Source organism: Mustela nivalis, assembly GCF_964662115.1.
Source record: "Mustela nivalis genome assembly, chromosome: 12".
NCBI classification, from domain to species: domain Eukaryota; kingdom Metazoa; phylum Chordata; class Mammalia; order Carnivora; family Mustelidae; genus Mustela; species Mustela nivalis.
Window position 1 is genome coordinate 54,553,799 of NC_139031.1, and position 288,358 is coordinate 54,842,156.

At 37.3% G+C, this 288,358-nt stretch overlaps 1 protein-coding gene and 1 long non-coding RNA gene across 3 annotated transcripts; both read left to right on the forward strand.

Annotated features, from left to right (window-relative positions):
* The first annotated feature begins 19,662 nt into the window (after nt 1–19,662).
* SNX13 (sorting nexin 13) lies at nt 19,663–151,295 on the forward strand. Of its 2 annotated transcripts, none has more exons than XM_082693002.1 (26): nt 19,663–22,776; nt 65,903–66,015; nt 69,954–70,056; nt 71,402–71,491; nt 72,331–72,452; nt 85,412–85,533; nt 85,621–85,722; nt 86,957–87,045; nt 92,411–92,494; nt 96,023–96,161; nt 96,539–96,627; nt 101,645–101,744; nt 102,928–103,121; nt 112,902–113,006; nt 113,651–113,783; nt 118,755–118,792; nt 123,085–123,154; nt 127,962–128,134; nt 133,003–133,110; nt 134,873–134,983; nt 138,731–138,892; nt 140,407–140,478; nt 142,903–143,048; nt 143,292–143,360; nt 145,030–145,142; nt 147,760–151,295. In XM_082693002.1, exons 1-26 carry the CDS (start codon nt 22,177–22,179, stop codon nt 148,005–148,007), a joined length of 3,495 nt encoding a protein of 1,164 aa, XP_082549128.1. In that variant the 5' UTR covers nt 19,663–22,176; the 3' UTR covers nt 148,008–151,295. The 2 variants fall into 2 exon arrangements, with proteins under 2 accessions (XP_082549128.1, XP_082549129.1); XM_082693003.1 differs by having other exon boundaries at nt 127,995–128,134.
* A 3,820-nt stretch (nt 151,296–155,115) lies between these two features.
* LOC309845258 lies at nt 155,116–156,796 on the forward strand. Its single transcript, XR_014301171.1, has 2 exons — nt 155,116–155,232; nt 155,735–156,796. It is a non-coding gene; the product is annotated as an uncharacterized lncRNA (long non-coding RNA).
* The last annotated feature ends 131,562 nt before the right edge of the window (nt 156,797–288,358 follow it).

The window sequence follows — 288,358 nt, forward strand, 5'->3', positions numbered from 1 at the left end:
ACAGTTGTTCTTGAGAAAAAAATCAGAAATCCCCCATAAAAGTGATAGATGCTGAATTGGGAAAGAGATGGGGCAACTAAGTACCATCAACAAAAGAGATCAGGAAAAAGGCAAATTCAGATTAATTTTTCCATAGAGTTTGCCTTCTAAAATAACCATTTTTTTTTATTAATCCAGCCATACATATAAAATTTTTGACCCAAGTAGGATGATACCTTAAAGATGTTGCAGTACCCATGAGACTTACCGGGAAACTGTGGCCATCATAAGATATATAGAAACAGAATTGGGAGGCACGTTAGTGCTCAAGAATACTGCTAGACCCATAAGCCACCAAAGTTACTGAGTGGCCCTGGCCACATTAGTAAACTCTGTGCCTACATCTTCTTATCTGCAAGATAGGGTAGTAATAAACCTATGGGATAGGGTTGTCTAGGGAATTTTAAAATGTAATACGTGGAAAAGTACTTTGAAGGGTTCCAGATCATAGCATTTGTATATTAGATGTTAGCTATCATCACCGTCACTGTTTGCATATACATTTAAAAATGGGTTATCTGAGTGCTTATTCCCCAGAAGCCCCTTCCAGTAATGGTCACTTCGAAAAATTTCTCATCTGCTAGGAATTGTTTCAGCTTTGTCATGGAATGATCATACGTCTACTGCTTTCTTTAGCCTGAGATCATTAAAGACACAGCAGTAGAAAGTCCTTTGGTACTAGTGAAAGGGAACCAACGGTTACTTTCTTCACATGTATTCTAGTCTGAAGATTGAAAAACATGTTGTCGGGGCCCCTAGTTGCATGGTTGGTTGAGCTTCCAGCTCTTGGTTTGGCTCAGGTCATGATCTCAGGGTCCACATCTCAGGGTCTGCATGTTCCACACTCAAAGCAGAGTCTGCTTAAGATTCCCTCTCCTTCCCTTTCTGCCCCTCCTCCCCCTCAAGTAAATAAATTAATCTTTTTTAAAAAAAAGTCATAGGAGTGTCTGGGTGGTCAGTTTAAGTGTCTGTCTTGGGCTGGTATCAAGCTCTGTGTCTGTCTCCCTGCTCAGTGGGGAGTCTGCTTCTCCCTCTTTTCCTTCCCCTGCTCATGGGCTCTTTTGCCCTCTCTCTCTCTCTTTCTAAACAAACAAACAAACAAACAAACAAACAAAACATGTTGCCTTTCATTAACACAGATCTCAAGAAAGTTGTACTAGTTCTTCAAGTTTGAGAAGGACTTGATATTTTCAAAGAAACTTCAAATATTAATTAAACAACATCCGCATGAAGCAAGTCAGTAATTTCACCTTTCATGGTAGCTAAACAAAACACAGTGAGGTAGAATAAAAATTTGCCTTGGGTTATAAACTAGCTCATCATTTGAATTGACTTCCTCTCAAATAACTAGTTTGTGCTTCAATCCAATAGGCGCAGCTACAACAAACAGATTATCAAAATACTAATTTGTATATTGTTATATTTAGTGAGTCATTGCTATATCCTGTTCCTCATGAATCTGAGCTTTGCATCTCGTGTTTCACTGCATGAGATGACCTCTCTTCCCTAGCCCATTTATTTTCTAGTTATTTTATTTTCATTGTTGTAACTTATATGTAACCTCCTCTAAGAAGCCTTCCCTGACTTGCTGTATGGAAGTTTCCTATTCATTGCTAATAAAACACTTTGGATCCCACAGCCTCTCTATTACGGCATAAACTATATTTTATATAGTTTATAAAACTATATTTTATCGGAAAATAGGCCCTCTGGGGGGAAAAATTCCTCTTTGTCTTTATACTCTCTGGAACATGCCTAGCACATAGTATTTGCTCAACAAATAATTTCAAAGAAACAATGATAACACACATAAATGATATGTGTGTTGGTCAGGACAGGAGAGGATCTACCATAATAACATATGCAGGCTAAGTTCATTTCTTATGTTAATAGAAATGTCCAACCCAGGTCTGAAGGAGGTTTGGCACTGATCATTGAAGAATACAGTGTGACAAGGCTTTTTACGTTCCTGGGGTGCTAGATTTTCTGAAGCAGTTTGCCAAGGTTTCCAAGCAGGTTTCAGGTCGACAAGATAGGAGAAGAAAATGCTGATGGATCACACACTGAAAATTAAATTCACCTGTGATAGTAATTTCCTTCCAAAAACCACTGGTCAGAACTGCTCAGCACCTAAAGGAGACAATGCCTATCCCTGGCTCAGCTCCTTAAATCTCCAGGCTGCAGCCATTCAATGGCCGGCACCTATGGCTCCTCTTCAGTCGCCTGCCTTTGAGCTCCTGAAACTCCTTCACACAGTCAGAAGTGCTCAGTATTCACACGGATGAAGTCTGGAGTGGCCATTGATTAATGACTGTCCTGTGCAAGAATATTAGCTCAGTCCCCTTTCCTCAGCTTAGGACAACCCAGAAGCATCTCCTATCGTCCAGACTTCTGCTGCGGGGTCATGCTCAAGCCTACCTTTTGAGAGACTTTGGCCTCAACTTAACACTCTTACTTGGCTTGATTCCATTCCTTCTTTCACTTCCTTTGTTTCTTTACCAGTGTCCCTGGAGAATATTTCCTTACTACATCACTTGCATATGTGTTTTTGTCTTAGAGAATGCGTTCTAGGAAATGACCTAAAATAGTACCACCTAATGAATAGGTAGGCAAAGAAGTATAATGCATGCCATTTCCAGAAAGAGGAGAGCCGATAGAGGTAAGCACTGTTATTTCTACCACAGCACAGTGAAAAGCGATTTGGTAATTAAGGGCTACGTGACATGGGTTTAGCTATCTCAGTATCAACAAGGACTAAGAAGATGGAAGACAGGATTGCACCAGAATGTGTTCACTAAAAAGGGTGACCTCTTTGCCAGGTAAGAAGCTGAAGAAGCCAGGCTAGTAGTCCAAAATACAAAGTTGAAAGAAGCACTGGGCTTGGCTCTAACTGGAGTCATTATTTGAGGAGAGTCAATTGTGCAGTAATAATAAAGATGGCAGGCAACACAAGAGTCCACGTGACATCACAGTATAAACAGTATATACAGGAAAGTGCAAGACCTCACTCATTACATTTTCTTTATTTAGAGTTTTCCTAGCTATTCTTGAATGTTTATCTTTCCATATGAACTTTAAAGTCAACCTATTTTCATCAAAACAAAACCAGAAACAAAAAAAAATAACTTCAGAGTATTTTTATTAATAATATTAATAGGGATCACATTAAATTTGTATATTAACTTGTAGAGAATTCACATCTTCACGATATTGAGTTGTTTTATCAAAAAATAAGGGATATCTTTCCCTTTCTTCAGGTCTACTTTTTGAATTTAAGAGTATTTTAAGGTTTTCCTTACATAAGCCTAGCATATTTTCTGTTATGATTATTCTTAAGCATTTATCTTTTTGTTGTTATTATAAATATTTTTCATCAAGTATAGATTTTTTAAAATGTTTTATTTATTTATTTTTTTAGAGAGAGAGAGAAAGAGAGAGCACAGAGAGGGATGGAGGAAAGGGAGAGAACCTCAAGGCAACTCCTCACTGAAGGTGAAGAGCAACACGGGACATGATCCCATGTTCCTGAGCTCATGACCTGAGCTGAAACAAAGAGTCAACTGCTCAACTGACTGAGCTACCCAGGCACCCCCAATTATTGATTTTAAGTGGTTATGTTTCTATCTGTGAAAGCTATTGGTTTTTATATGTTAATGTAATTTAATATCTGCTACCTTATTAGATGGTTTTTCTTATTTGTGTTAGAACTGATTCTCTTCTATGTTAGAAGGTATACATACTATATGTTATTGGATATAGTTTCACTCTTTTTCAATTCTTATACTTCTGCTTATTCTCTCTTATATAATTGAATTCATTAATACCTCTACTCCAAGATTAACACTAGTGGAGCTCATAGATATCCTTGCCTTATTCCTGACTTTGGTGGCTCTCTATATTCTCTACATATTACAGAAAGGTGTATCAATTTGCAGAGCTTTTTATTTTTTTTTTAATTTTTTAAAAAATGTTTTATTTATTTATTTGACAGAGAGAAAGAGAGAGATTACAAGTAAGCAGAGGGGGGTGGGGGAAGCAGGCTCCCTGCTGAACACAGAGCCTGAATAGGGCTCAGTCCCAGAACCCTGAGATCATGACCTGAGCCAAAGGCAGAGGCTTAAACCACTGAGCCACTCAGGTGCTCCTATTTTTATTTTTTTGTAAAGATTTTTATTTATTTATTTATTTATTTTTGAATTTGTTTATGTATTTATTTATTTATTATATTTATTTATTTGACAGAGGGCACAAAGTGGCGCGGGGGGAGCAACAGGCAGAGGGAGAAGGAGAAGGAGAAGCAGGCTCCCTGTTGAGCAGAGAGCCCAATGCAGGGCTCCATCCCAGGACGCTGGGATCATGACCTGAGTCAAAGCCAGATGCTTAACTGACTGAGCCACCCAGGCACCCCTTACAGAGCTTTTTTTTTTTTTTAATGTTTTAATTCTTTAAATTAACATATAATGTATTATTAGCTCCAGGGGTACAGGTCTGTGAATCGCCAGGTTTACACACTTCACAGCACTCACCATAGCACATACTTTCCCCAATTCAATGTCTATAACCCCACTTCCCTCTCCCTAAACCCCTCCCCCAGCAACCTTCAGTTTGTTTTGTGAGATTAGGAGTCTCTTATGGTTTGTCTCCCTCCTGATCCCATCTTTTTTCATTTATTCTTTTCCTACCCTCAAATCCCCCATGTTGCCTCTCAACTTCCTCAAATCAGGGAGATCATATAATAATTGTCTTTCTCTGATTGACTTATTTTGCTAAGCATAATACCCTCTAGTTTCATCCACGTCATTGCAAATGGCAAGATTTCATTTCTTTTGATGGCTGCATAGTATTCCATTGTGTATATATACCACATCTTCTCTATCCATTCATCTGTTGATGAACATCTAGGTTCTTTCCATAGTTTGGCTTTGGTGGACATTGCTGCTATAAATATTCGGGTGCATGTGCCCCTTCGGATCACTACAGTTGTATCTTTAGGGTAAATACCCAGTAGTGTGATTGCATCACTGGTATCTTTCCTGACAGTCACCTTTATCTAGAGAGTTAATAAAATATTTACTGTTAAGTTGTATAAAATTACATCCTATAGCACTATCTATTAATCTTTCCTTTTTAAAGTAACTCAAAATTGACTTTTATTGATAGTGACTGATTGGAAAAACCATGATGACCTACAGAAATTGTAAATTTCCCACCCTTTCTCTTTGTCACCCCATGTCCTATTTTCAACCATAGCCATATTGACTATGGCAAGCAATCTAATTCACTTGTCAATTCCTTGTGTTTTCATAATTATTTTATCATCAGAGACCAATCAGCTGTCTAATAGACAAAATTATGCAAAATAAATATTTTTAAGAACGAAAAAATACTCTTTTGCTAAGGGGTTTACACTAAGGTTTTAAATATTCTATACCTACCTCAAACCGACTCTGAGACCCATATTTTTCCTCTCAGCACCTATTGGCTTTATTCTTTTTAATCTCTTAGCTACTTTCAAATTTGGAGGGAGGTATAAAAGATGGTACTAATGTCTGGGGTGAAGGATAGAAGTGAAACTTTTGGAAAAAGAAGGGATGGAATTTTAAACCTGAAACGGCCTGTGGAATAGACATAATGGGTTAAATCTTTGTCATCTTACATCCTTCAGCTTGAACAGGGGCAACGTTTAGATGACTTTATCCCCACTTGCAGGCTCTCAGTCCATCTCGTTGGTCGGAGGGACAGTCACTTTGGGAATTGCTCATGATTATTGTTTAGTTTGGGATAAGTTACTACTTTCAATGTCAGTTTAAGTCATCTTATGGAAGAAATAATATTAATAAGTTGATGATAAAGAATAATGAGTCACGTATTTCCTGTCCTCCAAACGATTGTTTTATGTCTAACTTTGTATTCTTGGAGTTCAACACCTACAGCCATGTGAATTTGCACTTCTCCTATAGTGAGTTGTGATGAAAATCTGAGTTCCGTGGTCAGGAACACCCTGGGGCCAATCTCTTACTCTTATTGTGCCCAAACCTTTCTTTTAGCTATATATAATAGAGTGACAAAATATTGTTTCTCTTTGGTGATCAGAGCCTTCAAAACTTTCCACATCATGTTTATTTATCAATCTATTTGTACACATATTTGGGCTAATATTAGAGTCAATAGCATAAGAAATATTTGTGAAGCTAATTCTAGACTCCAAGAACATGAGGTAGCCTTAAAGATCAGACTAGCTCAACTACCCAGTAAATAGATATAACATACTCTAGCCTTGGAACCGAGGATAGAATTTATTTCTGTACATCGATTAACCATTCTCAACGGGTAACTTAACCCTTAAGTTACTTAACGGTTAATATGATTTAAAGAAGCAACCTTAAATTTCATCTGAAAGTAAAGTTTAAATGTAGTAAGGTTGTTTCTGGAAGTGGGCCAGTTAATTTGATAGTTTTAACTCCTGAGCTCTCATTAATAGACTTACCAATTAAACCTGATATCTTGGTCTAGTTGTTTTCAATATAAGCCTTAAACATGATTCACTTCAGCCTTGACAGGATATTTATATTGTTGTCTACTGACTCTGATGATAAAACGTTTTCAGTTTTTAGAAGCTTCAGTGTACCACATTTTAATTTTCAAACCAAATTTATTTTCAAAGAAATCTTGACTATATTACTTTATTGCATCCACTATATTTTAAATGAGATTTAAATAATTTCTTTGAGTGCAAAAGGTACAATCAACCAAAACTCTTACAAAGGCTGACAGAATATTGCTTCAGTTAGGTGAGTGGGGCCTGCACAGCCTTCTGTGTCATGCTTATCCAAGCAATAAATTACTTTTTTAGACAAAAATCATCCTATGAAATTGCTTTAGCTTTTTCTGAAGAAAAGGTATTGAATGTATAGTATTGGAAACACTTTATTTTGCATTTTATCAAACACAATTATTTTCCACTTGATAGCTAGCATCACAAGAGAACAAGATGGATTTCTTATATTTTCCTATTTTCTAATTTATACTGAGTCCAGTTTTAATTTGTCCCATGAAAGATTCTTTCTGCCCTGTAGCTTAATTTCACTGGCTTCTTAACCCAGAATTCTTTTGAAAGTAACCTTAAAACATCTGAGATACATTTATCAAATTTGAATTTCATGCACAATATTACTTCCTAGAAAGTTATTTCTAAAAGTAGATAAAAGTCATGTTTAAAGGTTTGTATAGAACATAGATACTGGCTTCTTATTAGATGTTCATCTTCCTTGATGTTTCACACATCAAATGAATAACAAGTGTCTTGCATTTTACTCCCTGGAGAAGTATGCTAACGGTATCACACATATACAAATAGGCTGGTATGTGAAGAAAGTAACAAGGGAGGAATTAAATGAAAAATAAGTGTCTTTGGTTAAAGCTCTTAGAAAGCCTTAAAATCTAGGTTAAAAACATCAGGCAAAGACAGATTCTATTCCATACTCAGGCGAATGTAGCCACCTTGGTATGATATATTCTGAGCAAATCCTGACAAGTGAGCTATGTGCTCACTTTATTTTGATTCACATTAACTTAAGTCAGCTTTTGTGGGCTTACAGGTCTTTTTTTGATACTGAGACAAGCTATAAACCCTCTTTGGGGTGGGAAGGCGAGGTGGCAAAATGCAAAAGGCACTTAAACACAAACATGATATCTTGCATACAATTTCAGGCAGTTTGCAGCCTGCCCATTTACTGCACAGGGATTTGTATTCATCAGGGCTCTAATATTACAAATGAAGAGAAAACCAGTTTATATTAAAGGAAAGATAAATGTATTGGTTCATGTATCTAGGAAGATACTGAATAATTCACAGAAATGAAGAAATGGCAATAGGAAGTAATGTATCTAGGAAGAACAGGATCTGGAAACTCAGCATCACGAGAATATATTCTGTCTGCTGCTCGTTTCTGCTTGTCTCTACTTCTCCTGACATATTAATGTCATTTTCTTTCTTTCTTTTTTTAAGATTTTATTTATTTCTTTGACACAGAGAGAGAGCACAAGCAGGGGGAGCAGCAGGCAGAAGGAGAGGGAGAAGGTGACCTCTCGTTGAGCAGGGAGCCCGATGCAGGGGTCGATCGCGACCTTAGCTGAAAGCAGATACATAACCGACTGAGCCCCCAGGCACCTCTTAATGTCATTTTCTCCTGCTCTGCAGAGATGCTTTATTATGTGGTAGAGAACATACCTGCCAGCAGATCCTGCTTAGCAACCCCAGGAAAAACACCAATCATGGGCATTCACAGTATCAAAGTCAGAAAGGGACCCTATACCTGATTATATCACTTGTCAATTCCAAATCACCATTGCTCAAATTAATCAAGAGCAAGTTCCATGTCTACCTCTGTGGCAAGGGAGGCAGAGTCTGTAAGTAAAAGAGGATGGATCACCTTAAACACTATAACCAACATCCCTGGGTCCCAGCATCAAGAATCTGGAGGAGAAGGGGAATAAGCTGACAACCAGTGGGAAAACTGAGACTGTGTGAAGGGGGTCAGAGAGCGTCACTGCGGGACAGTGGCAAGCTGGTAAACTGGTTCTTGGGGGGAAAACGTATGCATATATTTATAGATGCATATAAATTTATCATGTACTTTACTGATACAAAAATGAGTGGCACACAATTTACTAAAAATGATGCAAAGTTTAATATTGTTATTACTTGCATCTAGCCAATTAATTCTCTTCTAAATTTTTTGTTGTTGTTGTTGAATTCTTATATCCTCACTAAACTGTGATTGCAATTGACAGACAAGTGTTTGGTGAATGAACACTGGTTGATATTTTCTTTTTCTTTAACAAGTAAGATGCCAGAATTTCATTCATTTGTCAATAGTGTGAGCAACTTCTTTACTGAATTGGATATAGTTTTGGAATGACAGAAGAGTAGTTTCTCAATTTTGTGGTGTGTGTGTGTGTGTGTGTGTGTGTGTGTGTGAGAGAGAGAGAGAGAGAGAGAGAGATTGATTCACAATGTAACAGTTGGATGGGGCCCCTGGATGGCTCAGTGGGATATGCCTCTACCTTCAGCTTAGGTCATGATCTCAGGATCCTGGGATTGAGCCCTGCATTGGGCTCTCTGCTCAGCAGGAAACCTGTTTCCCCCTTTCTCTCTACCTGCCTCTCTGACTACTTGTGTTCTCTCTCTCTTGGTCAAATAAATAAATAAAATCTTTAAAAAAAATTTTTAAAAAGTAACTACAATGTAACAGTTGGTCATCACACCTTTTAAGTTTAATATGAATTATTAACATGTTTTTGATTGCTTCCTTAACTCTAGAAAATGAGCAAAACAGTAACCCAGGTCTTGATTTTGTAGTATTTTTCAATTTCCTTGGTATAAATATTCCCTCCACAGCTGGTTTTAAGCTATCCTTGGGATGTCAATGAACAAAGAGTTGAGAGATGTGAAGTGGCACACTATTCCATAATAGTTTTGCCACAAAATAAACATAAATGACTTTGAAAACATAGATAATAGTAAGGAGTAGTAAAATAATTAGGAAGTAGAGATTTTTGAGTATTTATGAGCTTTGTATTATACATAATTTATCCAATTATAAGTTTACGCACTTGAATTTTAAAAAATGATTCTATCTAAAAATTGGCTAGTAAAATTCCAAGAATTTTAACCACTGTCGCTCATGCATGATTCCATTTGAATTAGCTCCAGCATACCATTACTGATGGTTTGCAAGACTTTCATGAAGAAAAGGATAGGTAAGAAATACTAACTTGAAGTTACTGTAAAATAGAAAGCTAATGTGTGAAATTAAGGTCTGCTTTGGCATCACTATGATTTCTCTAAAACAATATACTCAATAAATAGAGCAGGGTGAATATTCTATATTAGACAATCTCAAATTTGAATGGCTTTCCTTTATAGTTTGACAAGTTTTAGATTATTCACCACTTCCGACTTTTAAATTCATTTTCTCTTTTATTAGGGTCATTGATTGAGTGCTTATTTTATCACACTTTAAAAAAGTGTGATTTCTATAAGCTTTAGATTTTAGTTAGAAAAGGAAGCCAAAGCGATCTCCACAAGGCTTTTCTGTTCCTTCATTGATGTGTGTGATTAAAATCTCACTTCCATTTATTTCATCATATTATAAACTCGATCAGAATCTTTTATAATCTAATCATCAGCTAAAAAACTATAGTTGACCAAGTGGAACAATGAACACTAGGAATACACTGTTTATCTCAGATCTACTGCTATCTTTCAGAGAATGTAATTTGGCCAAAATGTAGGAATGAAGGAAAATAACAGTGAGAAACACTTTTGATATTTTATTTATACATATTTAGCTTTGGATGGAAAAGCATTTGCTTAGCAGCTCTCTGGCAACTCAAAGCTCTCATGTGCTTTAAATCAATAAATGAAATGGATAAATGAGAGCAATTGCTGAATAAGTTATATTGAAAACTAGATAGTAATTGTGTCATTTAGTAATTATTTTGTCTTTGATGTTGAGTAAAACGTGTTGCTGTTAAACCTTGTGTTATTGTAAAAACCTACTAGTTTCAGTTAGCAAACATTGTAGTGTCATTCTTAAAATAAGCAAAGCAAAGCATATGATTAGATGAGATGCAGTGTTCCAATCATATTTCCAAGGAATTGGTTCAAAAGAAAAGTAATTTTCCCTAATAAATAAGGGAAAGATAATCTGGAGCTTAGCAGAAATATCAGAAATGACTGAAAATGAACTTTTGATGCTCCTGGGTGGCTCCATGGGTTAAAGCCTCTGCCTTCGGCTAAGGTCATGATCCCTGGGTCCTGGGATGGAGTTCCGCATTGGGCTCTCTGCTAAGTAGGGAGCCTGCTTCTCAATCTCTCTCTGCCTGCTTCTTTGCCTACTTATGATCTCTGTCAGTCAAATAAATAAATAAAATCTTTAAAAAAAAAAAAAGAAAAGAAAGAAAAGAAAAATGAACTTATGTTTGGCATCTGCACCGTCAAAAATGGGACCTGGCAAATCAACTCTGGACATACGTTCTCGTAAATGCCCACATGCTGCAGCAAAGGTGGCCTGCTCCTGAAGGTAATGCACGGTTTATCCCTTGTGTTTGGTTCTTACTGGGACTTACCTGTTACCAATCACAGGTCTTCCCTTTCAGTTGGAGTAAGGCTCAGAGGAAGCCTGCGACCGTGGACACAGGGCTACTTTAGGGACTAGGGATCAGCCTGAGGAGAGAGAAGAGTTGTTGATTAATGGTAGACTTACCAATGTCAGATACATTGGGGATACAACTGGTCTAGGAGAACAGAAAAGCACAGGTCTCTGACGGTGAGTTATGAAGGAGAACAGAACGGACACAGCTTAAGTCTGGCACTGCACTTGGAAAGGGAGGCAGAGTGAAAGAAATGGACTGGATACTCTCAGGTTACAGCATAAGCATGGTGGGAGTCAGAGGCCAATAGGTATGAGACAGACATAACAATCATAAGTTGTCAATGATAAAGAGGCCTCAAGTGGGCTTGGAGAGATTAGCTGAATGTATAATGCATGTCAATCAATGAGAAAAATTCAATAAAAATGTGAAACTCACTTTTACTATCAGGAGAGGTAAAGTGTGTTTACATTAGACTAGAACTATGGTTAGATTTTGCAAGTTAACAGAAGAAATTGGATAAAACTTTATAGGGTTCATACCCTTATCTCTTCTTATATGAGCGGGGGGGGAGTATGCAAACTGGAAAAACAAGTTATTGTTATATTAATTCCAGTTTATTTCAAGAGATTCTCATGAAATCTAGACTACAAACAAACAAACAAACAAAGCCAGATAACAAGGGTGCCTGGGTGGCTCAGGCGGTTAAGTGTCTGCCTTCGGCTCAGGTCATGAACCCAGGGTCCTGGGGTCAAGTCAAGCATCATGATCCTTACTCAATGGGGAGCCTGCTTCTCCCTCTCCCTCTGCCTGCTGTTCTGCCTACTTGTGCTCTCTATCTCTCTGTCAGAAAAATAAATAAAATCTTATATAAAAAAACTGAGATGCCCAAATTACAACCATAACCGCTATTTCTGCTTCTGTACCTTCACTTGCTAACCCAGGAGGAGATGGAAAATTACCAGGAAACTTTCTGGAGGCCCTCTGTAACCACACAACCCCAGCCCAGAATCAAACCTAGCAGGGTGGCCACTCCCAGACCCCCACCCGGCTCTGGGCCAAAAGATAACAGCCATCTGGTGCCAGAGAAACCCCCACCCAGAATTGGACGTGACAAACTGACTGCCCCCAGACCCCCTAACCAACTTTGGGTATGGGAGATAATAACCATCTGGCTCCCCGCGTCTTGACAGGGAGACCCCGGCCAATCCTGAGGGGGCACGTACCCTAGCAGGGCCAACTAAGCAGTTTAAAGAATGACAGCCTTTTGATCTAACCAATAACCTATTCTCAGCTTTTTCCCGCTCTGTAGCGCAACAGTCATATTATAGAGTTGTTTGATTTTCCCGCGGTATGTAGTAATTTGTTACGAGATACTATGATGTATGCTAAGTCCCTGCCTCCCCAGAATAGAGTATAAAAAGTGCTGTGATCCTGAGCTCAGGACCTCTTAGTGTCACCAGCAACGAGTGCGCGGAGGTCCCGGTTCGAACTCATAATAAACGACCCTTGCTGTTTGGCTTTGACTCTGGACTCTGGTGGTCGTCTTTGGGGGGTCTCGGAATCTGGGCACAACAAAACAAAAAACAAAAAACAAATTAGAAGTTGCTTGAGAAAAACAGGCAGGTTTTTTTTGTTTTGTTTTGTTTCGTTTTCTTTTTGACATTCAAAGCATATATTAACTCCTAGATCTACAGCTGAGTTTGTGGGTGGTATAGTAGAAAAAAGAATAAATTTCAAATTAGAAAAGTCTAGATTCAAATTGATATGCTATGTATTAACAGAGAACTCTGAGGCAAATTCAATCAACTTTTGAGCCTCAATTTCCTCATTTTAAATATGGGGCTAACAATACTTACCATGAAGTTCGAAGGTTACAAGGTACATAAGGCACCTGGCACAGAGGAGGTGTGTAGTAATATTCGTTTCTCTGTTTCTCAGTGAACTTTCAGTGTGGGAGACTCCTGTCAGGGTAAGGAGTGCCTAAAGAGATCCTCAGGCAAAACTTGCCCCATAGTCCAATTCACCAAAGTCATTCTTTGACGCAATGCCTGAGCCAAACAGCTGACTGTACCACCTCTTTAGTTCCCAATTTTCCTCATCCTTGGATAATGGCTACCAGAACTCTCTGCGAAGGCTCTCAGTATTTTAGGAGCAACCTGTCCTTCATTCTAACTCATGTTTGTCTCTTATTCACTCTTTCATTAACTTCCCTGGTTTGTTTTCTAAGTAGACCAGATGGACCAGCATTTTCGGTCTTCAGCCTGTCCACCTCTCCCAGAGATCTGTGTGTGTGTGTGTTTGTGTGTGTGTGTGTGTGAGAGAGAGAGAGAGAGAGATGCAGCTGTTTAATTATAATACCCAGGTCATGATTTGATGAAGCAGTTCTCCTTAAAGCCCAGTGTAACTGTTGAGGATCAACTTAAGCCCTATCCCTTAAAATAGTCCCTTGGTCCTGGAAGCTGGGGGGCAGAAGAGAAGGTGAGGATTTCTCAGGTTAGACAATTTCTACTCTCAGTAAGTAGAGTTAAAAAGTGTTTTATTTGGGACATATATTCCCAGGTGTGGTAACAATAACCCACAATAAAAGAACTTGTCACTCATGAAAGTCCTAAGGTTTTTCTTTTTGAATCTAGTAGATGGGTTGTCCTGTATGGTTCTTTCCATCTCAAGAGTCTGTTATCTCCACCAGTAGCATCCAAAGTTCACCTTGGAGAGTAGAGAGAGAACAGGATTGCTACATTCCATTGACCTGAGCTAGTTACATGACCCCACCTAGATAGGCAGGATTTGTAATCTTTCCTAATGCCCAGAGGAAAATGAAATGATTAGGTCAACACATCATCATCTGCCATAGAAGATTTAGAGAGATGTTATGAAATATTCCCTTCTTCCCAAAAGCTGATGGTTCATAGATTAACAACTTGCTTCTAAAGACAAAAATAAAAGTTGGAAGAAAGAAACTCAATTATATTTTCACATCATAGAGTTTCAGTGTAACCAAAAATTCTGGCAGAACCATGAAGAACACATTTGATGAATTAATCAGACCAGCTTGAAACAAAGTAAAAACTCTTGCTTAGGGAATCAACAGTCTTTCACTGAGTAGTACAACACAATTAAGATAGTGATAGTATAGAATTTAATTTTGGGGTAACAAAATTACATTAAAAATGATGCTGTAATTCTTATGCTGAGGACAGCAGAATGGTCAATTTTTTTTCATGCAGTTTTTTAAAAAATATATTTTATTTATTTATTTGACACAGAGAGAGAGAGAGATCACAAGTAGGCAGAGGTAGGCAGAGAGAGAGGTGGAAGCAGGCTCCCTGCCAAACAGAGAGTCTGATGTTGGGCTCAATCCCAGGACTCTGGGATCATGACCTGAGCCGAAGGCAGAGGCTTTAACCCACTGAGCCACCCAGGCGCCCCTTTTCATGCAGTTTTAAGCACAGTATATCTCTATCTCTCTATTACTAAAGTAACTAAATGTTACTAAAGTAACATTTTGTACGTATTCGCTTGCCTGTGGTATCTCCTCCACCGTACAAACAATAATATATAGAACTGAAGAGCAAGATGGCTTGTATTTTAATTATGTGACCCTAAGACTTGACAGGAAAACCCCATCTTAGTTATTTCTTCCCTTACCTTACCTCTTTTTCTGAAGCTAAATTACACTAGGCAAAAAAATGTGAAAATGATAAATGTCTTCTTTGTACCTTCCAACCACTGAAAGTTCAGTGGTAATAAATGTCTCGATACAAATTCTATAACCCTGGAACCGTTGATATTTTAATAGACCATTTAAGCTTTAGTGAATAAAATAATGGGTAAACAAACAGACAAATTTCATGATTCTATTAAAGGATTCTCTGGTAAATAACCAATCATATGCCTTTACCCAGAAGGCAGATATTTCACTTAGAGAAACACAGTTAACCAAAAAAAAAAAAAAAAAAAAAAAAGAAAAGAAAAAGGGATTCCTTCATTCATCCTTCTGCTACTCCTCCCAATAAAAACAAACATTTCCCATTCAAAGCAGAACATTTAGCTCTGTTAGCAACAGAAAGAACACTTCCCCAGCAACAGGAAAACCCCAAAAGGACATCTATTTTTAAAAATCAAATGTGAAGCCCTCTGCATTTTGCTGATTTAGTGAACAGGATAAATCTTATCCAACCAAATTAGGTGAATATCCTACAGATTTCAAGAATAAATAGCCTGATTTCACATTTCTTTTATTTGTCTACTCACTTTGTTTTTTATAGAGCAGAACTTTTCTTGACATGTTTGCTGATCTCTCTGTTTGTGGATATTTACACGCATGGCTGTTATAAGGTAAGAGGTCTCTCATTTTAAGCAGAAAGGTGGTAATTCAAGATCATTACCATTCACATAACAGCTCACAGCAGAGTATGCCTCTGCTCTGAAGCAAGGTTTTTGGAAAAGATGATGATGAATAAGTTTGTTGAAGGAAAGTGATAGGAAAATAAACTGCACCTTATTTGGTATCATAAGTTTTAACTTTGAAAAAACCCTAAAAAGTGGGGTGCCTGGGTGGCTCAGTGGGTTGAGCCGCTGCCTTCAGCTCAGGTCATGATCTCAGGGTCCTGGGATCGAGTCCCGCATCGGGCTCTCTGCTCAGCAGGGAGCCTGTTTCCTCCTCTCTCTCTGCCTGCCTCTCTGCCTACTTGTGATCTCTCCCTGTCAAATAAATAAATAAATAAAATCTTTAAAAAAAAAAACCCTAAAAAGCATTTGATCTTGAACCACAAGACATTGCCCAACATTTCAAATAACACTGTGTACACAGTACACTGTGTACACAGGGTACATACTAGATTAGTATTAATCTAGTTATATGTTTAACCTAAGTTTACAGAAGAAGACACTAAACTTGACAAATGATAGATTTTCATTTCCAAAGTTTAATCCTATTTTATAGGAAAGACAGGACCATAGTGTAAATATTCTCAGGCTGTTAATCATTTTCTTCCACAGCCAATATGAAGGGGTATATGTCTAATATCTTTTCAACTTAATTGTGTGCATATTTACTAACAGCCTTAAATTTGAAAATTTAAAAAAATTTTTAAAAAATTTTATTATTTATTTGAAAGAGAGAGAGCATGAGTGAGGTGAGGGGCAGAGAGAGAAACAGACTCCCTCCCAAGCAGTGAGCCTGATGTGAGTCTGATACCAGGAGTCTGGGATCATGACCTGAGCCGAAGGCAGATGCTTAACTGACTGAGCCACCCAGGTGCCCTGAAACTTTTTAAAAAGATTTTATTTGAGAGAGAGAGCACAAGCAGGGGGAAGGGTAGAGAGATGGGAGAATCAGATTCCCCTGAGCTGAGCTCAATCCCAGGGATCATGACCTGAGCTAAAAGCAGACATTTAACCAACCAAGCCACCCAGGTGCCCCATGAATTTGAAATCTTCATTTAAAGCAGAAAGATCACCATATATGCAAGAGTGAAGGCAGGTCAAATTAACTTTGTGCCCATAAACACAATATACTGCCATTTTAAAACAATAATAATTTTTAGGATAATCTATTTTTTTCACCTTACTTGTTAGGTCAGTAAAGTAGAGCACAACATAATAGCAGTCTCTGATTTCACCCTTACTTGTAAAAATGGAACTAGCTGAGGTAAGCCTTAAATATGGGGACATATTAGGTTCTGTCCATGAGCACTGATTCCTTTTCTCATTTCCTCCTTTGGCTGATGGCAAAAACAGGAGGTCAAGGCTAATTACAGTTCTTATGATTCACATAAGAAACTGGGGACATGATTATTTAAAATGTTTAATTTTTAAAAGTTAACTAATTTTAATATACTTGAAGATACAGTTTATGCACACATAGAATTCTAAATTACATAACTATATAGGGTATACATATATATACACATACATACATATGTGTATGTATTTAATTTTTTCATTAAATATCAACTTTACTACTAGTTGTATAAACTTGAGCTAAAAAAATGTAATTCTCTGGGCCTCAGTTCCATCATATATAAAATGTGAATAATAACATTTTGTTATTTAACTTTATACCATTGTTGTGAAGCACTTAGAATAGAGGCTGGCATATGGCAGAAACTTAATATTAGGTATTACAGAGAATTATATATTTAGTATATGAAATATATATGTGTGTATCTTTTTTGGTATCTCTATATCCAAGTGAAGTTTCTTCTGTAAAATCATCAGTTGTTTGGGTCTATAGATAAGAATGTAAAAGAAATTTCATCATGTATTTTTCTTTTATGTTTTAGGCCTGTGAAGCTATTCTATATGATATGATGTTAAGTAGTTGACAAAAAGCACAAAGAGTGAAACTTATTATATCCAAATGAGAAAAAAATCAAATCATTTGGGAGGTTGGGGGAATTTCAAAAAGAGAGTAGTGAGCTACAAGAGAATCTAAAGGTATTACAAATGTGTGAAACTACATCACTGAAGGCAATAGGGGGAAAGGTAGCTGAACTAAGCAACTTTGGAAATAACTGAAATTAGTAAGATTAAAGGCGAGAGGAATTGTGTCTAGACACTGTATTCTAGTTGATCAGGTTGTTGCCCAAGGGTTAACAATTCTGATAATGCTATGCATGTATACTGAGATTAAATCATTAAATAAATGGCTGGCAAGCGTAGGAACTAGGTTTCCCACTGTTGGAGTGGGAATTTACAGATAAGCAAAGGGACGCGGCTAGAATGATTCACTGTTAATGGGTTAGAGTCAGGCGACATCAGTATGAACTTGTGTTTAGCTTAAATACAGACGGTTACATACAGAAATATGTATAGATGGGTGTATATATGGATTAATGTACACACACATATTTCCTTGCTTTATCAGTTGCAAGGGATGAAAAGAAAGGACACCCTAAGTAGCAAAGAACACACCTGGTGCCTAGATCTTATTTTCTAATCTTCAATAAAGAAATGGAAATTCCTTAGAGAAATGGCTGATTCTAGAACTGGGGTATAATGACCCTGGAGCATTTTATAGTATCTTGAGTATCATGTAGAAAGGAAGTCCTCAAAAAACAAAAAACTATCCCACATTGATATGAGTATATTAAGAGGACATAGGGCAACTAAGAATTCCCAAAGCTGAGACAATTTCCACAAAATACAAAAGTGTTGGATTTAACCTGGAGGACAAAATAAATATCTATGAGTCCAAACTCATATAAATAAATGATTGAATTGATAAAAAATGGAGAAGAGACACATTTCCCATGTAAAATAATTCCAAATAATTTAAGTAGATATTCCCCCCCTCAACGAGAAGGAGCTTAATTCTGGGCTCCTTCTGTGTGGGCTGCTAACAGTGACTTCCTTCCAAGGAGTGTAGTAGTATGAAAAGGGGAAAAATAGTAACTTTGTAGCAGAGAAATCTGAGAGAAACAGTCTCAGCCAGGTTGACTGAAGTCAACATCAACAGTGATAAATGATGTTGACAGATATACCTTTTACTGGTGACTTGGGGCCACTCATTAAGTTTGTCATGGCCTCAAAAGGTAATAGGATCTACTATGATAGCCTTCTTCAATTGTTAAGCATAGTATCTGCAAAATAACCTCCCATAGCACCTGGCCTGTATTCATAACTGAGAATTAAGTGTTTGAAAAGTGCCGTAGGTTTAATTTTTGTGATGAAAAAAATATGTTTCAATAAATATTGACTGAGGTTGCCAGTGATCTCCTCATACTTCTGAAATGTGAACATTATTATTCTGCTATGGCTGCATCTATTGTTAGCAAATTTTCATGTTATCTCTGTTTCAGTTTTTTAGGCTTGAGTTGCCTAAGTATTTTCTCAAAAAATACTATGCAAGAGAAAAAAGCACAAGCTGGGCTATCTGAAGCTAGACTTCAGATCACTCTTAAATGCCCTGCGATTTCTGCTTACTGTGACCCTACCAAAGCTGCAATGAAGAATCAGGATATCCTGCTGTTGTCTGTTCTTAAAATGTGTCTCCTCTGTTAGCAATGCATTACTTCAATACTGATTCGCTGGCTTTGAGATTGGGCGTTGTTAATGAATGCATAGTACTCTTTAATGTTCAGTAGCAGTGGTAGTTGACATTGATAATAATGGTATTATGAAGAAACTGGAGTTAATGAAATGGCTTAAAAAACCAAGTTTAAAATATAACAACTGTGTGATAGATGTGCTTGCTTGGAAGGTTGATGCTGTATGTTCCCAGTTTCTCAAAAGGAATTGTAGCTAATTTGTAACAATCTGAATATGTAGGAGAGTTTTTTTTTAATCTGTTTTTAAAACGAAAAAGTAGGCAAACTAGGTATTCTAAATTGCTGCTTGGGGGTTGAGAGGTCATTGGCATTGGCCTATTTAAAAGGGCCATACACTTGATTTTTGCCTCTGACCTCTTTTCGTCATCCCTTCCTGTGTTAATTGGACAGATTGGACACTGCTGTTGGGGAATCAGACCTTTTGCAAGAACAGCCACGTAAATATCCTTATCATGTGTTTCTTAAGACGGATTGTTTTGTTTTGAATTTCTGATTGATAGCCAAAGCAGCCGGCATTTCAGATCAGCTGGTTCCAGGTTTCCTTTGTAACAACTGATAGGGTATTTTCAAGACCACATGGAATGCAACTGTAATCTGTACCAAATTAGGTGCTTATTTTTAACATTGTTTCTCAGCTATATAATTCCTCAATTTCCATAACTCACTGAAATGGCATACCATATTCAGTTTGTTGCTTCTCTTGCCAGCATGTTAATTTTAACTCATGCCCAAGATAAATGTAACATTTGTTTTTAACAGTTTTTATCCTTATCCCTCACCCCATTAAAAATAAAGGTGTAGCTCATATTTTTGTCATAAACTTTTCTCTAGCAGTCTAGTGACAATAAAAGTAATTCTCCCCATAACTGCAAGGTAAGAACATGCAATGGCTGATTTTTTAAAAATTAACCTTCTAACACCAAAGATTTTGTTTTAAATTAATTTTAATTAAGGTTTTTCCTTTTGAGGTCTTTCAGAAAACGATTTACCCATTCACTTAAGAAATACTTATTGAGTGTCTACTATGTTCCATGCAATATTCTTAGTATTCTTGGTGCTGAGGAAACATCACAACAGAACAAAAAAACAGAACAAAAAAAAATCCCTGACCGTGTGGAGCTTATGTTCTAATGGAGAGAAGACAGACAGTAAGAAAGAAAACAGTAATTACGTTAGAAGGCTTAAGAGTTATTAAGAAAACTGAAGCAAGGGAGGGGGGATGGGGATAGGCAACATTTTAAATGGGACGGTCATAGTAGGTTTCTTTAAAAAAGGTGACATTTGAGCAAAAACGGGACAGTGGTGAGGGATCTAACCATGTAAGTATTTGGTGGAAAGATCTTTCTAGATGGAGTACGGTCAGTGCAAAGACCCCAAGACAAGAACATGCCTTGCTGTTATAGGAGCAGGAAAGCTGGAACAAAGTGCTTAGTAGAAATGAGGTCAGAGAGGTGGATGTGAGGAGGGACTTGAGATGCTAGCTAGCATAAGGTTTTTAGGTCACAGAAAGGAATCTGGCTAAGAAAACTAGGAGCTAATGATTTTGGCTTGCTCCTAGGTCTACAGATAAAACTCTTAAATGTTAAAAGCACGTTCAGGTCACATTACAGGTTTGTTGTACCAACAAATCTCACATTATATCTACACTTATTTTACCACCTTTAGAACAGGTGAAAACAGGTGAAAATGTATAGCTCCTGGAATGGGAAAATATGTGCAAAAAGTTAAATACCCAAGGCTAAATGCCTAAATTACAATTTTAATTCAGCTGGTATCTTAAATATTAATAAGTCTCCTCTGTTTTCTTACTTACAGGTTGGATCAGTATCTTTTTCCAGCTTCCTTGTCTCTAGTATCTTAGTTTCCCTTAACATCTTAGTCCAGATAATATTTTCCAATAGTATTTCCTATTCATGGCTTAATCTGTCAATACCAGTAACACATTTTATTGTGTTGCAGAGGTCAGAATTCTGCCCAGCCAATAATATGGAAATTATGTATCAGATGGAGATCAAAACAACAAAACTGCTTTGCCTCCATTAGCTGAATTCAGTAAAATGAGTGTTTTTCTATCTAAATGAACAACTTTGTTTTCTTGGTGAGGACACAACAGAATAGCAGTAACACAAGTCTGTAATGCCTTCACTTAATATTTCGAGAATATGACAGGAATGTGTTAAGTAAATTTCATTTTATAAAATAGTAACATTGTTAAGGAAAGGAGTAGAGGTGTGGGGAACGAGATTCTGGCAAGGGGAATGAACCATTGGCGTTAGTTTCCCCAAATTGTACCCCCGTAAAAAAAGAGATGGAAGGGTTCTGCATTTCAGATCTGAAAATCTTCAAATTTTCTTGTAAACTAGTTTCTAATACACAACAGAATAACACACTTTGACAGCAGGTTCAGGTAAACTACTTTCACTCAAATTCAGGTGGAAGTGGCTGCCTCCAATTCCACACGTTGCAACCCATCTACTGGTAGATTCAGAATGGGGTCAGTCTCAGGGGCTCCTATGCACCGAGCGCCAGAGTGCACACCCTGATACAGACCCATAATATATCAAGAAGCCAGGAGAGCTGTAGAGATGGCAGTTAAAAAGCAAAAGCGCCCCCCCCCCCGTTTTTTCCAGGTCTCTTAGAAGCAGCGAAACTAAGCCCTCATTGTCATGCAGGTGGTGGCCAATCACCTAATCTGCGACAGTCCGCACGGCTAGGATCGTGGGTAAAGCTGATATGCCTGTATCAATTCTACAACCTGCCGCGCACCCCAGAAGAGGGTTCGCTGACGACGGGTCAGGACAAAGGAAAGTTTCTGTCAAAGTTCCGGAAGACAGGGGCTGCGTGGGGAGCAGTTTCAGATCATATTTAACCCCATTCGCGGAGGGGGCCGACTCTGCTCTTCGGTCGCCGGTGGGCAAAGGAAATGCGAGAGGGAAGTTTTTCCACAGGACATCGGCCGCCTTGTCCCCGAGAGGCGCGAGGTGCGCAGCGCCATCAGTCGAAGGCTCGGTCTCTGCCGGTCTCGCTCCACCCCAGAGGCGGCCTACCCCGGCGTGCGGTGGAGGACGAGCGAGCTCCGCTGGCGCGCGCGCCGCCTCCCATACTGGCCCTGCGCTGGGGCCGCTCTCCACTCGCGGCAGTCCCAGGTGGGTTTGGGAACCCAGCTTCGGAGGCCTCACCGCCGTGTCGGAGTGGACCCCGCGGCTTCCGCCTTCACTTCCCCACGCGCCGGCGCCATGGAGACGGTCACGAGTGGCCGGCGGCTCCTGCGCCCACCAATGGGAGCGCACGTCGCAGAGAGACGCGGACGTCGCTCTTCCAAGATGGCGGCGCGTCCGTCGCGAGCAGCCGGGCCGGGGGGAAGCCAGCGAAGCCGAGTAAAGCCGCCGCCCGGGAGAAGACTGAAGGAGCTGTTCCGGCCGTTGGCGGCGGCTCGGGCAGTTTTCGTTGCTGCTACGGCTGTTGCCATGCGGCGAGGCTAGGGAGGAGCTCGCTTCCCCGGGGTGTAATAATGTTAACAGAGGTAAGCGGCGACGGCGGCCAGTGTTTACCTGTGAAATGGGGAAGGGGCCGGCGCCAGCTCTTCCGAGAACATCATTTCTCCCGCCCGCGGGCTTGACCCTCTGTAGAAGGCCCCTGGGCCGGAGGAGGAGCGGGGATTCTACAAGTGCCCCCTGAATAGGAGCTGTGCTGACTCAACAGAGTCCCACCACCTCCAGCTGCTGTGCCTCCTCTTTCGCAGTTGCCACTTGCCTGTCGCCCGTGGCACTGGTCACCCTCCTGCTGTCGCTACCTAACTCATCGCTTCCTTCGTGGTGTCCCCTTACACGCTGCTCTGTGGCAGCGTTGGTCTCTGCGTTGCTGCTAGTTCCAGTTCCCCTACGGTTTGCCCGAGAGCTCCCTTCTCCGGTCCCTGGCCTCCAGGGCCCTCCACTTCCAAGCTCGGTCAGCATCCTGGGTTTGTCACTTGGCCAGACCGGTTTTTACCCACCCCCTACTTTGCCTGCTTAGTGAAGTGGACCTTCTTTCTCAAGCGACACTTGAATAGCCCAGTTATATCACCGTCCTCCCTCCCCCCTCACACCCTGTCACCTTTTTAAGTCGTAGGAATCGGGAAGTTCAGTTTAGCACCTACATACACTCTTGATTTGCGTAAGGCTCCCTTGGTACCCTTTGTGGGACAGTTTTGTTTTGTTTTGTTTTAAACTTGGACCTGAAATGGAAGTAGGGCAGCTATGACTAGCCAATCAGTTTCCCTTTTCTAGTGCTTCATGTCCATTGCAAAAAAAAAAAAAAAAAAAAAAAAGCAGACTTTTTGAAGAAGTAGAGTTTGCCTTTACTAGCAGTACTTTAAGGGGAAGAACTAAATTGGTCTCATTAGATACTTGACCCAAGTTAACACAGTTATGGGTACTGATATATGCTCGTGTAGGCGTCACTGAAGAGAAATTCTGCAGCTTGTGGATTTGAGGAAATATCTTAGAAGCTACTCGCTTGAAGTCCTTTGAAGGTTCAGATATCAGCTGTCAGGGACTAGTTTGGGTTATCTTTGTGGGCTGAGTTAAGGATAGGAAACAGTTTTAATGGGCAACAGGGAGTATTCCTACCTGCGTCAAAAGAAAATAAAAACGTTTGTAGATGAGTGGCTTTTGTTGTGTTAAAAAGTGATAAAAAAGATTTACTTGCCTTTCCAATTTGTTGAACCTCTGAGGAAGTTCACATTTTGGTATTTGCTCTTGATCTGCACACAGAGCTTTGGAATATGATTTATCTGGTAAATACTGGTTGGTATTAATTCATGAAATCCTGATTTCTTGTAGTTTGTAGTTCACTTAATATTTCTAAATCCCACATATTTTTCATTCCTGGAGTTTATTTAATTTTTGGAAATTATGATGTGTCTCAAGTTTCTGTTGTCATTAGCAGTATTTGGTTAAAAAAGAAGTCCTAAGTAGCAGAAGTTCTATTTTTACCTTCAGTGTGATATTTTGGTGAGAATAATTAGCCTTACAATAAGTTTCAGTGGAGTCTTTAATGTCTGATATTTTATGACATGATCTTCTGATGAAACTTGGCTTAGGTTAGCATGGTTTAAAGGGTTCTAATGTTATCACATGAGCTCAGTGTCTGCTACTAAAATGCTAGTGTCTTGATTTGGCAGGACTGTACCTTTTAAGCCTCTGTATTGTAAAGTGGTTTTGTGTTTCAGTGAAATATTTTAAACAGTACGTCATTGATGGTAGTAAGATGTACTTTAGTGCTTTGTGTGTGTTGATTGGTGCACAGCTTGTAGTGGCTGAGCCAGGTTTCCCACCTTGGCAGTCAGTCCTTGCCGAGTCCATTCTGTAAACTACTACAGTGGATTGCCTTCCCGAAGGAAGGCCCAGATTAAATGGGACTTGGATTTTATCTTTGGTTTTTAGTAGTTATTTTATAGATGAGAAAACTGAAGCCCAGAGACTTCAAGGGTCTCTGTCCAAATGTCCAAGGCCAGCATTTATTAGTGGCAAATGTGAAACTTGAATCCCATCTCCTGACCTAGTATTTCTGACTGTATAGCTTTCAGTGAGTAATATTCACCTCTCTTAATAGATTTTATAATACACTACTTTTGCCCAAATACTGTCAGTAGATAAACAGAAATATTACGTGAGAAAGACTTTTTGTTTTACCTTTAGCCTTTAGTTTTTAAGACTCAGAAATAGTCTGTTTGGAAATACATTAGATATAAAATTTTACTCAGTATTGGTTACTAAAAAATTAGTAGTGTGGGACTCCGTTTGACTGCTTCTCTTTGTTCCAACATAGATCAGGAGATATTAGGGGAAGTGATTTAATTCATGTTAAACTTTAAAATACATAATGATGAACTATGTGCAGAAGAATCTATTGTTCAATGAGCAGACTTTATGCTCCAGAAAGTGGTGAGTGGTACTGTCTGCTTGGTTCTTTGATATCTCAGAATTGAGATGGGAGATACGGTCTTCAATAGCCAGATGAGAAGACTGAGAGTTAAAGTAGTTGGCTTAAAATTATGTAACAGGTGGTGGAACCAAGAGTCACACCTATGTCCTTTTATTCCAGATTGTGTACTGTTTTTGTGACTCAGTATGGAATGAATGCATCATTAATTTTCTTTTGTAGCTGATAATCAGTAAAGTATTTTGAGGTTTACTTTTTTTTTTTTTTAACCAGGATGAGGATGCCAGGTATATAGATACATAATAGTAACAGTAGTGATAAATATTCATATGAAACTTCAGTTTTGCATTTTGTTAAAATAGATTTTTGAAACCTTTCAGAACCTATGCCAGTGGCCAATTAAGGGCCATCTCAAGTTAATGGAAAAGATTACCTAGTTGAGCAAATTGATATGTATGTTGAACTTTGAAACCTGTGATGGTAGATTAGCGTGAATTGAAAGTACAGTATGTATTCTTGCATTTTTTTTTTTTTAAGATTTTATTTAGTTATTTGACCAGTTATTTTGATCACAAGTCGGCAGAGAGGCAGGCAGAGAGACAGGGGGAAGCAGGTTCCCCACTGAGCAGAGAGCCTGATGCAGGGCTAGATCCCAGGACCCTGAGATCATGACCTGAGCCAAAGGCAGAGCCACTCAGGTGCCCCTTGCCTTTTTTTTTTTTTTTTTTTTTGGTTTGTTTCCCTAAAGGGAGGTTAACATAGTTTTCGATTTAAACTTTTTGGCTTCAATTTGTATTATATTCATTATCAGTACAAATGACATATTTAGAAGACTTGCTAGCGATATTTGTGTGTCTTTTGCATTTTCCAAATAAGTATGACTGGTTTGTCTGTTTTAAATGTCTAGTTAATCTTTTTCCCCTTCTACTGTCTTTGCCCCTGTTAGGACTTCTGCTTTTTTTTTTTTTTTTTTTAAAGATTTAATTTATTTATTTGACAGAGATCACAAGTAGGCAGAGAGGCAGGTGGGATGGTTGTGGGGGAGAGCAGGCTCCCTGCAGAGCAGAGAGCCCAATGCGGGGCTCGATGCGGTGCTCGATGCAGGGCTAGATCCCAGGACCCTGAGATCATGACCTGAGTGGAAGGCAGAGGCTTAACCCACTGAACCACCCAGGCGCCCCAGGACTTTTTACTCTTAATGTTACTCCTATTTGTCATAGTGTACTTGAAAATTATTTGTTTAATACCTATTTGCCCTCTACTCCTCTCTTTTAAAAAAGAAGCATAAATTTACATATATCAGAATTAGGGTATGGGATGTTTCCTTGAGGATTTGTTTCAGTTAATCTGAATTTTCATAGGATTAGAATGTAATGAAATACATTAGGATATAAAGAGGTATTTAACAAAGAATTGTCATTAACTACATTTTTAAACTTTTTTTAAAAGCTTTTAGGGTTATGGGTCTGAGCATTTATTATTACAGAATACTAAAGGTATAGAAGATACAGGATAATATGTTGAATTTAAACCTAAGCTGTGGTATACTCTGGAGGTTGTTTTTTGCTAACAACCAGTTACTAGCCTGTTGACATTGGTCTTCTGCTTTTAAAAATACGGAGTAAAACATTGTAGCTGTTTAAGCTTAGTAGTTTGGGTTGTGAGCAGATGTGAGGTGTTAGATAAAAATGGTTTATATGTGTATTCAGTCACTGCCACCCAGATTTATTGGTTTTTATATACTAACGCTAATTGTAGCTTTTGTGATTAACAAATAAGATATAGGTGGAAAAAGTTAAACTCTGTAGCGCTTTTAGAAGTCCCAGATTAATAGTTGTTGAAGGAATAAAATTTTGTGTTTCAAATACTTTCTGAAGATATTTGCACAAAGGAAGTCAGTAGGTTTTTTCTTTCCGGATTTTATAGTTTTTGATAGGTGATTTGCTCTTAAAGGTGATTGAGTTTGCATTATAGTACAGAGTTGTTTAATCATGTGATGATAATTTTATTTGTCAGCGTAACTGGTCATGGGGTGCCCAGATTAAACAGTTACTTCTAGGTGTGTCTGTTAGAGTGTCTCTGGATCAGGCTGAGATTAACATTTGAATCAGTGCACTCTCTAAAGTAGATTGCTCTTCCTGTTATGGGTAGGCACTCTCTAATCCCTTGAGGGCCCAGAATAGAACTATAGGTGGAGGAAGGAGGAATTCGCCCTCCCTTCCCCTGCTAGAGCTGGAACGTCCCATCTCATTTCCTTGAATTGGGATTTAAATCTTTGGTTCCTGGTTCTTAGGCCTTTGGACTGAATTACCACTAATTTTACTGGGTCTCCAGCTTTTGGATGGCAGATGTGGGACTTCTCAGCCCCCATAATCGTGTGAACCAGTACTTCATAATAAATCTTAAAAAAATCCTTACTTCTTATTGGTTCTATTTCTCTCCGAGAACTCTAATATAGAGACTCTGGTGTTTGGATGGGTTGTTTCAAAGTTTGTTGACCACTTTTCCATAGACATTGATAAAAAATTGTTTTCTTAACTAGTCTACTGTATGTTTATAATTAAAAGTGCTATACTGGGCGCCTGAGTGGCTCAGTTGGGTTAGCGGCTGCCTTCGGCTCAGCTCAGGATCCCAGGGTCCTCGATGGAGTTCCACCTTGGGCTCCTTGCTCAGTGGGGAGCCTGCTTACTTCTGCTCTCCCCCTGCTTGTGTGTGTGCTCACTTGCGCTCTCTCTCTCTATGACAAATAACTAAAATCTTGAAAAAAAAAAAAAGATTAAAGGAATTGGTTGTATGTCATAAGGCCACTGGAAAATGTATTTGCTTTTGATCTTTTCATGTGGTAATTGCCAACATATATATAGCTTTTCGCAGATGACATGGGATGTTTTATGTATTAATCTAGTCTTGTTAGATGTGCTCATGCTTACCTACATTTAGTCTCATTTCTAGTGTTACTGTGGAAATCTCCTAAAGGGAAAAGAAAAAGGGTATGAGAGGATGTTTGCTTCAGGTGGAATCAACCAGGCTGTGTTAGCTGAGTAATAATGGAAAGAGGGAACATGAGCTTTTGGAAGAGGAAGAAAATAGGTTCTATCATGGGGAAGTTTTCAGCGCTGGTCACTAAGTAGCTAGCCATTTGGTGGTGAAGCTAAGTGACTTTATGGCATTCCTGAGAGAGGTTCTTAGGGTATGGCTTTTTAAACGTGTTTTGAAATTTTGTGGTTTTACAGACCATTAAGTGTCCTCTCTATCGATGGTAATCTAAAATTGACTTTCTGTTTCTTAGGTTTAATTTTGATACTACAGCCCTTTAAATATTTGGAAGGAGAGAGAGAAATTTGAATTAAAGCAAGTGGACAGCTTTAAAATAGTAAACTATTTGACCATTAAAAAGGTTTAAGATTGAGTGAATAAACAGGCTGGACTCATGGTGGTAATGCATGCTCATGTCTGTCAACAAATTACATGTACCACAGTAGTGTGGCAACAGACAATAACCTGTTGTTAAGTGGTATGAGGATGAGTTCCAACTTCACTTATTTATGATGTGACATCAGGGGAGTTGTTTGAAATTTTTGAGTTTTAGTTCCCTTCTTTGTAAAATTGGATAGTTGTAGCACTTCCTAGCTGCTCTCATATTGTGAAGATCAGATAAAATGATAGAGAGTACAACTCTGTAAATTTTCAATCATTATACAAATATTTGTGGTTAATACATCAGGTTGTCCTCCCCCCTCCCCCCCGTCCCGTATGCCTTGCTTTGATAGGAATCCAAGTCCTAGGCTCCATCTAGCTTTATGGCTCATTTGCTTCTTAGTGGATGGATGGATGGATGGATTCCCAGAGAAAGAGGATGCCCCCTGGCTACTGGTGTAGATATAGGGGAGGCCAAGAATAGGTTAAAAGACGTGAAAAGAAGAAAAAAAAAGTTGACCGAGAGCATGTCTTGCAAACTAGTCATGAGATTAGTTTCCTATGTAGTTGGTAAACTGATTCCAAAGAATTTTTGAAAGAAAAAATATTTTGAAAAAGTTCACTTATTTGAGGGTTAGCAGTTATTTCTACATGTCCTTAAATATTTATGGGAAAGTAAATCTTTTAATCAACCCTGATAAATTCTTGAAAGGAAAAGGTGTTGTTTAGGATAATTTTTATAAAGCTTTGGTTGTAACTTGTATCAGAGGTTAATTTTTGCAGTTTAATTTGTTCACTAAACATAAATACATCTACTATGTAGTAGGCACCTGAGAAGTTCTGGTGCTCAAGGGGTGAGTCAGATCTGAAACCTGCCCTCTAAAAATTCACTATCATAGCTACCTTGTGCCAGTTTGGCATTCATTCACCTGAAGCCTTGAGGTCTTTTGTCAAAATAAAACAGATAACATAATTAAAGGATGAAAAATTAAGCGGAAGAAAAGGTTGGAGTATGTAATTAAAAGGTAATTACTTTCATTAGCTTTATAACTCCAGGTTAAAACTACCAGTTTGGATGAGATGGTAGCTGTTAAAATGAGTTTCTCTTTGTTATTGAAGAGTCAGCCCATCCTTCTGTCTGTATCTGTGCCAAGCTAATTCATAATAAATTTTTTAAAAAATGAGAAAAGAGAGGTAAAAGAAATTTGTGAATTTGTCATGTTCTTTGTTTTTTTATTTTTTGTTTTTGTTTTTTTTTGGAAAAGACTTTAAATCTCCTTAAGGGGTCTACCATAGTCTACTGAAGGATCTAGCTGAATTCCATTACCCCATAAAAGTAATGCTTAGCTCCACCCTCCTCTATTATATATTCATTTATATGCTTATTTTGTGTTTCTTCCCAGCCGAATGTGAACTCCTGAAGATGGGGCTCACAGTTGTGTTCCCAGTACTTGGAATAGAGCTTAACATCTAATGTCCTCACTAAAATCTGTTGAGGGGATGAATGTTAAATATTCTTTGCAGTAAGATTAACATACAAGTGAAAAATCATTAAGACAAAAATTGTCTACCATAAATTTATGCCAGCACATTAATTACCTTTCAAAGATTGGTTATTATCAGTGTCCATTAGATATTTTTTAATAGGACACCATGGTTGAATATTGTGTTTGGGATCACAAAACCAAAAAAAGTTGAACACCAGTCTTTTTGTTAGAATGTATTTTGTCTTAATTTTTCTTACAGGTAAAAATTTGGTTAGATTGATATCATTTTCATATGACCAATTACAAATGCAAGAACAACTTAGATTTTATCTTGTATCTCTTAATACTTGGTTTTTATTATGATTTTATTTGTACTACTTAAAATTTGTATTCCTGTACTAGGTAAAGCTTTGTTTCTAGCAGTACAATAATGCTGATTTTTGTGGTGTTTTGTTTAGTGTTTCGCAGTTTGTATAACCTTTAATGCTACCTTTTTTTTTTTTTTTAAAAGATTTTATTTATTTATTTGACAGAGATTAAAAGTAGGCAGAGAGGCAGGCAGAGAGAGCGGGGGAGCAGGCTCCCCGCCCAGCAGAGAGCCTGATGTGAGCTTGATCCCAGGACCCTGAGATCATGACCCAAGCTGAAGGCAGAGGCTCAACCCACTGTGCCCTCCAGGTGCCCCCCTTTAATGCTGTCTTGAAACTTTGCGAGTATGACTAAGAATTTGGTTATGGATTTCAGAAAGTTGGAAATTTGGGATACATTTTCAAGTAGGGCAGCTGCTACCTTACTCTCTTGACTAAAAGCCTCTTGGTGTCATTGTTAGAGACAGAACATTGTTAGATCATTTCAGCCATCTACAATTCCATTATAAATTCAGAAATGATACGTACCACAAAGTTCAATGAAACAATTCTATGTTCTGCTGTGAAAATTAAACTGGCTTATGATCTTTAAGTTAGTACCAGGCACTTCATGTACATTAACTGGAATAATTTACTGTTCTTGGTTTATTGCGTTGTTTTTTCCCAATTTCCCGAGGAATCTTTTTATTCTTATGCATGTGTGAAACCCACAGGGTGTATCTTGGTTTTTTCACCATAGATCTGCATGATTGGAGAGTCCTTGGATGTTACTGTGTTTAAACCTGAATTGGTTTTGCTCCTGGAACCCTGGAGCTATTTTTATTTTTAGCCTGGCTATGGTTTGGCACTGTAGAGAGAGTGTGATTCTTTGCATTATGACTTTTAAGGCTAGAGCTGTGTGACAGCATAGATGTGTGGAGAAAGGCTTTGGATGCACCATCATTTGAAGCTTGGAAATTATAAAACTGATTGAAGTTGTGCAGTGTTAATAGAAGAATTAAACATCTTATTTTAGTTACTACATAAATTTTGGGAAGTAACTGGTCTGATTTTAAGATATGTGTTATCCAGTGTTTAAGTCATAATATTGTACTTTGCATTTGTTCTTGTTGTCTCTTCTCGAGTTTATTTGAGATGGCATATTTTTCTCAGGGTACTTAATCAGACTGCAGTTATTAATATAATCAGCTATTTTTATACCTGATGTTAATCACTAGTATCTGACACATTTTCTTAAGTAGCACCTAAATGCTCAACACCTAACCCTGTGGACTAGTCTAATCCTGATAAAGTTTGGCAGAGTAAGAGAAAATGGGGTAGGGGGAGGTTGGAGGCAGCTTGAAGGGTTTAACAACAAAGAGAAAAAACATCTGAAATAACCTATTTTAAAAGAGTGGGTGTATTGATTACATAAAAATTTTAGAAAAATCATTTAGGCTTGAGAGTATTTTATAATTTATTAAAATTGTGTTTTATGAACTAAAGTTCAGCAAATTAATGTCTGATAACTCAGAATAGTGAGTCAAGTAAAGGCACTAATGCAAAATTTAGTGATTGTCTTTGTTCTGGGGCGCAAAGTGCTAATTATCTCTCTTTTCTACCTATGCATAAATCTTTGTATACACGCATATTCGTATTTTCTAATCACAATTGAACATTTCCAATTTCTGAGGAATGTATGCTGATGATTAAGAGCAGTGGGTGGTGTCAGATTATTTGGATTTGAATCAAAGTTTTGTCACTTCAGAGCATTTTGATTTTGGAAAGTTATTAACCTTTTTGAACCTTAGTTTTCTCATCTGCGTGACTGTAAATTAATGGTATTTACGCCATAGTGTTGTTATAAGTATTAAGTGAAACAACACATTAAATCCTGTGAATAATGTTTCCCACAGTAATACTCAGTAAATACTAGGTTTTATTCTTATTTTTTCAGATGTAAATAGCAAGTAGTTTATTTTCATAGCTTAGAATTTAGTGTTTGAAGTTGTTTTCTGTGTTCTTTGTTTCATGGTAGAGATTTTAAAATGTCAAACTGGGGACGCCTGGGTGGCTCAGTCTGTTAAGCGTTTGCTTTTAGCCCAGGTCATGATCCCAGGGTTCTGGGATTGAATCCCCATCTTGGGCTTTTGGGAGTCTGCTTCTCCCTCTGCCAGCTCTGCCTGCTTCTCCCTCCTTCGCTTGTGCTCCCTCTCTCTCTGATAGGTAAATAAATAAAATCTTTTAAAAAAAAAAAAAAAGCAAAGAAATTCTCTTTGACCCAGATGACCAGATTTTTCCCTTTCTCAGTTTTTACTAACTCTGTAATTTATGTATTACATTGAGAGCTAGATTTAGAAAATTTCAGGAGGAAATTGAGAGGTGATACCTGTGTGATAGAATTGGTCATAACTAGAACTTTTGACTAATTTATCTATTCTATATTAAAGCTTTTACTGTAGGTGAGTGAAATGAAAAAGTTGTAGTACAGTTTCATATTGTGCTTTAAAAATGCCAGTGTTAACGTAGTTTTCTGTTATGGGAAGTATTATGATTCTTGTCAGTTTGATAGTTTTATGTAAAGTAGCTTTGAATTTATAGAAGTTCTTCTGTTAGTTTGTTCCTTTAATAGGGAATAGGCAAGGGATGTAAAAATCCTTTGTTTAAAAAATAGACACAGTGGCATGATTAGTAGTAGTAGTATCGTGCAGTGAGTTAAGAAAAGGACTGAGGGCTGTGTTACTACAAATAAAATTTGTACTTATAAGTTTAAATGTGGATATTAAGCATATAAATTACTTCAGTCCCTCCACACGACAGCTGCCTTTCTGTGTTCATGCAATAATAAAACAGTTATACACAAGGAGGGGGTGTTCCTATTATAAAAACATTTTACTTAGCTGGAGATTATGCCATCAAAGTCCTTTGTGGGTGAATCTGTATCTGTCTTTATTTTCCTTTCTATACTTAATTTTTCTTTTGTTGGTGAGGCTTTGTAGATGTGTTGATTATTTTCCCTTACCTCTTTTATTATTCTCCTCTCTCTAAGCTTGCAGCTTGCTCTCTCAGGGCTTTTCCCCCAACCTTACCCTTTCCTCCTTCTTGCAAAGAAATTAAATAGGCGATGATAGAGTATTTAACTTTCATTTTTACACACCACGAACAGGTATAAAAATATTTTTCTGTTGTTAATTTAAGAGGTGAACAAATAAAACAGCATGTATACATTTAAAGCGATACAGTGCAGTATAATTTTTTTTATGTTGGTATGCCTCTCGTCTGAATTTATCTTATTAAAGACTCATGATCTCTGAGTTAGTGAACACCGTTGGGCTTTTTTTTTTTTTTATTGTGAGTTAAAAGGATCTTGTAGTACTTTCAGGGTCATTGTTTTGATAATGAGTTGTTACTGTACAGCCGTCAGGACTGTGAAGGAAATTTATGTGTATCTGTGCCAACTCTAGAACATACCCTAAAAGTTACCTGAATACTATTACTTAAAAAATCTACATCAGAGTTTTAGAGTACCATGAGATTTAAGATGTTAGTGTCAGTTTAGTTACTTCAGGTTTTTCTGACAAATTGAATTTTTGAATCTCAGTAAATCACTTTCATTTGATTTTTCAGATATTGTGTGTATAATCTTGCCCATCTCCTCCTGACTTTCCTTTTTAAAAAGTCTGTTTGAGAGTCAGTGTAAAATAATGGTTCAAAACATGCTTGAATTTTAAATAAACCAGGCTCAGTTCATGGCCCAGTTCTATGATTTAGCTATTTCCTTATCTGTAGAATAGCATTAGTAATATAACATGTCAGAGTTGTTGTGAGAATTAAATATATATAAAGTGGTTAGCAAAGGTCCTAGCCAATACTAAGCACTTAGTAAATGGTGGCTTCTACTATGGTTTTAGAGGATGCTCCTTTTTATAAGGAAAAAAAAAAAAAAAAGATAGAAGGTTGGTGATAATTCATTGCTAGGCTTTGCATTGAAGATCTAGGTCTTTCTACTGTAATAGGCTTGTGTTGTTTTGATTTACCCTTGGATGATGTATGATGGGGAAAAGCAAAAGTTGAGTTTGAATATTGAAACTTTTTTCTTGTTTTAGTCATGTATGAATGAGGGAGAAGAGGAGCCATTTATGAATATGGCCTGTTTTGTCTTGCTGTTGCACCTGTGAACTGCTGTGGTAAAAGTTTTGTGAACTTTAGTAGAGGAACACTTTTGTAAATGGAATTCTTCAGGCATATTAAGTAAATTCATTCTTTATAAATCACTTTTGTTAAGGGCACTTAATATGCCTTTATATTGCCATGTAACTAAGCTTATTTTTTCAGAATGAGGTAATGATAGAGAATGGTCTTGAATTTTTTTAAAAAACTATTTTATTTATTTATTTATTTATTTATTTAGGGAGCATGCATGTCCTCACGCCCGAGCCAGGGCAGGGGCAGAGGGAGAGAGAGTATCTCCTGTAAGATCCAGGCTGAGCAGGCTAGGGCTCGATCTCAAGACCCTGAGATCATGACCTGAGCCAAAATCAAGAGTTCTATGCTCCACCCATTGAGCCACCCAGGTGCCCCAGGGAATGGGCTTGATGTTTGAGGATCTTTATGTAGTATAATGTGGCCCAAAAAGAGTAGGTGAACAGTGCCTAATTGTTGGGTTAGAAGTGCCAAGTGCAGGGGTGCCTGGGTGGCTCAGCGGTTTAAAGCCTCTGCCTTCGGCTGGGGTCATGATCCCAGAGTCCTGGGATCTTGGAACGAACCCTGTGTGGGGCTCTCTATTCTCTGCCTGCCTCTCTGCCTACTTGTGATCTCTGTCAAACAAATAAATAAAATCTTAAAAAAAAGGTGGGGGGCGCCTGGGTGGCTCAGTGGGTTAAGCCTCTGCCTTTGGCTCAGGTCATGATCCCAGGGGCCTTGGGATCAAGTCTCAAATCGGGCTCTCTGCTCAGCAGGGAGCCTGCTTCTCCTCATCTCTCTCTCTGTCTGTCTCTCTGCTTACTTGTGATCTTTTTCTCTGTCAAATAAATAAATAAAATCTTAAAAAAAAAAAGAAATGGCAAGTGCAGTACTAATATTAGAATAATACCTTTTATTTTAGTGTTAAAGTTACAGGATCTAAAGAGAACAAGGTATTTATGGAATAGGAAGAAAATTACTGAGAAACCTGGACATTCAAGATCTTAATTTTTTTTTTTTTTTTTGATGTTTTCTTTCTGGTCTTGAAGAATATAGTGGAATAGTGCCCTCTTTCCCATTAAAACATTTTCATTGTTGTTGCAAGAAATGTCATGAATAAAAAACACTCTCCATTATTCAGAAAGAACCTTTTTAAAATAAACTATTTTCAGAAATATATAAACTATATAATTTTAATCAGTTTTTTAAAGTGTAATTTTTCAAACATACTGGAACTTTGAAAAATATTGCCTTTAACACCAATATACCAAGTACTTATATTAACATTTTGTCATATTTCTTCATTTCTGATTCTGTGTTATTTTTGTTGCATTGTAGCTGAATCATTTTAAAGTAAACTGCAGATATTAGGTCATTTCTCAGAATACTCTCACAATCTCCCAAGAGTATGGATTTTTTTTTAGCTTTCAAGTTTTATTTTAATTCCAATATAGTTAGCACACAGTGTTATATCAATTTCAGATGTACAATATGGTGATTCAACAGTTCCATACATTACTTGATACTCATCACTATAAGTGTACTCCTTAAGCCCTATCATGTATTTAACCCATCTCCCTACCCACCTCCCCTTTGTAACAGTTCTGTATAATTGAGAGTCTCTGTTTCTTGATGTCAACCCGTTTCCCCTTTGTTTTTCTTAAATAACACATATGAGTGAAATCATACAGTATTTGTCTTTCTCAGACTTACTTCGCTTAGCATAATACTCTCTAGTGCCATCCATGTCATTGCAAATGGCAAGATTTCATGTCTGGATAATATTCCATATATTATATATGCACACACACCACATCTTTATCCATTAATCAGTCAGTGGACACTTGGGGTGCTTTCATATTGTGGCTATTATAAATAATGCTATTGTAAATATTGTAAATAATGTGAATAAATGTAGGGATGCATGTATCCCTTTAAATTACTGCTCTTGTATTCTTTGGGTAAATACCCAAGTAGTGTGATTGCTGGGCTATAGGGTAGTTCTGTTTTTAACTTTTTGAGGAACCTCCATACTGTTTTTCAGAGTGGCTATACCACTTTGCATTCCCACCTGCAGTGTACAAAGGATTCCTTTTTCTACACATCCTCTCCAACACATGTTTCTTATGTTGTTGATTTTAGCTATTCTGACAGGTGTGAGGTGATGGCTCATTGTAGTTTTGATTTCCATTTCCCTGATGGTAAGTGATGATGAACATCCTTTCCTGTGTCTGTTGGCTCTCTGGATGTCTTCTTTTGGTGAAATATCTGTACATGTTTTCTGTCCACTTTTAGATTTGATTTTTTGTTTTTTGGGTGTTGAGTTCTGTAAATCTTATTTTTTTTTTTTAAGATTTTATTTATTTATTTGAGAGAGTGAGTGAAAGAAAGCATGAGTGGGACGAGAAGCAGAGGGAGAGGGACAAGCAGACTCCCCACGAGCTGGGAGCCTGTCTCGGCTCCATGGAGGAACTCCTGGATCATGACCTGAGCAGAATCTATCAATCAACTAAGCCACCCAGGCTCCAAGCACCAAGTTGTGTAAATTCTTTGTATATTTTGCGTACTAACCTTTTATCAGCAATGTCATTTGCGGATATCTTCTCCCATCCCATAGGTTGCATTTTAATTTTGTGGATTGTTTCCTTCTCTGTGCTGAAGCTCTTTATTTCGATGTAGTCCCAGTAGTTTATTTTTGCTTTTGTTTCCCATGCCTCTGGAGACATAATTAGAAAAAAATTGCCATGACCAATGTCAAATATACTACTTTTTTTCTCTTATAGGATTTTGACGGTTTCCTGTCTCACATTTAGGTCTTTCATCCATTTTGAATTTTTTTTTTTGTGCATGATGTAAGAGTGGTCCAGTTTCTTTCTTTTACCTGTTACTTTGCAGTTTTCCCAGCACAGTTTGTTGAAGAGACCATCTTTTTCCCATTGGATATTCTTTGTTGCTTTGTTGAAGATTAATTGACCCTATAGTTGTGGGCTTATATCTGGGTTTTCTGTTCGGTTCTGTTGATCTATATGTCTGTTTCTGTTTTGATTTCTTCAGCTTTGTAATATAACTTGCAGTCCAGAATTGTGATGTCTGCAGCTTTGCTTTTGTTTTTGAAGATTGCTTTGGCTATTTAGGGTCTTTTGTGGTTCCATACAAATTTTAGAATTGTTTATTCTAGTTCTTTTAAAAATGTTGTATTTTGATAAGCATTTCATTAAATGAGAATTTAAAAAAGTATAACCGCAGCATTATTGTCACACCTAATAAAATTACAAGTAATTTCTTATTACCATTGAATATTCATTATATTAAAATTTCCCCAGTTTGAACCAGAATCTGTTCCACCAGTATCATTGTTAATATCTTTAATCCAGAATAGGTAATCTCTTCATCTTCTTTTCCTTCTCCTCTTTTTCCTGTTTCTCATCCTTTTTTCCCTCATTGTTGTACGGGTTGTTGTCTTGTGCATTAGGATGCTGTGTAGGGTACACACAACATCCTTGGCCTCTGTGATAGTAGTACCTGCTCCTCTTACCCGCCCTCCCCCAACACACCTTTTGATAACCAAAAATGGCTCCATATGTTGTTAAAGTTTTCCTGGGGAGCAGAGTTGTCCCTGGCTGAGAGCCACTGCATTAAAGGTAGTACCCTTTCTTCACAGTAATTTTTTAGATACTTGTTCCTTAGAATTTTTTTTTTTTGTTCTGAATTGATTATGTTCCATTTTTCTGTGTGTCTAGCCTGCTTTGCTTATTTATTTCCTCTTTTTTGTTGTTTAGCTAGCAAGTGGTAGTTTTAAAAATAGTTTTACTGAGATATTATTATTCACATACTACACAGTTCACCCAAAGGGTCTAATTCAGTGACTTCTAATACAGAGAATTATGCCTGCATTGCTGCAATAAGTTGTAGAACTCATTACTCCCAAATAGAAAAACCCTCACCCTTTGGCCATCATTCTCAAATCTTCTCTCCTTTTATCACAAATACCTTGCTATAGATTTGCCTATTCTGGACATTTTATATGAATGAAATCAGAATATGTAGCCTTTGTGACTGGCTTCTTTCATTTAGCATGTTTTCATGTTCGTACATGTCGTAGCATATATCAGTACTTCAAATTTTTGTATTGCCTAATATTGTATAGGTACACCACATTTTATGTATCCGTTTGTTTATTGGTAGACATGGAGTTATTTCCATTTTTGTACTATTCTGAATACTGCTGGTATGAACACTTGTGCACAAGTTTTTGTGTAGACATAATATTTAATTTCTCTTGGGATGTATAGTAGGAGTGGAATTGCTGGATCATATGGTAACTGTGTTTAACCTTTTGAGAAACTGTGGACTGTTTTCTAAAGCACCTACACCATTTGACATTCTCATCAGTAGTACAGAAGTTTCTAGTTTCCACATCCTTGATATTGTTATATCTCTTTTTGATTATAGCTGTCTGGTGGGTGAGAAGTGTTATCTCATAGTGGTTTTGATTTGTATTTCCCTTATGCTTAATGATATTGAACATCTTTTCATGTGCTTTTCATGACCATTTATCTGCATTGGAGAAAATGTGTATTTGAATCTCATGCTCATTTAAAAATTGGGTTGTCTACTTCTTACTCAGTTCTAATGGTTCTTTGTGTATTATATGTAGAGGTTCGTTGTCACATATTTTAATTTACAAATATTTTCTCCCGTTCTGTGCTTTGGCTTTTTTCATTTTCTTGAAGGTATCATTTGAGTGCAAAGTTTTCTGATTTTGATGTAGGCCAGTTTATCTACTTTTCTTTGGTTGATTGTGCTTTTGGTGTCACAAAGTATTTAAATTTTGCTGTGCATTTTGTTGTTGTTATCTTTAGGAGATAGTATTACTCATATTGCATAAGTAAGACCAAATAGATAATAGAGCTGATAATAGAACTTTTTATTACTCTTGAGGATCATCTTTGTTAAAGGTCCTGCTGCCTCTTTACAGTTACTTGCAGCAATGTCTGTCTTCATCACCTCTGCCTTCCTAATGTCATACTTCCTACTAAGTGTTTTAAAATTCTTAATAAATACTTAATTAGGCCTTGGCAATATACCAGTACTATTTTTTCTAAAGATTTTCGACATCAAATCTGTTTTAAAGGGCATGTGTGTGTTAAGCTAGGTCCTCATTATTACCATAATTTGACCAACTATTATGCTTTGCATCTTAAGGATGTTTCGTATTTTTTGCTTAGAGGAGTACAAATGTTATGACAGCCTTTATGATCATAGCTTGCTAGAAATAAATGTTAGTAATAGTGTATTTTAATATTTTTAGTGAATTGTTAATTGAATGCTAATAAAATCAATTAAGAATATGGTGTATATTTTGTAGGAAAAGTGGTAAGTGCAATCTAAGAATATTGAAGTATTATTTGTACTATAACATGATTTTTGAAAAGCAAACCAGTGCAGAAGCATGTTTAGTAGGTGAAAGTCTTGTTTGCCTTTTCTATTAAAAAAAAAAAGTATTTACTTCTATACCTTTCTCTGTATTTAAACACATGAGAGAATTTTCAATACATTTGTAAAAACAAGTGTCAGGGTAGTGATGTGAATTACCTTTTCCTGCTTTGGTAAGTTTCTAAATTGTTTATCTAATTTTTTCAGTGATTTTTCTTTATTAGTGTACTTTATACTGTTTTCTTTTCTCTACCCTATAGTTAGCAGTTGGTTAGTGAATTGATTTGACACAGAAACCAAGGATAAGTGGAACCTAAGTATTAAGATACCAGTTGATGATCAGAAAGGAAGATAAACTGTTGAAGATTATTGCTGAATATAAAATCTTGTATAAACTACAAATCTTGATTTATGTAACACTGATTTGATGATTGATCAGGGTACTATTTTCAATATACACTCTTGAGAGCGTACTGCATGTGCCAAATGTTACATTTGGCACCAAGAATATATCAGTGAACACAACATACACAGTTTATGTCCTCATGAGACTTATAGCATATGTTATATATCAGAAAATAAACAAGTAATTTCATTATAATGTGATAAATGAGGATATTGGCAAGAGAGTAGTTGAGATGGTGAGCTGTGGAGTCCAATCTAGATAGGGAAGTGGATACAGAAGTGGGCTAAATAAGGAGAAAATAGAAGAATCAAGTGTCTGGAACTCTGAATGACAAAAATAGATAAGTTGGTATAACTAATTTAGAGCTGGAAGATTGTAGTAAGAGAATAAGACAATTAATTTTCACATTTGCCATTCAGAGAAGACAAGATGATGATGAAGTCTGGAGTGTGGTCTCCCAGTGGCTAAAGTGGAGTTGCACTAAAAGTTGGCAAAGGTGAAATATTAATGATGTTAAAAGTAGACTGATGGATGGATTATCCATATGTATGTTAAATGATTCAAGGTTATGTAGTACTTGGGATAGAGAAGAATGTTATATACCATGTATGAGGAATTTTGAATGAACAGTTAAGGGTGCCATGGAGATTAGTCGTCCCTACCTGTGACCATGTTGAAATCACTTGGGGAACTTAACAAACTGCTAATGCTCTTCCTTAATTTGCTACACCTCGGAAATCCAAATAGCTAGCTCTCATCCCCAGCTGTTCTGATTTAATTCATATGTAGTGTAACCTGGGCAGTGGGCCTTTAAACCCCCCCCCCCCCCCCCGCCGCCGCCCCAGGTAGTTCCAAGGGGCAGGAACTGTACAGGGACAGAAGTTCTTACAGGAAACTGACTGGGAGTTATGATTGGGACCATGATCCTGCATCAAAAAGTTGGAGTAAGTAAGTGATAAATGAAAAAATAGGCAGCCTTTGAGAGGGTCACTGGAGAAGCAGCTTTTACTTAAAGCAAACAGTGAAGTTTTTGAGGATGTAGGTGTGTTTGTTTGTTTGTTTGTTTGTTTGTTTTACCATGGAACACAGTAAACCTAGAGGAAACATAGGAAACACTAGCTTTGGGTAGGAGGGAAGCAATGGGAAGTTGGATAATGGAGGAAAAAGCAAGAACAATATAGTGGTTAATAGTATACAGGAGAGTACTGATAACTGAATACGTTTATCTTGGTAGTGACCAAAAACAACAGGGCATTGTGGGTTCAGACTTGATGTGGAAAATACATTCATCAGTTCCGCAGTGGGTGACAGTTGGTAATAAGGTAAATGGTTCTTAGGTGTCCGTTTTGACCTTGATGGGTTGATAGTGTTTCATAGGAAACACTAGCTTTGTACCCTTCTGTTTGTTACAGGGTTTGGATTAATTGAACACGATCCATGGAGGGACCCAGAGTACTGGGCTGTTGTTCCACAGGTTCCCTGGGTAGTCATTACTCGCCTGGTCTGTTTGTTCTGACACTGGCTGGTGGCAGCTTTGGAGTGTCGAGGCTAGGTCCTTTCTGCATAGCATAGTTCTGTGCACTCACTCTGCTGCTCATGTGCATTTGGCACTCTGCTGTACCTGATACACTTTCTTTAACTCTTGATGCTTTTTAGGAACAGTTGTAATTGTCTAGTTTCAGATTTGTGAGCAGCTCTTGGTGGGTTTTATTTTTTCTCCACTGTATAAGAATTGGAGTAGATTTAGAAGTACTGAAAAAGAACTTTATATATTACATTGACAAACTTCCCTTATTTATACATTAGAATTTTAAGTACAGAGAGTCAAGGTCGAAGTGAGCTTCACGAAGAAACCTTACTCAGTTTAGCTTAAGGTATAATGGACCTAGAAATTTATAGTAGTTAAACTGATTCAAATTTGTTACAAGAATAAATGGGTTAATTGCAGCTCATTTTATTAATTTGACATGTATCTTGATTTTCTTGAATGGTTAAACTTGGAAAATGTGATCATCAGACCTCCCTGTCAACAGAGTGCAGCAAATTTATTCTTCTTTTAAAATTAAAAGCTTGTCAAAGTATAATACTTGCAGTATGAAAGAGCCACCCTAGTTATGCATATGTACTATGAAATTAGTTTTGAATGAAAAGTTCATTCAAAACATTCTAAAAATTTTCAGCATATTTTTGGTCAAAATAAGATAAGTAGTTATGTAGTAAATTTAATAACAGCTTGATGTAGAGATAAGAAAATTGTATGCTAAGTGGAAAACAAGACTTTTTGCGTAATTATAGTGTATCATGTTAACTAGTGATTAAAACCCATGCGCTTTTACTAAGTGAAATATATGTCATGATTAAAGCTTTTATGCTTTGTTTAATTAGATGATTTTGCATACAGTGACCTTATTTTGTATGTGTTTAAATTAGGGAGCTAAAAGTAATTTTTTGAGGCTATGACATGAAGTAGATGAAGCCTGTGATAGGTCATGGGGCTTAGGGTACATCAAAAGGGTGCTTGTAACAGCTGAGTTATGACATGCATTTTTATTTCTTTTGTATTCATAGTTTTCAGACGTACTTAGCAAGGTGAAAATTAAGGCACAATTATGCTAAAGAGTGCTCCTTTTCCTTTCTCTTTTTGGATTTCATTCTTTGCCTTTCCTGATGTTAAGGTGGGTATGAATGGTACCCATTTTCCTAAAAGTCCGTTGATATTTATTTAAAAACTACACAAGTCACTTGTCTCAGTCATCTGTGGTTATATCTCACAGTTTAGTTTTAACAAGAGATTCAGATGATCCATAGGAATGTTAAGATTTTTCTTTGGCTATGACAGCTGACATCTTTTGGCTTAAAATTTTCTAAGCCAAAATTATTTCTACTTTACTGTATGGTGGGAACTGATGGTAACTCAGGTCAACATTTGTTATGTTGGAATGTATCCAAAGTTGCTTCCTTTTTTTTTTTTTTTAAGATTTTTATTTATTTATTTCCCTGAGAGAGAGAGAATACAGAGCCTGATGTGGGGCTCCATCCCAGGACCCTGGGACCATGACCTGAGCCAAAGGCAGATGCTTAACGATTGAGCCACTCAGGTGTCCTCCAGAGCTGCTTCCTGAGGAAACCTTTGGCTTTGCTTTTTTGTGCCACCTTATAAAAGCAAGGTTAAGAACACTAGTCTCTTTAATTTTTATGGCTTATTTGATTTATTGTGTATGTGGATTAAGTCTAAATCAGAAATAGAGAAAACCAACCCAAAATGATCTCAGGCTTTATGGTACTCAGTACCTCCTTTGCAAAGCCCAAAAGAATTGATACTCTTTGATTTAGAGTTAAATTTGGAGTTAATTTAATCCAACCTGTCTTCTAGATGATCTTTCACTTGTTTTTTATTTGTTTATAATTGTGGTTAGATTCTCTAGTTTCTGCCCTTGGATAAAGTTTTACTGCTAGAAAACTAATCTTAGAACACATTAGTTTTACTCTTTGCGGAATTGCCTTCATTGAATTGACTTTTAATGTTTATGTCCACTTCCATTTAAAGTCATTATGAGAAGCAGTTTTGTTAAACTAATGACTTTGTAACATTAACCAGTACTTCATGCTTTGTTTTTCAGGTAAATTCCTATATGATACAATTCTTTAAAAATTCAGAGCTGCAGATATAGAGCCTGAGTTAAATGAGAGGAACCTTGGATATCATCTGTTTCCAGCCTGTTTACAGATGAAGAAATTGAGGCTCAGAGAGGTCAGCTATAAGTAGCTGGTCTAGAACCCGGGTCTAGAAATTGTATCTTCTAACAACTGACCCAGGTTTTTTTTTAAGTTTTAAAAAAATTGAGGTGAAATTGAAATTGACATAACAGGTTAACCATTTTTAAAGTGAACAGTCCATTGGCATTTAGTACAATCACAATCTTGTGCAACCACCACCTCTGTCTAGTTCCAAAACATTTTCATCACCTCAAAAAGAAGACTGTATTCATTATAGTTGCTCCCCATTTTCTTCCTGTTCCCTCACTTCCCAGAGGTTGGCATCTGTCATTCTATATTCTGTCTCTATGGATTTCTCTATTTTGGATATTTCATATAAATGGAATCATACAATATTTGACCTTGTATGTCTGGCTTCTTTCATTTAGCACAGTGTACCCATGTTGTAGCATGTAGCAGTACCTCATTCCTTTCTTAAGGCAGAATACTATTGTATTGCATGTGGATACCATAATTTGTTTATCCTTTCATTTGTTGATGGATATTTGGGCCACTTCCATCTTTTGGCTTTTATGAATAATGGCACTATGAAAATGTATGTGCATGTATTTGAGTTTTCAGTCCTTTGGGGGGTATATATCTAGAAGTGAAATTCCTGATCATATGGTAACTGTTTCATGTCAGGCCTTACCATTTTACCTATCCCCTAGTTCTGTTTATTTGTTCTTTGCTTCCCCTCTACCCCACTATGGTGGATCATGGTGGCTTGAAAAAGAAAATGAGCCAAAGATGAGTTTTTTTTTTTGTTGTTGTTGTTTTTAAAGGCATGAGCTCTCACTTGATATGTCTTATGCAATAGATTTTAAACCAAGTTTATCTGTCTTTTTTTCCCCAGTGGTTTATTGAATTTGATTTTGGTTTGTTCTTTTCATTCAAGCTGAGTTGAAATTGTACTTCTTCATTTTTTTCCCCTTATAATATTTATGTTCTTAGAACCTATGAGAATGATTTTAGAAGTCTAAAGTAAATGTCAATTTATTTATTATCATTTATTTATCAGAACGACATGAAAATAATAAAACAGAAGACATAACAACACAAATAGTCTTGAGTACTTGTTATTTTTAGGTTTTAATGGACTGAAATGCAGGTCAAATATCTGTGTATTCCACTTGTGTTTTGGGGATCAATTGGCAGGACTTGGCAGTTTGTTTTTTCTTTTATCTCAGAAATTTGGGACCATCCCATCACTTTGTCATTATTAAAACAGAGCCATGTATTACTTGGCAGATGGATTTTTTAGTAAATTTTAAGTAAATGCTTAAAAGAGGTTAAATAGTCATCAAATCTAAGTTTTTGAGGTAAGACTGATTTTGATTTAGCTGGACTTCTGTTTATTGAAGTCTGTCAGTTTTTCCACTATTTCATTTTTTATTTGGTTTTAATCATCATAAAATGGTCCTCAGTAAATTTTCTCTTTTTCAAGAAAAAAAAAAGTTAAGCTAATGTCAACTCTGGAAGAAGACTTAACTGAGTATTCCTGTTAACAGAGAAAACTTCTTACCCCAAATAAGAGTATAAGCCTATATTTATAGTCCTTGAGGAAAGAATCTGAAGGTAGTGGTGGTGGTTGTTATTAGTACTACTATTATTGCTTTAGTTTTAGAAGCTAGAGATCTACTAAGAGGTACACAGAATGCACTTATTGAGCTTTATGAAAAGTATTAGATATGTTAGGCTTTTATTTATTTTATTTTATTTTTTTGTTAACATGCAAAGCACAGAGGGATTCTGGAATTACCTTAGGTGACAAGAATTGAATTGAATTACAAAGATACATGATGAAATCAATAAAATAAGAGCTTTATTAGCTATCCATGCTTCACAATAGAACAGACATGGCTGCCCTGGCTGGTTAGCTTCCTGGTTATCTTGTGACCATCACTAGCATTAGACTCCTATTTTGTTAATCCCTGTGCTAGTGCTTTGCTATGACAGTTGACTTTGTTACTGTTTTACTACTGCTTTTATCCCTCTTAGCACCAACTGACAGTCTCAAGAGAAGATCTTATTTGTCAGATGAGAGTTATCATTTTCTCTAACTTATCTGTGTTGCCATGCTAAGTTACCTGCCAGGCCATGTCACAGAACATTAAACCAGCTGTAGAAATCCACCCAGCTGTGGATTTCTAATCTGTCTAGCTGTCTGTGGTCTGACATGGTAGGGGTCATTTATTTGAATTAGAGCATGGTACTCTTTTCTTAAGGAATCCCGCAGAAGACCATTTAAGGTATGGTAGGCAGGCATTTGTGAGCAAAGTCCAGGAAGGAAAGCAGTGTATCAGGTGAGTACCTTGCTTGTCTTGAAAGGAAGTTTCATAATTAGACATAGTTACTACGTTTGTGCTAGGTGCTGCTTTATGGATTTCTGGGATCTTAGGAGAAGGCCATTTTATACTCCCAAGTTTAGATCTTTCATAGTTAGAAAAATTCACCAGAGACTTTCAAAGGGGTGCTCTAAGTGTATATATCTTTGAATTTGTGGTATGTGTCCACATGAACACACCCCTCACAAAGTCATTGTAAGTTAATTTTTAAGCCATTTTTGTATCGGAGGTCTGTAATACAGTTCTGTTTTTGAAGTGAGTAAACAAAAGTTGAGAGACATTTTGATTGCCCAGATTTGCATGATGTCTTAGAGCAGAGCTATGAAGAGAAGCCAGAATTCCTAACTACTTCTGTGTTAAAGTGTGTAGTACCTATTTAGTGACTTAGAAAAACAAAAAGGGCTTCTTGTGTTCCTGGCATTTTTGTAATCTTATTTGGGACTTTCCAGTTGGGAATCTTGATTGTAAGGAACAGAAGTATACCTCCATTACCTCAAAAAGGAGAATTTAGGGAAGTAAAATGGAACGCCACTGGTCCTATGGGAAGGAAAAAGCTGATTAAGGTCTCAACTCTTTTCTGTTTCTCTTCCTCTCTTCCTTCCCTCCCTCCCTCTCTCCAGCCCTCTTTCTCCCTCCCTCCCACTTTCTCTCTTACAGGTAAATACAAAGTCTCTCATCTCAGCTTTTCAAAATGTATTTGTGTCATTTTGAGTTTTTCTCTCAGTTGGCTTCCATGCATGCTTACTGACTTCTTATCCCTTAAAATGGCCATCCCAGCCCCAGAATGTACGTGTTCTTTTTCAGGTTCATTGCCCACCTTTGGTTGGCTACAGTTTGTACCTTTTCAAGTTACTGAGAGAGATCCTAGCTCAGATCATTGATGGAGTCAGGTCTCACAAGGTATACATTGTCTGTTAAAGTTAGTTGGCTTCCTTTGTGTTAGGTGTACACATGCCTGTCTAGACCAGGGTGAGTTTGGGGGAGGGAGAAGTAGATAGGATAGTTTGATTCTTGGGGGTGTGGATGGACAGGATAAGCAGATGACACCTGCCTTTTACAGATGTAACAATGACTGGTTTTATATTTCAAAGAAAAACTAGTTTTATAAACTCCTAAATAGGTCTTATATTTGGATGACAAAGACTGAACAGATCTTAGCATGGGACATCATACCCTATACATATGTGCATTGCAAAGTTCATTAATTGTAAATAATCTTTGAAGTCATAACTCTTCTTAAGTTTTCACTTCTAGATACATACTTTTAGGGGATATTTCTTTTTACCCCCCCAACCCTTTATTTTTCAGATTGTTTATTATATTACAAAAGGGATCTCCTCCTGAATTCATTCATGTAGTTATGCATATCACAGACTCTTTCAGTTGTATTACATTCCAGGCATTTTGCTAGTTGTGGGGAGATGACATTGAACATGGTACATTCCCTGCCCTAAGAGAAACTTTAAATTTTGGAAACAGCTGTCCCTCTTGCAATTAAATAGAGGTTCGGCTCTCTTTGTACCTTTGATCCTGTCGTCTGCTGCTCATTGAGTCACATTTATCTCACCTGAACTCTTTTTACTGTATCTTTCCCTAGAGTCTGAAATACCTACAAATCTCTTCCCATTCATTGCTAAACCTACTGCAGTAGGGTTCTGTGCTACTACTTTATTGATTTATTCTCAGTAAAATCATTAGTTACCTTCTAGTTGTCACGTCCCCTGGACGTTTACTAGTTTTTATGGTACTGAACTATTCTCTAGCTTTTGGATACTGATGATTCCATCTTTATTAGGGAGATACTGTTCTTACAGCTTTTGGGACTCCACCTATTCCTGATTCTTTCTGTACCTTTCTAAGCACGCCTTCTCATTTGTCTTCCTGGACTTTGTTTTTCTTTTTCTGCCCCTTAAAATATTTCAGTATGTCATTCTTGACTTGCTGACTTTTCTTGATCTGATTTATTCCATTTTGTAAGATGACTGTAACTGCAAATTCTGTATCTCTAGCCAGAGTAATCCCTTGAAAATAACTGTATTACTATATCCAGTTGCTTGCTGGCTACCTTCACTGGATGGATATCTTGTATATTACCCTTAACATGCCCCTTAGTGAATTTGACTGCTTCTTCCACAAAACAAAACAATAAACACACTGTCTTCCACCCTTGTTCTCCCATGTGTTGTTTGGGATGATGAGCTTGTTCAGTCACTTATTACTCAAGCTTAAAAAGCTATGATGATGGCTTTTTCTCATGCTCCATGCATTAATTATAATATCTATCGGTTGAGTCATCTAGATACTTCTCCAGTTTATAGACTTTGTCCATGCCTACTACCTTTGCCCTAGTTCTGGCTTTTAGATAATATGACATAATTGCCCTTCTTAGGTTTTTCTGCCTCCAGGTTTGCCTGTTACAACTTGTATAGGTGGTTGATAGGATAGTTTAAACTTGTATATCCCATATGCTTCTCACAATCTGCTTTTTAAAAACGACCTTCACTGACTTTCCCATGGAAGTAGTTTTCTTTCCTCAGTGTCTATTCCTGTTTTCTTCTCTTTATCGGTTTCTCTGTTCTTCATCTGGCTATGTCCTGTTACTCCCTGAGACTGGTCTTAGGTATCACTTTTCTGGGATACTTCTCTAATTTGCTGTCTTTTCTCCCCTTCTTGGTGGGTCAGATTACATGTTCCTTCTTAATGCCTTGTAATAACTGATGGATGCCTATCATTTTATTTATTGTTGTATATTTATATATATATGTGATTCTCTTCCACAAGACAGTGAGCTTCTTGAAGCCCTGAACCATGCTTATCTTTTAAGCATGGTGGGCATATGATAGACCTCAGCAAAATTTCTTTTAAAGATTTTATGTATTTATCTGAGAGAGCGTGAGCAAGAGAGAGGGAGAGAGCACAAGTTGAGGGGGGGTGGATAAAGTGCAGAGTGAAGGAGAGAAGCAGACTCTTCCACTGATCAGGGAGCCTGACACAGGGCTTGATCTCAGGACCCTGGGATCATGACCTGAGCCCAAGGCAGATGCATAACCACCTGAGCTACCTAAGCGTCCCTTCAGTAAATGTTTGATCAATTAATGAAGGAAGCTTCCAGTCTAGAAAAGGCAGATAGACATAAATAACTCTGTAGAATTTTAAATAGTGCTGTGGAGACAGAGAATGCAAGGATTGACCTTTCTTTTCTTTCTTTCTTTTTTTTTTTTTTTAAGATTTTATTTATTTATTTGACAGACACAGCGAGAGAGGGAACCCAAGCAGGGGAAACAGGAGAGGGAGAAGCAGGCTTCCCGCTGAGCAGGGAGCTGGATGCAGGGTGTGATCCCAGGTCACTGGAATCATGACCTGAGCCGAAGGCAGCTGCTTAAGGACTGAGCAACCCAGGCACCCCCAAGGACTGAACTTTCTATCTGCTGAGAGGACTTACTTGATGGAATATATAAGTTTGAGCTGGTTCTTGAAGGAAACTTGATAGAGATTCTTGCTGAAGAGGAAAGGTAGCCATACTAGAGGATAGACACAAGAGAACAAGTTATAACTCGGGGTAACTAGGTATTTCAGAATCTTTTCAAAGATCATTTTGGCAGTAAGATGGATAGAATAGAGGGGAGGCAGGAATTGTAGTTTTGTAGGCTATAATAAAGGTTTTGTCTAAGACTTTAGTGGTGAAGAGGGGAAGGCCTCAAGAGATATTTAGGATATAAAACATAATTAGTTGGATGTGATCGTTCCAAGAGGGGACAGTTCAAGATAACTTTGAGATTTATCTTTTCAGTTAGTGGATAGACACTGATGTTCTTTTTAAGTAGGGGAATATAGGAGATACTTAGGGTATGTAATGAGTTTATTTTTGGACATGATTAATTTGAGTTACCCATGAGAAATTTCGACAGAAGTGTTAAGTATGCATTTCAGTGTAAGTTTTAGAAACTCAAGACCCCCCCCCCCCCGACCAAAGATAATCAAGGGTATACTTGCAAAGCGGTATTAATTTTCCTTGACCTCTTATTTATTTATTTATTAAAGATTTTATTTATTTGTCAGAGAGAGAGAGAGTGAGCATAGGCAGACAGAGTGGCAGGCAGAGATAGAGAGAAGCAGGCTCCCTGCCAAGCAAGGAGCCCCAGGTGGGACTCGATCCTAGGACACTGGGATCATGACCTGAGCCACCCAGGCATCCCTTCCTTAATCTCTTTTATTTCCTTTTATTATTAACCACTTTAACAGCTTTCAGAGATTTGGGTGCCTGCGTAGCTAGTCGTTAAGCGTCTGCCTTCAGCTCCGATCATGATTCCAGGGTCCTGAAATGGAGCCCTGCATCAGGCTCTCCGCTTAGCGGGAAGCCTGCTTCTCCCTCACCCACTGTCCCTGCTTCTGTTCCCTCTCTCGCTCACTCTCTCTCTCTCTCTCTGTCAAATAAATAAATAAATAAATAAATAAAATCTTTAAAAAAAAACCCACAAAAACAGATTTCAGAGATTCCTCATTGCAGTCCCTATTTGTGCTTTCTTAATTTTCTTCCTTCCCTTTTTCATCCATTGGATTCTTCCTGAGGCTGTTAGTTTATTCTTTTTTAAAGTGTTTGTTGTCAGACTAAACTAGGGATAAAAGAAAGGCCTAACTCATGTGTGTGAATTTAGATCCCTTCATGAAGTAAGCATCATATATATATATATGTCTTTATGCCTTTGCTTCAAGTAAGTAATAGGCTATCTGCTATTTTTAAAACACATTACTCTTGGTTTATCTTTTTTTTTCCCACTTTTGATAGTGACATAGTTGTAGACTAGTATTTTGCATCTTTAAAACAGCTGTGAAGTTATGATGATGAATTATATCTTCGACTTAGAATCAAATAAATCTTTTAGCAACTGTAGGTACTGTAGCAGTACTGAACTCCTGTTTCTGGCTGATTTTCACGGTGGTTGTTGCCATTCACTTTTATCTCATTGTTGCCTTGCAGGACTGATTCCACTGATTCCAGATTTTTCATATTTTAAAAAAGATTTTATTTATTTATTGGGCAGAGAGAGAGTGCCAGAGAATACAAGCAGGAGGAGCAGCAGAGGGAGGAGAAAAGCAGGCTCCCCACTGAGCAGAGAGCCTGCTGCTGGGCGGATCCCAGGACCCCAGGATCTTGACCAGAGCTGGAGGCAGATATCTAATCAATTGAGCCACCCAGGCACCCCCAAATTTTTCTTTAAAAAAAAAAAATAATAATGTAAAAAAATTATTTATTTATTTATTTATTTGACAGAGGAATCACAAGTAGGCAGAGAGGCAGGCAGAGAGAGACAGGGAAGCAGGCTCCCTGCTGAGCAGAGAGCCCAATGCCAGCCTCCATCATAGGACCCTGAGACCATGACCTGAGCCAAAGGCAGAGACTTAACCCACTGAGCCACTCAGGCACCCAAAGTTTTCATTTTTTAAGAAAAGCCAGAAACTGTGATATGTATGTGATGTTTTAAATATTTACTCAGAATTAAAAAAAAATACTATGTTGGCCAAATAAAACACACCAGTTTTTTATCCCTTTCTCATAAATTCTTTCTGGAGAAGATCAACCAGCATCACCTACTGAGATATTTGAGATGTGTTTAGTTCTATTGCATATGAGGGTGAGAAAGGAAACTTGAGTGGAAGTCACAGAAGACAGTAGTGGCAAAAGAGACAGGCTCAATCCCTTGGTTTGGAAGATTGAGTAATAATTGGGTCGTGAAGTCAAATGGGCTGAGATTTACACAATCTGCCGTAAGTATCCTGACAGTGAATTCTTTTTTTTTTTTTTTTTTCTAAGATTTTATTTCTTTGACAGACAGAGAGATGGTGAGAGACGCACTACAATAGGGGGAAAGGGGAGAAGGAGAAGCAGGCTTCCCATGAGCAGGGAGCCTGATGTGGGGCTCCTTCCCAGAACGCTGGGTCGTCACCTGAGCTGAAGGCAGACGCTTAACGACTGAGCCACCCAGGCGCCCCTGACAGTGAATTCTTGTACCTTCAGTTCCTTATTTGCTGAGATCTTGATTCTGAGCACCATGTTCAGTTAGGGAGCATATTTTTCTTATTATTTTATCCTGCATATTTAAGTACTGAATTAAAAAACACCCTCACTCTCCTCTCTCACTGTCTCTTTCTTTCTCTTTCTTTCTCACCCTCCCTACCCCTCCCCTACTCTGCTTTGTTGTTTTGTCCCAAGAACGCAACCCACATAAATAATGTTTCTGTCAGTTTCAAGTTCAGAACACCTGATTTACTAAATTAACTGAGTGTAATTTGTTAGGTCTTACTGTATAATCTTGATTTATTTATTTTTATTGAGTCAAAGTAAAGAATTTTTATAGGAAGTCTACTAATTCCATGAGAAAATTGGAGATTTATTGGAACTGGCCTTTGGCTTTTCTGTTTGTTCTTTGTGGGAGGGAGGCCTAAGGATTCTTTTTTTTTTTTTTAAAGATTTTATTTATTTATTTGACAGAGAGAGAGATCACAAATAGGCAGAGAGAAGCAGAGAGAGGAAGGGAAGCAGGCTCCCTGCCTAGCAGAGGGCCTGATGCGGAGCTCGATCCCAGGTCCCTGGGATCATGACCTGAGCTGAAGGCAGAGGCTTTAACCCACTGAGCCACCCAGGTGCCCAGGCCTAAGGATTCTTAAAAGTAGAAGTTGGGAGTTTTGACTATGCATGTTTTAGCAACAGCTTTTACTTGTAAATAAAGTACACTTGCATAAAAATTAGACTTTACAATTAAAATTATATTTAAAAAATTATGAAATTCATGAAATGATTCTAAACAGTTAATTTTAATACCATATAAAATAATTTTATGGTTTTTTTTTTTTTTACATTTTATTAAAAGGTAAATGAATTTTGAGCTGCTTGACATTTAGCATTCTTTTGGGCATTGGTAAGGTTGACTGTCAGTTTATTATAGTTCATGACTGGTGCCAACTTGTTATTATTTTCTCCCTTTGTAAAGTCTTTTTGTACTTGAGATTATTTGTATGTGGTTTAAAAAAAAAATGTTTTATTTATTTATTTGACAGAGGTCACAAGTAGGCAGAGAGGCAGGCGGAGAGGGAGGAAGAAGCAGGCTCCCTGCTGAGCAGAGAGCCCGATGCGGGGCTCGATCCCAGGACCCCGGGATCATGACCTGAGCTGAAAGCAGAGGCAGAGAGGCAGGCGGAGAGGGAGGAAGAAGCAGGCTCCCTGCTGAGCAGAGAGCCCGATGCGGGGCTCGATCCCAGGACCCCAGGATCATGACCTGAGCTGAAAGCAGAGGCTTTAACCCACTGAGCCACCCAGGCGCCCCTGTATGTGGTTTTTAAAAGACTTTAGGGATCAGTTTTCAATTACCACAAAATTTAGAGGAATATACGGAGATTTTCTGTTTATCCTCTTCTCCCAAATATGCAGTCTCCCTTCTGTATCACCTACAGAAATGGTAGATTTTTTTTGTCGAGGCTGAACTTATATTGACACATGATGGGTTCTCCATGTCTTTTCATGGCTAGATAGCTCATTTCTTTTTAGTGCTGAATAATAATCCATTGTCTGGATGTACCATAGTTTATTTATACACTCATCTACTTTAGGCCATCTTAGTTGCCTCTAAGTTTAGGCAGTTTTGAATAAAGTCCTATAAACATTTATGTGCTGGTTTTTGTGTGGAGATGTTTTCAGTCCCTTTGGGTAAATGTTAGAGTGATTGCTGGATCATATGGTAAGAGTATATTTAGTTTTAAAAGAAATTACAGAATTGTCTTCCAGAATGCCATTTTACTTATTTACACCAGCATTGTAAGAGAATTCCTGTTGTTCCACATCCTTGTCAGTATTCTGGGTATTGGCCATTCTAATAGGTGTGTAGTGGTATCTCACTATGAATTTTTTTTTTTTAAGATTTTCTTTATTTATTTGAGAGAGAGAGAGAGAGAGCATGAGAGGGGAGAAGATCAGAGGGAGAACCAGACTCTCCATGGAGCTGGGAGCCCAACGTAGGACTCGATCCCAAGACACTGGGATCATGACCTGAGCCAAAGGCAGTTGCCTTTTTTTTTTTTTAAGATTTAATTAATTTATTTGACAAACAGAGATCACAAGTAGGCAGAGAGGCAGGCAGAGAGATGGGGAAGCAGGCTTCCTGCTGAGCAGAGAGCCCGATATGGGGCTCGATCCCAGGACCCTGGGATCATGACCTGAACTGAAGGCAGAGACTTGAACCCACTGAGCTACCCAGGTGCCCCTGAAGGCAGTTGCTTAACCAACTGAGCCACCTAGGCACCTTCATTGTGGTTTTCATTTACATCTCCCTAATGACATATGTGGAATATCTTCTATGATTATTTGCTCTCAGTATATCTTCTTCGGTGAGGTGTCTGTTAAAATCTTTAAATTACGATTGTTTGTTTTCTTACCTTTGAGTTTCAAGAGTTCTTTGAATATTTTGAATAACTCCTTTATCAGATGTGTCTTGTGCAAATATTTTCTCCTAGTCTGTGGCTGATCTATTACTTATTGTGATAATGCCTTTCTTTGAGTAGGAGTTTTTAATTTTAATGAAGTGCAACTTATCAGTTATTTATTTAATGGATGGCCCAATGCAGGGTTCCATCTCACAACCCTGAGATCATGACCTGAGCCAAAATCAAGAGTTGGATGCTTAACCAGTTAAGCCACCCAGGCACCCCAGTAGCTTTTTTTTTTTTTTTTTTTTTTTTAATAAATTAGAAGAGCTTTCCCAGGACCCTTCTCCCTTCCTCACTCACCCTCTCTTGCTCTGTAGCGGTATTGTACCTAAAAAGGCATCACTCTACTCAAGGTCTTATAGTTTGTCTTCGGTGGGTTATCTTTATGGAGTATTAAAGTTTTGTCTTTTATTTTCGTCTGTAATCTATTTTGATTTAATTCTTATGACAGTTGAAGATCTGTTGTCTTAGATTCACTTTTTTTGCATGTGGATGGTTTTTTTTTTTTTTTCCCCAGTACCATTTGTTGAAAAGAATGTCTTCGATTACATGTAGATTTTTTGGAAATTCTGTTTATTTTATTTTTTAAATCTTTTTTTTAAAAGATTTTATTTATTTATTTGAGAGAAAGAGAGAGCATAAGAGGAGAGAGGTCAGTGGGAGAAGCAGACTCCCCGCCGAGCAGGCAACCCGATGTGGGACTCCATCCCAGGACTCCAGGACCATAACCTGAGCTGAAGGCAGTCACTCAACTAACTGAGCCACCCAGGTGCCCTGGAAATTCTTAAATAATGCATTTATCCCTCACAGCTTACTTTGTTGCCATTTATAAGTGGAATCTTTAAATATATTCAGATGTAAAAATATAAATAGCCTTGAGCATTGGGCTAAGTTCAGTAAACAAATGATATTCTCTGTCCTACTTTTAAATCAAACAGTACTTTCTCTGTGACACACTCTTGAATAGTCTTAGCATTTGTGAATCTTTGTTCACTTGGAGTTTTTATTATTGGAAATTACCAGGACTTTAGTACATAAAGTTTATAATCAGTTTTGGAGAGTACCATTTTGATGGAAAAAAGTGAGTAACTGTAAAGAAAAGAGATTGATTTCCTTAAGTGCACAATTGGTTATGGAAGACACTTTCAAAGGAGTTTGAATATGTTTATAAGCTCTGGAGGCTTTATCTTTTCTGCATTCCTAAACATTTTGTAAATCTTTTAAATCTTTTTATTGTGACATTTATGACATTTTTATGTATCCTTACATGTAATTTTACTTATTTAGTTTGTGAGCATGTTGAGGGCAGAAACTGACTCATTTTTGTGTGATTAAGACCTAATACATAGCTTTTTAATAGTTATAGAATCATATGAAACCCCCCAAAATAATTCTGAAGAACAGTAGTTCTTACATAAAATGTGCACATAACCACACACAAAGGAAGATATTAGAACTCATTAACTTTATTTAACCTGTCTCTTGGTTGCTTTTTTTTTTTTGAGATTTTATTTGTTTATTTGTCAGAGAGAGTGAGAGTGTGTGAGCACCAATGGGGAGTGGCAGGCAGAGGGAGAAGCAGACTCTGCTGAGCAGGGAGCCTGATGAGGTTCCCCATCCCAGGACCCTGGGATTTTGACCCAAGCCTAAGGCAGACGCTTAACCAACCAAGCCACCCAGGTGTCCCGATTATTGTATATATTTAAACAGGTTTTTTTTTTTTAAGCATTTCAAACATTAAAAGTAGAAAGATTAATATAATGAATTTCCTCTCCTCATGCACAGCTTAGACATTTATCAGCTCATGGCCACTTGTATTTCATCTACATCCTTTTTTACTTTTCCCCACTCTCTACTTGCAGAATTATTTTTGACGTATATTCTAGATACATGATTTAATCTGTAAATAATTCATTATGTGTCTGTAAAACATAAAGATTCTCTTTGTTAAAACATAATCATAATATTATTTTACCGCAAAAAAATAAGCAATGACTTAATGTCATTAAGTATCCAGAAAATATTAAGAACTACCAATTTGGGGCACCTGCATAGCTCAGTTGTAGCTCAGTCAGTTAAGCTTCTGTCTTAGGCTTGGATCATGATACCAGGGTCCTGGGATGGAGCCCCGCATCGGGTTCCTTGCTTAGTGGGGAGTGCCTTCTGCCCCTCCTCCCCCTCTCCCTCGGTCCCTCCTCCCACTTGTGCCTGCTCTTTCTCTCAGATAAATAAATAAGTAAGTAAATAAATAAATATTTTTTTAAAACTATAAATTTGTCCCCTTTTCCTCCTTTCTCTTTTCATCCCTCTTTCTCCTTTCCTACTGTATTTCTGTGAAAATTAAGTAGGATAAGCTCTACATACTGTAGTTGTAACCTGTAGTTTTCCCCAAACTCTCCTTCTCCCTCCCTTGTCCCGCTTTTCTTACTCTGTTTTTCCCTGGCCTTGCATTTGTTGAAGGAACTGGGTATTTTTTGCCCTTTAGTGTTTCTCACATTCTCTCTCTCTCTCTCTCTCTATATATATATATACATATATATATATATTTTTTTTTTTTACGTTCATCTCCCTAGTATATTGTAACAATTCATCTTCCTGGTATATTGTAACCATTTCCCAGTCTTCTGCATTTCTTAAAATCAGATTCAGGTTTGATTACTTCCCTTCCCTCCCCTCCCCTCCGCACATCACCCCCCTCCCACCCAAGACTCTTTCATAGATGTTAGTGTATATTTTTGTTTGAAGAGGTGTATAATGTCTGATTTGTTCTTCCTTCCTTCCTCCTTCCCTCCTCTGCTAGATCTCTGACATATTAAGGATTGCAATATGGTACTGTTCTAGTTGTATCATTTCTTCTTTATTATATGGAATATTTCCATAAAGAGAGACTTAATTTTCATAAACTTTCCAATTAACCTGATAAATGCTTAATTCTCTACCACTCTTCAAACACAGTTGCACCCTTTAAAGGGTTAAAAAAGATAAAAAATCTTCATGATTTCATGAATTCAAGTATTTGAAATGCTCCAGTCCACTGTAGTTATTATTTTTAGTGATTCCATCTTTAGACAGTTGCAGCCTTTTCAGGTTGTTTGCTGAGTCCTTTTGACTTATCTTCAGTAGCCTTCAGTAGCTTTCTGGTATGTCAAGTTGCTGCAGGCCCATTTTTAAACTCATTTCCTTGAAATCAGCCATTGCTCCAGTAGCCCTGGTTCACTTCAGTGGAACTGTCAACATTATTTTTTACAGAAGTAATATTATTTTTTTTGTGATTGTTTTTATACCACTAATGAGCCACAGTTAAATTACTATATTTTAAAATGACTTAAAATAGTTTCTTTGTGTGGTTATTCCGCATTCTTAGTAGTTAGATTTGTTTTACTTTGCTTTTCATTTTTAGAGAATGTTTTTTAAATTCTTTTTTTTTTTTTTTTGAAGATTTTATGTATTTATTTCAGAGAGAGCATGAGAGGGGAGAAGGTCAGAGGGAGAAGCAGACTCCCTGCAGAGTTAGGTAGGAGCCTGATGTGGGACTCATTCCGGGGACTCCAGGATCAAGACCTGAGCGGAAGGCAGTGGCCCAACCAACTGAGCCACCCAGGCGCCCCTTAAATTCTTTTAATATGTAAAATATTTATAGTGTCACAAAAATCAGATCTACACAGCAAGGTGTTTTCAGATGTCTAATTCTTATCCCTGTCTCCTCTACCCCCATTTTCTTCATTCCTCATTGATCAGTTTAAAAAGTTTCCCTAGGGGCACCTGGATGGCTCAGGGGTTGGGCATCTGCCTTCGTATTAGGTGGTGATCCCAGAGTCCTGGGATCCAGCCCTGCACTGGGCTCCCTGCTCAGCGGGAAGCCTGCTTCTCTCTCTCCTATGCCCCCTGCTTGTGTTCCCTCTCTTGCTGTCTCTCTCTGTCTAATAAATAAATAAAATATTTTTTAAAAACTTTCCTGTATCCTTACAGTAAAAAAAATAAGCAAATGTGTGCATATTTATAATTCTGTCCCTTTCTTAGCTGAATGATAGCTATACATACTTTTACTAGTATGTAATTAAATTTTAAAAATAATTATGGGTAAATATGTTGATACAAAAAAATGCAATTTTTAAAATATGCAAGATTTCTGTTCTGATATCTTGATGGATTCTGATAGCATGTAATTAGAAATTTAAGTGTCTTACTCTTTGGTAGCTTTAAAATTTTTGCTTTAATCAGTTATTTTTAAGGGAATATTTTTCCTTTTTGTGTGTCATATATTTATATATATATATATATACACAAAACATTTATATATGTGTCATATGTATATGTATATACACACATATATATCAGTTTCATTCATAAACAAAGATATACACATATATCAGTATCATTCATAAGCAAAGATAGACTTTCATTTCATATATATCAGTCTCATTCATAAACCAAAATGGACTTTCCCATTTCAAATGGGAACATTAGGAAAAGAATCTATTTTCTTTCTTTTTGATGGAGAGTAGAGGCTTATTTATTATTTAAAAGACATCTTTAATTTATTGAGTTATTTATTATATATGTAGACTCCAAAACAATTTGTATAGCTAGAAATATGTTGTCTCTGAAAAGCTCTTTTGGTTAATTTAATTCAGCCTTGTGTATCTACTAGACCTTTTATTAGAAATTCAGGAAACCTTGATAAAGCAGTTTTTCAATTTGAGGCTTTGCGTATTTATTGGAAGCCTGTCAGGACTGTTCTTTGCAATACTGTCCTATCCACATTTTAGATACTTTTATGATTTTTCCTGTATAAGAGAAAATGTTGAATAAATACCATCTTCCTCCCCCCCGCCCCCCAATACAGTAGTAGTTCCTTCAAGCCCCAATTCAATGATTCCCAGTGTATGGGCTGTGGGAATAAGAAGGAGGTTGGCAGCCTAGCTTAGTTTGTATCCTGAATAAATAAATACAAATTCTGAATGTTCCTGCTATTGTTTTCAAACTGGGTATAGGTATTTTGCAACTGATAGAATCTAGTTTGAAAAACACTAATTTATTGTAGCTTATATTTGTCATTAGATGCTAAGAGTCCTAATTGTGTGTACTTCAATAGTAGTCTGTGACCTTTTTTTTTTTAAAGATTTTTTTAACGCAGACGCCCCAGTCTGTGACCTTTTATAACTACTGCTCTAATAAAAAGGGAAGGGTTTTTGTACAGGTGGTCATCTCTATATGTGTACATAATTCATTCTTCAGAATATATGACAGTTGAACAATAACAATACTTCTTTTGGTAAGGGAGAAGAGTTTATTATCAAAGAACTAACAATATACACCCCCAGTTGGGAGAGGTAGGAGAGACTCTTTAGGTATCTAGTGGCTGTTATTTTTGCCAGCTGGGCGGTTAGCCATCTTGGAAACCAGGGTCATTGACTGTGGTATCTACCCTTTCCACAGGCTCTCTTATCTTTCCTGGCTCAATAACTGAATTGAAAACTCCCTATCACACTAGTCTTTAATCATCCTCCCAAGAACATGCTAGGTATCTTAAATAGAAGTGAGTAGAAGAGGATATTTATTCCCTTGTCCTTAGAGTATGTAAAGAGGGATTTGGGACAAGTTGCCCCAGCAAATGTACTGATGATCCCTGTGTGGCTGCCGTTCTGTGGCTTCCTCCCCATCCATTAAGGAAGTAATGGATGTGGGTTGCTGTTGGCATATGTTGAGACAGCCAAAAGAACGTTTTTTTTGGTCCATCAGTCTCATGGAAGAACAAGGTCCAGTTTTTGGGTTTTTGTTGTTGTTGTTGTTGTTTTTGGGTGGGAATTTGGTGTCAGTTGTACTGGAAGGAAGGTATAACTCTGCCTAAAGCCATAAGGTGTGGGGTAGAGGAACACTTCAAATTAGGGTCCTTTCCTTTTTCACTTTTCTAGACCTTTTCCTTGTCTTGCAATATCCCCTTTCCCTGTCCTCTCCTTTTCTCCCCTCCCTTGTCTTTCCATTCCCTCCATTTCATTTCTCTGGTTAATATATTAAATATTTCCATTTTTAGTGAGCAGCTTCTTTGTACCAGGCTTTGGTTAAATTATATAATGTTGAATGAGAGGTTCCATGTCAGGAGTACATGCCATTGAAATTACGTGGGGCAGAACTTCCAACATATTTTAAGTGGAATAAAGTGGGAAGAAAACAATTTATAGTTGTAGTAGGCCACTCTTCTTTTGAGTGCTTATTTTTGTTCTTTAACTTATATGATTTCTGTGACCCAAGTTGGCACTGAAGTAATAATGGTTTGAAGATTCTTAGCCCTATCTGTCTGGCTGCCTTATGCCACATAATGTTTTCACATACACCAGGTCATTATAACTCTTGAGTATGGTTGACCCATTCTGTTGAGACATCAGAGTCCAATGTTCATTTCGTGGGAGCTCTGACAATGTGTTTTTATGACATCTAAAATACCTGTTTCCGCTTAGCTCCATTCTCCCCCTGCAGCCAGGAGACTCTCAGTCTGGCTTTGCATCAAAATAGCTGTGTCAAAAAAAAAAAAAAAATAGTTGTGTCATTATGAGGACAGTTACTTAACCAATCTGCTACAGCTAGACCTGACTTGAGAGCCTACTCAATGGGAATTCTGGATCAATGAGTGATATTGCAGAAGTTACACAATGTTAGTGGCAAACTGGAACCTATACTTTCTAACTTTTTATTTTTAGTACCGTATTATGCTACCTTCCCTATCATAAAAATAGGTGATGAGAGTCAAGTAAGATAAATGTCAGTAGGACTTGATAGGCATAAAATATTACAAGGTAAATTATTTCAGCTTGGTTTCTTTTGTCAGAAGGTATATATGATCCTTTATATTATCCTTTTTTGGTTCTTAAGCATGTTGGCAGCAGGGATCATTTTTTATTTCTCTGTGTCCCTATGCTCAAGGCCAAACTGATACATGTAGGTGTCAGGACATCCTAATAAATTGATACCCTTTGAAAGTGAAATTCTTTCCATTGTTTATGTAGGGTATATGATGGTTAAAATGATTGTCTAATAATAAAAATTACATACTTCATATTCATGCCAGGGATTTATTACATTCATTACAAGTCATTTTCTGACTGATTTCTTGGGAAGCATATTAAAAAACTGAAAAGTATTTGATTTTAAAATGATTTCAGCTTTTTTTTTTCCTTAATGTTGTTGTCAGTGACAAATTTTAAGGTTTAATAAGGAGTTGGGATTTGCCTAGGATCAAATCCCACTCTTTTTTTTTTTTAAGATTTTATTTATTTATTTGACAGAGAGATCACAAGTAGGCAGAGAGGCAGGCAGAGAGGGTGGGGGAGGCAGGCTCCCTGCTGAGCAGTGAGCCCGATTCGGGGCTCGATTCCAGGACCCTGGGATCAGGACCTGAGCAGAAGGCAGAGGCTTAAACCACTGAGCCACCCAGGCGCCCCTCAAATCCCACTCTTAACTTACTAGCTTGCATAACCTCAGGCAGTTTTTTTTTTTTTTTTAAGCTTCTCTGTGTCTTAATTTCTCTGTTGCTAGACTAAGAATGAGAGTGACCACTAGACATTGCATTTATTTACTCCCCACAACAGACACATGAAATAGGTGAGGAAATGAAGGTGTGTAGTGGTTATCCATCTAATAAAGAGTAAAGGTAAGATTTGCACTCAGTCTGACTCCAGAGTCCATATTGTTTGGGCACTATGCTGTCCTAACTTCTGGATTACTTAAGTAAGTTGTTCAGGGAAATAAATGAAATGGAGTTTGTAGAATGTTTTGTACAGTTTTGGTTCTCAAAACTTTTTAGGTTTTGGAGTTTGTGAATAAGGTTTTGTGGACCTAGAGATTAAGGGGAATTATAAACATATAGTTGTTTTAAGTTCTAAACAGTTCTGTTAACTTGTTGGAAATGAAAGAATCTCAGACATAATGGATCAGCATCTTAAGAGTTTTTTGAGTCTGCGTTTTTAAGAGTCTGCATTTAAGATCCTTGAAGTTTGAGAAGTACTGGAGTAGATGATCTTGAAGCTTTCTTCCAATTCCCATTGGTGGGTCAGTGGTTCTAGCATTTTAGCACTGATTATTGTATTTAGAGAAGAAAATGATAATATATCAAGTATTATTTTAATGTAAATCGCTGTAATAGAGATTTATTTCTATTTTTAGGCTTCTGTGTTAGGTCAGCTCTTGAGGTAATTAATACCTGTTTGAATTTGTAGAAAGTTTCTGATATGGTCCCAAATGATCCTGAATTTTATCATCTTGTATCATCTTAGGAAATAATTAGACCTCAATTTTTATATGGCTTTAAGTTCAATTGTATTCCTTAATTTCACCGTATAATGAGCCAATTTTATATGTGTGTGTGTGTGTGTGTGTAAACACTATGAAACTTTCTAGTTTTGTACAATTCACTATTCTGGTATTCAATGAACAGCTTAAAATTTGAAGTTAACTATTGTAAAAATTTAACTGCAAAGCAAATGAACACTTGACTTACTTAATTGAATCTGTGTAATTTTATTAGTCTATAGAAAATAAAAATTCCTCTCAAAATTAAAGGATCTTTTGTAAATTTTTTTAAAATAGATAGTAATGTCAGTTTTGTTCACATTAAATCATTAGTACCTGGCACATTGTAGTAGGTATTGACAAGTATGAATGAAAGAATGAATAAAAATTTGTGTTTAATCATTTTTGCTACCATTTTCAAATGAGAGGCAATAAGATTGTGAAAACTTGCATTTTAGACATTTGAGCATCTCCCCATGTTAACTAACTGCTGCATTTTATAATCTTCCCCATATTAACTAATTGTGATTCTTCTCTGAAAATTATTTTAATTGTGAGAGGTATGATTCAAACAGGAGAAGAAATATTACATTTATTATGCTCCCTTCCTTTATGTACAGTGGTAGCTGCTTGATTTCATTTTTAAGACCTCTTAATATATCTAAATATATCTACGTTGTTTAGCTTTGAAAAACTGGCTAGCAAGCATAAATCTAACTTTGTAGAGAAAGAATAATATTGCAAATATTAGGTCAGACCTCATTCAAGAAAGTAGTTTGAATAAAATATCTGGGGCATAGTCTGGTTTCACTTTCCCTGAGAGTTTATGAGAACTCTTTGCAGGGAAGTCAGTGGATAAGGTTTTGAAGGAATCTTGAGAAATAGTTGGTCATCTGGCAGGACTGTATTATGGATCTAGGTACACAGGTGGTCAGCTGACGTATTGTCAGAGGGATTGGACTGCTCTGTATTTTATTCTAAATCCCCTTGCTTACTTTCAGCTCTTAGAAGTCAGAGACCAGTTCTGTAGATGAAACAGTATCCCCAACTGATTCAGGGAGGAGATCATGAGGACAAAGCAGAAACTTCATCAGTGGGGCATTCTGTCTTCTGGTTAAAAAGTGGCCAGTATAGGAAAAAGGATAATAAAAATACAAATGAACAAAAATTGCACCAGCCTTAAATAAAAGAAGAAATTTTAAAAAGCTTCCCCAGAGTGACATAAAAGAGAATATGAATAAATGGAAAAATATTACTTGGGGTAGGAAGACTCATTATTATAAATTCTCCTTAAATAAATTCTAAGATTTTTGTTCATATGTCATCTAGTTGAAAACTTCTTATATAGTCATATATATATATATGCACATAGTAACCATATATATTTAATTTTTCTCCATAGCACTTACCCCATCTGATATAACTATATAAATTTATTATTTTTTCCCCTGGAATGTAAACTTAACAGAAGGTCATAAATTTATCAAAGTGTGCCTCTCTTTCTCTCCTTACTAGAATGTAGCTTTATGGGGATATGTTGTTTTCCTTGTGGTTTCCCCAGCACCTTGAGCTTATAGCACATAGAAAACAGTTGATGACTGGAAAATGAGTGAATAAATAAAACTCTCCTTTCTCTCTTAATCCATAGAACTTATTGTCTATTCCATAGTTTTGTGGTCATTAATTTTGTTCACTTTAACATGTTATAATGCTTTCTATTATTTTCTTTTGGTTCAGTGTCTAATTGTTTCATTCCTATAAGACATTCTTCTCTGTGCTCCTTGATGGCAGGAATGGGACAAATGCTTCCTTTGTGGACCTCACAGTACAAGGCAAATGGATGTAGGAACTTGTGAATTGAATATGTTTATTTATTCATAATAACTTAAATTGCTAAAATCCAGTTTTCCTTCAACAAAAGGAGTATTTTAAATAAATAATACAATATAATTCTAAACAAAATAAGGTTTTTTTGTGTATTTTTAAGGACAGAATTTTTGGAGATGTTTCTTGAGCTCATGGTATATTTTAGTAATGAAAGTTGGAAGTTTGCAATTATCATTTTACAAATTACTGCACACAATTTGAGTAAAAGAAATAATTTTCATTGAGATGTGGATTTCTTACCTTAAAATTGTAATTTATAAGAAATGTCTTGTTATACTGTAGTTATGTTGGAACTTAGTTTTAAAATGAAATATTCTAAGCAAGTACTACTTTGTAGTCTACATAAATATTTTTATAAATACGTTTTTTTTTTTTTTTACCATTTCTTATTCCAGCATATCATTCAACAATTTGTGTAATGATCGCTTGCTGTGCATTTCATTGTCACTATGTTTTTAAAAAATCGTTGCTGATGTACTTAAAGCCCTTTCTGCATATAGATTTTGTATACTGTTTCTTGGAGATAAATCTCTAAGATTGTAGTTAACATTTTCAAAAATAAATATGTAACAATTACTGAAACAGTAACTGTGTATGTTTAAAAGGAGAGATGTGAAACTATGTAACGGTTTTGTTGGTTCTTTTCTAATGTATATGGACATTTGTTAAAAAATTTTTTTTCTTTGCTTTATTTCAGACCAGTCTATCCATATGGGGATGGGGAAGCCTTGGCATTGTCCTTTCTCTAATAACCTTTGGACCCTTTGTAATATTTTATTTGGCCTTTTATATCCTCTGCTTTGTGGGCGGGTAAGTATTCTCAATGACAGTCTTACAATTCAAATGTTTACTCTTGTTAGAAATTGAAACAAATGATCATTAGACCTCAATAAGTAAGAAAAAAATGACCATGAGAAATGGTAGTATAATTTATTTGTGAGTGCTATTTTTGCAAATTGTTTTTTTACCAAAGTTAAGTAAAATAAGATATCCAGTAAAATAAAATTGGTGGCGATTATGATTTGTACCAGGAATATGGATAGTCATCTTCAAAAAATTTTCAGTTTTTAATTGTATAAAACTTTTTTGTATAATTTGAAAGGTTTTAAAGATTTTTTTATTCCTTTTGGTGTTGCTACATTTTAAGGCTGAAAATTTTTATTCATTACAATATTAACAGGATAATTGTTAAGTTTAATAGAGGTGATTCCTCAGGTTTTACGTAGTATAGTAGAAGATACTATTTCATTGACTAGACTTCATACAATAATATTAATCATTTTCCTTAGTGAATTCTGTCATGTTGTTTTGGAAAATTCAAACACCTGATTTGCTATTTTTCTCTTCATTATTTGATTATGTTTTACATTGAGTTGATAAACCTTTACAAGAGAAGTTTCAGTCATGATTTAGTATAACTTCCTGTGCGGAGCGTTTGGTATCAGATATGAATTATATCTAAGAAAAGTATAGAAAAGAGAGTTAGAGAATTGTTACTTACTCAAACCAAGTACCTTAACTGAGTTGAGTGTTTTGTTTTTACTATTTATATATGCACGTGTTTGTGTGCCTGTATGTATGTATATATAAGATATGTTTATGTAATTATTTTTGGAATGAATACCTTTGAATTCTATTTAAAAAATCTTTTGAGGCCCCAAATATTTGGAGGAGTTATTTGAACCTATAGGCTTAGAGAACAACTTAGCTAAATTGAATTGAATGTAAAAAATGCGGCCTGAAAGACTGTATAAGATACTCAAGGAGTGATTTCTCAATGTACTTACCACCTCCCACCTTTTTCATGATAGGGTTTGGAAGTTCTGTGTGGCCATTTTAGAAGGACTGCACCCACTATTTGTGGGACAAATGAGAATCAAATCAAGCTCTACTCAAGGATTATTCCTAAAACTGCATATAATTTATATTTAACACTTTTATAATAATTGCTTAGGTATGGTATGGTATTAGGTGTGTATTGTATGTAAGTAGGTATTGGGTATAGTATTGCATACAGAAACAATTAGAAATAAGCCATAAGAATCAGATAAATGGAATTTTGAGTATCTTTATTGACTATAAAGATGATTGAAGACTATAGATCTGCAGCCCCCTGGGCTTCCTAAATTACACTTCTTTGTCACAAATGAAGACCGAAGCAGAATAATCACATAGCTGTGTGCTTGCACTTCTTCCCCATGGAGTCATGGCTGCTTTCATTGACTGGAAGGGAGACTGTTTTTTGGAGATGTTTCTCTGAAAATGAGAGCTTTCTTCTCTTTGATGAATTGAATAAGCTCTTGGCAAAAGTGAAGGTGAATGATTTTAGACTATTTCCCAATATTTCAGGGAGGGAGGAAATTGTAGCTTTCTTTGTCAGTAGGAGCCCTAGGAAGCCTTGGAGACTGGAGGGTGGAGAGTCATCTCTCATACACTGACGTGCTCCACATCAGGTTTTGGAAGAGGGAAGTGTGCTGAGTCCATGTACTTCAAAGTCATGGCAACCTTTCCTGCTCCTTTTCTGAGTGTGCAGGTTTACCAAGAAGTAAGCACAATAGTTTTCAGATACTTTTAAAGTTCTGTAAAAGTTTTTAAATAAGGCGGGATATTGGATGGTGTGCTAGGGTCACTAAAAACTCTTTAGATAATATTAAGAGTCACATTATAGGGTCTGAAATTCCAGTTTGATGTTATATTATAAATGTTCTGATCTGATGTTCTGTTCCAGATTGTAAATCTCAGTGAAATTCACTGCCATAGTAAGGGGACTTCAATTTAAATTCTAGAAAGCCTCCCAGAATTATCTTCAATAATCAGGGGATTAATTAATCATTTCTAGATTACTCAGTTGTGGTCAATGACTATCTAGTTCCTGAATCAAATCTTTCCTATTTTGGCTGTAATTAGAAAACATGATTATTTTTTCTTTAATATAACTTAGTATAGTTTAATGCCTTATGAATTTGAAGAACAATGCAGGCTTTTAAATAGCAATCTCAAGTAAAATAATTGCATTTAATAAAATCATTTCTTGGTTTTAATATCTGAATTTTTAGGATTTTTTTTTTACTTCTATAAAATGCAAGTTTAAGAGGAATTAATACATTTTCTTATGGAAACCACCTTTTAAAAAAATTCTGCAGTTAACCATCTACAATGTTGATAATATATATGTTTTGCTGATAAAGCTAATTCCATATTTTCTAGTATAAAGATAACTTTTGGAAGGAAAACCACTTAGAGATTTTTGTATTATGTGTTATTTTTTTTTAAGATTTTATTTGCTTATTTGACAGAGAGATCACATGTAGGCAGAGAGGCAGGCAGAGAGGAGGAAGCAGGCTCCCCACTGAGCAGAGAGCCCAATGCGGGGCTCGATCCCAGGACGCTGAGATCAAACCTGAGCTGAAGGCAGAGGCTTAACCCACTGAGCCACCCAGGCACCCCAGTATTATGTGTTTTTTTTTGTTTGTTTTTTGGGTGCATACTTTTGATACTGTTTTATGGGTTATTTAATGACATTCTGTTAGGTTGGGTGATGCAGTCATTTGTAGCACCTGTTTTTACTTAAACCTCAAGTTTTTACTTAAACCTCAAGGCTAAAATAGGTGCTAAGTTTAGACTGTTAGCTTACTTTCCTACTATCATTCTTTGGACAAAGGTTAATACTTTATCAGTCTTTCTTATGATAATAATTTTAGAAATACATAGTATAAGCATTTACTTATGTCTGTAAATCTGCTTATCACTAGATAAAACTGAAATATGGGGCCATCTTGAGTCTTAGTAATAGTATCAGATGCAGGACAGGCGAAATTCTGAGGCCACCTTTTTAAAAAAGAAACAAAAACAAAATTGATGACATGGGCTAATTTGACTTTGTTTTCTCAACTCATCTTTCAGCTTTTGTGGTGCTTGTACTAAATAGCAACAGATAGCCACAAAAAGCAGGGGACTTTGAGAACCTTCCTTTTAGTAGTTGAGGCTGACCCTATTTAATTTTTCATAGTTCCCTTCTTGTTATGACAGCAGTTGAATTGTTGTAAGATTATTATAAAGTTAGAATTTGATGTTTTTTTATTATGGGTTTCCTGTCTACTTAGTGGTGCTTAGATTTAATTGGTAAATTTTGAATATATAAAATATTGATAGCATTTAGTCAGTACTTAGAGTAAAACAGTTCTAAGCCAGTTTTTATCTTACCTCAACTCTGTAATTGTTTTTAAAATAATCAGCCTTTGGGATGTATTTATATGTATTTTTAAATTCCAGTCTAATTATAAGCTATATCTTTTTTCTCCTTCTTTGGCCTTTATTTTATTTCCATAATCACAAATTACATTACTATCTGACATTAATTAGTTAATAGAACTATAGAAATGTGTGATTTTAGCTATAGATTTAGATCTCATTTGTCTTTATTGTTGTTTAGTGAACCTACTTACTTAGCGAGGGCTGATTTTTTTGCCTGGGATTCTTTATGAAATATATGAAATATGAAATATATGGAATATATTTATATAAAAACTTTGAAAGGCATTCTTGTATAAATTCACAAAATGCTTATAGTTGTTTTAAACTTCAGAACATAACAAACTGTCAATTACTTGCCTTGCCAAAGTAAAAACTGATTTTTTAGTGAGTGATAAACCATCTATTAAATCTGAAAAATATCTTTGGTTAATAGATATGTTAAGTTATAACAGAATTTTGTTTTTGTTTCTGTAATTGAGTTTTTTCTTCCCTAGGGGCTTTGTGGTTACTCTCCTCTTTGGAAAAACAAACTCAGAGAAGTACCTAGAGCAGTGTGAACACTCATTTCTTCCTCCAACGTCAACTGGGATTCCTAAGGTAAATAGGGTAAAGGAAGGTAAAACCTCACAGTCTTGTTCTGTGAAATGATGGTAATGTGATCATCTGTATATGTCTTGGCATATGTTCCTACATGTCACTAATGCTCACTATAAACTTACGGGACACTTTCTAATCATGCTTAGAAAATGTAGCTTAGAAGATTACTTTGAAAACTTGTAGTGTTAGATGTTCAGAGTGGAAAGGCAAATTTTAGGAAAAGATAGAAATTTGGGGCCTCTTCCTACTATTGTGACATAGGATTTCAAAAATATGGAATGAAATAAATTGCAAAGAAACCAGAGAAAAGAAAATGGATATTATTTTTTAACTGACTTGAAAAATACAGCTTTCAGTTAGGCTATTCAGTATCTATAATTTTAATAATTTAGGCCCAATTATATTTATATCATCTTGAGTGTTGATATTTTTTCCATTTTTTAATATCATAATCTGTAAAATTGGAATTTAGTACTGTAGGTAGGCTTCATACTTGCATTGTCTTCAGTTCTTGTGGTATTGGGATGGTTTGTTTCATCTTGTGTGAAGAGAGACAAAGTGATCTGGAGTTGATGCCAGTATCTTAACTTTACAGTTAATAACTTGTTCATTATGTGCTAAGATGTAGGAAATGCAGAGATAGAAATATATATAGTATAGCTTTATATTGCTGAAATAAAAGAATTTCACCCTGTCCTTGGAAGTTGCATGTTATAATTTGAAGGGTATGTTTTATATATGTATTCATGCTTTTTTTTTTGTTTTATTTTTGTTTTTTGTTTGTATTTATTTATTTTTTTTTAACTGAAGAATGTCCCACTACTTTTCACATTATTTCCAGGCCACTGAATTTACTGAACACTACAGAGAAATAGAGAAATTTATTTTCTTTTGTTGCTAAAAATTATCCCTAAATAAAATTAATTAAAATATATTTATATGGCACTTTGTATACTGTTATGGGCTGGGAGGGGGAAGGGAGAAGAGGAGGAGAGTTTTAATAAAGACAACTATTAATTTGATTCACCTGAAACACTAATTTATGGTTTTTAAGTTTCACTGAAATACAGCAACATTGTATCTTACATTTTTTGTTTTGTTTTTTTTTTTTCATTCTAAATAATATTGCCGATTTTATGAAATTTTTGAGGATAACAATAGGCTTTTTTTTTTTTTTCTGGGTGTCTAGCTGTGTTAACTTTAGAAAATGTTTGGTTTTGTACAGAGCCTTGAGAAATAAGGTTATTGCCTGACTTGAAGATGGCAGGGAAGTTGCAAGTTAGAAGTAAATATACAGACTTTAAATCAGAGAACTTTGCAGTAAAATGTTGTGATTTCCTTTAAGTGCTTAGAAGAAATGAAACGAGAAGCCAGGACTATAAAGATTGATAGAAGATTGACAGGTGCCAATATTATTGATGAACCTCTCCAGCAAGTGAGTTTTCGTATGTGGTATTTGGATTCCTTATCTTGTGTTGTAAGGTGTATTTCTTTTGAAAATACTAGGAAATAATTTTTGCTATTTATGTAATATGCTGGAAAGTCATTATAATGCTGTTCTTGGATTCTGTACTTAAAGAAGCTGCCTTATTTATGAAATCATTTATAATGAAGTGGTTTATATAGTATTAAAGCCTTTTGTTTGAACTTGCATTTAATAGAAAAGTTTTCTCTGACATATTTGATAATGTTTCTAATTATTTTTAAGTTAAAATGCTCTTTAGCTGATGAATAGGCTTAGTGTTTTGGCAAATCAGACAATTTGTACTATAGTTTTTTAAATGGTTATACCTGATTTGTTTCAAAAATATTAAAAAATTAGAATTAAAAAAATTACTCTCCAGATATTTTTCATTGATGTTTGATTATATGATTATTATAATGTGTTCTTTAAAATTCTAACATTTCTTTTATAGTTAAACCCATACTTCGTTTAACTGATTTTCAAAAGTAATATACATCAAGTTGTATCACTTGCTGTATTGACTGATTGTATTAAATCAATTTTGTTGATGCTGTTGGCAGTATCAAAGGTATTAGATTTAAGTGAACTTGGGTAATGGGTGATTTGGGACACCAAAATAATTTAAAAATTTTTGAAATGGTTTTTTAGCATATTGATCCTTTTGTAATAAAGGCAGTTTTTTTGGTACCATAATTTAGTATGTAAAGAGTATATATAAATTGGTAAATAATCCTTTTAGGTTTTAGTTTGCTGCTCATAACTTTTTAAATCCTAAAAAGTTGTGTTTTTTCCCAATATTTTTGTTTTAGGTTATCCAGTTTTCCTTGAGGGATTATGTCCAGTATTGGTATTATACACTAAGTGATGATGAGTCTTTTCTTCTTGAAATTAGGCAGACTCTTCAAAATGCACTCATTCAGTTTGCTACTAGGTAAGGTCACTGATCCAGAAAAAGTTAAATAATATTGTTTATACCAGTAAAGGAAATGACTTTTAAGTTGGAGGGGGAAATTATTAATTAGTAATAATTACTAAAGGTGAGTAGAACAGTAGATGATTGTGAGATAACAGATTATAGAACTAGAGCTCTAAAAACCTGTACTTCTTTAGATTTAACCTTTACATTTACAGAATGTTTATCTTTATTAAACCCTGTTCTCTCAGTCTGAATGTCCGTGTCTTCCTCAGGGTCTAGTCATGTGACTTTCAACTCACTTATTGAGAATACTTTTTTTTAAATCTCTTACCCAGATACTCTGTTTTATTTGAGTGCCATGGAAATAGTTTCAGTAAAATTACTCTTTTACTTTTAGCACATACCTTATAGAAGTCTCAGTGGAGAGGAAACCAAAGAAGCATAAATCACTGGAGAATATTGTTTATTTATTTTCAGAAGGGAGTATATTTTTATGAGTTTGCCTTAAGAAATTTTTGTGAGATATACTAAAATTCTTACTTTAAAAAACCCATTTAAAAAACCCACTTACATACTGCCTCCTCTGTGACAAAAATATTTTGGTCTATATTATTGTATTTAAACCTCTTGATTTTTTTGGGTGACCATTTCATATACAGAAGTGACTTATTTTTGAAAGAAAGGATTTTATGTTTATTTGAATTTGATTTTTTTTTTAATTAAAAGATTTTCCTACTAGCCTATAGCCTCAAGGATTTTATGTTTATTTGAATTTGATTTTTTTTTTTTAAATTAAAAGATTTTCCTACTAGCCTATAGCCTCAAGGCAGGAAGCTGCATGCCATGGCCATGAGAACATTTTTAAATCTGACTTTGTTATTTTTCAGCCGAGCCTCTTTTCTTCCCTACTTAGGTTCTTGAAATACAATCTTGTACTTTTGACAATCTTGGAGAATAGAGCTTTGCCCTGGGGCTTTTATTGCATTTTTATCTCTGTGCACGTAGATGTTTCCAGCTCAGGCTGCCCTGTCAGGACTTTTCATCTGTAACTCAGTTAATTCTAAGCTTTGGAGTAGGAGGTTAGTTCCTCAACCTCAGGTCATTACGGAGGCCTGCAGTAATATTTATGGTTTGATTAATAACCTTGTAGAGGTAGATTTGAGCGCCTTCTCCTTTAGTACTAATAGCAGACGTTTATGGAGTAGCCAGCCTTAATTACAAGTGTAAAGTCGCTGTGGAACACAGAAAATAAAGAATAATCAAACTTCAAAAATAGGACTTTATCTCCTTTATTTCATATATATAACATTATTGAGTGTTAGGTATTCATTCAGTCCTCTTCTGAGTCAGTCATTCGCTACTTTTTATAGTAACATCATCCTAATGACTGTTTTTTTCCTCCTTGGGAAGGTGGGAATAGGGGTTCATTATAGATATGTCTGACTGCCTAAGTATATATTGAAATATAACAGATTTTAAACCTGGAAAGAACTTTGAACTAGTAATTGGGAGGCTTCAGTTTGCATCCTGCTCTACTACTTAGCTATGGAACTACGAGCGTGTATTTTGAACTTTTTCAATCTTGGTTTTGCTCATATGTGATATAAGCATAGTAATATCTGCCCTGTTCTGTGTTCCTCACAGGGTTATTGTTGGTATCAGATTCATCTATCCATTCAACTAATATTTTGTGCTTCCTTTGTACCAACCAGATGCTGCAGATACTCCAGTGAAAAAAAACAAAATTTCTGATCACTGGAATGTAATGAAAATAATAATTATGAAAATGTTCTGAAAACTATGAGGGAATTTAGAAATTTAGGTTTTTAATGTCCTCTGACATTTATAATTTCACAAGAGATGAAGAAGCTAAGGTCCAGAAAGATTAAATGGTCAGTGCAAAATTATCCTGTGAATTGAAGCAGAGTAAGAAATAGAGTCAGATTATTCTTAGCAGTTTAGTGTTCTTTCCTCCATTCTATATCAGATATATTATGATCTGATTTTTCACCTTAGTTTCCCCACTTTTTTTTTTTAACCTTTCATAACAGTGCGTTCCCTGTTTTTGATTCCCCCAAATCACTTTTTCTTTACACTTCATGTAGTAAATTGTTTTGTTTTTGGTTTTTCCCTGTTTTGTAATATTGTATGCTATCAAGCTGAATATTTAGGTGATTGCAGGAAGAGTCGATTTTCTTCCATCCTCAACTGAACTGAATTTATATCTTTGCTTTCTCATTTGCCTTAAGATTTTGGACAAGTTAATTAGCTTCTTTTGAGCCTTAGTTTACTCATTCATTGAGGTTGATAATAACAAAGTTGCTTTTGAGGCTGTTTTCAGGCTTAAAATGATAATGAGGAAGCAGTCACAGAGTATCAGCATAAAATGAAATGCTAATTTTGAGACATAACAGGAGGGAAGGATATACTTAGAGTCTGAAGTCCTCACTTTTGAGCTTTAGTGCTTTTATTTATTAAGCTGTATGGTCTTGAATGGGCAAAACACATAAATTCTTAAGAGTCTGGTGATAGCCCATATCTACTTATCAGATTATCAGGGTTAAATGACATCACATGTCAGAGAGTACTTATAATGATAACACCTTGTGTTAACATTAGTACCTGTTACTCTAGTAGCAGTTCGGGGATGGAAACCTTCATAGAGCACTCTTGACTTCCCTGTGGTAGAGGCTGGCTGTGAACTAGGCTGGAGCTTTAGGGATTGAATCTGAGATAGCCTGTGTATTTTATTTCTCCTTCAATTAAGATATTATATACAAGACTGAGTCCTGGGAGATTGTATTATAATTCTACCTGTACCATTGAGTTACATTATACTTAAAATTTCTTAACATGTATAAAATAACAATAGTAATACTTGTAGCAAACTTGTGAGAGTTAAATGAGATGATGTCCAAAAAGCATTTCCTGAAGTATTTGTTAACCAATAAGTGGTATATTGAGCGAGTTACATGTCTTTCTGTGTCTCAGTCTCTCCATCAGTAAAATGGGATAATTCTTCCATTGGGCTCTTGTAATGTTAATCTAGAGGAGTAGTGCATGTCTAACACTACAGGATTTGGTACATAGCAAATGAGTGAGTGTTAACTTGGTTGTTACTGTTATTTCTTGTTATTTATTACCTTCCTAGGATATATACACACAGTTTCTTTGACCTTGTCTTAGTTTGTTTTGTTTGTGGGGGAAGGAGCAGGTAGAGACAGTGTTAAAACACATACAGTGGAGAGAAAGTAGTCATTTGTGTGATACTGAGAGAGGTTTTTATCTAGAGGTAGAATGAACCAGAGTAACTGATGAAGGCCTCATGTGGATTGAGGTTAAAACTGGTCTTCAAGGGGCGCCTGGGTGGTTCAGTGGGTTAAAGCCTCTACCTTCGGCTCAGGTCATGATCCCAGGGTCCTGGGATCGAGCCCCACATCGGGCTTTCTGCTCATCGGGGAGCCTGCTTCCTCCTCTCTCTCTGCCTGCTTCTCTGCCTACTTGTGATCTCTGTCAAATAAATAAATAAAATCTTAAAAAAAAAAACAACAACAAAAAAACTGGTCTTCAAGAATGAATAGTGGGATAGACAGAGGGATGAAGGACATGTTAGGAAAGAACAAAGTTCTGAGAAGGGGAATAAGGTTAGTATGGGAGAAGCAGTAAGGAGATACAAGTGATCAAGGAACCTTATTGCTTTAAGAGGTGTGAAATGTGGCAGCTGTTGCTCTCTGTTCCCCTTTACCCCAAGATTAGCAGAAAGTAGATATATTCTAATGCCACTGTATTCTTCCTAAAGGGTTTTCCCATGGCAGGAGGAGGTACGGGTAGGCAGATTCCAAGATTCAGTGGTTGTAATACTAATGATAGTATTCTTTCTGGAACAAGGGGGGATATGTTTTGAAAATTTAACCATTTTTCTCACTAACCATTTTGCTGTAGAACTAATAGACCATGTGTTTAGACTTGTCCAAAAGGCAGGCATGACTCAAATAATGGATATTTGCAACAGTAAAGTTCTTTTGCCATTTTACATTCTTTGCCTTTTGAAAACTTAGCTTAAAACTGACTTTAACTAGAAAGGTAATTATTGTCATATTTACTACAATTAGCAAAAATAATTAGGAGCCATTAAGTATTTAAAAGAAGGGGCAGTAAGTTAATGTTTTTGCATGTGTAGAATAGATAAGGGGTTTGTTAATTGTATAGTTATGTAATTCACATAGCACACAGTTTACCCACTTAAAGTTAGTGGCTTTTAATATATTTATAGAGTTGCGTACCCTTCATCACAATCAATTTAAGAACATTTGAATGATTCCACAAGAAACCTTGTATCCACTTTCATTCACTCCCTTCATTCCCCCCAAAGTTTCTAGCTCTAGTCAGCCACTTATCTACTTTATTTCTCTCCGGTTTTGCCAATTTTGGACATTTTATATGAGGGGAATAATACCGTCTGTGTTCTTTTATGACTGGCATCTTTCACTTAGTACAATGTTTTCAAGGTTTATCCATGTTGTAGCAAATGTTATTACTTATTCTTTCCTAATGCTGAATAATATTTCACTGTATAGGCATAAACTACATTTTGTTTATCCATGGACATGTGGACATAGGGATTGTTTCTACTTTCTGGATATTATGAAGAATGCTACTATGAACATTCATATACAGGTTTTACTGTGGACATGTGTTTTCATTTCTCTTGGATATATAGGAGTAGAATTCCTATATCATGTGGTAACTCTTTAAGAATCTCATGCTCTACCGACTGAGCTAGCCGGGCATCATGTGGTAACTCTTTAACCTTTGAGGAAGTGCAAATTGTTTTCCAAAGTGGCTGCATATTCTCAACAGCACTGTATGAGGGTTCCATTTTCTCCATATCCTTGCTTATACTTGATTTTGCATGTTGTTTTTTTCTTCAAGTTTTATTTATTTAAGTACTCTTTGTAACCCATGTGGGGCTTGAACTCACGACTTTGAGATTGAGAGTCACATGTTCTACTGACTGAACCAGCCAGGTGCCCATGATTTTGTCTCTTTTAGATTATAGCATCCTAGTAGGTGTGAAGTAATATTTCATTATGGTTTTGATTTGCATCTTCCTGATAGGTAATGATATCGAGCATCTTTTCATATGCTTACAAGTCATTTGTATAGCTTCTTTAGAGCATGTGTTTTCAGATCTTTTTCCCATTTTTAAATTAGGTTATTTGTAATTTTAATATTAAATGGAGTGTGCTATAGTCAGGTTTTGAAAATACAATTTTATTGGACAGTCACACTGATTTGTTTGCATTTTGTCCATGGCTGCTTTTGTACTACAGTAGTAGAATTGACTAGTTGTGACCCTAGACAGTGTCGTCTGCAAAGCCTGAAATAGTTGCTCTTTGGCCCATTAGAGAGAAATTTTCTAACCCCGAAATAGTTTTGTAGTTATTAAAATATTTAGGAAGTGTTGTTGGGGCGCCTGGGTATCTCAGTGGGTTAAAGCCTCTGCCTTAGGCTCAGGTCATGGTCCCGGTCCTGGGATTGGCCCCGCATCAGGCTCTCTGCTCAGCAGGGAGCCTACTCCCCCCCACCCCCATCTGCCTCTCTGCCTGCTTGTGATCTCTGCCTGTCAAATAAATAAATTTTAAAAAAATCTTAAAAAAATAAAATATTTAGGAAGTGTTGCTAAACAAATAGGAAATATTTTAGAATAAAAATCATGTAATATAGTATATGATTTTGGCTGTGTAAAAAACTGTCAATATGCATGCATAGGAAAGAGACTGATAGGAAATACACTAAAATATTAACTGATCTTTAGATTGTGGATTTATGGCTGATTATAACTGATGCTGAAAATCAAAAGAAGGAAATTACACTTCACGAAATGAGAATGTATTACTTTTATAGCCACAGATAGACAGAAGCATTTGCTAATGAGCAATAAAGATCTCTAGGATGGCTTTTTTTAAACTAAATTTTCCTGTTTCTCCATTTTTTACATTCTTAGGAACATATAAGAATAATTTTTTTTTACAACTATAGATTATGTGTTTTGTATAGGCAGTCACTGTTCCTTTATGTCTTCAGAAAGTGATCTGGAAAATAATGCTTAATATAGTGTTTTGTACATGACAAGTTAGTGAGTAGTCAATAAATTCTTGTTGTGTTCCTGTTTATGATTTACATGTTACTTTTTTCCCCACAGAATTTTAATATATTTCACTACTAAATCTAGGAATGTTTCATTCGTCAGGTACATTTTACTAGAAATCTTGTTTATTAAAATAGTTAACAGCATTAATTTTTTTCATACTTATCATTATACCTAGGAGGATGCACACCTAGCCCCAGGTTATTTATTTTTTTCCTTTCCTAAGACTTCCAGCTCTGTGTTCTTTACACTCAAGCTCTAAAATAGGTGAGTGTGCTTCACAGGTGTTTCTCTAAGTTCTTCATTGTATTCAGAGATCCACATCCTTTAGAATATCTGAATCTTTAACATCTTTGAAGCATTGGGACACAGGATGTAGAACTAGACTTCTTATGTAGTGCTACATTTCACGAAATACCATTTCCTTTAATGTGGTTATGTAAAACTGCATACCTAAGATTTTTCTCCATTTCTTCCAGTTTGTTTGTAACTTTAAGAGTCAGGAAGTTTTGCGTTCCTATTAAGGTAAAGAAAACACTGAATTGAAAATTAAGAACCCTGATTTATTTTTTTAAACAAAACCTTGATCTCACTAGCTATATAATCTAGAATAAGTAATTTAAGTCTGGAGCTGTAATGATCGCAACTTGTAATTATTTCAAATCCGTTGAAGTTCTAAAATACTAAGACTCCCTGGTGAGGTCAGTACTAATCTTGGTTTGTTTTTGTTTTGCCAGTCATACCCTGTCGTGAAAACATGGGCTCATATATTCCGTAAAACCTTACATTTTGAATACCATTTGGGGAGTTATTTTTTATAGTGTCTAATGTTGGTAATTAGATTTAATTTACTTAGGAATTAAAGTACTTTTCTATTATTTTGCTAGTAGGAAGTCTTAGAATAGGATCATAATAAAGTTTTTATACCTCTTTATATTTCTATGTGGTCAGAAAGAATGCTTAATTTCAGACATAAAGGACATTCAGTAGACTAATCTTTTTTTGATGGTTAAGTCTTCTATCAGAAATTTTTATTTGATTATCCGGATGACTGCTATTCTTTACAGAATGTGGAAAACAATATATTTGTAGTTTTAGAAGTCTACTTTAAATTTCCCCACCATGGTTGATTTTCAACTATTGTCAGGAAGTCACTGAAGGTGGAACTAGAAAAGAGATGTGCACATTTTGCTCTCCCACTTTTTCTCCCCCTCCAGCTGTGAAGAGGAGCAGCCAATGAAGGGAGCAGCAATTCCTTGTGATTGCTAATTTAGTTCTTGTAAAAGAGGAATTTTCTACATATATTTGAGGATTATGGTAGAGAGCAACAATAAATTTCATGTAAGTTCAGGAATGTTGTAAAAAAAATGTTACCTTCTTTTATACTTAACCTTATAATTTGATTTTTTAAAGTAATTTTAAAAGGGAAACAAAGGTGCTGTAGTGAAGTGGTTATGGTAACATGTATTATGAATAAATGGAGATTGGAAGAAGGGCAATTCTTTTAATGGGTTTAGAAGCAAGTTTACAATTGTGTGCCTTAAGAATCTGCTCAAAATTGAATTTCAGGCTGAAGTTTTTGACATGATAGCAAAGTATTCCTTCAAGGGCTCCTGAAGGATGGAAACAAGTAAAGGTTTATGTATTATAAAGAGTATATCCTTTCTAAAAGGGAATTATGAGGGTAAGTTACTGCCTGATTCGGTGGCTCAAGGAAGAAGGGATTCTTCTTTAGGACACTACCTGCTTTCAGCAAAAAATATCTGTGGATCAGTTGATCAAAAGCCCTCTCCTCGAATAAAACTCTCCTTAAAATCTTCTCAAAGATGCTTGCTTGTTAAAATCTATACAGAAAAACTAGGAATTTTACTAAAGATTTAAAAAAAAAAAGCCAATTTTTTTTTCTTTTTTTGTTTTTTACATAGAAGACATATATACACACTATGCAATATATAGTCCCCTTTTTATTGTTTTCAAATAAGGTCTTAGTAGTCATTTCTGAGAAAATATAGTGTGGCATCAGGAATGTAACATTTATTATAGGATTGTTCATGTGGGAAAATCAGGGTTTTTTGGTATCATTTTGATAGAAAAGACCTTTTCCAGTAAAGTATTCTGCCAAGAATGTGAAGATTACGTTTACTGCCAAATCCAGCTACCCACTTCTCTAGTCAGGCAAGTCTACTCATGGTGACCCTTGCATATACCATGCTCATTTCCTCCTTTTGCTCATTCCTAAATCCTTTCTTTCTCCCATTTCAGAGACATTCATTAAGATTAAGATTCATTAAGACTATGCATTCAGAGTCGTTCAGAAGTGTCATTAGTTGTCATGCCATTTAAAAGAAACTGGATACTATAACTGTTGCAGTGTTGTAATGTTTTATTAAAGACAAAAGCCACATTAATATCTCTTGGCAAAACCTTAGTGAAATAAAAGGTCTTAGTCTTATATTGAAAGATTTATATAATTTAAGTTAAAATGAAATATATTCATGACTCTCTCTTTTGATCAGATATTTTGATTTACTCACCATTTAGCAATTTCCCACATACTCTGTGTGTGTGTGTGTGTATTACACATGCTTAGATGGGTGTTCAGGTACTATAATCATGGATTCTTAAAGTTCTAAGTGTCCTTAAAGAGAACAAACCCTGGGAAGTGAGGTGATTTGCTGAATTTCACAACAAATGAAATGGTGAATGTTTTACTTGAATTAGAGACATATATATGCCAATCCAGTGCTCTTTTACAGAAATCCTTAATTGATTTTGGTGTATTTTTTGCATTACTGGTGATGAGTTGTACATTGCTCATTCCATTGATGGAACCAGTGAAGCAATTTATATAATCTCATTGTCAGCCCACGTGTTTGGAATATTCATTGGATTTTTTTGATATTAGCATTATATAGTTTAAGGATTTAGAAAGGCAAAAGGAGCTCCTCACTTTATGTTCTGTTTCAGAACTTTAAGGAGTAAAGAGTCCGTCATAAGCACCTCATGTTGCCTTTCTCCGGGAGGCACCTATTAACAGTGTTTTGACCCTGAAAAAGGAATCAGTAAATCACTATGTATCAAGTGTCTCCAATGTTCAATACATTATTTAGCCACGGGAGATACCACTGCAGAATAAAACGAGTCTCTTGCTTCCTGAGATTTTTATCAGCAGTTGAGTAGTTGAATTTATCTCACCAGTTAAATTATTTAACTGTAGGTTGAAAGTGCTGTGCAATGTGACAAATTTGGTGCCATGGGAATGTATAACTGGAGATCCATACCTAGGCTGAAGGAATATGGCAGAGAGAGAGAAAGCTGAGGGGCATTGAAGGCTGCCATGTGGAATAGATATTTTAGATGAACTCTGAAGTGGGAATTGTCAAGTCAATGTGGGGGAGAGCAGGGAAGTATGTGAAGAGTGGGCAGGGGTGAGCAAACTTGGCAGAGGGATTAGGCTGTCCAAAGGCTCTGAGATAAGATATATTTGAGAAATGGAATTAAAGCCTATAAGTCAGTAGAACAGAAAGGAAAGAAGGTGGAAGAGATGGTGATGCGGAAGTAAGCATAGTCCTCCTGGGTATGCAAGATCTTAGAGAAAGTAGTCATGCTTAGCCTGAAAATTGATGGGGAGTTACTGAACAGTTTTTGAATTTCTTATTTTGTACTATCATATTTGTATATTTAAAAAATCACTCTGGTTGTTCTATGGAAAACAGAATGGAGAGGAGACAAAGGTGGATGTGGGAGACCATTTAAAGTAAAAGACCATTTAAAGTAAAAAGGCCAAAAAAAGACCATTTAAAGTAATAGAATGCTGGCATTAGGGAATGAGATAAAGGCATGGAAAAAATATGTTGAGAGAGGTATACTTGTTTGGTTTTTGCTCTTGTACTTTAATAAAACTTCCTTACTTGTTCACATCCGTAGTTAACTTCTGTAATTCTTGAAACTGTTCTATCAAGATACATAAGCTTTAGGGGCCTACTATGAATTTTATGTTTTCAAGGTAAGGTTGAATATATTACTGATTCTCTTGGTCATATAGGAAATAATCTTCTCCTCTATTTAAGTTCAGGAAAGGAAAGCTTATAATAGTAATGATATGAAAGTGTAGGTAATAGGATTTATTGTAATAATCTAGGTGCTTTTATTAGAATAGGAATCATTTAGGGGAATACTTTAAACAAAGTGAAAAAGAGCCTTGACCATAAGGGTACTTGGATGGCTCAGTTAGTTGAGCATCCCACTCTTGATTTCGGCTAAGGTCATGAGAGTGGGCCCTGCCTTTAGCTCTGCACTGGATGTGGAGGCTGGTTTTGATTCTCTCTCCCCCTCTTCCTTCCCCTTACCCCCACTCTAGTGCTAGCATGTTCTCTCTCTCTCTCTCTCTCTCTCTCTCTTTCTCAAATAAATAAATAGATAAATCTTTTTTTAAAAAAAAGTCTTGACTAGAGGCATAATTTAAGAATAATAGATACTAAGAGCTCTACTAGAAAACTACATATGGATTAATAGAAGAAATATGGCTATTAGGTAAATTGAATGACTTTTTAATTTTTATATTCATGTTCCATTTAGTACGTGTTTGTCAGTACAGTCTAATTTTAGAAAGTACACTGTCATGAGAATATTTTCAAATTTTGTTAAGACAGATACCACCAGAAATTGTTAGTAGATGTTTTCCTGATTTACAAAGGGAAGCAATGTACTACTGTTGTTCTTAACCTTCCTAACCTAAAAAAGTTCCTTTGAGTTGAGACTTATATTAAATTTGCACATTATTCAGTGGAAATGAGTCAAGCAAAGGGAAAATAATGATCTTAGGTGGAGATACAGAATACTGTTCCTGGTTTTTTCCACCCTGAAACATATCTGTAGAAATCCCTATTTTATTTTATTTTATTTTATTTTATTTTTAAAGATTTTATTTATTTATCAGAGAGAGATGGGGAGAGAGCGAGCACAGGCAGACAGAATGGCAGGCAGAGGCAGAGGGAGAAGCAGGCTCCCCGCTGAGCAAGGAGCCCGATGTGGGACTCGATCCCAGGACGCTGGGATCATGATCCGAGCCGAAGGCAGCTGCTTAACCAACTGAGCCACTCAGGCGTCCCTAGAAATCCCTATTTTAAATTTAAAATAAATTTTATGTATTTTCATTGCTTGTTTATTTTCACTTATTGTCAATGTTATATCGTCTGTAATGAGTTGAGATGGGTTTAAAATGCCTTCTAAAATTAGTAAATTTTATTTTGTTTGAAAACTTCAATAAATTATATAAATAACATTATACCATGAAACAAAACAGATATAATTTGAAAGATTATATATTCAGCTTTCTTCTAAATTTGTTAGAATGAACCTTTTACGGATAAAATGAGCAATGGCCTGTACCAACTAAATTCTGTTATAAAATTTTTAGATGTGGATGATTTTTTTTTTTACCAATAATTCATGTAAAAACTTTTGAAAGATGCTTATACAGATTGTGGTTTTTTGTTTTTTGTTTTTAATAAGTGAAAAGGAGACTCTAGAGACTGCTAGGTTTAAATTTTCTTTTTGGTTTTATGTTGAGTCCAAGTATTGTTACCAAAGTTAATATATGCTTATGTATGATGGCTCTTGTAGTATTTTAAGTAATGTTAACCCCTTCTCAGGTTCCTGAGTACAGGTTACCTTTTTAATGTTAATTTGTTTCTGTGTTCATGTACTTAATAATTTAGTCTTTCTTCCCACATGTGTAACAAAATTATAGTTGTGTATTTAAAAAAAGATGAGTGTTAATAACTTATGTTTTTGAAAATAGGCATCTGTTATATTCCTCAAAGCCATTAACACCTTTACGTTTTCTCTCAAAATGAGACAGTAATCAAGTTAATTTCTTCACTAGCTTCTTTATTATATAAGTTTGGGTAAATAACAGTGAATTATAGTATACTTTTTCTTTGCTCCTCTGCTGCCCAGCATCTTCATGAATAAATAGATTCTTTTATCTATTTGGTATGTTCCTAAAAAGGTAAATTAATTTGAGTGCTAATTTAAGGAAAATTCACCAAAAAAAAAAAAAAAAAAAACTTGTTTAAAAATATCAATCCAAGGAGAGGTGTATACTGCTTTTGGCTTATCTGTTTTATTTGTTACTATTTCACGGGATGGACTAAATTAGCAGTGTTTCTTGAGGTTTGTTACTTTTAAGGTAGAGTAATAGGTAACTTAATAAAATTAATAATCACCTTTTTCATGAGTATTGTGGTATTTTGTATCATTCTTTAAGACCTATTATTCCAAATGGTCAAGTGTTCAAGTGCTAGTATCTGCAAACAGAAACCAGTGAGACTCATACCAAAGGTATTTGGTTCAGAATTGGGCTGTATAACTAAGAAGAATGTAGAGCATTCAGAAAGGGTTCAGAAAGAACCAAGAAGTGTCTCAAATGCTCTTCTAAAAGCAAGGAAAACCATTTGGAATCCCTAGTATGTTCTGTCTGGCTGAGAAATACATGATATACTTGGGGTCAGAATTTTAGATTGAACTGGAAAAAAGTTTTTTCTTTGTATTTTAAGCACTTACGTAGTATTTTAAAGCCTTGGCACATAAAATACTTAAAATAATATTGTTCAAAGACTTGGCCAAGTAGATTTGATATACCTTGGGTCTTGTGAAAGGGAAGACTGAGATGTAATAGAAATTAAGTAAACAAATCTTAGTGTAAATAAATTTAATCTCTCTGGTAATGGTGTTGTTTAATTAGTCATTAAAATTAACTTACTTTAACTTTTTGATAAAAAAATTATATAATGCTTTTATCTAATGTGTTTTTTATAAGGTCAAAAGAAATAGACTGGCAACCTTATTTTACTACACGTATTGTAGATGATTTTGGCACACACCTACGAGTATTCAGAAAGGCTCAACAGAAGATAACAGAGAAAGATGATCAAGCAAAAGGTAATACCTTTATTCCCTTTGAAAATTAGGACTTTATTTAAAATATGTCTTTATCATTCTTTATGTTTTATTCTTTTCTTTGTGCAGGTACAGCAGAAGATCTGGTGGATACTTTCTTTGAAGTTGAAGTTGAAATGGAGAAGGATGTTTGCCGTGATCTAGTGTGCACTTCTCCCAAAGATGAAGAAGGTTTTCTTCTCAGTTTAACTCTTTGGAGAATAGTAACCGTTTATATTGGTTAGAGACAAGTTAGCAGAGCCAGGGAACAAAATACGGGTAAAGGGTGAAATTATTCTTACAGGATGGGTAGCATAGTATAGACACTGTCACTAGTCATCTTAATTTTTAACTCTTAAAAATAGTTTTCAGATTTTTTTCTCTGTTTTTAAAAGTCATCTTTAAAATTTAAAGATGGTAATTAAAGATTACTTCTCTTCTTTTAAAATAGAGCAGGCACAAACAATTTATAACTAAATTTACTTTTTAGGATATATAGTAGTTTATCTTTTCCTTGAATTTATCAATTCTACTTCAAGAGTATACCTATTACCCTAAAATATTTTCTAAGAGAATGAGTATAATGATTTCAAATACATCTTATGGGGTAGAATGGACTTGTCTTTTCTTTGTGAGAGGTTAGACTGATAAGCTTTCACTGAGGAGGTTATCTTTTCCTAGTTTTGTAGCCTCTCAGAAAGAGTCTTTGCTACTTGGCGCATTTTGGATTAACAGGATCAGCTATATAATTCTGTTCCCAGCAAGTGTCAGCATATGTACTACAGAGAAGTTGTTCTAGTTGTGGAAATTGTTTTCTTCGATTTTTAAATTGTGCGCTTACTCTCCTTTTTCTTCTTTTCTTTATATTTACACTACTGTTGAATTTTTAATTGTCATTTCATTAACACTGGCATGAAATAATAGCTAAGTATAAGAAATACAGTGATTTGTAGTACTTTCATGTAAATCAAGGAAGTAGTAAAGTAGAAGAGCATATTCTTTTTCTTTCCTTATTACCTACCAGGATAGTGGAGGTTCTTTCTTGAAAGAAGAATTACAAGTATATTTTAAAATATGCAAATAGCTTGTAAGTACACAAAGGTAATGTGTAGTAGAAGTGTAGAGTACTTGGTACAACCATAACTGTTTTGGGGCGAAACACTTTGATAATTGAAGTTTCTCAGTGATTCAAAAACACAGTAAAACTGAGCAGAATAAAAAAAAAATTAGTTTGATTAGTGAATCGTTACTGTTTAGAGAATAATGAAAAAATTTAATCAATACTGATTTGTACTAATTAATTATTAAAATAATAAGCTGCTATAATTGGGAAACTACTTATTTATGCCTTTATGTGTTTTTTTAATCACAAGTCGGTGGAGATTTTATTTTCTAATGTTATTATAGCTAGCTTTTTCATTTCTAGGATTCCTAAGGGATTTGTGTGAGGTCTTATTATATTTATTGCTACCTCCTGGAGATTTCCAGAACAAGATCATGCGATACTTTGTCAGGGTAAGCAAGCTTAAACTCATATCAAATAAATGGCTATAAAGAAACTTTGTATAGTAATTCTCAAAGTATTGGTTTCAGGACCCCATTAAATTCTTAAAAATTATTGAGGACCTCAAAGTGCTTTTGTTCACATGGGCTTTATTTATCATCATTTACTGTATATAAGTTAAAACTAAGAAATTTTGAAACACAAGACTATACAGGCACACATTCCATTACTTGATTTCTATCATCACACCATCATGTTCCTTTTTGAAAATATCACTCTGTGCTTGTCTCCTTCCATCCCCCAGAGATCCCTGGACAATACTTTGAGAACTGTTTGACTTAGAGTTCAGTACGGGGATTTTGGGTTATAGCAAAGATACGTTTTAAATTTTGTTTAATATAGCTTTACCTATAAACTTACTGGAATTAGGTTAATTAAAATAACACTTTTGGATAGAAACTTACCAAAAAAAAAAAAAAAAAAACTAAGCAGCTATGATTCTGCTTATAATTAGAAAATGAGTTAAAGTAGATGAGAACAGTAGTCTTGGACTTTTTATTCCCCCAATATAAACATCAGAGTAAAATTCTATATACAGGGCACCTTGGTGGCTCAGTCAGTTAAGGGGCTGCCTTCAGCTCAGGTCATGATGTCAGGGTCCTGGGATCAAGTCCTGCATAAGGCTCTCTGCTCAGCAGGGAGTCTGCTTCTCCCTCTCCCTCTGCTTGTACTCTCTCTTTGTGTCAAATAAATAAATAAACAAACAAGTAAATCTTCTTAAAAAAAATTTTATTACAGATGTAAAGGAATAACTCTTGTTTTGATTGCTGGTTGTGACTGAGATAATGCTAGTTAGGTACAACCCTTATGCTGGTCGAATGGGTTTTAAGTGTCTAATTTATATGAAAATGAAAGTTAGGATCTTTTTGTCTGCCATCCAGCAAAATAGATGCCAATTCCTGAGGTGTGCTTTTATACTCGTATGTTATTATTTAAGCAATACCAACAATTTCTTAGTACCTACCTAACTTGAGTTCAGTATACTTAAGTAGGGTAGTGGTGCTGTGAATTGAGTAGTAAACGCTTGGTTTTAATGGGAAATACCTGATAAATGATGTATTGTTAAGACCAATTATTTGGGCTAGTCATTATTAAGGGCAGTAAATACCTGACACGTCTATCTGTAGATTCACCTCTGCCATTGAAAGAAGACACTGCTAAATCAGTTACAGTACTCATTTGTGTTGAGTATTTGTTTGGCAGCAGAATCTTTGTCTACCTGGTTCACTAGACAGCTGCTACTGGGCAGTGTCTCAGCAACTTTCACATGGCTGGCAAACTTTTCCCTCTTGAAATTTTGTCTTTGCTTGCGTTCCATGTCATTGCTGTCCTGATTTTTCTCTTCCTTTGGTCTCCTATTTAGTTATTTTTACATGTTTTAACTCCTCTTGTATTTAATTTCAAATTTACAAGTTCTTTAGGCCTGAGCCCTCTTTTTTGCTCATCCATTCCTGTGGCTTTAAGTACTTTCCAAGTGCTAGTGACTTTCCAATTTATATCTGTCGTACAGACTTTTCTTCTGAACTTTAGCTGCCTCTGATTAGCTGCTCACTGAAATTGCCATTCAATTGGCTCACAGTCCTTTTAAACTTTAAATGTTCAAAATGGAAATCTTACTCTTGTTTCCATGTCCTGTCTTGCCTTTTAGTCTCCTCTCCATCCTAGTAAAGGCTGTGACCATCCAGCAAATATTTCCCATCTCGAGTTCTTCCAGAGGTTTACAAGGACTTTGTTTACCTTTCTGGTCTTTGTGCCATGCTGTCACTGTATTCCAACTATGCTGTCTTCTCCAGAAGTGCCATTTTCTCCTACTGTAGGGCCCACCTCGTACTCTTTTTTTTTTTTTTTTTTTCTGGTCAAAATGATTGCCCATATTCTCTTGGCTAAGTTATATTCACCCCTCATATCCCACTTGTTCAGAAATGCCGACCCTGACCACCCAATCTAAAGTGCCCTCATAATTCCCTATTACTGTAGGTAAGTACATAATTTTTTTTCCTTCAAAGCATATATCATATTTTATTTTTTTTTTTTTTAAAGATTTTATTTATTTATTTGAAAGACGGAGATCACAAGTAGGCAGAGAGGCAGGCAGAGAGAGAGAGAGAGGGAAGCAGGCTTCCTGCGGAGCAGGGAGCCCGATGCTGGGCTCGATCCCAGGACCCTGAGATCATGACCCGAGCCAAAGGCAGCAGCCCAAACCACTGAGCCACCCAGGTGCCCCAAAGCATATATCATATTTTAATATTATAATTTACTTAACTTGATGCCTTCCCCCTCCCTGGTAGTACTGTAAGGCCCATTAGGACATAGGCCCTATCTGTATCATCATCATGTACCTCGTGGTTATCACAGTGCCTGGCACATAGCACATACCCTGTCAGAGAATTAGTTTTTTGTTTTTTGTTTTTTGTTTTTTTTAAGATTTTATTTATTGATTTGACAGATCACAAGTAGGCAGAGAGGCAGGCAGAGAGAGAGAGAGAGAGAGAAGGAAGCAGGCTCCCTGCTGAGCAGAGAGCCCAAAGCGGGGCTCGATCCCAGGATCCAGAGATCATGACCTGAGCTGAAGGCAGAGGCTTTAACCCACTGAGCCACCCAGGTGCCCCAGAGAATTAGTTTTAATGAGGGGAAACTTTTTGCCCTTCTTGCTGAAGGTGCACATATTACTGCGGCTCCTGAAGATGAAGCTGACTCTTAGGAGACATGAATGAAGATCTGCCTTGTTACATGAGGTTATCATTTAAAGCATATAGGATTATATACAGCAAATATGTTTTGCTGTAGATTGGTCTGTCTTTATGGTTGAATCTGATTGTATGTAATTACAGAGTCCTGCATTCAGCAAATCAGGTTTTTCTCTTGTAACTTGCTAATTCTTTATCAGTTTTCTTTTGTTGGTAATTTAAGTTTTCCTAAAGATGGTTTTGTTTAGATTAAATAACATTGTAAAGAGTTCTTACTTCTTTCCTTTATATGGATCTTTTATAGAAATTGTACAAATCATAGCATTTGACTACAGTAATTGCTCTTTAATTGTCTTGCTTTCTGTCCATTACCACGCTTTATTTATTTAAAGATTCATGGCCTCAGTGATTTTGTAGCTTTTAAGCCTTCATATTTGACAGCTGGTGCTTGTCTTAAGGTAGAAATTACATGGCTATGGCTATGGCTACTTATTTTGGAATATTTAGAGCTCTCACTAGAACCTGTATAGAAATTGTTGAGTCATATGATTACATCTTGACTAACCAAACCCTTTCATGAGGCAAATTAGAAGATCAATGTAATTTTCTAAGACAGGCTGACTAATAGCATTGACTAATGAGAAGCATTAAATTTATTCACAGTTATTCCCCATGTGCTTTTTATTTCTTACTTTGAAAAGAAACTTTCGAGAAACATAGTTTTGTTTATGAATTTTCTCCTTACAAAGCACATTTTTAAATTTGAACATTTGTGGCCAGAGAGAATTTGAAGGAAAGAATTATGTAAATAATATAATTTTTAAGAAGTTGGAGACTAAAACTAATCTTAAAAGAATAAACAATTCCTCCTCCTCCTCCTCCTTTTAAAAAATATTTTATTTATTTACGTGAAGAGAGAGACCGTGAGAGAGGGAATACAAGCAGGAGGAGTGGGAGAAGGAGAAGCAGGCTTCCCACTGGGCAGGCAACCTGATGCAGGGCTTGATCTCAGGACCCTCGGATCATCGGATCATGACCTGAGCTGAAGGCAGATGGCTGACAGTTGAGCCACCCAGGCACCCCTAAACAATTCCTCATAATTTGAGATTGTAAGATGTCTCAAAAGATACTTCTAAAAGTTAACATCCCACATTCGATGTAGAGATTACTGAAAAAAATTAATTAGTAAAAATAAATAAGAGGTGCCTGGCACCTCTTGGTAAAACATGCTACTCTTAATCTGGGGTTGTGAGGTTGAGCCCCACATTGGGTGTAAAGATTACTTAAAAGATACGAAGAAAAGAAAGTAAGTAAATAATTAAAAAAGTTTCTGGAACCTTCATGATTGCCTTTTGGAAATGTTAATTCATCATTGGTAATAGTTTTCAGAGACTTACACAGCTTACAAAAGTAGAGTTTATATAAAATAGCTCTCTAAAGGAAAATAAAGTGAATGCTGCCTTTTATGAGATTATATCAGAAAATGGACCAGATAAGTTAGAGATCTTGACAAAAGGAATAAATTGGCCCTTTAATTAGAAAAGTAAAATATTCTGTTAAAATTACAGTCACTTAGTCTTTTTCCAGTTTTCTTTAGAAATGGTATTTCATAGATTTATGTATCAGCATGCATAAAAGAATAAAGATTAATAATGGGTGAAGTTGTGGTATTAATAGAATCAGCACTAAACTCTTCATTTCCATCCCTTTACTATTTATGTAATGCCTGCCATGTTGAGGAATATGACCTTGAGTAAATAGTTTTGAAGATTGACAAATTAGTAGATCACTTGACAGGTGTCATTCGTATGCTGAACATTCCTAGATAGTGGTAGCATTTCTAGAAGTAGAAAACAGACAGTTACATAGAGGATGATAAGTGACAAATCCCATAAATTCAGGGCATGGGTATATTTTAAAAATGAAAATACAAAAATACTTAGCTGAAATGATCAAGGCTTTTTCAGTTGGAGATTTTATTCTGTAGTCAGTCCTGGGAGGAAGAGCAGGATTTTAGTAGGTAGGAGCATAAATAGCTATAAAAAATGGGAGGATCTATTCTAGAGAAAGATGAATAATTAACATACTATTTTATTTTCTATTAGGAAAGATTTCAAACACAAACAAGTATAGAGAATAATACAGTAGACATTTATGTACCAACTACCCAAATTTAACCAATGTTAATGTTTTACTTTAGTAGCTCTGTTCCTCTCTTGAAGGTAACTACTGTTCTAAAATTGGTTGTGTATTTTTTTTAATTTTTTAATTTTTTATTTTTATACTTCTAATATAGATGTAAGGATTCATAAATACATATGGTACCTTTTTTGTTTTGCCTTTTTAAAAATTGATGTAAATGCTAACATACTACAGCTACCCTTTTGCTTTTTTCCACTCAACACTAGATGCCATTGTGGAGATATATCCAGGTTGGTATAGGTAGCTTCATCTCACTTATTTTAACTGAGGTGTATTAGTTCATCTTTTTATAAGATTGTTTTGGCTTTCGGGTTTAATGTGTATCGTACCTTTCTTAAGTAACAGCATTGTGTTATTTACATTACCTAGTGATTTGATAAATATATTAGTTTAAATTTGTTTTTGTTTTTTTACAATTTTTGTCCAGGAAATTCTTGCACGAGGAATTCTTCTTCCATTAATAAATCAACTCAGTGATCCTGATTATATTAATCAATATATCATATGGATGGTATGTACTTTCTAAAATTATGACTCTGTTTTTAAAACAGTTTTTTTGAAATTTAGAAACAGTACTTGGAGAGCAGGAAGATCAAGAAATAATTTATGAAAGAAATTAGGTAAAAATATGTTTAAAGATAATCTTTATATTTCTCATATTTCTGTTTGCTAATATGTTGAACATGCAGCCAAATTCTTTTTAAGGATGTTTGTTAATAAGATAATCCTGTTACAATTTTGATGTTGTTACTACTTATTTAAATTAAAAAGAAAAGGATATTTTACTGCCTGAGTGGATAGATGATGAGTATTTTAAAAAGTTGCTGTTTGCTTTTAAACAGAGCTTGTGGTCTGAACTACTTAATAGCATGTGCTTTACATTTTTATACCGTATAATGGAGGAAAGTATGGTAAAACGAACACTGGACTAAGAATGGGAAGAAGTGTGTTCTAGACTTGTTTCTGCAGGTTGCTTAGTGTGTGTATAAGTAGCTAGTTTTCTGTAAGTCATAGCTTTCTCATCTATCAGACATATTAGAGGGTTAGTGATTACTAAGTTTACTGAGTCTAATTATTTTTGTGTTTGATTATATATGCTTTGCCTCAGTAAACTCATAGTTAAGAAAGAGTTGTAAATGGGCTATTGCTGGGAGTTCTTTGTTATATGCTTCTAGATCGTTGATTCATTTTCTTGAAATAGAATTTCTTCACCACAGTTGTCTTCTATTAACTCAGTCTAGCTTTCTTAGGAAAGAATTTCTTGTTCTTTGTTTCTAGTAGCCATTATCAAACTGGACATTGTTTTGGTGGTGTTGCTGCAGCAATTTTTCTCTCTCCCACCAGATTGTGGGTTACCTGCAGGCAGAAATTGTTTTGTTAGCTTTGTATTTCTAGAGCCTTTTTTGCAGGCCATACAACTGGTTCTTTATTTCCTTTGTCAATTTTTTTAGTGTCCTGTTGGGCTCTATGAAAGCTTTAAAAACGTGCATATCTGCCTAGTTAAAATTTTTGAAATTGCATATCCTTTGGTTAGGAGTTATACTCATGAAATTCATTCTTAAGTAATAATAAGTAAGTTTGAAACAATTTATATTTAAGGACATTAATGGCAACATTGCTTTTAAAACTAAAAAATTGAAAGCAATTTAAGTGTTCTACATGGAGGATTAGTTTAATAAGTTATGGCATATTGATAAAATAGAATACATGAAGCCATTAAAAAGAATGATAGTAGTGTATCTTAGTGTATCTTGAATAATGAAAAAATGCTAATATATATATATATATTTAAAGATTTTATTTACTTGAGAGAGAGAGAGTGTGAGAGAACAGGATCATAAGGGGGGGGAGGGGCAGAGGGAGTAGCAGGCTCCCCACTAAGCAGGGAGCCTGTTGTGGGACTTGATCCGAGGACCCCAGGATCATAGGAACATGCCCTGACAGAAGGCAGACACGTAACCAACTGAGCCACCCAGGCACCAGGTCCTTATTTCATTTTGCATTATGTTTTATACTAAACTAAACATATTTTTTATATGAAAAGGATAACCAGAGGTGATGTGTGTGTAGAGAATGCTTTTTAAAAAACAAATATATAAGTAATTATATTCTTACTAATGACTATAGAATTCTGATAGTATATATACTGTTTGAAATCTTAACAAGATTATGTAGGATTATGAAAGATTATGAATGTTTTAATTTTTTCTCTTGTGTATATATTGTACTTTGTAGGAAGTATTAGTTATATAATAAAAAAAGTAATTTTTAAAAAACTAGGTAAAGAGGTAAAATTCAAAAACATTTCAGTAATGAAATAAGGGTAAATGGTATTAGGAAGTGTTTTTTAGAACACAGTAAAATGGATGTTTTATACTAAACTTAATCAAGATATAGTACTGTATAATCTTATTTGTGATATAGAAAAGGTACAGAATGTTATGGTTATCTCTCACTCATGGGATTAGGAATAATTTTTTTCCTATATATTTTTCTTCAGCTTTCAGTTTTTCTTTTGCTGAATTTATATTAACTATATAATTAAATACATGGTGTAAACATTTGAGGGGGTGGAATTTAAAATATGCTCCAAAAGAAATTCAAACCAATATGTCTTTACTTGTTCTCCCTAGAGTTGGATTAATACTACTATTGTGTATGATGCTTGGGTCTTTTTTCTCGTTAATGAACAGGAATTGTTCCTTATTTCATTTTGCAGTATAGAATCAGAAAATATATTTAAAAGAGCAAAGTTTATCAGTAAAGGATCTTTAGCCTACTTTGTTGCCTTGTTTAGTATTTTGACATTAATTGTGTGGAAAACCTTGTATCCATAGGTATTATAAATATTAAAATGAGCTCAGTTCTTATTCCTAGTTCAGTTACATTAATATCTAACCATATAGTTCATTTCTATTTGAACGGCAAAGTTTAGAGCAGTCTAGTAGTAACATATCTTCTTTCTATAATATGTTAGTGTTATCCAACCATAGTTTTTAAGTCATTTCTAAAAATAGTATAGATAGTTTTGCGTTACTCATCATAAATGTATATATTTTTTTAAAATACGAACTAATTAAGAATGAGTCTTCTCTCTTACTGTGGAATAAATTATCTCATATTGTTATTTTCAACTAGAGCAGATAAATGGACATCTGTTTAATTGTTTCTTAATGTGTTCTTAGAGAAATCATGTCTTTAATAACCTACCTTTTTTTTAATCATTGAAATAAAATTTACATAAAGTGAAAGAAATTGCCAAGTAGTCTTCTGAAGTTTTGTTCTGATTTTGCACTTCCCTAGCACCAGTTGAGAGCCCCCATCTCTCTGCATTCTGATGAGCATTTGGCATTGCTGTTTTGTTGTGGTTAACTTGAATATGCATGATGACTCAATGATATTGAGCATCTTTTCGTGTGCTTATTAGCTAGTTTTTCCCAAGTTCTGGACATCTTCAGTTCCCAGTTCTTCGACTCCTTATAGAGAATATACAGTATCCCAAGTCTGCTGCCTTTTCATTGTTTCCCTTACTCCTTTACTTAAGTCTTGTTGGCAGTCACAGCAGCTGATCACTTTATAATATCCTTGAGTACTTTTTGTGTCTCACTTTGTTATATTTTTGATGAAGCCACACTCTGGTTAAATTCAACTCAACTCTCAACTCCCATTCCTGTTCTTAAACAACACATGGCTAGGAGAAAAAAAAACAGTTAATTATGTCATCACATCGATTCTGTTCAGTTTAGGTCAGAGAACAGCACTCTTCTGTTTAAAACCCTCCAATAACTTCATTCCACTCAGAATGGAAGCTACCACATGTACTGTACCCTACCAGATTGGCCTTTCACTGCCACTAATCTCATCTTCTACTCCTTTACCTTTCTTTGGGACTATGAGTACAGAAGTTTTCATTTTGTGTTCTTAAAAGCACTGCGTAAACACTTGATATAAGATTGTTCCTACCTAGCATGTGGTAGACCCTGAAGATTCTTTTTTTCCTGAGTCCTTCTCCCACCTGTTTTTTAAACTTCATTTTCAGATCCGTGATTCTAATTGCAACTATGAGGCCTTTATGAACATTATTAAATTGAGTGACAATATTGGAGAGCTAGAAGCAGTCAGAGATAAGGCAGCAGAAGAATTACAGTATCTTCGATCTCTAGATACAGTTGGTGATGGTAAGTAATTCATTTAAGTACAGAAACATGTACTTCTTTAATCATTATTCTATCTTTAAACAAAACTTTAATTTACCCAAATGTCACTTTATGATATTAGTTATTTTCACCTTATCTAAGTCTAAATCTTATTATGTTAATGTGTGTTAAGAATAAAAGTATTACAATTTTCTGAATTTGAGGCTATTGATACTGTAATTATCTCTAAAGTAAAAATAATAGGCATGGTTTAATTTTAATTAAATAATTTCACTATAAAATTTCAGATTAGTTCTTTTATTGTTTGCTCTGTTCATGTTAAATTACAGTACATACATGTTTAAAGTATTTCATAAATAACATTACCACTAGCTCATAATCAATTTGTTTATATTTAGATATCAACACTATCAAGAATCAAATAAATAGCTTACTATTTGTAAAGAAAGTATGTGACTCAAGAATACAGCGATTGCAGTCAGGCAAAGTAAGTAAAGTACTTTAAAATTAATGTTTAGTTATAAATACTTTATATTCACTTAAATATCTAGCAAATGACAAGATGTGAAATATTAAATAGTGTGGCCCTCCACAAAAGGATTTGCAGAAAAAAGTATTTGTTAAAACTAAAGAGATTAAAACATTTCCTGAAAAATGCTACAGCAATTAAGGATTTTATTTATTGGTTTATTTATTCATCTTTTCATTTTTTATTAAAAATTCAACACTTACATAGTTTTATACATTGAGCACCATTTTAGACGGACCTAATAGGCAAAAGCTCTCTCTTCATAGAACTTATATTTTAGTTGAAGAGTCAAAAAATAAAACAATAAATAAATTATTATATAATGTTAAAAAACGTGTTAAAAATAAGTAAATATAAAAAATAACAAGGCAAAGTAGAGAGATAGAGAACGTCTAGGAATGTTTTAGATTAGATGCTGAGTGATTTGGTTACATTTGAGCTTAGAGAAATCTGGTAGAATAATGGGAAAGTGTTGAGATTTTTTCTTTTCTTTTTTTTTTTAAAGATTTTATTTATTTATTTGACAGAGAGAAATCACAAGTAGATGGAGAGGCAGGCAGAGAGAGAGAGAGGGAAGCAGGCTCTCCGCTGAGCAGAGAGCCTGATGCGGGACTCGATCCCAGGACTCTGATATCATGACCTGAGCCGAAGGCAGCGGCTTAACCCACTGAGCCACCCAGGTGCCCGAGAGATTTTTTCTTTTTTAAAGAATCGTTCAGGTAGAGGTGAAATCATATGCAGAGGCCCTGAGATAGGAAGATGTTTGGTGAGTTAGAGTAGGTCAGCATTGCTGGTATGGAATGAATGAGAAAGGATGATAGTGGTAATAAAATTGGAGAGGAACCTTAGGGAACCTTAGGGATTATATCATATGTGGTTTTATCTACCATAGTAAGATTTTTTTTAAAATTCTTTTTTTTTTTTAAAGATTTTTAAAATTTATTTGACAGAGAGAAAGAGATCACAAGTAGGCAGAGAGGCAGGCAGAAAGAGGGGGAAGCAGGCTCCCTCCTGAGCAGAGAGCTAAATGTGGGGCTCAGTCCTAGGACCCTGAGATCATGACCTGAGCCGAAGGCAGAGGCTTAACTCACTGAGCCACCCAGGTGCCCTGATTTTTAAAAAATTCTAATCGTGATGGGAATCCGTTGGAGATTTATGCTGGCAAGTGACATGACCTGACTTATGAGGTAAAATAATCACTTCGGGTCTTTGTGATGTTTAGAAATTGTGGTAGAGTTGGCGGGAATAAGAATGGAGACTAAAAGATCATTTAGGAGATGATTGGTTTAGTCCAGTATGAGATGTCTGCAGAGGTTGTGGGAAGTAATTAGAATTTGGATGTAGTACTAACAGATTTGCTAATAGACTAAATATGGAGTGAGGGGAAAAAAAAAAAAAAGGATTCAGGGAGGATCCTAGAATTTCTGGCCTGACTGCATGAACAGTGTTGTTATTTACTAAAATAGATAATACAGTAAAGAGGAGATTAAGAAGAGACAGTCAAATTTTGGATGTTTTAGTTTGAGATCCTTATTGGACAGTCATATAAACCTGCTAGCTGTTAAGCACTGTAGTTCAAGGGGAAGGTTGGTGATGGACCTAAACTTTGAGGGTCCTCAGGATTATTAGATGTTTATTTAAAGTAAAGATACTGGATGGAGTTACCTAAAACAGTGAGTATAAGTAAGAAGATAATCAAGAACTTAGTCCAGAGGCAGTATAGTTACTAGAGTTTAAGACAAAGTGGAAGATCTACCTAAAGAGACTGAGTAAGTCACTGGTGAAATTGAAGGAAAACGTGGGAGTGTGATATTCCAGAAGCCAATTATAGAAAGTTTTTAAGGAAGTAAGAGATCGGGTATGTCACAGGCTGCTAATAAGTTGAATAAGATGAAGACGTAGAATTGACCATTTGATTTGCCACCAGGAGAATACTGGTGATCTGATAATAGCATTTTGGAGTATTGGAGAGAAACCCTTATTGGAACTGGTCCAAGAGAAAATGGAGAGAGATGAATTAGAAACAGTGATTATAGGTAGCTGAGAAGAGCAGAGATTTGGGCCTTGGAAACAGAAAAGAGATTTTTTTTTTAAACTAACTACCTTAGTTTTCAGTATAGTCCTTTTTTTTTTTTTTTCTGGTTTTCCCTTTTGGAAATTTATTGTGACTTTCTGGGCTTGTAATTTTAAAATGTATTTAAATTTTGAATTTTTTAAGAATAGAAGTCTGATTTTTATAAATATTGAGTTTAGTTGCTGAATTAATTACAACTCATTTCTTGAGGCCCGCGTTTGTCTAGTACCTGAACTTATGTGTATGTATGTCTTTGTTTCAGTTAAATGTATTTTAAAATTATATACTCATGCACATTCAGTATAGAAGAATACTTATTTTGGGAGCAAGAGAGCACATGAGTGGGAGCAGGGGACGAGGGCTGAGAGAGAGAGAGGAAGAAGAGAAAGAATCTCCAAGCAGACTCCCCAGAGTGTGGAGCCCAGTGTAAGGCTTGCTTCCAGGACCCAGAGTAAATGTCTTAAGCTGAAATCAAGAGTTGGATGCTCAACTGATTGAGCCACCCACGTGCCCCAGTGTTCAGACACCTTTTCATAGCAGATCCCTTTAAAATTTAGAACCTTGTTTTGAAGCCCATCAATTCTTTTTTGAGTCTCAAGCTTTACCTTTTTAATTAGTTCACTTGGGAAGAAAAGTCAGAATCTCCACAGAGATAAAGGTTTTTTTTTTTTTTTTGCATTTTATTTTAATTTTTTTTTTTTTTATAAACATATATTTTTATCCCCAGGGGTACAGGTCTGTAAATCACCGGGTTTACACACTTCACAGCACTCACCAAAGCACATACCCTCCCCAATGTCCATAATCCCACCCCCTTCTCCCAACCCCCCTCCCCCCAGCAACCCTCAGTTTGTTTTGTGAGATTAAGAGTCCCTTATGGTTTGTCTCCCTCCCAATTCCATCTTGTTTCATTGATTTTCTTCTACCCACTTAAGCCCCCATGTTGCATCACCACTTCCTCATATCAGGGAGATCATATGATAGTTGTCTTTCTCTGCTTGACTTATTTCGCTAAGCATGATACGCTCTAGTTCCATCCATGTTGTCGCAAATGGCAAGATTTCATTTCTTTTTTGGCTGCATAGTATTCCATTGTGTATATATACCACATCTTCTTGATCCATTCATCTGTTGATGGACATCTAGGTTCTTTCCATAGTTTGGCTATTGTGGACATTGCTGCTATAAACATTCGGGTGCACGTGCCCCTTTGGATCACTACGTTTGTATCTTTAGGGTAAATACCCAGTAGTGCAATTGCTGAGATAAAGTTTTTTAACCATGCTACTCATCTTGAAATCTTAGAAGGCTGTTTATCTTTTTTATTACAATAATAAATGAATACTCTTCTGCATCTCATATGTGGAGCTGCTTCTGGGAAAGAAAGAGGTGGTAAGTTTGAAGAAAGAAGACTTAGGAGAAAACATGCTGCCACCAGGTTGCTTTATGCCAAAGATTTTAAGTCAGTTATCTATTATTATACAGTATTTATATGAAGGGAAATACTAATTAGAGAGGAAGTTTTCCACTTTTCTCAAGTTCTTTTTCTTCTCCATTATGTATTAACTACATCTAATTTAGTATTTCCCCCTAATTAAGGCACCCAAACTTTCAGAAAAACCTTCTGATCTTTTCCTTTTTTTTTTTTTTTTAAGATTTTATTAATTTATTTGACAGAGAACAGAGCAAGAGGGAGATGGAACACATGAGCAGGGTTCAGGGGAGCAGAGATAGAGGGAGAAGCAGGCTCCCCACTGAGCAAGGAGCCTGACAGGGGACTCAATCCCAGGACCCTGGGATCATGACTTGAGCTGAAGGGAAACCTTAACCAACTGAGCCACCCAGGCACCTCTGATCTTTCTTTTTTAAATAGAGGATTGAGATAGGGATTTAGGAATACAGAGAAATGGTGACACAGAAACATTCGGGTTTTATGGAAGAGGCTGCAGGCTTTGAAAACACCGAGTCATTCTTGGCAGCTCTGTAATCATAGGCAGTCTTTCTGATTTCAGCTTTTTTATCTGTTAAGTGAGGTGGGTGATATTTATCCAATAGGATTATTGTGGAGAATAATGTGTATAAAGTACATAGCACAGTGCTTGACATGTGGATTCTCTATAAATTTTTTTGAAGATTTTATTTATTTATTCGTCAGAGAGAGAAAAGAGAGCACAAGTAGGAGGAGTGGCAGGCAGAGGGAGAAGCAGGTTCCTTACTGAGCAGGGAGCCCAATGCAGGGCTCGACCCCAGACCCTGGGATTATGACTTGAACTGAAGGCAGATGCTTAACTGACTGAGCCACCCAGGCATCTCTAGACTGTCTAAATTTTGAACTCATGTTTTGTTTTGTTTTTCTGTGTTTTTTCATGTGTAGGTAGTTACTTTGCTTTTTGACTTTGAAAACTAAATTTAATTTACTGTTTAGGTCATCTGAGAAGAAGCATATTTTTAATGAAAGATGGTAGAGTTTTTACTCTCTCAGGAGAAAAATTACTCTTTTGGGATATTTTCTGTTTTCTCAGTGAATAGACTTCAGTCTGTACTTGTACATGTTGGGATTTATTTATTCTTGGACATTGTAAGCATTCCATATATCCCCTTTAGCTCCTAAAATGTTCATTTTCATTTGGAATATGTAGAAATAGAGAATATTTGAAATTCTGGTAATTTAGAATTATTTTATAATGAAAGAAGTGAATGCTTATCATACTTTTAATGCATATTTACTACGCAGCAGGAAATTCTCTAGGCTAGGACTTTTGGGAACCCACATGAAGGAGAAAGAAAAGAAAAAACTTTATTTTTATTCCATTTTAGTTTAACATTTTTATATCTATGAAAAGATCTTTGACCTAATACATGAGTACATGAAATATTGACCTGCATTTACTTTTCTCTTAGGAAATAAATACTGTGAAACTGGCAGCGAACTTTGGGAAACTTTGCACAGTCCCCTTGGACAGCATTCTTGTAGACAATGTTGCACTACAGTTTTTTATGGGTGGGTAAATCCGTTTTATGAAAATAAAACAGCCCTTGAAATTTTTAATAATCGTAAATATTACTAAACTTTAAATATCTGATATTAAGCATACCAAATATATCTTTCCTCCACTCCCCATTCTCTGAAGTGTTCCCTTTTTTGGAAATCATAGAGGTAGAGATTTATTTTGTTTAGAAGGAAAGAAATGCTTATTATAACTTAAATGTGCATTTGTTAAATAACTCATTTAAATTCTAGCAGATTCTATGAATTTAAATTATTTGAGAAGGAGTTCTTTATCAGCAACATTGTTTTTAGCGTTTGTATCATTTTGTGCATGAATAGGTCTTTGTTTTTATATAATTTTAATACATATAAATATTTACTAATTTTGTTAATATTATATTTGACCTTGGAACAACATGGATTTGAACTGTGCAGATTCACTTATTTATATAGATTGTATTTGATAAATACAGTATAGTAATACAAATGTATTTTCCTTATGATTCTCTTAACATTTTTTTTCTCTAGCTTACTTTAAGAATATAGTACATACAGAATGTTGTATGTGTTCATTGTTTATATAATTGGGAAGGCTTCCAGTCAACAGTAGACTATTAGTAGTTATGGTTTTGGGAAGTCAGGAATTATACATGAATTTTTGAGTCCATGGTGAGTTTTGCCCCTGATCTAACCAGCAGTGTTCAGGGGTCAACTATACATCAAAACTGCTTTTTATCTGGAGGACATTTTCAGTAAACCTTCCTGATTTTTCATTTTCATGACCAAAAGCATAAATGCATGGCTTATTGAAGATCCTAATCCTTACTTTTAATATTTGTAAGAATATTAATATTATAATCAGTAATCTTTATTGAGAACAGAAGCCAAATGTTCCTGAAGTAGTTTCTTTCTGATGAAGCCTTCTGTAGTAATTTTATCTCCTAGAAATTTTATTATGAAAAATAAGATTTAAAAAAAAAATGTGTGCATCCATTTGTGTTTTCTATATAACTGTGATCTTTTTAACCTAACCAATTTGTGATGTAAGCATTCTTCATCTTAAGCATTTGCTTAACAGTTTGAAAATGTAGAGTTTTAAGTATTTGAAACTTTAATCTTTCTTAACTTGCATGGCTACATGCATCCAAAAATATGTGACATTAATATCTATGTTGTTATGGATTTTGTTTGGTAGATTACATGCAGCAAACTGGAGGTCAAGCACATCTCTTCTTCTGGATGACAGTGGAAGGATACCGAGTTACAGCCCAACAGCAACTCGAAGTTTTATTAAGTCGTCAGAAAGATGGAAAACATCAAACCAACCAAACCAAAGGTCTCTTAAGAGCAGCTGCTGTTGGAATATATGAACAGTATTTATCAGAAAAGGTGAGTCTCTGTTTTGATTAGTTTTTTTATCTTCTTTGGTAGTAACATTAGTAATAATAAATTTTTTAAAGACACATTTATTCAGCATCATGATCAGACTATTACATTTAGCAATCAACAGCAAGGATGCAAAAAAAAAAAAAAAACTACATTAAAACCCTTTGTTGGAATGCTTTACACTTTCCACAGAACAGAAACTATGATAACCTGTTACACAATTAGTCACAAATACAGTCCTTGAACTTTTTGTACATACACATGAGTATTGTCTAAAAACATGTCTTCTTTGAAGCAGCTAGGCCCTGCTACCCCTGTGTTTGGCTCAGTTCACAAATCTGTAGCCTCCCTGTCACCTCTCTGGCTCTCCTCTCCTGCTAAGCTATTTCCTGGCAGTAATTAAAACCTTCTGCCACTGCTATAGCTATTTCTGCTGCTGGAACCAGCATAGCCACCTTGGTTTCATGGTTTAGCAAAGTATTGGCCTCTACTACCATAGGGGCTAGAACTTCTGCCTCCAAAATTTGCTCCTTTCATGGGTCCAAAATTTGAGGATTGATTGTTGTAATTGCCAAAATCATTACAGCTTCTGCCACCTCCAAAGTTGCTTCCATCATTACCAAATCTGTGATAGCCATCCCAACTGCCACCTTATCCACCACCGCCTCAACTGCCACCAAAAGCCACCTCGACCACTGAAGTTCCCTCCATGACCAAAGTTGTCATTCCCACCAAAACCACCTCCACGACGACCAGCAGTTTCCAGAACCACTTAGACCTCTTTGTGTAAATGAAGCACTAGCCCTCTCTTGCTTTGATAGGGCTTTTCCGTTCTTCACAGTTGTGGCCATTCAAAGTAAGGTATTTTTGAATGACAGTCTTGTCTACAGAATCATAGTCATCAAATGTTACAAAGCAAAACTGCTCTTTTTGCCCCTGCTGCTGCTTTCCAATGACCACTTGCCACTTTCCAAAGGCACGTGGGAGAAGAATGGGGCACGAACAAGTCACTTCAAGAGAACGGGAGCAGGTGTCTGCCTCCCAGAACAGCTCCTCAGTCCATACTTATTAGATATAGATAACAGTCAACAAGCAAGCAAGATATACCTGATCAAGCAGTATAGGATCTGTGGTTGAGTAAACACATTTAAAGGAATCATCTAATTAACTACAGGTGATCGCTGGAGAAGGGGAGATAACAGAAAAAAGAAACAGGCTGGGCGTTCCCAGCTGCTAGGGCTTCAAGGATGTATATCATCTTCTCCCAGAGAGGCCTATTGCTGGTACATATTCAAGCGTGTTTGGTCAGTACATTGTTCTGAGGGATGGTTACACACTGCCTCAGTCAGTCATGATCTCAGTTTCTTTGATTTTCCCTTACTGTTCAAATGTAATTCCTTAGATGATATTCTTTCGTGTCGTCTTTGATGTTACCAACAAAAACTTTTTTCACGGTTAAGTGGGCACCAGGTTTTTGAGAATCTTCTCTTGAGATAGCTGTCTTTAGTTCCACAACTCTTCCTTGTGTGGAAGAGTGGCCTTGCATTCATGGCTGCATCCACCTCCTCCCCAGGGGCATATGTGACGAACCCAAAGCCTCTGGAGCGCTTGGTGTTTGGATATCTCATTACCACACAGTCCGTCTGTAAGTGTTCCGCATTGCTCAGAATGGCTCTTCAGACTCTCATCGGTTTCAAAGCTCAGACCTCCAGTAAAGAGCTTCTGCATCTGTTCAGCCTCTTTGGGAGACCTTGACTTAGACATGATGGTGGTGGGAGGGGAGACTTGAACGAAGCTTACTCAGCAGCATCCCTGGGCAGAAAGGAGTAATCTAACAAACGTTTCTCAGTAATAATTTTTGTAATACTTCTGAATATTCATTACTTATAGTAAACAGAACTACTTGCAAACCTTGTCTCATTTAATCTTGGTAACAGTCTTTTTGTATATTACTGTTCTTGTATTATAGGTAAAGAAGCTCATGTTTAGAAAATTGAATTAACTTTGCCAGGGTCATGCAAATACTAGTGACAAAGTCAAGACTCAAAGTCACACATACTCTAGATTCAAGGATACAGAAGATTGAAAGTATAAGAATGGAAAAAGATAAACGATGCATACAGTAACCAAAACACAGCTGGAGCAGCTATCTAATATTAGACAATAGATTTTAAAACAAAAATTATTAATAGAAAAAACATTTTATAATGATAAAAAGGTCAATTGATCCTTGATTTACCGTCAAAAAAATAATTAGAAATACTACAGCAAAACCTCCACATACATAGGACAAAACCTGACAGAATTGAAGAGAGAAATAGACAATTCAACAACAGGTGGATATTGAAGACTTCAGTAGTGATAGAACAAGTAGATAGAATATGACCAAAGATACACAGTAAATGAAGAACACTATAGAACACTATAAACCACTATCAAACCTGCACATCTATAGAATACTTTCCCTAAGAACAGCAGAGAATACACATTATTTTCAAGCTTATATGAAACATTGTCTGTGTTAGATAGACCCTTTGCTAGGCCATAAAACAACTCTGAATTTAAGTGTTGAAATCATACAAAAGTATGTCCTTTTATCATAGTGGAATTAATTAGTAATTAACAGAAGGAGTTTTGAGAAATTATAAATTCTTAAAAATTAACACATTTCAAAATAGTCTCTGGGTCAAAAGAAATCAGAAGGAAATTAGGAGGTATTTTGAATTGAATGAAAACGAGAACACAGTGTATCAAAATTTATGGGATGCAGTTACCACAGTGCTTATAGAGAAATATGTCACTTTAAATGCCTAGTTAGAAGAAAGATCTTGAAGCAGCAATTTACATTTTCACCTTAAACTAGAAGGGGAATAGTAAAATGAATTCAAGGAAAACTGAAGGAAGGAAGTGGGAAAGATCAGAATGGATATCCATGAAATGGAAAACAGAAAAACAGTAATGAAAATCAATATAGCCAAAAGTTGATTCTTTAAAATTGACAAACCTTTAGCCAGCTTGGCCAAGAAAAATAAAAAAGAAAGTCACAGATACCAAAATCATGAATCAAACAGAAGGCATCATCACCAACCCTATGGAAATAAAAAAGACTAAATGCAAATATAAACAACTTTACACTATAAATTAGAAAACTTAAATGATATGGGCAAATGTCTTGAAAGACACAGATTGAGAAACTCTATTTTTTTTTTTTAATTTTTAAATTTTTTCATTAACGTGTAATGTATTATTAGCCCCAGGGGTATAGATCTGTGAATCGCCAGGTTTACACACTTCACAGCACTAACCATAGCACATACCCTCCCCAATGTCCATAATCCCACCACCCTCTCGCTACCCCCTTGCAACCCTCAGTTTGTTTTTTGAGATTAAGAGTCTCTTATGGTTTGTCTCCCTCCCGATCCTACCTTGTTTCATTTATTCCTTTCCTACCCCCAGATCCCTCATGTTGCATCTCCCCTTCCTCATATCAGGGAGATCATATGATAGTTGTCTTTCTCTGACTGACTTACTTCACTCAGCATAATACCCTCTAGTTCCATCCACATCATCGCAAATGGCAAGACGAAACTGTCATTCTGATACCAACACCAGACAGAGACATCATGGAGACTACAGACCAGTATTGCTCATGAATATGGACACAACAATCCACAAGATTCCTCATCTTTCAGTATTTGTAACGGCTATGCCATAGAGTACCTTCAAATTTATACATACTATCACAAAAATTGTATTTGAACTTTTAAAAATAAGATTTTATTTTTATTAGAGAGAAAGCAAGAGAGATAGTGAAAGAGAACGTGAACAGGGAGGAGAGGGAGAAGCACACTCCCCACTGAGCAGGGAGCCTGGTGTGGGACTCAGTCCCAGGAACCTGGGATAATGACCTGAGCCGTAGGCAGGTACTTCACTGGCTAAGCTACCCACGTGCCCTTGTATTTGAATTTTAAGTGTGAATTTTATTTGAAAACTGCTTATTAGTCCATTTGCTTATATTTTTGCCGAATGAAATATATCATACTTTTTAAAGAGTGCATATTCTAAAGAATGTAACAGACACATTTGTATATACCATCTGGCTAAAGAAATAGAACATGTACTGTGCTTTTGAAGATCCTTAGTATATTCTTCACCTGTTTCACCTGTCTTGTTTGTCTATTTTCTTTTTTCTTGATGAACTTAGTTTTCTGTAATTATTCACTTGCTTTCCCATACCATTTTACTATACATATATTTTCTAAAGCAGTATCTTGCTTAGCTTTTTTTTAACCTTTATATAAATGGAATGGACTATATGCCTTGCTTTTATTCCCCTCATTATTATATTGCATTTTATACATGTTGATTTATGTAAGTGTAATTCATTTGTTCTGAAGCCCAAGAGTTTATTAACTTCAAAAATGTTTTTTTAAAGATTTTATTTATTTATTTGACAGAGCTCACAAGTAGGCAGAGAGGCAGGCAGAGACAGAGAGAGGGGGAAAGCAGGCTCCCTGCTGAGCAGAGAGCCCAGTGTGGGCTTCAATCCCAGGACCCCAGGATAATGACCTGAACTGAAGTCAGAGGCTTTAACCCACTGAGCCACCCAGGCGCTCCTACCTTCAAAAATATTTATGAGCAGTTTGGTTTGTTTCCCTTTCTTTTCTGTTGTACTTTTGCTCTGAATATTGCTGTTCATATTTCTACCTGAACACATTCAAGAGTTTCTGCTGTTTAAAAACACAGCTATAGTGTGTATATCTAAGTCTTTCTATGTTAATTTTTAAAGTAGGCTATAGAGTCAACTCTGTTATATGTAGTCCAGTTGAATGGATTACAGTTAATACTGGAAAAATGAAATAATAGTTATTAAGTCAGTTTTTTCCAGCATTTTAAAGATAGTATTTAATTGTTTTCTGGCTTTCATTATTTCCAGTGAGAAGTTAACTGTGAGTTTGTTTTTGAAGTTAATATTTTTTTAAAGCTTTGGAAAATATCCTAAGTCTTGGGAAACCCTTCTCCAAGACACTGTAAGTCCCACATTTTAGCAGTGGGTGGAGAAGATTGAGAAAAAATGCAAAACCCATACGTAATTCCACAATTCAGTGCTAAAGGCAGCATTTTAGTGTCAGATGACTGTGGCGTGGATTTCTCTCCTTGGGTAGTCATTGCTGTCTTTTTCTCTTACCTTCTACTATTGGCAGTCATTGTTTACTCTTCACAGTAATGAATTCTCCATCGTGTAGCACTCCATGTACGGCTTAAGTGCATTGTTACCATGAATGTTAACTATTCATCTTTTGCTTTTCCTGTTCTGTGCTGTGTATTGTGATGGGACTTTTAAATTTTTAACATTATGAATATTGTAACCAAGGTTTCTAAAGTTCAGATAATGAAAATGAGAATGATTATGGTACCAACATCAGCATTACCCAGACATTGCCAATAGAAGAGGCTGAAGGACTAAATAATTTTAATGACAGATGGAAGGAGCCTTCTACCTGGGTTAGGGAGAGTAAATAACCAAAATAAAGCATACTGACTGCATGAAGAGCAAAAAATGTTTTGGGATTGATCTTGGTGGAGAAGGGGATATAAAAGCAAATTTGGAAACTGAGTTTTGCAAATAATTTTAAGTCAGTAAAAAGTTGTTTTCATCTTCCCCAAAGACCTCACTGGTCAGTTAAAAGTAGTGGCTATTAAGTGAATTAGCTTGGGCATACTATACAAATGAACACACATTAGCCTGTACCTTTTTTTGTTTTGTTTTGTTTTTTTAAGATTTTGTTTACTTATTTGTCAGAGAGAGAGAGCAGGGGGGAGTGGCTGGCAGAGGGAGAAGCAGGCTGCCCACTGAGCAAGGAGGCTGATTGCGACTCCATCCCAGGACTGGGATTATGACCTGAACCAAAGGCAGACATTGAAGGACTGAGCTACCCAGGCATCCCACTTGCTTGCTTTTTAAAACTAGAATTAATTTTGGGTGCCTTTGGTAAGAAGTTTATGGACTGAAAGGAATTGGTGGCCCTTTGAAATTTAGACCTTACTTTGGTAGATCTCACCAGCAATCTTGCTTTCTGTAGTATATCGCGTTACATCAGATTGTGGCAATGAGAGTGTATTTTCCACTGGTGTTTGGTACTTTAATTTGAAAAAAATGGGAGTTTTAGATATCTTCTTGATTTCTAAGATTTTAGTAAATTGCAGAAAAAATAAAACAAACTTTGTTCATATATTTGTATATTTAGCAAACAGTGCATTTGATCTTAGCCAAAGGCCCAGAAGCTATTGCACACAGTACAGATATAAATTTTAACAAATTCCTTTCAGTCCATAAAATTCTTACCAAAGAAAATGAAAAGATCTTACCTGCTAAATATCATATAGTCCCAAATACAATACTGCTAAAACAGGGTATCACTTGCTTACCTGTGATACTGAGGTTTTCATAATAAAGATTTTTGGTCAGTTTTTAGTTTTTTCGAAACATTAGAAACAATGAGGGTTTTTTTGTTTTGTTTTGTTTTTTTAAGAGTCATTTATTTATTTGACAGCACTAGCAGGGGGAGCAACAGAGGCAGAGAGAGGAGCAGACTCTCTGCTGATCAGGGAGACCAATTCGGGGCTTGATCCTAGGACCCTGAGATCTTGACCAGAACCGAAGTTAGCCACTTAACCAACTGAGCCACCCAAGTGCCCCAACAGTGAGATTTTTGACATTATAAAAATGTCACAAAATAACTTCCTTAGACATTTGCTTCAACATGGCTGTGATTATTGCCAGCCATAAAAAAGATGCTAAAATATTGACATACAGTAAAGTCATATTTTCAAAGAATGTGGTAAGAATAGTGTCCCCTAATTTGAAAATACATTGAAAATAAATATGGGAAAGAATTACGGTAAATAGAAATTTATAAATAAATAAATAACTCTCAACTAATCTTTGAAGAGGTTAAAAGGAACCTTGAAAAGGATAGATTGACCTGAGTTGTGTATGTATAGGCTACAAAGAAACCTCAATTTGTCAAAGAAGGGCTGATTGTTTTTGAAATGAGATTGTTGAAAACTCAAAAAAAATATCATAAGGAGATAGTTAGCTTAACAGGATTTTCTTAGTTTCTTTACTAAAACTATAATTTATTTGGAATTCACCTTTGGTCTCACAAGTTTAAATGACCTCTGTGTTTTAAAACCCATTTTCCTCGAGAAGGAGGTAATAACTTTTAGTGATATCCATTATGTTTAAAATGTTTAAAAAGGGCATTTTAGACACAAATAGTCTATATGTTAATTTATAGATGCAGTTCTTAGTAAGTAAAATGTAATTATTCTGTGCCTAAATAGTTCTACTGAAAAGACATTTAACTTGACATCAGCACATTGGGCTGATAACAGAAGTAAGTGTGACGTAGGCTTAAGAGCAGACCTGAAAGTCAAAGTGAATTTTGTATTTGATTGTATTCATTTATACCACTTGGTACCAAAAAAAAAAAAAAAAAAAAAAAATGATGTCTTAAAATCTGCAAGCAGATCGGAGAAGTATTATTAAAAAAGGAGACTCAAAAAAGTAAAATATCTTATGGAATCATGGAATAAAAAGAAAATAATTTTTTGATTAAGTATAGATAGTCTGTTTAGTCTTATTGTAGGTATATAACTTTTTTTTTCAAATATTTTATTTATTTGACAGAGACAGACACAGTGAGAGAAGGAACACAAGCAGGGGGAGTGGGAGGGGGAGACGCAGGCTTCCCACTGAGCAGGGAGCCCGATGCTAGGCTGTATCCCAGGACCCTGAGATCATGACCCGAGCCAAAGGCAGATGTTTAATGACTGAGCCACCAACGTGCCTCTGTGTATAACTTTTTTCGAGGTCTTATATTTATACATTTTAACAATACACAATAATATAGCCTACAATATTTAAATATCTTTTAAAAAGCTTAAAAAGTTACATAGTGTATTAGAGGGGAAAACCTAGTATGTTTCTCTCAAACATTATTTGTTTAATTAGTCTTATTAATTACTAATTGCCGCTGATAACTAGACCTCTTATTTAAATAACCACATTTGTGTGAAAAGTACAGAATGCAGATTAATAGATGATTTTGGAAAAACACATCTTTGCATTTTTATGTTTAAAGTGATAAAAACTATACATAAATATTTTTTCTGTATTTATTTTTTTTAAGTAGGTAGATCTGGCTGGTTGTGTCTCATGAAAGCTCTTTAAAAGTATTGGTCACGTTATACCAAGGATGAGTCCTAACCCAGTTGTGTATATTTGAGACTATAGGAAAAAGTAAGCTAAATGTAAAATGATACGATTTTTAAGTATGCCTCTTATATCCTAGAAACTGAGTTTCTTGGGCTTAGAGGGCAACTGACAGGACAAAATAAGCTAAAATCAGTCCGTCTCCAATTTTTATCACGTACTTGAAGTTGTTCAATTCTTTTTTTGTTTCAGGGGAAACCACACACACCCCACCACCACCACCACCACCACATCCTCTTCTACACACACAAACAATAAATAAGCACTCCTTCCTTCCTCTTGCAAAAAACCCTAACCACCTACTTGGGTTTACTAATTAGAATGTAGAGTGAACCAGGGAGCATTAGACATTGTGTAAGCCTTTTTCTACACATTTATACCCTGTTGTTTACTTACTCTTGAAACCTTTTCTCCTTTTCTGTATTTATCCAGTCTTTTCCTTGGATAGAGAAATTATTTAAACAAATTCTTGTGCAAGTTTCTTTAGAATTTCCCATCCTGATAGTTCATTTATTCTCCAGAGCCTTCAGAGTTAAAAATTCAAAAGCTGGCATGCCAAAGATGACCATATTTCTAGCTTTTCAGCATTTTTTCTTTCAATAAAGAAATTTTTCACATTGAACATCAAATTTTATATTTGTGTGGCATATCTGTCATATTATCCTCATTAAAATGGAAGTTGTTGGAAAAAATCAACATTTTATATTTTTTGCCCTCCCGTATCACACCGGAACTTCGCTGCAGCATTTTAAGTCAAATTTAGGAGAACAGTAATCTCTTAAAGACTATTTAAAAAGATTGTTTCTAGTGTTAAATAAGTAACAAATGACTTGCTCTTTTGGCAATCACATTAAATACACATCCAGGACTACTTGATACTCAGCACTAACTCCTCATGACAGTATTCCTATGTGCCAGACACTGGTTGTATGCTTTAGAAATCTCTTATTTTTTTAATATTTATTTTTTTTTAAGATTTTATTTACTTGAGGTAGACAGAGGGCGGGAGAACGTGAGCAGGGGAACAGGCAGAGAGAGGGGGATAAGCTGACTCCCTGCTGAGCAAGTTGCTGACTCAGGGCTCATTCCCAGGACTCTGGCATCATGACCTGAGCTGAAGGCAGCTGCTTAACCTACTGAGCCACTCAGGTGCCCAGATAAATCTTTCAATATGGTGAAATATTTATATGGTTAGTATTATCTCCATTTTACAGATTGAGGAAATGAATCCTATTGAGAGGTAACTAATTCAGCAAATGTCAAGATTTAAATCCATGTTTGTCTCCCAGTGTACTTTATACTAGTTGATGACAAGAAAGTTTTTTGTTTTGTTTCAGCCTTCTTAAATGTCAAGGTGTTGTTTACAAACCAGGGTTGTTTTTTGTTTTTTGTTTTACCAATTACTTTCGATAATATGGTTCCATCCATTATATAATTCTTCTACTCTAAGAAATAAGTTATCTTTAGAAACTCAAAAAGGTCATTATTTCATTTTTCTCCGTTAGGCATCTCCAAGAGTTACTGTTGATGATTATTTGGTAGCAAAATTAGCAGATACTTTGAATCATGAAGATCCAACCCCTGAAATCTTTGATGACATTCAAAGGAAGGTATTATATATAACATTTGTCATTTGTATGTTTCTTATGAAAATGTGTTTTTATGTGCATGTAATTGATTTTTTAAAAGGTTATTGAAACATAAAAGTATAATGGTAACTAAAAAGATAAGTTAACTGACTAACACTTCTCATTTAAAAAAAAAAAAAAAAAGTAGGCCAGTCTTTTGTTTGTTTATTTAAATGACAAATGAGGAAAATCCTTATTTGGGTTGTTACTTAAATCTGGCTAAAGGCCCAGATATATAGTCATAGAATTTCATGAGTTAATGATGATGTATAAGTGGCCTGACATAAATTTATTTTACTGTGTTCCTGGAGCCTTTATGTAGACTTGTTCCTAGAACATTAGTTCCTAGAGAACACTAGTTCCTAGAACATTACCTATAACCTGTCCTGTGACTTGCCTTGCACTGGGACCATTTTCCATGCACTTAGGTATTAGAGGGATTGTTGATTTTGAAATTAGTTGAGAAATCATTAGTTGTGATGTAGGCTTATTGCTGGCACCTTATAAATATGGAACCTGTGATTGATTATAACAAGACCTCATTCTAGCTTTTGTTGAAATCTTATTAGTGAAAATTAGTACATTATCTGTATTAATGGTGAAATATCTTGATTTATTTCAATAAGGTTTATGAATTGATGCTACGAGATGAAAGATTTTATCCTTCCTTCAGACAGAATGCACTTTATGTGCGCATGTTAGCTGAGCTGGATATGTTAAAAGATCCTAGTTTCAGAGGATCAGATGATGGTGATGGAGGTAAGGTGGCACATGTGCCTGTGTGTGTGTGTGCCCATGTGCATGCATGTATACATAAATCTATTCCTATATACTGTTGACCAAAAGACAATGTTTCAAGCAAGGTAAAAAATGGCTTGAAGCCCAATATAAATTATAAAATATTTAAAACTCTATAAATGAATGACAAAATTTAGTCACTACACTAAATTAAAAGGCTGAAAATTTAAAACAGATTAAAACATAATTATAAATGCCTTGAAGTCTTCAGAAGAATGTTTTCTTGAGTTTGTCACCCAAATATTTTTATGGTATTTTCCGTTTTACTAGTAACTAATAATATTCATGACTAACAGCGGGATTATTGAGAAGATTAAATGAGATAACAAGCCATGATCTTGAGAATGTACCATAAACTATATAAAGCATTGTTTAAAAAAATTTTTTTTCTCTTTTATAGTTCTGATTTTTATAATACTGTTTTCCAAATCCTGCATTGTATAAGGTAGAAGAAACTACATGTGTGGCTTATTCCAATCTTTCAGTTGTTTTCAAATGAGGATATTATCAGTATGACATAATAAAGAAAGCAGGCTTTGAGAATCAAAATATTTATATTTTACTGCTGTTCTACTACTTAATACCTATAGTGATGTTGACCAAACACTTAATTTAAGTCTGATTTTTCTCAGTTGTAAATCTGGAAGAATAATTTTGTCATAGTAATATCTTACCTCAGAGTTGTTGTTAGAGCATTGTTGGATTTAAAGGAAATTATGTATAGGAGAATGATTTATAAACTAAAACATCAATTTTTATTAGTAGTATAAAAGCAGTTATTTAAAAATAGTGAGAGAGGCAGCCTTTAGAGCACAGGCGTGCATATTATGAAGTCCAATGACCATTTTACTGGTGATCCAATTCAGAAGTACTTAGAAAACTAATAGAATATGTAAGGTGTGATAAGCTTCCTGGTATGTTGAAATAAGCAATGGAAATAAAAAGTAAGTGGGCAAGAGTTCACTAATTATTTTGAGAGTAATTTTAACCATTTATGAATAGGCTCTATGGACAGGACTACTTCAAGTTGGAGATAACAATACATCTGTTAGGTAGTTAGCATTGCTTTATTTTTATCTATCTATTTTTTTAATTTTTTAATTTTTATTTTTTATAAACATATAATGTATTTTTAGCCCCAGTGGTACAGGTCTGTGAATCGCCAGGTTTACACACTTCACAGCACTCACCAAAGCACATACCCTCCCCAGTGTCTGTAACCCCATCCCCCTCTCCCAACCCCCCTCCCCCCTGCAACCCTCAGTTTGTTTTGTGAGATTAAGAGTCACTTGTGGTTTGTCTCCCTCCTAATCCCATCTTGTTTCATTTATTCTTTCTCCCACCCTCTTAACTCCCCCATGTTGCATCTCCACTTCCTCATATCAGGGAGATCATATGACAGTTGTCTTTCTCCGCTTGACTTATTTCGCTAAGCATGATACTACCTATCTGTCTATTTATTTGATAGAGGGAGACACAGTGAGAGAGGGAACACAAGCAGGGGAAGTGGAAGAGGGGGAAGCAGGCTTCCTGCCAGCCCAATGTGGGGCTCTATCCCAGGAACCTGGGATCATGACTTGAGCTGAAGGCAGACACTTAACAACTGAGACACCCAGGTGCCCCAGTTAGCATTGCTTTAAAAAATAATCTCTGTTATAGCAGGTTCGTACTCTTCTCATCCCCTCTCCCTCCTCCTTCTTTCCCTGGTCTGTATTAGTAAGAGTTTACTTTTTAAATAATCTAAGAAATCCAGTTACAGGAGTTTGCATTTGAGTTTTAATAATTCTATATTGGTTGTTGATCTAATATTTTGAGTTTTTAAATTAATACTTTTTCTGGTTTAACTTGTAAACCTGGAATAATGTTCCATTGACTGGATATGATTGCATAATTAAGGAAGTTTGGGTTTTTTTAAGAGTACTTCTGTGGGAGCTGAGTAAAATTCAGTGTTTATCATACAAGTTTATCATACAGTGTTATTTGTATTTACTGTTTCTATTGAAAAATCTTTTACAGAGCTGCTATAAAATTTGCAAGTAGCAGTGTACTATATATAAAAAATATAAAAAACATAAATATTTTTATTTTCATTTCATCTAGAGATTTCTTAGTATTACGTAGTGTGTATACACACACACACACACACACACACACACTATATTTTATATATGTAGATACTCCAGAGATTTCTTAGTATTATATAGGATTTGCTATATGACCCAGAATGAGAGGAGATAAATCATAATCAGCCAATTGTTTGAGCTTCTAAGTAATCTATAATTTAAAATGATGATAGTAGCGTTACATTCTGTGGCAGTAGTTTTTGTTCCTATAGTATAAGAACTCTATCAAAGTCTTGTAAATTGACTTTAACTTTTATTCATATCTTTCTAGGCAATCTAGTTAGTTGTCATCTGTGCAACTAATGGAACCAATATTTTATCAGAAACTTCCCAAAACTTGTTTAAAGCATAAAGTACATTAAAAATTTTTTTGTGCGACTTGTCTTGATCTGAAGTAAATGTACTTCTCTAATGTATCAGCCACTGAGTCATCCTTCACATTGGAATTACTGATTGAAGTTTGGAATTATATACATTAATGTATCTTTTGTCTTTCTAGGACATTGCTTTTTAATATTTTTTGTCCTTTTTGGTGACCTTTTATAATCTTTATAACTAAGAAATTGTCTAACTCCTTTTCATGAAACCATTTGAAAAAAGTATGTGGAAAGACAGGTATAAATATGTAGAATGATGGGTATAAATTCCTTTTCTTGAAACCATTTGAAAAAAGTATGTAGAATGATGGGTATAAATAAATGTCAGGTTTATTGTTTTTGCTTGTGTTTAGGTTTTAGGCAGTTGCTGGGATTTTTTTCAAATAGTAATGCTTATGATTTTCTTGTTATTATAAGATTGTTTAATCAAAAATAGGCCTTCCCCACATTTTTTGTTATAAAATCAGTTTTTATCTTTAAAATTAAGTTTCTTGAGGTACCTGGGTCGCTCGTTCTGTTAAGCATCTGCTTTCTGCTCAGGTCATGATTCCAGGGTTCTGGGATCAAGCCTTGTGTCGGGCTCCCTGCTCAGAGGAGAGCCTGCTTCTCCGTCTCCTTCTCTGCCCTGCTCCCGCTCATTTTCTCTCTCTCTCTCTCTCTCTCAAATAAATAAAATTAAAAAAAAATAATATTCTTGACAATTTATTTTTTAGACATTTTAAAAATAATTCTCTAATCTAGTTTTTAACTGTATAGATAATTTTTTTAAAAATGGAGGCTACATGCGAGCCTAAAATGAATGAATGGACCAAGTCTTATTATGTGTGATTATATCCTTCAGTGGGTTGGTTTTTTTTCCCCTTCTGAGGAAGGAATTTCATTCCTATTTAATCAAACTTCAGTAGGTAGGTAGGTAGGTAGCTGAATGGCTTTTGTAAGCCTCCCCTTTTTTCCTTCTCTTTCTCTTTGTATTGCATTTTAGTTCAGCCTTAAAATACTTGAATTTCTCATTCATTAAAACCATGTTAATTGATTAACCATATTAATATATTTAATAATTAAATATTTAAAATATTTAAATAATGCTCTGTTTTAATTTTACTCACATTTTTCGTGCCATATGAAATCATACTTTTGTTTTCTAATGTTCATAGGCAGTTATCAAAATCTTGACTAAATATGGGCCTTGATTGATTTTAGACTCTATTTCCGGATCTTCTTATTGTTGATCACAAAACTAAATTACACCTTGTTTTCCTTCTGATTGCTCTTTTAACTTGATTTGTCTTTGGTAGAAAGATTTAAGAAGTGGGCAGACTACAGAAGGAAGTAGGAGGTATATAATTGAATAAGGTGGATAGAGAACTGTTTGCTCATTTTAATTATCACTTTGCTGTTAACAGGGGGTAATTCTAGGTGGAATTTCCTGTTTACTTTTTGTGACCATAGGTCTGAGGGACCAAGAAATGTTGTTGGGCATTTAGAGTTGTTGAAGCTGGATAGCAACACGAACTGCTTCTTTCTAAAAGTAATGAAAGTGGTTTTGAAGACCTGTTTAGATATCTAGATTCATAAATAATCTCTTAAGTTCTAGAAGCCATACATTAACTTTAAGCTGTATATGTTTACTGCTTCACCATATATTCATTTCTGTTTTTAAGTGAGAGACATCTTAATTGGTAACTTTGTGTGTTTATATATAGTATAAAACACCGAAGGAAAAGACATTAATTTTAATAATGTGTAATTGACTTGGCTCTCTAATGTTACTTTCTAAACATAATTTTTAGCTTTTTAATTAAATGGCAGTGCATATGGAGTTTATGTATCTTTTTCTATTGGTTATATATTGATCTGTGAATCTAGGGTTGTAATGTTTTTGAGCCAAATCTACCAAGAATAAGTGGACATAATCGGTATATTATATATACACACTAATCTATTTATTCTTCACATGAAAGAAAAATTTTATTTGTATTATTTCTTAATCCAGCAAGACAGAACTAACAAAAAAACCTTGACATTTCCTAATGAACTTCACTCTATAGTGTTTTCTTCATGTTTATGTTTTATCAGAAAACTTTATGTGATACAATAAGAATAAAATATTTAATAATTGCTCTCCTGTACAAGAATGTCTATTTTTGGTGTGTGTTTTGTAGGGGCAACTCAGATGTGTGTGTGTGTACACACACATGTATGTATACACATATATGTGTATATATATTTTGTTTTGTTTTCCTCTGAATATGTGGCTCACAAAAACATGAGGCTTAAGGGAGCAGGTGTTTGGGGAGTAGTATACCACAGTTTCCTTTGCTGTTTCATTATATCTTTGCTTGGGTGACTTTCATTCTTGGTGTTTGAACCTTAGGTAAAACAGCTCTTTCAAAAGTTTTTTTCTATACTAACTTGAATTTCTCCTCCCACAGAGTCTTTTAATGGGTCTCCTACTGGAAGCATAAATTTGGTAAGTTATTATTATGGGCACTTAATTATCACAGTGACTTAAAAATATAAAAATAAATATGCATAAGTAAATATTAGAAGCTCTCAGATCATCCTTTAATATAATGAGAAGTTATTTACTTTAAATGTTAAATTCACATAATAAGCACCTCTGAAATTTATTTTTATTTTTTAAAAATGGTAAAAAAGGTGACTTCATTATTTCCAATCCCAATATGTAGTATTTTGAAATGACTCTTTGGTTAGTGCTATGTTGTATAGTAAACTTGTAATATACAAATGTTTACATTGAAATTAGGTTTTATTTTTTGTATGTAGAAAAGAAATACAAAATTAAGATATCTGAAAACTCCCAGATACTTCTTAACGTGTGCACTATAACCAGTTCTGGTTGTTGTAAAAATTATTTTTAAGCTTAAGGCCTTAGAGTAAATTAAGCAACATCATTTTATGATTACCAATTTAAGAGTGATATATTTTTAGCACATAAGCTGTCATTGGCATTTTATACATTCACAGTGAAGTGTGAAATAGTGAACATTTCAGTTCTTTTGTATATCCATCCTTGTAATGAATAAGTTATTTCATAAAATGCTGCAAGGAAGAAATATGTTCTCTGAAAGTTTCAGTCTAGGGTTTGTAGGGAATTAGAGATTGTTTGCTTTGTTCTTATTCTATTTACATTACTTTTTCTTTCACTTTCTGTAAAAGCTAAATGGTCTGTAGGCCCATTATTTTATGTTGTATTCTGTATAACTATATTTCAAAAAATAACCTTATTGAGTGTTTTATTACTCTACAAAGTACAGCCTGTAACAAAACACTGAAGCAGTCAGCCATAGTGTTGTGTCAGATATGATGTAGCATTTGAAATATTTTCCTAAATCCTAAATTTGGTATCATTACCATTTATTCTTTATATTTTGTAACCTTATAACAAAAAGGAATAGCTCCTAGAGCATGAAGAAAGTATTAGCAATAATGTTCATTTATAATGAAAGTTTTCAAGTGTGATGAAGCTTCATTCATTTGAAATTTCAATTAGTCACACTTTTGTAGTGCTTGTACAAGTGTTTGAACACTAGTAACAAATACTTTTTTTTTCTTTATTCCATATCTGGAATAAATGCTTTTTCAAATAAGAGTGATTTCTTTGTCACATATAAATATAAACCACATAGTCTCTCTTGATTGACAAAGGTCACACTTGAGGTTAGTGATTTGCAGTATTTTGTTACTCACATGAATCCATTATATTCAAGGTTTTAAATAGAGTTTTTTGAATTCTTTCTTCTTTAATATATAGACAAATTTTAGTGGATAGCTACATTTAAAAAATAGTTTCAAGATTGTAAAATAGATCATAATAGTTTTTTCCAATATAGTAAGCAAAGAAAATATTTAATATGGGGACTTACTCATTTTTTATTTGGGACTGGCAGGTAAATTTTAGGCATTTCTAGCAGTGCAGTGGTTGTTATATGGATTATCACAGTAAAGCTGAACTTTACTTTTTTGTTTCAGCATGATGTTAAATAAAAAAATTCTTTTTTTTGCAAGCAGTCCAAGAATCTTAACCGAAGGATTACTTTACAAAAATTATATTTTATTTCAGGACAGCATTAGTCTACTTGTTTTGAAATAACATTTTTCTTTTATTAAATAATACTTATTCTAAACAGAATGTTTAGTTGATATTTCACTAATTATAATTTTATAGTCTACTTGATAATTACATTTGCCTTATATCTGTGACTAATGTTTAAGAGATGTTTCATTGGATTTTTTCATCATATTAAATGGAAATAATATTATTTAAGTGTGCTAAAAAGACATACAGGTACGAAGTTTTCTAACAATTTCTGTGTTGCATAGCATAAGATGGTAACGTTTAAAGCAATAAGTACTGTTGTGCTGTTGAAATGTTACTACAAAGGAGGGTTAATAATAGTAACAAAAATACTTCTTGAAAAACAATTGTTTTATATTCTCTGTGATCGCTTATAATTAGAAGATCATAATCGATAACAATCTAAATTTTGTAGAATATTCTATTTTCTTGAGGCTTCTATCTTTCACATAAAAGTAGTATTAAAACAAAGGTTGTGTATCTATCAAGATGTTTTATTACAGGTCATACGACCACTTAAAAATAAGTGCACTCTCTTTTCAGAGCATTATAATTCATTCTGTAAACTGACAAAGTTGTAGAACTAGTATTATACTGTTGTACCATTGAGAAAATTGAGGTACAAGAAAGAGTTGATTTGGCTAAAGTCTCTTAGGGTGTCACTGGTGAAGCCTGGACTAGACCCTTTTTAATTTAATGATTCATCCACTTGACTTGACCTGGGAAATATTGGATTATCTATATGTTGTTGCATATTTTGCTTCTCCTAATGAACAGTCTTAAGTAGTAACCTTTTGGCTTTCTTCTCAGAATGTAGTTGCCTTAATTTAAATGGGCTTGCAAGGCTTGCAAGCATTCCTTTCTAAGGAGAGCAATTTCAAATGAACTCTTTTTTGTTGTTGTTTATGTCATTTATGGCTGCATTTAAGTCATTTAAATGACTCTTCTAGTAATATCTACAATATCATGTTAGGTCCCAAAGTTCATTCAGATCCTGTGGTTTTTAGAGTTTAAGAAGCGTGTGAATCATATGTCTGTGTGTCAGAGATCCTCAAGACCATTTTGATGTTCATTGATTGTTAGAGGACTCATAGGCCTTAGCATAGTCTGACTCCTGTGGAAAGGATTTATTAGAGAAAAAGAATAGAAAGCAAAATAAGGGGGTGGCTGGGTGGCTCAGTGGATTAAGCTCTCTCTGCCTGACTCTCTGCCTACTTGTGATCTATCTCTCTCTGTCAAATAAATAAATAAAATCTTTAAAGAAAAGAAAGCAAAAATCAGCACAGGGAAAAGGCCATGCAGCAAAGTCCAGAGGAAACCAGGTACAAGTATCCAAGAATCCTCTCCCATGAAAGTTACCTTAGGCAAACTTAATTCCTCCAGAAATGAATGTGACAACACATGTGATATGTTGCTACCAGGAAAGCTCATCTGATACTAAGTGACGAGGATTTTCATTGAAGGCAGGTCACGTAGACAAACCTCTAGTTAGTACATACTAAAATTCCAGACTCCCAGAAGGAAAGCAGGTGTTCAACATAAACAGTTATTAGGTACAGTGAACTCTTTGCAGTTAAGGAATGGTGGGAACCTTCCCTAATTCTGAATTCCCACATGTCATCCAAGGGCCAGGCTTGCAAGCATTCCTTTCTAAGGAGAACAATTTCAAATGAACTCTTTTTTGTTGTTGTTTATTTTTTTCTAGCTTTATTGAGATATAATTGACATAAAACATTACATAAGTTGAAGAGGTACAACATATTGGTTTGATACACTTTAGGGTTAGCTAACCCCTCCATCACATCACACAATTAATTATCATTTCTTTTTATATTGAGAATATTTAAGATTTACCCTCTTAGTGATTCCAAGTATATAATATTGTGTTACTATTATTATTTGAAATATATTTGACTCATTAACTTTCTGTACAGCATTATGTGATTATGTGCCCTTCTAGGTATATGTGGGTGTGTGTATATGGGCAAAAATGTCTTAAATTTAAACCCAAAGGCCATAGTTGAATAAAGATTCATTTTGGGTCACTCTGATAATTTTTTGTCTATGGAACTGTTTTTGAAAATTATTTAAAATCTCTTAGACTCTGAAATCACTTCATGGAAATAACAAATCATAACAGGCAACATTTTTTTTGTGTTAGGTAGTCTTACTAAATATTTTACACGTCTTTTTATTTAATCCTTATATAACCCTATGATGTGTAGGTACTCATTTTATAGATAAGGAATCTAAAATCATTTCCAAATTAACTAAAATGTTAAATAATACAGAATTGGCTCTAGTATAAGTCAACATTAAAAAAATTAAAATGTTAACTTAAGAATATGTCTAATTATTTTTATCCATATTTTTTTCCTTGCCATGTATTGAATATAATTGAGAAGTAACAAATGTCGGTGTATGGATAAGCAATGAAGGAGAAAATAATCGACGAAGTTCGTTTCTGAAATACTTTGTATTATAGTTTTTTAATTCTGTATTTTCTCTCTCTCCTGTTAGTATAAATAGAGAGGTTTTTTTGTTGGGGGAGAATGCAGACAATATAAAGTTTATGTGGGGCAAGATGAGTAAGGCATATATGATACAAGATGCTTTAACACTTTTTTCCTTATAAAGTTAAACTTTTTTTTTTCTTTACCAAGTCTTTAGATGACCTTTCAAATGTATCTTCTGATGACTCAGTACAACTTCATGCTTACATTTCAGACACTGGTAAGAGACTTTGTGGTATAATTATTACTCAAAAGTTATTAATTATTGTTACCCTTGGATTATTTTCCACATTTACTTTTACAAACAATTTTTCTCATCTGTAGTCATTTTTAAGTTACATTTTTTTCTGCAGCATGTTTTTCATTAAATTCTGTTATTTTTATTTGTGTATATGGCTTGATACATACTCTTTATTGTGTTCAGTGATTCTTTGTGTATATGTTATGATGTACTTGTGTATCTTCTTTCTTTAAGGTTGTTACTGTTAACATTTGAAAAACTTAAACTCTAAGCATTTTGTCTTTGCTAATAAACTCTTGAAACCTAATCTTTTCTTCTTCTTGTTTGCGTCTGGCTGATAATTATCCGCATAATTCTTATTAAATTGCTTGGGGCTGGCTTTAGCTCTAATTTTTTTATACATGCAAAGTCAAACTAGGTAAATGGGTTAATGAAATGTTGGTATAGGAGTTCACAGAAGCTTAAATGCTTAGATGAGGTAAGAATCCTCTAAAATTTTGTGACTCAGTCAGCATACATGCAAAATGTTTAGTCAAGTAAGAAAAAAATCAATTTCCATCATTGCCATTGGGCTATTAGATAATGCCATGAGTAGTAATTAATGATGGTTTACTTATCCTTCCTCTCACTATTACTAGATTATAGGAGTGTGTCTATCAGATTACATTTGGAATATTACCATATTGAGGTATCTCAGGTCAGTTTCGTGCTTACATTTGAAGTAACTAAAAGGAGATTTTATAGTGGAAGTACAGTTTAAAAGATAATTTGCATTTTTTAAAAAGATCTCTGTTTTCTTTTCCTTCCCACTGGCGCTGGAGTCTCATTTTGCATTGTGTTCCCTGCCGTATTTCTCAAATAACTTATTAATAATTGCTGTCTAAGTTGTTTTTTTATCCTTTACTGTTAGTTGGTGCATACATTACTCTGCTTGTAAAAGTCATTAGATAGCAACTTTCTCAATAAAACCAGAAGTTCTGTTGCTTTTCTTTCTAGCTTTGTTAAAGTTGTTTCACTTTTACTTCATGAAACTTTAAAATTCTTTTTAAGAATCTCTCTTTTCTTTGTTGGTTTGTCTTCCAAATATTAAAGTCTTTGTTAAACCGCAAATGTTTAGTATTTGTCCTTATATTTCTTTTTTAAAGACCTTAAACTTTGTCTCAAGGAAGAAACTCATGTCCATATTTCTTATGTAGATCTTTCTTTTCTCCGAAAGTTGTGATTTTTCTAGCAGCCTTGTCCATTGATTCAACAAATATTTATTAGCTTGTTAAAATGTGTGAAAGCACTGTACTAAGCATTTTTAATAAATTATTATTTCTGTCAGACAAACTTACATATAAATACTAAGAGGCAGCATAATAGGGTTTTAAGAGCATCACTTTTGTCCATTTCTGGGGGTTCAAACCCCAGCTCTGCCACTTAATAGTTGGGTGAATTTGGGCAAGTTCCTTAACTTCTCTGTACTTCAATTTCCTTATCCATAAAATGTAATAGTAATATTTATCTCATAGGGTTGTCATGGGACTCATTAATTATATTAATAATTACATGTGAGTGGACATTATATATGTTTGTTCAATAAATATTTTACCAGTTGGACTCCAGAGAGTCTAGATTTTATATTCTTAACATCTTTATTACAGGGAGTAGAACTTAGAGTCTAGTGAAGGGCTTGTCAAGAAGTGGTCCTTGGACTAGTGCATACTGTTTCTGTTCTTTGTGAAATCTTGCTTTAGAAAATATTAGCTAAATTAAGCAATGTTCTTAGTAAAAGTTTGATTTATATTCGGGGCCTCTTCCTTATCCAAGTATGGATTAGTGACAAATAGTTTCTATCACCTGCTATGAGTAACATTGTCCTAATGAAAACAGAGTATTCTCACAATAATATCTCACCATCACCTCATAATCAGTATATGCAACCTCATTATCTATTTTAAAAAATTACCTTTTTATCTTCTGCACAATCTTTTTATGCTTCCTATTTTGTGTGTACCCTAGTCATGAGCTCTTCTGCCTATCGATTTGTGATAGATATATCACAAATAGCTGATAATTCTTTTTTAGAAAGCTTTCTTACATTCTTCCCCGTATTTCTCTCCATTCTTCTTATTCTGGTTAGCTTCTGATTGGTTATGATTTGCTGCCTAATTGGCTTCTGCTTTCTATTTTCTTTCCCCAAACCTTTCTTGAGCACAGCGGATAAAACTATTCCCTTGTCACGATGTGTTGAGTGGTGGTGGTTCTCTCACATGATGAAAGGTTTATGCAGTGTGTTCTGCATCGGTCTCTGAGAGAAGGATGACTGGAAGAAGTGAATTGAACAGTGAATATTAAATAGTGTTACCTATAGTTACAGCCTTAGAGCCAGGTGACCAGAGTCTGTCCCTAGTGTTATGTTTTGTTGAATCAGGCACACTGATATTAAATGGGAATGAAGGACAGTTTTGAGTAGAAAGTACAAATCTTAAAATAATTTTGATGAAAGCTTCAAGGAGGCTTCTGTCTCAATTGCATTTACCAGTATAGATTTTTAGCCTTTTTTTTTTTTAGTTTTTATGTTACTAAAATACTAAGATTGCTATATGCAAACCCTTCTTTGCCTAATTATATACAAAACACAAAATATTTAGCTCCAGAACTTGGCCATCCCCCCCACAATTATGGATCAGTGTAATCTATTATTAGAAGAGCAATTTATTGGGGTGCCTGGGTGGCTCAGTGGGTTTAAGCCTCTGCCTTCGGCACAGGTCATAATCTCAGGGTCCTGGGATCGAGCCCTACATCAGGCTCTCTGCTCAGCGGGGAGCCTGCTTCCCCCACCTCTCTCTCTGCCTGCTTCTTTGCCTACTTGTGTTCTCTGTCAGATAAATACAATCTTAAACAAAACAAGACAAAAGAGAAGAGCAATTTGTGCTTGTGGTCAGAATGGTAGTCTAAAAAGTGCCATGGTAAATCCTGCCCTCCACACATAGAAAGGGTGAAAACAGTAAAATAAAAATAGCTAAAGGGAGAAAGCTACAGGTGCCAGACCAAGAGGAAAAGTAAATTTAGGGAAGTAAAGTGAAGTTGAGGCCAAGGAGCTCACATGATTTTGATGTGTTTTGATTTTTTTTTTAAGATTTTATTTATTTATTTGACAGAGATCACAAGTAGGCAGAGAGGCAGGCAGAGAGAGAGAAGGAAGCAGGCTTCCTGCTGAGCAGAGAGCCTGATGTGGGGCTCCACCCAAGGACCCTGGGATCATGACCTGAGGTGAAAAAAGATTTTATTTATTTGTCAGAGTCAGAGGGAGAGAGAGCAAGCACAGGCAGACAGAGAGGCAGGCAGAGGCAGAGGGAGAAGCAGGTTCCCCACCAAGCAAGGAGCCCAATGTGGGACTCGATCCCAGGACCCCGGGACCATGACCCGAGCCGAAGGCAGCCACTCAACCAACTGAGCCACCCAGGCACCCCTTGATGTGTCTTGATTTTGATGACATTTTCATGTCTCTCAAGTTCCAAAGAGGCAGTATGGACTAAGGCCATATGAAGTTGGAACCCAACCCCCCACATGAAACCCAGATTAACAAAGGGTATTTGATATGAAAGAGGAATGAGAAAAACAGCCTAGTGTCTGGGGAAAAAAGAAAGAATGTCAAGATCATGTCTGGAAAAGGTATCTGTCATCCACAAGAAATTGAAAGCCTATCTAGAGTCAGCCATCTTCAAGTGATTTGTACCAACCACAGGGTCTCCTAGCCTGAGAGGATGTCAAAAGTAGTCATAGGATAAAACCTAAGGCAAGAATGCAACACTATGAAAAAAAAACAAACGCAGTCATAGAAAAAAATACTGTGATTGAAATTGAGATCAGTGGTTGGATTAAGAAATAGACCAGATGTAGATGATTGGAGACTCAGTAAACTGCTCGAGACCTGAAGAAATGTTCTAGAATAGAATACAACACTAGAAGGAGGTAAGAAAATGGAAAAATAGAAAAGGAAATGAAAATTATTCAAAGTATATCTCTTTACTTAATACACAATGAGAACAGGTTTAGATTTTAAAAGCATTTTCCTACGGACTTGTCACACTTGAATGGTTTGTGACAAGTCCATAGGAAAATGCCTTTAAAAAAAATATCTCCAGGGGGTGCCTGGGTAGCTCAGTGGGTTAAAGCCTCTGCCTTTGGCCAGGTCATGATCTCAGGGTCCTGGGATGGAGCCCCACATCGGCTCAGCCTGACTCTCTGCCTACTTGTGATCTCTCTTTCTCTGTAGAATTAAAAAAAAAAAAAATCTCCAGAATGAATTACACTTGTAAGTTTTTTAATATTATAAACAATGAAGGGACTTGCCAAAAGACTACATAAGATCTTATTCCTTGGCTTTTGCTTTCTGTTTAGTTGAAGAGATTTTAATTGAAATACCGCTGAATGGTGAAGGCTACTATGAAAGATTATTTTGTTTCTGTTACTTTTCCTCTATTTAAAGAATAATACTATGATAGGTGGTAGTGCGGTATTGTAACTAAGAATAAGTACAAGCTCTTGAGGAAGAGAGTCTAAATTAGATATCACTGTGTGGTTGGTAGTGTCATCATAAACTTACAATGGAGTTATTGTGTATAAAATCTTATCAATGTGAGTACAGAGGATGGGAATCTGTCCTTTGGTGACATCCTTTTGTCTCAGTCTGTCATTTCAGATTCTTCTTCATTTCATGTTCTTTTGTTTGTTTTTGTTCTTCATCTTCCTCCTTTTTGTGTGTTTTGTTCCTCTTCATTTTGTTTTAAATGACTAGTATATGCTGACTATGACCCATATGCTGTGGCAGGCGTGTGTAATGATCATGGCAAGACATATGCACTGTATGCTATCACTGTACACCGACGCAATCTTAACAGTGAGGAGATGTGGAAAACCTATCGTCGTTATAGTGACTTTCATGACTTCCATATGAGGATCACTGAACAGGTAATGAAGTTTTTAAAGTTTGTGTGCTTTACATTGTTTCCTGATTTGATGTTTGATTCTAAATAGTTCTGAGGATACTGACCAAAACAAAAGAAAGTAAGGTAAGCATTTTTGTATAATCAGCATAATGCCAGAACTATTACGAGCATTTAACCAATAAATCAGTCTTTAACCATTCCCAAGCATTGTAGACCAGTGACGAAATATCAGTGATCTACCTTGGAAAATTAAAATGAATGTATATTTCTGAATGTGTGTGTGTGTGTGTGTTGTTTTGCAGGTGTGTTTGGGTTTGGTTTAAAATAGGATCACTGTAGGGCACTTTGTGTTTTCAGCAATATAATTTAGAGCTCTAGTTATTGTAAATGGCATCCTTATCCCCACAGTGTAACAGTTAATTCCTTGATCCATCAAGTTGTTTTATAAACCACAACCTACATTAAGTTTAACATTAACCAAATAATGTTTTTAATTCTTACTAAATACAACCCTTTTGTTTTATAGAAGTATATAGACCCTTAAAGATAACATATGCAAACAAATTATTTCTGTTTTGCTTTTTTATTAAATACTTTTTCCCTTTACTTTAACTTTGAAAAAGTAGATCATCACCAGATGAATTGGAATATGTGATCTGTAAAATTTATTTTAACTTTTGAAAATCTTTTATTTCATTCAAGGTCTTTAAATATGCAACTGTATTAATCCAGTAAAAATAATAATAATTAATAGTGACATTTGAATGGACAGAAGCCCTGAAATGACACTGTATTATTTGACTAATAAGAAAATACCTTTTCCAGTTAAGATAGTGGAAAAAATATGGTTGATACCATGATAATGTTATTGAAGTATTCTGTGAATAGAGTGAGATAAACAAGTAATGGCTTAAAAGTGATTAAAAACAGATTAGTATTGACTCCAGAAGCCCATATGAAAAAGACTATTTTGAGGGCACCTGGATGGCTCAGTTGGCTAAGCAGCTGCCTTTGGCTCAGGTCATGATCCCACAGTCCTGGGATTGAGTCCTGCAAGTCCTGGGTTGAGGCTCACATCAGGCCCCCAGCCCCATGGGGAGTCTGCTTCTCCCTCTGACCATCTCCCATCTCATGCTCTCTCTGTTTCTCTCTCTCTCTCAAATAAATAAAAAATAAAATCTTCAAAAAAAAAAAAAAAAAAGGAAAAGGCTTTTCTGAATTATATTCACAAGGAAATAAATAACTTTGGACTTGCCTGATCTGTTTTTGTTGTTGAATAGATCAGCATGTTTCTTGATTTGTTTCTTCATGTTTAGCTTGATTTTTTTGCAGAGTTAAAAGAATTTTCTGTGTTACATTGAAGAAATAACTGCTTAAATTTTTGAAATACTGCATGGTTTATATGCTAAAATCTCATAGCTTGTGTTTCTTTCTCCCCATCCTCACACTTTAACCAAAAAAGACAAATTTTAAGATAATTTGAATTGCTAAGAAGTAGTTTTATTTACTTCCAAATCAATAGAAAGTTGGTATAATATGAAATTGTCTAGGAAAGTAAATATCATGTGTACATATTGACAAATACAAGTGAAGAACGTACCTTAAAAAAAACTTTATTAATAGAACAGTTCAGAGAGAAATTTTGTTTTTAATATAGCATCAAAAATTAAATGAAATTATTAAAGTGAATTCATTTTTGAGAGGGCTCAGTACAGGCAAAGTGCTTTTGACTTTGTGTTTCCTATCAAGTCCTGTAGCTTGTGATTACTTAAGTGTTTAGATTGCTCACAGAGCTTCTGAATTTAAAAAAGAAAAGTTTGTGAGTGAAAATGTAGCTTTAAGCAAAATACTAAGTAAGCATTTGTAAATAAGACTCAGACTGTTTGCCTTTTAGCTCTGCTTTACCTGTAATTTAAAATTTAAATCTTATAAAATAGCAGAAGATAAATGCAGTGACTCAATTGTAATGCATTGGTTGGTAACAGTACAACTGTTAACACAAGTGAATTTTACCTCCATAGAGCTCTTGAAGTGTTAATGTTTTTTTAAAAACAGGTTTTGTTTATTTAACTTTGTGATGTAAACTTTTTCCTGTCTAAATATATGAAATCATTTATACTCTTTAAAGGTTTTTTTAGCCTCATTTGATATTTTATGGATAGAGATTTGTAAAATTGAAAGAAAATAATTAAAAAATTAAATGCGACATTATTTTAGAAATCACCTGAACTACGCATTTATTTGTTTAACAAATACGTATGAAGTTTTTTCTGTGGCTTGGTACTGTTCTCATGCTAGGGATATAACAGGGAACAGGACAGACCAAGTCCTTGCCTCCAGGAGCTTACATTCTGTTAGACACTGTATATTACTGTTACATTGGGTCAATTGTATATTAGCACTGATAAAATAGTAGTGATTTAGAAAATATAAAGTATGTGTTAAGGTAACTGAGTAAAAGTATTTATGTGCCTGGCTATAAACCAGTTTTGAATCCTTCTAACATAAAATTTCAGGCATGTCTTTTGAATTTTCCAGTAGTGCATTAGGGATCTAAACCTGACATATTCAAATCTTTGAGTTTGGAATGTCTGTGATTTATATATAATATTTGAGTTCTTTGTGAACATGAAATACTCTTTAATTTATGTGATTTCTTATGTTCAGGTAAATTTCTAATTTTTTTACATTCTTTTAAAAAAATTTCTGGAGCTTTTGGCAGAGGGAATTATATTATCCTTTCAGGGAACAGGTTATCTTTTACTTGTACTTATAAAATCCTTAAAATACCAAACTTATAATGAGTTTAATATAGACTATAAATTTCACCATCTTTTCCTTTCATAATAACAGTATTTGAGAAAACTGTCAGTCATTTATGCTTCTGTTCCAGATAATTTTAAAAGGAGTTTGATAATCTAGGCTGTAAGAAAATAACTTTTTTGGCACTTAATTTTTTTTAATTAACAAGGTTTAATATTTTAAAGTTTCTGAAATAAACTGTTGGTTTCATTACAAACTGCTATTTTCCTTTGATGTATTAATTTGCTAGGGCCACCATAACAAAATATCACAGACTGAGTGGCTTAAAGAATAAAAATAATTTTTTTTCAATTCAGGAACGTGTAAGTCCGAGATCAAGGTATTGGTGCATTTGGTTCCTGAGCCATCTCTGCTTAGCTTTCCCTGTGGACACCCTTCTCTCTTTGGCTTCCGCATGGCCTTTTCTTTGTGTGCACACATCCTTGGGTGTCTCTTTGTGTGTTCAGATTTCCTCCTCTTATAAGGACCCCAGTCAGATTAGATAAGGCCCACCCTGGGGGCTTTTGTTTTAATTAATGCCCTCTCTAAAGGATGTATCTGCAAATACAGCTGCATTCTGAAGTACTAGAGGTTAAGGATTCAACATATGATGTTGGAGCAATACCTTTCAGTCCATGACATCTTTGTATTAGCAGAATAAAGTATATATTCTGTAAAGTTAAGTCAGGAGTATAAGATGATGTAGGAAAGTAATATTCCAACAAATTAAATAACTTTAGGACACCTTAAAAAAATTAATTTATTTCCATAAGGTATGATTCTTTTTTAATTAATTCATAAAACCAGGAACTCTCCACTGGACATTTGATATTCAATGAAGGCCCATTCTAATACTTTTGTGAGCAACCAAATTTGTGAGTATCGCTACAGCATAACGTTTTCCCTGTAAATTACAATGATCCTTTTTTGTTTTTCTTGCCTTTGCTGAGGCAAAATAACTGCCCTTACCTTTCATGTATAACATACATTGAATTTATTCACATTATAGCTCCAGGCAACCATTGGATTTGCTATTCTGTTTAATAATTTTACAGAATCTTCCAGTTTGGAGATGAAAATTAACCTACGACTTTTCATTCATTTCCTCTTTAATCTGTGCACCGGGAATAAGTTTTCTTTACAGAGCCATTATTGTTGATGTTTTTAAACACAGGATGGTTTTAGAAAGCTTGTTTCAGTTTAGGGTGTGTATCACATGGGAAAAACAGGAAGGCTGCTTGAAGTTTCAGTTACTAGGCTTTCAGTCAGCCACAGTCACTAGCTAAATGACTTTGGTCTCATGCTGTGTTAGTAGCTGGTGTAGTTAAAATCTGTGTTTTAGCAGGGTATCGCACATTACTGTATATGTGGACCTCTGAAGGTGCATCCAAATGTTAAGTCTGTAAATACTAGACCTAGAGCATGTAGACTTACTTGGTGTTTGTGGCCTTACAAAGATGCAAAATATACTAATGGCTTTTAGGGTTTTTTCCCTTAATAATCTCTGAGCTTATTTTTCTTATGTTTGGTGGGGGAAGAAGTGTCAATGTTGTACTATATTTGTTTATATGCGGAGTTGTAATAAAACTGTAATCTCTATTTTGAAATTTGCTTTTTCTGTTTTTAATAATTAGCTGTTACAATGATTAACTGATTGATAGTCATCAATATTAAAAAAGATTTCCTTTTTAGATTTTTTAAGCCAGAAACTCATGGGTCCTTGATTATTAAAAATATATTTGCTAATACTTTATTCACAAGTCAAAGTGTTAAGGGAAATATTTTAAAGCCTTTTATTGTTGATAAGTTTGAACAAAATTAAGAGTATTAAAATGAAACCCCATGTGGACATCATCCCTGCTTTATCAGTTATACATGTTTGTCATTCTTGATTGAAAATACTTCTTTATAAATAAATAGCATTAGAACTGTGTTTGGAAATACTTTCTGATTTTTGCTTAATATAATAAAATATATTACAAAATAATATAGGAATGATGCTTTTGATATATAGAGGAATTATTTCTTGGAAAATGTGTTTCTATTTTTGTAAAACACTAAAATTATTGAATGTATTTTATCTTCTAGTTTGAAAATTTATCGAACATATTGAAGCTTCCTGGTAAAAAGACTTTTAATAATATGGATAGAGATTTTTTAGAAAAAAGAAAAAAGGATTTAAATGCATATTTGCAGGTAAATCCATCTTTGTTATTACCCATAGATTTTCATCTTAATATATCATACAGATATAGTAGATTTCTTTATTGAAGAATGTTTTAATATAATAGTGGGATAGTAACCACACTTCGTTAGCATGTCACATCTATTCAGTAATTTATCAGTATTCTCTATTTTTTGACTAACTTAAAGGGACACTGAGTGCTAGGGATTTTGTCACTTCAGGTTTAGATGAAAACACACACACACAGGTACACATATCACAGGTACACATATCTCTTCCACATCACATAAAGTCTAGGTGTTTTATGGTACACTAAACAGATAAATGTTTCCAATTCAGTAGGTAGTAGCTCTTCATGGGGTATCCAAAGCTAGCAGATTTTCATTCCTGATAAAGGCCTCCTATGGGCCACAATGAGTCTAAGACTTTTAAAATTACAGGATAATTCAAAAGAAGAATAGATCCCCTGCTTCCTCCTCACTCTCTCTGCCTACCTCTCTGCCTACTTGTAATCTCACTCTCTGTCAAATAAATAAATAAAGTCTTTAAAAAAAAAAAAAAGAAAAATAGATCCAAGGGACTATTTCTTACACATAGTATCCTAGGTATGTAGATATCTGTTGTGGAATAACTTGACCCACAAGTTAATTATTCCAGGAAAAACTTTGTTTTAGACCTGCATACCCAGATGCCAGATATAATAATAATATCAGTTTGTAGTTTTTTATACTAATGAATGTTCTGTAAAGGTTTTTCATCTCGTAGACCTGGCTTTAGCCCAAGTATATAATGTTCCATTATTTAGTCCCCCACCCCCACTCTACCCTCTAGAATAGGCGTCAGCAAATTGCAGAGTGCAGACCAAATCTAGTTCACCATATGTTTGATTGAGTTTTGGAACACAGCCATCCATTTAGTTTATTAGTACCTAGTATAGCTTTTACATTTTGCCTCAGCAGAGTTGAGTAGCAAAGACTCAGTGGACTACAAAACTTTAAGAGTTAGGATGTGAATAACATAACAGTTGAGTGGATCTTCATAAGTTATAAAACCTGAAAATGGACTATACAGTAGTCTCCCCCTTATCTGTGGTTTTGCTTTCTGTGGTTTTACTTACCCACAATCAGCCATGGCCATGGTCCAGAAGCAAATGATTGTCCTTCTGATAAATTGTCAGGTCAGTAGTAGTCTGTTGCTGTGTCACAATGCTTATGTCATTCACCTCGCCTCATCTAATTATGTAGGCATTTTATCATCTCTTATCATCACAAGAAGGGTGAATCAGAACAGTAAGATATTTTGAGAGAGAGAACACATTCACAGTATATTGCATGTACTTTTATTATAACATATTGTTATAATTGTTCTATTGTTATTATTATTAATCCCTTATGTCCCTAATTTATAAATTAAACTTCATCACAGGTATGTATGTATAAGAAAAACCAGTGTATGTAGGGTTCGATACTATCTTTGGTTTCAGGAATCCACTGGGGAGGGGGTTGGAATATATCCCCCCAGAAAGGGGACTACTGTAGCAAATACATTTGGACAACTGTCACATTAGATGCACTGAAAGTCAAAAAAGCAGCTGGGGAAAATATATGCCAAACTGTTAATGGTTGTACAATTATTGATGACTTTATTTATAAGCTGTATAATTGGTTTTTTTAAATACAAAATTAAAATAATTTTCTAGCAGATAAAATTACAGATGGGAGTGAATTTCCAATACCATATCTATGTCAGGTATCTTTTTTTTCCCCCCATTAGTTACTTTTAACTCCTGAAATGATGAAAGCATCACCAGCTTTGGCTCACTATGTGTATGATTTCCTTGAGAACAAAGCCTACAGTAAAGGAAAAGGAGATTTTGCTCGCAAGGTAAGCAGACCATTGCATTGGTTTTCTTTATAGGTCTGTTTTCGTACATTTTTGGGGAAAGATTTTACTTACTTGAGAGAGAGAGTATGTATGAGAGAGAGAGAATAGAGGGAGAGGGAGAAGCAGATTGCCTACTGAGCAGGGAGCCTGACATGGTACTCCATCCCAGGACCCCAGGATTATGACTTGAGCCAAAGGCAGCTACTTGACTGACTAAGCCACCCAGATGCCCCTTCAGACATTTTTTTAAATAAAAGAAAGTAAATTTATATTTGTATGTTTTAAAACCAGAAAAGTTTATTAAATGCTTCTTGGTTTGTTTCTCTTCTGTAGTTTATTAAGTCTAGTATTGATAGGCATATCCAAAAAGTATAAACTCCTATTTTTACGTGTAGATTAAAATCTAACAGGAGCTTAAAAGAAAGAAAAAAGAATTTTTGAAATAATGCAGTGAGGAAGATTTGCCTAAGATAGGTCACAGCTTTCCAATAACTTGAGAAGGAGCTATTTCTTACTGGGAGGAAAGGTCTTTTACTTGAAGTGTGGATAAGAAAAATGTTAAATAGGTTATGTTCCTGAAAGTATTTATGCCCCTTGAGTGAAATCTTTGTTATTTAAAATTTCTTTAGGGATATAGGTCTTAAACTTGGAATTAGATGGTAGATTAAGAAAATAAATGACAGAGTGCTCAAATTGGGGAGGATAGTTTAATGAGTGAGAACACAGACTTTGGAATTAGTCTTTGGTTTAAATCCGCTCTGCCATTTACTAGGTGTAACCTGCAACATGTTACTTCATCTTTTGGTCCTTTAGTTTTCCCTTTAGTAGTAGTGACAGTAATAGCAGGAGCAGTAATAGCAGTTGGGAGGGCTGGGTGGATAGTGTGTAGGAACTCTATGTATTTTTGTAACTTTTCAAAAGTCTAAGATTATTTCAAAATGAAAATTAAGTACAAAAGTGACTTCCCTGCCACTCCCCCGCAAAAAGATTAATTTAAAAAAAAGATTAAGGGATTGGTATAAAATAAATAAGGATTAACTTACTGGTGCAGAGTAAGAACGAACTAAACATAAGAATTTTGTATGATTACTCAAAGGTTTTAGGTTTTAACATCCGAGTTAACATGTTTAAGTGGAGGGTTTTAATAATAAGTTCCACATTATGTGCTTCATAACGGTGGGGGACAGTGTGGTGGTATTTTCTTTGTATTCCATGATTGAAATGATTGAGTTTAAATTTCAGCTCTAAATGGTTTGTCAATAGAGAGGCCTTCTAGTGTTCCATCTTTTTGATATTTACCTTGTGTTCTCTCAAGATTTTATCAATTTTAAGAAAAACTAAAAAATCAGTAACAACTTTTTTGAGGTAAATATTACCTCGAATGTACAGTTTCTTTTTGTCGACTATAGAAGTTGTTTGTGTCTAAAGTACATATATGCTGTGTGTATCCAAACAGTTGTATATTGCTTTTTAAAAATATTACCACTGGAATCTAAATTTCCTTCTGAATCTTTCTGGATGTGCATAGTAACATATGGTTACTATTGGTTATTACCAAGGTCATCTTAACCTCTTTTAGATTGGCAAAATAATTTCTATGCACATCACGAATTTTCAGCTACATTTCCTTTTTGGCTAAATTATAATTTAATATTTTTTCTTAATTATGTTTCACTGGATATTAAATAGGTATTAGAGAAATCATCTGCAAACATTTTATCAGTGGTTATCAGAGCTTGAGAAATAATACTTTATAATATATTAACCTGGTTACAGGATTTGTCTAGCCTTTCAAAATATGTGGGCAGTTCCTGGGAAGAGTAACTAACTAACAGTCTTCCTTTATTCACAATTTCTTTCTATCCAATTTTATATCATGACATGAGGCATTTTTTTATGCTATACTTGGGACCTAAATTTAAGTTAAAATTACTTTGTGTTGTTACTGATACCCATAATTAAAGTGATGATGAGGGGAAAGCATCTCTGGTAAGTCAAGGCAAGTTTACAATTATGCTGGTGATCCATAATTCATTCCTCTTTTTGGTAATTTACAAATTTTTGTTTGTTTTAAGCATATGTTTTAAGAAAAATCTTGTTTATGGAAATCTTGTCATATACTTATGGATTCTGTTTTTATGCTTCTGAAATTCTGCTTTTTTTTAGGATTAGGCGGCAGAATCACTTGTGGAGGTTTTTTCATCCCTCTAGTTCACCCATTCCCTGTCCCTAGTACATATGCTTGGGCTTTACTCTCAGAAATGGAAAAGCAAACCAAAAACAAGAAGGAGAAGGAAAAGAAATGGATTCTGTAGGTCTAGGATAGTGCATAGGCAACTATTTATAATTATTAACCAATTAATGATACAGATTTAGGTTCTTTTATTTTAAAAGATCAGTAGTAGTTTAGCCCCATGTCTGTTGTTAGGCTACACACACACACACACACACACACACAGGTAATTTTACACACAAGTGCACATGCACACACTGAGATAGCTTCATCTTTTTAACCTTTTTATCTCTGTATCTATGTACCAGTGGCAGTTTTTCAGACCCTTCGTCATCCTTGTTTTTGTCCTTTGGATCTCCTCTGAATTCTGTGGTGACAATGTCCCTTCTAAATGTTGCATATTCCATCAAGGATACCTAGAGCACTATTGACTCATCTTAATCAAAGAGTAACTAAAACTTCCAGTTATTTTACAGCTATCTTCAAATTCACTTTTTATTATAGTACTTATTTAACCTTATTTCTAGTTTTTGTTAATGGAAACCATTTTAGCATATTAGAGTGAAGTTTTATTTTCTTGGTACCATCTCTTAACATTATGCTGTTTCTGAAGTAGTGGAGTTCAGTATCTTTTACTTTTTTTTTTTTTTTTTTTGGCAGGGAACATAATTTGATTCTGCATTAGTTTTTATGAGACACATACTTTCTGGAAAATATTCTCGTAGTTTTTTATGACTTTGATTTTGTGTTCCTTTTTTTCTTTGTTTCTATTTAAATTCTCAGAGTTCCATATGCAGACTATTTTGATTTCTAGATGTTTCTCCCTTTCTTAATTGAAATTATGTGACATTTGTGCAGTCAGAATGTCAATTTTAATGCTTCTTATACCTCTGGAGATTATTCCTTTTTATATTTCTGATCATATTTCTTTTTATAGTTTTTCTGTTCTTATTAAAGGATTCCACAGTCCTTCTGTAGATTCTGAGCATGTAATGTAAGCAAAAAGTTATTTAAAACAATAAGTTTTAGTTACTTGTTAGTTACTTGAGATTTCTGCTTATTTTATCTGCATGTTTATTTTTCAATGTCTTCTCAAAATACTTATGTTATTATTGCCTTGAATTGTAGCAGAAGTATGTTAGGGCTAATTCCAATTTATGTTTTAGAAAATGTTTTGTTTTTAAAATCTTATTTATTTATTTATTTATTTAGCTTATTTCTTCAGTAAGGCAGACAAACCTTATAATCGCTAGCAGTATAAGCTAAAGTTTATATTTTCTAGCAATAGCCTTATTACCTCAGTTTTTTAATTATCCGTTTATGTGTGAAGATACAATTTTAAGACAATACATTTTGAAAACTGTAGTTGTGTACTTTCAAAATGCAATGAGGTATTATAGACTAGAAAATTACTTCTTTTTTCATGTGTGTTGCACTCTGTATTTTCCCAGGCTTCTCAGTTAAATAACAGGTCTGATACATTGAAGTCATGGTGTAATGTCTTTTCCTCTTAGATGGACACTTTTGTAAATCCACTTCGAAATTCTATGAGGAATGTTTCAAATGCAGTTAAATCCCTTCCTGATAGCTTGGCAGAGGGAATGACTAAAATGTCAGACAACATGGGCAAAATGTCAGAAAGATTAGGTCAAGACATAAAGCAATCATTTTTCAAGGTAAGAAGATGTTTTCGGTAATATCTACAGCAAACTATTTTTAAGTCAACTAAGATTTATTGAGCTTCTGCTTAGATTTATTTTACTTCTTTTTAGAAGTCCAAAGCTCTCTAGACACAGTCTTATAAAGAATAAAAAAACTAAAGAGAATGAATTCTTAACAGAAATGGATCCTATAAAATTGAGTCACTCTTCAGGCTTTGCTGTGGTAGAATTTTGAAAGCAGTTAACATAACAAACATCCTTTGTACTGTTATATTCTGTTATGCCATTTTTATTTTATAATGCCATTTAATTTTAAAACATAAGCAAGTGCTATTGGGCAAATTGGCTATACTAGTGTTCATCAGGAAACATAAAAACTATTACCTCCTGCTTCACCTGACCAAGTAGGAGATCAAAGGGAGGAAAAGTCACAGTCATCTGCCTCTCAGGCCATCCTTTACTTCGATATACAAGTGAGTTATATTGAAGAGTTTTCATAGGAAACTTTTTCATTATATTAGCATATACAGGTAGCAGACCAAGTAGTTTGTTACTTTCTGATTTATACTTTTTATAATTATGACCTACTTGTTTAAAATTATAATCAAGACTATAAAAGAAAACCTGTACTGTTAGAGTTTTCTATTTTAGGTCATGTTTGAAGAGGAAATGTAATATGTGTGTGTGTGTGTGTGTGTGTGTGTGTGTATTGAATATAAATTACATATATAACATAATATAAATATATAAAAATACACACACACAGAATTTCCATAAGATGCAACTCCTAAAATAGTGTGTGTATAATCCATACTTCTCTACTTATTCTCATACTTTCTCTGATGCTTTATCTTTTATTCTAATCATGGGGAGTACATTGACACTGAAAGTGAGGATTTTGCAATATGCCAGTTCTGACGATAACCGTTCATATGACTTTGTACAGAAGCCGCTGAGCTTTTCCCAGTTCCTTTTTCCTTGACAGCAACATGAGGGGTTTATAATAGATGATCTTGATGGTCGCTGCTGTGCTTTCATATGATTATCAGCTAACACTGGTCTCTCCATTTTCCTCATAATTTACATGATCTAAAACAGGTTAATTAGTATCTCAAGTCTATTAACTATCTGTCAAGCTCCTTATGGTAAAAGAAAGAAGATTGGAATTCTGTTCTCTGTGCTACTATCTTTTGGTTTTTAAATCATTTAACTTTTCTTAGATTTAAGTTCTTCTAAAAAGTATAGGGGTTTAACTAAGTAATCTCACCTTCCAACTCAAAAGTCCATTTTTTTAAGGAAAAAAATCTTTTGGTAATGAGGTAATCACACTTTAACATTGGGTTTCTAATTGTAGATTGTTAATACTTTTTAATACTATATAAACTTTGTGTCATTCTAAACATCAAATTAAATGCTATTATTATGGTTTTTATTCATTTTGATTTATTATTTTATTGTGTTCTTTCACTGTCTGCTATAGTGTGTTTATTTTGTTCTGTTTTTGTTTTTGTTTTTGTTTTAAATGTTAGGTGCCTCCTTTAATTCCGAAGACTGACTCAGATCCTGAACACTGTCGGGTCTCAGCTCAGCTTGACGATACTGTGAGTTAATTTCGTTTTTGGTAGTATTCAACTGTAATTGAAATCATACTTGGTAGAGCTTTTTAACTGTTTAATGAAGTATAATATGTATACCTAATATTATATACCTATGTGTATATATGTGTTAAGTTTGATGAATTCTTACAAAGTGTCCATGTAATCAGCACTCATAGCAAGAAACAGAATGTAACCAATACCCCAGAAAGCCCCTAATGCTCTCTTCCTGTCACTATCCTCTCCCCTACCAAGGATAATCACTATCCTGACTTCTACCCTGCTTTTATACTTTATATAAATCAAACTGTAAGGTATGTATTCCTTTAAATCTGGCTTTTTTTTTTTTGCTGAACATTGTGATATTTTTCCATGTTTTGTGTGATTGTAGTTTCTTCATTCTTGTGGACTTACAGTATTCTGTTTTGTAAATATAGTATAATTTATTAGTTTTATATGAATAGTACTGTGATTCTGGTACATGTCTTTTGATTAAAAAATTAAGGATACGTTTCTATTGGGTCTGTACCCAGGAATGGAATTTCTTGGCTTGAAGGTATTCTTCATAAATTCAGTTTTAAGAGATACTATCAAATAGTTTTCCACAGTGTTTGTGCTGCTTACAGTGCTGCCAGCAATGCATGAGAATTTCAATGCTCCATAGCCTGCCAATAGTTCATATGTTATGTCTTTTAAATTTTAGCCAGTTTGGTTGTATCTCATGTGGATTTCCTTTTCTCTGATGACTGTGGAAATGTTGAACCTCTTTGCATATGTTTGTCGGCCATTTGGGTGTCTTGTCTTGTGTCTCTAGCTCTTTCCTCTACTTTTCTGTTGGCTTGGCTGTCTTTGTTTTTTTCAGTTAACAAGAGTGCTTTTATATAATCTGAATAGTGGTTCTTTGTCAGATAAAAGTATTTGTGCATTGTGAATATCTTCTAGTTGGTGTGCTTTTGTGCAAAGTATATATATAATCTGTGCCTACTACAAGGTCACAAAGATCACCTGTGATTTTCTTTAAAAATCTTTTTTGTTTTATCTTGCCGAAATTTGGATTTCCCATTCATCTAGGATTGATTTTTGTGTATGGAGTAAGGGCAGTTGACCCAAACAATGTTTACTGAGAAGGCCCCCTTTTCCCAAGTGTACTGTTTCTCCCTTGTCACAAATTAGATTATCATATTTGGGTGTGGGCTTTGTATACTGTTCCATTAGGCAGGTTTTTTTAAAAAATATAATTATTTCCCTTCAGTTTTTCATTGACTTTCTTATAATTAAACTATTAAACAAAGATAATATTTTATTTCCTTTTTAAGGAATATTTTAGAATGTTTTATTATGAGTTATGCTGGTATAACATCCATAACATCATAATTATCATGTTGCACCAAACTAATGAATATACTTGGTCATAAAATTGAGCAGTATTTATTTTGCCTCTGGAGGGAACTTGATCTCTGCACTGCTGTGCCAGATCCCTCACCAACCCCAGCCACTCCTTGTTTGGTTTAGGTGTGAGTTTTCAATATGTGAAAGGGAAGGTACACTAAGATAATCAGTTTACAGTATGACAATGAAAAATAAAGAACTCATGCTGTTTTCTCAAGATTTAAATTACAACATGGGCGAAGAAATGATTGGAATATCTTATTGATGAAAGAATTATAAAATTACTGGCAGTTATGCGGTTTTATTGTATTTCTAAATCTGTTTGGCTTTACATATATATTTTTTATATCAAAGCTTTCTAGTTGTCTTTACTTTTTTTACCTTTTTATTTTCTTTGCTCTTCTAGTCATTTTTTATCTTATTTTTTTGTATTATTAATTGAATATTCCCATATAAAAGTGTCCTCATTTTTACTTGTTAAAAGTTAAAGGAAAATTTTAAAAGTATAGTGAAATATCCCCTTTGTAATAACTTAGCTATATACTGGATCTTATTTTAGCTTCTTTTTTTCTGAAAATACCTGAGTATGTACAATGCAGTAACTAAGCAAAACATCTTATTCTGTGTAGTTTGTGTTTTGTTCTATTAAGTAAGGAGAAATGTTGAGAATATTTTGTTCTTTTCAAAAAGATGCTCCAGAAAATCGGCAAAGGGGGCCAGCATTTGCCTTATCAAAGCAGTACAGACTCTACTAAAAGTAAAAGAGCCAAATTATTTTTTCCTAAGACATCATAGATCCACTTTGAGAAGTTTTTTCACTACTACTTTGGAACTGTGTGGGTTGTGAAATTCTGCATTCTTGCAGAATGACTGTTAAAAACATAATGTTTTTAAAATTAGAATGGAATGTTAGGTTATGAAAACTATAGTAGAATTTGTTCTCTGATCTCTGAAATTGAGTGCATCATTTTTGTGAAAGCCACTCATAGTAGATAAATAACTCAAATAAACATAATTTCATTTCTTTCCATACTTTTTCAGGTGGATGACAATATTCCACTTAGGGTAATGCTGCTTCTTATGGATGAAGTATTCGACTTAAAAGAGAGAAATCAGTGGTTGCGAAGGAATATCAAAAACCTACTTCAACAGCTTATTAGAGCCACATATGGTGATACTATTAATAGGTACCAATACTTTTTTCATCCCTTAGAGCTGTTCTTGCTTAGCTTTTAAACGTTTCCTTCTAGAAGTAGATTGTTCAACTTTTATAGGAGAATTTTCTTCTCTGGGCCTTTTAAGATCATTAAAACAGTCTGTTGCTTTCACAGATAATTTACATACAGATTAAGTTCCTTCATGAAAGGAGTGCTTATTTTACACACCTTCTAAAATTTTGACCTTACTTATTTAAATTTCTTTACTTTCAGAAAAATAGTTGACCATGTTGATTGGATGACCTCTCCTGAGCAAGTAGCCGACTTAGTGAAACGTTTCAGGTATATCTTAAGACACAGTCACTTCTTTCAGGTAGTACAGAGTTTAGCATTGTTATCATTAATTAACCTTGACTGCTTTTCTTTTCATCCTGACCGTAAAGTTGGTTTGAATCATCATTGATGAGCAAAAAGACCTGTAAGAATTACAAAAACATTTGTTCCCTGGACCTTTTGATCTTTTTTTCTTTAAAGTCAGAATAGAAAAGTATAAAAGTATAATCTTTAAGATGTTGTTTACATTTTACTACAGTAATGTGGCTTCAAAGTTATTGAAATTTTTTATTTTAAATGAAAATTTAAAATGTCTCTGCTTATGGACTAATTATTATAACTGTTCGAACCTCTGAGAAGAATACAAATTAAGTGCAGTGATACTCCAATTCATATGTTCATCCTACAAAAATATTCTGAACCCCTTCTCTGTGCATAGTATTTTGCCAATCACCAGGGACTGAGATAAAATGCAATCCCTTCAAGGAAAGCACAGCATAATCCAGAAATAAACCTCTTTTCTAAAAGTAAAAGATAAGCAAGGCTTAAATATTCATGGCATCATGTACTTTGAAGTAACAGAAGCAAGAAAGGAGCTATCGATATTGAACATTATTTGCTTGGCACTGTGCCAACTACTGTATGCATACTTTCTGATTTTACCCTATTTTATAAGATAGGGATTGGTCTCCATTTTGTTATGTGGAAACTGAGGATTGAGAAGTTGAGTGTCTTGTCCAAAACCTCACATGCTGGAAAGTGAGGAACAATAGTTTTCTCTAATCTGAAGCTGAGTCTCTCTCCATTATGCAGTACTATTGCCCAAAGTCAGACCACCTGTCCTGGCATGTACATTCTATTTCAGGGCCAGTGAATGATGTTTGGTTTACTGTGGAGTAGTGATTCTCAGTCTTGGCTGCATGTTGGAATCACTTGGGGAGCTTTAAAAAGTACTGATGCTTGGGTCCCATCCCAACAGTCTGACTTAATCAGTAGAAGGCCTGAACATGAAGATTTTTTAAAGCTCCCAGGTTTTTCTAATGTTCAGTCAAAGTTAAGAACAACTGCTCTGGGAAGTCTCTCTCCCTCAGACCGAATTCCCAGGTGGAACCTTAGTGTGTTCTGTTCTTGCCTTTGACTCTGAATTGGAGAACTGGAATCAAGCAAGCTGTGCGAGTGAAGGAGATTAGGATATATATGTGAGAGGAATGTTGTAATCAGTCTAATTGGAAGTTGCGGGTGCAGGATTTGTTTTGTATTGGCTTAATTATAAGGGAACTGAGGAAGATTAACTCTAAGATATCCAAATTCAGGATATTGTGGGGTTGTATTTGGATCAGATGTTCAATCTCGTTGAGATCAGAGGCATACTTGAGTTTAAATGGCTGTGATATAATCATCTATATATGCCATTTTGCTATCTTTTTCATTTGTTAGTGTTTGTAAGGTATTCCAAGGCAGAATTCATCTGTTACTTTTATTATGTATATCCTTTCATACCTAAAATTGAATCCTGCTCTTAGTTACTCTGTTGAATGTCATACCTCCATAAAATTTCAGAAATGTTTCTGCTTTCTATTTACATTTGTGTTTTCTATAGAAAATTGGAACAATTTTACTGACTTACATCATTAGAAAATGTAAATTTTTACAAAATTTATTTAATTTTCTTAAATAGAGATGCCTTTTGGCCAAATGGCATTTTAGCAGAGACTGTTCCATGCAGAGATAAAGCTATTCGAATGAGAACAAGAGTTGCAGGAAAAACTAAATTACTTTCAATTATGCCAGGTGAGTGAACAGGTTTGGTAAAAATCTTATTACTTTGTAGTTCTTCAGAATTTTTGGCATTGGGCATGCTGGTTTAGCTGCCTACTGATTTTAGTAATTACCATTTAATGGCTTACCACGTATCAGGCACTGTTGCTATGCATTTCTCATATATTCTTCACTCTCATAACAGTATTAAGAACTTACGCTCTGTTAACATGACAGCTTTGTATGTGAGCAAATAGAAGCTCAAAGAGGTTAAGTAAGCCACCCCAGGTTTCAAGCTAGGAAGTGACTGTTGGGCTTCTGCTCCATGCTGAGCTACTTGAAAGCCACTGCTTTCAAACATGAAAAGAAAGTGGTGCTTTTAACCACTTCATTTGCTACCTTGAACCATTTTGAGAATAAAGTTGATGATAAAATATGTGACAGAAGAATAAAAGAACAATGAAGTGTCAGGTTTTTAGGAAGTATATTTGTTCTACTTCAGAGAACATACTCTTTCAAAGAATCCCTTTATGTAGAAACAACTAATTGGTCCATTATTAATCTGAATTGAGACATGATTCCAAAGAAAATACACTTAAGTGGCATTCTTTTGGTCTAATTTGAATTATTTCTTGAGAAGACTGCTGTCTTAGACTCACTTTGCCCCCCTTTCAACTTCTCTCAATAAGAGGTCCTCTATAATATGAAAAGCAATTTTGTGTGACTGGGTAGTTTTTTGGTCCCTTCTTTAGTTATGAATATCTTTGAAAATACTTAGATATCTCTTTTCCACATTTTAATTATGAATGTAGAGTAGAAAAGGAATATTTAGGAAGTTCATTAATGTCATTTAGTATCTATTTCTTTTTCTATAATTTTGTTTTTCTTAGAACTCTATTTTCCTCATAGATTTTAAAATTTCTCTTCTGTCAGTTAAGTTGGGAATTTGCCACATGGCTATCAGTTCTGTCCTACAGACTATACTACTGCATTTGGAGGAAAAAGTCATAGAAATATCATTTTAGAAAAATAAAAATAAATGACAACTTAAGATTAAGTATTATTTATTATACTGTTAGTGTAAACCAGATGGTGCTATAGACTGATTTATATACTCAAAGAAACTAATGCATTTATTCAGTAAATATTTACTGAGAGTGTGTCATATGCAGGACACTTTCTTTGCACTAATCTTTGCTTTCTTGGAGCTTACATTCTATTAGGGAAACACAGACAGAAGGCAGACAAATAAATAAAGGTCAGTATGTTAGCTTTTGCAGGAAGAGGGAGGTGTCGGGTGAGGTGTAGTTGTGTGAGAAGGGGACACTTGTATGAAGACTTAAAGGAAATGAGGCTAAATATAAAGGTATATATGTTGATGTATGCATAATCCCTTTCCTGCTTTGAGTAAATTCATAAACCATTTGCTTTAAATTAACATAGTACTCCTAGGTAGAAACAAATCTTTTGGAAGTTGCGTGTTTTTTTTTTTTTAAGATTTTATTTATTTATTTGAGAGACAGAGATCACAAGTAGGCGAGAGGCAGGCAGAGGTGGGGTGGAAGCAGGCTCCCGCTGAGCAGAGAGCCCAATGGGGGGCTCAATCCCAGGACTCTGGGATTATGACCTGAGCCGAAGGCAGAGGCTTTAACCCACTGAGCCACCCAGGCACCCGGCATGTTTCTTTTAAAAGCAGTTAAATAGTATCTACTGCTGGTGGAGCCCTGATTATAAATAATTAAGGATAGTCCTGCATGTTCGCCTATTCAAAGATCTGTAACAACTTCATGTCACCTAGGAGTAAACTCCACACTTGGGCTCACTCTGATAGCCATAGCACTTGTTTCCGTTCTTCTCTCTACTTTGTTTTAAAAGAATCTTAAAATTTAAAGCCAATTTCTGGTGTCCCCTATTTTGAACCTGCTTTGTTTTTCCCACTAGTTCTCATTTGCTTGTTGTTCTCTCCCCCAAAGCGAATCCGTCATCTGTTGGTGCCTGTCAAACTCCTGCCTAGGTAGCAAAGTCTCCTTCGTTCATCTCCTCTGTGAAGGGAACCTGTCTTGATTATATACCATGTGGAATTCTCTTCTCTAAACATCTTTATACTTGGGGTGTTTGAGTGGCACTGTTACTATTGCAAGGTTTTTGAGATCATTAGTCACCTTTCATACATCATTTCCTTACAGTATTTCTCACTGAGCATTAGACACATAAGACTATTTGTATGTTTTAGCCTTTGCAGATTCCTTTTCACATTTGCATTAAAGCTCTCCAAATTCTTAGTTATAAGGACTTGGTTATTATAAATCCCATTTTACAGATAAGGAAACAAACTCAGGATGGGTAAATATCATATAGGTATTAAGGGACAGGATTGTAACTCTAATTTGGGTTTTCAGAGTCTAGATCCTGCTTCTTTTTCCTGTGCTATCTCATCCCCAGTGTCTGTTATTACATAAGTGGATGGATGCATGCAGACATGGACATTTTAATCTCAGTTAGAATACATAGGTGAGACACATGAACTGAGTATCTCCTATTTGCTCCCCTGCTGTGTACTTCCCATACTTTAAACTTAGAGCATAGTTTAGGCCTTGTCTTTCCTTTATATGAGTAATGAATGATATTTATTTGTCTCCTCTTCATTTAGATGAACTGAAGCACATTATCGGGGCTGAGACAACACGGAAAGGTATTCTTCGTGTTTTTGAAATGTTTCAGCACAACCAGTTAAATAGGAGAATGGTTTATGTCTTCTTGGAAGGCTTTTTGGAAACCTTATTTCCACAGTATAAATTTCGTGAACTTTTCAACAAACTGCATTCACGGTCAAAGCAGATACAGAAATATAAACAGAAACTTCAAACTACTCAAGCGCCTTCTTTACAGAAAAGGTGACACTCCAGTCTCTGAAGCTGGTGTTCATTTTGTCCAGGACTAATAATATGGACAGATCTTCTGGGGCTTAACTCATACACTGTCATATTGCACCAGTCTTTTACTGTCTCAAAATAGATTATTAATACATCCATTAGACTGTGGTTCTTCTCATCTTCATCTATAATCCAGCCACTACCAAGAGAGATTTCTGTGTCTTAAATGATTTGGTGCATATCTTTGCAACATTGAAATGATACTGCCCCCTTCTCAAGCAAGAATGATGTTGGTCTCTTCCATTTCAAACTAATCAGCATTCTCCAGCAATGACAAAGTGCCAGAGTGTATATGTGATAGCTGAGGAAAGCACAAAACAGTGGTTCACAGGTAAACTGGCTAATTTGTTTGGGAGACTGAGCAATGTATGATTTGGAGGGATTTTTTTTTTTTTGCATAATAATTTTATAGATCTTTATCAGAATTTTGATATAATGTGGATTAGCCAGGTGAACGATCTTTGGAACATCTGCGTCAAGTCTGGGAAAGTGACAGGATGCCCTTAAAGTATGAAGTAACCTTTTATCCTAATTACAGTTTTGTGACATAAAATAAAACCAATCAAAAACAGAATTTGATTGGATTTGTTATTCATTCGTATAAAACAAATTTTAATTGATTCTTACCTGCTTTGGGCTCTATTTTGCTCTTATGGTACTCAATCATAAGTTTTCTTTTGGTATTCTGTGTGCAAAAAGAAGCATATAGTGGCGATCTCACTTAAGTTTCAAAATTATTACTGTTTTCTTTATCTTTAAGAGATTACTGATTATACAATAGGGAGTATAATCTCGAAAGAACTGCCAAATACATTCTGTTATTTTAAAAACATGGAAATTTTAAAACAGCACTATTGAAAGTTGTAATGTGACCATTTTAAATTGTGTGATCTAGACATACCTTAGGTGATTGCAAAGGTAGCAAATCAAAGGATTAAATGAGCTTATTAGTCATATGTAAACAGACAAATTCCTAACTCTATTACTATGTATATATATGAAAATAAATAATGAAAACAGAACTATAATATTTTTTAAAATATGCTTTTATTTATATTTTGCATAATGTAAAATTCTACTAAATAAAGTTGGCAAAACCCCTGGGTGTATACATTTAAGTCCCTGAAATAATTTTATACCAACAACAACAAATTACCTTTTCCAGTTCTGGAGCCTCTGCATTTCTTATAGTTTTCTCATTCTCTGTTTGTCCATCTTGGAAGTCTTCATATCCCTTGTATGCAGGATTTCTGCATAGTTTTAGATACTTACAGTGACTAAGGGTTTGAGTATGTCAGCCTTTTTTGTTTTAAAAATATTTAACACTACAACCTTAAAATAGTGAAGCTACTTATCAGACCACTGAGCCAAGACCCTGGTATTAAAAGAATGTCTGGGTGCTTAAGATAAAGGGACAGAGGATAGGTATCCCAGTTATTTGGGAGCTTTAAGATTGGAGCAAGATGTTACTGTCTTGTTTTCACTGAGATCCTGCTTAGAAAGTGAAGCCTCATAACAGAATAAAGCCTTCCTTTAAAGCTTCATAGTAATAATCAAATTTATTAATAATGCTGTTGTGCATACTCAGAGTATGCGCCTTTCAGTACATGTTGCATGTCTAAAGAATTACAAAAATGAAACCCCATGATTTCATTGCAACCTGCAAATGAGAAAATATCCTTATTGACTCTGGTGGAAGAAATAATATTTTTTCTTTCCAGTGTGTCTCCCTGCCATGGTCCCTCCCCAGGCCCCAGGCTTTAAAGGTGAGGATTTGTGAAACGTCTATAGGAAGCATCAGCATGGCCATAAGTGCGATGATTTTCAAATATACCCTTCCCATTTCAAGTATATTTTTGACATAAATAAGTCTAAGAGTAAACAAGAATTCACTTAAGAGCCTAGTGTGTACATATGAAAAGCATTTCCAGATAATATGAGGAATGCTGGCCATCAACCAGGGAAAGAAAGGTTCTGCAAAATAGCAACTTTTCATAATAGAGCCCTGCAAGGTAACTGCAATCATACCAAAAACTATGTGAGTAAATGGGTTTTTAAAATAATTTTTGTTTAAAGAGTTTATATTTCAAAAGCAGAAATATCAAATGGTAGTCTTTGTAAACAGTTGTGCATCTTCTCTGCACATCTGTGTTTTACATCAGAGAAAGCCATGGTCATGCTAAAATTAGAGATACTTTTTGGATGACTTGGTTAAGCTGTGTGTAAAATATTTAATTCATAAGTACGGTGTACTATGTTTAATAAAGTTATTACATTTAATGCATTCATTGCATATATAAATACATACCTGAAGAGGCTTTAAGTCTTCTGATATTTGATTTTTTGAATGTGTTTTTAAGTCAGAGGTGCCTTCAGGCAAGAACCTTCAAAATTAATTATTCTTTGTTTGGGTTTTCTGATTTTTTCAGGTAACATATAAATTATTTAGAAACCATCACTACTAACAACAGTTTGTTCACCTAAAAATTGATTGTATGATTTAAATATAGTGCTTAGCTGGGCATTTCCTCTGATTAGGGTATTCTGAATAGTTGCTGAAAAAATTGTGCCATTGACCAATGGATGCACTTGGTTAGCCTTAATTTTTTTTTAAGAAAAAAATTTAAAACTTTCTTGAGTATTTCTGTTAGCTCAGTTTAAGTTTGTGCTGCTGGTGTTTGGAAAAAATCAGTTAAGTGCTACCAGAAAGTGTATCAATTTTTAAAAAATGAAGAACAATATAAATTTCACAATCTAAAATTTTAATTTTGTGCAATATTTTCATTTAATGCATGTGTATTTGAGTAATTGTAAAATAAATGAATTTTTAATGTTTTGAGATCTAGTTTAAACTGTCTTCTTAACCCAACAACTTACATTCCGTTGTTGCTGCATCCTTTTATTTAAGGACTTGTTTTAAAAGTCTTTTTTTGTCACTCCTTGTAAAATTCTTTTGTTAATAGTAAATTTTGCTTATAGGAGCATGGCTCCTGTATTACAAGGGAAAAATATAAAGAGCACATCTTAGAATTATAGTTGTTAAAAGATAACTTGTGCATATCATTGTACAGTAAATGTCAACTGTGTGCCTAACTATTCTATCAATACTTTCCTTTAACAAAGAAGAAACAACAATCAGAATGTCAGTTATTTTTATTGAACTAAAAAGATTAAAATTTTTATTTGGTTTGCGTTATGTTCTGTCCATTAGAAAATACTAATAAAGTATTAACAAACCTTTTTGTTGAATTTATTTAGTAGTGATGTATTCTTATTACTTTAAAAAGTGCTTGCTCAATGGTCTTTTTAGTATCTGTACGTATTTTCCTTTCTTTTCATTTTAGAAATCAAGCAGTTTAAGTTCCATATCGATAGAAGACCTGTTGAGTGATTACTGACAACTTATTGAATTTAATTTTTCTATTTATGGGGCAAGTAATGTACGACCACAATGTTATAGAAACTTCATACTTACCTATCACACAAAATTATGAAGTCATTTTCCCATAGCGGGAAAGAGCTGTAATAAATAGTCCATTAACAGTTTTTATTTGATGCTATTTTTAATTCATAGTCTGCCTGATATTTTAGATGTTTGAGTTCTAAAGGCAATAGATTGAGTACTCACAATGTAGCTATGTTTGGTTGGTCATAGTATTTTCAGTCTTGCATTTGTATCCATAGACTTCTCAGACTTCAGCTGTGAGTACTTTTACCCTACTATGGACAGGTGTAGTATTTGTCAACGTGCATCCTGTAAAATACTGGTTCCTTTAAGATGTTTCTGGGTAGTAATTTTATACTTCTATGTAACTTATGCAAATCTATGTACTATTCCAAACCCTAAAATATTCCTTTACAATCCAAATGATACTATCAAAATTTCTGAAAAGTTCTGTAATAAATAATTCTGTTTAATTTTGTTTACCTAACTTCCCAGACCACAGAATTTTTTGTCATCAACACCTATTAATAGCTTGATGATAATGTTCCTGAGGAACATGATTTGAAAACTCTTAGATGGGGGAAAAAAAGGGAATAAATAAATAAATTAGGGAATAAACTCTAGATAGAATATAAAACAATGGATTTGGGATTTGAAGTTTTATTTTTAGCCTGTCATTCCAGTGGAAAGTTGAGTCTTTGAAAGAAAAAGGAGAACATGAAAAATTAACAGATGGCTATATAGCAGATATTAGAATTGAATTTGGACCTGCGTACCTGAATAATGAACTCAGTAAGGGTGATATAGTATGTCCCATGAGGAGTGGGAAAGATACTTGCTGAGGATCTTGCTAGTGTGGTTAAGAGAATATTAACTAGGAAGTGCGGAAGGGAGAGAGAAATGTGATATAGTTCAGTTTTTAAAATGTATGCCAGACATTGACCCATATGTACTGGCAGATACCATTTAACCTAGGAAAAAATGCAGCAGCTGAGAACCTAGTAGTTCACAAGAAATAAATTTAATAGAATGAAAATTAACTCATATATCTATAGTGTATGAGAAATGTATGAAATATGATATTTTAAGTGGGTAAATAATGACCTTTTACATAGCATCAGGTGGAAGAAAAAACAGGATTTTTGTATTTGAAGTTCGCAGGGCCACCCCTTGGTGATTCACTAGAGAGCTAACAGACTCAGAGCCTGAAGTCCTACTCACAGCTAAGATTTATTACAGCAAAAAGATAAAAAACAAGATCAAAGGGGAAGGATTCATGGGGCAAAGTCTGAGGGAAACCTCCTGAGCTTCCAAGTTAACCTCCCAGTGGACCCTTACAGGAGACACTTATATTCTCCCCTAAGCAAAGGGCACTTAATCCTATCCCACGTGTACTGTTGGCAACCAGGGGAACTGCTTCAAGACTGATTTTTGTTGTGGGTGGAGAGAGGTCCTCTAGGCACCCTTTGCCTGGTATATACCAAAATTCTGGACTCTCCAAGGGAAAGCACGTGTTCTGCATAAGTCGTGCATTTTGTACAATTTAGGCATAGTGAGCCTTTTTTTTTTTTTTTTTTTATCAGTTTGGGGAATGGTAGGAATGCTTCTGAAATTAAGTTCTCAGATGCCTGAGATCAAGGGCTAACCTTGTAAGGAGGCCTTTCAAGGGACAGCAGTCCTACCCACTATGTTAACACTTTTTTCCTCAACTATATACCTTAATCCCAAGAAATGGCTAGTAGTAATAGAGATTTGCACTGAAGTAAGATTTATTCTCATGTAGAAGCCTCTACATCTAGAGGTGGAAACAGCGGGGAGGATTTAGATGTAGATAAAAAGGAAAAAAGATCAAGTGATATTGATATGGATGTATCATGCAATCCAAGAAGCTGGAGAAATAGATTTGTGTATTTCCAGTGAAGATTCCCATAACCGTTATTTAGTAATACTCCAAACAGCTTTTTGAGGTAGAGATACTGTTCTCCAGTGGATAGATGGGAGAATTCAGGCATAGAGTGATTGAGTCTTTTATCCAATATCACAACGGGTTGAAATCTCAATGGTGGTGGTCTGATTCTAGTCTGTGCCATACCTTCTCAGGAGTTCTATTGACATTTTAGGCTGCATAATATGTTGTGGGAGCTGTCCTCTGCATGATGGGATGGTTAGCAGCACCCTTGGGTTCTACCCATTAGGTAATTTCTGTAGAACTACACTTCAACCCCAGTTATGATAACTAAGAATGTCACAAGACAGTGATATCCAGGGAAAGATTGCCACCAGTTGAGAACCACTGGTTTATGCTCATTCATAAAGACAGTGTGTTTTTTCTCTAAGCAAACATGTAACCAATCTGTGGCTTGCCTTGTCGGGAGAATGCAAAGGGAATGCCTAACTCTGCCTTAAAAGGAGGGGAAAGGTTGGGTGGGAGGGGCAGCAAAACCAAATATTTAACCTTGTCTTATTTAAGGAATCATCCCATAGTTGAGGGGAGGAAGGAGGAAGAAAGGGGTTTTGCAACCTGAAAGAGAAGAACGAGGTTTTTCTTGAAGATGTAAGATGAACGATTATATGAGAAGATTGGCACAACCAGGCTATTAACTTGCTAACATGGATACCGTGGCATCTTTTTCTTTCAAATAACTGTTGTCCGTTTTATTTCATGAGCTAGTCCTTCTAGAACCTGAAAATTCCCTTTGCAATCTTTGCAAGCCAGTGCCTTCCCCAGACGCTCTTGTTTTTTTGACAGGTGAGGACCTCACTGGGATGCCCAGGTGGCTCTTATTTCTTTGACAGGTGAGGACCCCACTGGGATGCCCAGGTGACTCATCTAATCTACTGACTCTGCCCTCATGGATAAACCTCATTCCACAATTAGAGCTTCTACCCCTGCTGACTGTTTTCTCTTTCCCTCTGGTTATTTTTCTGGGTCTTGGTCAAGTCAGTTCTGGTTTTGATTAAGTACACAGCGGCTTCATTTCTCCATTGATAGAAGCAATGTTGGGAAGCTGGTTTTTGCTTTTTAATCTGATTATCAAGCAGTCATCTGTCTTTTTTGTTTGTCTGCCTGTCTTGGGGATTTTTTTTTTCTTTTATATAATTTTTTTTTATTTTTTATAAACATATATTTTTATCCCCAGGGGTACAGGTCTGTGAATCACCAGGTTTACACACTTCACAGCACTCACCAAAACACATACCCTCCCCAATGTCCATAATCCCACCCCCTTCTCCCAAACCCCCTCCCCCCAGCAACCCTCAGTTTGTTTTGGGGATTTTTGATGTCGATTTTTTTTTTTTAATTTCTTTATTTGATGGCGAAAGAGCATAAGTAGGCAGAGAGGCAGGCAGAGAGAGAGGGGGAAGCAGGCTCCGCGCTGAACAGAGAGCCCCATTGGGGGCTCAATCCCAGGACCTTGAGACCATGACCTGAGCCGAAGGCAGAGGCTTAACCCACTGAGCCACCCAGGCGCCCCAGGATTCTTGATATCTTACTGGCATTTCAGAAATAGGTTTTAGTCAGGCCAATAGCTGGTCCCACCTGTGGGATTTAAGATATGCATGTTCCAGCCCACAGGTGTTCCTTCTTCTAGTAGAATCCTCCATGATGTTTGTCTTATTCATACAGTACTACAAGCTAAAAAAAGTTTCAAGAAAAAAGTTTTCATGCCTGTTGGAAAGAAAGTGGCTTCTTGCAGTCCTTGTCTCTGAACTCCCTCCTTACAACGCTGTTAACAATGAATTGGTAAGTTTTGTTCCTTATTTGTGATTCAGGTTGTAAACAGTTGTAAAAGTGAGCCTGCTAGTTGTGTGTTTGTGCGTGTAAATGGAAACGAAAAATGTCTTTTACAAACTGTCTGCTTGTAATACTATATTTGTGACTGGCATTCACCCACTTCATTGCCTCAACTTCTGGAGTTAGATTATAAATAATCTAATTGATTATTTAAAAGTACTATTGGGATATCTGATATAAAAAAACAGCTTAACCATCATATAGGGGAGAATGCATAAAAAGATCTAAAAATATTAAAATTAATATCACTTGGTATTACGGTAGGAGTTGAGATTTAGAGTTTTCCTTTTTTTCTTTTTTTTTCTTGTAATTTATATCATTGACTATGCATGTTTGATAGAATGGGACTGCAGATTAAAAGATTACATTTGGCTTGTCAGGAGCTTCATGACTTCTTATGCAACCTGAAGGATGTTGATACTCTAATTTTTTTCCTTTTTATTTCTTTAAGAACAAACAAACCCATAATGAATGAGACGAAGATATGAAAAAGACCTTTGTGTCAAAAACTGAATACACATATGTGCTAAAATGGGAAGAAATCTAGCATTAAACTCCTCCAGAGTTTCCTAGATTGCTCAAGAGTTAGATAAAATTCTTTTACTATATGAGTATGAAGTATTTTCCAAATGTGTTTGCTGGTAGATTTGTGTATCTTTGCTTATCTCCGTAATTGATAAATTAGGTTATAAATTCTTAAATTTAATGAAGGTCCTATCCTGATTGCATAAATAGACTAGGACTTAATATATAAACTTAAAATAAAAGAACCAAATAAGTGTCAGAGTCAAAGTAAAAAAAGAAAATCCAGTGGATCAGTTTGCTAGTTTTCTAAGGAAACTCAAATGCTTGCTGAGGGAGGTGGGGTAGAAAAAATCATTCTATAAATTAATGGTCTAGATTGCTGGGATGCAAGATAAAAAACAAAAGCATGCATAAGTTATCATAAAAGAAGAACAGTACTAAGACCTTGTTTTAATAATTAGGTTGGCTAGAGTTGAATTAATTTTATTAGAACTACTTTTGGCTTCCTTGATATTCTCTGTTGCCTTTCTGCTTTCAATTTTATTTTTTCATGTTTTTATCTTTATGTCTGCCCTTTTTCTTGATTTTAGTTTATTTCCTTTTCCTTTTGTAGTTCCTTAACTTAGAAGCTTAGATGATTTCCTAATATATTCATTTGATACTATAAATTTCCCTCTAAATATGCTTTAGTTGCATCCCATAAATTTGGGACTGCTTCTCTTTATCCCTCCTGATATTCTTTGTTCTGATGTCAACTTTGATATTAACAAGAATGGCCTTAAAAGAAAATGAACAACGTACTCCAGGCTAGACTTAGCCCATGAGCCATAGCGTATTGACTTCTGTTTTAGGAGGTTTCTTGTTCACCAGGCATAGTTGACTCTTTTGTTGCTGGTTGGTTGTTTTTTATTTTTATCTCTGCCATTTAATCTGGGTGTTTAAACCACTTAAATTTACTTTAATTATTAAAAATTGTTGAATTTAAATTTATTATCTTGCTAGTTTTCTATTTTTTTCCCATGTATTCTCTATTCCCCCTTTCCTCTTCTTTTGGTTTGAGTATTTTTTGTGAATCCATTTGATCTTTCCTAGTGACTTTTAGACTTACCTCTCTAGATAATTAATGTTTTAAAATTTAAAATATACAACTTTATATTGTCACAACTGTGTTAAAATGATGTATTACTTTGTGTATACTATAGGAATCATACAGTATTTTTCTAATTCCTCCTTTATTGTTGTTTTGCTATACATTTTATTTTTACATATATTATAAGCCCTACAATTAAACTCTTAATTACTTTACCTCATCATATATCTCCTAAATTTATTAAAAACAAGGAAAAATATCTTTTATACTTAGGTTCATTTTTACCATTTACAGTGCTTTTCATCTGTGCAGTCCAGCTTTTTATCTAGTAATAAAACTTACTCCTGAAAATTTTTGATTTAACATTCGTGGTGGCACACATCTTTTGCCCTTGAGTTCTCTCAGTTTTTGTTGTATACAGAAGTCATAACTTCACCTTAATTTTTGAACAGTTATTTTCACTATGCATAGTACTGTGTGTTGACTGTTCTTTTTTCCGTGCCAGTACTTTAAATATGCTCCATGACTGTGAAAAGATCAGTGGTTGTCAGGGGTTTGGGAGGTGGGAAGGGAGGTGGAACAAAGGGAATTTTTAGGGTGGCAAAACTATTCTTAATAAAACAAATGGTGGATACGTGTCATTAGGTTTGTGTCAATATAACACAAAGAGTTAACCTTAATGTAAAGTATGGACTTACATGAATGTAGTCCAAAGTTTACATTATTAATACATATTGATAATGTACATTATGTAATAATTGTAACTACATTAATTATTATATTACAGTAAGCATTTGTAACAGTTTAACACTAATGCAAGATACGTGTTAATAATAGGGAATACTGGGTGCAGACTCGAAGGGTGAAGTGGAGTGTGGGTGGGTATATGGAGTGCTACGTACTACTTCTTAATTGTTAAATCTAAAACTACTAACAAAAATAAAGTCAGTTAATGATTTTTTTAAATACCTCACTCTGTTGTTGGTCTTGCATGGTATTGGGTGAAAAGTCTGATGTAATTCTTGTTTTTATATATATTTTGCATTTCTTTTCTTTTTGCCTTCTAGATTATTTGCGTTAGAGCAGTTTAACTGTGTTGTGTCCAGATTTTTGTGTGTGCATATGCCTGTGTGCATGCATTTTATTTTTATTTTATTTTTTTCTTTCTTACTTACAACACTTATCGGAGCTTCTTGGATCTGTGGTTTTATGTATTTCATTATTTTGGAGAACTGTCTTCATATATTTTTATTTCTTGTTCTTTTGCTTTTTCTCGGACTCCAGTTAATCTATATGTTAGTTTGATTGATGGTATCCTGCATTTCTGGATTTATTCCCATTCTTGTCTTAATTTGTGTTCAATCCAGGAGAGAGGATTTGATTGATTCATCCAATCAACATCCAGCTTAGGGCATTCCTAGTGGGTGTAGACTTTAGGACAAACCATATCAGAAGTCAGCATTGGGTCAAGAGCCATTCTTTAGGTCCATTCATCTTTGGCAGTCCTTTATGGTATCGATCCTACATCTGATCCTCTTAGCAGGCATCAGGGGCAAGACATCTGAGAGAGGTCATAGGTATGACCAGCATCCCTCGTATGGCAGATGCCAGTCCAAGACAGTTTACAAGGAAAAGCAAAGCAGGAAAAATAAAATAATACTTTGGTAAAGGGAAATCAAGATATTTTCATGCTCTTGTCCTAAAGCACAGAAATATTGTACAGAAGCTCGTTCATCTCCTGGGTGTCCATATAGGAAACAGTTAACTTCCATTTTACTTAAAATTTATATGAAGGATCAGCGTTACCTCCAAGGAGGCAAAGGAAAATTTAAATGACACCTATAGTTAAGTACTTAATAATATTCTGAGGATTAGAGACCAGGTCTAGGTTCCTATTACAACAGTATCACACATTGCACCAAAACTACACTTGTCTGAAGTTGGCACATAGAAAACAGTTTTTAAGAATATACTAATTAATCCCCTCTGCTGAAGAGTAATTGTGGGGAAAGACAATCCTTTAGTAACTGTAGTGAGCCTTGTCCCTTCCTGATTACTGCTCCTACTTGTGATTGACTTGCACTATTTCATGGACTGAGGCAATATTCACTTAGGGGACTGAGGGAAAAATGAAAAAGGACAATGGATTAAGACTTCCATGGCTAAAGTTAGTCATTCTCTAACCCACCAGCTCTGTGGCCCTGTCATGGACAAAATCATGCTGAGGCATGGACCAGCTGGAGCCTCAGCTCTGCTCATTCTTGAATTCATGTGCTTTCGGGTACATAATGAGTGTATGGAGAGGCCCTCCGAACCCTCCAGAAGAGAATGTTTCCCAGGGGAAGAGGGAGTCTGGGTTAGAAACTTGCTCAGATAACATTGCCCCAGTGATCTGAAAGGAACCACAATGCTGAAGGCAGCATCTCAAAGAGAGGCCTTCCCAAAACTTCTGTAAAACCGTAGTGTCACAGGGCAAGTATTTAGGACTCATGTAAGCGAGAGCGTGGAGCTCAGAGAAGGAGCTGAGATAAATTCTCACTTGCCCAGAAAAGCTTTGGCGTACCATGGGCTCTGAAGAACAGAGCACATCTAGGGCACCTGTATACCGTGTCCCCGCCACCCAACAGAGGCAAGCATAGCTCTTCACGGACAAGGCCCAGCAGTGCTATGGGCCCGGTTCTTCCTGTGGGCATTCTTTTGGGAGTTATTTCCTGTTAATCTTCATTTGTTAGTCAATTATTCTTTTGAGACTTTGCACCTTTTCGGAGATAGGCTTTCTAGAAGATGTCTACACTTTCTTCAGCAGAACCATTTCTATTTCTTGAGTTGTTGTGGAGCTAACAAATTGCTTTGGGGGATTTTTTTTTTTTTTTAAATATATGGCTAGAGCAGCATGTCATAGGACGTGGTAGAGAAATGAATGATTCTGTTCCTTCAGCTGATTCTTAGAGCCATCCTCTCATGTGGGTGCTATAAAGGGATAGAACTTCAACCATTGGAGTTTGATTTATTTCATTTATTTCTATTGAGCTATAGTCATGGAGATAAATTTACCAAGAACCAGTTTACAAATTATAGGAAATAACTCAGTACTTTTTACATCTTGTAATTCTGCATTTCAAAGTGGCCCTTAAGAGTTTGATTCACGAGACTGTTCAGTATTCACCAAAGGTATGCCTTTTTCTGAATAGTAATAATCCTAGCTAGCATTTAGCTAGTGCTTAACATAGCTTGTTTCAGGTAATCGTGAACAGTGAATAATACCCACAAGGTATTATTATTATCCCCATTCTATAGCAGCAGCACCTCAGCTACAGGGGAAGGTACATGATCTGCACATGGTTGCACCGTTAACATTGGGTTGAGCCAGGATTCCAAGTTGCTCTCCATCTCTCTGCCATCTTGCCTTCAAATAATGAAGAAATTGCCACTGGGTGGAAAGCCAAGCTTGAAAGCAAAGAGACTGAATCATGAATCACAGTGGGGATGAATGGCCAGGACAAGAAAACCCATGGCCCATGAGGTTTAAGCATATGAGGCTGACTGATTCATGCATCTGGGAGCCCTGGATATATAACACTGTGAAGAGGATGACTCCTGGAAAACTGGGCTGCACACAGGAAAGGAAAGACATTATTAATGTTGCATATCAGTTAGTAGGCCTGTGTCTTTGAAGTGACAGTTGTGGATGCAGACCATTTCCTTTGAATTTTTACTTTTTTTTTAAAGTAGAGTCCATGCCCAGCATGGAGCCCAGTGTAGACTTTGAACTCACAACCCTAAGATCAACATCTAAGCTGAGATCAAGAGTTGGAAGGTTAACTGAATGAGCTACCCAGAATGCCCTTGAATTCTTATCTTTTTTCTTTTTTTAAGATTTTATTTATTTATTTGACAGACAGAGGATCACAAGTAGGCAGAGCAGCAGGCACAGAGAGAGAGGAAGGGAAGCAGGCTCCCTGCTGAACAGAGAGCCCAATGTGGGGTTCGACCCCGGGACCATGAACTGAGCTGAAGGCAAAGGCTTTAACCCACTGAGCCACCCAGGCACCCCTTGAATTCTTAATCTTATCAATTCTTGTCCCTGTCCAATAATTTGGAAGGAAATCTGGATATATAGACTGTTGTACAACCACAGGATCATAAATTCATAATGCCAATTTCATGAAGAAATAAAATTTCCCAAGTTTGTTTAGGTCATGTTGCTTTAATTTCGTATCAGAAAGCCTACCTAAGTTTGTCTTGGGTCTCAGGCATGCCTAAGGGACTGGTATAGCAGGCTGGCTGGGCTCACCTGGCATGAAGAACTGAGACGCTTTTTGAGAGGGAAGGTTCTTAGACCCTTTTCTAAGGACAGAGGGTTCAAGAATGGTAGGCCTTAAGGGAAGAGTAGGATGTCTGTCACTCATCTAGATGGTCAAGTCCTATTTCTGCTTCGAGTTTGAAGGTGAATGCTATAAAGAGGTCAGCTCAAAAAATGAATCAAGCCAGGATCCTAAAAGCACAAGGTGCCAGGAACCTAGGCTCCAGCACTGAGAGACAGCCCCTCAGCATGGAGCACAGGGTTTATAATCTTCGCCCAGAGATTTCAAGGGGGATTCTGAGGGCTTTATAGGTTCCCTGGCAAATGTGAGTGGGTCCCCAGGACCGTCTCTAGTGACTGGATTGCCACCAAGTGTTTCCCTGCAGTCTGGGCTCACTGTGCGAAGGGGTTGTGTGGCTGTTCTCTAGGAATGTTGCTCTTTGGTTCTCCTCATTAGAATTCATCATCATTAGGGGCACTGAGAGAGACTTTGGACTTTGAGGAACCAGTCAGTACTATAGTGAGGTGAGTTTGCATCTTCCTGAAGTCTAACGAAAAAGTTCAGGCTTAAGAAGAGATAATCCTCAGAAAATAAACTGGAAAATTACAATAAAGGGACAGTTGTACTGTTCAATTAGTCCTGGAAGATGCTGGTTTCTAAAGGACACAATCTTTAAATACAGTGCAGTAGAGGAGCACTTGAGATTACTGGAGAACAGAGTCTACTCTCTTAGAAAATCTTTCAGCAACAGGTGTTTCTTCTTTTTCTCTTTGGGACATCAAAAGGTCAGAGAAGCATGAAATTTTTCCCTAATGTAGCTTAGCGGCTAATCATACACAAAGAAATGAAATTCTGATGGAGTTGCGAACAAATGCCTTTTGGCACCTGTTTTTGCCATCTTGGTTTGTTTCTCTTCCCACAGCATTTTACACCTCCTAATTTAATTTGTGACTGGCCCCCTTCCTCCCAGCTGTTCGGGCCTAGAAAGCACACACACACATTCATACGAGGTCCTGGAGCTTAACACAGTGCAGAGACTGAGCCAAGAGCACTGGCCAAGACTTGGGGCCCAGCGCTCCGGCTGCCTTTATCCCACTATGTGCTTGTAACTTGAGACTAGAGGGCTGATATGGAGTCTGAGAAGTTCAAAACGTTTAGAAAGTCTATCCCAACCAAACAGGGCTTTCTAGAGGATTAAAGGGATCTGGGGTCACAGAGTGGCCTATGCAGGAGCTTTGTGATGTGAAAAGTGACATTGGCCAGAAGAACCCCTGGGGGATTCTCACCAGCTGCCGCAGTCAAGGTGCCCTTGGTGTCCTTGCTTCTGGGGAACACGTACAGATCCTGAAAGCCAACAGCAGACACACACAGGAAGTCAGGTCTAGAGAATTGGAACATTTGACTGTGGTCCTGCACTTGTACACATTGCCAAGGAGATGTGAATAGACAGGGGTAGTATACTTTCTCTCAGGGGCTGCAAACAGTGTGAATTTAATCCCAGTCCTCATGCACCTGTAGAGTGGAGCAGACAGAATGCTAGGAATTCAAAAATAGCGTCAGGGGAGTGTCACAATATCTTAATCAACAGGGACTGTGTTTCTCTAGGTGCGGCTGCTTCTGAAGCCTCATTGTAAACCACCATTTGCTGCTTCTGTAACTTCCCCAGGATAGTGAGGGATGTTGGCAATGGTACGGTACATTAAAAGATCATAAATTTATCTGTGGGACTGAAATAATATTTGAGTACAAAGGCAAAGCCTCTAACTGTCTTGTAAATCAAGAACATGGTCCCAAAGGGACAAAAATAATCCTGAAAAAGTTCAAAATACGTAAGAAAATTCAATTTGTGATCAAGAGGACACCTTGTATCAGAAGAGCAAAGAAGGCAGTTTAATAATGGAAAATAGTGAGTTCATTCTTACCTCCACCTATATATCATGATAAACAGAAAATTGGTGAAAAATCTGGTATGTAAAAAGAGACTGAAAGCACCAGAAGAAAACATTGGGAGTATTTCTTTGGATCCTTGAAATGGGAAAGGTCTTTCTAATGATGATTCAAAATGCAAACACTATAAAATGAAAAATTAATTCAGGTATAGAAGATAAAAACAAATAACACCAGAAGTATATCAAAAATCAAATGACAAACTGAGAAAAAAAATTCCCAACAACCGAAGGCTAAACTCCAGAAGCACAAAGCTCTCCCCCAAATCGATTTGATAAAAACATTTATTTTTAACTAGAGACAGCACATTATACACCTTGTATTTCTTGTCTTTCAGCTCAGTGACAGCTTCTTTATGCTTTTTCACCACTGTGTTTCATGGTTTGAGGAATTTCTTCACCAGTCAGTCCCCTATTGATGTACATATGTATGGAGTTCCCCCTCCCAAATCTTTTGCTTTAAATGATTTTTCGGTGCACCTGGGTGGCTCAGTCCTTAAGCATCTGACTTCGGCTCAGGTTGTGATCCCAGGGACCGGGGACTGAGCCCTGTGTAGGGTTTCCTGCTCAGTGGGAAGCCTGCTCTTCTCTCTCCCACTGCCCCCACCCCCTGCGTGTGTGCTTGTGTGCCCTCTCTTATTGTCTCTCTCTGACAAATAAGTAAATAAAAATAAATCAATGGTTTTTCACAAAAAAAGAATTTAAGTGTTTAAGAGCGTACATTGTCTATGAAGTCAGGTTGCCTGTGGTTTCCAATTTGGGCTATCATCAATTTCAAGTTATATGACTTTGGGCCTCTGTTTCCTCATCTGTGTAGTGGGTTTGCAGTTAGTAGTCTCAGCAGCATGAGTCTGTTGTGAGGATTCAGTCTTTTCCTCTGTAGGTGGAGGATTTGGAGACGTACCGGGCCCATCATCGCTGCCCCGGAGATGTTCATCCTCGTGTGCCCAAGAATACACATGTTACTGGCTTCATAACCCTCTGGCTTTATGTTTAGGACTTTATGAGAGCACTTCAGGAAAAGGTGCTGTATTTTAAAGTGAAAATGTGGGATCGCATGGTGAGGGAGTAAGTCTATTACTTGTTGTTTCTTACTTTCTGGTGAAGATCTGCTTAGAAAAGGCAGCACGGCAGGCACCAGGCATGCGTGCATGTCAGGGCGCAGACATGCTGTGGGATCTCTGCTTGTGCACGAGTGCTGGGGGATTCTGCCACAGACAGTGCCTGGCAACTTAAAAAAAGATAAAAAATAAAAAATAAATTATAAATAAATAAATAAAAGAACACTTTTGGAAGTAGATTTTATTTTCTGCACTTTAAATGTAAAGAGATTGAAACCTAGAGAAAGCAAGTTCACAGCCCGCCAGTTAGGAAGTGTTACTGACAGGATTTGAACTTGAGTCTTTGTGGTTTGCCACAATGAGTCTTAACTCCATCAAAGTCTGTCCTTCCTCCCTCCCTTCCTTCCTTTTTTTTTTTTTTTTTTTTGTAATTAAGAGACTTTATCTTTTAGAACATTTTTAGATTTACAGAAAAATTGAGCAGAGTACAAGAAGTTTCCACGGTGCTCCTACCTTGTGTCTGTTTTTGTTACCTTCATGCATTTTTGTGGTATATTTGTTAAAACCAGTGAACCAATATTAATACGTTCACTTCAATACATGGTTTACAGGTGATCTGGGGGTAGTCAAGCAATTCTGCACCATACTGTTAGAGTGGACACATGTTCTTATGTTTGTCAAGACACATGGAACGTACAACTCAAGAAGTGAACCTTGTAAACTGTGTATGTCAACGGGGTTACTTAGTTACTATAAATCAGACAGCATTTCGATAAAGTACTGCTAACTGTCCCCTGGTTGGATATTTGAATTGTAAGCACAATGACTTAAGTATGTGGGTCAGGCTCAAGTTTCTTAAAAGTTAAGCCAGTGTTTAACCTTCACAAACATCACACACCAGTTCAGAAGGAAAATGTTGACTTCATGGAGACATTCTTCCTACCTGACTTCAGGGTATGGACCTTGCTTGCTTGTGTTTTGCATTCTCATTTATATTGTAAGTCTTTGGAACCAGTGAATTTGATTTCAGTTCTTTTCAATGTCTTCCAAGTCCTGGACATATTCTCTTAGCACATTCTTGTTCATATATTAATGCTGTTTAAAGCGAATAATGAAAGAAGGAAGTTCTAATTCTGCTTCAACATTTCTTGTTACCTTGGAAGATTGAGCTTTGGTGGCATGAAAGAAAGACCACAGGCTTCACAGTCGGTTCAAATCTCACTTATCAATTACTATATATATATTTTTTTTAGATTATTTATTTATTTATTTGACAGAGAGAGAGATCACAAGTAGGCAGAGAGGCAGGCAGAGAGAGAGAGAGGAGGAAGCAGGCTCCCCGCTGAGCAGAGAGCCCGATGCGGGACTCGATCCCAGGACCCTGAGATCATGACCTGAGCCGAAGGCAGCGGCTTAACCCACTGAGCCACCCAGGCGCCCTATCAATTACTATATTGAGAAATGCTGGAGAAGTTTCTAAACTGCTCTAGCTCTTTTGTCAAATCTAGATGCAAATACTTCCCACCCACAGTTATTCCACTGAAAAGAGAATATAAGGAGTAAGCTACGCAGCCGGTGTTTAGTCAATGGTAGATGTTAGATGTGATTAGAACGGATTTTTCCAGGGGATTCTCTTCTGGTTGTCTGATGCCCCCTCATGGACAGTCCAGAACCTGGATTAAGCAAGAGTCTGACTCAAATTAAGTGTTATATGAGGTTTCCAGAAGCAATGTATCAGGAAGAGTGTGAAATCAAAGCCAGATAACTAGTACAACTGAGAAGAAAACCCAGGAAAGAAGCACTGGGTAGAAGCCAGAGAAACAAGGTAAGAGTAGAAGGAGGGACCTAGAATTCTCTAAATGAAAATATTAATTATGATAATTACTTTGTGTTGAGAATTACATGTTCAGAATTTGTATACATTCTCTCAGTTGATCTTCATTGAAATTCCATAATACATAGGAGTAAATCTTCATGACCTTGGATTAGGCAGCAGTACCCGAAACACAAGGAACCAAAGGGGGGAAAAATCGATGAATTGGGCTTCATCAAAATTAAAAGTGTTTTCTTATGTGTGGAATCTAAAAAAAAAAAAAAAAAAAAAAAATTAAAAAAATCCAAACTCAAAGAAAAAGAGATCAGAAGTGTGGTTACCCAAGGCCAAGTAAGGGGGAGGGGGAAATGGAGGAAGGTGGTCAAGAGATACAAACTTCCAGTTATCAGATGAGGAAGTACTACGGACATAATGACTGTAGCTAACACTGCTATACATAGAGTTCTCATCACAAGAGTTCCTTTTTTCCTTTTTTCTTTTCTTCTTTCCTTTCTTTTTATTGTATCAGTGAGAAGATGGATATTGGCTGAACCTATTGTGGTAATCATTTATGTAATGATACAGGATCTGTAATTCCAATTATCACGATATGTACCTTAAACTGATGCAGTGATGTAGGCCAATTATTTTTCAACAAAACTGGAAAAAATTAGAAGTATTTTGTTTTAAAGAGCACAATCAAGAAGGTGAAAAGACAACCCACAGGGAGAAAATACTTGCAAATCATATATCTGATAAGTGACTTGTATCCAGAATAAAGAATCTTTATAACTCACTAAAAAACAAAACAAAACAAACAAACAAACAAAAAAAAACACTCAGTTAAAACATGGGCAAATCTGAAGAGACATTCTTCCTAAGAAGATATAGAAGTAGCCGACAGCACATGAAAAGATACTCTACATTATTATTTGTCATTAGGAAAATACAAATCCAAACCACAGTGGGATGCCACTTTATATTCACAGGAATGACTTTAACAAAAAACACAAACCAGGATGTGAAGAAATTCAAACCCTGATCCACTGCTATAGGAATGTAAAATGGTGCAGTCACTTTGGAAAGCAATTTGGCGATTCCTCAGAATGTTAAACATAGAGTTACCATATGACCCAGCGATTCCACTCCTAGGTATGTCCCCAAGAGAGATGAAACCATAGGTCCACAGAAGCTTTTGCTCACAAATGTTTATATGGCAGCACTGTTCATGATAGCCCGAAGCTGGAAACAACACAAATGTCCATTACCTGACGAGTGGATAAACAAAATGTGGCATATTTATACAATGCAATATTATTTGGCAATAGCAAGGAGTAAGTATTGGTACATGCCATAACATAGATAAACCTTAAAAGCACACTAAATGTAAGAAAATAGACACAAAAGGCCACATGATGTATGATTCCATTTACGTGCAATGTTCCCAGCGGGGAAAGCTACAGAAATAGCAAATAGATTAGTGTGATCAGGGGTGAGGGGAAGACAGGGAGAGGAGTGACTGCTAATGGGTATGGAGTTCCTTTTTGGGGTGATGAAAATGTCCTGAAATCAGAGGTGATGGTTCCACAACACTGGAAATATATTCAAAAGCACGGAATTATCTTCTTTAAATGTGTGAATTGTATCCTATGTAAATTAAATCCCAATAAAGCTGTTAATAAATGTCAATTCAAAAAAATCTTAGGAAGTTAGTATTATTTCCATTTAATAGATAAAGTAACTGAGGTTTGCAGAAAGCCAAATGGACCAGTGAGAGAGCCACAGTTCAAAAGCAGTCTGTCAACTCCACAACCTGGATTCTTGGCCAGAATATTCTGATTCTCTAAGGCGAGCTAGAGAGAGACCCTGAAGTAACTTTTCTAAGGGACTTCTGGTCTGAGACCTGCCAGAGGAGGAGCCCTTGCTTACTGGTCGGGCTTGGTTTCTCAGGCTGATCGTCCAGACCCGGTTCTGGCTGCTGACTTCATGAAGGAGTGATCTCAGGAGGCTGAAGTCACTCATTGGTTGCTAAGATTTTGACACGCCCCGTTGAGGTGCAGGGCGCAGAAGACTTTGTTCCATTGCACAGAACATCACTGGGATACGCTGAGTTTGTATTTGAAAATACAAAAATGGAGGCTCTACCCCAGACTGAGTTAAAGAGTGAACATCACTGCCTGGTGTGTGTTGGCCGCTGGGGGAGATAAGTACAGAAAATCTGGCCACAACAGATAGGTTCTTGTAAGTCAGTTTCGCTCAGTAAAAAGCTCTAGAGGGGGTTGTTGCAATTCTGGTCCCAGAGGCGCTGTTGGGGAGCAGAGAGCTCCTAGGAGCTGGAAGCTGGCCCCCAGAGAGGCCCGAGGAGAAAAACTTTCCTTTTCAGAGATCCAATACATGTTTCGACTATATTGAGAAAAAATTATTTTGTCTTCTTTTAAAAGCTATTCAAATAATCAAGGACAATGTGAAGTTTTGAGGGGAATTCATCCCGCACTTTGTACCAAGAAAAACATTTTTTTTTAATTAATATATAATGTATTATTAGTTCCAGGGGTACAGGTCTGTGAACTGCCAGAAGAAAACCATTGTTTTATATATATATACACACATATATATATATAAATATATATATTATATAAATAAATAAATCTTTAAAAAATAAATAAAATAAAATCTTTTAAAAGGATATCTATATATATATATACACACACACATATGTGTACGCATATATATATATATATATATATATCCTTTTAAAATATTTTATTTATTTATTTGACCGACAGAGATTACAAGTAGGCAAAGAGGCAGGCAGAGAGGGGGGGGAAGCAGGCTCCCCGCTGAGCAGAGAGCCTGATTCAGGGCTTGATCCCAGGACCCTGGGATCTTGACCAGAGCTGAAGGCAGAGGTTTTAACCCACTGAGGCACCCAGGTGCCTTCCATTGTTTTTATATTTTGATGAACACCTTTCCAGAGACTATATGACTCTGAGCTACCTACATGAAGACAGAGTCATTTATAATTTTACGGGATAACACAGTCAATTCGTGAGATCTTATAAATCTGGTATCAGTATTTTGGGGACCTCCATGTTTTAGGGGAAAAGACTTCATCTTTAATGAAAGAAAAACAATTTGGGTTTGGTTTGATTTCTACAGTTTTTTTTAAAATATATTTTTTAAAGATTTTATTTATTTATTTGATAGAGCACAAGCAGGCAGAGGGGTAGGCAGAGGCAGAGGCAGAAGCAGGCTCCCTGCTGAGCTGGGATCAAGACCAGAGCTGAAGGCAGACACTTAACTTTCTGAGCCACCCAGATGCCCCTGATTTCTACAATTTAAAAACAGTCACTGTTTTATTTGAAGAAAACAGTCCTAATCCTAAAGTACATATCCTGAATCAACAGATCACAAATTTTTTTTTATTGCTGTTTATGTCATTATCTTTTTTCTTTGTGAATTGCAAAGCTAATAAGGAAATAGATGAACATAAACAGTTGGTTTCTTCCACAAATTTTTAGCAGTGCAGGAAACATGATTGTCAAAACATTTTATAAGTGCTTTCTGGATGCTTGTATGCATCCAGGTCCTTGGAAACAAAAGTTGTGGTATTTGAGAGTTTATAACTTTTAAGTTAATTCTTTCATTTATAGAAAAACTATTAGTTTTTTGTCACTGTGTCTTTGCAAAGAATTCTAGTGGGGCAAGAATCAATTTACAAGCTGTTCCATAAGCCTCATTATACTTTGTAATAAACACACACTGAAAATGTCCCAACAAACGTTCACTGACAGAAATACTAAGTTTTCAAAACCAAACTATATGTTTCAATAATTACTTCCCTATTCTCGAGGGATTCAAGAGAATATTTTCAGCTTATATTCTGGGAGAGGTCTCCATGATACTGGAATTCTCAATTCTAACCCAGAGCGAGAGGTAAATTAATCTAGAAAATAAATTAGGTGGAAGAAATTTTATTTTCAAACATTTTGGTTTTTATTTCCTATGGCATGAGAGCTGGTCCTGAAAACATGAGCTGTTTCTCAAGAGAAATGTTCAGCTAGATCTACAGAAATAATGAGAAAGAGCAAACCTTTTTTAAAAATGTTTATTTAAAATTATTTTTTAAATTCCAGTATAATTAACACACAGTGTGATATTTGTTTCAGGTGTACAATGTAGTTGTACAACAGTTGATTCAACAGTTCTATACATTATTCAGTGCTCACCGTAAGAGTGGTCTTAGTCCCCTTCACTTGATTTACCCATCCCCCCCACCTCCATTACGGTAACCCCCAGTTTGTTCTCTATATTTAGGAGTCTGGTTTTTTGGTCTCTTTTTTCCTTTGTTCATTTGTTTTGTGTCTTAGAGTCCACACAAGAGTGAAATCATATGGTGGGAAAGAGCAAATCTTTTTTATTCACAGCTAAATGGACTCTTACTAAGGATTAAGGAGACACCTGGAACAAACTGACAGAAATCTCCTGCTAAATGATAGCACATTTAAATATAAAGATGTGTATTTGACACTTTTTTCTCCACATGTATCTGCCTTCACCCACTGTTGAGACGAATCCATATTCTTTTTTTAGAGGTATATTCCTCCCTCTAGAAAATATAATTCTCTCGGGATATCCATAAATAAGCAAAAAATTCTTTTTAATTTCAAGGGATTTTGTGCATAATATAACTTTCCAGCTTATTACCACTTCTATCTTTGTAATTGGACAGCTTGATAAAAGTGAAAATTAAACTTTTTCAGAAAAGCATACACATACCAGTCACTTATTAGAACCTTTTCCTTTTTATATGCCCGAAGGGATTACTTTGGCTTTCAGAGTCTGCTGACTCAGAGCATACAGGATCCATTTTTTTTTTTTTTTCTTTTCTGAACCTGATGGCGATGCCTGGGTTGGGACAGGAAGCAGGAATAAGCATTTCCTAGGTTTTGAAGGATTAATGCTAGGAATTCAACTATCTATTGGATCACTTGCTTTTAGCAGTTTCAGTGTCTAACAAATTATCACTTGGAGGTAGTGACACGGCAAAGAAACTGTAGAGAGAAAACACTGAAAAACCAAAGTGTTAAGTGGCATTAACAGTGCTGGGCATGTCCTACTTTCCTTCCAAAGTACAGCGTCAGGGAAGGGGCGTCTGGGTGGCTCAATGGTAAACATCCTTCAGCTCAGGTCATGATCCTAGGGTCCTGGGATCGAGCCCTGCATCGAGCTCCCTGCTCAATGGAGGATTGGCTTCTCCCTCTGCCTGCCACTCTCCTGCTTGTGCTCTCTTTCTCTGACTGATAAATTAATAAGATCTAAAAAAAAAAAAAAAGCTGCTGCTTATATCTTAAAAAAAAAAAAAAAACAGTGTGAGGATGAACTTCAGAGGGCCTTTTTAGACTGACACACACATGTGGACATCCCAGCTGGACAGAAGCTGCTTATGGTGAAAGGATTCTTGGGGTTTTCCTTTGAACGTTGCATCTCTGTGTACCAGACACTGAGCCTCCAAAAGCTTGCCGCTTGACTGCCCTTCACATGGATGGGAATGTTGAGATACATGAATTGGAAGCCCAGCTGGGGGTATTCAGTTTTTAGGGTTGCCCACTTTTTTAGAGAGAGATTCTTGCTCTTTCAGAAAAATGCCAGGCTAAGTTCATGGGATCCTTGGTAAAGGCATCTGCTTAGGTCATTGAATTGTACTCAAAAGGAGTCGGGGGGCATCTGAGTGGCTCAGTGTGTTAAGGCCTCTGTCTTCAGCTGGGGTCATGGTCCCAGGGTCCTGGGATCAAACCCCACACCAGGCTGTCTGCTCAGCAGGGAGTCTGCTTCCCCCTCTCTCTCTGCCTGCCTCTTCGCCTACTTGTGATCTCTGTCTGTCAAATAAATAAATAAAATCTTAAAAAAAGAGGAGTCAGGAGCACCAAGACTGGTTCATATTGCCTTGCTGGGGACTTGACTTCCGTCTGAGACTGGCCAAGGGCAGCTGCCTCACCTAAGGGTGGGGCCCTCCTGAGAGAAAATACAGAAGAGCCCTGGGAGGCTGAAGCTATGTGAATGGGACCCTGCACTTTCCCCTTGTCTGGGCCCGAGCGACTGTACCACCAGAGAAGCAGAAGCCTAAGCAGGAGCCGTGGTCATTTACCCTTTAACAGATTAATGTAAAAGTAGATAAGAATACAATTTCAAATTACAAATAATATTGTCATCAACATTGTGATAGCCCTATTAACCTGAGACAATAGAATCTTTGCTATCGTTCAGGCTTCCTGAAGTATTGATTATTATATCTTCTTATCACATGGCAAATGGGATCTTGAATTTGACCCTGAGTGGAAATACCTTTATTAGATCACCGTTAAAGCTTGAGGTCCTGAACCTCAGTTTAAAGGATAAGAGTCAAAAAGACAATGATACCCTGAGAAAAACAGGCAGAGCTGAGGAAACCCTCTGTGAAGAAGCGTATCTGTGTGTCCTGGTGGACATTACTGTTAGAGTAGAAAAAGTTACAACTCTATCCCGAAGCTTTCTGAGCTAAACTGGAAAAGCTAAAACAACAGGACTGATCCTTGGCTTTTGACAATAATAGAGTAGTTAATTGGAGGTGAACCCTCCCCTTAAGTGTATCTAGACATGCAAGACAAAAGAAACAAACATTGGTTTTAAGGCATTACGTTACTACTGACGCAATTGGAAATTGAGGCACAAAAGACCCGGAGAGAAGCTGTGTACCTTCCTCCACAAAACATTTGGTGACACCAATGGTAGGTGACACCAAACCAAGAACTTTCGAAGTCAAGTAGCTGCTGCTAAAAAAAAAATCTGGGTAGAAGTTTGAGCTATCTCACAAGGGTGGAGAGAAAAAGAAAGGATTTCAGGGTCCACCAAACAGTGGGAACACTGAAACGCCCACACTTCCAGTAGGGTCAGAAGGGCCTATATCCTGGGAGAAAGGGCAAATTATGAAAAATACCAGCCTTTATGAAGACTGAAACCCAGTTTTGAAACAGTTAAAGCCCAGATTAGATTAAGGTGATCTACCAATACTGTAGCTACGCATCTCTCCTCCCCTCAGCCAAAAGTAAAATAAATCCTCTCTGGAGGAATAAAACATCCATCAGAGATTCAAATTATCTTTAGATTCTGCCATTGTGTTCATTCATTTTTTTTTAAAGATTTTTTTAATTTATTTGACAGCCAGAGATCGCAAGTAGGCAGAGAGGCAGAGAGAGAGAGAGAGAGGAGGAAGCAGGCTCCTAGCTGAGCAGAGAGCCCGACGCGGGACTCGATCCCAGGACCCTGAGATAATGACCTGAGCTGAAGGCAGAGGCTATAACCCACTGAGCCAACCAGGTGCCCCAACGTTCATTCATTTTATTATGCAGGAAAATACAAACAGATAACTAAAAACAAAAAGAAAGGATGTATTAGAAATCAATAGACCACTCAGTTACTGCAGTTTTCCAATACAGGCTTTAAAAGTACTATAAATATTATTCAATAAAATAGATAAAATGAAGAATTTCATCAAACACTAAAACTTCTAGAACATAAAATAAAAATTCAAGTACTGAAAAATAACTCTATGGCTGAGTTTAACAGATTAGATATCTCACAGGACTTGTGAACAGAAAGATAAATTAGAAGAAAATATACAGATGAAGAGGAAAAAAAATGGAAGATACATGACCCAGTGAAAACGTCTAATATACACGTAGCAGTAGTCTCCAAAATAGAGACTAGAATGGGACAAAAGCAAATATTGGAAAATATTTGAAATATGCTGAGAATTCTCTGAGACAGATAAAAGACATCAAGCCATATACTGAAAATCTCTATAAACCTCAAGTAGGATAAATATAAAGAAATCATACCTCAGCACATTCTAGTAAAACTGTTAAAAACCACAGATGAAGAGAAAAACATTTAAAGAAGCCAGCAGAAAAAAATATATTACCTTCACAGGAGACAAATTCTCATAGAAATAATAGAAGTCAGAAAAATGATAACAGCTTTAAAGTCCTAAAAGAAAGCAATACCAGCACCCGGGTGGCTCAGTGGGTTAAGCCTCTGCCTTCGGCTCAGGTCATGGAATGGAGCCCTACATCGGGCTCTCTGCTCAGCAGGGAGCCTGCTTCCCCCACCACTCTCTCTGCCTCTCTGCCTACTTGTGATCTTCCTCTCTGTGTCAAATAAATGAATAGAATCTTTTAAAAAAAGAAAAGAAAAGAAAGCAATACCAACCTAGAGCTATAAATCCAGTGGATAGGTCTTTCAAAAATGAAGATATTTGCAAAATAAAACAAAGAGAATTTGTTTATAAACCTATGCATATATGGTCAATTAGTCTACAACAAAGGAGACAAGACTACTCAATGGGGAAAAGACAGTCTCTTCAATAAATAATGCTTCAAAAACTGGTTAGCCACATGCCAAAGAATGAAACTGGGCCACTTTCTTACGTCATGTGCAAAAATAAACTCAAAATGGATCGAAAAACCTAAATCTGAGATCTGCAACCATAAAATTTCTAGAAGAAAACATAGGCAATAATTTCTTTGACATCAGTCATAGAAACATATTTCTAGGGGCACTTGGGTGGCTCAGTCTTTAAGCAGCTGCCTTTGGCTCAGGTCATGATCCTGGGATCCTGGGATCGAGCCCCACGTCAGGCTTCCTGCTCAGCGGGAAGCCTGCTTCTCCCTCTTCCTCTCCCCCTCTTGTGTTTCCTTTCTTGCTGTCTCTCTCTCTGTCAAATAAATAAATAAACTTAAAAAAAAAAAAAAAGAACCATTTTTCTAGATACGTCTCATCAAGGAGAGGAAACAAAAGCAAATGTAAACTATAGGATGACACCAAAATAAGAAGCTATTGCACAGTGAAAGAAACAATCATCAAAACAAAAAGACAATCTACTGAATGGGAGAGACTCACATGTGATCCATCTGATAAGGGGCTGATGCCCAAAATAATATAAATAATTTATACCACTCAACACCCAGAAAACAAATAGGCCAGTTAAAATGGGCAGAGGATTTGAATAGGCATTTTTCCGGGGATGACATACAGATGGCCAACAGACACATGAAAAGATGCTCAACACCACTTACCATCAGGAAATGTAAATCAAAACCACTGCGAGATAGCACCTGACACCTGTCAGAATGATTAAAATCAACAACACAAGAGAGAAGTGTTGGCGAGGATGTGGAGAAAAAGGAATCCTCGTGCCTTGTTGGTGGGAATGCAAACTGGTACAGCCACTGTAGAAAACAGTAGGGAGTTCTTTAAAAAATTAAAAGTAGATTATCACATGATTCAGTATTCCACTACTGGGTGTTTACCCAAAGAAAACGAAAACACGTATTCGAAAAGGTATGGGCACCCCTAGGTTTATTGCAGCATCAGTTATCATAGCCAAATATGGAAGTAACCCAAGTGTCCATCCATAGATGAACACATAAAGGAAATGCATAAAAGGGGTGCCAGGGAGGCTCAGTTGGTTTAACATCTCATTTCATCTCAGGTCATGATATCAGGGTCCTAGCATGGAGCCCGTGTCAGGTAGGCTCCCTGCTGCTTGTCTCTTTCTGTCTCCCTTTGCCCCCACCCCTGCTCGTGCTCTCTCTAGCTCTGTCAAATGAATAAATAAAATCTCTGGGAAAAAAAAAAAAAGAAAATGCATTAACAGCAATGAGATCTTGTCATTTGGAAGAGCATGGATGGACCCAGGGCGTATAACGCTGAGTGAGATAAATCAGTCAAGGAAAAACAAATACCATATGATTTCACTCATAGGTCAAACTTAAGAAGCAGAACAAAAACAAACAAAAAGAGACCGACTCTAAAGCCAGGCTCTAAAACACAGAGAACAAACTGGTGGTTGCCAGAAGGGAGGTGAGTGGGCTTTCGGTGAAACAGATAAAGAGAATGAGGCACAGTTATCTGGCTGAGCACGGAACAATGTATAGAAATGCTGAATCATTATATTGCACACCTGAAATTAATATAATACGGCATGTCAATTATGCTTCAATAAAAAAGGCGAAAAAAACTAAACTCTGTTCTAAAGAGTAAAAGAAAAACAAGACAAATATATGTACAATAAAACAAAGAGAATTAGCCACTACCACTAGACTCGTGCTAGAAGAAAAAGCTAAACTGAATTTTCAGAATGAAAAATCATCCCAGGTGAATGCATGGAAGATTGGCAAGTTATGGCTAATACATGGGTAAATCTAAATAATTAGTTACAGCTTGAAAAAGTAACATTGTGAGGGCTGGAAGAAGGAAGAATGAAAACACATGAGGATTATAGCACGAAAGACAGGAAGGTGAATAATAATGGAGACACAGTGTTGTAAGTTTCCTGAACTGTCTGGGAACTGATGAAAGTAATGTCCGTGAGACGAGTTACAATCTCTGATAAGTGGTAAGAACAGAGTCAATAATATATAATAAAACAAAAGACGGGAAAATGAATGATAAAAATATTTGACAAATACAAAGGAAGGCAAAAAGGAAGAAAGGTAACATATAAGACAAATGGACCAAATAGGAAACTAAGAAAAAAATCAAACTTAACTACACAAATTATTTTAAATATAGATGGAATCCAAGTAAAAGTCAAGGATTGTCAGACTAGATCGAAAAATAAAACATTGTACTACATTCAAGAAATACAAAGAAACAGGAAGAATTAAAGTAAACATGAAAAAGATACATCATGCCAACTTGAGCCAAGAGAAAAATAAGGCTGATCTATGCTTAGATCAGATCAAGTGGACTTCGGTAAAAGTATTTTTTGAAATAGAGAGGGATACTTCATTATGACAGAAGTATCAGTACAATGTTTAATTTGTATGCATCTAATAGCCCCAGCTTCAAATACATGAAGCCAAATTGACAAGATGGATGACAAAAGTAGACAAATGCACAATTCTAGTTGGGGATTGGAATAGACCTCTCTCAATAACCATAGAACAAGGGTAAAAAATAAATCCAGAGTACTATAGAAGAATATTTGCATAACAAAGCTATCAAATTTGACCAAATGCCATAGCCCAGTTTCACATGTGCTAATGGGGTATAGGTCATATTTTTTAGATGTATTTATCTGTGAGAGAAACACATGGGGGGTGGGGATAAAAGGCCCTGAAGACAATGACCTTAGACGAGTCATGGGGGTTAGAGCAGGAACTGGAAAGGAAATAGAGGTACCAGAAGCTTTGGGGAAACAGGGGACCCGGACTTCCGGCCCCGATATCAGAGCAAGACCAAAAAACAACAGACAATACAAGCACCAATAATGGCAAAATATAACTTTCACAGCTTAGGTGCTTATCATTATTGCTTCAGAAATTATAAAGAATATGATAATAGCATAAAACATTCTAAAAACAGTCAGCAATAAAAGTCACTGATATCCCAGCATTCTTTGTATGTCTGTTAATTTAATATTTTTAAAGGCTTATTTATTTATTTATTTGACACAGAGATAGACAGCGAGAGAGGGAACATAAGCAGGGGAAGTGTGAGAGGGAGAGAAGCAGGCCTCCCGCTGAGCAGGGAGCCCAAAGAGGGGCTTGATCCTAGGACCCTGGGATCATGACCCCAGTGGAAGGTAGATGCTTAATGACTGAGCCACCCAAGGGCCCCTGTTAATTGAGTATTTCATTGTAACTCTATAAAAAATGGAGTATCCTTTCTCTTCTGTTACAAACTAGGTGTTGCTTTGGTATTTTGCAACAGAATACCATATTCACTTGATCAAAGAATCCTTTTTTGATGAAATATGTACTTAGAAATGCTATAAATATAAAAGTCTTAATGGATCTAATTCTTTTGTGGTTACTTTAGTTAAATTATGCTTTATTTTCCATGTCAATTTTTGGTTCAGTGAATTCTTTCTGGCAATACTGGAGAACATATTCTATTTATTTTCTTAAATGGGTAAATAACAGAAAATGGTATCAGGAAGGTTATAAAGATTTTTTTTTTTTTAAGATTTTATTTATTTATTTGACAGACAGAGATCACAAGTAGGCAGAGAGGCAGGCAGAGAGAGAGGAGTTAGCAGGCTCCCTGCTGAGCAGAGAGCCCCATGCGGGGCTCGATCCCAGGACCCTGGGATCATGACCTGAGCCGAAGGCAGAGGCTTTAACCCACCGAGCCACCCAGGCGCCCCAGGTTATAAGATTTTTAAATTCATTATCAAATCTTTTTAACAGCAACCAGTTGGATGTCTATTTTCAAATCAATGGTTTAAACTAATCATTTTCTAGTTGCTGCAAAAAAAGAAGCTCTAGAAATTCTGTGGACAGGCTTATGTTAAAATTATTTAAATTGCCTGTTAACTCATTAAGTTTTCTTTTACTTTAATGATCTCATTTCCTTCCATTTTAAGAAGGACCTTACTTAAGCTTTTCAGTATCTTTTAGAGGGGTTCATATAATTTTATATTTTCACTTTTATTACTTAATATCTCATTTGATAAAATAAAAATCAAAGATAGTATTCAACAGTGGCACCAAATATTAAGAAAAAAAAAAAAAAAAAAAAAAAAAACCAAAACCAAAACAACCCAGATAATGTGTTTTGGAGGGTCAACTTACTTCCTTTTGTAGGATAAAATATACAAACTCTTCTTCATACCACTGAACATATTACAAAATAACCTGTCATTTAAGAGGTCACTATTTTATAAATAGATCAAGTAGCATCTATTGATCTAGCAAGTCTCTTACTACAATCCTTAGCAATTAATTGTCAAGGAATAATATAATAAATTGCTGAAGTATTTGCTGCCCCTTCTTTTAAACCGACTGTAAACCTATTTTGCTAAAAAAAAGAAGATACAGGCCCGAAATGAAGTTGCTTAGGCTAAGCCCCACGTCATCTAATTGACACTTACCAATAGTTCCAGGCCTCTCAGAAATAGAATCTTAAAGCAGTCAATCAAGAATCACCTGATAATTCTCGTACCCACTTATCATCAATGAAACAAGATGGGATTGGGAGGGAGACAAACCATAAGTGACTCTTAATCTCACAAAACAAACTGAGGGTTGCTGGGGGGAGGGGGTTTGGGAGAAGGGGGTGGGATTATGGACATTGGGGAGGGTATGTGCTTGGGTGAGTGCTGTGAAGTGTGTAAACCTGGTGATTCACAGACCTGTACCCCTGGGGATAAAAATATATGTTTATAAAAAATAAAAAATTAATAAAAAAAATAAAAAGAATCACCTGATAAGCACCAGTTAGGTGGTCTTCCCAAGAGACAGCCACGTTCCCCAAGAGGAAAGTAACTGGTAATCAACCAGTTTTTTGCTTCATAGAACTTCCTTCTTCCTGCTCCCTTCTGCCTATAAACATTTTTTTATTTTGTACAGCTCCTTGGAGCTCCTTTCTTCAGCGAGATTGGAGGCTGCCTGATTCAAATGGAGTTTTTCTCAAACTCTTAAAATTTTTAATATGCCTCAGTTTCTCTTTTAATACCACATCGCTAAGCAGTTATAGTTGCAACTTTACCCTTTACATATATTTCTGTATTGGGAAAGGTAATAGTTTCCCTATTAAATAGTTGTAAAGACTTCAAACATTGACAACTCTTTTATTTATTTATTTGACAAAGAGATCACAAGTAGGCAGAGAGGCAGGCAGAGAGAAAGAGAGAAGCAGGCTCTGTGCTGAGCAGAGAGCCTGATGCGGGGCTTGATCCCAGGACCCTGAGATCATGACCTGAGCCGAAGGCAGAGGCTTAACCCACTGAGCCACCCAGGCGCCCCATTGACAACTCTTTTATATCCATGGTTGGTAATTTTAAAAAGTTGATTACTTTTTCTCAATTACTTTTTGTCCTTAATACTCTCACCCAAGTGTAAGACCTTATTGTCACATGGGATACATTTTCATTTGACCATTGTTTGTTACACCGCTGAATTTTGCCATCTTTTGATTTTATTGCTTATTCTTAAACCAGTATCGTTCTTTCTTCTTCTTCTTCTTCTTTTTTTTTAGAGAGAGAAAGAAGGCATGCACACTCACGTGTACACAAGAGTGGGGCAAGGTCCGGGAAGGCGGAGAAGGAGGGAGGGAGAGAATCTCAAGCAGGCCCCATGCCCAGGGCTGAGCCCGACCTGGGGCTCTATCTCATGACCCTGAGATCATGACTCGAGCTGAAATCAAGAGTCAGACTCTTAACCTACGGAGCCACTCAGGTGTCCCTTTACCAGGATCATTCCTAAATGGAAGGCAATACATTATTTTGTCTAGATTTTTCTCCCTTTGTCACATACCTGGGAAGATCACATTTCTCCAACATGGGGTGCCTTACCCCATTTGGGATCATAGGTGCTAAATGATGATCTTCCTGATTAGAAGGTTTAAAAGAACTTGAAGTGGCAATATTATTGTTCCAAACTTTTCTCTTAACTCTTCTTACAAAGAGTTCTCTTTTTACTCAATTTTGCCAATTCTATTATTGCGTGTCTTGTAAAATGTTCCATTAATCTTTTTTTAAAAAGGTTTTATTTATTTATTTGACACAGAAAGATATCACAAGTAGGCAGAAAGGCAGGCAGAGAGAAAGAGTGAGAAGCAGGCTCCCCGCTGAGCAGAGAGCCCGATGTGGGGTTTGATCCCAGGACCCCAGGATCATGACTTGAGCTGAAGGCAGAGGCTTTAACCTATTATGTCACTCAGGTGCCCCAAATGTTCAGTTAATCTTGATGACTCATTGTTTCCTCAATTAAAAAAAAAAAAGTACACAGGTCCATTTGCAGGGCTGATGGATGGTTGTCTCAATATAGACTGATTAGTTGTTAAAATAGTGAAATATCAATCTTCCAGTTGGTAAATAACCTCTGTTCTGAGTCTCTGGGTTTTCAAAGCAGTATGTTAATAGATATTTTGTGTTTATATCTAAAACAGCCATAAGGTCTAGGCTCAGATGTTTGTGAGCAGGAATAACATAAGTTTTTCTCATCTACTTCAGTGTTTGAAGAAGTATTTGAATATTTGGAGGACTATGAGACAATTTTTCATAGTGCCAGACTTCTAGCATCTCTGGTCTCATGTTAAATAGCCATAGTTCCTCAGCTATTGGGACAACCAAAAATGTGTCTACAGGTTTCCAAAATTTTCCATGTCCCTATTGAGAAACACTACATTCGCTTACATTATTAAGTACTAGTATAGCCCCGGCTTTGGCTGCTCAAGAAGACTTGACATTTAGCTTTAGTTGCTCTCTTTGAAAAACAAGAAAAGAATAATCTGACTTAGTTCCATATAAATAGAGAATGTGAGGCAAATGACATCAAAACTATACAGTGAGGACCAGGAAAGAGTAAAAATAAGGACATTTTCTGAAATAAAACATTGTGATTTTCCACAACAATAATGATAACATAATTGTAATTTATTGAAGAATTACTTTGTGCCAGGCTCTGTGACTATTGTTTTACATGTTTGAATTTTATTTAATCCTCCCAACAGCCTGATCTGGAATAGAAGTTGTTATGCACTTTAGAGGAAAGGTGTATTCTCCAGAAAGGTGTATTCTCCAGAAACTTGCCAGCTCTGAGCCTGATGCCTAGTTTCTAAGCAGACAGGCTCTGAGGATGGGTTTTGCGGCTGGGGTTTAAGGATCACCACTTTGCTCAGACCCAAGAAAATATACAGAGTGAGTGGTTGGGAGCACAGCCAACCTCATCTGAGGGGGTTTTCTGCCCCTCTATATCTCAGGATCCTGATTTTTAAAACATTTTTATGTGCAGCTTCTATTTTATAAAAGTCTCTTCCTCTCAATTTTTAAAACTGAAACATTAACTTGAGCCAATCATTTTTGAAAAAAGCATTTTGTCATACCACGCCTTGAATTCTTGGACTGATTACCAGAGTTTTGTTTTCTTATAGAAGTAATTAAACTCTTTCTGTATCTGATTATTTTCTCTAAAGAGAAGGAAATTGCTATTTAGAGATAACGGATTTCTAGCAGAAACTTGGAGCATCAACATATTGGCTAGAAAGAAGCCATTTGGTCCAAATATTTGTTGGAGAAAACAATGTCTTTGTTAATCTCTGACATTCAAGAATGCGATGTTGATTCTTCTTCTAAATTCAGATCTGCTGACATATCACTGATGGTGATATTTGGGCTCAGAAACGTGGAAGGTGAGGCAAAAATGGCATGCTACTTGGGTTTCAGATAGATACATCCTGATTGCCCACTGGTTCTGGGAAATTGTGCACCGGCAGAAGGACCACTGGAGCCTCACGGACACAAACTTTGGCCCAGAAAGTCTTTCCCACACGAACTGATGTGCTTCCAGTATGGAAAATCTCTCTCTCTCTCTCTCTCTTGTTTTTAAAACATTGATTTATTGAAGAGACTTTTTTCCACTGTATATTTTTTCCTGCTTTGTTGAAGATACAGATGTCGTGAAAAGAAGATGTCGTGAAACGATGTCGTGGTCCTTCTTTGGCCACGGTCACCAAACTGTGGAAAGAACCAAGATGCCCTTCAACGGTTGAATGGATAAGGAAGATGTGGTCCATATACACTATGGAGTATTATGCCTCCATCAGAAAGGATGAATACCCAACTTTTGTGTCAACATGGACGGGACTGGAGAGATAATGCTGAGTGAAATAAGTCAAGCAGAGAGAGTCAATTATCATATGGTTTCACTTATTTGTGGAGCATAACAAATAACATGGAGGACATAGGGAGATGGAGAGGAGAAGGGAATTGAGGGAAATTGGAAGGGGAGATGAACCATGAGAGACTATGGACTCTGAAAAGCAATCTGAGGTTTTGAAGGGGTGGGGGATGGGAGATTGGTGGACCCTGGCAACACGTATTATGGAGGGCACATATTGCATGGAGCACTGAGTGTGGTGCCTAAACAATGAATTCAGTTACACTGAAAAGAAATTTAAAAAAACAAACAAAACATTGATTTATTTAAGTAATCTCTACACCCACCATGGGGCTTGAACTCATGACCCTGAGATCAAGAGTCTCAAACTTTTTTAACTGAACCAGCCAGGTACCCCAGAAAACCTCCTCTCTTTTATGATTATATGTATGTATGTATGTATGTATTTATTCGAGTATGAGTGGGTGGAGGGGCAGAGAGAGGAAGAGAGAGAATCTTAAGCAGACTCAGTTCTGAGTGTGGAGCCCCACGTAGGGCTCTATCCAATGACCCTGAGACCATCGCCTGAGCCAAAATCAACAGTTTCACCCTTAACTGAGCCACCCAGGTGCACCAGGAAAATCTCTTTTAAACATAAGTGATTTTACCTTAACTCTGGTTTTGCCTCTCCTAAGGACAGGAGGTGTCTACATTAAAACACAAAGGACAATAAACTTTAGTTACTTCCTTTTTTCTCATCGATACTCTTGGGAAAATAGAAGATAATGAGGAGAGAACGTGATAGTTGAGGCACTTACTGATGTGTTACCTGAACTATCAGAAAAGGTTAAGAAGTTCTAGAACACCTAATGCCCTTCAGTGATTAAATCTGTCACTATAAGTCTAATTCAAACTGTATTTATATTTACTCAAGAAAAATACGCTTGTCAGGATGTGGGTTCCAAAGGCCGATATTAATTTCAAAGGTCAGAGTCTTTCACTGGGTGGGAGTTGGGGAGGTATCAGAAATCTTAAGGGAAATCTGTCAAAATACTTGTGTATGCAAGACTGGAAAAGAAGTTTTATGAAGAGCAAAGAGCTTTTCAAGAGTTGGTAACACATGTACAAAGTCTTCATGTGGCTAACGGGTATGTGGGGCACAGCGTTACAAGGGGCTCACCAAGGCTTTATGTGGGGAGTGTTGGCAGACAAAGTGCCTCTCTGGGGATCTAGACCCAAACAAATAGCATGTCGGTTCCCAGGCTGTCCCCTAAATTATTTGATGGATGTAAACCTCCAACATAAAGCCGACAACCTGAGTACAATGTAGTGACATTTTAAACTTAGGGGCCAATTAGGGGCCAAGGCTGAGATCTAAGAGGGTGATTGGAGAAAAGGAATTATTTTTAAATATTGGCTATAATTTAGCCCATATTCTGTGGGAAATGGAGCCGGCAGAAGCTTCTGTTTGAATTCATCATTAGAGAGTTCAAACCCAGGGAAACGGGAAATGTGCTCAAGAGGGAGAGAGGGTGTGCTAGGGAGGGCTTCCCAGGGCTGGTCGTGCTGGTTAACCAGAGCACCTGAGTGCTCCCCGTCATGGGGCCATTTTCTCAGAGGCCATGTGAACTACTGCATTTTAGGAAAGTCTGAGGGAGGGAGAAAAGAAAAGCTTTATCTGACAGCACCCATTTCCCGTCGGCTGAAGATGTACCCCCCAAGATATGAACTCTTCATGGGATATTTAATCCATGAACCCAGGGTGCACACGACGGATCCTTAAGAAGTTCCCCGGCTTCTTGTGCATCAGCTGCAGTAGAGAATCTGGGAATAGTGAAGCACCATGGACCGCAGGCGTGAGGCAAGTCACTGCTGGCTTCTGCCAGGGAAGCTAATGACAAATGAGTGGCCAAGGGTCCCAGAGACAAGTGGGGCCAGGAGAATCTGAGGTAGCAAGTAGGAATCCTGCTACAGGGGGTGGTGTGTGCCTGAGCCATCCAGTCTGTGACTGCCTGGCCTCTCAACATGAATGAAGATAAAATTAATTAATTAATTAAAAAATATTTTATCTATTTATTTGAGAGAGAGAGAGCGAGCGAGCGAGAGAGCGTGCACAAGTGGGGGTGGGGGAGAGGGAGAAGCAGACTCCCTGCTGAGCAGGGAGCCCAATGAGGGACTCTATCCTAGGACCCTGAGATCTCAATCCAAGCAGAGACAGCTGCTCAACTGACTGAACCGCTCAGATGCTCCAAATCAAGATAAAATTTAGTTAACTCTCTGTGTCTACAGAGAGCCACCTGTAAGAGAGGCTTTTGTTGGTCCCACTGTAAGCAACAGGACACAGAGCACGTGCTTGCTCTCCTCCAGAGCGGATGAGACCCAGCTTGTCTGGGTGCACCATTAAGATGGATTTGATGGAAAGTAGCTGACAACCCAAGCTGGCATAACATTAAGGAAGTGTATTAACTCCGATAAGAGGAAGTCCAGAATTTGGTGAATTCAACAGTTGAATCACATTCAAGCTCTCTGCTTTCAAATAGGCTACCATCTGCCCAGATTTCTTTCTTTCTTTCCTTTCCTCCTTTTTTTTTTTTTTTTTTTTTTTTTGGAGAAATAGTCCTATGTAATATGTTCCAATATCATACATTTTTCCTAGTTCTCTTTATACAACAGCCTTGGCACTACAAGATATAAAATTTGACTGTTTTGTCAGCTGCTTCACAACTTCACAAGAAAAGTTGCCAATTTCCCAGCTAGGAAAAGGAGCTGGGCTCTCATTTATTTCTTCCCTATATTTTCCACTCACACAAATCCATGTTTCACATTCCCTTATTTGCTATACCTCCTCTTCCGGGATCATATTTTATACTTTTAGGATTCTTGGTTGCAAACAATGATGAAAGCGTGGCTAACTTAAACAGAAAGGGAATCTGTTAAAAGGATATCTAGGCTGAGAGCATCTATGGGAAAGCTGGAAAAACAACTTGGGCAGAAACCATGACAGGTAAAGCACAGCCAAAACTCTGCCACAGGACGGTCTGCTTAGACTGTCACTGCTGGGAGCAGTGCCACCCCACACCTGCCCTGCGCAGCTGGACCCGTGGTCGCTGCCAAGCCCCTCCCCGAGTCACACCACCTCACCCACCTATTGGGTAATGCTTTCTCATTATTCTGATTTTCTTTGCTAAGAATCATACCAAGTGAATAGTACTTGTATTTCAGAAGTAGAGACCTTTGTAATCGAATTGATTTTTTTCCAGTCCCTGTTGTCTCTAAAGATCTGGTTTTTCAAATAATGAGTCTTAAACATTTTCCAAGAGCTACCTTTATTATCATGTGAGCCGTTTCCCTATTGGGGTTTCACTACACGTGATCGATGTGTTCTCCGTATTGATTTTACTTCAGTTTTAATAAAATATAATCAGGTAATTTGAATTTTCTGCCAGAGTGCTTGGCTTGTTTTCTGGCAACTCAATGGATAAATTTATTGAGCACGCATAGCTTGAAATTTTCTGGTGATAGTGTTTTGTTGATTTGCTCTTTTGTAATTAAATCAAATAAGCTCACATTTTTAGGTACTCAAGCAGAGAGAACATGACTTAAACTTTTATCCAGGTGGATTTGTTATTTTGCACAATTGTGTGGATGGAAACACAGAACCAGAGGATGAGATATGAAATGTAATAAAACCCACATATTATCCAGAGCAAAGTCTACTTTTATCCAAGCTGTCCAGATGTCCAGATTTTTTAGCACAAACTGAGTGATGGTGGCTTACATTACCCATACAAGTGTGATTATAGCTAGGAAAAAAAAAAAACAAAAACGGATTCTTTTTAGCCTAGAGGGTTTTTCCTCCAAGGAGCCTGAAAACTGTGACTGCATTTTGCAGATGTTTTCAATGTATTTAGTTAAAGAAAGACAGTAGAAGTCAATAAAAAAATGTAATTTTAGAAATGGGATCTATAAGACATACATGAACACAACACTTGACTGGCTTTTTAATCTTTCAGCCTGCATTTAAGGTAAATTACACTGGTCAATATTTTTCCTAAATAGTGTGGATCTCCCTAAGACTGATTCGGGGCTAGGGTCTTTCAAAAGGAAGAAATCAGAACACAGAGAGCCATCAAGAATTGTTTCTATTAACAAAGTGAATTAACAGACTCAATGACTAGATCACTTTGCCTTTGATCATGTGTAAGGAAACACTCCCCACCAGGCCCTTTGCCATAACGACAGAGTTGCATAAGATAGGCTGTTCACAGACTTGATTCTGCTAAAATCGCATATGGGAAATTCAATCTAAATAAACCTAGAAACATGGTATTTCTCTCTCTCTCTTTTTAAACCAAGAAAAAAGATCAGGCTTTAAAGAATGAGGTACTGAAGCTGGATTATAAATATATATATTTATATATACACACAAAATATTTTAAAATGGTATCACTGCATGATTTTGACCTTGTCCTAGGGCAAAATGGCAGGAGGTTGTCCCTTCTCTACCAGGATGGCAACGCTGGAGGAAAAAATGGGGCCAATCTGGAGAGCATTCATCACTCTTTATGAGCATTGCTAAATGAGCCCTTCTGGAAAGGCTGTTTAGCTCCTGGAGATACTTCAAAAGAGCCGGTGGAAGCCTGTGAAAAGCAGGTTGCCTCCAACACTTTAAAGGGCTTTGGGAACTACCTGAGTTTCTTGTGCGGAATGTATTCCGTATCAGGCAGTCATTAAACTAGCTGATTGAGATCCGTTAGGGACTCACCCAGTCTGCTGCTCCTGACCTTTTTAAGATCCGGCATTCCCTTTCGAATGTCTGACATCATAACCTCAGTTGAGAGGTAGAGATTGGGAGGGGCCTGTGATTGTCAGGTTTCCTTTTGATTTTCCAGCCCCCCTCCCTTCCAGCGCAGTAACTGTCCCTGGATGGTCCCTGGAGATCCGCCCATCTGCTCACCAACAGCCCTTGGAAGTGACAGACTTCATTTTATGTGGTGCCGCCATCCCTCATCCTCCTAGTCCCCCAGGCCCTCCCCGTCCCGGGAAACACACGCGCACACGCACGCACACACGTACGCCCATGCACTGCACGGAGCTCCTAGCTCCAACTGTAGAAACTGATGTGATCTATCTCCATTTTGACCTCCCAGGGACGTAGACCATGGTTTTTAATGATTTTGTTGTAGGTGATTGGAATGATACCGGTAAGCAGATATTCGATTTCTCCTGTGTTCTATGTGGTGACCTGCGGGTAATTCCTAAGTACAAACAGCTGCGCCCTATGATCCAGGCCAGAAAATTTCTCGCCACTACTCATTTAAGCTTAAGTTATAAGAAAGCTGTTGTGGAATTCATATGAACCCACCCATAATTTTCAAGTTAGTTAAATCATTTATCAAATCATTGAATCATTTATCAAAAGGCCAGCAGGATACCTATTGTTCTGAGTGTGGCCTTTTCTGGACAATGATAATGATTGGTTACTTGATTTATGAATTTATTAGCGATTGTTTAACAGCAAAACAAAATATCAGTTTCTCCACTTCTTGGTGGCAACTGGAAAATAAAAGAACAAATCAATTTTTTTTTTTTTTTAACAGAAAGACCTATCTCCTGAATTTAGTCAGTATCAGTACACAGAAGGCAGAGTCTAGAATAATGTTGATGCTCTTTTTATCCTGAGGATGCTGAGGCCTCCAACTTTACATTTTAAAGCATATTCCAATTAAAGGGATAACGGGATAGAGACTCCCTTCATTTTGTCAGCTTGGGACAGGTTTCTCAATTTCTAAGAGCCTCAATTTCCTTGTCTGTAAAGTGAGAATAACGAATGGTTCCTCCCTCCCTCCCTGATCATGGATTGAATGAGAATAGTACTTGAACGTATGAAACCTGATTTATAAGGAGGATTCCTGAAACATGGTGTGTGGATGACTGTCAGGCAGCTGACCCATGTTGACTTTCTCTTCCCGGGGATTAAGTGAAAGGCTATGACCGTCTCTTTTCTCCAGTAACTTCTGGTGAGCCCCGTCTTCCAGGCTCCCCTCTGCTTTCTCCCAAATTGATTTCTTATTCATTGCCTGGCCATAATCATCTGACCTAGCAATTCCATTTTCCCAAGGCACAGATTTTAAAAAGAGAGCATTTGCCACATCCCCAGGATAAGTTTATAATATTTCTTCACCACCAAGCATGTTGACCAAACTAATATGTTCATGTTTGGAGGCCTCCCTACCCCCAATCTGAAAATGAAGTTGTCTTAGAAAATGGTTGATGACTTCATTTTAATGGAACTGGACCAACACTGAAGACTTTTCACAAACTTTTTCAGTTACATTATTTGATCAAAATTTTTTTATTTAGCATACTGAAACCCTTGCTGATTTTTCTTACTATTTTTTCTTTTATTAAATCATATTCACTAGGATCAGTTCTCTTCTATGGAAAGTTTATAATAAAAATTTGATTTATTCATCATTTTGTTTTAACTCAGGTCTTTTTTTTTTTTTTTTTTTTTTTTTTTTTTTTTTACCCATTGCCATTATAGGTTTTTTTTTAGTGGGGGGGATCCATTTCTTTCTTTCTTTCCTATGAAAATGTTTTTACCCATAGAATAGTTGGAGGAAGAGTAAAACAAATGCTCTTATACTCCTTTCATAAGCTCATTAAATTTTACCACAGTTTTAGGGCTTTCACACATTTTCCTTTCCCCAAATCACTGAGAGTAGGATGCAAAATTTCGGTACTTCACCCCTAAGTATTTATCTATCCTGAGAACCTTATTCTACAAAACCCAACACCTTAGTTGAATTGGGCTTAGAGTTAAGAAGGGGGAAGTGAGGGTGCCTGGGTGGCTCAGTGGGTTAAGCCTCTGCCTTCGGCTCGGGTCCTGCGATCGAGTCCCGAATCGGGCTCTCTGCTCGGCAGGGAACCTGCTTCCTCCTCTCTCACTCTCTCTCTGCTTGCCTCTCTGCCTACTTGTGATCTCTGTCGGATAAATAAATAAAATCTTAAAAAAAAAAAGGGGGAAGTGTTTGATCAACATGAATTCAATGGTGTCAATTAACATAAAGTTCATACTGAATTTTTTTCAGATCATCCCCAACTGGTTCTTTGTAGTTTTTTTGTTTGTTTGTTTTTGTTTTTGTTTTTTTCCATTTTTTGGTTTGAGTTTCAATCAGCTTCAAGAGTGGATACTCTTCCACTATTATGCCTCACATACGCCATCACCGGAAGAAAAGCACTTTGTACTCTGGGATAGACAAAAGTAACTAGGTCACCCCTATATGTTTCTGGCCCTAAAAAAAAAAAAACAAACAAAAAACAAAGTAAATTTGGACATTTGCCATAGGCCTAACATCCCTAGCAAAGGTAAATGTATCCTCAACTTTTACAGTGCTAACATTGGAATATATTTCACAACCTTTGTTAGTATGTTAATTATAAAAAAAAATGCTGTATTTCCACCATGAAGAGACTAGTGTCAAGTTGGTAATCTTGAGAAGTTTTGTGTTTTATCCCATGCATTTGTGGTTTTTTGTTTGTTTGTTTGTTTGTTTGCTTGCTTTTATGGTGGGCTGATTCCTCTGTGCCTTAAATACTTGCCTCTCCAAGTCTTCTTTGGGTCATTCTGCGTCTTTCTCAATCTAGAACAATCCCCCTGACTCCCTTTTTTCTTTATGACACTGACTCCTTTCAAGAGCCCAGGGGTGTCATCAGAACTGCTCTGTTCAATGTTTTAAAATCCATGACCATCATGACTTTTAGACGCCGACATTGTTCTCAGTTTATTTAGCCAGTGTGTGCCCCTTCAACAGCCAGTGTCCTATTAAAGTTTGAGAGCTTCCTTGCTGGAGTCGTTCCAGGCTCATCCCAGCCCTGGAATCAGTTATGTCTCCAAATGGTCCCGGCTTCCCTTTTCCTGGAGAATGTATGCAGAAATCAAGATCTAGGCCTTTTCAATGGACAGAGCCAGGATAATTAAAAAAAAAAAAAAAAAAAAGAATAATTTGTATTGTTATTTCCAATTTAATTCATATGAGTTTTCCTTGCTTTGTCCCATTCCATTTTATATTTCCTCTCTCTCACAGTGAAACTACTGGTTCCTAACAACAACTCTATGTTTACTCCTTTACTCCAACCTGCAGTATTTCAGAATTACAACACCAATAGTTTGAGATTACCTTGGGTTTTTTTGTTTCCAGAATATATCCCACAATACTGTTTTCTAATACATGGATTACTTGTTTTCTGTGTATGATTATGTTATTAATTACATATACACTTAGGATTATTGGTTTCCCATTATATTTAATTTTGGAGTTTACTTTTTCTATCATTCCTGATTTAATTGTATTCATTGTATATATAAAACATTTATTGGTATAAAAGTCAGACTAAAAGAATAATTTACCTGCGGCATAGTCTTGCTCTTTTCGTATCTCCTGTGGGGTAGAGCGTAATGGGGAGTCCTACCTATTGCTACTGGTAACTACCTTTGTTAACTGATTTACCTTTCCTGTGTCTCATATAAGCAAAAACTAGATATTTTCTTTTTTTCTTGTTTTTTTTTTTTTTTAATACTTTATTTATTTGAGAGAGAGTGAGAGAGAGAGAGAAGGGGCAGGGCGAATAGCAGAGGGAGAGGGAGAAGCAGACTCCCCAGTGAGCAAGGCACCAGATGTGGGACTCGATCTCAAAACTCTGAGCTTATAAGACCTGAGCCAGAGGCAGTCATTTGACTGACTGAGCCACCCAGGTACTCCTTCCATAAAAACTAGATATTTTCTTATTCTTTGTATTGTCTTACAAATAGGTAGGATTCTACATATACTCTTTTGGACTTTACCTTTTTTTAGTTAACAATATAGCCTGGAAATGACTCCTAGAACTTTCTTCTTTATGGCCATTATCTCATAAAATTCAATTCTCTCATCCTAAATGGATTTTTCTATCAATTTTAAGTCAATAAATTTACTGTGTGCAGCCAATTGTTTTGTTTTTATGTTTCTCAGGTTAGTTTTTTTAAAAAAAAATTTCATTGTCACAAAGATATTATTGTTCTGCCAGGTTTTCATCAAAAACAAATTTTCTGTTTGTTTTCACAGTCCTTTTAAAAATCTCAACAGCAAATCCAACATTTTAAAAATAGTGTGACTATTCCTTTTAGAAATATTTATTAATAATTTGATAATTAACTTGCGATTTGTATTTCTTTCTTTTCTAATCTATGAGAAGATTTTAAACAGTATCCTTCAGGATTATTCTATGGTTCAGGATTAGATGACAAATTGATTTGTCAATTTCACATTCTTTACATCCCTTTGGTGACGGTAGTCACTGACCACATGGCTGACTAAGCAAAGAGTAAGTGTTAAGGTAAAAACTGGTTTAAAGTTCCCTGGTTTAAAATGGCAGAGTTGGGGCGCCTGGGTGGCTCAGTGGGTTAAAGCCTCTGCCTTCGGCTCAGGTCATGATCCCAGGGTCCTGGGATGGAGCCCCGCATCCGGCTCTCTGCTCCGTGGAGAGCCTGCTTCCTCCTGTCTCTCTGCCTATCTCTCTACCTACTTGTCATCTCTGTCTATCAAATAAATAAATAAAATCTTTTAAAATGGCAGAGTTAAGTACTGGGGACAATCTGACCTACTTATCATCAAGACATGTGGATGGAGAGTCTATGCTGTTGCATTAAGCAGGTTTTTCAGCTCAGTAGCACGAACGACTCATCCAGGCTGGTTTCTCACACTGTATCTGATGGCAAGAGCCTCTGTTATCATTACATATTAGAGTTTTCTAGTAAATTATTAAAGAAAACTACTAGAAGAATTTGGTGACTTGGTCTTGCTCAAGCCTAGAAGTCTCAAAACAAATTGCCCCCCGGCCCCATGTTATTTGCTTGTGTTTGCACTAGTTCTCATATGGCCTGTTACTGCAGTTGCTTTAATTCTGAAAATTACTGTTTTTCAGCAACGAGGACTTACTGGTCAGATCTCAATGACTTCTTGAGGAGAAACCTAAGCTCATACCTTTGTTGAAATTCTTCCACCGACTTCCTTCTCTGTGACACTCACAAATATGCCTCAGGTTTTGCGTCTGTGAGGGATAGCTGGGGCAAACTGTCAGTGATGGAAATGAGCTGGCCAAGGTGGGTGGGAAATGGAAGGTTGAGAGGAGTGGAATAATCTGGGGATCCATCTGCCTTTCCTCACGTTTCCCATTGAGGCGTTGCCATAATTTTACAGGGTTCAAGAGAACCCTTGCTGTGCTGCTCATCAGCCATTTTCCCTCAGACTCTGTGGCTAAACAGCTTTTCATCTGTAAAATGGAGGTGATGGTATTTGCCCTATGGACTTGACAATGGTTGCTATGAACCTCTAAGTTAAACTGTGCCTATCCACACACTGTCTGAATAAGCATAAGGCATTTTTATTATTGCTGTAGCAAAAGAGCAATATGACCCAGTTTGCCAACATAAGCATTTCCTATACCTTCTCCATCGTACTATTTTTACTCTGGCGGCTGTTGGAGTTTGCCAAGCAGCAGTAGGAAATGAGTACGAGCTTCAGAGTTTGATGTGATGTAATATGGTGACTTTTCCAAGTCTTTGGTTTATTTAAGAACTGGAAAGTGTGGAAGGGTTCACTTTCTTTTCTCCATGGCTAGCAGATACGTCACGACCAGTATCAAGCCATACTGACAATGTATTTTGAATTCTAGAGCCACTCTAGACGCACATCCCTACAGATCAGAAACTGCTAGCCTATGGTAGGGAAGTAGAGTGGAGATCCAAGTTTGAGCCTTAGCTTGTTTCTCCTTGGGTTTCAACATGTCTGGAGATGCTTAATGTTGTGGCAGCAGGTTTCTGAAGTGCTTATTTGCAGGAGAAAAAAGGTACTCGTCCTACCTAATGAGAGACTCAAGACCCAGGCCTGGTCTTAGACAAGGCTTAGGCTTTGGAGTGGAGGGTGGAACTGAGGAGAACATGTCAACTGTCCTTTTGAGTCTCCTCTGGCCCAGCCCATGGAGCTGAGCTCCTGAGAAGGGGCTTTGAGCAGAGCAGAAAGGGAGGACCTTCGCAAAAGTCTCACTGAGCCGCTAGGGTCTTGAAAGTGCGGTGTTTGGGGAACCGTGTGATAGGAGGAAGGAACATTGTGGCGTTGCTTTGGTGGATTGGAAACTCTGCTACCAGCGGTGCCGGCAGTAACAGAACACAGAACAGGTGGCAACCATACCGTCAGCTACTTCTCTGGGACTCCAGAAATCATTATGTAGTGGGGCGCATGTGCGTGCGTACGTGCGTGTGTGCGTGCCGTTTTAGGGGAAATGGGTAGGGGAAGGCATTTCCAAGGATTCTCTTAGTCCTTGGATGATGGGCAGAGATAGAGCCAGAAACACCATCTTTCTTTCACAATTATTGGGACCCTCTCTTTGTCCTGGATTAGTGCAGTAGTTTGCTTAACAAGTGAGGAATACATGGAGGCAGGGAGGCCCAATAGTGTAACTTATTTAATGCCTATGAACTACACACTTCACAACAGCTAAGATGGGAAATTTTATGTATATTTTGCCACAATTTAAATTAAAAAAAAAAAAAAGTGGGGTGGGGAGGAGGGAAATGCAGGTACTCTTTTTTAAGGAAAAGTAGGTACTATTTTCTAATTTAATTTAATAACTTCAACAACATGGGACAAAGGCTAGCCTCAGAGGAATTTCTGCCAGTTAGGCTGAATAGTACTGCACTCTGGTTGAGTCATTAGCCCTCCATCTGGTCATCAATCCCTGTACCTTGAGAAGAGACGAGCACCCTCTGCAATCCTTCAACCCCCTTTCCAGTAGGACACCCGAATTACACTCATGCCCCTGAACCTTTCCCAGACCAGATGCTGGAAGACTTTTCCGTCCTCTGGATGAAAACTGTCTTTCATCTTCTTGATGGATGACAGTGTTTCATTTGATGATCAAACGGAGCCACTAATAATTCTGTTCTAGATGTCTTCGAAGGTCCTTAGCGGAATATTTATGTCCCGTAGGCTTTTGGCCTTCAGTCCTCCTTTCTTTTGTCAGAGGCACAGGCCTCCGTGCCCTGCGCACTCTCATCCACGTTGGAATTTTATTAACATGACTGTTCTCTCCTCTCGGTGCTTTGAAGATCTTGCCTCTGTAGGGGGATGCTTGAAATGGCACACAGTGGGGTGAAAGGCGGCCAGGACTACACGAAGCCACTCCTGTCGCTCGACCCTGTGAGGCCTTTGCAAGTCCATCGTCACACACACCGTGTGTCATAAAAGGTTTTTTCTTTTACCTATTCAACCCTCTAAGGAGGTTGGGGAAATAGAATTCTTGTGTGGTGAGAAATAAAGTGGGTGTTATGTCAGTATCTGCATTTTCTTTTAGAAGCAATGCGGTGAAAGCAACATCTTAAGAATGAGAAAAATTATTAGAGTCCTCAACAGTAAGACTGAAGTGGTTGGAGCTTTCAGAGAGAGGCACAGTTAGAAATAGATCTTGCTATTTCTACTTGATTTCCACCCCCTTGGGTAAGAATAGCACCTCACAAAGCAGTCGAGAGGTCTAATCATGTTAGTCTTCTTAGACACTAAATCACACGGCTCATGCGGCAATTGATTGGAAAACTGTTGGTTTGATTCTGATAAGACCACACACCGGTGAATATTTATTCTTACCTGTAGGAAAAAAGGTGATTACAATACCAGTAAGTATAAAGACAGTGCAATTTTGAGGGCGCAAGGAAACCTACACTGACTCCAGAAGAGCTTTCTTACTCATTGTTAGGTGCCTGAAATCATGTTATTGTGACTTTTTCTCCTCTGTAGTTTAAGACCCTTATGTGTAAATTTTTCTGCAAGGAGTTAAGCCATTTTTTCTAAGTGTGGGAGTATCTGTTTTAAAGTCACCTAGGGTCCTCTTTAAAATGCAGATTTGTACCAAGACCATCTGAATCAGAATTTGGGGGATTTACATTTCAGTCAGCCCCCAGTTGATTGTTTTCCACCAAAGACCCATATCACTGCTTAAATCTCTGGCAGTCTTTTTATGTAATTGAGCTGTTTTGCTGAGGGTAACTGTTGGCAGGGAGGAGTGATCTAGAGAGCTCTCAGAAGAGGGAAAGGGAAGACAAGAAACTCTCAAAGGAAGAAAAAAAGGAGGAAAAGACTGACAGAAAGTAGGCTGGAAGGAAAGATACACGTCCTGTTTCACAGTTTTGATTTTTGGAATTTGACACTGGAAAGGGTTAGGGGCTGTTTCAGAACTTGCAGTACGGGAGAACAGAAGAAGAAAATATAAACTCAGACCATAGGCGAACTGAAGGTACAGAGCACAGACATCGTCCTCAACAATGGGGGAATGGGGGAATTATAGCTTGAAACTCCTGGAAATACTACAAGAAATTGCAAATTGAAAGAGGAGTTAAAATTTCATAAAACCATATTTTTATATCCTCAAACCAAAGAACATGAATGCAAATGACAAAAAGATCAAAATAAAAGCACACACCAAAAACATGACAGAAAATTATGGAAGGAATCCTATATGTATTACAAACCTACTGTTTGCCAGGAACTTGCACATACTTGTCTAATTTAATCCTTACAACTGTCCTACAAGGTCCTTATCTTTATGGCCAGATTTGAAAAATGGAAAAAAAAAAAAAAAAAAAGACTCGGAATCAGAAAGTTTAAGTATCTTGCTTGATATGATAGTCAGATGGGGGTCTGGCTTTAGAGTCCACATTCTTAACGCTGGGCCCAGCAGGTTCCACACTGCGGCCCCCGACTGCTGGTTGCTCCCCACAATCCGTGTTATCCTCGCTTTCCTAATTAGACAGCTGCGCTGCATTTCCCAGAACCTCTGACTGAGTTGACCAAATGATGAGTTTACCAAATGGATTGAAGGTGGAGATAAGAGCTCCATTTCCAGGCTGGGTCTAAAACAGTTCTTCCATGAACATTCCTCTCTTTCTCTCTTGCTTGACTGGGATGGGGGATGTGTCCCAGGGCAACTTTTGACGTTTACAGAGCAAAGATCGCAGACTCTCTGCAGCCTGGGTTCCTGGCAATTGTACAGAGGCTGACCCACATACAAAAGTGCGGTTCCTCATAGCCTTGAACCAGGACGCATTTAGACCTATTGATTACAGTGATGATCCTGTCAGAACTAATGTTGACATGAAAAAATCCTATTACACTTCTGAAACTCCAGGGACAAATGATCAAATGATAAAACATTGATACAATGCTGACGCATTATATATTGGTACAACCTTTTTTGGTTGGAGATTAGAGAATATTTATTAAGAACCACTGTAACTTTTATCTCTTTGACAATTTTTTTTTTTAAGATTTTTATTTATTTATTTGAGAGAGAGAATGAGAAGCGAGAAGGTCAGAGGGAGAAGCAGACTCCCCATGGAGCTGGGAGTCTGATGCGGCGGGACTCGATCCCGGGACTCCAGGACTGTGACCTGAGCCGAAGGCAGTCGCCCAACCAACTGAGCCACCCAGGCGCCCACTTTTATCTCTTTGAATTGAAACATAGTTCTAGATATTAAGGCTAAATAATGCCTTGAGAGAAAATGATCAGCATTGAGTTGTATTTATGATGGCAAACAAACCCCAAATACAAAACCAGTGTATTAGTATTCTTCAGAGAAATAGAACCCAAGGGGTGTGTGTGTGTGTGTGTGTGTGTATAAGGAGAGATGTATTTTAAGAGATTGGTTCACTTTGATCATGTGACTGCGTTTCAAGTCAAAGTTCTGCAGACTAGGTCTAGAGAAAATTTGCGGTTTAAGTACAGAGGTAGTCTGCTGGCAGAATTCTTTCCTTTTCTGGGAGGAGTTTTTTTTTTGTTTTGTTTTTTGTTTTTTGTTTTTTTTTAATATGGGGTGGATGAGACTCACCCCATATATGGAGAGCAACGTGCTTTACTCAAAGTCTACTGATTTAAATGTTGATATCATCTAAAAAATACTCTCACATAGGGGTGCCTTGGTGGCTCAGTTGGTTAAGTGTCTGCCTTCAGCTGGCCTTCAGTCATGATCCCAGGGTCCTGGGATCAAGTTCCACATCAGGCTCCTTGCTCAGTGAAGAGCTTAATTCTCCCTCTGCCTGCCCTTCCCCCCGCTTGTGCTCTTGCTCTCTCTCCGTCAAAAGAATAAATGAATTCTTAAAAAAAATTTCTCACATAAATATTGAGAATAATATTTGACCAAATATCTGGGAACTGTAGCCTAGTCAAGTTGACACATAAAATTAACCATCACAACTACTATAGCTAAATATCCAAAATTACGAATGTGAAAACTATATAGAAACTTGAAATGTCGCTTTCTCATTTCATGGAGGCTTATTGAATGCCCTCATTGCCAAGTTGTGTGGGTGGTGATGGATAAGCTGTATCTTGTCATCTTGAAATATTCACAGCCCAATGAGGCAGGCATCCCGGGAGACAGTGTGTGTGTATGCAGGGAGGTGGGTGGGGGGACAGGCTTTGCTCGGGGAAGGTGGGGATTTGTGACGGTTGAAGCTGACTGAATGGGCGAAGATCAGCCCACAAAGGGCTAAAAGATCAATGTATTACTGAGCATTTGGGCTTTACCCTGCAGCAATGGGCAGCCTCCAAATTGTCTTTTTTTTTTTTAAGAGAGAGAGGAGTGTGGGTGGAGGGGTGGAGAAAGGTCCAAGGGAGGAGGAGAGAGAGAATCTCAAGCAGGCTGCCCACTCAGCACAGAGCCTGATTTGGGCCTTGCTCTCGTGACCCAGAGATCATGACCTGAGCTGAAATTAAAAGTTAGACACTTAACTAACTGAGCCAGCCAGGAGTCCCTGAAATGTTTAAGAGACAGCAGTTTTGCCTCTCTGGAAGCTGATTTTGGTAGCAGGATAGGGATCCGGGCGTAGGGAGGCTGCAGGCTAGGAGACTAGTTAAATGGGCCTGGTGAGAAATGACTCAAGCCTGAATTAAAGTGGTGGCAGGGAAAATGGAAAGGAGGGAAGATAATCCCAGGGAAATACATAAGGGTCAGAAGCAATGGAACTTAAAAAAATAAATAAATAAATGGAAAAAGAAAAAGAAAAATATTTATTCATTTATTTGAGAGAGAGAGCATGCACATGGTAGGCAGGAGTAGAGGGAGAGGGAGAGAGAGAATTTCAAGCCAACTCCATGCTGAGCCCGGAGTCCCACGTGGAGCTTCATCTCATGACTCTGAGGTCATGACTGAAATCAAGAGTCGGATACTTAACTGGCAGGAGTCATGGAATTTGTTAGTAGATTGGCTATAGAGGCTAAAGGAGAGATACGGGGAAAAATTAGAAAAATCTCCTAGATTTTTTACTTGGTTGCTTCTCCACCAAGATATAGGACAGAGGATGAAAAGCGATTTGGGGGAGAGGGAAAATGAGATTTTGTGTCCACTTTTGATTAGGTTTCATTTCTTTGTTCCATGTGCTTTGGGACAACTACAGGTAGAATGGAGTCAGAAGACAAACCAAACCAATGATCTTAGCAGAAAGAAATGGATATAAGGTATATTTAAGCAAGAGGAAGCTAAAAAAGGACACTTAGGAAACATAGAGCTGGTAACTGCAGGAAGCAGGCTCCTGGGGCTAAGAGGACAAGGAAAGAGATTGGGGTTTTAGTCCAGGAGGTTTGGAAGAGGTCCTCTGTGGAGTCAGGAAGAGCTGAGGAATGATGAGGAGGCTGGACTGAACCCCCAAGTGCTGCAGGGAAGAAGGGCTGTTGCCAGGCGATGCTTCAGGACTGGGGGAGGGGCAGGAGAGAGCCACGCCCTTCTTCCTCCACCCTGCTACCCCCTATTTGCAGTCTTGCCCACAGGTGAAGGAGAAATGTTGTGTGCTCAGTAAAAGTCCCAGCATCAGAGAGCACAGGGTACAGAAGGATGGTTTCGAAGATGAAAAGAAAAACTTAACTTAGAAAACAAAGTTCAAAAAGAAGGCTAAAAATCAATGATCAAAGCATCCATCTCAAAAGTTAGGAAAAGACACCCAACTCAAGCAAGGAGAAGAAAACAGAACTAAGGAGCAGTAGTTAATGAAATTGAAAAGCAGTGTATAATAGAGACTATCAACAAAGCCAAAAGTTTTTTTTTTTTTTTTTTTTTAATTTTAAATTAGCGAAGTGGATAAACTTACATCATGGATAAAAGAGGGAACTTGGCAAAATTCACCAGTATCTTGGCTGGAGAAAGGATATTACTTCATATTCTATCAGCATTAAAGACAGAAAGAAGACATTTGGAATGACATGACCCAGTGTATTAAAATCCCTTGAAACTAAAGACGAGAGGAAATGTGTCTTTGATGCACCAACCTTGGAGGCCAAAGCCTGCTAGGGCAGTGCTGCTTCCTTCTGGTGATTTCAGAAGGAGCCCTCTCTGATTTTCAAAAGTCTAGGTCAGTTCAAGCACCTTCAGTTCTTCCAAAGTGAGCAAATGCTAGACGAGGAAGACATTCATTTTAGTTCATTCATTCAGTGACAGACCAACTTGGCATGCAGAAGAACAGGAGGAATCTCACTAACGTAATGTGGAGAAAAAGAAGCAGACACATACGAGTGTGTAGGACTCCGCTTAACCTTCAAAGGAAGGTAAAACGGACAGCTCACGGTAGAAAGTAGAACTGTGGTCGCTTTTGGAAGAGAACTAGTAACAGATGAGGCATGAAAGGGGCTTGTGGGGTGTTGGAAAAGCATGTGGTCATGTGGTATATTTGATTTGAGAAAATGCATCAAGACTGCTTGCATAACTTGCCTACTTTCCCATATACATGCTATGCTTTAATAAAAAAAAAAAAAAAAGCTATTAAAATTCATTTAGGATAGAGACTAAGAGAGGGATTCCAGCTTGCTTTATTCTCATTCCTTCCCTAGTCTTACTGGACCCTTCATTGTCTTCAAATTTGCTTCCATGCTTCCCTTTCAACCAGGCCAAAACTTCTTTAATCAGGAAGGCCTGGAGGTCTGGTTCCTGATGGGTGGAGATGCGGAAAGGCAGAAACTCCTTTTGGTTTTCATTAGGAAGATGTCATTGGCTGGACTTCATCTGTACCTGCTGTTTGTGCTGGTCCCTGCGACTTTGCAGGGTTATCAGTCAGGGAACTGTGGGAAGAGGGACTCTTTGCTAGGGCCCTTGACAACACTGTTCCTTCCAAATGCTGGGCACATAGAAATGGGATCAATCTGTCCAGCTCTGGACAGAGAAAAAGATGCCTCTGGGCTGGGCATCCCCCACAAGTCCTTTCCCCTGGGCTGTTTCCTAACGTGAATGAAAGACATGCATCTTCTCTAGATTTGTTATTGACTCTTTTTTTTTTTTTAAGTTAAAAATGCTTCCTTTAGTACTTAACACCAATATTGTACTTCTAAGCTTGACTGTGTGCATCTCTGTCTTGTTCAACGCGTTATGCCTGTGATGTTAAAGACATTCACTTTCAAGTATCACCAGGTGGTGGCCTCCTGGTGGTGTCAACCATTATCCCTGCTCCCCATTCCACATACCACCCACAACCTGCTCTAGGAAACTAAGAATTCTCCCAGGCCCCAGAGTAAAGAAATATTTAACATCCTTCCTCTTCCACATCTTATTGTAATAGAAGCAACACAATTCTGGAGGAGACACAATTAAAGCTGTCACAGGTGTCCCAGCTTGTCAATATACCATGTTATCAATTTCATTAACAAAGTATATTGCCATGGAGCCCTAGTATGCATTATTATGAGTTGTTACAAGGTATTATGCATTCTCCTGAGGACATTCCATAATTTTACTTCTAAGAGGACACACCATAATTTTATTTCTCACTCTCAGAACAATCTCTCAACTAGCGAGTGGAGAACTCGCAGCATCTGCCCTGATCTACTTCCTGAGCTCCAACTTGGAAACAGTGCTTTGCAAAATCGATGCTGGTTAGAAGTGTGCACAGTTCTTTTCTTTCTTTTTTTAATGTCTCAAGTTTTTATTTTAAGTTCTTCTAGTTAGTTGACATATAGTGTGATATTGGTTTCAGGAGTAGAATTTAGCGATTCATTACTTACAGATAACACCCAGTGATCATCCCAACAAGTGCCCTCTTTGATGAGAAGCACGCACCGTTCTGAGGTAGTCTCGGTCACACATGCACTGGAATTCAAAGCCAGCCTGAGTTCATCTTACTGTAGTTAGTGTATTCGTGCTGCCTCATGTGGTAAGGAGATTTAATTCCACTGTACAGGTTAGCTCAAGAGAGAATGAAGAATAAAGAGAATAAAATATTATAACAAGATTATGACCCATTCTCTAAGCAAAATAAACAAAGTTTCTGCTGATGTGAAAAGATGCAGTAATTCTCTTCATACGGCCTTGTGCTGGATTAATAATTACTGCATTATGCAGTTAATAATGATTGCATTATTAAAAATCACGAGTTTAACAAAAACCCTACAAGCCAACTCATCAAAACAGGCATTCAGCCAGTAAGAATGTAATTTCACACCAATACCTCTTCAGATTTTAGATTTATTTAGGACCAATTGCCACTATTTATAGACTGTTTAGTTTACTCTAACACATGACCAGACAGGGAGACCCTTCAGGGAGATCCTGGCTTAAACATATTGTTTTACTTCTTCAGGAAAAAGATAACCCTGGACATGGAAGCTTTCAGTTTGTGGCACTGAATGATGGTCTATAGGGCACCCTTCAAAAGCTACAGTGGAGGGGCCACCTGGCTTTCTGGCAACACAAGCCTGGCCCATTTGTTTGACATTCATGTTTTATGCCTTGAAATTTCTTTTTGATTGTCTCCTTGGAGCTCGCATAGATCACTTTGCTTTTCCAAGGAGCTAGTTCTGGTGCCCTGGTCTGCTCTTCCCACTAGGAACAGAGCAGTCGCCGTGTCTCTCAGACTCTTACTTTTCTCAACTCGAAGGTCCAAGGATGAAGGCAGGGCCATAACTGCCACCTCAGGTCTGGAAATTGTTTGAGCACACACCAAAAAACACCCACCAACTGCTCTTTTCCGGATTCCTTGGTTTCAAAGCTTGCATGATACAAAGTATAGTGACATCTTTTTCAAGAAGCATTTCCAAATAATGCTTGAAAGGATCAGTTAAGGATACACCAACATCTCTGACTAAGATTTCTTTCCCTTCTCATACACTGATGCACTTTTGGTCTGCCCTGACACAAAAAAATGACAGCCTTCTTTCTCTTCTTGATTTCTTCTGGTGTGGAGCTCATCCCATCTCTCATGTCATAAAAAATGTGATATACTTCATCTCCAACTTGCTTTCCTGAGGCCTGTCACCCCCATTAGAATGTGTATACTTCATAAGGGCAGGGAATTTGTCTTGTATATTGAAATCTCCAAATGCTACCACAGTATCTGGTTCCTCCTGGAGACAGGAGATGGGGTCCCCCTCTTACCAGTTAGGGTCTGTGGGGTGGTTCCTCCTTCAACTACTGGTGATGAGAAGGCTGAGCTCAGGCTGACACCGGCTGGCAGAGGGATGGGCAAAGGATCAAATGGGATAGGAGACCCTTACTCTCCTCATCCCTGGGGGGTGAGGTCATGCGGCACACCACCCCGTTATTGTTTTTTTAAAAAAATATTATTATAGCCATCTTAATGGGCCTGAAGTGTATCTTGTTGTGGTTTTGATTTTCATTTCCCTAATGACTAATCATGTTGGGCATTTTTTCATGTACTTATTGGTCATTTGTATATATTTTTTAGAGGACTCTCCATTCAAAACCTTTGCCCATTCAAAATTTGGATTGTTTCTCTTTTAATTGTTGAGTTCTAAGAGCGCTTTATGTATTATGGACATTAGATTCTTATCAGATATCTCATATATTAATTTTTCTCCTGTGGGTTGCTCTCTCACTTTCTTGATAGTTCCCTTTGAAGCACAAACTTTTAAACATTTTATTGTCTATCTATGCATCTTTTTTTTTCTTTCATGCCTTGCCTTATGCTGCTTTGATGTTATATCTTAGAAACCATTGCCTAAAAAAAGAAAAAAAGAAACCCTTGACTAATTCAAGATCACAGAGTTGTATACCTATGTTTTCTTTTAGCATGTGTGCTGTTCTCTTACATTTTAATCAATTTTTAATTAATTTTGTATATGGTGTGAAATAGGGTCCAAATTCATTATTTTGAATGTGGATAACAGTTGTCCAAGCACCATTTGTTGAAAACATTTTTCTTCCCTCATTGAATTTCCTTAGGACCCTTGTCAAAAATCAGTTGATCATAATGTATGGGTATACTTCTGGGTTCTCAATTTTTTTCTATTAATCTATATGTCTATCTTTATGCCAAAACCACACAGTCCAGATTACTGTAGCTTTGTAGTAAGTTTCAAAATCAAGTAGTGTGAGACCTCCAACTTTGTTCTTTTTCAAGTTTGCTTTGGTGATTCTGGATCCCTGGCATGTCTATATGAATTTTAGTATGAGAATGTCAATTTCTGCAAAAAAGCCAGCTGAGGTTTTTTTTTTTTATAGGAACTGTGGTGAATCTGAAGATGAATTTGTGGAGTTTTGCCATCTTAACAAACTCAGAAGATCTTAATATCTTCTGATCCATGAACTTGGGACATTTTTTATTTAGTAAAGGCCTTTTCAATTTCTGGTGATATTTTGCAGTTTTGGTGTATAAGCCTTACAATTTTTTAAAAAAAAATTCTTTTGTTAAATATATTCCTAAATATTTTGTTTTTGATTCTATTATAAATGGAGTTGTTTTCTCTTTTCTTTCTTTTTTTTTTTTTTTTAAAGATTTATTTGTTTATTTAAGTAATCTGTATACCCAACATGGGGCTTGAACTCATTGCCCTGAGATCGAGAGTTGCATGTTTCTCCTACTGAGCTAGCCAGGTGCCCCTGGAGTTGTTTTCTTAGTTTAACTTATATTTTGGGTTGTTAATTGCTAGTGAGCACATTCTCTTCTGTTCAAGAATGAACTTTCAATTTGACTAAAATAGCTCTCAGAAATTTAATCTCAAATTTGATTTAACAGAAAATATGATTATTGTGACAAGAAGAATTTAAAGGGAACATTAAGACCACATAGGCAATTTTTTGATGACTGTTCCAGATTTGATCTCATAGTTCTGAAATTATGTTTAATTTCATTAGAAGAGGCAGAACACACACATACACACATACATCTTTGTAGTAAGTTATGGGTGAGAAATTCTTGGCTGGTGTGTATTAATAGAGGCACACTAAAACATTCATTTCCAAAAAGAGCATTTTGGAAAACATCTTATTCTTCAGACTTCAGTCACTATAATCATGAAGCTTAATTAGTAATTTCTCTTGGTCCACATAGTCAGGTTTATAAGATTTATATGATTTAAAATAAATTAGTTCCATAAAATATGGTTCTGTTAAATACATCTTAGCTAACCCCTGAGGATATGTTCCGTGTCTCAAGGCTACTGAGTGTACTAAGCACTTATGTGTCTCTCATTAACTTTTCCAACCTCCAAAAAGTGCCTGTGAAGTGCAGGTCATCTAAAGCGATTCACTAAGCCAGAGGATATGTGGCTATTTATTATTTCAGGATCACTCTGTCAATTTCTGGGAAGATAAAAGGTAACTTTTGCTAAAATTTTCCTTATAATGCGGCCCGGAACACAACAAAAATCTTCAGTTATTCCTAAGTTGGGATAAACATTGGGGGTCTGCCGCCAGTCTGGCCCCCCAGCCCTTTCCAGGGCACAGGCTACAACTCTAAAGCAGCACTGCCCTCTTGTGAGGAAACTTGAAAAGTGACTCGCTTCCCCAAGTCCCCTCCCTGCTTTTGCGTCTCTCTGTTTATAAGAAAACTGAAGCTTAGTTGGAACCTAAACTTTATGAACCACCGATATTCTGCCAGAGGCTCCCATCGCAGGCCCACAGAGCCCCTCATACTAATTTTTATACTAAAAGAACATTTCCATTTGTAGTAAGTTTCAAAATCAAATAGTGTGAGACCTCCAACTTTGTTGTTCTTTTTCAAGTTTGTTTTGGCGATTCTGGATCATTGTGATCCAATAATCATGATCCTCCTTGCCCCACCCCCTAAGGAACTGAATGTGTCTTGGATGACTAAAACCTCACCACGAGTCAGCCAGTGAATGTAGTTAAACAACAGCAAGTTGGGTTCTTCCTCAGTAATGGATGCTTCATGACAGCAGGAAATTGACCAGATGGCCGAAAGCAAGGAAGTCGATATAGACTGTTTCTTTCAGATATACTGCCCCTCCTTTTTGTGGTGAGGAGCCAGAGGTCCAGAGAAACACGGGATATTATCAGAGCATGTGATTTGAAGTCCTTGTCTCTTGTGCCTTGGTCCAGCCCGGTTATGCTGACATAACAGGATGTCTTTTCTTTTCTTTTTTTTTTTTTTAAGATTTTATTTATTTATTCAACAGAGAGAGAGAGAGAGAACAAGCAAGGGGAGCAGCAGGCAGAGGGAGGAGGAGAGGCAGCTCCCCGCTGAGCAGAGAGCCTGATGTGGGGTCCGATCCCAGGACCCTGAGATCATGACCTGAGCCACCCAAGTACCCCTGGGGTGTCATTCTTTAAAGGCAGCAGCTGTTGATAGTGACAGTTCTGTCAACTTGGTAGATGGGCACTGTGGTGGACATTGAACATGGAGATACTCTCACCCATCCAATTTGACTCTCATTTCGAGTATCTGTTCCCTGAACCCTATCCTCCCTCCCCTCGAAAATGCTGATGTTTGGGAGGAAGAACCTAGAGGGAGGTGGGAAGAGGAAGTAAGGAATTAGCAAGGCATTCCGCGGTGGTGGTTCCTTACTCCAAGAAGAAAATGGAAATGAAAACTATGGAACAGACAGGAGTGTTTCTCCCTCCTCTGCTTTCTCATTTTTCTGCCCCATGTCTTTCCTTGTCTCCACCCATCCCCTCTATTTTTAGGTAGCTGGCCGTAATGTGTTCTTAAAATTACCAAGTGATCTGATTATGCTACCGTTCCCCTAACCTGGCGGTATTTGTTTCCTTTACCCCATTTTCCCCATCTACCTCCCAGTGTCCAGTCTGGTAAAAAGACACACATCGCAAGCCCTGGTTGAAATTTATGTATGACTAGATCAGAAATTGAGGTTTGGTTTGATGATCTTTCATGAGGGGTGAAAGCTTTCATGCCGAGTCCCCGCCTGAGCTTCATTTGACTTATTTATTCACTCGGTGGTATGAACTGAGAATCACTTCTAGAGCCTCATGCTTCTGTGAGGTGAATTCTCTACAATCATACTTGGCAGCCCCAAATAATACAACCTTTGTTCCCAAAGACCTTACAGGCTAGTACTAGGAGATCATATCTGTTGGACATATGACGGTCATATTATATTCTATTTGGATGTCTTGGTCACCTTAAGGTCACTGTGTTAAGTCTAGAGTCAGTAGCTTGTACTCAGAAATCCAAGCTAGGGACTCAGAGTTATCTTAGGCAGCTTGGTGTCCCACAGTCTTTCAGGTACTCAGTCCCATATTCTCTCTCTTACCACCACCACTGTCCCATACATCGGTGTGGTCTGCATTCTGTGCCAGGATGCCTGGGCAAGAGGGCCAGTGGGGCTGCAACCAGGACTCAGCCCTGCACCTGGCACAAGTCGGCCTCTTGTGGGAGGAAGGGCAATCTTTCTTGTCACAAAGGGGCTCTTTTTCAAGCCATGTGTCTGCAGGGCTGTGTTGCTCAGAGAAGTCCCTTTCTTCTAATTCCTCTACCAATGGTGACTCAGTGACTTTTTAAAAATTGGTACAAAGTTTTCTTAAAGAGTAGTAGCCAACTCTCTACTAAGATAGATTAGTGACATCCTAACTGTTTTCCTTTCTTACTTCTCTCTTCTGAGCTACCCTCACAGGCACTGGGTCAGGATGATTTCTGTAAAACTCAAAAGTGACCGTGTTGTGCCTTGCCTAAAGTTCTTCTTTTGTTGGCTATTCCTCTCAGAAAAAAATAAAAGTTGCTGTGAAAGCGTTGAGGACAACTCCTAATATGGTGCCAGCTTCATTGTTACTGGAGCTCCATTTTATATCTTGCTGTTGAGTCTTGTGGGTCTCTTTTCAGTCCCTCAGTGTTCCGTGTTTTCTCCGTCTCCATCCCTATTACCGACTGATGTTTGCTTTCCCTCCAAATTCTAATGTTGAAGGCCTAATCCCCAGTGTGATAATGGTAGGATGTTGGGCCTTGGGGAGGTAATTTAAGTTTAGATGAGGTCATGAGGGTTTGAATCCCTCTGATGGGATTAGTGACTTTAGAATTAGAGACCTGAGAAAGATCTCTCTTTCTCTCTGCCCTCTGAAGATACAGCAGGCAGACAGCCATCTATGAGCCAGGAAGAGGACTCCTACTAGGACCTGAGCTGGGCTGTACCTTCATCTTGGACTTGCCAGTCTTCAGAACTGTAAGAAAAAAAAATTCCATTCTTTAAGCCACCTAGACTATGGCGTTTTGTTATAGCTGCTTGAACAGACTAATACAGTCCCTTGAAGGTACTTTTCTCTACGTCTTGAATAGTCCCATGCCTTGTTCACAAAGCTCACTTCTGGTTTTTCATGTCCTTGTCCACATGTGGCTTTGTCCCAAGCATTAACTATCCTTGTAAATGTGGTTGACTTCCCGTGTTCTCCTTGGAGTGCTCAAGAAGTGTGTCTTATATGAATACATTGATTCTATATTTAAAATGTTAGAAAAACCGACTCCTGCTTCTTCACAGTTCCTGCAAGAGAGAGAAGATCACATTAAACATGATCGTCCCAAAGGAAAAACTTGTGATACAAATAACCAAACCAAACAAGTGAAACACGTTTGGTGGGTACACAGGTAGGACAGAGGCAGGGATAAAATCCCCAAGAGACACACTGAGCATGTGCTTAGATCACCAGCAGAGACAAAGACAAATAGAAAAAAATAATGATGTTTCAGGAAATGTACTGCAGTATTATCATAGTAAGAGTCTGAGATTTGCTGAAATTCCTTTTTCTTCCAGGTTTAGACCTTTAAAAAAAAGTGATAATGCATATGGTATGGGGGGGCAGTGTGGGAAGTATTATCTTTAATGCTCAGGACTTCTGAATATCTTCATCAAGCCCTGGGAGGGTGTTGCCCCGGATATTGGTCCGAGTTTAATTCCCTGGCTTTATAATAAATCTTCTGTCAGTTTCTGAGTGCATATGACAGGGCAAAATTGCATTATTCTGGAATGAAGCTTGAAGGTGTTAGAGCTTGAGAGGACAGGCAGTACATACCCTTACATTAAAGCAGAACACTTGCTTCAAGCACTAGGCTTTGCTGGTCTTCGGGAGAACTCAGAGGCAGAGTCCCTGTGGAGAGGAGGGGAAGGAAAGTCTTCCCCAGCTGGTCACCTCCATTCATTCCTTCTGCCACTATGGAGGCCAATGTAATTGGCCTTCCTTTTCCCATACACCTCTCGGGCAGCAAGTCGCCCTTCCTGACTCACTGTCTTTAATCAAGACTGCTCTGGAGGATTTTATTTTTGTAAGGAATTTAATGGGTGACCCTCCAGTAATATTTATTAAGGCCCAGAAATCTCTGAAGATGGCCTTCACCAAAAGGGTTTCTATTCTTTGTGAGGGGAATAAAATGGCCAGATTAAGACAAGTAGTGAGGGGCGCCTGGGTGGCTCAGTGGGTTAAGCCTCTGCCTTCAGCTCAGGTCATGATCCCAGGGTCCCGGGATCGAGCCCCACATCAGGCTCTCTGCTTAGCAGGGAGCCTGCTTCCCCCTCCATCGCCTGCATCTCTGCCTACTTGTGATCTCTCTGTCAAATAAATAAATAAGATCTTAAAAAAAAATAGTGAGATGTGAAATCAGAGGAAAATAACAGGAAGAGTTAACAGACTCAGTTATGACATACATTAAAAATGGAGATGTATAACTTACATAACGGAGGGAAAGCTCAACCACATGGACAGAAAGAAACATGGAAAGACAGCTTGTTGAATTAAATTTGATTCGGTGCTGTTTATCAACTCGAATATCTTCATCTTCTCCTTTATTGACACAGATTTCTCTCCGGTGAAATCATTTCAGTGACTAAGAAAAGTTTCACCCGGTGGCCACCTGCTGTCTGGGATGAGGGTTCTGTGGGACACCCATCATTGTTTGCACTGCTTGGTTCGAGTGACGCAAGACCCAAGCAGCAACCTGCGCCGGTATTGGCCTCTCTCAGTGCCTTGGGCCTTGTTCTAGACAATATTTCTTTTTAGGCTAAGGGGTGGCAGGCTGCCCACACTGCTTTATTCCCAGTACCAAATGAAACCTCCCTTAAGTGTTACTACATGTTAATAAACATAGTCAGTGAAACCCACTTAAAAAGAATGACCTGTTTATGAAAGAAACCTTTTGAAAGACAGAATATTTCCCCCTGTGGGCCAAAGCTTAGGCAGAAAAACAAAGAGCTCTTTCAAAGTCTTAAAACATGATGGAGGATAGATTCTGACTTTCTAACTACAAAAGTAATGATACTTTTAGCTCCAACCTGCCTTGCTCCAGGGAGCTGTAAATACACTTTATAGGCCCAGGTTGAGCCTTTCCAACTTTTTACCTCAGATGCTATTTGGATTTGTTAAGGGTGTGCAATGTTAGCCCACATTTATATACAGAGAAACTGAGGCAATAGAAATTGAAGTGATTTGTCCAATGCCACCAAACAATGTAGAGGTGAAGTTCAAAAGAGAACAAACAGACACTGAACACTTCTGGGACACTTGAACGTTGCCTGACATCAGACTAGGTACCTTCATTTCCCCTCCTTATCTTTTCTCTTTCCTCTTTGTCTTCCATTTTGTGTTTCATTGCTAATTAGCTGGGCCTAGCATGAGTGTTGGCACTTCCATCAGAAAGCCCGGAGTTGGTCCAGGAGGCAAAGGACCTACAGCTGGTACTAGCAGACTTCTCCAGCTTGTTGTTGCTCCTATGAACAATAAAATGCAATTGGCAAAACTGATCCTCTATTTTTTTTTTAAAGGGAGGTTTCTTTGTTTTTGAATTTTATTTGTTTATTTGACAGAGAGAGACACAAGAGAGGGAACAGAAGCAGGGGGACTGTGAGAGGGAGAAGCAGGCTTCCCATCAAGCAGGGAGCCCGATGTGGGGCTCGATCCCAGAACGCTGGGTTTATGACCCGAGCCTAAGGCAAACTCTTAATGACTGAGCCACCCAGGTGCCCCCAAAACCAATCTGGAAAACAACAAAATCCTTTCATCCCGAATACTTTGTCTTTTAAGAAATACTACTCTAGAATACACAATTTTACAATTTTTAAATCTCTAGTGTTGGAATGACATTTTTTAAAAGAAATGTTGCCTAAGTAGTTGTTAATCCCCCCTAGCTATTAAAAGTCCATTTATTCAGTCATTCATTAATGTTTTTATTTTACGATTATTTATTTTGAACTTACTTTTGGCTCAGTACTGGGCTGTGTAATGATTATTGTAGAGCAGATCAAAAATAATTTTTTAAAAATGTTTTCTTGAGAAGTCTATTTAAAACGTAGGAGTTGGCATCTGGTTAGTTAATTTCCCCAAAATAGAGAATTGAAAGTTAGCTTAATGGAAATAAGTGTCACTTTGAGTGACCATTATTAAGTATAGTCTAACACTCTTTTGAAATACATCAGTATACTTCTCTTCTGCATGCCCACATGGTACCACGTACCTCATTGTCCTGGGAAGGTTAAGTTTCTAGAGATGCTTAAGAATAAGAAAAAAAAAATCAGTGCTGAGACTTGATACATAGTAGAACCAAAATAATCGTAGAGACAATATAACGTAAGAGCTAAAGCCTTCTATTTAGGGGTAGCTGGGTGGGCTCAGTTGGTTAAGAATCTGTCCAACTTTTTGTTTCAACTCAGGTCATGATCTCAGGGTCCTGTGAGTGGGCTGGGTATGGGGCTCTGCACTCAGCATGAAGTCTGCTTGAGATTCTTTCCCTCTCTGTCTGTGCCTTCCCCGGCTCACACACTCTCTCTTTAAAATAAATAAATAAAATTTGAAAAAGAAAATAAAGGCTTCCATTTGAAAGAATTTTCAAATTAAGGTGTTAATTTCAAATTAGGTATTAATCTCAACTTTCAAATTGAGGGCATTAAAAAAAAGATTTTGTAAACAAATGCCAAATCAGAAAACATTTATTTATTTTATTTTTTTTAAAAAGATTTTATTCATTTATCTGATAGAGACGCACAGCGAGAGAGGGAACACAAGCAGGGGGGAGTGGGAGAGGGAGAAGCAGGCCTCCCGCTGAGCAGGGAACCTGATGCAGGGCTCGATTCCAGGACCCTGGGATCATGACCTGAGCTGAAGGCAGATGCTTAATGACTGAGCCACCCAAGCACCCCAGAAAACATTTATTTACATAAAAGCTTACACATGAGTATTCATAACAGCATTATTTATCTTAGCCAAAATGTGGAACCAACTCAAATATCCACTAATGGTTGAATGGATAAACAAAATGTGGTGTATCTATATAGTGGAATGTTAATTAACCATAAAAACGAATAAAGTACTGATCCTGATATTACAGCATGGGTGAACTTTGGAAACATTATGCTCATAAATGAAAGAAGCCAGATATAAAAGGCCACATATTGCATTATTCTATTTATATGAAATGCCCAGAATAGGTAAATCCATAAAGACAGGCAATGAACTGTTTTTTCACCAGGGGATAGGAGAAGCGACTGCTAATGGATAAGAGATTACTATCAGGGTAATGAAAAATTCTAGGACTAGAGAATGAAGAAGGTTGCACAATCTTGTAAATATATTTAAAAAAATCACTTAATTGGGTACTTTAAAATGGTGAACTTTAATGACATGTGGATTATAGTTGAATAACAACAATAACAATAATAATAATAACACCACCAAGCAGCATGAACCACCACAACAAACTCTAAAAGTGAATGGATGAGAAGCTAAGTGAGGGGACTTGAGGGCCCCCTGGACCTGGCAGGAGCCTCACACCCCACCCTTGGAGAAAGGGATCAGCTCTAAGAGATTGCTGGGCATGAAGGAGCCTGGTGGAACACAAGCTGACTTCAGTGGATGGTTTGTCCTTGTGAGGGAAAATGTGAGACCCCTCAGTGACATCTACTGCAAATCTCACTTGTATCTTCCAAGGGGAAAGATTCCTATTACTCCTCAAGACTTTGCTCAGTCCATCCTGTGACCCCTCACTGCCTTTCACAGATCAGAATACTTGAAGGTGACTCCCTTGGAATGACAGACAAATGAAATTAACCAAATAAAGTCTGTGGGACTGTAGACACCCAGAAAGATTGAAGTAGTGTGGATAGGGAAGTCCTGTTTGTGGACTTAATATAATCTGCTTGATATCCTCTCTCTACCCTAAGGCAAGAGAGTGATGAAACCTACCTCAGGTTGTGACCGTCTGGTATCTGCTGCAGGACCACGTCTCTGGACGCTGTGATGCTTCTGACATTGATGTGATTGGTACTATGAGCCGTATCATTTGTAAGGAGGCTCAGCTTTCATCTTCCTTGCCAATTCTTCTGTTATTAGTTCTTCCAAGACTGTCACTCTCTTTGCCTTAACCTTCCCCCTCAGTAGCTTTGTGGCATGATGTTGCAGTGGAAAGGATGGGATTAGAAATCAGAATCACTGATTGTAAAATTACCTCTTATTACCTGTGGGACCTAAAATGGAGCCTCCCAACCCCAGTGAGTTGATGAGTTGCAAGAAGTGCTTCAAATTATTGATCTATCCCATCTTTGGGGTCGCTCAGGGTGTGGGTAGCTGAAGCCCCGAGGCAGGGCAACTTTGGCTGTTAGCAGGCTTGTTCAGGCCACCACAGAGGGCAGACCTGCCAGAGTCTACAGTATCCCAGGATGTGAGCACAGGCAGCTACATTAGCATTCGTGGATCCCCATCAAATCTCTGTAGACCATCAATAGGAGCTCTGCCACCAGGACTTCTGCAGTGACCAGGATAGGCAAAATCATCTCCATGTTGGACAAGTGGCCCATGGCCTATGGGAGGGGATAATATATGTTCCAAATATCCAAATACGTGCGGAGCTCATTCCAATGTGTGGATGGTTAGGGTGAGGGGTATGGTGGTGGAATGAGTATTCAAAGTAGGACTCCTGAGGGCACTGGTCTGCATCAGACCCTAACTGCTCTTTTCATGTTTGTGATACTTTTGTCCCTTTTTGGCTGGGCCATCTTGTAGGAGTCATGCCCATGGATTCTTCTAACAGTGCACACACCTTTTGAAAATTAGAGCTTTATCTGGAAATAAGAATATTCTACTGAATCCAAAGTCAATTTACATTATTGTGAAGAAATTTAATATTACTTTGTCAATGATAAAAGGAAGAACTCTGCCAAAATGACCAATTTCTGGGTGTGCTTGATGTATAGAGAGGGGTGAGAAGAAAGAAAAAGTTCTAGACTTTCTCAGCCTTAGTTTTCTCATTTGCAAAATAATGTAATAGCTTATAACTAATTTAGGCTAAAGCTCAAATGTGACTCTCTCTTTGCCAGGCCCTAAATTAATTAGTAGGTTCTTTTAATAAGAAATGAGTAGAAGTTTTGGAATTCCAAAAGATGCCCAACAGGTAGAAGGTTTTTTTTTTTTAAATTATTATTTTTTTTAAACAAAGTCCCTTTTATACTTAGAAACATTAATTAATATCAGTCATTGCCCATACTGTTTTCTCAGCCTTTTGCTGATGAAGTTTTTTCTCTTGTTTCACTTATGGAATAGTGAAAATCTTTCCTCCACCCACTGATCTTGGGCAGTAGACATGGAAAGAGTCACCCACAGTGAAGTTCCAGGTACACAGTCTGCTTACTCCCTCTTCCCAGGGGAATGTGACTGTGTTCTTCCTTTGTACTCAAGTTGATCTACAGTGATGGTATCCTGTTATAAATCCTTTCCCTTTCATTTGGGTCTCTGAGTTGTGGGTTTGGAAACACTCTCATGACACACAGCAAAACAAAGACTGAAGCAATTGCATACTTTCCACCCTTCCCTTCTTTTATTTTATATAAATTACTGCATGTGAATAGAATGTCCCATGCCTTGGGTTATTATACATGATGTCATGCATCCTTTGTCCTCACAAAGGGAGGGCTGTCTCATGCCAAATAGCTAGGGAGCCTTGGCATACAAGAACATAGGCATATAAGAATTTTGTGATAGAAACTATCACAGGAAACAATATTATAGGGCTGTTGTGAGGATCAATGTGGTTATATGTGTGGGAGAGGTTTATACAATCAAGCCCTATGTATGTATGCTTTATTGTTATTGTTTTGGATGGAAGATGACTGCCAGTCTTTCTTTTTCTCTTAAGATCATGAACTGGTCTGGAATGAGAATATTTGGACGTGTGACTAGATGTCATGTAATGAAGGGTAGTAAGCTAGAATTTGTGGGGGAGGTGGGAGAGACTTGCCTTGCATCATAACTTTTCCCCATCAACCCAGAGGAGAGAGGTGCTTTTAGATCACGAGAAGAATCTTGTTTTTCTACCTTAAAACTCTTCCCTTTTTGAGGACTACTCAGGAAGGCTAGCTTCTTTAATGAGAATTAATGACTTCACAGTGCAGAGTCTGACATGTTAGATCAACCATTCCAGACTTGTCTGAGTGCATAGGATGAGAAAAGCCAGAGAGATTCTACTATGAACATCCACCATACCAGTGGTGCTTAGTGCCAAGAATAATACTAGAAATGACTTTCTAAACCACACTCCCTATGCTATTTTTCTACCCTACAAATGCTTTCATCAACTCTAGAAATTTACAGAGGACCCAGGAGTGAGAGCTGTGGGGGAATGTCTTTCAATGGAGTTAAATGAGAGCTTTCCAAAATAAAAGTATTCCAGGTTAAGGGATTGGAGTTACATACCAACAGAGATGACCTTAAAACATACCTATACATCTTTTTTTTTTTTTGACAGAGATCACAAGCAGGTAGAGAGGCAGGCAAAGAGAGAGAGGGAAGCAGGCTCCCACTGAGTAGAGAGCCCGATTCAGGGCTCGATCCTAGGACCCTGAGATCATGACCTGAGCCAAAGGCAGAGGATTTAACTCACTGAGCCATTCGGGTGCCCCAAATACCTGTACATCTTAAGCAAAAAGGATTTACTCTGACATACATATTTCTCCAAAGGAGGGAATTCTTTTTATGTGTAGCCATTGTTCCAAATCAGCCAGGAGCTGAATCTGTAATCAGCATTTCACTATGAAAAAATAGACAATGATAGTCCTACCAAGTGAATCAAGACTTATCTTCTTGAAGATTGAAATCATATCAAGATTGAAATCATATCAATCATTTCTGACCACAATGGTATGAAACTAGAAATCAATTAAAGAATAAAACTGGAAAATTCACAAATATGAGAGATTAAATAACATGTTCTTGAGCAATTGATGTGTTAATGAAGAAATAAAAAGAGAAAAAATACCTTGAGACAAATAAAAATGAAAATACAGGGGCGCCTGGGTGGCCTAGTAGGTTAAAGCCTCTGCCTTCGGCTCAGGTCATGATCCCAGGGTTCTGGGATCGAGCCCCACATTGGGCTATCTGCTCAGCAGGGAGTCTGCTTCCCTTTCTCTCTCTCTGCCTGCCTCTCTGCCTACTCGTGACCTCTGTCTGTCAAATAAATAAATAAAATCTTTTTCTTTTTAAGATTTTATTTATTTATCAGAGAGAGAGGGGGAAGAGAGCAAGCACAGGCAGACAGAATGGCAGGCAGAGGCAGAGGGAGAAGCAGGCTCCCCGCTGAACAAGGAGCCCGATGTGGGACTCGATCCCAGGATGCTGGGATCATGACCTGAGCCGAAGGCAGCTGCTTAACCAACTGAGCCACCCAGGTGTCCCTAAATAAATAAAATCTTAAAAAAAAAAAAAATACGACATACCCAAACTTATGGGATGCAGTAAAAGCAGTTCTAAGAGGGAAGTTCATAGCCATAAGTGCCTATCCCAAGAAACAAGAATAATCTCAAATAAAGAACTCAATTTTACATCTCAAAGAACTAGAAAAAGAACAGGCAAAGCTCAAAGTTAAAAGGAAGGATCTTTGTTATTATAAAGATCAGAGCAGAATTAAATAAAGTAGAGACTAAACAGACATTAGAAAAGATCAATAAAACTAAGAACTGGATCTTTGAACAGATAAATGAAATTGACAAACCTTTAGCTAGACTCACCAACAAAAAAATAGAAAGGATTCAAATAAATAAAATCAGAAATCAATAATATACCACAGTGAACAATTATATGCCAATAAATTGAACAACCTTGAAGAAATAAATGAATTCCTAGAAACATACACCCTTCCAAGACTGAATCATGAAGAAATAGATAATCTAACAGACCATTTACTAATAAGGAGATTGAATCAATAATCAAAAACTAACAAAAGTCCAGGACCACATGGCTTCACTGATGAATCCTACCAAACACTCAAGAATAAATAACAATCCTTCTATCAGCATTACCCTGATATGACAACCAGACAAGGATACCACAAGAAAAGTTAATTATAGGCCAAGAACCCTGATGGAAATAGATGCAAAAATCTTCAATAAAATATTAGCAAACCAAATTCAGCAATGCAGTAGAAGGACCATACATTGTGATCAAGTGGGATTTCTTCCAGGGATGCAAGGATGGTTCAACATCTGCAAATGAATCAACATGATACATAACATTTACAAAATGAAGGATAAAAATCAGGACCATCTCAAAAGATGAGAACGTTCATTTGATAAAATTCAGTATTCATTTATGATAAAAACTCTTAACAAAGAAGGCATAGAGGTATTATAATGACCTTTATCGTGTTGAGGTATAACGTACGATACGATACGATAAAGGTCATTTATGATGAGCCCCAAGCTAACATCTTACTCAATAATGAAAAGCTAAAAGCTTTTCCTCTGAAATAAGGAGCAAAATAAGTATGCCCACTCCTACATTTTTATTCAGCATAGTATTGGAAGTACTACTTAGAGCAATTAGGCAAGCAAAAAAAAAAGAAAGACAAAAAAGCTTCCAAACTAGAAAAGAAGAAGTAAAATTGTCACTATTTGAAAATGACACAGTATTTCTAATACATATGGACAGTCATAAAGATGACAGCAAAAGACTTTTAGAACCAATAAACAAATCCAGTGAAGTTGCAGAATACAAAATGAATATACATAAATTTGTTGCATTACTATATACTAATAACAAACTATCAGAAAGAGAAATTAAGAAAGCAATCCCATGTACAATTGCATAAAAATAATAAAATGCACAGGAATAAATTTAATAAAGGAGGTTAAGAATATGTATGCTAGAAACTGTAAGACATAGATAAAAGAAGTTGAAGTGGGCACAAATAAATGGAAAGATATTCTCTGTTCATGGACTGGAAGAATTAATGTTATTAAAATGTTCGTACTACTCAAAACAATCTATAGATTCAATACAATTTTTATCAAAATTCCAATAGCATTTTTCACAGAAATATGACAAACAATCCTAATATCTGTATAAAATCACTGAAGACCCTGCATAGCCAAAGCAATCCTGAGAAGAAAGAACAAAACTGGACATATCCTTTCCCTGATTTTGAACTATATTACAAAGCTATACTAACCAAAACAGTATGGTATTGCATAAAACAGGTACATAGATTAATGGGCAGAATAGAGAAGCCAGAGATTAACCCCCATATATGGCCAATTAATCTTTGACAAAGGAGCCAAGAATATTCAATGGGGAAAGAGCAATCTTTTCAATAAATGGTGTTGGGAAAACACGACAGCCACAGGCAAAGGATGAAACTGGGCCATTATCTTACACCATACACAAAAACAAACTCAAAATGGATTAAAGACTTTAATGTGAGGCCTAAAACCATGAAACGTCTAGGAGAAAACATAGATAGTAAGCTCTTTGACATCTGTTTTGGCAATAATTTTTTAAATTTGAGGAAAAGGGAACAAAAGTCAAAAGGGAACCAAAGGCAAAGGGAACAAAAGCAAAAGTATGGAACTAAAAAGCTTCTGCACACAAAAAAAGCCATCAACAAAATGAAAAGGCAACTACTGAATGGGAGAAAATATTTGGGAATCATATCTGGAAGGGGTTACTATCCAAAATGTATAGAGAATTCATATAACTCAATAGCAAAACACCCCCCAAATAATCCAAATAAAAAATGGGCAGAGGATCTGGAATAGATATTTCCAAAGAAGATATACACATGGCCAACAGGTACAGGAAAAGATGCTAAACATCACTAATCATCAGAGAAATGCAGATAAAACACAGGATATCACCTCATAGTAGTCAGAATGGCTATTACCAAAAGGATAAGAAATAAGTGTTGTCAAGAATGTGGAAAAAAAGGAACTTTGCATATTCTTGCTGGGAATGTAAATTGGTGCAGCCACTGTGGAAAACAGTATGGCGGTTTCTCAAAAAATAGAACTATTATATGATTAGCAATTCCACTTCTGCATGTTTATCCAAAGAAAATGAAAAGAGTAATTCAAAAAGATATATACACCCTCATGCTTACTACAGCATTACTTACCATAGCCAAGACATGGAAACAACCTAAGTGTCCAACAATGGATGAATGGATAAGAAAGATATGATATCTATGTATCTATGTTTATATCTGTTTATATATTTATACATGATAGAATATTACTCAGCCATGAAAAATAATATAATCTTGACGTTTTGACAACATGAGTGGAACTTGAGGTGACTATGCTAAGTGAGATAAGTCAGAGAAAGACAAATGCTATACGATCTTACTTATATAGAATCTAATAAACCAAAAACAAAAACAAAAAAATAAGCTCATAGATACCAAGAACAGATTGGTGGTTTCTACAGGTGCAAGAGGGGCGAGAAATGAGTGAAGGGAGTCAAAAGGTACTAACTTCCAGTTATAAAATAAATAAGTCCTGGGGATGTAACGTAAAACATGGTGACCACGGTTAATAATACGGTACTGTATATTTGAAACTTGCTAAGAGAGTAGATCATAAAAGTACTTACTGTAAGAAGTAATAATTCTATAACTATGTATAAGGACAGATGTTAGCTCTTCTTGCTGTAGTGATCATTTCTCAAAATACACAAATATCAAAGGGGAATGCTATAAACTTAATAGAATGTATGCCAATTATACTTTCATTAAAAAGAAGACGACTCACTCATCTTCTCGAGTTTTGATGATGGACAGAAGTTTCATCATCCATGTAATCACTACTGCACAAGGAGGAAGGAGCGTGGGCTCTTCCTCTATAACTCTATTATAATTTAAGTGCCATGCCCTTGACCCCTCCTTGAATGAACCAATGTCAACAATAACTCTTTTCTTTATGAACTTGGTCCTGTTGAAAGTTTTCCCTTTTAATGACAAATGGCAGCATTTGGTTGTCCCAAGTATTAGTTCACCTCTGTGTATTTCTTAAGGACTGTGGAATCATTATACCATAGGGGCTGAAGGATCACTGTTGCATACTGTTATATATAAAAGAAAGGGGGTATATAATTTCACTCTTATACAAGGTGTAAGAAATGTCATGCTTCTTTTTGTTTAAATAAAATTTAACCTACATTCCTATTCTTTAAGGTAGGACTTCAATGTCTGTCATTTGGAATCTACTTTACCTTGATCCCAGAGTCATATGAAGACCCTAGATAACTTTATTGTCTAGAGCATTTCAAGAAGTCTATGGTTTCTTAAGTTTCAAGTATTCACGGCTGATGTTTATCTTGCCTAATTTGTTTCCTTGATGGCAAGTAACTTGACTGCCTTTTAGCCAAGCCTGGGCATGGGTTTTGACAGGACAGGGAGTTTTACTAAGCTACTGCAGAGAACAGGAAAGCCTCACTCTTTCTTGATTTTGAAATGAAACCACCCACATCTTATGGTTCATTCTGACATGCCCACATCTTCAACTCCAAGCCCACCCTTCCATCCCCTCTACTTTTCAGACTCCCTGGCATAATTCTCCTCAGTGAGTGAAGTTTTCCATAAGTAAGTATCCAAGGCCAGCAGGGGTGAGGTAGGGTGATGGGCGGGATGTTGACGTGGGGATACGGGGCAACGCTGGTTTGAGCCCTGCAATAGGAAATCTCTGAGGGACAAAAAGGACTGGAAAGCCTTGAGTATCCTCTTAAAATAAGAAAAAGACTCCCTATGCACTGAGGGCAAAATAACTTTTCCTGTCAGTTAACCAGTCGTAGCTGTAAATGCCCCACCTGCTCCATACTTGTAGAGCCCAGAAACCAGAGGCTGCCGAGGAGCAGGAATTAGGAGGCAAGAGGAACATACTGAGTTCCAGTGACACACCAGATGCTGGCCCATCCAGGGGTTTGGTGTTTTGTTTAACCAATATAACAGACCCAGGAAAGTGCCATTATTGCCACTTTCAGAGAAGGAAGTAGAGGCCCAGAAAGATTAAGTAACTTGGTGTGACATCGTCCATTGCTAGTCCCTCACACACCCCCACTTTCTCTGCTCTGTCTCCACTGTGGAGCCTGGAAGAGCTTTGATCACTTGGTCAGCCTCCCTTATGGCAGGGGCGGCCCCAGGACACAGTATTTGGCTATGAGACATATGGGAAGAGGGAAGAGAACTTCTGGGGGAGATCTTTGTCACCTTTTTCTTTTTTTCTGCCTGTCTTAGGATGCCTGCTTGCCTTCAGGCAACTCACATACCTGTGACACTGAGGAGCTTTTTCTCCCAAACTCCCTAACACCTCTCTGGTGATGTTCATCAGCTCATTCCGTCTGGAGTGGCCCTTACTCTATTCCCAACCCTACCGCCATGCCCAAACCCTGCTCAGACTTCTGGGTTCAAAGCAGCTATTACTGCTTTCTTTGAATCCTTTTCTTGTCCTCCTGAATAGAGTGATTATTCCATCTCCTTTATTTTCCCAATGTGATATCTGCACTTCCTTTATGGTTCTTACCATAACCATTCTGTGAAGTTCTCTGTCTCTGTGTTTGCTCTGCTCTGTTGTATAAGACCTTTTAGAAAGGACCTATGTGTGTGTTTGTTCCAGAAAGTCCTAGCAGAGTGACTTCAGTATAGTAACCTTTAAGCAATATTTTTTTAGCTATGAAAAGAGAATCTGGGGCGCCTGGGTGGCTCAGTGGTTTGGGCTGCTGCCTTTGGCTCGGGTCATGATCTCAGGGTCCTGGGATCGAGCCCCGCATCGGGCTCCCTGCTCCGCAGGAAGCCTGCTTCCCTCTCTCTCTCTCTCTGCCTGCCTCTCTGCCTACTTGTGATCTCCGTCTTTCAAATAAATAAATAAAATCTTTAAAAAAAAAAAAAAAAAAAAAAAAAAGAGAATCTAAGGCCAGAATTGATTATGGGTACCACAAGGAGGAGGCCCAAAGAATCGTAGGCACACATGAGATAAGTTACTATCTTTTGCTTAAGCCATTATTTGTTGGATATTGTGCGACTCACACAATAGCGCTCAAAGCAGTCCACCTTTTTCTGATATTCTTCTAAGGTCATAGAAACAAAGAGCAGAGCCATCTGACCTTAAAATCCAGCAAACCACCCAAACAACACAAGTGAGCCCATAAATCTTCAGCCAGTGCTGAACTATTTATACGTAAGCAGAGAAATACACCCTCTTTGAAAAAGGCCGGAGAATAAATTAAGTAGGTATTAAGGTATAATTAAAGAGAAGTGAAGTTGCCAAGTCAGTTCCAAACCTGAGCACGGCATAAATGCAATGGAAGGTTGGAAGATGTGGCTTTTTCTTGCTTCGACAAGAAAATAATTTCAATTGATTGAATTTATGGGGGCAGGGTAGCGTGGACATCTGAGGACTGGCTGCAGTGATCGCCATTGTCAACAAAATTTCACTGAGTTTGAATGGTTTGTTTGTAATCTAGGAAGAAATAGGAAATCTCTGTGTGTTCTCTGAACGTCATGGCCGCCCCTGACACAGAAGTGTTGGGGAGCACCGCCAGTTCATTCACACCTGGAAGGCACATAGAATCCCTGTCGATTTACAGCTCTTTCGAGAGCATTTAGAGACCCATGGCTCCAAGCACAGTAGTTCTCTCCACCTACATTCACTTTATCCAAGTGGATAAAAAGCAAACTGGAAAATGTATTCAGATTCGTTTGGGCAGGTGGTCGATAATCATGTGTTGAAAGGCAGCAGAGTCCTTGAGAAAGTAAAGCAAAGCTACAATGTCAGGAGCTCTGGGCTGAAATGTGTCCCCTGAAAATCTGTATGTTAAAGTCCTACGCCGCCGCCTGTGACTGTGTTAGAGATAGAGCCCTTAAAGAGGTAACAGAGGTCAAATGAGGATCCTAATCCAGCAGGATTGGTGACTTGATGAGAAAAGAGGAGAGAGATCCCTTGCTCTGTATGCACCCACCAAGGAAAGGCCATTTGAGGACACAGTGAGAAGCTGGCTGTCCGTGATGTAGGAAGACAGCTTTCTCTAGAATGCACCATGCTGGCTTCTGATCTAGACTTCCAGCCTTCAGAGCTATGAGAAAAAAAAAGTTTCTTTTGTATCAGCCACCCAGTCTATAGTATTTGTTTAAAATATTTTATTTATTTATTTGACAGAGGGAGCCACAGTGAAAGAAGGAACACAAGCAGGGGAGTGGGAGAGGAAGAAGTAGGCTTTCCATTGAGCAGGGAGCCCAATGCGGGGCTTGATCCCAGCACCCTGGGATCATGACCTGAGCTGAAGATAGACACTTAACAACAGCCACCCAGGCACCCCCAGTCTATAGTATTTTAGTAACTGACTTATACACAGGGTGTTCTCATAAGAAGACCAACGAAGGGCTTTCATTTTGAGGAATTTTTGGTGGCAAATGTCAGTGGACTGTTGGTGTTATGCAGCAGCATTTGTTTCTAACAACAACAACAAAAATGCTCTCCACAGTCCTCAGTTGGAATCCCTGTTTTCGGTAGTCTGCAGCTCAGTAGGAGATGAAACGACCACTTCCAACGATTGCTTTAGGGCATGTCTGATACCCTCAGAGGTATCAAAGATCTGATGAACAGAGGTGTGGAACAGCTGGCATCTGATAGGATGATCCTACTAATCTCTACTTAATATTTTCTTTAGGTTGGCTCATCTTTTGAAACTATACATATTTTTAAAAATTTGTGAATTATTGGGCCTGATGAGCTATATTGTTTTCATTATATGCTAAAATAAATATTTAGCTACTAAAATAAAGATATAGTTACTTACAGAGTGACAGTATGAAATTTCTGATTCATGGCCATGTCACCATAAGAAAGTCAGAACTAGGGGCGCCTGGGTGACTCAGTCGGGGAAGCCTCTGCCTTCGGCTCAGGTCATGATCCCAGGGTCCTGGGACGGAGCCCTGCGTCCCATCGGGCTGTCTGCTCAGCAGGGCCCTGCTTCCCCCTCAGCCTGCCACTCCTCCTGTTTGTGTTCTTAGTCTCTCACATGAATAAAAATCTTTTTTTAAAAAAAGGAAAGAAAGTCACGACTAGTTCATTTGACTTGATGTTTAAAGAAATACATTAAATCTGTGATTTCCTTTAGAATGCAAGGAGGTTTTAACTACTGATACTTTTTTTTTAATGTTATCATGGCCCTGATTAAATGCCTTTTGTGTGTGTGTATGTGTGTGTGTGTGTGTGTGTTTGTGTGTGTGTGTGTGTGTGAGAGAGAGAGAGAGAGAGAAGGAGGAATTGCAGTCTTGGGTTTGCTTGCTTGTATGAATCACTTAGACTTCTTGCATGAATTTTTATCATCTAAAAATAGGTATGGTGCATTGAATGACTTTTTTGTCTATCTCAAGGGAAATTATCAATTGAACTTTTTAAAAAAAAGATTTATTCATTTATTTATTTTAGAGAGAGAGTGCATGCATGCAAGCAAGCAAGCAGTGGGAAGGGGCAGAGGGAGAGGGACACTGAAGCAGACTCTGTGCACTGAACAAGAAGCCCAACATGGGGCTTGCTCTCACGACCCTGAAATCATGACCTGAGCCTAAACCAAGAGTCGGAGGCTTAACGGGCTATGATACCCAGGTACCTCTAGTTGAGCTCTTGATTTAGTCTTGTATCTGGATTATTATTTATTTGAGAGAGAGAGAGAGAGAGAGAGAGAGAGAGAATGAGCAGTGGGGAATGGCAGAGGGAGAGAGAGAAGCAGACTCCCTGCTGAGCAGGAAGCCTGATGCAGGACTCGATCCTAGAACATGGAGATCATGACCTGAGCCGAAGGCAGATGCTTAACCAACTAAGCCAGCCAGGCGCCCCGAATCTGGAAAAGTAGCTAGCTCCCAACTAGCTCCACATCCTTCCCCCCGCCATGGGTCCTTCCTGTACCGCTGCTCAGGTGGTATTCCTTAGTTCCTCAGTTCCCTGCTTTAAAACTTTTAATCACTCCCTTACCCTGGTACTGAAAGGCTTTCCAACACTTCTCTACCTAATTTATCTGCAGGTGTCTTCACCCCGGAAATAATGAGCTGTATATTTTTCATATACACTTGATGATTTTTTGTTCTTTGACTCATGTTTACACGTCAAAATGGCCTTTGCCTCTTCGACTCGGTCCCAATTCGACCCATTTTTTTAAAAGGTCCATCCTGGCTAGCACATCTTTTCTTGAAATCTTCTCTTATCCCCCTGGGCTAAAAACATCATTTCATCATCCAAACTCCATCTTTCTTTGCAACCTCCCCCACCCCCAACCTGCCCCGCCCATGGCTTTCATGGCAAGCTTGCACTGTGGTTACCCGTGTAACTACAAGTGTGAACATGGTTGTCTTCTCCGATGTCATATAAAGCTTTTTGGGAAGGGCCTACATGTATGTTAATTTCCTCTAGAAAATCCTAGCACAGTGTGTGGCATATAAAACATTGAGTAAATATTTTCTTTAGTTAATAAATGAATACCTGTGTGTGTGTGTGTGTGTGTGTGTGTGTGTGTGTATGAATTAGAAGCCTACCCAAGGTTTAGGATCCACCAGATACAGATGAAATACCTTTGCAATACACTGAAAGTAAATTAACTCTCTGTGAGCAAGCTAGTTCATATGGCAGCCTTTAGGATTTAGGAAGTTTCCAGAAATTGTTACAGCAAAGACTGTGGCAATTCTAGCCTCCATGAAGTTTCAGAGTCTCTCAGACTTGCCTAGAACTATGGTCCTTAAAGTGTGGTCTCCGGGCCGGCAGCATCGGCATTCCTGGAGCTTGTTAGAAATGCAAACTCCTGGTCCTCTCCCAGTCCTCCTACATCAGAAATTCTGGGAGTTGAAGCCCCGCCATCTGTGTTCCAACCACCCTCCCCATACTCTGACACACATCTAAGTGTGAGAACCACTGGATTAGAGAACGTTCGAGCAGGGCTTCTGTTCAGTCCTGATGCTTCTCAGCTCAGTTGGGGGTGGGGGGGCGGTTATAATCACAGACTGATGGAATGTAATTTTATAAGTGAATAATGCTTGCTCAGTCTTTGTGCAAGAAGCCACAGATGATAAATTAGAAGCCTACCTTTCGCCTCCTACCCTTATTTGGTTCTTTGTGAGAAACTGCTGCTCAGAGTAGACAAGTGAACAGTGACACATATACCTCCAAGTAAGCTGATGCAGAGAAGGTGATGTGAGAAGCAATAGGGGCCACGAGCTTCCTATGCACTGACTGGTGAAAACCATGGTGAGACTTTATGCTCTATGTGAAAGGAGCCTTCTTTGACTCTGAGTTGCCCGGAAGTCCTTGTTTTCTGATCTCTTGCATTTCCCAAACACATGAATATTCCAGTGTCCTCTTGCACTCCCTTGATATGGCCGTCTGTGCTGGTTGACTGGCCCAAGATGCACTTTCCATTTCTTACCTGCTGGCAGTACCCTAATTTTTTTTCTCCAGTGCCCACGCCTCCTCCATGTGAGTCAGATTCTGATTCCTAAAAGTCAGCTATGGTGTTTCTATTCCCTCAACAGTGACTCATAGAGGATCAGGCAGGTGACCCAATTCTGGCGAGCAGATTGTGAAGGCAAATCTGCTGGTGGGTTTCTGTGAAGGTGGTCTTCATATTTGGTAAGAGCTGTGCAGGGGAAACCTAGGCTTTTGGACTTTGTGTGTGATGCTGCGGCGTCTGGGGCTGAGACAGCTTTCTTGGTACCATAAAGAGATCTTAACCAACACGGGGGGGCAAGGGAAGACACAGAGTAGAGAAAGTGAAGGGAACTCCCCGAACTCTCCCCGATAGTGTTGCTGAGTCATCAAATCAACTACCTGCAGACCCATGTCAGAAACTTCATTATGAGAAAATAAATCCACATCTGCCTGAAATTTGTGGAATAGTAAGATTATTACTGTCCCTCTCCGCTTACTTTCTCTTGAAAAATGGAAAGGACCGATGTAATGACAACTCTGAATTACTTCTAGCGCCAACAGTCAATGATTCTTTGCTTGTAACATCTTGTATGGAGTTTCAAGGTGAGGCAAGATTTGGCAGGAGTGGGATGTGGAGAGGGTGCGAGCGTCGTCTGAGATAGGGTCAAGTTTTTCTAAGGCCCAGGAGACGGCATCCAGGTGAGGCTGCGAGGTCAGTAGCACAGATTCCTAGAGGAGAACTGAGATCCTAAGTCCTAGGGCACAGCAAAGAGAGGAGTCCACAGGAAAAGCCAAGCATTGAAGATAGTAGACCAAGAATCGGGTATAGGACAAGTCAGAAAAATTCTGATGCGTGATTTGCTTGCCTGCAGTAGGAGCTCATGGTCTGTGTTTTCCCTGGGCCCTCTCAAGGTATCAGGTAAGGGGAAAATATTAATATTCAGTACTACAGGGTGAGTAGTCTCCATGGGGCATTAGCAAGATCAAGAATCCTTCTGTGGGCACCTGGGTGGCTCAGTGGGTTAAGCCACTGCCTTCGGCTCAGGTCATGATCCCAGCGTCCTGGGATAGAGTCCTGCATCAGGCTCTCTGCTCCCTGGGGAGCCTGCTTCCTCCTCTCTCTCTCTTCCTGCCTCTCTGCCTACTTGTGATCTCTCTGTCAAATAAATAAATAAATTCTTAAAAAAAAAAAAAAAAAGATTAAAAAAAAAGTATCCTTCTGTTGTCTGAGCTCAGTGAATTCCTGGGCCTGGCCCGCTAGATGACCTCATGCAGCCCCTTTGTTTTCTCCTCCAGTTGTTTCTGCATTGATGATTTTCCAAGTCCACACGTTTCAGTTCTTGGTCTTCACGGCATAGTAATGCAATTTCTAACTTTTTCAGATGTTCTAACTGTTCAAAGACAAATTTAAACCAACGGGGAAATACAGCGCAGAGCTTTACGTTGTTCCTATCATTTTTGGGTCAACATTGCCACCTAGTGGTGAAATAATCCTAAAGCCCGTGTCCACCTTGAAACTACTTCCATTGTGATGGGATACTTTTATTTCAAGATCTTCAAATGGTCATATTATGAGCAAGAGGAGATGGTGATTATGACTCAGTTTAAATGTATCACTTTGAACCCGAGAAAATGCGGACCTGGGGAAAATCCTTTAGACGCACTGAACTAATTATTGGGTTGATAGCCTTTGGTTCATGATTCACAGAAATCCGTATTTTTTTTTCCTATCTTACGATTTTGGTTGCTTATTCAGTTTTGCTCCTGAACCTTTTAAGAAATCCTTACCTATTTGGCCACTTTTTAGTAGTAACCATAAAACAAAATAAAACAAACTAACAAAAATCAATCTCAGATGAACCAAGGCTACATTACTTTTCCCCCTTTGACATGTTCTTGTTTGTTTTCTCTTCTTTCCTCAAGTCTTTCTCAAAGGCTTGTCAGTTTATGAGTATTTCTTCCCCTCCTGTGTCTGTTTTAACGCAGTAAGAATTTCCATACATTCTGTGCTGTCTAGCTCGGTTTAGAGTTTGGGGCCGGTCTGGGGTGGGGTCTTCGATTCTGAGTTTCTACTAAGCCTCCGGAAGATGCCCGTCCTGCTCGGAGGGGGCCGCGCTCTAAATGGTAAGGCTTTCTAGAACAGTGACGACCTTCTCCACAACGCAAAACCTCTCTTCGGAATGGATTGGAAGCTGTGTTCTGCTGGGGAGAGCTCATTTGCCCGCAGCAGCACCCGCGAAAGTGTCTGGTTCCCTTCCTGGAAGGCCTGAGCCAGGCGGAGCCGGCCCTGCTGACCGCTCGGGTCGGGCGTCTCCCTGCACTGTCCGGGACCACCGGCCTCCTCTGGGGAGTCTGGGCTAACAGAGTCTGGCGGCTATCCTCCTCGCCGTGCTTCTAGGCCACACAGGTGCAGTAAAGTTCTAAATTTGGTTGCACGTTGGAATCCCCCAGAGCTGAGACACGACCCGCTAGTTGGGTCCTCTTTCTGGACAAGTTTTAAAGGCTCGCTAGGTGCAGCACGCCTGAGAACCACTGTGGACCCGAAGGTAAGTCACAGGCCGAAATGATGGCCCCCTTCTCTCCTTTCTCGTGGTCACCAGCTCAATGGGGAAACAAAGTCTGGGGGAAGCCTTCTGCTGGGGAGGGGATTCGGCCTGCAGCCGCCCTGGCCAGCCCTCATTCTCTCAGGCTTCACTCCCTCTCTGCACCCCAAATGGGAGGGCCGTGTTTTCAGGCTGAGTCTGGTTCTTCCGCAGTGTCCCTCAGGCTCGGTGAACTCTGTGTTACATTTTAGTATCTACCACTCCTCCCCCCTCGAACTCCGTCCGCTCCAGGGCAGCTGAGGTCACGTGATATGCATTCTGAGAAAAGAGTTTTGGCTTTTGCAAGGACAAGTGCTGGATGGGTCATATCTTCTGGGAGTTATGAATCAGACGCTCTGAATGCTGGCCTTGGGAGGCTTGTGGAGTCAGGATGTTATCCAGGTTTTTCCTTCAGAATTTTTTGTCTGGGATCCTGGAAGCACTGACCAAGAACTAAAATGGCTCTTGACTTTGAACATAGATTCATTAGGATTAATTGTTTTAGGCTGCTTCTGCCCCTTCTGTGTGTGTGTGTGTGTGTGTGTTACACATATTTGTGAGTGGATGTCTATTTGTGAAATATAGTAATACCTAGGCTGGAACTTTAATGAGAAGTAGAACAAATTTCCTAGTGAGGAAATTGTTGGTTCTTTGACATTATGGTTAAAGGAAAAAAAATGCCCTGCTTCGCCAGTCTTGTCTTTTTTCATTAGATTTTTTACAGAGACAGAGAGAAAGTGAAAGAGAGGTTATAGGAACAGAACATTTTCTCTCCTTCCCCCCCTGGGCCCTTCTGTATTCTTGACCTTGTTAACCAGATCTCCTTGAAAAGGTTTCCCTTCTGGCTTTTACGGCATCAAAGCCTCGTGGTTCAATTTCCATTGCTCTTGATATCTTCTGTTTCCTCTTCTTCCTCACATGAAGACGGTCCTGGGGATTCATCCTTGGCTTTCCTTTCACTCTCATGTCTCCCCTTGGGGGGGTCCCACTCACTACGCACTCTTCTCAGCTCTGGTCTTTGCCATGCTGGCGACTCCACCACTGCTGGCTGGAGTCCAGCTTCTCCTTCTGAGCCACAGATTCCTATTTTCTTTTCTCACTGAACTACCAGTAAGTCCTGTAGGTGGTCCTGCAGAAACCTAAAATTCAACATTTCTCAAACTGAACTTGTCATTGAATTTGTGCCCGACAGTGTCAGACACATCAGGCTCCAGACATTCAGGAGTGAACAACACAAATACTGTTCCTCCTTTCATGGAACTTGTATTTTTGTGGTGGAGGACAGTCACCTTTTGAAGAAAAATAAAGCAGTGTGAGGGGATGGAAGATGATGGTGTTCACATTTTAGGCAAAGTCAGGGAAGTCTTTTCTGAAGAGGTTCCTTGGAGCCCAGACTTGAGAGAGTCATGGGTTCTTTGCAGGCAGAGCATTCGAGGCAGAGGATTTTCTATAGATTTGTCCCCGTTTCCCATCCTCTCAGTGGCTCAAGCTGGAAACTTAGCAGTCCTTATGTATCCCTTACCTCCCTCTGTGTCCCCCAAATTCATAAGACCTATCAGTTTGAGGTCCTAACCTTGGAATTGCAAAGACAACTACCAGGTGACCGTCATCAGAATTGTTTCAGGGAACCTGACACAGAAAGATTCAATGTCAGTTGATAACCTCTGACGTCCAAGAACTTCCAGAGATTTCTAGTGAATAGTGGATCGTATGGAACATCAAAACCCCCTTTTTTGGTTGTGATTGTCTGTGGCCTTTCATCTAGCGTGAGCACCCCTCAGGGTGTCATGTATTCTGTGGCTACTATTTAAATAGCTGTGTCCCTGAGTGAGATACCAAACCCGTATTTGGAGGAGAAGTCAGAGAGCTGAGAGGTCTGGAACTTGGAACTACGGACTAGAGTCAGAATGTTCATGGCATCTCTTCATCTTGGTTCTCTGTCCTCTGTAGCCTCCGTCTATGAGCTGTACAACTGCAGTGGCATTCCTATTAATCTTTTAGGACAGGTGATGGAAGGTTTATCTAGTGTTTTATTTTGTAAGCATATTTTTCTAGCATTCTTATAGTTTTTCTTAAATGGGCTGCGTTTATTTTTCACCAAAGGAACGTTTCATATGTTCATTTACTGAATGCTCCTGCGGGTCAGTTACGGATGATGCAAAGAACAAGACAGCATTCCTCCCCTCCAAGAACTTGAGAGTGTGGTGAAGGCATCCAGCACCTCGGAGTTGGTTGTAAACCAGACCTTGGGGCTGTCTGCTCAGCAGCCGCTTTTTCCATCTCCCCTGCTAACAGGGCCTTGATTTAAAAAAAGATAAAAGTAGGGTAGGAGGCAGTGATACCTTCAAAGAGGGTGTGCGCCGTTCAAAAGAGGAATCATTATTGGTTTAAACCAATCATGTAATCCCAGTCCTCTCTGCCAGGATTGGTTGGAATGGCCATGTGACCACATTCTGGCCAATGAGAAAGATGCCAGAATCTACTCATCAAATACCAGAGACAAGTGGGTAGAGTGCCTCTCCTTCTCTTCCTGCCTCTGAATGTGGTTTTTTAGGTACAGGTGGTTAGGCTGGAATGACAATATTGGGGATGATCAGGTGGACAGATGGACAGGGCATTGGTCTTTGTTGACACTGTAGCACTGCAAGACCAGCCACACCACTGGCTTTCTCCAGCATTCTTGTTCTCTGAGGTGATCGTGGTAATAATATCCCAATTGCTTCAGCCACTTTGAGTCAGCCATTAACTACTAGCACCTGAAAAAGTCCCAGTTGATAGATATTTCATTAAAGTCAGGTACAAATCCTTAAAGAAACACAGCATTCAGGGAGGTATTTTGGCCAGAGGAAATCAGGGTGGGTTTCCTACATGAGGTAAAATTTAAGTTGCCATTTATTTATTTATTTATTTATTTATATTAAAAAAAAATCCACTGGAGAGAGAGAGAACACAAGAGAGTACCAGTAGCGTGAAGGGCAGAGGGAGAAGCAGACTTTCTGTGAGCAGGGAGCCCCATGTGGGGCTCCCTGCAGGATCATGACCTGAAGGCAGATGCTTAATGGATTGAGCCATCCAGGTGCCCCTTAAATTGGCCTTTAAAGAACAAGTGGAAATCCACCAGGTGGATCGCACAGGAAGGAGCAGCCAGGTGGAGGGGGGCTACCAAGACCTTTCAAACTCATTGGTATTTTTGAGGTATCTGGAGTACTTTATAGATCTCAGTAGAATAGATCCTTGGCATTTGTGGATTTAACATTCATTTACATGTGCTTTTTAAAGGTTTTAATTAAGCACGCAATCCGAAATGTACAGTAACCTGTAATTTATCCAAGACTTGAGTCAAAATCTTGGTGGCCTTCTGTCTTGAAAGTTGACTTGTTATGGGCAGTGAGCCAGTCTGACTGAGGCAAGAGCCCCCAGTGTCGCCTCCCCAGTTTTTTACCTGTAACTCAGGAACTTTCTTTCTTTGAAGAAACAGTTAAAATTTGCTTTGTTAGTGCTGTTTGAGAAGCAGAAGCCAGGATGGGATTAAACATTCTAGGATTTATGTTAGGTAGCCACCTCAGGAGAGAAATGGGGAGGGACCTGGGTGAGGTCTGACATTGAGATGCAGTTGTCCTGCAGAGACCAGGAGAGAGGGAGGGAAGGTCCACGGAGAGCCCAGAGACCGTGCCATCTAAGGAAGGTTCTGGAGGGCCACAGGGGAAGTACGACCACCAAAGTCGCTGTCGGAGCAGTTTCCTGTCTCCCAGAAGAGAGGTCTGTCTCAAGTGTCCTTGCCTCACTGAAAGCAGCCAGTGGGAGGCGCCCTCTTGGCACCCAGGTGACTGGATTTCCCCCGCACAGCAGCTGGAGCCATTGTGTACTGTAGTTACAGCACGGCAGGGGTATTCTGTTTCTTTTCACAACTTGTCTTAAAAAGAAGACTACTAAGATTGGTAATGGAAGTAAAAAAGAAATATTGATTAATTTTACAAGCAGAGTTCGTAACCCTTTCTAACACACGTGCGTATTGATTTTAGTGTGGTGAATGAATCTGAGCCAGGAGGCAAATCTACACATAGGGAATTCATGAATAAGGAAGATTGACTGTACAAGGTCAAAAAAATATTTAGTGTACAAAAGGGCATGAAGTGAAGAGTATGTCTCCTTTTCTCCTCTATCCTCACATACCCTCGTTCTCCAGGTTCCCTGCTCCCCAGTCCTAAGGGAACTGCTGTGATCAGTCTATTATTTATCTATTTCAGTGATATTCTTCTTAAATAGCATCTTGAACAAAAATGGTGGCTCATGATAGGGGATTTGAATGTGAAGAGATGAGTCGTCAGAAAACAAGCAAACATGGGCAAGCAATTTATGCACACTCTAGGCTCCTCAGCTCTAAAATGGAGGGGATTACTTTGCCTACCCGACTGCCTGAGAGGATTAGCAGTTGCTTGTGCATGTAGGTCCTGTCACAGTTATGTAGGGCCTGTCACAGTGAGGGGGGCGTGTGACAACCCTGCGCTTTACCTACAAGCACTCGTCTGACCTTTCCTGTCCCACTGCCTGTGACTGACCCACCTGGTCCCAGCCTTGGGCGCAGTTTCACAGTGAAGGGTCTAGCTGGGGAAAGGGAGCAGTTAGCTAACTGTGTCTCTTCTGTGTATCTCAAACCACCCCCACTTCTAGTTCGTTCGGTGATTTATGGAAAGGGTCATAAAGTTTTTTTTTTTTGTTTTTTTTTTAAAGAACTGGTATAAATCAGGGTTTAGCTTCTATGACAGCCAAACCCCGAGAGAGGAGACAGAAAGATACAGGCTAAAGGAGAGAAGGAGTTATTTCTTGATTGAAATAAATTGGAAAGTGTTGCTTCACCTAGTCTAAGTACACACCAATGCACGAGTGTTTCTTCCTTCATTCAAGTGGTGGTCTGTCCTTCTTAAGGTGAGAATCCATTTCCTCCCAGGGAAACTAAACCCTCTGCCATTCTGAATGAATTTTAGGCATTGATCCTGCTTGCAATGATCTATGTGAAGTTGATTCTCTTGGGAGAATCAGACAGCTTTTTTACCCTAGAAATGATACTTATTTTTCAATTACACATATCTTTTCACTTACTAGAGGTGCCACTGTTGGCAAAGCCTTTAGGAAGGATTTAACATTGGAGATACTGTTTACTTAAAAAAAAGACAGGGCTATATCTGATTCGCGTATTTCACAGAATCAATCAAATAGCATATAAATCCATGTAAAAATGGAACAGAAGACCATGTCTTGCGGAAATGAGTCTGTGTTTGAATCGTTTATCTACTTTCTGTTCCTGGGCAAGGCTGTCTGAAGCTCGGTTGTTTCTGTAAGAGCTCTGAATACTGGTATTTTCCTGCTTTGTGTATCTTTGAGATTTAATTCCTACTGACTTCAAAGGGAAAAATGATAGCATGATCTAGATCAAGATTTTGTTTTGAGGAGGATTTCAGAGGCTTGTTTGCCTTTTTAAAGAAGATGAAAGCCCTTTTGTTTTCTCATTTGCTCAAGAGTAGCTACCATCCTTGGTGGGAACTCAGATTTCTCACAGTTTTATGTTTTATGTAAGGAACAGAATATCTAAAATATGCTTATGCTTTTTTGTGTCCCCAAGCTTTTTTGTAAGTTTGTAGCCCTGAAAACACTTGAGTTGAAATCAAGAGAGGTACGATTTATGCTGGTCATTAAACAAGTAATTCCTTTCTTTCGTTTTTGAAGTCCAGCTTGGGGCTGATGTTAGGAACGGTGGAAGCCTTTTACTCCTTTGCTCCCCAGAATTCCTGACCACAAATATTCCTGGGGGTGGGGTGGGGGTGGGGTTCTTATTGTCTGCCCCCAGTGCTGGCTCAAGATGGGAAAAGAAGCAAATCATGAGAGGCTGCCAACTTTATTTCTTCTGACCTAATCAGCTTTGCTACAGCTCATTCTGTCTTGGTGGTCCATAAGTTCTACTGTAATTGTTCATAAGTGCATTCTGTGTCGGGACCTCAGTGAGAGGAAGGGGATATTCTCACCTTGTCATTTAGCTCTGTCTATAACTTGGAAAATTAATGGATGACGTGCTGTTCTGCTTCTCCATATCCCAATACATTTTTTTCATGGCTCTCTTCTCCTCATTATATTGTTTGCCCCTTTGTGCATCAGCGGCTCTTAATAGGGAAAGGAGTTCCTACTTGTGCCAAATGATGATTTCTTCTAGTCGTATCGGTCTAAGGCGGGAGAAGACAGGGAAAAGGAGAAATACAGTTCTTGTTCTTGGGATGCTTACGGTTTAGCTAGCGAGAACACACATGGAATTATTTGCAGTGATAGAGAAGTGATCAGTGTAGTTGTGGTTTAGGTAAGTGGTTTTCAACCTGTTTTTCCTTCGCAACACATATGTAAATTGAAGTTCACAGGTGTGTTGTACACCCCTGTGGGTAATCATGGTGAAACACAATTCTTTAGGAATTTAGCCATAACCCCACCCATACTTTCCTGTTCAAGAAAACAGCAGAGTACAAGTGAATCAGCATGCTGGTGTTCAAAAAATAGCCTTAAGCTTATTTGCATTTACTTAAAAACACCAATTTATTGAATACTCTGTTCCTTTGTCATTAGTGATGAATTACTTACGATGCACTTTAGGACTGGCTGCCCACCCAGAAGTTAGCGTTGAAAGGTGCTGATTTAGGCAATTATCGGTACTTGGTTTCATACTCCTACCTGTAGGTACACCCTGCAAAGACACGTACACATACAAAGTTCTCAAAGAGCCTGCCAGTACCTCTGTCCCGGCCAGAGGGCAACCCACAAACCTCAACCTGTTGTCTCGGTGATTAACACTGTTGAGGCTCTAGGGAAACACTTGGCTACATCTCTTATCCTCTGTCTTTGATATCCTGTGTCTGGAGGCCAAGAAACTTAACAGGGAATGTTCCTGCCGGTGTCAGAGAATGACGCTGCCTTAGGGCCTGAAAGAAATTTGGTTAAAGAAGTGCTTGGATGTGCCCGATCCATTCATTCAGAAACAAAGTATCACATTTCTCAGTAGTACTGGAACAGCAGCCTGGCCACGTGACTTGCTCTGTCCTTTGAGATAAGAAGTGGTCACTTCCATTGGCCACCATTGCTTCTCTCCTTTGTCACGAGAGAGCAGCACTCGCTTCGTGGCTTAAGGGCTGTCCTGGAATGAAGGAGATGGGGAGCTCAGCCGAAACGTGTCTGCAACTGACATTCACGGGCGTGTGGACCACAGAGACTCTGGGGTCATTTTTTGCTTTGTTTTTAACCAAGCATAACTCAGCTGATTCATTATATATGTGTCTTGGGAATGCCGTCCATTTCATAAAGTTATGGTTTCAAGATTGACCTGTCATGTTTCATGGGCATCTTTCTTAACCTCTAAGAAATTCAGTTTTCTCATCTGCAAGAAGGGACTAAAAATATATATGTTTTACTGTTGAAATGAGAATATTGTAATTGAAAATACACTGCAAACTCAAAAAAAAAAAAAAGTAAAAATGTAACAAGGGTCTTCTGTAGAAGGGAAACAATTTTTAGCTTGAGGCCGACCCACAGTCCACCTCTACTCCTGACTCACTTCGAGATCTTATACCATATTACTTAAGTCCTCTGAGCCGGTTTCCGAACATGTAAAGAGTGGGCATGAAAACTAACTGTGCAAGCTTGTTGGCTAGCGACTGTTTGAAAAGTGTCAATCTCCACGCTTGTCATGGGGCAGGAACTTCAGCTGTGACAGCTGCTCTCATCATGAGAAAATGGGTTGTTCTTCTCTGTGGTATATTCATGGTGTAAAATCAACAACAGTGTTCAACATGTTCAGCGTTTACACATTTAAAGCGTGTGGCAGATGTTTACCTGGCTGTTTTTCTTTTGTCAACTCTGATATCCTTCCCAAAAGGACCAATTCATCTTCCCACACTTGGTCTTAGTACACAAAAGGTGTTCAAGAACCATTAGTTGGATTTTAAAAGAGTTGAAGTTTAATGGTGGCTGTTCTAAAAAAATAAAATAAAGTATAGGCTAGGAATTTGGAGCCTTGTTTTTTTGTATTGTATTTCTCAAGGGATGGTCCCAGACCTTCCTGTGTCAAAAGTTTGAGGGATGGGGTGAAAAGGGGTGGGTGAGGCAAACTGCTTTGACAATGCAGATTCCTCACAGGGGAGTCAGACCTCTGGGGAGCTTGACGCTTAGGGAATCTGGATTTTGAAGAAGCGTCCTTCCCTGAGGCCCTCCTACCCCTACCCCAGGTAAACTGATGTTGGTGTCCAAACATCAAGCTTTGAGAAAGAGGAAACTTTTCTTTTAGAACTGTTCTGTTTTCCCTTTCATTGTTTGGCTCCCTTCTCCTTCCTTTTTGATTCTATGTCTTTGCATTTAACTAGCAAGTGTTGGGGAAACATTTTGAATTCTCGGTGGCTGAATTTTACCTCAACTCAGTTGTGATAGTGGGGGAACCATAAATAGCACAAGGTTCTCCTGGGGTTTGTGGTTTTGGGGAAAGGGTCGTCCAAGTGCTTGGCGTTGACTCCGTGACTGTCCTGCCTTGCTCTCAGCTAGGCTCAGATGTACTGAAGCATTAATGACTATGTCATCACTTGAGACGGGTCAGTAACGCACCTGCCCCCACAGGGGGTGAGGTGACATAAGTCACAGCAGCCTTGGCCTTCACTGCTCCCCTCATCTCAGCTGCCCCATGGCTCCTTTAACCAGACTTCAAAGAAGCTAGGCAGGGGGGCTGTGATAGCAATGGGGTTTTTAATTCAGGCATTGCCAAAGGGTGGCAGTGATTCTGGAAGAGACCGATATTCATCCTTCTGTGGGGACATCTCCCATGTTAGGGATGGGGACCCCGGAGACTGCATGTGAGGTGAGGTTCCAAATCCCTGGAGCAAATTAAAAGCTAAATTTAAGAACTTCAAGTTGATGACCAAAGAACATTAAATTCACTCAGTGCTGAGCTCTTTTGAGTGAGGCCCGCTGTTACCACTTGGGTCACAGGCCCCTGCGGACTGCCTCGTATCTAAGGATGAATCCTTTTTGCTCATCTCCCATCAACACAAAGGGAACTTTGAGATTCTCAGATGGTATTCTGACCCCCTCCTGCCCCCCCCACCCTGTGTGTACTTTAACTTTATTTACACTGTTTTTTTTTTTTTTTCAAGTTTTGAATTTTAATTGCAGTATAGTTACATGCAGTGTTAGATTTCGGTGTACAGTGTAGTGATTCAGCAAGTCTGTACATTGCTCAGAGCTCATCATGGTAAGTGTGCTCTTAATCCCCCTCACGTGTTTCATCTGTCCCCCCCGCCCCTCCTCTCTGGCAACCATCAGTTTGATGTCTAGAGTTAAAGGTCTGTTTCTTGGTTTTTCTCTCTCTCTCTCTCTCTTTCTTTTCCTTTGCTTGTTGGTTTTGTTTTTTTCAGTTCCACATGAGTGAAATCATAATGATGTTTGTCTTTTTTTAATTCACTTATTGGCTTGGGATTGTATTCTCTAGGTCCATCTATTTTGTTGCAAATGGGAGGATTTCATTCTTTTTTATGGCTGACTAATATTCCAGTGTGTATATAAGGCCAAGTCTTCTTTATCTATTCTCTGTCATTGACACTTGGGCTGCTTCCATAATTTATAAATAATGCTGCATAAACATAAGGGTTCATGTATCCCTTTGAATTAGTGTTTTTGTATTTTTTGAGTGAGTATTCAGTAGTACAATTACTGGATTATAGGGTAGTTCTATTTTTAACTTTTTGAGGAAACTCCATTCTGTTTTCCACAGAGGCTGCCCCACTTTGCTTTCCCATCAATAATGCAAGAGGGTTCCTTTTTCTCTACATCCTTACCAACACTTGTTGAATTCTTGTGTTTTTGATATTAGCCAATTACTGGATTATAGGGTAGTTCTATTTTTAACTTTTTGAGGAAACTCCATTCTGTTTTCCACAGAGGCTGCCCCACTTTGCTTTCCCATCAATAATGCAAGAGGGTTCCTTTTTCTCTACATCCTTACCAACACTTGTTGAATTCTTGTGTTTTTGATATTAGCCAGTGTGAGAGGATATCTCATTGTGGTTTTGATTTGCATTTCCCTGATGATGGGTGAATGTTGAGCATCTTTTCATGTGTCTGTTGGCCATCCTGTCTTCTTTGAAGAAAGAAAGAATGTCTGTTCTTTTCTTTGAAGAAAGAAAGAATGTCTGTTCTTTTCTTCTGCCCATTTTTAAATTGGATTATTTGTTTTTTGGGGTGTTAAGTTGTGAAAGTTCTTTATATGTCTTGGATATTAACCTTTTGTCTGATACATCATTTGCAAATATCTTCTCCCATTCAGTAGGTTGCCTTTTAGTTTTGTCGATTATTTCCTTCACTGTAAAGAAGTGCTTTATTTTGATGTAGTCCTGATAGTTCATTTTTGCTTTTATTTCTCTTGCCTCAGGAGACATCTAGAAAGAAATTGCTATAGCCAATGTCAGAGAAATTACTGCCTGTGTTCTCATCTAGGATTTTTATGAATTCAAGTCTCACATTTAGGTCTTTTATTCATTTTGAGTTTATTTTTGTGTGTGGTGAAAGGAATTGGTTCCGTTTTATTCCTTTGCATGTAGCTGTCCAGTTTTCCCAACTCCATTTGTTGCCGAGAACTTTTCACATTACATATTTTTGCCTCCATTGTTGCGGGTTAATGGATTATGAATTGTGGGTTTATTTCTGGGTTTCCTATTATGTTTTCTTGATCTACATGTCTATTTTTATGCCAGAGCCATCTGTTTTGATTACTATGGCTTTGTAATCTAACTTGGAAGTCTGGAATTGTGATACCTCTAGTTTTTCTTTCTTTCTTTTTTTTTTTTTTTTTTTTTTTTTTTGGTTTGTTTGTTTTCAAGATTGCCTTGGCTATTTGGGATCTTCTGTGGTTCCATACAAATTTTAGGGTTATTTCTTCTAGTTCTGTGAAAAATGCTCTTGGTATTTTGATAAGGGTTGTATTAAATGTTTAGATTGCTTTGGGTAATACAGATATTTTAACAATATTTATTCTTTTAGTCCATGAGCATGGAATGTCTTTCTGTTTCTTGACATGGTCTTGATTTTCTTTCATTCATGTTTTATAGTTTTCAGAGTACAGGTATTTGATGTCCTTGGTTAGGTTTATTCCTAGGTGTCTTATTATTTTTGGTGCAAATGTAAATGGAATTGTTTTCTTAATTTCTCTTCTTGCTACTTCATAATTACTGTGTAGGAATGCAGTGGGTTTCTGTATGTTCATTTTGTATCCTGCAACTCTACTGAATTTATCACTTTTAGAATTTTTTGGTGGAGTCTTTATATACTATCTATAGTATCATGCCATTTGCAAATAGTGAAAGTTTTACTTTTTACCAATTTTGATGTCTTTTATTTCTTTTTGTTGTCTGATTGCTGTGACTAGGATTCCAGGACTATGCCAAATGAAAGTGGTACGAGTGGACATCCTTGGCTTGTTCCTGACCTTAGGGGAAAAGATCTCATTTTTTTTTACTATTGAGTATTATGTTAGCTGTGGGTTTTTCATGTAAGGCCTTTATTATGTTGAAATATGCTCTCTCTAGACCTATTTTGTTGAAAGTTTTTATCATGAGTGGATGTTGTACTTTGTCAAATGCTTTTTCTGCATCTATTGAGATGATCATATGGTTTTTATCTTTTTTCTTATTGATGTGATGTATCATTGACTGATTTGTGAATATTGAACTACCTCTGCATCCCAGGAATTAATCCCCCTTGATTGTGCTGAATGGTTTTTTTAAACATATTGTTGGATTTGGTTTTCTAGCATTTTGTTGAGGATTTTTGCATGTATGTTCGTGAAAGATACTGGCCTGTGGTTCCCCACCTTTTTTTTTTTTTTTTTTTTTTTTTTTTTGTGGTGACTTAGTTGTTGTGTTATAAGGGTGATCACTGGCCTCAGAGAACATATTTGGAAGTTTTCCTTCCTCCTCTGTTTTTTTTGCAATGGTTTGACAAGAATTGGTCTAACTCTTCAGTAAGTGTTCAGTATAATTCACCTGTGAAGCCATCTGGTCCTGGACTTTTATCGGAAGTTTTTTGATTACTGATTCAATTTCATTGCTGGTAATTGGTCTATTTGAATTTTCTATTTCTTTCTGCTTCAGTTTTGGTAGTTTATGTTTCTAGGAATTTTTCTATTTCTTCTAGGTTGTCCAATTTGTTGGCATACAATTTTCTCTTAAAATTGTTTGTATTTCTGTGATGTTAGTTGTTATTTCTCCTCTTTCGTTTGTGATTTTGTTTCCTTTCTCTCTCTGTCTGACTAGAAGCATATCAATTTTGTTGCCTTTTTCAAAGAACCAGTCCCTGGTTTCATTGGTCTGTTTTATTGTGTGTGTATGTCTGTGTGTGTGTGTGTGTTTTCCCTTGGTTCTATATCATTTACTTCTGCTGTAATCTTTATTATTTCATTTCTTCTGCTGGTTTGGGGTTTTGTTTTTTCCTTCTTTTCCTAGCTCTTTTAGGTGTAAGATTAGGTTGTTTGAGATTTTTCTTGCTTCTTGAAGTCGTCCTATATTGCTATAACATTCCCTCTTAGAATGGCCTTTGCTACATACAATCTGAAGGTTTTGGAATGTTTTCATTTTTGTTTGTTTCCTTGTAATTTTTTATTTCTTCTTTGAATTCGAGATTCATTGTTTAGTAGCATGTTATTTAACCTCTATGTATTTGTGGTCTTTCCAGATTTTTTCTCATGGTTAATTTCTAGTTTCATAGCATTGTGTTCAGAAACATGCGGGGCACCTGGGTGGCTCAGTGTGTTAAAGCCTCTGCTTTCGGCTCAGGTCATGATCTCAGGGTCCTGGGATTGAGCCCCGCATCGGGCTCTCTGCTCAGCCAGGAGCCTGCTTCCTCCTCTCTCTCTCTCTCTCTCTGCCTGCGTCTCTGCTTACTTGTGATCTCTGTCTGTCATAAAAATGAATAAAATCTTTAAAAAAAAAAAAAAGAAAAGATGAATGCATTCAGTCTTTTTGATTTTGTTGAGACTTGTTTTGTGGGCTAATGTGTGATCTTTCTGGAAAGTGTTTCATGTACTCAAAAAGACTGTGTATTCTGCTCTTGGTAGGATGGAATATTCTGAATTTATCTGTTAAATCCATCTGGTCCAGTTGTCATTCAAAGCCACTGTTTCCTTGTTGATCTTCTCTTTGGATGATCTGTCCATTGATATAATGGGGGTGTTAAAGTCCCCTACTATTAATTGTATTACTATTGATTATTTCCTTTATATTTGTTACTGACTATGTATTTCGGTGCTCTGATAAATATTTACAGTTCCTTTATCTTTTGGCTGGATTGTCCTCTTAATGATTTATAGTGTCCTTCTTTGTCCTTTATTATAGTTTTTGTTTTAAAGCCTAGTTTTTCCCATGTAAGCATTGCTACCCCAGCTTTTTTTTTTTTTTTGACATCTATTTGTATGATTAATGTTTCTCCATCCCCTCACTTTCAGTCTACAGTTGTCTAGATCTAAAATGAGTCTCTTGTAGGCAGCATATAGTTAGATCTTGCTTTTTTTTTTATGTGCCCTATGTGTTTTTTGTTTTGTTTTGTTATAATTTTGTTATAATATAAGACATTGGTTACAATGTCTTTAGATGGGAACATTTAGTCCCTTTACATTTCAAAGTAATTATTGATAGATATGTATTTATTGCTCTTTTGTTACTTATTTTGTGGTTTTTAGAGATTCTCAGTTTTTAACAGACGTTGTGGGTTTCTCTTATTGTTCTTGGATGGATAAATGAAAAAAAATTGGACTAAAATAATATTGAAAATCAATATGTTTTATTCTTTTGCTCTTTAAGTTTTGTTGTTTGGGGTTTTTGTTTTTGTTTTTGTTTTTGATGAGCAGTGATTACAAACGGCTCTTAAAGGTGTAAGTAAGTCTTCCCTCTCTATGGAATTTTTTTTTTTTTTTTTTGAGGACTCCCTGTAGAGTTAAATCTTATATGCCTACAGGGTGAACATGGTTTAATGCATCAGTTTCTACTAAGGGAGACCACATTCACATTTGATGTGGATATATAACATTTTCCACATGTGACTGCAAAACAACCTAAAGCCTCCATTGCAGGAGACATGATTATGAGTTTAAATAAACCCTGAGCAAACAGCAGGCGCTGAGGGTAAATAAAACTATAACTGGTAGGTTCTCCTTGCCCTTCAGGCTTCCACTGAATAATTAATATAATTTTGGAAATCACTTAAATATACTCTCTGAGGATTATATTGATAGAGTAATGAGATGTAGAATGCATCTTGGTTTTCCTTGTCCACTTGAATCCACTTTGTGTGCTCTTCCTTGCAAAGTCAGAGTAAGATACAATCTTGTGTCTTTTCAAGGGCATGTGGCTATGTGTGTATATAGTGTTCACTGATCCTAGTGTTTTCAAACCTTTTAACATGAGTAAAGTCAAAAGAAAAAAATTGTGTCTGACTCTCTGATTTGTGGACTACTTTTTAGGCTGGAGTCCTTGAAATTGCTAGGATACCAAGTAGATTTACAGTTGGAGATGCTGAAAGGCACAAAAATAATCATCTTCAAAGGGAAAATAAGTAATAGAAATACTCTCAACTCTCAGAAGCTTCTAGGATTTAGCAGAGATGCCTTCCAAGGGGGTGATTTGCTTCTTTATGAAGAAAGAAGCCAGAGTGGTATGAATTCGCTTTGCTTTTTTAGGTTGAGGGTCTGGTGTGTTAGAGAGGAGAAAGTGCTTTGTATTAATTATGTTTTCCTCTTTTATCCTCAGTGTATGTACTTCATTTCGTGAGTTCTTGTCCATATTACTTGCTGTTATCTGATCAACTATCTACTTTCTTGATTATTTGTCTATTGCCTATCATTCCCAACAAAACATAAAATTCATAATGGCAGGAAACCATGTGATTTGTTCCTTTCTGTACACCTAGAACCTAGCAAAGTGACTATTGTGACAGTAATAGTTGATAGTAGCTTACATTTATTGACTGGTTCTGACAGTGTTCTAAAGCATTTTATATTTATAGTGCTTGCTCCTCACAATAGCCCTGGGAAATAAGTAATATTTCAGCCCTCATTTTATAAATGGGGAAACTAAAGCTTAGAAGAATTAAGCAAATCTCTCAAAACTCACACCGTTGGTAAGTGGGAAGGCCGTGATTTGGACCGAGGCTGACTGGCTTCAGCATTTGCACCTACCCTTTACCAAGGAAAGATGACTGCCTTGTTTCTTGCTATGCTCCCTGCCCCTAACACATAGTAGGCTCCCAGTAAATGTTTTTGGAATAGATGAATGACCAGTCTGAACCATGAGGTTCCTGTCCCCTTCAGGGGCGGCAGCTGTCAAAGAATCAGACAAGGCTGTGGCAAATCACCGAGAGCGGTTTTTTTCTTCAAGGAATTAGGTATGATTTGTTGTTCGCAAGGATAACATGGAGACTATTCTTATTCCTCATGCCTGTGCTTCCCCTTTTATCTTCTGTCTGTCCTTCCCTCACTGGTGCATGGGTTGCTAGGGCTGGAGGCTGCTATGGTTTCACCTTTGTGAATCAGCACTGGGAGAAGCCTCTCAGGGCAGATCTGCCCACACATCCAGGTAACTCATTCCTCTGATGGTCCTCTGAGCTGGCGGCATTGGCCATGCCTGTATGTTCCCAGATCAGTGTCCTGGATCTCATCACAGGACCCCACAAGTTGTTTAGTCCAGGAAATGTTTGGAGTCTGTTGACTCATGCTGTGTTCATTTGATGTCCTTCATGAATAGCTCTCTCTGGGGACAAGCCTTCAACTTCTTTTGTCAAACAACATGCTTTGAGATGTGTGTGTGTGTGTGTGTGTGTGTGTGTGTGAGAGAGAGAGAGAGAGAGAGAGAGAGTGTGTGTGTGTGTGTGTATGTTTAATTACTATGGCTGGACCCAGAAAGCATTTGCATCAGCCTTCAAAACAGTCCAGTATGCAACATTAATTTCCTTTGTTCTCTGTTATTACCACACAGCTGTTAAACTGTAAGAGTTGAGTGTTAGTAAAGAACCTTTCTTCAAGGGGTGTGTGTGTGCGTGCGTGTGTGTGTGTATGCATGTATTTATGTGTGCAGGCTTGTGTACCTAAGTGGGGAAAAAAGTAGGTGGAGATATAGCTACTTGGCATCCAGGTTTCAAGAGTCAAAGCACAAAGTTGTTGCTTCAGTTGCGACTATTAAGCTTTACAGCCTATTAATGCACATGGTGAGGGATCATTGTACTTTGCAAACTTGGGGGTAGCATATAGAACTCCTATTTGGACACAGAGGTTGCCTTAGGAATCAGGTTGTTCACTACAGAAGGCCTTTCCACTGGAAAGAAAATGAGCAGAATAAAAAAGGCCTTTATTTGGGGATATCTGGCAAGCTGAATCCTGCTTCTGTTACCAGGGATACTGGTTTTAGGATCAAGGTGTAGTCTATACTCATAGAAGGCGAACAAAGAAATTTAATTTGAGCTCAATAATGGAGTTACAGATGAATATAGAGGCAGTCCCAAATACTCATTTCCTTATCACATGTTCTCATATAGGAGTCTGTGAGCTTTTATTTTGCTTAATACATCTAATAAGGATTTATCATTCATGCTTTTAGTTTATATCAGTGTTTTTGTTTTTAAGCCACCTTTATCCTTTTAATCTGAAGTTCTGATGCAGTGGTAAAATCCCCTTGGAGAGGTAGTTATAGCAGGCATGATTTATATCACCATAGACTCTATAAATTTTGGCACTATAAAATCTTGAAATAGCTTGAAAATTATGATGTTATATGAAGAGTAATTATAAAGAGTAATGTACCCGATTTGAGTCCATATTCACTATTTTTACTTGCTAAAAGGGGGTTATAATGACCTTGTACTGGAATAAACTCCTAGATCATTACTGAGAGCAGTGTAGTTCATTACTCATTTGCAGCAAAACAGAAGAAAGGTATCTCTTCCCTCTTGGAGCCTGCACTTTTGTGAAGGAAATAGCCAATAGTCAGTAGACATAATAAGTAAAATATGCACTATGTTAGGTGATGAGTGCTATGGCTAGAACAAGGTAGTAAGGGGAAAGAGAAATTAGGAATGAGGTGGAAGATGATATGGCAATTTATAGTTTGATAGATTAGGCCTCCACTGAGAAGATGACATTTGATCAAATATTTGAAGGATGCAAAAGAATTAGTTGTGTGGATATATGGGGGAAGAGCATTTTGGGGAAAGGCAATAGCCAATGCAAAGGCCAGTGTGTGAGCACACCCAGCATGTGTGAAGAACAGCTCAGAGGCCTAAAGGGCTGGGCCACAGTGAGTGAGAAAAGGACTTGAGGTTAGAGCAGAGGGGAGTTGTAGGATCTTTTAGGTTATGTAAAGACTTTGACTCTAAAAGAAAATGGAGCCATTGTGGTATTTTGAGCTGGGGAATAACTTGATCAGGCTTGTTTAAAGGATAAGTCTGAGTGTCCTCTGGACAGTCAAGAGTAGAAGTAAGACACCAATTATAAGGCTATTATAGTAATTTAGGTGTCTTAGTTATATTGTGTACAAGTTACCCCTAACCCGGGTAGTTTAAAATAACAAATATTTAATATCTCACAGTTTCTCTTTGTCAGAATTTGGCTAAGTTAGGTCTTCTGGCTTAGGGTCTCTCATAAGAATGCAATCAAGGTATCAAATCAAGGCTTGATTAGGAGAGGATTCATTTCCAAGTTTACTCACAGGGAAGTCAGTTTCCTGTTGGTTGTTGGACTGTGTGGTCTTCGATTCCTCACTAGATACTGGTCAGGGATCACCCTCAGTTCCTTGGTCATATGATCCTCTCTAGGATAGCAAACAAGTAAGGAGAGAGAGAGAGAGAGAGAGAGAGAGAGAGAGAGGAAGAAGTGGAAGTCATAGTTTTTTAAGACTTAATTTCTAAAGTGATACGCCCTAGTTTTATAACGTTGTATTTGTTAGAAATAAGTCATTAAGTCCAGCACACACTCAAGGGGACTAGATTGTACAAAGTTGTGGCTATTAGGAGATAGAGATCATAGCTAGACATTTCAAAAGTTACCTAGCAAATTAAGCAAGAGATGATGCTAGAGTAGTAGCAGTGGAGGTGATGAGAAGTGATGCAAAAGACATGGAAAATCTTGGAGTTCTAATCCATAATCTATTCTGTTTTGTGAGTTTTGCCCCTTATATAATACCTCTAGGTTTCATTTTTCTACTTTTAATTGAAAGTCTGCTCACCTACCACAAAACCAGTGGCTGAAGTTTAAAGAGTTTTAAGTCACTAGCTGAAGTTTACATAGCTAATATATGATAGACTATATATTTAAACCCTGGCAATCTGTCTATAGCCTTAATCTGAAGAGGACTCCAGAAAGGATAAACTATCTGAAAATATTCAAAAAATACAACATGCTATACAGACATAAGCAAATCATGATCACCAGTGTGGACACAATAATAGAAATAGCTTAGTTTTAAAGAATGTTCATTCCAAAAGTTAATGCTGATGTCAGTTTTCCTGGGCAGAGAATTTGAGCAGTCCTGGGCAAAGGATGGAGCCCTTCTGTCTTTCCATGTGTCTTCCATGTGTTTCTGTGGGGGTGGAAGCAGAAACTAATTCCTGATGCAGCCTCTTTCTACACAGTATGGCAGCACTTAGATGCTACCCAGGGGAAAGCCACATGGATTTTGATCTAGAGCTCAATAACCAGAGTTAGTAAAGAAGAATTCTTTGGTACATATGGAGGTTTTGACTCAATGTGGGATTGCTTCTGTTTTTAACCAAGAAGACATGTGACCCTGACAAGGCAGAATGGCCTTACAGGACCCTGCAGTGGCATGTCTTCTGATTCAAAGTGAAATCCATCAGGGGATAAGAAACTCAGCATAGAAGTTTAGGCTGACTAGTTGTATGAAGAGAGGCAGGTAAGTATGCAAAGTTACACTAATAAAGAGAATGAGGCAAAAGCCTTGGTGATACTTGGCTAATGGAGCCAGTGACAGCCATTCTAATATTAATATAGAAATTCCAGTTTTCCCATAGGTAGTTCTGCATTGTAGCGTATTTCCTTTCCTTTAATTTTACACCATCTGTATCTTTATATTTTAAAGGAATTTCTTAGAACCATGTAGTTGACTGTTGCTTTTTTAATCTAGCCTGACAAATCTCTGACTTTTAATTAGTGTTTAGATCATTTACATTTAATATAAATGGCAATATGACTGGTTTTAAATTTACCATTTTGTTATTTGCTTTTTAAACTTTACTTTCTGTTCTTCTTCCCCACTTTTCTTCCTTCTTTTGCATTAACTGATCATATTTTAGAATTTAATTTTTTCTGTACTATTATCTTGTTACCTATACCACTTATATATTTTTAGAAACTTTTCTGGGACTCATAATACACCTTATTAACTTAGCACAGTTGAATTTCTAGTAATATTATATTTCTTCACATGTAATTTATGACTCTTTCATTAGTATACTATTATTTCCCTTTCCCATCCTGGATGCTACTGTTGTGATAAACTTTATTTCTACATGTGTTAAAGACTCTAAAATACATTGTTATTGTTTTTGCGTCATTGGGCAATTATTTTTTAAAAAATTAACAAACGAGAAAGAAGAGCTTTTTATTTACCCATATATTTACTGGTTCTGCCACTCTTTGTTCCTTTGTTTGGATCCCAATTTCTGCTGGTGTCATTTTCCTTCTGCCTGAAAAACAGTCTTTTAATGCTTCCTATACTGTAGTCTGTAGGTTAGGTATTGATTCTCTGAGCTTTTGTTTTTCAAGAAAAGCCTTTATATGGCCTTAATTTTTAAAGAAATTTTCACAGGGAATAGAATTCTAGATTAATATTTGTTTACTCTTTAAAACATTTTTTTTGGCAAAAATATGTGTAGTAAGATTTACTGTCCTAGCTATTTTTAAGTGTATAGTTCAATAATGTTAAGTATATTTACATTTTTGCAAAACAGATCTCCAGAACTTTCTCATCTTGCAAATCTTAAATGCTATACCCATGAAATAAGAGTTTCCTCTTTCCCGTTTTCCTTCTCCCCTTAGACCCACGCCAGTTTTGCTTTCCATTTTTATGAATTTGACTACTTTACATATCTTGTATAAATTGAATCATAAAGTGTTTGTCCTTTTGTGGCTGGCTTGTTTTACGTAGCATAAAGTCTTAAGGTTTGTCCATGTTGTACCATATTGCAGAATTTCCTTCCTTTTTTGAGGCAGCATAGTATCCTATCCTACTATATGTGTATACCACCTTTGGTTTATTCATTTATTTTTCCGTGGACATTTGACTTGCTTACATCTCATTGTTATTATAAATAATGCTGCTATGAACATAATTGTGCAAATGGAAATTGCTCTTTGAGACCCTGATTTCAGTTCGTTTGGATATATACCCAGAGATATTGTTGGTGGATCATATGGAAGTTCTTTTTTATTTTATTTATTTTTTATTTTTGAGGGACTATTGTATTTCATAGTGATTGCATAATTTCAAAAATCTTATCAACAGTGCACAAAGGGTCTAACTTTCTCACATAGCCACCAACACTTCTTATTTTCTTTTTGTTTTGTTTTGCTGAGTAACAGCCATCCTAATGGGTTTGAGGTAATATCTCATTGTGATTTGGATTTGTATTTCTCTGATGAGCAGGGATTTGAGCATCTTCTCTTATGCTTGTTGGCCATTTGTATGTCATCTTTGGAAAAATGTCTATTCAAGGCTTTTCTTATTTTTTAATTGAGTTATTTGATTTTTATTGTTGAGCTGTACTTCTTTATATACTACGGATATTAAACCCTTATCAGATATGCAATTTGCATATATTTTCTACATTTTGTAGGTTACTTCTTCACCTGTTGGTTCCATCCTTTGATGAGCAAAGTTTTCAAGTTTGTTGTAGTCCTGTTTGTCTATTTTTGTTTTTGCTACTTGTGGGTATTTGCTTATTCTTTCAGTACTCCTTTATTGTCATCTAGCTTTGATTATGTTGTCCTTTAGTGTGATTTTCTTTATATTTTTCCTTGTTGGGGTTTGTTAAACCTCTGAAATCTGTGACTTTTTAACTTTTTATCAATTTTGGAATATTTTCAACCTTTATTTCTTTAAATGTTCTTTCCATTCATCTTCCTTTTTCTTTTTTTCTTTTTTGTTTTTTTCATTCCTCTCTTTTAATTTTTTTAAAATTAAATTTATTTATTTTCAGCATAACAGTGTTCATTATTTTTTCACCACACCCAGTGCTCCATGTAATCCGTGCCCTCTATAATACCCACCACCTGGTACCCTAACCTCCCACCTTAGGAACTCCAATTACATTTGTGTTAAAGCTCTTGATGTTGTCAGATTCCTAGAGCTCTTTCTCTGGAGAGCTCCGTTGTTTGTAGGTATTCCAGCATGCACATTACAGCAGCCATGGCCTCTTAAATTCTGATCTCTGTCACTTCCACTGGGTGGGATCATAGTTTGGATTTCTCCCTGCTGCCGAGCACTTCAGAAATTGCCTTTAAACAGTTGTCTGGACAAACACGGGACTCACTTCATTTATTTTGTTCTCTCTGAGATCACAGTTCTCTGTTGCTTGTTGTTCAGTGTCTGAAAATAGTTATCCCTTGTGTTTGGTTCTGCTGTCTGGTTATTTACAGAGGAAGGATAATTTCAGACCCCATTACTTCCTTATAACCAGAAGTAGTTTTTTCCCTAACTGTATTAAAAACTCTCCTCTTACAAACTTTATGTACTTCAATTTTAGGGACCTGGAAATTTAAGCCACTTAATAAAGGATATAGAGAGGGGTTGAGTCAATCAATGAAGCTAAGAATTAGGTTGAGCCACATAAAATTTGTAATATTTGGATCATTTTTAACCTATATGACTTATGTGGTTAACTTTATACGTTTCTAATTGGATTAGCCAAGGAGAGCAGACTCAAGACTCAGGTAGCAGCAATTACATTTTCATTGTGAGGTCTCAGCCAAGGATGAATTCTTTGTGTTTTAAATGATGTTTGGGACTGTGCATCTGGAAATCTTGGGACACTTGTGTTGACTTCATTTTTTAAACAGAGCATTCTAGGTCTATCTTGTTGAGCTTTGGTTTTTTAGGGTTGGCTGTGATTTTTGTTTTGTTTGTTTTTGCTTTAAAGGGAAGACTTTCTCTTATAGTCTGTAGTCTATGCAAGGAATATATCCTTTTCCTCATAGGCTCAATTGAGTTCTGTCCCAAGGCGAGATGTTTCATAGGGGATACTTCAGTCTTGTTCTCTGTAGCATAATCAAGCACAGTAAGTGACCCAATTTTTTTGACCTGGGGTTGGGCTCTTTTAGCAGGAATGTAGTCCAACTTTTTGTGAGGAAAATGTCCTCACTAAGGACATGTGAATGTTGTGGGTTGTTGAATCTGTGCTTTTGACGACAGAAAGAATGGAGGATTTGGGGAACTATGATACGGGGGACAAGACTATATTGTTGTCTCACTGTTAAATGCTCAAAATGGTGAATTAGGCTTGGTAATTACCTCCACAGAAGAATACTAAAGAAAACCAAAGGTGTTTTATTGACAGATAATTGCCTCTTGTGGTTTTAGTTTTACTTTTTCATAATTTCATATAATAGAGAACATTTCACATGTATTTATGAGAAAAGGTGTTTTATGGGTGACCAGATTGCAATGAATTTTATTTAGCATTACAGGATCCTTGCTTATAAGGATTATTTTATCAGCTTTTTTCAAAATGTATGATTGAGATGACACATGGCCCAGTGGGTTTGTCTTCCTTACTTCTCACAGTGCAGATCATCCCTAACTGCTTACATTAATGTTTACCATGTAATGTTGGATAGAAGATTATTATGGGTTGGATTTTTGGCTCCCAAATTTAATCCCCAGAGTTTTAATCCCCAGTATACCAGCTTGTGTTATTTGGAGATAACTTCTTTCCAGAAGGAATCAAGTTAAAGTGAAGTCATTAGGATAGGCCCTAGTCCATTATGACTGGTGACCTGATCAAAAGGGAATTTGGACAAAGAGGTATACATAAAGGGGAGATAATGTGAAGAGACATAGGAAGAAGAGGGCCAATCTACATAGCAAGGAAAAAGGCTCAGAAGAAATCCTTCTGTCACAGTGCTCAGAAGGAACCAACTCTGCCAATGCCTTGATTTCAGATTTCTAGCCTCCACAACTGTGAGGCAATATATTTCTGTTGTTTAAGCCACCTAATGTTATGGCAGCCCTAGCAAATTAATATAAGAGTCTGTGCAGAACTACATATTATAGACTGACCATTGGTTGGAGTAAGCAGCATGCAAGGAACAGTGGGCCACCATGAAACTCCTTGGACACTGGTAGCTGGTTAGATTGGGTGAGTTATCAGTCCTTGTTGTCCAGTTTCTGGATGGATACAAATGCTACCTAAACTGGACAGATAGGGCAAGGCAGCAGGCCTAGCACAGCTTTACTAAGAGCTTATTATTTTGTGTTCTTCTGATTGTGAGGGATTTGGAAGAAGTAACTAAGACTTGCAATTTCTGTGTGAACTGTAGGGGATTTGACAACTTCAAAAAAGATTATTTGGAGTGCATAGGTGGTTTGAAAGAAGAAAACATAAATACTATTAAATACTATAAATTTTGCCATTGGCATTTAAGAAACTTAATAGTATACTGCAGCAGAATGATTTTATATTCCACTGCTCTGAGACATTATGAAATGTATAGAACATGTGTAGATCTTATTTTAGTTAAATATTTATGACTTCTACCCTATTTCTCTCTTTGCCTCTCTGTCTGTCTCTGAATTATGTGGGTGACAATTATGGATTTTTTGATGCCTCACTCATCCTTTTACCTACTTGCTCTTTTCTTTTTAATAATGAAAAATTTTGCTGCAGTTAAAATGGTAACTGTCCTAATGTACAAAACAAAGAAGGAGATCCAAATATTACCTCCCAAACAATGATTTTCTTTTTTTTTTTTTTTTTAAAGAGTAGAGGGAAAAAGTCCCAAGACACTCAAGTAAGCAAGTGAGTGAGGCAGCTGGAGGAGCCCCAGGCTTGTCACCAAGTTGTTCCAGTTGATGCCCGTTCCCTTATTCTGACCACAGTATAATTTAAAACTCAGTTGGTTAATGTTTCTTGACTTGATTACAGCGGTTCCCAGGCTCTGAGGAGTTAAGCCAAATGGTTTCATTAGTTTGCCTTCTTCCTGAAGATTTTAGGCTTGCTGTTTCACAGAAAGCTAGATACCACAACAGGCCAACTATTCAGTGAGAAGTTTCTCCTCTGGGAGAAAGCCGTTTGCTCACATTCCAGCCTTTCAAATGTCAAATGTTACTCATCCTCTCTTGGGCTCTTGCAGGCATGTGTCGTTCTTCTTTTTTATTTTAATTTGAGAATGTTTGCTTCTACTAGTAGCTCAGGGAACTTTTACTTGCTGTTTGAAATCTAACCCTGGTACACAAAAAGTATGACTAATTCTACTTACTGGAATTTCCAAGTTTTCATCAAGGCCACAATTTCCATTTCCAATTTTATATAATAAGGGCAAAATACCAACTGGCAAACACTCTCTTTCTTTTTTTCATTGATGTACATCAAAATATCTACTGTGTTACAATAAAAAGGAAAATTTCATAATGATGAGTTTTGCAATTGAAAAAAAACAAACCCGCGTCGAAGTGTATTTAAAGAGAGGATGGCTCATGATTTGAGTATTCAGTTAAGATATTTACTCGATGAAGCACCTAAAGTTAACCTTTCAGCTGTGTGTGTGTGTGTGTGTGTGTGTGTGTATTTTGGTCTTTTGTACAGCAAAAACATAAGGTTGTCTCTAGGCGAGAGGAATGGTGTATATCCCAGAGTCATGGCCAATGGAAAGATTTCAGAACAACATACAAATACTCATGCCATACCAATGACTTAGTTAAGCAGTCATTGTAATGGCCAATGTAAAGATGAAAGAATATCAGCTAACCAAAACCAAATTTTTGTCTTTTTCCACAACAATCCGTTATTACTTCCTTATGTTGTTAATGCTCCAAATATGGATTTTTGGAATGCTGTTGGGAAGAACTCCTATCCGGAAGCTCTAGTGGAATGGGGATGAGACTTATGTACCAGACAGCTCTTTTTTTTTTTTTAATTTTTTATTTTTTATAAACATATATTTTTATCCCCAGGGGTACAGGTCTGTGAATCACCAGGTTTACACACTTCACAGCACTCACCAAAGCACATACCCTCCCCAATGTCCATAATCCCACCCCCTTCTCCCAAACCCCCTCCCCCCAGCAACCCTCAGTTTGTTTTGTGAGATTAAGAGTCACTTATGGTTTGTCTCCCTCCCAATCCCATCTTGTTTCATTTATTCTTCTCCTACCCACTTAAGCCCCCATGTTGCATCACCACTTCCTCATATCAGGGAGATCATATGATAGTTGCCAGACAGCTCTTTTAAGGCAAGATCTAACTAGTTTAAAGGAAATAAAGATACTAATTTGGAATGGCCTAAGAATTTCCCAAAATCTTTTGCTTAAAAGAATTGCCAGGAAATCTAAGAAAATATACATCCCTACATCCCATTCCCAGAGTTCCTGATTCAGTGGGTTGATATGTACGCACATTTTTTAAAACTAGGTTCCATACCCATTGGAGAACCCAGTGTGGGGCTTGAACTCACAACCCTGAGATTAAGACCTGAGCTAAGATCAAGATCCACCCAGGTGCCCCAATATATACCTACATTTGTTTCCAGATTATTCGAGGCACAGTCATGGTAGGGAACCTCTGACCCCAATTGCCAATTTGTGTAAATTTGGCAGCCTAGGAATTTTTCTGAATTACTGGATCACTTATGTAGAGTTTGCTGAATTTGGCTTGTAAAGGCAAAGCTTTTTTTTTTTTTTTTTTTGTTTAATCTATAGATCAACCCCAAATCTCCTGTAGTTTGTATGGCTTCTTTGATTCTTTGTGGAGTCATTCGTGTGTCAATTGATAGGCAATGAGCTGGGATCTCCCTTGGGAAAGCAATGTCCTGAACGTGAGTGGATGTCAGAAATATCCGTGGAGCTACTTGAAACTATGTTTTCTCCAGACCTTCTGAATCATGATCTTAGGGAGAAGTCCAGACCTCCATTTTTATGTAGGTCTTCTAGTCAATTTTGAAAAGCAGTTAATTTTGAGCATCTGAGTTATACTAACAGGGAAAAGTGCTAATTGCCTGGTTTTGGGTACTAATTTAAGCTAGATTGCCCGAACAGAAATCATATTAATTTGATTAATATGATTAAAACTATTACCTGTTTTATGATTGGCTTCTGCATTTGATGAGTAGGTGTTTGTAATCATCCTTCACGCCAGTGAGAAAGGCAAGAGAGATCTTTAACATTTGAAGTATGTAAAAGCTTACAGATGCAGCTTAAGGAGAATCTTGAAGTCTGGGTGGAATCTGAGTGGGTAGTGGAGGAGGGCACAGAGAATTCTGGGTGAGCCTGAATGAATGAATGAAGTGACGAGGGTAGGGAATGAAACTCTATGCTTGAGGACAGTGTGTTAATCAAGCAAAGCATATATAATGGAACATAGTGGAATGGAAAATTGCACAGAATGGCCTGGGGTCTGGGAAGTAGCTTGAAGTTGCAGGAACTTAGGAACCATTGCAGTGTTTTTGTGTGTGCACAGGAGTAAAGTGCTAACATTTTATTTTGGTAGGGTGTTCAGAGTGGGAAGGCAGGGCTGTGGCATAATACAAAGTGAGAAGATGGAGCTTGTTGTAGGGTGCTGGCTGGGGAATAGGAGGACTGATCTGATAAGCATGTAGAGAAGTAGCCAGAAGGAAGTTATTTTCTTTGCAGATTATTTGGACATTTTCTGTTTGAGGAAGGGCCATATCATTTAGAAGAGGGCATAAAACAACTGTTTCCACAATTGCAAAATAACTTTGATCAAAACTGTCTGCTTATTTAAATGGTCGGCAGAAACATCCAGAGGTAGCATTAGTGAGATTTTTAAATTATGTCCGTGGGCAGGAACTTTTTCAACTTAGCGAGTGTGTGGTCACTCTAGTTTGTTGTTTGTATAGCAAGCAGACCACCACTCAGATATTTGAGGATTGTGAATAGGCAGGTAAGAAAAACAAGTATAATTAACTATAAAGTTCTTTCAAAAAAGATTCACTTATTTGAGAGAGAGAGAGTGTGAACAAAGGAAAGGAAGAGGGTGAGGAGGAGAAACTCAGTCATATTTCTTGCTGAGCATGGAGTCCAACGTAGGGCTCATTCTCACGACTCTAAGATCATGAGGTGAGCAGAAATCAAGAATCAGACGTTCAGCTGACTGAGCCACTCATATGCTTTGACTATAAATCTCTTTGACTTGTCTTTTTTTCCCATTATGCATAATATTTTCCAATTTTTAATGATTCAGTAGTATTTGGCATGGATTCAAAAGACAAAGATCCTGGCTTCCTCCCATCATGCCCCTACTTATCTTTAAAGAGACATTTCAAAAATTACTTGATGGGAGAATATTTGCTTAGTGGCTCCTTCATTAGTCTTCCCTCCCATTCAGTGGCTCCTGTCACTCCTCACCCCCGTTCTCTCACTCCCAGAGTCCTGATGCTGAAGGATTCAGTCAGCAGATGGCCTATGTAGAAATCAGAGGACTCCTTCTGTTACCAGAGTGATTTGAGGGAGACCAGACTAGCTGGGGTGGAACACTGGAATCTGGAGATTTTGGAGCAGGATGGAGAAGCAGTGAGAGTCAGAAAAGGCTTGGAAGAATTTGCTTTCAGAGGCAGACTTGTCAGGTCCCAAGTTTACAAAGTGACTGGAAAGTATGAAAGTAGCTACTTCATATAAACAGTCTTCCTGTATGTTTCCAGAAACATTCGTGGGTTCGTGGGCAGCCATTGGGAATACAGCACCAAAGGAAGCTGGACACAGTCTTTGCTCTTATGGAGACTTGCCTCAAAATGAGCTCAATTTATGAAAAAAAAAAAAAAAAAGGGGGGGGGGAGTTTAGAAAATATCCTAATTCATTATGTTTTTGACCCCATGCCAATCATGTGGGAATAACTTGAATTTTGCTAGAAGCAAAGCCTTCAGACTCTATTAGATTCAATACTATTTCTGAACGTCCTTAAATATGAAAGTGAAATTGAAAGGTAGACTTATCGGAACATCACAGATCCAAAGTGCCAGCTTTTAAAGCCTGAATAAAAGACCGTGGATGGGATTTTCTTATGACTCAGGGGCTTTTTCTCAGAATAACTGTCCAATTTCGCTTGTAATTTTTAAAATTCTCTTTGGAAACCCCAAGAGTGCTATGTTAATAAGTTCAGAAATTTCTTTTTTTAATTCTCTCTCCAGTCACTTAGTTTAAATCTCACTGTAGTCATTTTAATCAAAATGTCAAAGAATGGTCTCAATTATTACTAGGAACAAAACAGGGAAAAATAATTTCAAATACAGTAAGATCAGTTTGAATTTTCCTTAATGAACAATGAAAGCTTCTATCTGGTTATAAGACTCTGACTGAGTGCCAACTGGAGATTGGACTTTAATACTTAGGTTAATTGAATCTAATGTTAATATGTCTTAGTGGTGGCAGTTAAGTAGAATTATAACTTGTCCATGTAATAATGCCTTTTGTCTTCCTGATTCGTCTGTGAACTCCTATAATTCTATTCTACCCACGGGGAAGGGAATGCTAAGAGACTCCACCCCAACAGTGTGCTCCTTTAAAGCTCAGGTTACTTGGGGAGCGAAACTCTTGACTTATGCATCATCATCTCTCTTTGAAAATAAATCCGCTGGACATGTCAGCAGCTTGCTGGAAGATTCATGAGCATGTTGGTCCTTCTGCTCTATACCTTGGCCACACCCTCAACTGGAATTCAAGCCTGAGGTTAGGAGAAAGATGCTCACACAGCCTTTAAGGCTGTCTGACCTAAACTTGTAGCAGCTTTCCCTTAAATATAAAGAATAATCAAGCTAAATTAGTATGTTGATATTTTTGAAAGAATATAAAGTTTCGGCTTTGAGAGATCGAAGCTTCTGCTCTGAGAAACTCCCCGAAGCATAAATGCATCTAGGAGGACTGCGACGTGTTTCATCCTTCTCCTTCTAGAAGCATGTTTAAAAGCTGGATAACACTGTTTAAGAATGTCAACTCACGTTTCGGATTTAGTTTTACAGCGCAACATCTGGTGTTTATTAGGGGTTCACCTGAGGTTTATTTTATTTTATTATTGTTTTTCACAACACAGTTCCCAGTTTGAAAGATCTTTTAAGACATTGACTTTTGACACTGTTAACGTTCCTTTCTCCCTGGGCCGTGCTGCTAATATCAGATATTTGGCCTTTTTCCCCCCCTTCCAGTGCCAAAAACTCCCAGCAGATGTCATTGTAAGTCAGATTTGTTTAGCAAGTTTTTAAAAAAAGAGCGAGTAGAATTGTTGCATGTAGCAGTGATGTGTTTTGGGTACTGGATTCAATTCATTCTAGTCTCACTGGGGTGGGGTTCTTATAAAAATGTAGAGACTCCTGGGATTCTTGCCTGCCTTCCCATAATGTGGGAGAATTGTTTTCCTTTGGTATAATTTAGAGAACAAAGAAGCACAGCTTTGCACCCATGCCTTTCCCCAGCTATCCAGTTCAGCTCAAGGCTTGGCTGGGCTCTCTGTGGTACAGAAGGGCCTGGGGGAGGAGAGAGTTGTTGAGGAGCATAGATAGTTATCAAGGGAGTTGGGATTTAAAATGAAGCAGCCTCAATGATTCTAGACCCCCAGTGGGAAAATACAAATGGGCATAAAAGAGAGAACATGCTGATTCTTACTGAGGAAAAAAAAAAAGGCAAGAGTCGGGCAAACTGCCTGACTTATTTCATGAGTATCAAATGCAGGTGGAAAAGTTTTCACAAGGGAGGCCCAGCCATAGTGACTTATCTGCTATAATATAAATGAATGTCAGTCATTTAAACTAATGAGTTCTCATTAGTTTCCATCTAATACTTTCCACAAGTAATAATCTTTTTCCAGCTTTACTGAGGTATAATTGCCAAAGTGGTATGTATTTAAAGCATATGACATAATGATATAATATGCATACACATTGTGAAAAAATTAAGTTAGCTGACATACCCATGACCTTACATAGTAACTTTGTTGTTGTTTATAGTGAGAATGCTTATTTACTCTCAGCAAATTGCAAGTATACAGTACAGTATTATTGACTGTGGTCACCGTGCTGTACATTAAACCCCAGAACTTAATCATCTTAGAACTGGATGTTTGTATCCATTGATCAACCTCTCTGTTCTTCCCATCCCCAGCCCCAGGCACACCATTCTACTCTTTGTTTCTGTAAGTTCAACTTTTTTAGATGTAAGTGATGTGCATCTATACATATAAGTGATACCATACAGGATTTGTCTTTCCCTGTCTGACTTCTGGCTTATGTCACTTACCTTAATGCCTTGCAGGTTTATCCATGTTGCAGCAAATAACAGGATTCCCATCTTTTTAATGGCTGAATAATATTCCATTGTGTATGTATGTCTGTGTATACACATTATATTTTCTTTATCCATTTATCCATCAACAGACACTTAGGTTGTTTCCATGTCTTGGCTCTTATAAATAATGCTTCAGTGAACATAAGCGTGCAGATCTCTGTTCAGGATTGTACAAGGGTTCCCCTCTCCCCACATCCTCACCAGCATTTATTATCTCTTGTGATTTTGGTAATAGCCATCCTAACATGTATGAGGTGATCTTACTATGGTTTTGATTTGCATTTCCCTAATAATTAATGATTTCAAGCTTCTTTTTTAAAAAAAATTTTAAAGATTATTTATTTATTTGACAGAGAGAGAAATCACAGGTAGGCAGACGGGCAGGCAGAGAGAGTGGTGAAGCAGGCTCCCTGCTGAGCAGAGAGCCTGACATGGGTCTCGATCCCAGGACCCTGAGATCCTGACCTGAGCTGAAGGCAGCGGCTTAACCCACTGAGCCACCCAGGCACCCCTTGAGCTTCTTTTCATGTTCTTGGACATTGTATGTCCTTGGGAAGATATGTATTTAGATCCTGCCTGTTTTTCAGTCTGGTTGTTTTTGCTTTTGAGTTATATGAGTTCCTTACGTATTTTGATATTAATCCCTGTCAGTAGATGATTTACAAATACATTTTTCCATTCCATAGGTTTTCTTTTCTAGGAGTTTATACATTTGTTTTAGGTTGTCCAATTTGTTGGTCTGTAATTGTATATAGGACTTTCTTAATGATTTTTGTGTTTCCATGTTATTATTTGTAATGTTTCCTCTTTCATTTCTTATTTATTTGAGTCTTATCTTCTTTTTCTTTAGCCTAGTGAAAGGTTTGTTAATTTTGATATTTTTTTCCCAAATAAGCAGCTCTTAGTTTCATTGATTTTTATTGTTGTCGTTGTTTTCCTGGTCTTTTTTAAAGAATAGATTTTTAAAAAAGATTTATTTATTTGAGGGAGAAAGAGAGAGAGGGGTTGGGTAGAGGGACAGAGAGAGAGGGAGAGAGAGAGAGTCTCTATCAGACCCCCTGCTGAGCATGGAGCCTGGTGCAGGCCTCATTTCTTGCCACCCTAAGACCATGACCTGAGCTGGGCAAGAGTTGGAGGCCTAACTGACTGAGCCACCCAGACGTCTCTCTGGTCTTTTTTTCACTTATTTCTGTTCTGATCTTTGTTTTTCCTTGTTTCTGAAAAATTTGAACTTAGTTTATTCCTCTATTTCTAGTTCATTGAAGTACAAGTTTAAGTTGTTTATCTGAGATCTTTCTTTTTTCTTAATGTAAATGTTTATCACTACAGAATTTTTTCAGAAATACTTTTGCTACATTCCACAAGTTTTGGTATGCTATGTGTTTATTTTCATTTGTTTCTAGACTTTTTTTGTTTTTTGTTTTAGTTTTTCTTTTGATTTCTCCTTTGACTCATTGGTTATTCAGTTGTGTGTTGTTTCATTTCAATGTACTTGTGAATTTTCCAGCTTTCCTCCTGTTATCGGTGTTTAACAGTTTCATACCATTGTGGTAAGAAAAGATACTTGGTGTGATTTCAACCTTCAGTCTGTTAAGACTTGTTTTGTGATCTAATATATCAACTATCCTAGAGAATACTCCATGTACACTTAAAGAAGAACATAGATTCTCGTGCTGTTGGTTGGAGTGTTTTGTATTGGTCTGGTCTTATGATTTAAAATACAATATCCTAAAGAAGATGTGGTATATATACACAATGGAATACTATTCAGCCATCAAAAGAAATGAAATCTTGCCATTTGCGACAACGTGGATGGAACTAGAACGTATCATGCTTAGTGAAATAAGTCAAGCGGAGAAAGACAACTATCATATGATCTCCCTGATATGAGGAAGTGGTGATGCAACATGGGGGCTTAAGTGGGTAGGAGAAGAATAAATGAAACAAGATGGGACTAGGAGGGAGACAAGCCATAAGTGACTCTTAATCTCACAAAACAAACTGAGGGTTGTTGGGGGGAGGGGGTTCGGAAAAGGGGGGTGTGGGGTTATGGACATTGGGGAGGGTATGTGCTTTGGAGAGTGCTGTGAAGTGTGTAAACCTGGCGATTCACAGACCTGTACCCCTGGGGATAAAAATATATTATATGTTTATAAAAAATAAAAAATAAAAAATAAAAAAAATACAATATCCTGACACATGGAGTTTTCTGGACTTCAGGAGGGGCAGTCCACTTTTTTAAGCCATACTGCAGAATTTAATTTAATTTAATTTCTCAAATTGTTGAAAATATTGAAAATAGGTACCTGCACAATTCTAACCTTAAGTACTAGTAAAATTTTGAAAACTACTGATGATAGGGATGACAAAGAATCTTTTTGTAGTTTACTTCCATCAAATTTAATAATAGAGTTGCTCATGTTTAAAGCAATCCTCAGGTGGGAAGGAACTATCTTTCAAAGAATAAAATTCTTTTTGAGGCTTTGAGGTGACAGTGATGGAGATGGCAATGGGAATGAAGAGAAGACGACGGAAGGAGGAAGAGGAAGGGGAGAAAAGCACAGAGCTAGCTTAGAAGTCGAAATAGTGCTTCTTTTGGATTCTACTAGAAGATCTTTGCTCATTTACATTACTAGTTAAATTAAATAGAATAATTATACGTATTGATGATTTAAGTTTAGATCTATGCAAACCCTTCTAGCCACTTTTAAAAATGATTGATTTTCAGTGAGAGAGCGCCAGCACTTGTCGGAAGAGGAGCAGAGGGAGAGACTCTTCGGGCAGACTCCCCACAGAGTGCAGAGCCCCACTGGGCAGGTTGTGGGGTGGGGTGTGGTGGGGTTGCAGGCTCCATCCTACAACCCTGAGATCGTGACCTGTGCCCAAACCAAGAGTTAGATGCTCAACTGATTGAGCCATCCAGGGTGCCCCTCCTTCCTAGCCATTTTTAATTAAAACTCTACCCCCTTCCAAGCATTTCCTTTATAAAGAAAATGGTGTAATCAAGAATGACAATTTGGAGGGATCCTCACCAGAGTAAGTATATCCAGTGATAAACAGAGCGAATGGAAAACCAAATTCCAATTGCATTCATTGTCCATCAGAGAAATTTAATTACAGTGCGTATATGTTAATTCATATTTCAAAGAAGGCAACATTTTCTAAGAGGGTAAGAATAATTACTTCCATGTAACTTAAAGACTTTTTCCATTGCTGAATTTAAGCATCTGGGGAGAATTCCCTGAGCAACTTTAGGCATATTTGAAAATGGGATTGATCTTTGAGCTTCATGGCCACATGCCAAGATTCTGAGTGCTGCCTTTCTCTGTCAGTGGGATACTGCTTTGGGGTGAGATCTTACATAATCTTGGCAGAGATCCCCTCATTTTCTGCTTCTGGGTGAGTTGCTGGAGCTGGATTGTTGGCGTTTCTGGACTTTGTTCTAGCCTCAAACATAATGACTCTAGATAGTCTGGGGCGGGGAAAATGAGTGTTTGCTTCTAACAACTATTTTGCAAGTCAGTCCGCTCTGCGTACTGGAAAGGGTGCTGAGCTGGGTGTTAGGGGAATTTGATTCTCGACCTAGTTCTGCCTCATTGGGTGATCTTGGCTCCCACACTTCAGTTAAGACCTCTTTCTTCTACGCTTAGGAATGTTGTGGAGAAAAATTAAACCTTTGTTGCATTTTCTTCCTTAAGAATTCCTTCCAGGGTTTTGAACCTTGTTTTGAGGGGAAAAAAGTCAAGCTGAGTGGCATCTAGAATCCAGTTGTTATATTTTAGGTACTCTGATTCTAATAGGTACATTGGTAATCCACTTTGTTGATGAAGAACATAGGGCAAAGATGGACTGAATTTCTAGATCACAGTTAGGACTTGAGGTGATAATAGAGCCCCAAGTAGTCTACGTTTTGGTTCTGTTATTTTTAATCTTGTCCTAAGGAATTGTCCCACTTAGATTAGACAGAATTCTTACCATGTGATTTTAATGTGTTTGAAAGGGTAGGATGCTGATAAATGAAACATGGGTTTTAGATACAAAGCTGTGGCTGACCAGGCCACTCTGCTTCTCAGAGGAGCCTCACATAGATTTTCTTTTTAACTTAAAATACTATTGTTCCAGGAAAAGAAAGTAAATTCTCAGGGCAAAACGTAATGAAGGTCAAGATGAATCTACCTATGTTTCATTTTGTTTTGTTTCATTTCGTCTTTCTTTCTTTCTTTCTTTTTTTCTTTCTTTCTTTCTTTCTTTCTTTCTTTCTTTCTTTCTTTCTTTCTTTCTTTCTTTCTTTCTTTCTTTCTTTCTTTCTTTATCTGAAGGATTACAGGCACTTTGGTACCACCTTCCACCTTCCACCAATACAACTCTGGCTACCTCCAGTTTAAAAAGGACAGAAGTCCGGACTTCAGCAGCAGACACAGTATTAGCCACGATAGCCTCCAAGGCACCTAGACCCCATAGGTACCAACTCACCAAGCTCAGCAATCTGCGTACCTTGTCTTTAGCTCTCACGGGCTCCCTGGGCAATACAGATGAGGAAACTGAAGCTTGAGAGATTAAGGACCTTAAAATCTTCTAAAGTTACCAATCATTTTATATTTTGAAGTTTTTTTTTAATATTTTTTTTTTGCTTGAGAGAGAGAGGGAGGTAGGGGGAGAGAGGGCATGGGCGGGAGGGATAGAGGGAGAGGGAGAGAGAATCCCACGCAGACTCCACACAGAGCAGGGAGCCCAGTACAGGGCTCGATCTCATGACCCTGAGATAATGAAATCATGATCCAAGCTGAAACCAAGAGTTGGATGCTCAACCAGCTATGCCAGCCAGGTGCCCCTCTTTTTGAAGTTTTAAGTCTATACTTGAGCCGAACATTCCTTTTATTATTTTTTTCATCCTGATAAGTGTATTCTTTAATCTGCATCACTGATTTTACCCATTTCTCCCACCCGTCTCCTCTTTGGTAGCCATCAGTTTCTTCTCTGTAGTCAATAGTCTTATGTCTTGGTTTGCCTCTCTGTCTTCCTTTCTTTGCTTGTTGCACAAGTTACAGCACACACAGACAGGCATCTCTTAACTGCACACAAAGCTGTGTTTCTGGGAAGTGTGTGAGATTGTGAAAAATGCCCTGAGCAGGAGGCAGAATATTTGGATTCAGTCTTGTTCTGCTTTAAATTCACCATATCCCTCACAGGTGAGATGAGGGAATTCAAGGGTAAGGAACCAGTCATCTTTCTGAGTACTCACAATGAGTCAGGAAATTCGATACAGTTACAGGTATATAGATACAAGTACCTTCAGTTAATCTCAAGGTCGGTATAGAATCTATTACTATTTTCACTTTGCAGAATAAACACCAAAGGCTCAGAGAGATAAAATAACTTATTCAAGATCACACAAGTATCAAGTCACAGAGCTGAAAGTCTAATGAACCCCTCGTTTTCTTAAATTAATAAACTATATATGAGAAGTTTCAGTTTCACAGCAATATTGAGTGGAGAGTACAAAGAATTCCCATCTACTCCCAGTTCCCACTATCAGCATCTGCCAACCCTGTTTTTTGTTTTTTTTTTTTTAACACAAAAGTCCGGCATTCGTTGCACATAATTCTAAGGTTCTAAATCCATTCCAAACCCATTCACACAGCACTGAATGTGTTACAGGAACATCACACTTAAAAGGCCCCACTATTAATCTTTTTTAAGCAGATTTTTTGTAAAGTGAATAATTAATAACCACTGCATTGTTTTTTGTTTGAGCAAAAGGTCTCCCATATAGGATCTCCTTAGAGTAGGGCAAACTTAAAATGACAAAATGACCCTTATGATACTTAAAATCATGTACTGGATCACATTAAATAGTGTATTTTGAAGAATTACTTGTGATATAGTATCTCTCAATTGCCTTCATCTGTGTAAGTTCAATAAAAAGGAGGAAATGGAAGTACCTAATCTCACTTCCTGGCTGGAGCCATTCAATGGCAAATACTCAACTGAAATAAAGGAAAGGGGATTTATAGGCAAGAGGAATAGAATTTAAATAGAATTTAATAGAATAGAAATAGAATAGAACTAGAAATAAAAATAGAATTAAATAGAATTTAAATGGAATTTAATAGAATGTTTGGCCCCAATACCAAATAATTCAATATAAAAAAGGGCAGAAGCAATGAACAGACGTTTTTCTAAAGAAGACATGCAGAAGGCCAACAAACACATAAAAAGGTGCTGAGTATTACCCATCATCAGGGAAATGCAAATCAAAACCGCAGTGAAGTATCACTTCATAGCAAAAACATAAGAGACAACGAATGTTCATGAAGCTGTAGAGATGAGGATGTAGAGAAATTGCATTGTGGTGGGAATGCAAACTGGAGCAGCCTTTGTGGAAAACAGAAGGGAGGTTCCTCAAAAAGTTAAAAATAGAACTGCCCTATGATCCAGCAATCACAGTACTGAATATTTATCCAAAGAATACAAACAACACTAATTGAAAGGGATCCATGTACCCTTATGTTTATTACAACATTATTTACAATAGCCAAATTAGGAAGCAGCCCAAGTGTCCATCAATAGGTGAAAAGATAGAGAACATGTGGCGGGCCGTATATATACACACACACACACATAGAGCTACAATGGAACATTACTCAGCCATAAAAAAGAATGAAATCATGCCACTTCCAACAACATAGATACATTTAGAGAGTATTATGCTAAGGGAAATAAGACAATCAGAGAAGGACAAATATTGTATGATCTCACTCATGTGGAATTTAACAAACAATAGTATATCACAAGTAATTCTTCAAAATACACAGTTTAATGTGATTCAGTACATGATTTTAAGTATCATAAGGGTCATTTTGTCATATGGACTGGATTTTAAGTTTGGGAGTAGATGGGAATTCTTTGTACTCTCCACTCAATATTGCTGTGAAACTGAAACTTCTCATATATAGTTTATTAATTTAAGAAAACGAGGGGTTCATTAGACTTTCAGCTCTGTGACTTGATACTTGTGTGATCTTGAATAAGTTATTTTATCTCTCTGAGCCTTTGGTGTTTATTCTGCAAAGTGAAAATAGTAATAGATTCTATGCCGACCTTGAGATTAACTGAAGGTACTTGTATCTATATACCTGTAACTGTATCGAATTTCCTGACTCATTGTGAGTACTCAGAAAGATGACTGGTTCCTTACCCTTGAATTCCCTCATCTCACCTGTGAGGGATATGGTGAATTTAAAGCAGAACAAGACTGAATCCAAATATTCTGCCTCCTGTTCAGGGCATTTTTCACAATCTCACACACTTCCCAAAAACACAGCTTTGTGTGCGGTTAAGAGGTGCCTGTCTGTGTGTGTTGTAAATTGTGCGGCCTGCGTCATGGGGGATGCTCACTGAGTTGGTTGACAGAAGAACCTATTTGGTGGATTTCTTTTATTAAGATCAACCATGGTAAATTGCATTAGGCACATTTTTCAGGCCCTATTCAGTTTCCCCGTAATCATTTTCAACAACCTTAAGCTGTAAGGAGGCCTGGTAAGCTTTGTGATAAGAACAATAGAGTCTTCTCCGTCAGAGAGCCTAACCATGCTCTGTAGCCAGGCAGCAGACTTGAAGCCTAGTGGATCTGACAGGTGAAAAGCTGTGCCCTTTAGTCACGGATGAGCCACTTCCAGAAACAGTAATTCACTCTATCTTTTGGATGGTTTAATTGCTGAACTGCCAGATGGTTTCTTCTAGTCCCTTCTAACTTTATTATTTTGATTCTCTAAATCGCAAGCACATCTATTCTACAAAGCAGAGGTTGTAGCCACTTGGCATTAAGAACTGCTCTAAGAATTTGATGAAAACCACAGACCTGTTCCTCAGAAGGTACACACACACACACACACACACACACACACACACAAACAACACATATACACAGCCACCTTTGCAAAATGTTTGAACTGAATGTCAGGGAGCTAAACTCTGCTGTAAAAAGCCTTAGACATCAAAAATACTTACACACATGAGGCAAGCAAAACTCCTATGGAAAATAAAATAAATATCAAGCATTTGCTTTTCTCTCTTAAAAAAACTGAATCCCTAAAATGAGCCACCTTTGAGAAAAATATTGAAATCAGAGGGTGGTTTCTTACTATAACTGAACCATTAGATATGATTAAGAGTGATGAAGGGTCCAGTAGAATTGTTTCAGCAAAAACAAACAAACCACCCAAAAACAACAACAAGAACACCTCACTTAATTCTAATGGAACAAAGGCTGCCAATATTTAAAAATATTTATTTAAATAATAATTCTTAAGAAAGTATATATTTTTTTCTTTTCTTACATTACAAGAAGGTTACTGAGGCATTATTGAGGCTTTCAGAAACATATCTAGGGATGGGGCACCTGGGTGGCTCAGTGGGTTAAAGCCTCTGCCTTCGGCTCATGTCGTGATCCCAGGGTCCTGGGGTTAAGCCCGGCATCGGGCTCTCTGCTTAGCGAGAAGCCTGCTTCCTCCTCTCTCTGCCTGCCTCTCTGTCTCCTTCTGATCTCTGTCTGTCAAATAAATAAAATCTTAAAAAAAAAAAAAAAGGAAAGATATCTAGAGAAAACAGTACACAATGTATCAAAAAGTGTGCTTCAGGATGGAAATATCCAGGTGGTAACGATGGGATCAGATAGACTGAAATATTTGACCACCTAGAAGATGTTTTGAGAGGCTGTTTGAGGGTGAGGGAAGAATTAGATACAGTTACATAGAAGAAAACTAAGCAAAACAAATTTTCCTTAAGTGTTGCTTTCTGGAAAAATCAAAGTGGTGAATGAATGAAATAATTACACAGCTCACCACTTGGGTTAACAGTGAACAGTTTAAGCAGTCATGGTAATTTAAACAAAAACAAGGGAGTGGGGAGGTAAGGACACTGATAGTTAGCTTTCACAATAAGAATTGAATAGATTATACTTAAAATTGATAAGTCAAGAAATACCAGTAGACAGGCAATTTTTGTTTTCATTAAAAAAAAATATTTATTTATTTATTTATTTATTTATTTGACAGACAGAGATTACAAGTAGGCAGAGAGGCAGTCAGGGAGAGGAGGAAGCAGGCTCCCTGCTGAGCAGAGAGCCTGATGTGGGGCTCCATCCCATGACCCTGGGATCATGACCTGAGCGGAAGGCAGAGGTTTTAACCCACTGAGCCACCCAGGTGCCTGACAGGCAATTTTTAGAAATGTGGAGACAAATACATGGAAAAATAGAAGGCATTAAAAGTGCTTAGTTTTTGCATTGAGGTTAGAGAGTCAGAAGTGTAAGGCAGTGGATAGCAATTTTTTAATATGACTTTTTAAAAGTCATATAATGAATCTTTTAAAATCGTATAAGGAACCTTTAAAAAATCAGGTTTCACACAAAACCTATGTTTCTGGATCTTCTTGAGTAATTACAAGATCTGAAAATACTGGACTCCAATTCAAGCCTGTGTAGGGCCTGAGAATTGGCTGTCCCCTGAGAACGGACCTGTGTTCTTTATTTCCCTTGCTTACCCATTATCCTTCCCTCTGGCCTCCCATGAACTTTTGTGTTTTTCAGCCTTTTCTTTGATGAATGTTTTAGTGTTACTGTCCATTAAGAACACTCACTTAAGGGGTGCCTGGGTGGCTCAGTAGGTTCAGCGTCTGACTCTTGGGTTTCAGGTCATGATCTTAGGGTTGTGAGATAGAGCCCTGTTGTGAACTCTGGACCCATCATGGAGTCTGCTAAAGATTCTCTCCCTCTCCCTTATCCCTCTCCCCAACTCTCTCTCTCTCAAATAAATAAATAAATAAATAACCAAACCAAAATAAAAAAGAATACTTACTTGAAATTCAATAGTTCCTTTAGTTTTTTATTCCAATTTCTATTTTTATTTCCATTATAATTTTTAAAATTATATATTTTTAAATCATGCATATAGTGTGGTCCTAATCATACAGCATTCTTTCTATTTCTACAGCTGCCCAGAGTGTCTGGGATTGTGTTCCCTGATGGGTTAATCTGGGAAGAGGAATTGGGGTGATTTACTGCTTTTTCTCTCTGTGATGTTCTGTATTGCATGACTTTTTCTTTAAGTAAAAAGCCCATTATTTTTATACAAAAAACTGATAATTTAGAAATAATCTTATCCATTCACCAAGTCATTCTGAAGTTCTGTTTGTAAGAAAAATTACATATATTTTTTCCTCTTTACCACACCATGGAATTAGTTGCTAGGACTAGTTCCTTTATCAAGTTAAACTTTTATGTTTTATCCAACTATACTTGCAAGTATGTAAGCTTTCTGAGGCCAGATATCGTGTGTGTGTGTGTGTGTGTGTGTGTGTGTGTGTGTGTGTTCGTAGCTATATCCCCAGTGCCTAAACCAGTGCCAGGCACATGGTAGGCCCTCAGGAAACAGCTTTTAAAAGTCTAAATGGATAAAGAACTTGGAGCACCTTTTATAAGAAGTCATTGGACAAAAAGTGTTTATGATAAGTACACAAATGATAGTAGGTATTCATCATGCCCTTTTGAAGGAGCTCAAAATATCTGATAATTATATTTTCTCTAAGAATGGTTTTATAAGGCAGGTATAAGGGAGTAGAGATTTGGGTAACATAACTATCCTTGATTGTTGCTTGCCCTGCTTCAGATCAGTGTGAAATGGGCGTGGCCCGTGTTTCCTTTTCAAAGGAACACTATGGGGCAACCATAACTCATACTGTAGTGACAAATAGAAATGACAACCCAGATAAAGAATGTCTAAGCTCTGGTGAACGTAACTGAGAAATACGAAGAGTGGCAGGGGAGTCACCATGGGCCCACTGGGTGGTGGGGTGATTGATAAGAATAATTTCCAGAACCTGGACTCTGACTTTGGCAGGATCCCTGCTCCCTACTTCCCTACTTCTTCTTGTTCTTCTTCTTTTTTTTTTTTTAAACCAAATTATAGTTGATACACAATATTATATTATTTTTGGGTATACAACATAGTGATTTGACAACTATATACATTATGAGATGCTCACCATGGTAAGTGTAATTGCCATCTGTTACCATACAAAGTTATTACAATATTATTGACTGCATTTCTTTTGCTGCATTTTCATCCCAGTAACTTATTTCTTTTATAATTGGAAGTTCCCTGCTTCCTCTTATTTCCTAGGCTGTCTGGACTCAGTCAGCTTCCCTTTTCTCTGTAAGCCATGCCTGGCTGTGGAGTAAGATCAACCCCACTTCCTCCCTGACCCTGGCATTCTCCTTGTCACTTTGCTCCTCCAGCATTTTGGATGCCAGAAAATGTGCTCGTTTGGAGTTTGCATTCCAGATTAGACAGATGTGGGTTTGAACCCTTTGCCAATTTAGGCTTGGACAAGGGACTTAGTGTTTCTAGAGCCTCTGTTTCTTCATCTATAATTGTATCTACCTACAGTGTTATCATGAGCAACTAAGTAAAAATATCCATGCAAAGCACTTAGCAATGTCTAGAAAATAGCAAGTGCACAGGGATTAGCTCCTGTAGCTGATATTGTCACAAATATTTGCTTATATATTTGTGTCTTTTAGTAATGAACTTCCCTAGGACAGAGATTTTGTCAGTCATCTGTGGAATTCCATTTGCCTAGAAACACAACTTGAGTGTAGAAGTTGCTCAATAAATCTTTGACTAGTAAATAACTTCATACAGATATATGTAGATAATATATTCATGGCATATTTAGCATATATGAATATATATGCTTTTGAAGCTCTAATTTGCTTATGAACATGGATAGCATTATTAGAATATTTATGTATAGCACTGTTAAAACCCTGATTTTAATTATATTGGAGATTTTCCCCTCACCATAGTTGGAACTTTTCTAAGTTTAATTACTCTCAGCCTCAAGATGCCTGGGTCTTCAGGACAAGACCCAATCCCCAAGTAGGGAGATTGCATTTGCATTGCACCAAGAAATGTCGCTTTTCTGGGCCAGTTTTGGATTAAGCTGAGGAGAGAGGATGTGGGCTAACTGGGGGCAGGGATACGCTGCTGGTCACTCCTCGTTGGAGTCCCTCTTCTGTGATGTGCAACTCTCCCTAGGGTCATTTTTTTTTTTTTTTTTTAATGGTAGCAAACTTGATGAGTGATAACACTGATACAAAATGGAAACTCTAGAAGGTGGGGTAGAGGAATCAATTTAGGGTGAGGGAACAAGAGTTAGCTATTGAAGTGAGTCTTAGTTGGTACTGATTCAAGTGGATGTGTCCAGATGATGGGGGAAATACTAATGTTATGGAGGTAAAGACATAGCTGACACCACCATGCCGTGAGAGATTGCAGAGGCTGAGGATTGAGAAGAGACTGCTTGAAGTCGTTTAGAACCCTTTGAAGCCATCTCTTTCTGGATATCTGTTCATCTCTGCTGTGCATGTCATGCTTTATGGTTGGCAAAGAACATCATGCAGTCTAGTTAAGATAGAATGGCTTTGATTCCACCAATAAAACTGGGGAGTTGAGAATGTTTTATCAGGGAGATATGTAATAGATCTCTGTCTCTGTATCCTGGACACCGTGCACTGTACCTCATTCCAGCAGCTCACCATCTTCTTTTCACAACTAGCTCTTGCTACAGAAGTCAGCTCCTGGGGATGTAACTGATGACCTCAATGAGTTCATTTTCATTCTTGTGCAGAAATCATGGTTATTTGAGTGTTAAGGACTGGGACTATTGGAGCGGACCGCATGTCAAAGAGAAAGAGGAAAAGGAAAAAGGGGTGTAAAATTGTGGCTAGAAGATCAAGAGAGGATTTTGTAAAAATGGCAAGCTGGACTGGAGAGAAGGCAGCAGTGGAGGCAGAGAGATGGAAAGTGCTGGAGGAAGCAACAGGAAATAAAATGCAAGAAGAACAAAGAAGGAGCGAGATAGATTGGGGGCTTAGTGTAGAAAATGATGCCATCTTCCTCTGAGCCTTGAGGGAGGGATGTAATGGAACAAATAGGGTTGAGGCCATTTTGTATGATCAGGACACTTGAGAGATTATCACATGGTTGTATGTAATTACATATCAATAAGATGGCCATTTATTAAGTTATTACTTTGTGTCTTACATTATGTTCACTTTAATTCCCATGACAATCCTTTTTTTTTCCCCTAAGGATTTTTATTTCTTTATTTGACACAGAACGAGAGAGAGAGAGAGAGAGAGAGAGAGAGAACAAGCAGGAAGAGCAGCAGAAGCAGGCTCCCCACTGAGCAAGGAGCCCAACATGGGACTTGATCCCAGAACCCAGGATGGTGACCTGAGCTGAAGGCAGACACATAAAAGTTGAGCCAACTGGGTGCCCCTCTCATGACAATCTTTGTGGTAGGTATTAGCTTCATTTTACAGGAGAGATAACTGAAGCTTAGGCAGTGTAACTTGCTTAAGGTAAGTGGACAGCCCGAGCCCACATATCTGTCTAATGTCCCAACATGACTTTTTGCCAGTTATGAAAATTTTTGAAGATCTGAGGAGAGCATAAAGTTCTTTCTTCAGATTGAAAAAAGCACAAAGAGCACACGTGCCTCATATTTTATATGCAATTGCAGGAATTTCATGACCCACTGAAATCCGTCTATGGACCCCTGTGGATGTGTTGACACCACATTACAAACAGTGAGCCAATTTCCAACAAAATAACCTTTAAAATATGTGTTAGCTTTCCAAGTCATCACAATGTGATGCTATTTGAATGACATTTCTGTGGCTCCAGACATTTCTGGAGCTCCAGCTTCACAATGTCCTCAGAACCCATTAACTGGCCACAAAAGAAAATCAGTCCCAGTTACTTTTGTTTTCTCCAAACAGTATTTGTTGTCTTGCCTTGTTCATTATCTTTGGTTTCAAATGACTTTTGGCTATTTTCAAAATTGCAAACCATTCTCAAAGGATTCCAATCCGTTTAGGAAATCCAAAAAATAAGCAACAGGCTCAGAAAGGAACCCTAAAGGGGCATTTTAGAGAGGATTCTATGTGAGGTCAAACCTGGAGATAAGGAACTCTTCTCAAGATAGCAGCACATGCTGTCTGTGGTTATTACTTTAATGACAGTGTTCATAGTTCAGTGTATAAGGTAAGATATGCCTTTTAAAAATATCACTTTGAAACTATACTAAATTTGATTATTATAAGTTATCTAGTAAAATTTACTTCTTCAAATTTTCTTTGATTATTGGAAATAGAACTTTTTCACTTGCATGTTTACAGTTTAATGTCACTTTGCAAATTGAATCCATCAGTGAACCTGTGTAGAGATAGTGCATGTCTTTAGTCAGGGTTACTTGGTTTGTTTGTTTCTATAATCTGCTAATGTTCAATGCTTCTAAGAAGTTACTGAATAACTATACCTAAAACAAGAGTTTTAAAAATTGTTGTCATTTCATGTGGCAGTTTTGTGACACCCTCTTTTCTTCCAAAACCTGACTGAAACATGTCTCTTTTAAAAATTAATTTTGTTTTGGGAATTTGATGTTACTCCTGGGATCACTGAAGATAGTTCCAGAACTCTTTGTTTAAATGCACTTTGGATGGTTCAGGTATCAACTGCATTAACTAAGAAATTGCTTCTTCCTGACCAAATATCCCTGTGCTGCTTGAAAAGCCAGAGACCCTCTAGATTGTCAATATGTAGGAGGGTTTGATTAAAATGTCCACAGTCTCATCTTGTGCTCCATCCCACTTACATGGTGGCTGGTTTTGCTGAGTTTTGTTTATACCAACCTGAGGGGCTTCCCTTCTGGAATGGAGTTGAGGGGCACAGAGATGAGTAGACATCTCATGTCGTTGCAGACAAATACTTAAAACATTGGTTCCTGATTTCTCTCTCTCTCTCTCTCTCTCTCTCTTTTTTTTTTTACTGCCCCAACACATGCATTAACAATTTCTTATGGGCAACACAGGTCCATCAGTAAGTAACTGTTAGGTTATTGATAATACTGGCTGTGGTTCACATGGGTGGCTTTAAGTCCAAGAGCTTGCTCTAATGCTATCACTTTCCTTTTCATGGAGAGAGTCATACTAGTGTCCTGGGGTACTACCATTAATTTAAGGGATAGACAGATGATGTCTTTCATATTTCCTTAGTACCTTTAGTGTTGATTCTTGCTACTCAGGGTATGATTCAGGAACCGGCAGCTTCAGTATGACCTAGAAGTTTGTTGGAAATGCACGATGTGAAGCCCCATCCCAGACATACTGAATCAGTATTTGTATTTTAACCAGATCACTAGGTGATTTGTATACATGCCAGAGTTTGAGTAGCACTGATTTAGATGGTTCTGTATCAAGTCCTATACATAGAAGTTGCAAAAAATGCTGAATAGCTGTATTTTGGGTGATGGATATTGGCAAAAAACCACAAGCAGACTGAATAAACGTAACATTTCCCTCTCTGGCAAGGGTTGGGTATAAATATGTAAAATGGCTAAATTCTGATGTTTGGCTCATGTACTTTAGGCTTTGGAATTGGTTATTTTCCCATTTCCATTGGCTTTTATGTTGAGTTTGGGCTCTCTTCTGGCTCACGTGGTAAAACTGACTAAGGCTTATCATCCAGATCAACATTTTTAATTTGCTTCTCCTGGAAACAAGATTTGGTGGTTTCATCTTATATGAAACCACAGTTCTTAAGAAGTAATCTAGTTTTACTCCAAATCAGTAGCAAGGATTAAGGATGTGACCAACTGACAAAAAAAATATACGGTATACTCAAGATGCAACTGTAGGTCTGTATCAAAACCAAAATGCTGTGCCCAAGTAACATTCCACACATGAGACTGAGGAACCCTATACATCTAGCTGGAGTCCCAGGAAGAACTCTGTTATGTCCTGAGCCATTATTTGGTGGAATGTTGAAGTGAATCCCCCCTTCTCTCTTACTGCTGGTAGAAGTATAAATTGGTATAGTCTTCTAGAAGACAGTTTTGGTAAACATATATCAAAAAGCCTTCAAAAATGCATATTCTGAAATCTAGCAATTCCATTGCTAGAATTTACTTAAAAATAATCATATGTATGATTGATAAGTGCAATGGTATATCGATTCTATGAAAATAGATTCTACATTATCGATAGGAAGCCAAAGAACGCTTCTGCAGCTCCGCTGTTGGCACTCCTCCTTCTGCTCTCTGTAGTCCCCACCCCTGCTCCCAAGACTTCCTCAAAGTAATTCAAGGTCTTTTATTAAGTCATTTGATCCTACTTAGGGCTCAGTTTCCTCCTTTGGACAAGAAGTTTGGGATAAAGCCAGTGTTTTTCAGAAAAGTATCTACATGGACAATCTGAGTGAGCACCAATTCACCTGCTTGTGTGAAATCCAGGTTCCTGGGTCCGAATCATCGTAATACCCCATGAAGGAGGGGTTATTTTAATTTACTGAGGAGGAAACTGAGGCTCAGCCTTCCATTTTACGCTAGGAAAGACATAGAGCTGGGATTTGAATCCTCTTCTATTGATTTAGTTCCATTACTTATTCTACCACTCTAGGTGCTGAGGAAACAAGCAAATGGGTAGGTGCAGACTCTGCCTTTGTGAGCCAGCATCCTAGCAGGGACAATTTTGAGAACTACTGTCATGAACCCCCCATTGTTCCTTAAAATGGCTCTTTTGGTGAAAATACTTTTGTAAATCTTTGCTACTGTGGAAATAGATCTAGTTTTAACTCCCCCCCCCTTTTTTTGAGTTTTAGAAAAGGAGATTTTACTCTCCAGATATTTAATGTTCAATAGCTAATGAAAATGCTACATCTCACTTTAAGTTACAGACCTCTCTCTACTAGAAATGTGTATTTCTCTGTTTAGGGAGATGGTGCTGCTATGAACTAGAACAAGCCTGACTCTGATTCTGTGTGTCATGTGCGCTCTTATCATAGGTGCAAGCCTTAGCTTTATTCCAGGAGAGATGTGTTTCAGGTCTAGTAGTTTCATGTTTAGTAGCTGTAGCTTTGGTATTGCCTTGATCTGGGCTGTTTCTTTCTCCATTGACTGTTAGGAAAGAATATCTTCTTGAGTGTTAGGAAAGAATAAATCTCCTTTATAGCATTTATCAAAAAAAGATACCTATTGAGCTGGCACTGGGCAGAGCTGTGGGACCACCCAGTGAACAAAGCACCCAAGGCATGTTGACCTCATGAACTCAGGTTGCTTTTTCAACAGTGTGCTTTAAAACTCTTTCCCTCTCATTTTGCTAAACTTCACTCTAACATCTAAAGTTTAGTTGATTAAGAAAAGTATTCAAGTGAAGTTTTGTAATATAATCTAACTCATTGGAACTGTGATAGTGTGCAAAATTCTTCATGATTTAAAGCATTACTTCCAAAGAGGAAGACACACACTATATTAACTCCCTATGTTAAAATTGTGAATAAACTTTTTTTTTTTTTTTGTAAATAGAGTCAAAGAATCTAGTTGCTTTGAAAATCCTGCCATGCTGTTTAATGCTCTTTTATTATATTTGATCTTCAGTTTTATGGGCTGCTTTGGTTGGTGATGGTAATAACAGAGAATTATTATAGGCTTCAAGGATTAAAGGAAGAATGGAAATGATTAAAAGAAAGTTAGCTTTTCCATGCACAGGAGATAGGAATAGTGAAGAAGCAGCAATACATTCTTAAAATGATTAAGTAATTTATTAGGGAATTTTGAGGCCTCATTAAAAATTAACAAATTGGGGGCTCCTGGGTGGCTCAGTGGTTTAAGCCTCTGCCTTCAGCTCAGGTCATGATTTCGGGGTCCTGGGATCGAGCCCCACATTGGGCTCTCTGCTCAGCAGAGAGCCTGCTTCCCCCTCTCTCTCTGCCTGCCTCTCTGCCTACTTGTGATCTCTCTCTGTCTATCAAATAAATAAATAAAAATCTTTAAAAAAATTAACAAATTGATCTTAATGCATTGAATCTCATTTTTTTTGGGCAGGATGCCCAGTGCCTTGAGGCATTGGTTAGTGGGCCCAGAGGATAATCTCTACCAAATGGCAGGAACCTAACATTTGAAAAACCATCTCTTCTTTCTGTTGGTTATATCAAGGCAAAGACAGAAAAAGGTGGGCTCTTGGAGTGATTTTTACAAAATTTTAATTTTAATTTTTTGATGGCACAAAGAAGAAATTGGCCAACTGTTGCTGCTGTATCTGGGATATGTTGGCTCACACTGAGATTATAAATGCTTTTGCTGAACACCTGTCATATATACATACATCTAAGTAAATTAGATTAGAGTCAAAGGTCTAGATCTCTTTGAAGTCCTTAAATTCATCATAATGGCATGGAAGTAGCAAGACAGGTGAGGTGGCCTGGCATGTTGTGGCCCAATAGCAGGTTTAGGTCAGGGCTTTGGCTTTGTCCCAGTCATTCCTGCTCAGGGACCCAGCATCCTTTGGGTGTTTGTTGCACTCATATCAGCAAATCGAGGACCTTGTTGTGAATATCCATTCCCTGATCACTGGTTTCATCTGCACAGGATGCCAAGCTTCTCTTTTTGTGTGTGCGCGAGCATCATTACTTTATCCGAAAACCTATTGTACCAGGAGTCATTGGGTCAGAAAGGTCCCTGGAAGATTCAGATTCAAATCCATGCCTTTTAAGTTTGGGTTCTTTCTCTCTCCATTTTAGGTTATATGACTTGCCTAAAGACTTTGAACTAGAGCATGGAAGAAAGTTATACCATGTCACTCTCCTCTGTTTGCTCAGTAGTCCCTCTTTCCTAAACCTTGATCAAATTCTTCTACCTTATTCATTTATTCAACATTTGTGTGCATACACACACACACACACACACACACACACACACACACATTCAATGTGCCCTCTATTTCTAATGATTCATTTATAAGAGGAGGGAGAATTTATGATACTAATTGTATCATTTTATTTTATCATGATAGGTGTATTCTATAATTGTCATCACCTATTTAATCCATCCCCCTCCCCCATCTTCCTTTTGGTAACTATCAGTTTATTCTCTAGATTTAAGAGTCTGTGTCTTGGTTTACTTCTCTCTTTTTTCCCTTTGCTCGGTTGCTTTATATCTTAAGTTTCACATATGAGTGAGATCTTTGTCTGTTTCTGAGTGACTTAGTTTGCTTAGCATTATACTCTAACTCCATCTATGTAATCGCAAATGGTAAGATTTCACTCTTTTTATGGCTGAATAATATTCCTTTGTTTATACATTACCACATCTTCTTTATCCATTCTTCTATTGATGGGCCCCTGGTATGCCTCCATAGTCTGGCTATTAAAAATAATGATGCAATAAACATAGGGATACATGTATCCTTTTGAATTAGTGTTTTTGTATTTTTTTTATTTGTTTTTATATTTTTTAAAACAATTTTACTTTATTATTTTTTAAAGTTTTTATTTATTTGAGAGAGAGAGAGAGCATGAGCAAGGGGAAGGGCAGAGAGAAAGGAACAGGCAGATTCCTTGTTTAGTGGGGAGCCCAACGCAGGGGTTGATCCCAGAACCAGATCATGACCTGAGCAGAAGTCAGATGTTTAATCAACTAAGGTGCCCTGTGTTGTTTTGTTTTGTTTTGTTTTTAAAGTAAATATCTATTAGTGTTATTACTGGGTCATAGAGTATTTCCATTTTCAATTTTTTGAGGAACCTCCATACTGTTTTTCACAATGACTACATCAGTTTTCATTCCCACCAAGTGTAAGCAGGTTCCTTTTTCTCCACATCCTCTAAATACTTGTCATCTCTTATGTTGTTGATATTAGGCATTCTGATAGGTGTGAAGTGATATTTCATTGTGGTTTTGATTCATATTTCTGTAATAATGAGTGTTGTGAGCATCTTTTCATGTTTCTGTTGGCAGTCTGGGTGTTTTCTTTGAGGAAATGCCTGTTTATGTCTTTTACCCATTTTTAAATTTTGGGGGGGGGGTGTTGAATTATATCAGTTCTTTGTATATTTTGGATGCTAACCCTTTATCAGATATGGGCAGATATGTCATTTGCAGTAATTTCTCCCATTCTGAAAGTTGGTTTTTAATTTTGCTGATTGTTTCCTTTGCTGTGCAGAAATTTCTTATTTAGATGTAGTCTCAATAGCTTATTTTTGCTTTATTTCCTTGCCTCAGGAGACATCTAGAAAAAACTTGCTATGGCTGATGTCAAAGAGGTTACTGCTTGTCTTCTCATCTAGGATTTGTGTGGTTTCCAGTCTCACATTTAGGTCTTTCATCCGTTTTGAGTTTATTTTTGTGTGTGGTTAAAGAAAGTCATCCAGTTTCATTCTGTGCATGTAGCTTTCCAGTTTTCCTAAGTTTGTTGAAGAGAGTATCTTTTTCCCATTGTATATTGCTAGTTACTCATTTTTATGTGGATGGATAATTTGGCAATACTTTTAAAGCAACGTTTGGTATATGTCTTTGCAGCACTGAAAAAAAAAATTACCCAGTATTCCTGGTCAACTCATCCATACCTCATATATTAGCAGTACTTTTCCCCCCTAGCTTGCACTTTTGAGTATTTTGAAAGCTACCATTTTAGTTTTTATAGCAATGTTACACAACTGTCTTTTTCCACTCATATTGCATTGGTTTACATAAAATTTAATTGATTATACCTAATTAAAATAATAAGTGTGATTAGAATTTGCAGTTTTGAGAACATGAACAAGTGACCACACAACAGCGAGGAGTGGAAGTGTGCCTGGGTAGCAGAGGTGAGGGTAGGAGCTGGAAGTGCTCAGTATCCACAGGTATCAGCCTGTGTCAGCTAATCTGCTGATAGGATTAGAAGGAGATTCACTAAGAGTTGTAATAGCTGACATTTATGCAGGGTTTGTTCCAGGCCAAGCCCGGAGTCAATTGCTTAACATATCGTCTCTCATCGCATCTTTCCTGCAGCTATGAAGTTAGGTAGTATTATCCCCAGTAATACCGAGGGGGGAGATAAATCCTCTAAGGACACAATGCTAGCAAGTGGCAGAGCAAGAAAAAAAAAGAAACCTAGATCTGTCTCCCAAAACTTCCTTTTTTAGCTATTACTCTATATTATAATAATGCATTTTGACTAACAACTCCAGGGAATCTATGCCTACAGAAGGAATGAATGCAGATACCACAAAGGAAATCTCTCCCTCAGTGAAGAACTATCATTTTCCCTATTTGGTATCAGTTTGTTACTATTCAGGTTATAGGAATTCGGGAGAGGGATTTTGTTGAAGGAGCCTGGAGGAACACAGGCAAGGCCTTTGGTGTTCTGCACAGATGAGGGCAGATAAACAGAAACTCTCCTCCTGCTCCAAGTTACTTATTAGAAAGTTTACAATTTCAGTAGTGAGCGATGTCAGATTTAATGTGTCTTCAGGACTTACATGAATTCTGTCAGCTTGCGAATTTCTGAGCCAGGAACGTGGAGACTTTAGAGCAGACATTTGTTTTCTTGTGGTTCTTTGTCCTTTTGCTCCACGCTGTTCCATTTCAGTCTTTCAGTTTTGATGAAAGCTTTGATCTTTGATGAGAGAGTAAGTGGGATAATTAGGGAGCGTTTGTAGGTTTTATTGGTAATTTAGAGACTGATATGTATATGGCTAAACTGTTGGATTAACCTGATTTCCTATATACATATATATATATTTTACTTTTCCTACCTTTCGGGATGAAAGGGGACTTTAAGATGGAAAACTGACCTTCACTTTATGATGTAAGTCTCAGGGTAAGCCCGAGTTTTGTGAGGCTCCTAGAACTGGCTCGCTTGATCCTCATTCTGTTTCATGAAATTAAGAGAATCTGTGTTTAACCAGAGTTTTGGAATCTCCTTTACAAAAACGGGATGCTCCTGCCTTAAAATATTTTGGCACTCTATTCCCTAGAACACCTTTACCATCCGAGTATTTGTTTTACACTTTTTGCATATTTTTATGCATGAAGGAATGACTTCTCTCCTTCTCGCCTCTGAGTGGTCACGCAGAAAACCCCGTTTATCCAGAGCAGCCTCTCCCTCCCATTGTGCTGTGCTGGTAAAGGCCTAACAACAGGCTCTCAGTGGGGGAATAAAACCCCACAAGGCCCTGACACTGATCAGTAGCATTTGGTGATTTCCATGGTGTGAATACTCTGTTCACGGCCTGAGTAACGCTACCACCCTGACACCAAGGCATGTGGCTGAGGAAGAGATGCGTATCTGTCTGAGCCAGCTTTGCTCCTTCTGTCCTTGAACAAAGGGTGCAGTGGTGCTGGGCTCCCTTCTGACAGCCTTGGCCAGGGGGAGGGCAGGGAGAAGCTTCCTCTTGCAGTACTTGCTGAGTTTTCTACTTACTGCTTTACCGACTCTTTCATTTATTGGCTCAAAGGCACTTGTAAGCAAAGGATTTCTTTTTAGGGCTCATTTGTGTGTGAATGTGTGTGCTTCTATACATCCATCCATCTATGATACAATATTTATATTTGCATATGTAAATTGATACCTTTTCTGTCTGTCTCATGCTCTGGTGTTTGGTGTGGCCTGCCTTGTTTTCACAGTGTTTTCAAGGCTCTCCAGCCTTGTCTGTCCAGCTTGCTCTCTTCAGCCTCCTGAATAATGTACTCTTTAATTAAATCAGCAGAAGCCCGAATCCGTCAGTTTCCCCCTCTCTTTCCCACTCCATCCTCACAAAATACCCTAGTGCCTACTGTTCCTGTGGCGAGGACATGCTGCAGTGTCTGTGATTTTTTGGGGGAAAGGCCCAAAACTATGCCAATGTGGTAACCAGCCCACAATTTTATGCAAGGCCTTCCAACCATTTGAACAGGATTCCAAGTGCAATAAAGTGATTCAGATGATCTTTTCATGACGTAATAAAGTGAAATTGACTGTCTGAGGCAATACCTTCTGCTTTCCCTGTCACGTTCTGAAGCTGCCTGTATGAAGTTGTGTAAGAGCAGTGGGAGGAGGGGCGCCTGGGTGGCTCAGTGGGTTAAAACCTCTGCCTTCGGCTCAGGTCATGATCCCGGGGTCTTGGGATTGAGCCCCGCATCAGGCTCTCTGCTCAGCGAGGAGCCTGCTTCCCCCAACTCCTGCCTCTCTGCCTACTTGTGATCTCTCTGTCAAATAAATAAAATCTTAAAAAATAAATAAATAAATAAATAAAAAAGAGCAGTGGGAGGAAATACAGAAGGCCACTACCAGCCGCTGGTCTTTCCTTCTCAGGACAAGACCGTCACATTTCTGGTAGGTTTGCTCCTCTTGGATAAGCGTGTCGTCCCTTTCCGTTTGGTATAGCGAACTGAGGACACACCCCTCAAAATGATTCAAGTGGCTCCCACTTGATAATCCCTTCTGCCTCAGACATAAGATGCAGTAAGAGATGAGGATAGAAAAAACAAATGAGAAAAGACATAACTGTCTCAAAAACAGAATAAATATTTTGGGGGCCTCAAAATGTTCCAGAAATGCCCGAATGTGAGCAGAGCTGCTGCTGCTGTCTCTGAAGTCTTTCTCAAATGTCCCCTTCTCAGAAGGCCATTTCTGAACACTGAGCTAAAGCAGTTTCTGTTCGCTCTCGCCCGACAAGCACCATTCTTTTCCCCAGCTTCATTTTCATCTTTGGCACTTGCCTTCTCACCTATTAGATATTTTGTTAACTTATACTGTCAGCCTCGTGGGGGCAGGGATCTTGTCTCTCAAATATTTGTGAGTACATGAACGATAACACATGCAATGCATTTAGCAAAGTACTAGCCGGTAGTAAATGTTCCATAAAATATTATCGTTGTTACCATTATTATTACGATTATTATTAACAGTCCAGTCTTGGTGCTGGCATGGTCTGATGTCTCCTACCTCATTTCTCTCTCTCTCTCCCACCCCTCTGTTGCCTTTGCCTCTCTATTTACTGCTTTTTTTTTCCCTCTACTGTTCTTTCTTTTTTCCCTCCTGTCTGGTATTGGATGCATTGCTTTGTGCCTGTGGAGAACAGCAGAGGCCATTGCAGACCCCCCAGTTTCTCTGTGTGGGCCACGTGCGGGTATCGGGTAGCCAGTGGGAAAGGGGGCTGTGGGAGAAGGACGAAGCTCATGGCATGGGTAGAGGAGTAAGGCCCCTTCTTATCCCTCCCCCATTCACTGCCACGTCCACCGGGTTTGATGTAGTGAAAATTGCTGAGGAATTTCATTAAGCAGGAACTCTTTCAGCAGCAGGCACCCCTGTGCGAAAGGGTTTCGGCTACCTCCCGGTTGTGGGGAACAATTGCACGATCGAGCCAGACAAGCCTTGGAACGTGCTCTGGTCTGTTTGCGTTTCTGCAGCCTTGTGGGACTAAAGCAGGCTCGGGCCTGGACAGGCTACTCTATTTTAATCAGCTCTGTGACTTTCTGGAAGTCACTTAAACTTGCGGAGCCTCAAGCTCTTCAATCATAAAATAGGAATTCTGCTTGCTTTGCAGGGTTGTTAGGACACTGGGAATTTGGTCATTTAAAACAGTTTTTTTATTAAGCCTCTACTCTGTGCCAGACCTATGTTTTTAGATGATGGAAATCCAAGAGTGAGCAAAAGAAATACTATGTTTTCCCTCATGGAACTTCTTTTTTTTTTTTTTTTTTTAAGGTTATTTATTTATTTATTTGACAGACAGAGATCACAAGTAGGCAGAGAGGCAGGCAGAGAGAGGAAGGGAAGCAGGCTCCCCATGGAGCAGAAAGACCAATGTGGGGCTTGATCCCAGAACCCTGGGATCATGACCCGAGCTGAAGGCAGAGGCTTTAACCCACTGAACCACACCCAGCACCCCCCCCCCCCCATGGAACTTCTAAGCAGCTGGGAAAACAGATATGAAATAGCGGCCAGCACAGAGTAGGGCCTCAGAAAATGGCAGCTGCCTTATGACTTATGTGAAATGAGGGCATTGCAGTATTGAGAGGTTAAGTGACCAATAGCATAGGAACTGCTGGCGGAGTCAGAACTTTATGTTAAAGCCTATCATGGAAAATCTAGTATCTGTCCCAAAGGCTCAGGACCTTTCTGATGTGACTAGACTTTCCGATTCATTCAGAGATAGCCTTTCCTGACCAAGGTAGATGGGTCCTTCCAACATTGACAGGTGTTCCCAGGTCAGACTTCCTGGAAGTCCACTGGCAGAATTTAAAAGCCACACATAGTTCATTTTATGTGACATTTGTTATACTTTCATAGGTTCTTGGAAAATCTGCCCAAAGATGAGTAACCTAAATCAAAGGTTTATGTTTAAATAGGCATCCATCCTCATGGACCACAGAACTGTTCTGAGGGGAAGGTCCATTATGTAACTTCCTGGCTCTCATCAAAGGACTCAGAGGAGAAATTCCAGAACTGGGAGCCAACAGCAGTATTGCTTCCTCTTTTCTTACAGTTAGAACCATGTCAGACATCATGTTTGTCTTTTTGCACAGGCTGCCAAAAGTCTTGGACTCAAAATTCATGTCCAGTCACAGGGAATACAGAAACCCTTGAAGTTGGCAAATATTTTCCTTCTCATCACCTTGGTTCTGATATGTCTTTCATTTCTAGTCTTTTTTTATTTATTTATTTTTTTGTCTCTATGTTCCTTAACTTGAGCTAATATACCAAAATAATGTGCTTAAAAACTGCTTTCCTTTGTAGGACAGAGATTCACAGCAGGGGGAAAAACAGAAGCATTGAGGGAGGTAGCGGGGAAAAACATGAGTGAGGATGATTTTCGGACAACAGTTTTGTCACAAACCCCTTCTACCAGTTATCGATAGACTTTCTGTTGGCTGCTGACGGAGTGAAGGTCAAGGACCTGTGGTCTCTTGGTTGACCTGGATTTGATCTCGAAACGAATGCCTTCCAGTCCTTTCCATTTGTCTTTGTGTACATTTGTGGGTGTATCAGATAAGGCATCGCAGCTGAAAGCTTTTCGGTTCCTGTTTATCGAGCTTTGCAAGGTCAGTTTCGTCTTGGCTTCCAGTATGCTTGCTGGAATCAGGATTTCATTCTCCGTGACCAGCGTTACCTTTACCTCTGTTTTCTTTCCCTCTGTGCCCTAAGTTCATGTCTGTTTTCTGCAGCACAGCATATTTTCTGCAGAGTAGGCTCTTGCCTGCTGTTCTTGTTACTATTGAGAGGGGAACAAATAAAATACTTGGACGCAGCTCCCAAACAGGAATAGGTTTCCATCAAGTAGAGCCATGAAAACAGCGTAAAACTACCCAGGCTTCCCCACCGCTCCAGCCTGGGGACAAAGTGAGGTCACAGAAGAGTCATAGAGCAGCCAGTTTCTGGCTCAGCCCAGTTAGGGATGCTGCCGTAAGCCGGGGCTCTTCCTCGGTGCAGGGGTTGCTGGCATCCCCACAGTCTGCTCACCAAAACCTGCAGATGACCTGCCCTCTCTTTTTGCCTCACGGGTCCTTCTGTTCTTACTGCTGCTTCCTTTTCTGTGCTGCTTCTGTTTTTCTGTAGCAGTCCTCTCCTGACTGATGCTTGGGAGCTCTCTTGAGGATGGTTTTTCTGGTGGTCCGTCTGTCTGGCCACAGACCTGGTGGCTGCAGCCACTCCGCTGCTCCTATCCCCTGATCTCCAGGGGTCTCCTGACCAGTGTTACACCCCGTGGCCAGGCACGAAGCAGAAGTACCATTATCGTCAATTGACTGCAGGCCCTCTAGCAGGACTGTCCTTTCACGTGACCCGCTCAGAGATGAATGGGGTGAGTGTGGTGACTGTTAACGTTCCCAAATCTGTTCTCTCGCTCTTCCATAAAATATGGCTGCTTAGTTAGAAAGGACTTTTTCCTCATCCACCCTGCAGCTAGCTAAGGCCAAGGAACTAAGCTCTCACTCATGAAATGTAAGATTTCAAATATTTTGGTCACTTACTTAAAAGGAAAGTGTTTGTCTTGAACGTAAGCTTCCCTCCTTTCCTCTAGGGAATGTCATCAGCACTGACACGGACAGAACTCCAGTGCAATACTACTCCAAGTGTGTTTCTGCAGACACCTGGAGGTTTCTGAGGCCCTCTCAGGGAGTCTGGGAAGTCAAAACTGTTTTCATAATTTTAGGGTGTTCTTTGCCTCATTTGCATTTGTATTGATGATAGTGGTGTGCTAGTGGGTGGAACTACTGGTAACCCAGCATGAATCGAGGCGCTGACATCCAACCGTACCAAGAGTCATCACATTCGTCACAGACTTGCAGTTGCCACAAAACAAAACAAAAAATGGTAGTTTCAGTTAAGAATATCCTTGGAGAAGCCCTACTAATAATCACTTTCATCGTTCCTGTGGAGTACATGTCCTTTTAATATCCTATGTAATGAAATAGGTATGCATAAATACTTAAGCCTACGAAAATCTCTTGTCTCAAGAGAAAGCACTTATGTGATTGTTTGAATTTCAAGTTGAACTAAACACTGTTTTTACTTGAAAAAATGATTGACAAGCTTTGTCTATCCAGACATTCAGCATACATTTCCTTGAAAATCAGCTTATGACTTCAGGGAAAAAAAAACACAGTATTTATTAACAGTTACAGAGTTTGAGTTTTCAAGCAAAAAATCTGGATTTGGGAAAATAGGTATCGGCCACCATGAACTTAACAGCGTCTCAGGTTTTAAAAACTTTTCTGATGAGATCAGTGAGGCTATCAGTGAACATGATTTTCTAATATTGTGTAATAAAATGTGTCAACATTTAGAAGTTCTGCATAAGTCACGAAGCAATAATTTCTCTCTCTCTTTTTTTTTAAAGATTTTATTTATTTATTTGACAGAGAGAAACCATAAGTAGGCAGAGAGGCAGGCAGAGAGAGAGAGAGAGGGGGAAACAGGCTCCCTGCTGAGCAGAGAGCCCCATGCGGGACTCGATCCGAGGACCCTGAGATCATGACCTGAGCCGAAGGCAGCGACTTAACCCACTGAGCCACCCAGGCGCCCCACGAAGCAATAATTTCTAAAGGAACAATGCATGATGTTACAAAATCATGCCTGGGTAAGACCCCCAGTTGTTTGCTAAATTTTGGTAAATGTATAAGCTAGACAATCAACATAGCACCAGTGGATTTTGTTGTAACAGAGTATGAAAAGTTTATGGATATGTTTCAGATGTCTTGTTACAACTTTCAAGAAACTACTACTTGAGTTTTGGTGTAGTATCAAAGGACAATATTCACAATGGTCTAAAAAGGCTATTAAAATACTCCTCCCTTTCTCAGCTATATGGTTGTATGAGGCTAGACTCTCTTCACATGAACTAGAACAACCTCCTGAACTAGACCGAGAATCATCATCATCATCATCTATCTTGTCTTATTAAACTGGTCATTGAAGAGACTTCCAAACGTATCAAGTAATGCTGCTCTTTTTACTACTTTTTTGACGATAGTTATTTTTTTATAGCATAAGTTAGTTATATTAGCATATAGTTTATCATGGTTTTTAAAAAGGAATAAATAAATATATTTTAATAATTTTTTAGTTCTAATTTCAAATACAGTAGTTATTATTAGATATTACTAATAGAAACAGATCTCTTTGGGTCTTCAATAATTTTTCAGTGTAAAGGGATTCTGAAACCAAAACATTTGAGAAGCCCTGAGCTATAGGATGGACTGAACCTGAAACACTGAGTGAGATTTTACAACATAGGTATCTCCT

What these genes read in the sequence shown, in the direction of transcription:
- SNX13 (XM_082693002.1), top strand. Translation starts at nt 22,177, where the DNA reads ATGCGAGAGGGAAGTTTTTCCACAGGACATCGGCCGCCTTGTCCCCGA. An exon ending in TCATGCGATACTTTGTCAGG is followed by an intron (nt 87,046 to 92,410) that starts GTAAGCAAGCTT and finishes ATTTTTGTCCAG; the next exon opens with GAAATTCTTGCACGAGGAAT. An exon ending in AGCGATTGCAGTCAGGCAAA is followed by an intron (nt 96,628 to 101,644) that starts GTAAGTAAAGTA and finishes CTTTTCTCTTAG; the next exon opens with GAAATAAATACTGTGAAACT.